The 239,096-nt window shown below is 40.9% G+C and overlaps 8 protein-coding genes across 17 annotated transcripts; 3 read left to right on the plus strand and 5 right to left on the minus strand.

Moving 5' to 3' along the window:
* Positions 1 to 9,950: 9,950 nt before the first annotated feature.
* Positions 9,951 to 36,911, minus strand: Stk36 (serine/threonine kinase 36). Of its 2 annotated transcripts, XM_027941837.2 has the most exons (27): positions 36,739 to 36,911; positions 36,123 to 36,295; positions 34,780 to 34,920; positions 34,598 to 34,675; positions 33,413 to 33,543; positions 32,900 to 33,149; positions 31,465 to 31,558; positions 31,011 to 31,180; positions 30,641 to 30,828; positions 30,023 to 30,122; positions 26,688 to 26,831; positions 22,784 to 22,963; positions 21,489 to 21,586; positions 20,935 to 21,040; positions 19,509 to 19,659; positions 19,211 to 19,338; positions 18,676 to 18,780; positions 18,235 to 18,333; positions 18,064 to 18,152; positions 17,745 to 17,808; positions 17,457 to 17,567; positions 15,233 to 15,313; positions 14,199 to 14,373; positions 13,789 to 13,936; positions 13,387 to 13,534; positions 12,117 to 12,863; positions 9,951 to 10,661 (listed from the first exon to the last, which is right to left on the minus strand). In XM_027941837.2, the coding sequence occupies exons 2-27, from the start codon at positions 36,204 to 36,206 to the stop codon at positions 10,518 to 10,520; spliced, it is 3,954 nt and encodes a 1,317-aa protein (XP_027797638.2). In that variant the 5' UTR covers positions 36,207 to 36,295; positions 36,739 to 36,911; the 3' UTR covers positions 9,951 to 10,517. The 2 variants fall into 2 exon arrangements, with proteins under 2 accessions (XP_027797638.2, XP_071475711.1); XM_071619610.1 differs by lacking the exons at positions 34,598 to 34,675; positions 34,780 to 34,920; positions 36,123 to 36,295; positions 36,739 to 36,911 and adding an exon at positions 33,792 to 33,837.
* A 49-nt stretch (positions 36,912 to 36,960) lies between these two features.
* Rnf25 (ring finger protein 25) lies at positions 36,961 to 43,370 on the plus strand. Its single transcript, XM_027941842.2, has 10 exons — positions 36,961 to 37,020; positions 39,340 to 39,414; positions 39,668 to 39,770; positions 39,861 to 39,928; positions 40,025 to 40,094; positions 41,411 to 41,482; positions 41,572 to 41,715; positions 42,037 to 42,129; positions 42,404 to 42,538; positions 42,726 to 43,370. Exons 1-10 carry the CDS (start codon positions 36,980 to 36,982, stop codon positions 43,302 to 43,304), a joined length of 1,380 nt encoding a protein of 459 aa, XP_027797643.1. The 5' UTR covers positions 36,961 to 36,979; the 3' UTR covers positions 43,305 to 43,370.
* A 587-nt stretch (positions 43,371 to 43,957) lies between these two features.
* Positions 43,958 to 48,275, minus strand: Bcs1l (BCS1 homolog, ubiquinol-cytochrome c reductase complex chaperone). 5 transcript variants are annotated; one of them, XM_027941672.3, is made up of 8 exons: positions 48,065 to 48,275; positions 46,068 to 46,436; positions 45,830 to 45,969; positions 45,421 to 45,615; positions 45,101 to 45,164; positions 44,703 to 44,872; positions 44,379 to 44,496; positions 43,958 to 44,266 (listed from the first exon to the last, which is right to left on the minus strand). In XM_027941672.3, exons 2-8 carry the CDS (start codon positions 46,385 to 46,387, stop codon positions 44,017 to 44,019), a joined length of 1,257 nt encoding a protein of 418 aa, XP_027797473.1. In that variant the 5' UTR covers positions 46,388 to 46,436; positions 48,065 to 48,275; the 3' UTR covers positions 43,958 to 44,016. The 5 variants fall into 5 exon arrangements, with proteins under 5 accessions (XP_027797473.1, XP_027797472.1, XP_071475714.1 ...); XM_027941671.2 differs by lacking the exon at positions 48,065 to 48,275 and adding an exon at positions 47,857 to 47,936; XM_071619613.1 differs by lacking the exon at positions 48,065 to 48,275 and adding an exon at positions 47,386 to 47,761.
* Positions 48,125 to 66,317, plus strand: Znf142 (zinc finger protein 142). 3 transcript variants are annotated; one of them, XM_071619611.1, is made up of 10 exons: positions 48,125 to 48,215; positions 48,488 to 48,630; positions 50,710 to 51,023; positions 53,890 to 54,489; positions 55,584 to 55,748; positions 56,600 to 57,424; positions 59,853 to 60,030; positions 60,762 to 63,660; positions 64,687 to 64,792; positions 65,654 to 66,317. In XM_071619611.1, exons 3-10 carry the CDS (start codon positions 50,738 to 50,740, stop codon positions 66,121 to 66,123), a joined length of 5,529 nt encoding a protein of 1,842 aa, XP_071475712.1. In that variant the 5' UTR covers positions 48,125 to 48,215; positions 48,488 to 48,630; positions 50,710 to 50,737; the 3' UTR covers positions 66,124 to 66,317. The 3 variants fall into 3 exon arrangements, with proteins under 3 accessions (XP_071475712.1, XP_071475713.1, XP_027797470.2); XM_071619612.1 differs by lacking the exon at positions 48,488 to 48,630 and having other exon boundaries at positions 48,195 to 48,215; XM_027941669.3 differs by lacking the exon at positions 48,125 to 48,215 and having other exon boundaries at positions 48,455 to 48,630.
* A 1,484-nt stretch (positions 66,318 to 67,801) lies between these two features.
* Plcd4 (phospholipase C delta 4) lies at positions 67,802 to 87,402 on the minus strand. The gene is made up of 16 exons (XM_071619614.1): positions 87,292 to 87,402; positions 86,998 to 87,156; positions 84,174 to 84,402; positions 82,946 to 83,081; positions 82,161 to 82,392; positions 77,815 to 78,016; positions 76,309 to 76,453; positions 75,528 to 75,680; positions 72,189 to 72,371; positions 70,667 to 70,759; positions 70,387 to 70,573; positions 69,956 to 70,072; positions 69,545 to 69,717; positions 68,660 to 68,795; positions 68,009 to 68,158; positions 67,802 to 67,929 (listed from the first exon to the last, which is right to left on the minus strand). Exons 1-16 carry the CDS (start codon positions 87,311 to 87,313, stop codon positions 67,811 to 67,813), a joined length of 2,436 nt encoding a protein of 811 aa, XP_071475715.1. The 5' UTR covers positions 87,314 to 87,402; the 3' UTR covers positions 67,802 to 67,810.
* A 14,851-nt stretch (positions 87,403 to 102,253) lies between these two features.
* Cnot9 (CCR4-NOT transcription complex subunit 9) lies at positions 102,254 to 128,358 on the minus strand. The gene is made up of 8 exons (XM_027941805.2): positions 127,944 to 128,358; positions 118,594 to 118,773; positions 117,526 to 117,641; positions 115,820 to 115,929; positions 110,674 to 110,783; positions 106,591 to 106,689; positions 106,094 to 106,185; positions 102,254 to 104,578 (listed from the first exon to the last, which is right to left on the minus strand). The coding sequence occupies exons 1-8, from the start codon at positions 127,965 to 127,967 to the stop codon at positions 104,410 to 104,412; spliced, it is 900 nt and encodes a 299-aa protein (XP_027797606.1). The 5' UTR covers positions 127,968 to 128,358; the 3' UTR covers positions 102,254 to 104,409.
* Positions 128,359 to 128,588: 230 nt separating this feature from the next.
* Positions 128,589 to 212,372, plus strand: Usp37 (ubiquitin specific peptidase 37). 3 transcript variants are annotated; one of them, XM_071619616.1, is made up of 25 exons: positions 128,589 to 128,742; positions 133,413 to 133,508; positions 137,742 to 137,965; positions 142,005 to 142,176; positions 147,047 to 147,147; positions 150,341 to 150,513; positions 150,826 to 150,900; positions 156,536 to 156,633; positions 158,539 to 158,623; positions 165,708 to 165,866; positions 171,236 to 171,367; positions 171,510 to 171,633; positions 172,600 to 172,790; positions 174,474 to 174,591; positions 176,023 to 176,102; positions 181,285 to 181,449; positions 183,032 to 183,097; positions 185,949 to 186,090; positions 187,751 to 188,006; positions 196,705 to 196,871; positions 199,421 to 199,481; positions 204,501 to 204,616; positions 206,347 to 206,416; positions 206,986 to 207,124; positions 207,666 to 212,372. In XM_071619616.1, the coding sequence occupies exons 3-25, from the start codon at positions 137,810 to 137,812 to the stop codon at positions 207,766 to 207,768; spliced, it is 2,949 nt and encodes a 982-aa protein (XP_071475717.1). In that variant the 5' UTR covers positions 128,589 to 128,742; positions 133,413 to 133,508; positions 137,742 to 137,809; the 3' UTR covers positions 207,769 to 212,372. The 3 variants fall into 3 exon arrangements, with proteins under 3 accessions (XP_071475717.1, XP_071475718.1, XP_027797648.1); XM_071619617.1 differs by lacking the exon at positions 183,032 to 183,097; XM_027941847.2 differs by lacking the exon at positions 133,413 to 133,508.
* An 849-nt stretch (positions 212,373 to 213,221) lies between these two features.
* Vil1 (villin 1) lies at positions 213,222 to 232,742 on the minus strand. The gene is made up of 19 exons (XM_027941783.3): positions 232,668 to 232,742; positions 232,196 to 232,270; positions 230,798 to 230,994; positions 229,669 to 229,777; positions 229,446 to 229,556; positions 228,035 to 228,237; positions 227,854 to 227,932; positions 227,417 to 227,515; positions 226,598 to 226,751; positions 225,846 to 225,946; positions 225,622 to 225,759; positions 224,969 to 225,127; positions 223,776 to 223,955; positions 223,094 to 223,239; positions 222,276 to 222,420; positions 221,654 to 221,842; positions 220,055 to 220,123; positions 218,886 to 219,026; positions 213,222 to 213,335 (listed from the first exon to the last, which is right to left on the minus strand). Exons 1-19 carry the CDS (start codon positions 232,740 to 232,742, stop codon positions 213,222 to 213,224), a joined length of 2,484 nt encoding a protein of 827 aa, XP_027797584.2.
* Between the last annotated feature and the right edge of the window lie 6,354 nt (positions 232,743 to 239,096).

A 239,096-nucleotide genomic window follows, 5' to 3' on the forward strand; every position in this document is an offset into this window, starting at 1 on the left:
TCACAACAAACTGTAAAAACTGATGCATCAATGAATAATAACTCAACAAGTAATGCTCAATTAAGGAGTCGATTTACTTTGGGAGGAAATGGACATATTGACAGATTCCTCTGCTTTGAATTGCTTGCAGACCTTGCCTGGACTATGTATCACTTGTATGCATTGTGAACTATCTGTTGGTACAGCGAATTGTGGTAGTGCTGGAGTATTTTTGCTGATGGTGTCACCGGTGGTACAATTTTTCAAAGGAGCCCTCAATTGGCTTAGTGTCATGGCATTTTGCATCCTCCTCCCTTCTACTAGTGATAGTCTAAAATTTGGGGGCCAACAGAGGTGAGGCAAAGAACCTCACCCCCCCACTGGTGCAAAGGCCTATCCACAAGTATGGCTGTATGCTGGACCGGTAGTCAGTGACGGGTATGATCCAATTGCAGTGGTACCAACCTAAGACAGGAGGCTGACGCCTAGAGGTCAGTTCATCCGATGACGGGTAAGGACCATATGTTGAATTGGACTGCCTAACAGGCACGGTCCCTAAGCCACATTGCTTGTTGTTTAATTAAACAAAAAGGGGGAGATGCTGAGAGCCACGGCTGAGTCTGTATGGCCCCTGGCATTTTGCCAACAGTATTGATTGACAGGTGAGGCATTACTATCCGCCTCTGCCGCAACTTTTGAGTTCTCGCACTATTTTGGAGTTCTCGTGGGGATTTCCGGGGATTCCCCGAGAGTTCCCATTGGTTGGGGAAGTGCAGGAGGAGGGATTTCCGGGAGAGATATTTCCGGCTGGGGGTTCCTGGACAAGCCTCCTGTCGTTCGGGAGGATTCCCCGGGAGCTGTGTGAAGTGTTTTCCTGCAGTTTAAAAATAAAGTTTGTTCCTGCTTCAGTGGCTCGTGATTTGTGCCCAGCCAGACTGCGGCACTCCCCCCGCTCTCTCTTAAAAAAAAAAAGAAACTACTATTTGTATAAATGAGATAATGGGAGGGAAATTGGGGCTTGATATAGTGCAATATAGAGAAATAAGTAGTATATCCAAGTGATAGATTGAACCCAAATTCTATCCTGTTCTAAATATTAATATTTTTGTGGGGGTACTGGGATTAAACCCAGGGCCTTGTGCATGCAAGGCAAGCACTCTACCAACTGAGCTATACTTCCCAGCCCATTAATAATGGTATTTTTAAGAAAGAAATACAGCTACTCAGAAGGCTGAAGCAGGAGGATCTGTTCAGCCCAGAAATTGGGCCAGGGTGGGCAATGTAGCTAGTCCCCATTCTCAAAAAATAAATAAAAATGACCACTATTAATTTTGTTAGTTATTGTAATGAGCTGAATGGCAGCCTCCAAAATACATACATGTCCTCTAAGGAGCATCTGCCATAGTCATGCTGAGATTCACTAAGTTGCTGGCCATAAGGAACAGTAGCCATTGAACTGTTTAGTCATGTCTGCTTGCAAAATTGATAAAGAGCTGTATGGGGCACTAGCCATAGACATGCTTAGCAATGACTATTTACAATTGATAGGGAGCCCAGCTCCATGGACATGCACAAATAACATACCCAGTTGCAATTATATCACCTCATTGGACATAACCAATGGACATTGATTTTCACTTGGTGTAACCAATCACCAACTTGGAACTGGATTTAAATTGCTGGTCCTGACACATTGAAGAGTTTTGTTCCAAGGACATCAGTGAGACTGGCCGCCAGCCTTGCTGTCCGTTCGCGGACTGACTCCAGCCATCAGCTAGAGAAAACCACCAGACAAGGACAATGTCTGCTCTTTGGCTAAGAGAAGTTGTGTGGCATCGAAGGTATTTTGGGGCTCGTGGTTGCCCTAGGATTGTGTGATTTGCTTATAGTGTTTAATTAGTGTGCATTCAATGGTAGTTGGGAAGCTCCTGCACACCCAAAACTTTTGCATTAATTGTTTATATTTGATGATTGGTGTGACCAAATATACACTTGCATTTAAAGACAATCTGCCTCTGAGTGATTATTACTAGCACCCCTTGCAACATGTCCTAATTCCAGAAAACTGTACCTGTTACTTTATATGGCAAAACAGTGACTATTACCTCATATGGCAGAAGATGAGATTAAGGATTTTGAGAGGAAGAGGTTATCCTGGATTATCTGGGTGGACCCCAAATCCAATAATGACAAGTATCCTTATAAGAGGCAGGGGCTGGGGTTGTAGCTCAGTGGTAGAGCACTTGCATAGCATGTGTGAGGCACTGGGTTCAATCCTCGGCACCACATATAAATAAATGAATAAAATAAAGTCCATCAACTCCTAAAGAATGAGGCAGGCCAGGTGTCATAATGCACAACTGTGATCCCAGGGGCTCAGGAGACTGAAGCAGAAAGATTACAAGTTTGAGTTCACCCTCAGCAATTTAGCAAGGCCCTAAGCAATTTAGACTCTGTCTCATAAATATAAATCAGTTTATATAATGTGGCTCAGTGGTAAAATACCCCCTGGGTTCAATCCCCATACAAAAAGAAAAAGTGAGGCAGGAGATTTGACAGAAGACACAGAAGAGAGGAGGCAATGTGATTCCTGAAGGCAGATTATAGTGATGTGGACACAAGCCAAAGAATCTCAAGCACCAGATGCTGGAAAAGGCAAGGTATAGATTTTCCTGAGGGAATTGGGTACTGATCATTGTCTAATTTCAGACTTCTAGTCTTCAGGACCCTGAGGGAATACATATTGGTTGGCTGGTTTGGTTTTGGTACTGGGGATTGAACCCAGAGGCACTTACCATGAGCTGCATCCCTTTTTGTTTTGAAATAGGGTCTTGCTAAATTGCTGAGACTGGCTGCCTTCAATCCTCCTGCCTCAGTCCTTTGAGTTACTGGGTTTACAAGTGTGTGCTACCGCACCTAGCTACATTGCTATAATTTAGTTGGTTTTTTTGTTTTTAATTAGTTATACATGACAGTAGAATGCTGTGTCTGCTATGATACATCATACATAAATGAAGTATAATTTCTTATTTTTCTCATTGTATATGTAGAATCCCACTGGTCATATAGTCATATATGTACATACGGTAATAATATCTGATTTATTCTACCATCCTTCCTACTCCCACAGCCCCTCCCCTCCCTTCATTCCCCTCCAGCTGATCTAAAGTAACTCTATTCTTCCCTGCACCCTTGCCCCCTTATTGTAAGCAGTCGCATGTCAGACAAAACATTCCATCTCTGTCATCCAGTTTATGGTAATTTCTTATAGCAGCCACAGAATATTAAAATTCTGGCAGTTTGTTTCTGAAGAAAATATCCTTATAGAGATTCATATAAGTTTTTTTTTTTATTTTTTTTTAAGACAGAGAGAGAGAGAATTTTTTTTTAATATATTTATTTTTTAGTTATCGGGGGACACAACATCTTTGTACGTGGTGCTGAGGATCGAACCCGGGCCGCACGCATGCCAGGCGAGCGCGCTACCGCTTGAGCCACATCCCCAGCCCCTCATATAAGTTTTAAGGGTTAAGTGGCATAATGCCAGGTTTTATTTTTGCTTTAAAATACTACAGCAGACCCCTTAGCAGCAAGGAGCACACCTAACATCTAGGTAGTATTTTCTAAAACATTTCTCCAAAAAAAAAAAGAACCAAGGCTCCTTGGAGAAAAGGCTGGGGCAGGAAAAATACAAGATGAGCCTGGCACATCTTGTCATATTAGAAAGTAAGTGTTGGCGGGTCGCAGCAGCGCGGGTGACTGAAGCAGCGGCAGCGGCCAGGCAGCTCAGCTTCGGAAGGCTCCAGTGCTCCTGCAGCACCCGCACGCGCCCCGCGCCGCCACAGTTGCCCTAGAGGAAGGTCAGGGCGGCCGGCGCCTTGGCGAAGGAGGAGCCCAGAAGGAATAAGGCCAGATCCTGGAAGGCGGCAAGGATAAATCTTCGGACAAAAAAATACACACACTAGGGAAAGGGGGAGCAAAGGGAAAACAGGCTGAAGTGGCTAACCAAGAAACTAGAGAACATTTACCTGCAGAAAACTGAAAAACGGGCAGAGTCCAGCCTCTGATGAAGCAGAAGAGAAAGAAGCTAAGCCTGATTAATCATTCACCTTGTCTTATCAGTGGTCCCGTCTCCCTTCTGGTACAATCCAGAGGAATATTTTTTATTTTGCTTTATTTTGGTCCCGGGGATTGAACCCAGGGGTGCTTAACCAGTCCTTTTTTGAATTTTATTTAGCAATAGGGTCTCACTGAGTTGCTTAGTACCTCGCTAAATTGGATTTGAATTCGCCATCCTCCTGCCTCAGCTTCCCCAGCCGCTGGGACTCCAGGTGTGCGCCACTGCACCGGGCTCAACTATTTTGTAAATTCAAAATTTTAGTAGCCCTAGAAACATTTTTTAAAAGGAGAGAATCCTGGTCTGGAATCCCAGCGGCTCCGGAGTTCAAAGACAGCCTCAGCAACTGCAAGGCCCTAAGCAACTCAGCTAGAGCGTGTCTCAAAATAAAGAGGGCTGGGGATGCGGCTCAATGGTTAAGCCCCTCTGGTAACAACAAAAAAAAAAGAGGAGGGAATCCCACCACATTCCATTTTTTAAGGGTAAATGATTTTTTAAGAAGTGAAATCAGCTTAATAAGCTGACAACCAAGGCAGTCCAAGCCTCCCATAATTCAATATCTCACTATTTTCTGGTTGTACCCGAAAATAAACAACGAGCCAATGATTTTCAGCTGATCTGGATCAACATAAAGTTATGAATCATGCTGACAGTATGCACCCTGAATATGATAAAAGTGACACTTTAAAATGGGCATAGTGGTACACACATCTATAGTTCAGCTATTCAGGAGGCTGAGGCAGGAGGACTGCTTGAATCCACAAGTTTGAGACCCACCTGGGAACCTGGGAAACATAGCAAGACTCTGTCTCAAAAAAAAAAAAAAAAAGACAATGCTTGTTGATCTTCCTTTTAACACCCATAACACAGTCTAATCATGAGAAAAATATTAGACAAATTAGAACTCAATGGTATCTTACCAAATACCTGACCAGTACTCCTCAAAACTGTTAAGGTCATCAAAAACAAGGAAAATCTGAGAATCTGTTTCAGATTAAGTAGGCAAGTAAATATAATGTGTAAGTGCTGGGGGTGTAGCTTGGTGGTAGAGCACTTGCCTAGCATGTGACACAAGGCCCTGGGTTCAATCCCTAGCACCACAAAAAAGACAGTTTCAAACAATTGGCAATATTTGAATGTGGGCTGTACATTAGTTAATAATGGTAAATTAGTTAACAATGCTAATAATCACTGAATCCGGGCAAAGAGTACATGGGTATTCTTTGTACTATTTTAAAAAATTTTTAAATTCTTTCAAATAGAATTTTTAAAAATTTTCGGTGGTACAATAGATTGAACCCAGAGCCTTTCCTATGGTAGGCAAGCATCTTACCACTGAACTACATCACCAACCCTCAAATAGAATTTTTTTAACTACACCAAAGACAAATTTTGAAAAGAAATGCATAGACAAGCCAATTTGGCAAATGCTGATGACAGCTGAATCTGTGGCATTGGGACTGAGGGGTTCATTATGCCATTCTGTTTTGTTGTATGTTTGAGCACTTTGAGCCTCCTCCCTCCCCTAAAAAGCTAAAACACACACAAACTCATACACACAAACCAAACACAGGCACAAATCCTCAGCCTTCCAGACATTCTCTAAATTCCAGGTGCTACTCAGACTATTTACTCCAAACCCTCTTAGCACTTTGCAATAATTACTAGATGTAAAATTGTTGATATTTTTCTAATCCTCTATATGATGTGTTTGCTCCCAAAGATATTGAACATGTTTTCTTACAATGCTTATAAAAAATTATCAATTAATGCTTTATGCAATAGCCTAAAGAGTTTGGATATGAATTTAATTTTTTTACATCAATTTTTTTATGTACCTGCCTGACACTTTGGTGCATGCCTTTAATCCCAGTGCCTCGGGGAGCTGAGGCAGTAAGATTGCAAGTTCAATACCAGCCTCAGCAATTTATCAAAGCCCTTAGCAACCTGTCTCAAAATCAAAAAATAAAAAGGCCTGGGAATGGAACTCAGTAATAATGTGCCCCTGGGTTCAATCCCTAGTACCAAAAATAAAATAAAATAGATTATGTGCCAGAGAGCATTTTTCAAGCTAGTATTTAATGAATTATTTTTTAAAAATAATTATTTCCCCTAACTTATCATTTAGGGACAACATACAAGTTTTAAAATACTATATTTGCCCAAATCAGAGATGGTTTAATCCTGATCAAGAAATAGATACTGCAGATCTGAGCAAGGGAATTTTCAAAAGGAAAAGTGCTTCTAATGTCATCATCTATCTAGATTCAATGATCCATATTCAAGATTCAACAACCAATAGAATTCTTTTTTTTCCCCCTTTTACTGGGGATCCAGTCCTGGGGGGTGCTCTACCACTGAGCTGCACCTCCAGCCCATTTTATTTTTTATTTTGAAACAAGGTCTCACAAGTTGCTGATGCTGGACTCAAACTTGTGATCATCCTGCCTCAGCCTCCAAAGTCTGGGATTACAAAAATGTGCCATTGCCCCAGGATATATTTACATATTTAAAGAAAGTGAAACTGTTACTTTGTAATGCCAATACAGTCTGAGGGACTGGGGTGAAGTTAGGCTAAAAGCTCTTGCTGCTCCAGAAATATTCAGTCAGATTGGTAGGAAAAAAGCCAGCTTTGAAGGAATATAGAGGAAATTGTTTCAAAAGTTCCATCTTTGAAATCTCTGAAGGTGAGCAAAGCTTTTAAAGAGAAGAGGCAGGGAAGTGAGACCAAAGACAGGAAATGTACATATGCAAATTTTGTTAGCCTGCTGCTACACAGGCCTGAGGAGGGGGCAATCTCCACTTTTAGCTCCGTAGGAGCCTGTCAGGCCACTGGAGGCAGCCCCTCAGTTTCTACTAGCTACATGGGGAAGTTTTTAATTTCAGAGAGGCCCCCCAGATTTAGTCTGTTTCAATACTGGAACAGAAAAAGTGGCATCCCAATATATTATCAGCCAACTCTAATGTGGGAAATTCTGCTGGTCAAATGATCTGGTTTCTTCAAAAATATATTAAGTCTTGCAAGCAAGTCAACCAAACACAATGAGTGGGACCTTGTTTAGATCTGGCATTTGAACAAACTAACTTTAAGTCAAGGAATACTAAAGTCAGATATTTAATATTAATCAAGTTAGTTTCTGTCAAGTACGGTTTAGTACTGTGGTTTTGTTAAAAACAAAAGTCCTGATCTGTTAGATACGTAAATATATATTTATGGGTAACATTAGGTTGCCCAGGATTTGTTTTAAAATACCTGAGTAATGAAAGAATAAATAGGTATCTTTTCAAGTGGTGATTAGGTTCATTGATCTAATCTCTCTACTTTCCTGTGTGTTTGAAAATTTCTTACTAAAAGAACATAGTAAGTTCATAACTTGGCAGCAGAACACAACAGACACTAGTATGGCAATATGTAAATCAATGGATGTGTAACTGATGTAATTCTGCAATCTGTATATGGGGTAAAAATGGGAGCTCATAACCCACTTGAATCAAAGTGTGAAATATGATATATCAAGAACTATGTAATGTTTTGAACAGCCAACAATAAAAAAAATAAATAAAAAATAAAAAAAAAAAAGTTCATAACTTAAATTGAATCTTCCTACTCATTACTGGTGGTCTTCCCCATTTCAATCCATGGCAATTTCATCCTTCCAATTTCTCAGGCCAAAAAACTTGGAAGGCTGTGGCTATGGCTCAGAGATAACACACTTGCCTGGCATGTGTGAGGCACTGGGTTCAATTCTCAGCACCACATATAAATAAATAAAATAAAGGTCTATCAACATCTAAAAATATATTAAAAAACAAACAAACTTTGAATCATCCATGTCTGCTTTCCTTTGGTCACACGCCCAACATCCAATCAACTACCAAGAAATCCAATTTGCTCCGTGTTCAAAATATATTCAAAATTTGGGTAATTTTTACCATCCACCCCAGTCTAAGAAAGCATCACTCCTCTGGAGAAGAAACTCATTAGATCCTTAGTGCAGAGTAAAACCCCAACTCTTCACCAAGTTCAGTTAAACCTATGACATCTAGCTCCATCATCATCTTCCTTTCTTCCGTTTCTTCTCCTCTCCATCCTTCTCTCTATCCAAACTGGCTCCCTCATAGCTCTTTTTGAGAGAGAGAGAAAATTTTTTAATATTTTTTTTAGTTTTCGGCAGACACAACATCTTTGTTTGTATGTGGTACTGAAGATTGAATCCGGGCCGCATGCATGCCAGGTGAGCGTGCTACTGCTTGAGCCATATCCCCAGCCCCCTCATAGCTCTTTAAGCATGACAAGCATACTTCCATCTTTGGGCCTTTGAAGTGATCATTCTCTCTACCTAGGTGTTTCCCTCAGATAGCTAGCTCCATTGCTCACTTTACTTCATTTGAGTGTCTGTTCAAATTCACCATCTAATGTTCAGTTGGGTGATGCATGCCTGCAGTCTCAGTTTCTTAAGAAGTGAGGCCCTTGAGCCCATGAGTTTGAGACCAGTCTGGGGGCAACCTAATGAGAATCATCTCAAACAACAACAATAAACAAAAACAAAGCTAGGACTGGGGATGTAGATTAGCAGTAGAGTGCTTGCCTAGTATGTGCAGGGCCCTAGGTTTGATCACTGGCACTGACAAAAACAATTTACCTTCCAATGAGATCTACCCTGACCACCCAACTTAGCACTCCTCAAACCCCTGTCTTTCCCTGCTTTCTCTCTAGAGCTTTTATCAATTTTTTATTTGTATATCTAATTCATACATATACATTTTTAATATTTATTTTTTAGTTATAGTTGGACACAATATCTTTATTTTTTATTTATCTGGTGCTGAGGATCGAACCCAGTGCTCCACTCATGCTAGGCAAGCGCTCTACCTCTGAGCCATAACACCCCCCCCCCGCGCCCCCCCCCCACACACATTTTTCTCCTGTTTTGAGATGAGGTCTTGCTGTGTTGCCCAGGTTGGTCTCAACTCCTGGATCCAATTAATCCTCCTGCCTTAGCCTCTGATTAGGGGAACTATAGGCATGTGCTACCAAGTCTGGCTTTAATTCACTTACTTTAATAAATTCCCTATGTTCCCCACTGGAATGGAAACTCTATCTCCACTGTTTTGAACAGGATCTAACATAAAAAAGGAATCAATAAATATAGATTGAATTTAAATGATCTGGATAGCACATAATTGAGGTTATCTCAATTTTTACCATCCACCCCAGTCTAAGAAAGCATCACTCCTCTGTTATTTTTGTTAAAGTGTAAACACAGTAAGCAGTGAAGATGAGGACACCATAAAATTCCTTATAAATGAGCACATCTTACTCATCCTTCATTTCTAAAAAAATAAAATAAAACAAAACAAAACCAAAAAAAAACCCTGTAATTTAAGGAAGGACAGAAAGGAGTCTCCCTATTTTGGGGATGGAGAAATCAGGGCCCTGAAAGTTTGTCCTAAGTCATTCAATAAGTCAGGTTTAAACTTCCCAATATATGTTCAGTTAAATTATAATTCTAACGGGTCTGCCAAACACCCCTTTTTAAATAGCTACACTCCTAAAGCTACCAGGCTTCCCTAGACACTGAAACTGTGCTAAATATCCAAACTAACATCTGAGATCTCAAAGCAATCCAATTTACTTGTTAAATCTTATTCTTTCCTATTTTAGCTCCACTGGCCTTAGTTTAAAAGTAGGCAACCACATTTGTCTCATCTAGAATGGAGAAAGCCGGAAAGCTAGAGAAGATTCAAACCCCCAAATCAGGATCCTGTGAGTACAGGACCCCAGGGCTTCTGCACCCCGTAGAAGCCAAAGGGTGGGCTGAGCCTCCCAACCCCTTACCCTGGGAGCTCCAAGTAGGGTGAGGCACATTTTTTATTAAAAGAGTTTACAAACAGAATTACAATTAAAAAAAGATATACTGCCCAACCCCCACCCATGGAAGAAATGTGGCCTAAGGGCTAGGAACCCCTCAACAACAGGGGCTGATGGCATTTATCCCCCATAGCCTAGAGCTGAGACAGAAGCCAGTACACCTAAAGCACAAACATGGGAGGATTACAGTAGCTCCAGAAAGGGGGAGATGGGACAAGTGAGGTATATTTCCCTAAAGTCTGGGAGGCACATTCCTGAAGTTCAAAGCACATTATTGGAAAAAGACCCTAGACACAGAGAAGAAAGGAATCTTCTCTGGCACCAGCAGTAACGAAGTTTACTGGCTGAAATCATTCTGAATCTGGGGGAAGGAAAGAGCTTTATACATAAATCTCCTCTCATTTCTCACTCTCAAGTGAATTGGCAGCTTATCGCTCTTCTTCAGTCTCTTCAGCTCTCAGTTGAACTGACGGCTTATGCAGGAGAATAAGGAAGACTTGGCAATAGCAGGGCAACAAAGGCTGGAGGCTGGATCCCACGAATCTGAGATCATGTGTTGTGGGTTGGCCTCAGGAGATGGATGAGTTTCCTGCAGTGCCTGGCAGAGGCAGGTCTGGGACTGCTATGTGGCAGTAACTGATTCCCCAGAGAGAGCAAGGCTAATTTCTCACTGGCACCCAGGGACACCAGCACCTGTAGGACAGAGAGTAGATGATAGAATAGGATGGGAGGCTTAGAACCAGTTGTGTTTGGGGCACAGGCAGAGGACTCTCATTTAGTCCTACAATGCCCATCCCAAAGGAAGAAAAAGGAGATGGGCTTTTGGGGACTTGGATAGACTGAATGGGGAAACCTTGGAGACAGGAATCATCAGGACTAGGGATTTACTTCCATTCTCTTTGGTTGCAGACCATAAAGCCAAGGAACCAAGGGACCCATCCACTTGTCCCCCAGAAGAGATAATGAATGTAGCAGTGACTGACAGTGAGCAGCAAAGTCTGATTCCCAGCTTTGGATCCAGATCAGTTAGTCCCAAGCTAATCCCTCATTCCCAGCCAAGAAACCTTTTTTATTATTTCCTCACATGGATTGCCAGAAACTCCTATAATATCATCACCACCCTGTCAAATTTCTGTTCTGCATGAACTACCCAATGCTATCACATTGAGCTACTATAATTTATGTTATCGTAGGCAGTTGTGAAATTTCCACTGGGTTCCTTATATACTGAAAATGGAGCAGACACAGCAGAATAAAACAGTGGTTTTATTCTGGGCTCTAGGGGCTGGGGTGGTAGCTCAGCAATAGAGCGCTCGCCTAGCACATGCGAGGTCCTAGGTTACAGCCACATAAAAAATAAGTAAATAAAATAAAGGCACTGTGTCCAACTACACCTAAAAAATAAATATTAAAAAAAAAAAGAGTATGGGCTCTGGCAACACATGCCTATAATCCCAGTGGCTCGGGAGGCTGAGGCAGGAGGATCGCAAGTTCAAAGCCAGCCTCAGTAACTTAGTGAGGCCCTAAGCAACTCAGAGAGACCCTGTCTCTAAATAAAATATATAAAAGGGCTGAGGATGGTAGCTCAGTTGCAGAGTGCCCCTGGGTTCAACCTGCAGAACCAAAAAAAAAAAAAAAAAAAAAAGAGTATGGGCTCTGGACCCAGACTTCTGAGGTCACAAGCCCAACCCTACCTGCTGGCTCTGTAACTTGGAAAAATTACTAAATTATTTGTGCCTCAGTTTCCTCCCCTGCAAAATGAGGATAATAATAACTTAAACCAGTCAACAAAGGAAAAATGCTTAGCATGCTTAGCATGCTACTAAAAAGATAGTTGGTATCTTCATGGCCTCAACATCTTCTTATCTTCTCCCTCCACCCAAGCCTCTGGAAGAGATAAGCTGTGGACCTTGAGATCTCAGGCATGTCCTAGCCCAGTGAAGCCCTCTTCTAGCTCCTTTCCCTTCTCAAGAGTGTGAGATGGTAAATGGAAAACTCATCTCCAAGGCTTTGTCCCTGGGTTTCAGGCATCCTTGGAGTAATAGCTTAGATTTCTAGATGTCCCAGTTCCTTACAGACTATCTCAGAGAACTGGTGTGAACTATAGAGGCCCTGATCATCATGGCTCAAAAGTCCCCTGGGATGTACCTGATGGATGCAGGGCTCCTGTCGGAGGCTCCGGAGGGCAACGAGGGCAGCCTCCTTCACATTCAGCTGAGGGTCTCCACATGCTATCTCCAGGAGCCGCTGGGGTACTTGGCACTGTAACAACTCCTCCCCCAACCCCTCAGGTCCCAAGTTGCCCAGAGCTGATACGGCATTGCGCCGGATCCCAGCCTGAGGATCTCCAAGCAACTGGGTCATACTGGGCACGGCAGCTGCCAGGGCAGGTCCGAGGGGACCAGCCTGATAGGCTGCATTGCCCACAGCAAAGCTGGCACTGCGCCGCACAGCAGGGTCTTCATCTCCAAGCCCTAGCAGCAGAAGATTAAGCAGTCCAGCCTGGCTCTGTAGTGCTCCACGCAGGGCCATGCTGTGTTGGAGCAAGTGCCCTAGGAGCCCATAAGTACGGGCCCGCACAGAGTTCTCTGGGTGGCCCAGGAGACTTCGCAGGGGCCTATAGGATTCATCAGAGCCAGCCAGGAGCTCTTGGATAAAGGACAAGTGGCTGGGAGACAGTACCCGGGCTGTGTGGGCCAGTAGGGAGAGAAGGTCAGAGGTCAGCAGTGGCAGATCACTCAGGAGGACAACAGAGAGGAATGGAATGATAGCTCTAGGGGAGGCTGCCACTGTGTTCACAAACTGGTTGAGAGCAGTGGGATCCATGAGGGCCAGGCGTGTAAGGAGGCTGATGGGCAGCTCGACTTGTGACAACGGAAGATAGTGGCAGCAGACCTGGGGGAGTGGGGAGAGTGGGAAAAAGGAGCTCAACGTGAGGAAGAAGTACACCACACCTAGGAAGTAGGGACCCAAAAGCTGGGGGAGAGAAAAGCCAAGCTGAAGAGAGAATGAAGCTTAAGTCCTGACCCATGGCATACCACATGGAACTCAGGTGGAGCCCAAAGGGCAGGTTCTTTCCAAGAACACGCCCCTTGCTCTCTAAGGACTGGGTCTCTGCATCCAAAGAGCTATGGGGGTAATGCCAAAAACTGCCAGGGAATGGGTTCCAGGTCAAGAAGCTGAGCCCCTAGTGTCTGGACTAGGATGATTGCCCCACTGAACCAGATGAGAGAATGTCAGAGAGAAGAAAACACTAGCCCAGCTCCAACCATATGCCTCTCTTCAGGCCTGAGTCTCTCCTCAGTTCCAACTCTTAGGTCAAGCCTGGAGAACCCTGGACCTATTGGGAAGTGAATTAGAGAACACAAGACTGGCCATATTCCTGTCCCATCTTCACACCTGGTAGCTTCCCAAATACCTGCAGCAGGTTGGCTGCAACTTCTGAGTCCCTTAGGTCAGCCAGGATACCTACGAGGAGGTCAGCATCCACATCCAGGGCAAAGGGAAAGCAGAGGAGCTGGCAGACAGAGACCGCCACAACAGGCAGAAACTCAGCCCCGTGAGGCCTAAGAAGGAGAGTGTACAATATACTTGGTCTTGCTCACCTATCCTTTATGATACTTCCACCCCACACCTCAAGTTTCCTTCCCCAGCACCCTGTCCCCAACCTCAGCAGCTCCTTAGGTTTCCAGACTAATCCTTGTCCCATTTCTGGTCTTGTAACTCAAGCTGTCAGCTCCCTCTCTCCTGCACTCCCAGCCACCACCTCCCTATTGCTAATTCTGGATCTTCTCTCCTCCTTCTTCTAGCTCAGACTCACGTCTGACTCAGGTGATGCAAGAAGTTGGGAGAAAGAAGGTGCTTCAGGGTGGACATAAGAAGACTTCCACGCTGGGACAGGTGGCTCAGGCATAACTGGGGCTCCTGAGTAAAGGTGGCCATGGCCAGGCTCAGCAGGGCTGCTATGCCTGAAAACATGGAGAAAGAAGACCTAGTGAAGCAAGCAAGAGACCTTGCTGCCCTTTTCCCCACAGCTCCCAGGACCATCACCTATTCAGTCCCTCTCCATCCTTGAACAGCTCTATTGAAGACTCTGCTGTCTCCCCCATAGCAGCAGCAGCAGCAGCAGCAGCAGCAGTCTCTGTGGTTAACCCAGTTCCAGACTCAATCCACTTGAAGAGGGACCCATACACTGGCCTCATAGAGGAGGCTATGCTAACAGAAAGATACCTTGGGGTGAGATCAGCGTCCAGTCTGGCTCAGGGATGGATGGATCGGACAGTGACAGTTCCTCTTCCTGTGTTCCTACCTCCTCAGGTAGCCTCAGGGCCATGGAGAAGCGGTGCCACAAAATGGTCCACATTTCTGAGCTAGCCACATCCCTGATCAGGCTAGTCTTTCCCTGCTGGAGGTAAAAGTGAAAGAGTGACGGGGGAGGCAGAAGTTAGAAGTCCATTACCTTTTTTCATTCTTGACCCTGATCAAAAAGGAAAGGGAGTCTCAGTCAGGAGGCAGGAGGATCTCAATTCAAGGTCAGCTTCAGCAACTTAGCAAGACCCTGCCTCAAAAAATGAAAATAATAAAAAAGTCTGGGGATGTAGCCCAGCAGCAAAGAACCCCTGGGTTCAACACCCAGTACAAAAAAGAAAAAAAAAAGAGGGAGAGAGAAATAATTCCTCATCTTCCTACTTAGCATTTATGTTGTCTTATTTTCCTTTCTTATCACACCTTAACCTCCTGACCTATCAACCCATGTGTGTGTCAGCTAAAAACCAGAGCATTGCCCTATTGGGGCTGGCTTGCACCAAGGCCAAGTGATGCACAGGTCTATAAAATAAAAAGTTTTAAATATCAATAAAACAACAGCCAGGTGTAGTGGTGCACATTTGTAATCCCAGCAGTGTGGGAAGTTGAAGCAGAAGGATTACAAGTTCGAGGCCAGCCTCAGCAACTGTGCCAAGACCCTGTCTCCAGATAAAAAAATAAAAAGTATTAGGGATGTAGTTTAGTGGTAAAATGCCCCTGGGTTCAATTCCCAGAACCCAAAACAAAACAAGAAAATTTGTTGTTTTCCCATTGTATCCCCAGGGATACAGCTGAATGGTTTCCTTTAAAGGGCCCTACTGATGGCAAGTGGGGCAATTCTCAGGCTATAGTAGGTATGGTAGTTTGAGAGGAAAGGCAAGTATGTTTGCTTCTTTCTATCCAATGGCTCCCAGAATGCCCAATTTCTCTCTCTTCTTTTCATCCATCCTAAGATACACCTGTACTTGGGTGAGGAGCTGTAGCAGAAGGATGAGGAGGCCATCATAGAACCCACAGCTATCTGGTGGAGTCAGCCGAACCTGTTGGAGAGAGCAAGAAGAATGCAGATCCCTAAAAGGGATGAGTTTGCCCTTAGGCCTGTGCACCCAACCCCCAGTAAGTGGGAAAGTTCTTCCTGAGTCTGGCAGAGTGGGAAGAGTTCTTCTGGATTTAGGAGTCTTGGTCCTGCCTATTCTATTAAGTGTGTGTCATAAATATAGAGTCTGGTAGGGTAAGCAGACAAAAAAAGCAACTATAGTTAGAAAGATACTTGCTAAACAAGAGGTTAGGGGCATGGGTGAGAGTGCCTAATGCTGCCTCTTGGGATAGAAAACTGATGGATTAAATTTTTTATTTATTTATTTTTTAATTTTAGGTAGACACAATATCTTTAATTTACATTTATGTGGTACTGAGGATCAAACCCAGTGCCTCATGCATGCTAGGCGAGAGCTCTACCACTGAGCCACAACTCAGCCCCTGGGTTAAAAAGACAGGTGCAATGGTGCTTGCCTGTAATTCCCGCTCCTCAGGAGGCTGAGGCAGGAGGACTGCAAGTGCAAGGACAGCCTGGGTAACTTAGTGAGACCCTGTCTCAAAATCTAAAAAAAAATTAAAAAGAGCAGTAGTAGAGCACCCCTGAGTTCAATCCCTAGTACCCCACAACCCCCTCAAAAGAAAAGAGTAGGTAGGCCTTAAACTTCACCTCCTGTAACTCTTTTGGTACAGCAGGGTAATAGAGCCCAGAGCTGATACTTGAACTTCCAGCAGCAGGCAACAGAGTCTGGACTTTGTCCCAGAAGCAGTGGGAAGTGACTGATCATGAACATGAGCTCTGCACCAGTAACATTTTTTGTCTCTTTTATTCACTACTATATCCTCAGAGTCTGGAATGGTGCTGAGCACTTGATACATATCTATGTGTTCAATAAACACTGGTTGAGTGAATGACCACATTTTCCTTTAAGAAAGATCACTCAGGACTGTGGTTGTAGCTCATTGATAGAGTGCTTACCTAGCATATGATGCACTGGGTTCGATTCTCAGCACCACATAAAAATAAATAAATAAAATAAATGTATTGTGTCCATCTACAACTAAAAAACATAAAATAAAAATAAAAAAGAAAGAAAGAAAGCTCTGGCAGCAGTAAAGTCTGAGAGGAGAGATCCTTTAGGCAAGTGCCAAAGACCAGAAGAGAGATGGTATGAATACAAACTAAGGCAGTGATGGTGCCACGGAGGGAAGGGATCTGTATGTCAATCAGAAGGTAGAATACATGTGAACTGGGGAGCCATTTATAAGGAGAATGATGGGGAAGATGGTTTCCAGGGTCTTGACTCAGGCTCCTGGATGAATGTTAGTGCTATCAGTAATTATATGATTTCTCTGAAGGTCAACTTTATCAAGGAAAAGCAGACGATTATTACTATATTTCCTATGTCTATCTGCCAAGTGTTTTGTGGTAACATGTGAAAAGTGCTTTATAAATTATAAAGAATTCTATATATAACATAAGACAGTAATGTGAATATGAAGTCTACCCTTCTTTTCACAAAATGAGGGAAATATGGATTCCAAAGGGTCTCAAAATGAAGAACAAAAGGCTGGAAAAGGAAGAGGGCAGAAAGGAGACTACAAATGGACTGATTCCTGAAGAATATGTCAGCCCCTTCTCCATCTCAGTTAAGAAAGCAAGAAAAGTAGAGTGGGCTCTGCTGTAGAAGGGGAAGAGAAGAAGCATAAAGAAGGACTCCAGGGCTGGGGCTGGGGCTCAGCGGTAGAGCGCTCCCCTAGTATGTGTGGGTTGCTGGGTTAGATCCTCAGCATCACATAAAAATAAAAGTATTGTGTCGAACTACAACTAAAACAAAAATATTTAAAAAAAAAGGAGGAGGACTCTAACTAGAACATGAACTCCTGGGGGGGCTAAAGCAGATAGGAAACCTTAGAACATGTCAATTGGTATCGTTCCCACCTCTGTCTTTAGAAGCCCTGCATAGGAAATCTGAAGCCCTGACTAGTCTGGGCTGAGAGGGGACTACTATCTGGGGTAAAAGGATGATTCCTTTCCCATTCCTTTGTTTTCTCCAGGCTTGCTGGCATTTCAGTCTTTCACCCAGAATGGTGTCCTAGGATTTGACTCAGAGAAAACAGGTCTGGGCCTTCTCTGGTAGGCCTCACCTCTGCAGGGGCAGACAGAGCATGTGCAGCTGCAGTGATCCATTCCCTGGGCTGGAGGTCAAAGGACACCCCTTGCTGACCAAGTTGTCCCAACAGACAGGCTGCTGCACTCTGTAGGAAAGGTAGAGGAAGACTGTCTGAATCTGAATGGTGTAGGATTTGTGTCTCTGTCGTGCTCTAATAGAATGTATCCTGAAAAGGCTGCAAATGGGAGAGGGACTGCCCCACTCCCAAAAGGGTCATGATGATAGGAGTAGAGGGAGAGGTTGGGGAAGGCTGAAAACTCACCACAAGAGAGACAACGTGTGAGTGGGTAAAGAGAGTAGCAACCTCACTGCCTAGCGTCTCCATTCTGGAACAGGGAGATACATTGAGAGATACAGCATGTTAAAGGTGGCCTTCCCTCTCCCTTGGACTGTGCTCTTCACACAGGCTGTATGTCCACCTCCAAGGCCCTAAGTTGATGGGAATCCAAGTCTGTTCTTTGTGAAGAAAACTTCACTCTCATCCCTTTAGCATAGGCTAAAGTGTGCTATTCTCAATATTCTGTGTCAGGGTTGGCTGTGTGGGCAGAAGACCAGTGGAGAGACCCAACTTTGTGACTCACCCAGAAGGCAGATCTTGGAGTCGAAAAACAAGAAGAGAGAGAAGGTAGAGTGCCACTTCAGTGGACTCTTCCCAATCTGATACTTTTACCTAAAAGGAAACCCGAGCTGTCAGAACCACTTCTGGGTGAGGTAGGATCACTATGATATGCCTACCTGCTTTGGCAGCTTACCTTGCCCTGGACCAACATCAACAGTGACTCCAAGGCCAAGGGCTCTTTCCCTAAAATATGGCACAGTCGCTCACTGATGTGGCAGCAGGAGTACAGAACCTGGAGGAGTGGCAAGGTATCTATCAGTGGGCAGAGCAGCTCAGGCTCCTTGACTGGAAGGCCAAGCTGAAAACCAGGTGAGCCTCTACTGAGCTGGAGCCCTCACTTGGGGTGTTAGGGGACTTTACCCCTTGTTTCTGATAGTCAAACAGGGATGCTTCTCAGTTCTGGAGAGGAATGGCTAACATGGGGTCACCTCAGTTGAACAGATTTAAAGGTAGAATGGAGTCCTCCAAGGGAGACTCATGATCTCTCAGACTCTTTCTCTCAGACCCTGTGTCTGTTTTTCTGTCCTGGGAGTTAAAAAAAAAAATCTGAGATGCTGGAAGTTGTGGGAAGTACCTTGAGAAGGTGTAGGCACAGGATGGGATGCCGCAGGCCAGAGATGAGGGATGGCCTCAGCTGGCTGCTGTCTTCAGTCAGCTGATTTGCCAAATGCCAAGAAACCTGTGGAAACATACTTTAAGACTCAATCCTATTCCCCTTATAGGAATAGGGGAATATAGGAATCAGTCTTCATGGGAATTGAAGAAATGAAAGTCATGTCTTAGTTTGGCCTCAGTATAGGCAGGGCAACAGAAAAACTGAATCCTGAGCCCTTGTGGAAGCATTACCAATGGCTTCCGATCAACTGTCCTACCACCCAGATAGCTGATCATTGAGCTTTCTTCATCACCAGCTGGCCACAGTTTCTGGGATTCTGGCTGTATTGTATTCTATAAGGAGCTCAAACAGGGTGGGTGGGAGTCTGTTTCTGGAAGTCCTCAGCAAGGAGAAGCATAAAAGCTTCTCTTTCTGTCCTTCAAAGAAACTGGAGCCAGTCTTCCCAACTCCTCTAGCAGCGGGGAAGGGAGGAGCAGGAAGCTGCAGCTCAGACCTGTTCTTTGGCATCCCAGCAGCCAGGCAGTCCCACAGGAGCAGTGCATATGGCTGCCAGGGCAGAGGCAATGGCTCCAGGCAGATCCTCACTTTGCTCTCGCAGTGGCTGGCTCACTTGTGGGGCTCCTGTGGAGAAAAGTAAAGGATGTGGAGTAAGGTCTGGTGGCTTCCCTCTTTCAGTTCACAGTTATTTTTTAGTACCTACTAAGGGCTGGCACTATTCTAGGTGATGGCAGTCGGAAGAACAGAGCTCTATGTAACAAACAAAGAGAACTTCCCCTCCCAACTATGGTCACCTGGGGGTGTGTGGAAAGGGAGCTGTGGAACTGTCAAGCCATGAAGGAGCCCATCCAACACAGCACGCTGCGTGGTCAGCAGGCTGGAGTAAAACACTTTGGAGATGGCCCGGCTGTTCCCATCCATGGTTTCACACAGGACAGTAAAGCACTAAAGGATATAAGGGCAGAAGTAACATCAGAGCATCAGAAAACTGACTGGGCTGAGTGTAAGAACCAAGAGTACCCTGAGAACATGAGGGGAGAGAATACAGATCCAGGGGCAGGTATCTAATGCTAAGGTGTCCTTATACAGAAAATGTACAACTATCCTTCTACCTCCACTCCCTCTTCTTTCTTTCCTGTCTTTGGTTGGAGATGGAGCCCAAGGCCTCTGGCATGATAAGCACATGCTCTACCACTGAGCCATCCCCAAGTCTCAGCCAATCCTTCTATTTTATGATCTCTTCCCTACATGATATTTATCAAAGTGTAATCTACAGACCATGAGTAGAATTCCTAGGGATTCCTGGGACCTCCCCCCTCAACCCAATCTTATTGATACAAAATTTTGGGAGGAGGGATAGTTATTTTAAACTCCCCATGCTACTCATTGCACAATGACAGGAGAAGTGGTGAATAAAAAGTGTCACTGCAGGCTGAAATTTAGGTTAGACATTCAAAACTTCCTGACTTGGAAGGGTGAGGGATATGAAATTAGAATTAGAAGATTAGAAAAGTTTGAATGGATTGCTCTCTGGAGGCAGAAATATAGCCCAGATCTGTGTTCCTAATTATCAGTTTAAATAAGGACCAGGAGATTGTTTAGTTCCCTGCACATGCTCTTCTCAAATTATCTCCTCTGAGATCAGTGAGAACTTAGCTGTTTTCCCATTCAATTCTCTATTCTCTTATCCTGACTGCTAGGGTCCAGGGAGAGAATCCACATAGTTATCTAGTCCTTAGTGTTGGGAAATATTAAAAGATCCATAAGTCTCTCCAAGAAGAAATGTTTCTATTTGTGGTCCCCTAAAATACACCAGTTGTTTGATGCCTCTGGGCCTTTAGAAATTTGCTCTTTCTGTCTAGAATGTTCTCTCTACTTTCCTGCCTCATCCACTGGCAAACTGCTATGTGTTCTTTAAGGCCTAACAGAGATGACTTCCTTCTTCAAGATTTCTTCCCTAACCCTCCAAATAATGTTAATGGCATCTTTTCCAGAGCATCTGTATTTTATACAAAGTTCTAAAGTACTTTTCACTCTTCCCTTCTTGACTATTCCTAGTCCCTTAAAGGCAGGGACTCATGAGGCATATGGCATATGGTAGGAGTTAACAAATGTTTGTTTTATTAACTTGCTCTGCCTCTTTATAGTCATAATAAAGGGGATGGGAGAAACACAGAGGAAGACAGGAGAGACAGAAATATGGAGGTGGGATCAGATTACCATGAGGCTGTCCCTCCTCAATGTCTGCTCAGAGTCATCTGACTGAGATAGCAGTTTCCCCAACAGGTCCAGAAAGATATTGGCAGCCTTCTGAAACACCTGTAGGCTGGGAAAAAAATGAACCCATAGTTTCGTCTCATCCTTTTACTAAAAGCCCCAATGTGATGAATGGGTCAGATCTGGCTGATAGGAGAATCTCTACAAAGAAACACAACAGAATGTTCTCCTGTCTCCCCCAATAAACACACACACACACACACACACACACACACACACACACACACAGCCTCCAAGCCCCTTTTCTGCCATTTTCACATCTTGATCTTTCCACTTAGAGGCCATGGTGACTGCTGACTCTTAGAATCTGAAAGTCTTGGGGTGAAGTTAGAGATGCTTGAAGGTCCTTAAGAGGACAGCTTAACTCTGAGGGCCACTTAGCTCTGTCACAAATCACAACTTCTTTTCACTTGGCATCTTCCTAATTTGCAGGGGAAGAAATGGAGTTGAAACTGAAGCCAAACTGGTCAGCAGAGCAAAAGTGCATTTTATCCCACCTGTCGCCTGTCTGGCTCCTCTCCAGATTGAAGGCACAGGCAAAATAGGCCTGAATCACAGCCATTAGGTCCCGTAAGAAGGCCCCATACCAGGGTTGCTGCCAGGGAAGAGGGAAAAAAAAGAGAGAGTAAGGACAACATGGGGATGGCAGCAAAGAGAAAAAAAAATAGTAAAAAGAAGAGCATACAGAAGAGCCGGGGATGGTGGCGCATGCTTGTAATCCCAGCAGCTCGGGAGGCTGAGGCAGGAGGACCATGAGTTGAAACCAGCCTCAGCAACTTAGTGAGGCCCTAAGTAATTCTACGAGACCCTGTCTCTAAATAAAATACAAAAAAAAGGCTAGGGATGTGGCTCAGTGGTTAAACCCCTAGATTCACTCTCCAGTACCAAAATAAATAAATAAATAAATAAAAATGGCCTACAGAAATCCAGCCAAAGTGACCAAACAGAAAGGGATGGGGGAGAAGAAGTATGGGCAGAGAGAAGATCGAGAGGTGACAAAATGTCAGCCAGTGAGTGGACTATAAACAGCCTGAAATGGGTCTTTTTCAAGTGTAGGAGATTCTATTTAAAAAAAAAAAAAAATTCATAAAAATTCCTTAAAATCCCCCTAAATACTCATCAGCAGAGTACAGCTTGCCAGCTGCCTTAGCCTATGCCTTGTAAACTCTGACTCTGTCCTCTCGGGGTGACATGATGGTCCTCCTATCTTCACAGCTCAGCTACAGCAGACAGTGTAGGCAAGTAGAGATTTGGCTCCAAATACAGTGCGTCTCAGTCCTAGCTCTTCCACTTATAATTTCTGTGACCATCTATAGATTAGTGACTAAGTATGAGTTAACCTCTGAACTTCAGTACTCTGCCCTCTAAAATCACATTAGTAAAGCCTAGGATCCAATGTTTCAAACCATGGTATTCTAAATATGAAGGAATTATGTATAAAAATCTGGATTTCTACTTGAAAACTTGAAGATATGGCAACATTGGCCCAAATTTTCACATAGCAACAATAGGCTGGAGCAAGGAGAAGATGGTCCATTTAGAGAGGGCGTCTAACCCCATTTGTCAGATTCCCCACCTCTCACATAGTTATACACTTAGCCTACTTCACTGACTGACACTACCTCTCTAGCCCCAGAAGGGCAGAGAATTTGCAATTGATGGTGTGCTAATTAGAAAAAGGAGAAAATAAAATAAAAGGCAGTCAGGGAAAATATAGTTGGAAGCCCAAAGGACAGAATTCCAAGCAAAAGAACCTCTGTTAGTCTTCAGAAGCTCCTGACCTGGTGCTTACCTGCTGTATACTGTTGCTCTCCTGGCTGTGCCTGAGGAGACTGAGCAGCAGCTCAGGCAGCCCTGCTTCCTGGCAGAAGGAATACAGGGGAACAGAGTCACTGCAGCTGGACAGAAGACTGCTCAGGACCCGGAGTGCAGGGAGGATATGGGAAGCATTCTCCAGGCTGCCTTTCAGGATCTGAGTGACATGATGGAAAGAGATAGCAATTAATAGGCAAATGGATCATAAGAAAAATAAAGAGGGACTGGGGTTGTGGCTCAGTGGTAGAGCGCTTGCCTAGCATGTGTGAGGCACTGGGTTCAATCCTCAGCATCACATTAAAATAAATAAAATAAAGGTATTTTGTCCATCTACAACTAAAATACACACACACACACACACACACACACACAAGAAAAAGGAGAGTCACAGATACCAAATGTCCCCAAGGAGTTGGCAAAGTAGGCCAAATGTTTGCTTTCCTTTTTTGGAATCTAAAATCCAGGGAAGAAGAGCAAGGAAAGAGGGCGACTGTTCCAAGGAAGAGGACTATAGATAGTCAGGTCACTTGACACAGAACACCCGAGACTAAGGGGCAGGGCAATTCCCCTCAGGATCTATCAGGCCCCATAACAATCCTATCTGCTCCCACTCCACTCTCCAGCCCTTCACACACCACACACATGCACACACCAGCACTTCTGAAAATTAAAAAACAATGAACACAAAACAATGCTACTAAACTTTAAAGAGACTGAAGGTCATTCAACTTCTGTTCAAGAAATCATAAACTATAGCCCACCTACCAAATCTTGCCTAACACTTACTTGTACAGCCTATAAACTTGGGACAGTATTATAATTTTAAATATAAAGGAATAACATTTACAGCTAATGTTTTAGAACATACCATTCACTGTTTTTAAATTTTGGCATTAATTTTCCTGTGCAATCTTTACAATAACCCTGTAAAGTAAATAGAAATATCCCTTCCCCTGGCCCCCACTGGGGATTAAACCCAGGGATGCTCTACCACTGAGATACATCCCAAGCCTTTAATTTTTTTATTTTGAGATAGGGTCTCACTAAGTGGCCGAAGCTGACCTCGAACTTTTGATCCTCCTGCCTTGTTCTCCACACCTGGCTAAAACTATCCATTTATTTTTTAAATTTATGATATATGTGTTATAAATGATTTAGTTATAAATTTATTTATATTATATGAACACATTTATTATTTCTTACGTAGTGCTGAAAATCAAACCCAATGTCTCACAGGTGCTAGGCAAGTGCTCTTCCATCAAGCTACAACTCCAGCCCAAACTATCTATCTTATTATTTTTTATATAAATATTTATTTTTTTAGTTGTAGGTGGACACAATACTTTTATTTTATTTATTTATATGTGGTGCTGAAAATCAAACCCAGGGCCTCACATGTGCTAGGCGAGTGCTCTACAAGTGAGCCACAACCCCAGCCCCAAACTATCTATTTTTAAATGAGAAAACTGAAGCTTCTAGATAGATTAAATACATAGTCAAAGATCACACAGTTAATGAGTAGCTGAATTGGAATTCCAACTCAGAGAGCTCAACAGGGGATGGAGGTGTGGCTCAGTGGTAGAATTGCTTGCCTAACCTATACAAAGCCCTAGATTCTTTTTTTAAAATCAACATTATTAAGTCAATGCTGATTAAAAAAAAATAAAAAATCCAGCAACCATTCAATAACAGGACAACAATGTGTTATTGCCAAAAATCAAGAGTAAGATGCCAAGGCAATTCAATGAGGGCAGTTTTTTTGTTTTGGTTTGGTTTTTCTGTTTGTTTTTCAAAAAATCCTTCTAGGATTGGGTATAGACATGCAAAAAGATAAACTTAGATTCTTAACTCACATCATAAATAAAAATTAACTCAAAATGTATCAGAGAACTTAAGTATGTAAGAGGTAAAATTTATACTCTTAAAAAATAAGTTGAAATCTTTTTAGGAGAAAAACTTCAAGACATTCAGTTTGAAAAGGATTTCTTATAAACAATCAAAAGCATAATAAACAAAAGGAGAAAATTCAACATCTTTGTGATTTGAAAGACATTCTTATAAGATGGCAAAAAAAAAAAAAAAAGACAAACCATACACTGGAAGAAAATATTTGCAAATCACTTATCTGGTAAAAGTCCTATATCCAGAATAATAGCACATTCTTACAACTCCATAAGATAAACAAATCAATTTAAAAAAATTAATGGAGGATTAGAACAGATATTTCACCAAAGATATACAAATGACTAATAAGCACATGAAAAGGTATTCATCATTTATCATTAGTGGAGTGCAAATTTAAAACAACAATGAGGTTCTTTACACTTACTAGATTGGGTATAATCAAAAAAAGTCAGACAATAATAAATGTTGGCAAACGTGGAGAAACTGTGACCCTCACATGCTGCTGGTGGGAATGTAAGATGGTACTGCCATTTTGGAAAATGGTTCAGAAGTTTTTTAAAATGCTAAATAACAAATTTTTACTACATGACAACAATTCCATTGCTAAGTATCTAGCCAAGGGAAACAAAAACATACAGCAGCACACAGCTGGATTAGAATGTTTATAGCAGCAACAACCCAATGTTTTCAAAAAATAAAAACAATCCATCAACTAACTGGTGGGTAGATAAATAAAATGTAATCTATCAATACAATGAAATACTCATACATAATATAAAGCAATGAAATCCTAATACATGCTACATCATGAATAAACTTGAAAGCATCATGCTAAGTGAAAAATGCCAGTCACAATGATCATATACAATTCCAATCATGTGATATGTCCAGAATAAGCAACCTACAAGATAGAAAGCTTAATGGTTGCCTAGGACTGGGAAAAGTGATTAATTGGAAATAGGTATAAGAAATCTTATGGGATGATAAAAGTGTTTTACAATTGGAATATGATGATAGTTTCATAATTTGAAATTGTTATTATTTTGTTACTGGGGAGTGAACCCAGGAGTGCTTTACCACTGAGATATATCTCCAGTCTTTTTTATTTTTTATTTTGAGACAGTCTCTCTGAGTTGCTTAGGGCCTTGCTGAATTGCTGAGGCTGGCTGGCTTCAAACTTGCAATCCTTTTGCCTCTGCTGGAATTATTAATTGTATACTAAAAATCAGAAGTTTTGTGGCACATAAATTAGATCTCAATAAATTGTTTTTTGTAAAAAAAAACAAAAAATAATTTTTTGTAAAAAAAAATTAAAGAAAAGAGAGGGAGGACTGGGGATATAGTTCAGTGGTAGAGCATTTGCGTAGCATGTGTGAGGCCCTGGGTTCAATCCATGGGACCACAAAAAAAAAAAAAAAGAGGGAAATAAATATAAGCAGCATATTTTGGCGAGTTCCTAGTAAGGGAGAGCACTGTTTCAGATAAGGAAAAAAGGCTTTATAAGAGTGAATCCTAACTTTTAATTAAGCAAATGTTAATTAAGCAAAATGTTACCCCCAACAAAGAACTTCATTCTCACTAGTATACCTGTAGTACAAAATATTGCATATTCAATTGTTACAATTTTGTTTTTAAGGCTTGTCCATAAATATTTTGTGGAAATGTGTTTTTCTTCATTATATGAATACTTAAATATTTAATTAAGTACTTATGAATTTTTTGCCTCTTGGCCCACAATGCCTAAAATATACACCATCAAAAAAAGTTTGTTGATGCCTGCTCTAGATAGTTATTTTTTTTCCTTCAGAAAAGGCCTTCTCTTTCTGTGTTACTAAAGGAGGTTAGTGAGTCTCTTCTATTTATGCAGATAAACTGGAAGAACTGGGGAAGGACAAACTTTCTCCTTTTGATGTTTTTCAATGCTTCCTCTCTGAAAATAGCCCCAAATCCTGCCTACAGTACCCTCTGCCCATTACCTGCCCTCCAATTTCACGCAGCTGATTCTGGATGCGCTGGCAGAAGTCAGGATTACACAGCAGGGTGAGAGGGGCCTTCAGCTGAATGGGCACAGGCTCAGTGGTCTCTAGCAGTTGTTGCCATTCATCATCACTTTCTGGCTCCTGGGGAACAAGGGAAGTGGTGGGAGGATGAAAGAGGTCAGAGGAGTGTATAAGTCTCAGGATCATGCTCTCAACTTGGGGCCAGAAATTGGGGGAATCATGAAGTAATTGCAAGCAGCAAGTGCCTCCTTCAATCTCCTGTCATAAAAGGGTGTAGTGGGCAGTATGTGAGGGATCTGGAAAAGTCTTTGAGAGCACTGGCAAGTGTGCATAAGAAGATACTAAGAAGCCAGGTATGCTGGCACACACCTGTAACCCCAGCAACATAAAAGGCCGAGGTAGAAGGATCAAGTTTGAGGCCAGCCTTAGTAACTCAACGAGGCCCTCACTGAGCAACTTAGCAAGATCCTGTCACAAAATAAAAACTGAAAAGGACCCAGTGGTTAAGTACCCCTGAATTCAATCCCTAGTACTAAAACAAAAACAAAACCAGAAAAACAAAAAAAATATCTAGAAGGATGTCCATGGTTGGTAATGATAAAAAATGAAAACATCATAAACTCAGTCAGTAAATAAACAACCAGGGATCCATCCCTACTAGTGAATACTATGAGGTTATTGAAAAGAATGTAGTACTGAGCATGTATTACTTATGCCAAAAATGCATAACCTGAATCTAATCAAATCTAATGTTTGAGGAACATTCTACAAAATAAATGTACTGTTATTCTTTGGACATGTGTATTCTCCCCAAAGTTCATATAATGGAGGCTTGGGTCCCAGCATGGTGGTACCAGTAGGTAGTGAGACTTTTAAGACATGGGGCCTACTTACAAGGTCTTTATGTCAAGTGGGAAGGGGATATGCTTGCAGAAAGGATTAAGTATTTCTCTCTCTCTCATATATATATATATATATATATATATATTTTTTTTTTTTTTTTTTTTCTTTTTTGAGGGGGAACCATGCTGGTGATCAAATAGAGGATCCCATGTAAACTAATCAAGTATTTTCCCACTAAGGTATATTCCCAGCCTGGAATTAAGTATTTCTTAAGGGACTCTAATTAGTTCTTGAGAGGGAGTTGTTATAAAACCCTGAACCTGGACTCACCCAATCTCTCAGGCTTCCTATTTTGAGGTGTGACACTTCCTCCCACACATACCACCTCCCTATTGTGATGCCATAAGCCATGAGATCATCACCAGAGCAAAGCCAATGCCAGTATCTTGCCCTTGAATCTCTGAACCTATGAGCTAAATAAACCACTTTTCTTTACAAAGTTAGCATGCTCAGGTATTTAGTTATAGTAATGAAAAACAGACTAATACATGTACCTTAAAACTGTCATAAAAAAACAAAGAAAACCAAGGAACTGGTCCAGACCAAAGGATACTAATGAGGTATTAACAATTTAATGCAATGTATGATACTGGACTGAATCACAGAACAGAAAAATTTTTAATAAAATACATTACTGGAGCAATTCGCAAAAATCAGAATATGGATTGTAGATTAGTCCATTAATCTATTTACTATTATTATAATAACATATCAATATTAAATTTCTTTGTATGGTGGTAGTCAAGTGATTGACCTTATAATGTGTTTAGGGGTGAAGGGCTATATCTGCAACTTACTTCAAAATGATTCAAAAGATGCTATATCCAAACATACATGGAGAGAGAATTGTAAAGCAAATTTGACAAAATTTTGACTGGTGAATCTGGGTATAAGGGGGATTATGGTTTGAATGTCTTTGTCCTCTCCAAAATATTTGTGTTGCTGGCTGTGGTGGTTCATGCCTGTAATCCCAGTGGCTTGGGAAGCTGAGGCAGGAGGATCACAAGTTCAAAGCCAGCTTCAGCAACTTAGCAAGGCCCTAAGCAACTTAGTGAGACCCTGTCTTAAAACAAAAAATAAAAAGGGGCTGGGGTTGTGGCTCAGTGGTAGAATGCTCACCTAGCACGTTCAAGGCCCTGGGTTCAATCCTCAGCACCACATAAAAATAAATAAATAAAATAAAGGTAATACATATACCTTAAAAACTGTCATAAAAAACAAAGAAAACCAAGGAACTGGTCCAGGAATTGTGTCCAATTACAACCCAAAAACAAATATTTTAAAATTAAAAATAAATAAATAAATAAAAATAAAAAGGGCTGGGGATGTAGATCAGTGGTTAAGCACTCATGGGTTCAATTCCTAGTAAAAAACAACAACAACATTATATATACACACATATGTATATATGGTTGTGTTAAATTATCCCCCCAAAAATTTGTTGGGAGGTGGGGCCTAATAGAAGGTTTTTAGGTCACAAGGGCTCCACCCCTATAAATGGATTCATGCTGCTATAGAAAAGGTTTGTGGGAGTAGGTTCACTTGATCTCTTCTGTTCGAGCATCCCTCACCTTCAGAGGACGTGGCATTCAAAGTACTATGCTAGAAGGAGAAAGACTGAGCCCTAACCTGCTTACTTTCATCTTAGATTTCCCAGCCTCCACAACTTTAAAAAATACATTTCTGTTCATTATAAATTATCTAGTCTTGGGTGTTCTATTTTGGTTCACAAAATGGGCCAAGATCAGGATGTATGGGAATTCTACATAGTATTCTCACAAGTAATATTTAAGTTGAAATGATTTCAAAATAAAAAATTAGAATCATAAAACACAAAAGACTAAGGTAGAGATATATGCTATGATGTAGAAAAAGCCCTAAAACAAATCAAAGGGTAAAAGAGGCATGATATGAAGCAATACATATAAGATGAACTCATTAAACAGCCAAACTATTTCCCTTTGTGAACATATGTGAATACAAAGTTAGAAAGTTTAGAAGGACACAGATTAAATTAATAACAGTAGTCACATCTGGAACTGATATAAGAAGGGTTTTTGTTTGGTTGGTTTTGGTTTTTTTAGATGGGGTCTCAGTATACTGCTCAGGCTGGCAATATAGTGGCAACTCCTGGGCCCAAGTGATCCTTCTGCCTTAGCCTTCCAAGTAGATGGAACTATAGGTATGTGCTACCATGCCCAACTTGGCACTTTTGATTTTACCTATGCATTCTCATCTTTGAGAATTACATGTTCAGATACTATTATTAAAATCTATAAATTGATATAAAAGTAATTTTTAACACAAAAGGAGCTCATGCTTAAGAGAATCATTGTTCTAGAAAAACACCCACCTGGGCCCAACATGCCATAGCAGGAATGAGGCCAAGAAGAAACCCTAAGGCTCACCTCATTTTCTAGGTCCACTGCATCAATGCTCCGCTGGCCGACTACCTCTGACCTCAGCTCTGGGAATGCTTGTTCACAACCTGGGGTGATGTGGTTTTCCCTGCCAGAGATCAGGATGGAAGTAGGATGAGTCCCAAGACTGTGAGGCTCAGAGTTCAGTAACTTGTCCCTCCCTCTAGACCCAGGAAAAAGAATGAGGTATAAGCCATCGAGGGAGATAGAGGAATTTTCCTCAGGTATGGGATAGGGCCAGTACAGTATATGTATCTCTACACACAAATCCTTAACTGCTCCCACTTTGGATCTTATACTCAAGTCTACAGTTTTCACCTATGGCTTTCAACTCAAACAATCTGCGTTTTTGGTTGGAAATAACCCTTTCCCTTTCAGTCAAAGAACAAGAGAGAAATGAAGAAGAGAAAATCCTTAAGTTTCCCAACCAGTCAGGAAAGGGTCTATAATTAGAACCCAACAACCCAGGACTCAAATTCTGAAGGACTGGTTTGTATTTAGGCAATGGCTAGTGACAGGAATCATTTCAAATTTATTTTAGCTCAAGCCAAAAATCTACAAGATACCTCCTCCCACTACACAAACCCTTAGCTATACAACCCTCACCGAGGTGTAGGAGGGGCCTCTCCAGCCCCCGACTCGGCCCAGCTGTTCTTCATTTCTGAGGCCAAGATCCCAGCCAGGAGGTTTGATTCCTTAGGAGTAGCCCGTAGTCCAGGCAGAGGGACTGTGCTGGGAGTCACCTTGTTGTTCCTGTCCTCTTGCTCAAGGGCAGATTCTGTGTTGTGGTGTTTCTGTGGGAGATGAGTAGGAGATACTGGACCAGAACTGTCTAGATGCTATAGGACGGTATGGATCTTACTCATGGCCTTTCCCAATTTCCTAGAAAGTCAACCTCCTTTTCCAACTCCCCCAATGACTAGCCTGGTTAGTTATATATTTTTACATGTTACATATTTTTCTGTATCTCACATACCTTCTGCTTGGCCTCTTCAGCCATGCGTTTACAGGCCTGACGCAAGATGCGAGACTGACTGCCCTTTGGGGCCAGCCGATGGGCCTGTTCATCTTTTAGAACCTGAAGTTCTGGGGGTAGGTGACTGGTAAATGGGGTACCCGACTCTGAGCCTGCTGGTTCGGTTATTACTGCAGGGAGGGAGCAGGAGAAAACATGATTATACTAGGGCTGTAGACACCATGGTCACTTGGCCAGAGACTACTTCAGTGTCTCCAGGCTTCTATGGAAGGCAGCCATTTGAGACAATAACAAAAAGGGAGCAGGAGTGGCCAAAGTTAGGCAAAGGGCTAGGAAGAGAAAGCTCAAGCTGGTGGAGAAATGATAATATGTTGGATCCAGATATTGAGGGCAGAGAGGTAGGTTGGGAAAAATACTTGGAGGTGCCAGAGCCCTGGGAATCCTGATGACTCACTGGTGACACGACCAGCAATAAAGGGGTGATGTAAGAGGTCTGGCCAGGAAAGACGCTGCCGGGGGTCCTTGGTGAGCAGCCCCTGCAAGAAGTTCTGTGGAGAGAAATAATACTCCATCAGCTCTTCCTTCCCTTCCTTCTAGACTCTCTAACCTGTCAACAGAACTGGTAATCCCAAACTCCTATTGGTATAACAGACTTGACCACAACCTTGACAACTGTTAATGTGGGCCCCATTTCCAGACAGACTACTGCCTCACCTCCCAGGAAGCACCAATCCCTATTCATGGAGATTTTGTACCCTCAGACATGAGTACAGAATTTCAATGTCACCAACTTTGTGAAGAATGGAGAAAAAACTGAGAGGAAGATATCACCTTCACAATCATCTCCAGAAAGCAAACATTCAAGGGAGTCCCAGACTGATGCCTCCCTTTCATTATGGATTTGTTTTGGGCTGCATAGAAATAGATGGATCTATAGTTAAGAAGACGCTCACACAGGAATGGTGTAGAGATGTTTGGGAACACTCAAAAGCAAATCTTTAGATGCTTGAGGGGAATAGAGACTATAATTCAAGAAGTATATGTTATGAATTATTGGTGGAAAATCTTCCACTGGGCCAGAAACAAAAAGGTACTAGTAGATTATGACCACTGTTCTAAAACAAGGTGATTTGTATAACTATGGCTTTTGCTAAAGATACCTGCGAATGTGCCATAGGAGAGAATGATTATCTTTGTGTACATCTCTTCTATTTGAGGTTTCTTTGTTTAGATTTTTTCTCTAATTATTTGGGTCTCCCCAATTGAACAGGTTGTAAAGAAATTAGTCCCTTTTCATTTTAGATAGAGCATAGGAAAGTTATAATGAGATTTTATTCTAGGATAAAACTGCACTTAAATTCCATTGAGGATCCAAAATCTTGCCCTAGATAAAAAATAAAGAGAGTACAAACCCTTTCCCTCCCCTCCTCCAAAAACCCATTGAGACTTAGCTACCATGAACAGGCACCACCTCTGTCATCTGCCCCTAATCATGGAGCCAGCTCCGACACTGGCCATTCTGATGTCTGAGGAGGACGGGAAGCAACATAGGCAACATCTAAATATCACCTGGACTCTGCATATGATACGAAATAAGTAGAACAGAGGTCATGCAAAATAACCAGTATCTACTTCTTAGGTTTTGAAATTACTTTTTTATTGTGATAAAGCTTATCCTGCCCCAAACAGGGTCTACCACTCCCAAGTTTGGCAGGCTTTAGAACAACCTCCAGCCTAGCATAAGCCCTTGCAGTAGAAAAGCAAGACTTATTGGCCCAGCTCCTGAAAAATCCTGCTCTAGCTCTGGAAAAAGATTTTGGAAAAGGGAATAGAGGTAGACAGAGACAGTTTTCTGATATAAAATTATTTTCCCTTTCAATTTTCATTACCTTAAAGCAGGGACTGATGGTGGAGGGCCAGCGCACAGGGTCCTTGAGGATGAGGCTAACCAGCTGAAAGATGCTTGTGGTATAGAAGGGAGGAGTGCCTACAGCCAGTTCATACAGAATGCAGCCCACAGACCAGAGGTCTGCTGTGTGGTCATATGGTCGCTCTTCCACCAGCTCTGGAGACATATAGAGTGGTGTGCCTTTGATGGAGGTAAGAACCATAGTGTTGGTGCTCATAGCCCGGGCAAATCTGCAGGAAATGGCATGGAAAGGGAAAAGGAAAAGATATTCTAGACCCGGTCACTAATAGGAAATTAAACCTGCTCACTACTACCTGTCATTGTATGATTTATCTCAAGCTAGAACAGAGAGTACATTTGATTTAGTTCCAAAGGATCCAGCTGGAGGCTCAGTCTCCAGTTCAGGTTCTCAAGGGAAGTTCATGTAAGTTACACATACAGTCTAAGACCCCCTGCAGAACTGGAGACATAGACGGAAGCTCAGAATCCTTACCCAAAGTCACAGAGCTTGATGCCACCACCCTTGGCAAGGAGGATGTTCTGAGGCTTCATGTCTCGGTGTAGGATGCGGTGAGAATGTAGATAGTACAGGGCTGACACCAACTGGGCAGCAATAGCCTGAACCTAGGGTTCAGATAGGCAGGATGAAAAAATAAAAGGTAAGAGGGAAGGGTTGGCTGACAAGCCAAAGACTTTTAATACTGCCACTAATGTGATTTTTTTCTTCTTTCCCATTCTCCCAGAGTTTCACACCATACCTTACTTGTTCAAGAAAAAGGGCAGCTTTTGCTTCCCCAGTTAATTCATGCATGTATTCATTCATTCATTCATTCATTCATTCACTCAAGGAAAATGTATTGAACCTCACTTACTCGCTGCATGACCAGGGGCAAATTTTTTTTATGCTTCTCAGACTCATCATCTATAAGGTGAGAATAATGATATCACCTATCTTCTAGATTATTGTGTGGACCAAATGAATAAAAGCGTGTAAAGCACTGCTCAAAATGGTGCCTGGCATTGAGTAAACATTCAACACACATTAGCTATTATTAAATAAGACAGTATCTTTTCTCAAGAGAAGTAGTCACACATAAAAATAAGAAGAAATGAAAAAGACATTTCAAACAGTGATGAATGCTCAAAAGGAAAAAGAGAACTGTGATAAGTAATTCTGAGGGGGTCCTACAGAATCTGACTGAAGATTTCATTCAACCAAATCCCGTTGCTAACCTCTACATCCTGGTGGCACATCCTGCCTGACCCACAACCCTTATCTCTCACTGCCTTCTCTGGTACCACCACACAGCCCCTTTTTTCTCAAAGATATCCAATAAAAATCTCCACGACATTAACAATAGTTGTTAAAATACTTAATGTGAATTAATTCATTAATCTCCACAATAGTCTTATCAGGTAGATATTATATTACTTCCATTAACTTGTCCAAGGAGATTCAGCTAGTGAGAGGCAGAACCAAGCTTCATACTCAGATATTTTGGTTCCACTGTTCACATACTTAATTCTCATGTCATACTGCCTCTATATGCACACAGACTCTTGTATTCTTCTGGGGAGTTTTCAAAAATGGAGACTCTCCCTGCCCTCTAATTGCCCTCCCAGCCCTTCACTGACAGAGTGGTCAGGGGTGAAGAGAAGTTTTATCCAGGAAACATACCTGGTCTTCAGGGAGTTTTCCATCATCTTCTAGGATCTGAAAAAGCTCTCCCTCAGCATAGTCTGTCACCACCACCACCTGTGGGGAGAAGGCAACGTCACTAATGGAATGCTCATATATTCTGGGGTTAGGAAATTATTGGGACCCTTGGAGAAAGGTGATCCAAAACCATGAAAGCACACCTCTTTGTCAGTCTCAAAGCTGTCAAGCATATGCACAATGTTGGGATGCCGCAGACCCCTCATGATTTCAATCTCTCGTTGTAGATTCCTTAGCTCCTTCTCTGAGCGTCCCAATTTGGGGATGAACTTCAGGGCCACCACCTATCAGTGGTAAAGGGAAGAGTCAAGGCCTAACCATACTACTGAAAAAAAAGCTAGGATTTCAACCTTAACTTCAGAAGTCCAGAACTCAAGACCTTAGACTGAGCAACTCTTATTAGACTGGCTAGTCTCTCACCTCTTACCCCATTGTACGCTGGCCTTACCCAGGCTTTGCCCACCCCTCAACCTAAGAGGAAACAATTTCAGTACCAGAGATTGAACCCAGGGGCACTTAACCATTGAGCCACATCCCCAACCATTTTTTTTATATTTCTATTTAGGTTTCACTAAGTTGCTTAGGGCCTGGATAAGTTGCTGAGGCTGGCTTTGAACTCACCACCCTCCTGCCTCAGCCTCCCCACCCTCTGAGATTGCAGGCATTTCACCACTGCACCCAGTGGAGACATCCTTTGCTAAACAGATTCTATTCATGGATTCTGAGAAAGGTGTTCTGATCTAACCAAAGGACTTCAGTTGAGATTTTAGGGAAAAGTGAAGGCAAAATAAAGATGGAAAAATAGAGTTCAGGTGTTTTGTCTCTTCCTGCAATGGTATGATAGATCAAACTATTCAGAATAATAAACTGGGAGTGGTGGCCCAAAAGTGTAATCCCAGCAATTTGGGGAGGCTGAGGCAGGAGGACAACAAGTTCAAAGCCAGCTTCAGCCACTTAGCAAGGCCCTATGCAACTTAGTGAGACTCTGTCTCAAAATAAAAAATAAAATGGGGGGCTGGGGATATAGCTCAGTTGGTAGAGTGCTTGTCTTGCATGCACAAGGACCTGGGTTCGATCTCCAGCACCACAAATAAAAAATTAAATAAATAAATAAAATTGGCTGGGGATGTGGCTCACAAAAATAAAATAATAATAATTTGTTTTTTCTAGGTACCAAACATTGTACTAAAGGATTTAGTCTAAAAACATATTTAGTCCTCAAACCTCATCAATAAGTTCTTATACCCATTTTATAGATGAGGAAAATGAGACACAGAGGTTAAGTAGTTTGTCCATCGTTTCAAGGCCAGAAAGTGGTAGAGCTGGAATCTGAACCCACATAACCCAACTTTAGTGGCCATACTTCATAAGAAATGTGGCAGTCATTGCCTTAGGAATACAGGTTGGTTTAAACACATTTGGCCCCATATTCCATTGGAGTTGTGGATACCGAATCCCACTGAAAATATATCCCTTTCTTCACCACCTGTGCACTGTATTTTTTCCGACCCTTGTACACTCTCCCAAAAGAGCCTTCTCCAATCATCTCCAACACGTGGTACTTCTCCATAACAAAGGTTTCAGCATCTCTCAGGAAAGAAGGTAGCGATGGTGCTCAAGAGCTACAGATCCAGGGTCACTTTCACACATCTGGGAGGCCTGGTTCGGGCACGGGGGAAAGGTAAACGTTAGCCACTTTGCCTTTGCCTTTTTCACACTAATCCGGGCCTCAAAAACACGGTCGGGTGGAGTAGATAGAATAATGGGATCTTGGAACAAACGAAGCATCTTCTTGGGAGTTCCTCCCCGTTTTTTACTCTCCTGTCCCGCAAGCCCACGGGACTCTGCTGGTTCAAGCCTACTCCAATTTCCTACCTCTCACTCCTAGGCAGCCCGGCCCGGACACTTGCCCGTGCATTTCACTGATCCGGACATCTTTCTCAAACTCCCCCAAACCCCCCGAAAAAAAATAGGAGCGCTAAGTCCGGGAGGCGCCGGTGGCGGCCTCCAGCCTGGTCCCCTCGGCCTGTCTCCATACTTGGTTTGACTTAACTAGTTTTTCTCCGTTGCCTACTGCCAGTCTCTTTCGGGGGCATGCTTACCAATTTTACTCGCTAGAACTGGCCCAAAATTCAGAAGACAAAGGCTCTCAGAGGTGTGGGAGGGACGTGGACCGCCCATAGGCACTTCCTAGAGCACTTCCAAGCTGTCGCTTGGCCATCCGGCTCCATTAAGGACCGGGAGTCTGAGGTTGCCTAGAAACGGTAGCAGCACACCCGCCTCAGTTTTCCGCCTCCGACTTCCCCAGGGCATTTCCGGTTCCGGCTGCCGGCCGGAGAAGACATGGCGGCGTCTGCGTCGGCAGCTGCCGGGGAGGAGGACTGGTAACTTTGGGTCATGGGCTTTGGCTGGCTGCCTGGATCTGGTTCGAAGAACTAGACTGTCCGTACGGGGGGCATTTGGGATGGAGCGAGGGATAAGGGATGCCTTAGATGCTGACACCTCTGCCTAGGCGAGCTCCTGGACTGGGAACGGGAGGGTGAGGGGCGCTGATCTAAGTGAGGGGAGTCTGGGTCGGCTCGGGCCGGGCCAGCTGATGCCCCACCTGGTCGACTTGATCCCTCCTCCTTCGATCCCACCCCTCCCATTCTCTCCTGAAGTGAATTTTCTCAGGGGTCTGTGGATATCTGCTCATCAAATCTCCCCACCTTCCAGAACTGATGTCCTTCAGCTCCGGGCCCCTTTGCCCCTTGGCTCAACGTATTTCCACCTATGCTTTCTTCAGCCTTCTCTCCCAGGCAGCAGTAATAAGGACTATTGTTAGAGAGAAACCTTATAACCTACAAAAATACCTCCCTAGACCTTCTCGCAAGCATTCTCAACAAGAGACCAGAACCTGTAAGGGCTTTGGGATTTGGAAACAGGATAAATGTGGGTTCACTCTACATTTTATTAGCTGTCTGATGCTGACCAGGCCTCCTAGCTTCTGTGAGTCAGTGTCCTCAGCAGCAAAAGAAAAAAAAAAAAAAAGTGGGTGTGGCATCTACTTCATAGAGTAGTTGAGAGGATCACTATGGATATGTAAGATACAAAAGCCTTTTTCATTAGTAAATCTGAGGTGTAGGACCTGAGGAGACTTGATGAATCCAAAGAAGTGAAGTGATTTGCCACAGGTACACAATTACTACTAGGAATTCAGTTCTATATGCTTTAGATCTCATATTCTTAGTACTAGGACACTCTACCATCCCTCTGCCCTGTTTTTTGACACCACCTTACCACCATCCCATATTGTGCCTGGTATCTAGGACCCAAGCCACAGCTAGAGTGGGAGAAGTGTTAAAATTGACTCTTGACTGAGGCAGCACCAGTGTTACATTAATTTAGGCTAAACCTCACTGGCCGGTCTTTTTTAGGACTATCTAGATTAGTGGTTTTCAGTGTTTGAGGAGAACATTGAGATTCTGAGAGGATACCTTGGACTGTGAGAGACCATTAGTGAATTCAGCAGCTTGTGGTACTCCCAAACTTCCACTCCCATGTCAATCAGAACTATTCCACCGTTATCTGTGAGATGTAACACTTTATAATTTTATATTTTGAAGTTTCTACCTAAGGCTTAAAAGGTAATAATAAAGAACCTATGATATAGCTTATGCTAGGGCAGCCCTGCTCTTTGTGAAGAAGGAACAATATGTAAGAGAACAAAGCATGTGTCTTTCCTTCTATCACCTGGATAGAGCTGTGGACTTAAATTATTCATCTTCAGTATCATTACTTAATGCTGTTTCTGTGACTAAGTTTGTGTCCTCTGATTTACATCAGAACCATGGATCCTAATTTACGCTGATCTAGGTCAACCAGACAGCTAAGGTTATAAACATATCTACTGACTATATTATTCCCACTTTTCTTTTAAGTGAAAAGGGTATATACAAACAGAAAAGAGGACTTAGTCTAGTTACTATGGCCCAGATACTATAAGAGATTTTACATAAATAAATCATCTTTAATCTTCACAAAAACTCTGGTGTAGGTGGTATTATATATATGTGTAGACAGAGTAGGCTTACAGGAATAAGTGACTACCCAGATCACATAGCTGGTAAGTGATTGGTATATATTACTGACTCTAAGGTTGATGACTCTTCTCCTACAACACAGCCTTTAAACCACCGAGAGCTGTTCTGTTCATGTTAGTATCTCTTTAGAGAAGGCTTGGAGTGACTGATGTTGGCAGTATATTTAGACAGTAGCCAGGACACTGAGATCCAGGCTGAACAGTGATGTAGCAAAAGGCAGGATTAGTGTTGGTAACTGTGTTAGTAATGGATGGATGCCATATATTTGGGTCATAGAGATGGCCACTAAGGGATATTCAACTGTAGAATGAAACTTGATCAGGGAGTCAGGAAATGTGGCTCTGGTCCCAGTTCTGCCTATGTTAAGCCTTGGTTAGTCATTTCACTTTCTGGGACTCCATCCCATCTGTTAACATGAATGATGTCTAAGATTCTGATTCCAAGCTTCCTACCTGGCCACCGACAATGTAGGGAAACATTTTTCTCTAATTTTTAAGGAATTTAGCAAGAGAAAGCTATCAAGCAAATAGCCACTTCTCTACAAAGCCAGCCTTCATTTGCTTTAACAGGCTTTGGCAGGGAGAGCTGTAATAGTAAGTAAGTCTCCCCATGTCTTTTTAGGGTCCTTCCCTCTGAAGTCGAAGTGTTAGAGTCTATCTATCTGGATGAACTACAGGTGATTAAAGGAAATGGCAGGTATGTACTCAGCTAGGGGTGAATAGGAGTCCTCTTAGTAATGACCAGATTCTGTGCATAATCAGGTCTTAAGACACTGTGAGCCTTGATTCAGAGATAATGTTTCTCTTGTGTAGACAAAGGCTGTTCCTTAATTTCTTCAAAAGAAAGTGTCCAATGCTCACTTCCTCTGCCTGCTTTACTGTCTTACCCTGCTCCTCTCCTCAAGCCTCTGCTCTGTTACATCCTGGGTCTTCACTTCATCCACCTGCAGATCTTCACCATGGGAGATCTTCATCACTCTGCACCCTGCCACTGCAGAGGACCAAGATTCACAGTATGTTTGCTTTACTCTGGTGCTTCAGGTCCCAGTGCAGGTGAGGCTCTTACTATACAAAACAAGAAGGAAGGGAAGAGTCCCCAAAATTGGATTGCTTTAGCAGTAACTTGTTACTTTCCCTCACTAGTATCCCCAAGAGGTGCCACAGATATCTATCCGTAACCCCCGAGGACTCTCAGATGAGCAGATCCACAAGTAAGTTGAGCTGGTCATTAGCAGGGGAAGCTCAGCACACAGCTTTTCCTGGTGAAGGAGGAGGACAGGCCTAATATAAGCTTCTCTCTCTTCCAGGATCTCACAAGCACTGGGCCACGTGGCCAAGGCAGGACTGGGCACTGCCATGCTCTATGAACTAATTGAGGTAAGGTGTGCTGGCCTGGGAAAATGTTCTTCCCTTTAAACTACAGCCATTTTTTTCCCAAGGGACTCTATTTAGGTAAGCCATAAATTAATTTAGAAAGATGATAACTCTTACCCAAGTTGTCTATTCTAGCATCTCAACAGAAAAGTGCCTTTCCTCTTTAGCTGCCTTTATTCTTGCTTCATTTCACTGCATTTCTTGATTTCTTGGCACTAGCAACTGTGAGTAGAAAAGATGGGGATCTTCCCTGGGCAGGTAACCATTAGTGAACATTTGAAGGCCAGCCCGCCATTGGATTTGACAAGAAAAAGTTATGGTTTCTCTGCTCAAAGTTTTGTGTGGGATGTCATAGTGCATAGCTGTAATCCCAACAATTGGGTAAGCTAAGACAGGGGGATTGCAGTCTCAGTTTTGTACCCTGATTAAGGAAACAATCTATACATTGCAACACATAGAGCCCCAAATTAATATACATAGATAACTTTCCCTGTTTAAGATTAAAAACACAATCAAGGTCAAGCTTGTTTTCCTCTACTTGGAATTTTTGAGAAAAATATTCACAAAAGAGTGAAGGTGGGTGGCCCAGAGTCAGGGAGTGGGCGTGTTAGACCACTATGGCACTCCTAGGTCAGGCCTCCACAATGCAGCTTTGAACTCTGAAATTCCAGAGGATTAGCTATTCAAATAATGATGCAAATGCATATTTTATGGACCAACTGATGCCTTTTGATTTTTTTTGTCCATCTGGATTGTGTGTGCCTTGACTTTCTTCAAGCCAACTCTAGAACAAACTCATGGCACCATGGGGGAGTGATAATCGAGGAGTTTTAATCAAGAAAGGCCTCCCTTGTGGTTGTGCATGCCTGTAATTCTAAGTACATGGGAGGCTGAGGAAGAAGAAGTGCAAGTTTAAAGCCAGCCTGGACAACTTATCCAGACCCTGTCTCAAAAAATAAATAAAAGAGGCCTCACAGAAGATGAGTTTTAATTTAATGCCTTTTCTTTCCAAGGTATATTGTTTTCTTCTCCAAGATATATTAAAAGTGACTTTATGAGAGGGAAAACAATTAACTTGGAATTTGAAGCCAGGAAGATCCAGTTTGTCAGGGAGGGATGGTGATATGGAGGATTGTTTGTAAGCAAAGGGACCAGAACAGGAATTCATAAACACGAGGTAACACAGGACAGGAATGCAGAAACACAGGGCAACAAGCTGGTTTGTGGACATGGAGTCCTGCCACTCACTCTTGGAAGTAGCAGGCAGGCCTTGTTCACAGTTCTTGTCCCTGCCTCCATGTTGTCTTCTCTCATCTCAGAAAGGGAAAGAAATTCTCACAGATAACAACATCCCCCATGGCCAGTGTGTCATCTGTCTCTATGGCTTTCAGGTAGGTTTCTGGGGCCTGGGATGTGCTTACAGCAGATGAGGATTCTGAGTGAGTGCTAATGCAGTATCATACAACTGTGCCTCCTCCAGGACAAGGAAGCCTTTACCAAAACGCCCTGTTACCACTACTTCCACTGCCACTGTCTTGCTCGATATATCCAACACATGGAGCAAGAGCTGAAGGCTCAAGGACAGGAGCAGGAACAGGAACGGCAGCATGCTGCCACCAAACAGGTAGGTCTGGCCAGTGCCTGTCTCACCTGACACCCTTAGACTTTGACCTATTTCCACTCCTCTGCTCTAATGGCTTTCATCTTTTTAGAATCATGGATACTTTTGATATGAGTGAAATCTTACTCCTGTCCAGAAAAAAGGATATCTTTATGTATACTTATATGTTGCATGCAATTTCTAGGGGTCCCCAGACCTCTTCGGGGAAGTCCTTCCTTTGTTCCCCCTCATTGCCAAATAGGTATGCCTGTGCCTTTTATTCCCAATTTTCTGCATATTAGTTTGGCTGGCTGGAAGCTGGTGTGATTTCTCCTCTTGTTTTAGAAAGCAGTCGGTGTGCAGTGTCCTGTGTGCAGAGAGCCTCTCGTGTATGATCTTGCATCACTGAAAGCAGCCCCTGAGCCCCAACAACCCATGGTAAGGGGATTCCCTTCTAATCTGAGCCAGGAATGATGGCATTCTGTAAGGCAGGAGGAAGGGCATCTTGTCTCCAATGAATGGGATCTTTGGAATGGGATCTTTGATCTGCTTAGGACTGTCTGCAAAACCACAAGCCTACACTGGCTTGTGAGGGACAAGATCAAAAACCTTGTGTCGTTCTCCTGAGGCCAACCTGAAAGAATAGAGGTTCAAGTCTGCTGCATTTTCCTGTTTGTTCTTTCTTCCCTGCCATTCTGCTTCCTTCCTCCAGGAGTTGTACCAACCTAGCGCAGAGAGCTTGCGTCAGCAGGAAGAGCTAAAGCGACTTTATCAGAGGCAGCAGGAACGGGGTGGCATCATTGACCTTGAGGCTGAGCGGAACCGGTATTTCATCAGCCTTCAGCAGGTAAGGGAAGGGTTTCCCATTTGTCGCCCAACATCACCAACCCTCCTACAAATGCCCCTGCACCATGGCCCTAGGGTGTTCTGCTCAGTTGTTCCAGGCTGGTGGTGGCTGGCTAATAGTGGGAGAGGAGCCTGAAGTTCCCTGTTTGGAGGAGCGTCATCTCCCTTAGTGCGTCTCTTCTTTCTAGCCTCCTGCCCCTGTGGAAGCTGAGTCAGCCGTGGATGTTTCCAGAGGATTCCACCCACCTAATGCCCTTGCCACAGAACAGTCCAACTCACCAGCTGCCCAGCCAACCCTGCCAACTCCTCTTTCTATGGCTACCCAGTATACGTGTGAGAAGTTCCCAGGGACTGGGCCAAATCAACAGAGGTTGGGTGAGACCCAGAAAGCTACTCTAGATACCCCCGGGTCCAGTCAAAGCCCCTGGCGACAGCCTAGTCGGAGGCACCTGAAGGGAGGGGAGTGCTGTGCTCCCAAAGATACCAGTGATTCCCAGGAACTACCACCTCCTGAGAGGCCCCTCAAAGAGCCTTTGGACCTAAAGCTGGAATCCCGTAACCAAGGGGTTGAAGGTCCGCCCCAAGAGAAGGGGCCTGGCAGCTGGCAGGGTCCCCCACCCCGCAGGACTCGGGACTGTGCTCGCTGGGAGCGCTCCAAAGGCCGGACAGCGGGTTCTTCCTACCCTCGCCTGCCTCGGGGTCAGGGAGCATACCGGCCTGGTACTCGGAGGGAGCCCCTGGGCCTGGAATCTGAAGATGGTTCCTAGCACTATTGTGGGGGGACAGGGAATTGGGGGTGGATGGGAAGCAATAAAGAAATTAAGCCTTGTTCATTTTCTTTCTCAGTAGTGTCTAACCTGTAATGTACGATTCTCTTTCTGAGTTCCTAGCAAGATTGGGGTATGACAGTGTAGCCCCTACCTTCATTCTTAATTATCCCAAGAAATCAGGGTGAAAAGGGTTCGGCTCCTCTACTGTAATGAGTTTCAGAGGAAACTAGTAGGAGGTCGACATTTGGGCGGAATTTTTAGAAAGCACTATAACATAACCCACTGTGTATTATTTTTTTTTTAATATTTATTTTTTAATTATAGGTGGACACAATATCTTATATTTATGTGGTGCTGGAGAATTGAACCCAGTGCCTCATGCATGTTAGGCAAGCGCTCTACCTCTGAGCCATAACCCCAGCCCCCCCACTATGTATTCGACCATGTTAATACATGTTCCTCACTTGGATGCCCTTAGATGGAGGCATGTATCTTCCAATTTAGGGTCTCTTCCTCCTCTCTTAGGCTACACCCCACATCATCTGTATAGGTTTTGGAATGATTAACCCTTATATAGTCCCCTGTGATTGCAGCCCTTGTTTTGTATTAAGTACCAATCTGAGAGAGGGAGAAAGAGTCAGGGACCAGAGTAGTATGGCAAGTGTTTATTGATTTCCTCTAGGAGGAGAGCCCAGCACAGCCTGGCTGATTACCTCAGAGACTCGGTATTCTGAATTGCCCCTGTGGGGTCATTTTTATACAACATGAAGTAGCCCTGCACTTGGGCTGGACTGATCTGGGTTGTAGCTTGAAGGACATGATCTGCAAAGGTTTCAGCTAAAGAAGGTGCTTGCCCTGGATAGAACCTCTGGAACATCTGGATCAGCTGCCAGTGTGAACAGTAGCCCACGTACTCCTTCAGATCTACTCTCCCAGGGCGTATCAGGGCAGGGTCCAGCCTAGGAGGAGGAGAGTCACAAGCAACAGTCTCACTAGCACACCAAAAATGATGGTCTCCTCAATTTCCTAATTCTCTCAAGACATGGAATGGATTCTTCCCTCACTCCTTACCTATCAACATGGTTGGTGGTCATGAACACAATGCGTGCCTCAGTGGAAGCCACTCCATCCAAGGCATTGAGCAATCCACTGAAGGTAAGACGACCTAGACCTTGGTACTTCACAGGGTCTTGAAAAGACAGAAAAGCATGGTCATAACCTTGCTTAAAATTAGCACCTCCTCCATTCACACCACAGTCCCTGACTCTAGTGCCTCACAGCCAACCCTAGGCATCCTGTCAGCCCTGTGGAATTCCATGTCCTCCCATTCCTCATACTCCTACACCTCACTATCCTCATTGAGAACCATCCCCCTTCCCTAACACCCTCACTTACTCTCTGCAGCCAAGTCTCGACTGAGAAAAGCAGCATCCACATCCTCCAGGAGCACCAGACTTTGCTGTGGAGCCACACTCAGCAGGTAATTGAGCCGGTCATCAGAGAGGCTAGAGTCTGTGAGACTCAGCAGGCAGATGCTATGTTCCAGTTCCCCAGCCAGGGCTGTGCTGTGAACATGAGAAGGTGGTAGGCAACTTGGGGACTATTCCTGGGTCCAGACCCTTTCCTCCTGTTGTGGGAGGTGTATCTCGGAGGCCCAATTCTCCCACTCCTTCCACATATCACATGCTTTTCCTGGCTCCTGGTCCCCAGATTCATTCCACTCTCCAGCCTCTTCTGCCCAGTTTTTCTACAAAGGCTGTTTTGCAGACTTGAGTGAAATTTTGACTACTCACATAAAACTGCTCTTTCCACAACCAGGGGGTCCATAAAGCAGGTAGCCACGTCTATAGGGAATACCTAGGGATACAGCCAAGATAAATAAGACCTAAAGTGAATTATATACCCTGTCCCACATGTCCACTTTGTTCCTAGCTGTGCCTCTTATTGGCCTGATGGCCTTGGTATGAAAAAAAAAAATCATAGGCAACTTTTCTTGCCCCTTCTTGTCTGGGAATTGAGCTAGAGGTTTACATCATTCCTGGCCAAAGACCAGCCTGTCTGCCTTAACAATATGGTTAGAAATAGCCTATCCCAGACCTAAGCTACTTCTCACCTCTATCAATGTACCACTTGGGGTTATCAATGAATTCCCGGATGTCTCTGACAATTCGGTCAGCCAGACCATGCTGTAGAACCACAGAATTCAGTGGCCGGCGGCGGCGTGGATAGCCAAAGGGGCGCCATTCAGAGCCCACAGCTGTGTACATCACGGTCTTTCCTTCCTCCTGTTGCAAGGCTAGCTCTCGAGCTGTAAAAGGGGAGATAAGACAATGCCAATAATTCTCTCCAACATGGCTGTTCTTCAGTTAGACAGAACTATGCAATAAAGGCCTCCTAGCCCCATGTTCCCAAGGACTCACATCCTCTTATTCTTCCTCCCCAAACTGCTCTTCCTCCAATATCCAATGTCCCCATCCCTATAGCGCCCCCCCCCATTACAGCCTGCCTGTGCCATCCCACACCTTCCTCCAGGATGTTGAAGAAAATCTTGCGGTCAGTGCCCAAAGCTGTGAAGGTGACAGATTCCCAAGGAGTCCCGGTCTGCAAGTCTATCATCTGCATTTCTCGACTTCGTTTTACCTGGATCCATTTGCCCTGATACCTGAATAAGAATGGTCAAAACACGGGGTGAGTGAAGGAAAATGATAAAATCCAGCTCTCTATTCTTATATCAGAGCCCTCCCTGGTTCCCAGTCTTACCAGATAAAGTGGTTTCCAGGGCTGGGAACAAATTCAAACTTGGTGGAGATCCGACCACTCTCGTGCTGAAGGTATGAAGTTTCCACGCTGAGGTGCTGAGTACGGGTACTGTGGCGGGTAAGCCAGCTAAGCAACCAAGCATAGCTCCTGTCTCGAGCAGGGACTTCCAGTGTGATCATGTAATGGCGCCGGAATGCCACCAGGCCCAATTGGGCACCCTTTCGGGCCAGGGCTAGGGCTGTGCCCACACCAACCAGGCCAAATCCAGCCCCAAAGTAGGGATTGTCCTTCAGGGCCAGAACAAAGTCTGAAAGTGGCATCTTGAATGGGAAACAAAGAAGTTTACAGGCTCTCAGGCCCTATTGAAAGCTAGGGGTAAAGATGGGACAAAGCACAAAATTAGTTTAGAATCAGACTCCATTGAATGTCCCCAAACCTGCCCCACTCCCTTCTCCAGAAGTAGCAAGGACAGGTCAACAGTACTATATGTTTCAATATCCTTTTTCAGGGTAGGGTTAGTGTTGGAATGCAGACCCTTCACTCCATTTTGTCCTCCCATCAGCCTGCTTATATCTCATTTCCTGTCAGAGGACCATGTTTGGAAATTCCTTAAGCTCGAGAGAGCAATATTACCTGATTCACATCAGGATAATGGATGGGTAGAATTTTTGTGGTCCATGGAACAAGCTGAGAATTTTTTTAAAGTCAGAGGTTGGGGACACTAGCTGGAGTCAGCAGCAGTGGCGCTTCCACTAACTTGTCAGTGACCACATGCTTTACTTACCATGCATGAATAACATTCTTCAAATACCCTCTCTGTCCCCCACACATCCAATTCCTAAAGTCCTGTTTAGAGTTGAGACTTTTATTACTTCCCACCTAAACTTTCCCTTTAAAATTAAATTTTACTTCTGGAAGTGGCATTTTAATGGATCTTCAACTCTTGTATCACCAAACAGCTGCAAAGATCCAGATCGTTCATCATAAGGATCAGAATTCTCCCTACTCCAGCACTTTCAGTGGTTGGTTTCCAATAGATCCCTGAATTGGGTACAAACTCCTCAGTCTGGTACTCAAAAGCCTTCACAACAGCCACCCACCTACCTTTCTTGGCTTAACTCCTAATACCCTTATCCAACAAATAAGCAAAACACCTCCCACCTCCTTCCTCAAGCAATTCTCCCTGCATTTTCCCCAAATGAAATCCTGCCCACCTGCTATTTCGCCCATGGAGTCTTTCCCAAATTCAACCTAATAAGATTTGGCTAGGTCTAATTGTAGATAATAAGATCATGAAGCCGGCAGTGGTGGCGCACACCTGTAATTCTAGCGACTGGACAAGACAAGGCAGGAGGATCTCAAGTTCAAGGCCAGCCTCAGCAACTTATGGAGATCCTAAGCAACTGGTGGAGAACCCTGTCTCAAAAAATCAAAAGGGCTGGGGATATAGCTCAGTGGTAAAGTGCCCCTGGGTTCAATTATCAGCGCCGGGAAAAAATCATGAGGAATGGGAAGCCAAATAGTTTTTAGCACTCTTCCGACACCCCACCTCACTCCATTCCTGCCACTTTGCCCTGCCCCTGGCACGCAGAGCAGCGAATTGACAGCAGGGACCTCGGTTGAGGCTCAGAATGGGATCCAGAATTCCAAAACACCCATGGAAGATCATAAACAAAGCTCTCCTCTTTCGCGGTCCAGACACCCAGAAACCCTACCGAACCCCTCTCTACACCAAGGCTCGAGCCTCCAGGAACGTGGTTTGGAGTTCTCAGTCACTCCACCCCCTTACCGCCATGACTCTCTGGCCCTTCGTCTCGATGGTATCGCCCAGCCGAAATTTGGGGAAGCGCCGTTCGGTCCCGCCCCCCGAATTTTTTAATCTACTTCCTGCCACGCCCACCAAGAACTTCTTGCCACTCTGCCCCACAACTCTCGATGGTCCTCCTTTGGCTTCAGGGAAAAGGTGGAGAGAAGAGAGAAAACCATAGAGTATCCACCAGCCAACAAGAGGTAGATAGAGTGGCCGCCATATGCCCGACGTCCTAGAGGCGGCTGGGCCGGGGGCGGTAGTACAAAAGGAGCCCTGGGAGGTCGCTCCAGCCGCTTTCTACCATAGAGATGCGATTTCCGCCGGCGGTGGGTCTAGAGGTGAGTGAGCAGCTGCGAGGCGGGATCTGGGGGGAGTTTGGGTGGAGAGAGCTGGAGGCAAAAGTTTCTCGAGCTCCAGGATGGAAGTGGACCTGGACAGTGGGGACCCGTGGGAGGAGGTGCTGAAAGAAACACGCCGACGAGGGGGGCCCCTGCGCATCTCAGCGGCCGCTCTGCGCCTCAGCCGCGTCACCACTCTGGACCCCACCCGGGTACCCGCTACCGCTCCTCAGGACCACAGTCATGGTGATGCTCCATCCCAAACCTTGCAGGTTACAAAACATCTTTCCCGTTCTGTGGCTCTTGTGCGCCAGCTCCCGTCCAACAGTGTGGATGCTGTCATCGCCTCCACTTTTCAGAGAGGAAAGCTGAGGCCCAGAGAAGGGTGGCGACTGCATCTGTCCAGGGCCACGCGGTGAGTCCGCCCAGCGGCAGGTGGGAACCCGTATACTTAGTGGCTCCTTGTTTCACCAAGCCTTTCCTCTCCCTTAATTTGACCTTCCTTTTCCTCACTGCCATTGCCCGGAAGACAGATTCCCTTCGCGCCTCTCCCCCCCCCCCCGCCCCGCCTTCCTGCGGGTGAAGGTTCTCAGTGTAGACAGCGCCAAGTCCTCTTGGCTCTCCCCTGAGGCGGTGTACTGCCGAGCCAGAAGATCGCCCAGAGCCCAGTTAACCGGCAGTAAGCAAGCGGAGGCCGGTTTCCAAAGATATTCCTTCGGACCTCGGAAGTGCACCTCCCTGTCACCTTTGTGATCTGTTGTTTTGAGTTGAGTCTGACTCAATTTCATGAAATGATTGTCATTCTTATAAATTACAAAAATTACTTGGCTTAAAATTCGTGTGTAACGGGATATACAGTTTAATTGCTATTGGTTTCTTGGTTGTATTCCAGTTTGAGACCTTAATGAGTTTGAAATTTCTTGGTGTGTTTCTTTATGTGGGGAACCATTGGTTTCATACCTTGGTACTATATACTTAACTTTACTCTGATGTCCCTCCCTCTCAGTGGTTCTTCACTAGTATCTACTTGTCTGACTTGCATAGTTTATTGGTGGTTTGTGTTCATTGAAGTGATGTCAGTAAAATCTACTCAGAAAGTTCCACATCAGGAAGAGAAACTGATCGGTAAACAACAGTGCAGTGTGACAGAGTTTCTGATATGTACAATGTACCATCAGGACCCCTGAAGACTGAGAATAAGAGTGTCAGGAAGTCTTCAGAATGGAAATGACATTTGTGTAGCTTCTTTTTTTAAATTTTTTTTTAGTTTACATGGACACAATATCTTTTATTTATTCATTTTTATGTGGTCTGAGGATCGAACCCATTACCTCACGCATGTGAGGCAAGTGCTCTACCACTGAGCCACAACCCCAGCCCTGTGTAGCTTCTTAAAGGACAGTAAGGCACTGACTAGCCAGAGAAGAGATTGAAAAAGTGCATCAAGCTGAGAGGTAAAAAGGTATGCGAATAAAAGAGAGTATGGTGCCTCCAGAGAATGGCACATCATCAGGTTCAGAGGTCTATTAAGGGCAGAGGTGGAAACCATGCCTGGAGAAATCAGCAAGAACCAGATTGAGATAGAAAGGCCCTATAACCTCACTGAGGAATGAGAGCATCAAGAAGCAAAAGGGAACTGGGCATGGTGGCTCATGCCTGTAATCCCAGAGGCTCAGGAGGCTGAGGCAGGAGAATTGTGAGTTCAAAACCAGCCATAACAAGTTGGCAAGACACTAAGCAACTCAGTGAGACCCTTTTTTTTAAAGGGCTGGGGATGTGCACATGTTCAGTGGTTAAACACCTGTGGATTCAATCCCCAGTACCAAAAAAAAAAGGAAAGGGCATTTGAAATCCTTTGGCCCCACCCAATTTTGAAAACTAAAACTTAGTTTAAGATTTGACTCACTTCGTATCAAGAAACATAACCTGATATGTTTCTTATGTTGGCCAAAACTTGTTGGCTTTCTCCTAATATTGACTCTATTATACATATATTTTTATGTAAACTAAATCTTTTTTAAATTAATGTTTATATATAACAGCAGAATGCATTATAATTCTTATTACACATATAAAGCACAATTTTTCATATCTCTAGTTGTATACAAAGTATATTCACACCAATTCGTGTGTTCATACATGTACTTTGGATAATAATGTCCATCACATTCCACCATCATTTCTAACCCTATGACCCTATTATATTTTTTTAAAATTTGTTTTAGTTGTAGTTGGACACAATATCTATTTTATTTATTTATTTTTATGTGGTGCTAAGGATTGAACCCAGTGCCTCACGAATGCAAGGCAAGTGCTCTACCACTGAGCTACAACCCCAGTCCATTGACCCTATTATTTTTATACATTTTGTTCTGAACATGCTGCCATAAAGAAAATGCCTAAGTTGGAGGGCACTGGGCTGTGTACACACACAAACTGGGAAAAAAGTGAGAGCTCTAACCACATTTTGTTTTTCTTTTGGTTGGTTTGTCAGCATTTAAGAGGCCACAGCACACAAATCAATGGTGATGACAGACCCTGTGTTGGACTCACAGCCAGCCAACAGTACTGTGGAGATGGATGGACTGTGCCCTGAGCTATTGCTGATCCCCCCACCTCTCTCTGACCGTGGAATTCTGGGACCTGTCCAGAGCACCTGTCCTTCTGGGGACACTGCACCTTTGCCTGCTGACCCAGACTGCCTGCTGGTAGAGGCCACAGCTAATGAAGAGGGCCCAGGGAACATGGAGATCATAGTGGAAACAGTAGCTGGAACCCTATCCACAGGAGCTCCTGAAGAGACCCCAGGTACACAGAGTTGCTAGCAGGCTAGTGGGACAGGCAGCCTTGAGGTTTTGTGTGTTCTATTTTTATCCTTCTGTATGGATATGATTGGAGCATAAAATAGTATGCTATTTTTATACTTTGAGATGTTGTATTTTGGTTTGCAATTGGAGCCCGATGATGGAAGGCTGGCAGATTACTGCACAATCTTGAACCAAGCTTTTGGCAAAGTCTCTCCTTTAAGGGATTCTTGTCTGCTAGGCAGGATCCACAAGGGAAGACCTTTCTGACACCTGCCCGATCCTGGCTTGTCCTTACTCTTAACAATCTTCACAGATTCTTTACCCATATTGACCTTACACCCAGAAACTGCAACCAGGGATTAGGCAAAAGCCTAGCCTGCCTCCCACCCTGTAGTTGGCAGGGCTTTCCAAAGGTAACTGGTATTTCCTTGCCCTAACTTCCTGTGTATAATGTACTTCACTCATTCAAAGCATGTTAAGAGGAAGGGTTGAGCTGGGCATGGTGGTACACATGGCTAACGCAGGAAGATTGAAAGTTTGAGGCCCATGTGGGCAACTTGTTGACCCTGACTCAAAAATAAAATTAAAAACGGGGCTGGGGATGTAACTCAGTTGTAGAGGTCTTGCCTGGCATGTTCAAGGCCCCAGATTCAAGTCTCCAAAAGTACTACAAATATAACTACAGTTGAGCATTTTTATCCTAGGAGAAAGATTCTCCCCCTTTTCCTACAACTTCCTATTTTTCTGAAACTTACCTATTTTTTGACTGTCATCCTCTAGCTGTAGTTTTCACCACTTCCTTGGCAATGTAATGTAGTGACAAAGAATACTGGGAAAGATTGGCTAATTTGACCATATAGTATTTCTAACCTTCTCTGCAGTGAAACAACAACAAACCAAAAATTGGTAATATATAAAAAAGAGTTAATATCTTTAAAATTCAAAGATCTGCACAATAAGAAAAATAGTTTTCAAGAAAGCAAAAAAGAAATTTCTCTTCGCTTTGCTAAATAAGAAGTAAATATAGTCAATAAATGTATGAAGGATGCTTAATCTCACATAAGTAAATTCCGTAGTTAAAAATAACTATATGAGGCTGGGCACATTGGCACATGCTTATAATCCTAGTGGCTCAGGAGACTGAGGCAGGAGGATCATGAGTTTAAAGCCAGCCTAAGCAAGAGAGAGGCACTAAGCAACTCAGTGAAAACCTGTCTCTAAATAAAATACAAAATAGGGCTGAGGATGTGGCTCAGTAGTCGAATGCTCCTGAATTCAATCTCTAGTATCCAAAAAATAAATTAATTAGTAACTATATGAGCTGGGCACAGTGGTGCACACCTGTAGTCTCAGAGATTTAAGAGGCTAAGGCAGGAGAATCACAAGTTCAAGGCTACTCTCAGCAATTTAGCTAGACCTCGGCAACTTAGCAAGACCCTGTTCTCAAGCTCTAAGGTTGGTGACATTTTGTTTCTCAACTTTGGCAAAAGTTAAACAATTTAGGTATTACCTTAAACAAAAAATTAAAAGTTAAACAATTTGTATAATGTTGGTGAGACTGTGAATTACAAATTATGGCGAATATAAATTAATATATTTTTTGAAGGTTAGTTTAGCTACATAGCAAGGTTTACAATGTGCATACTCTACCCAGTAATTCTATTCTGTCTTATAGAAAAATACACATGCACATGAGGATGGGGTTACGTAGGGAAGCTTTATTTGTTCTGGTTTGATTTATCAGTGTTTTGAAATTCCATGAACTGGACAAAAATATGAAACAGATTTATTGATAGATAAAATGTCATTGTTATATAGCAAGTGAGACAAGAAAAAAATTTTTAAAAAAAGCAAATTGTAGGATAATGACCACAAAAGGGCTGGAAGAAACTGGGTTTGGTGGCACACACCTGTTCTCAGGAGGCTGATACAGGAGGATCATGAGTTCCAGTCCAGCCTGGGCAACATAGCAAGACCCCCATCTTTTTAAAAAAAAAAAAAGCCTGAAAAGATAGAGACTAGCAACTCAAGGAGGCTGAAGCAGGAGGATCGATCACAAGTTCAAAGCCAGCTTCAGCAATTTATCCAGGCTCTAAGCAACTTAGTGAGACCCTATCTCAAAATAAAAAGAGCTGGGGGTGTTGCTCAGTGGTTAAGCACCCCTGCAGCCAATCCCTGATACCAAAAAGAGACCAGACTATGGGGATAATTATTCCTTTGCATACTTCTTATCATTTATTTTTATTTTTTTTATATTTATTTTTTAGTTTTAGGTGGACACAATATCTTTATTTTATTTTTATGTGGTGCTGAGAATTGAACCCAGTGCCTCACACATGCTAGACGAGCACGCTACCACTTGAGCCACATTCCCCAGCCCTGCATTGAACTTTTTAAAAAAACAATTAAAAAGAAAAAAAGGACCCACAGAATAAATGTAGGACAGTCCTGTATCATTTATTACAAATATTTTGATACTGCATATATATGTCATTTATTACAGATATTTTTATATTGCATATATATTGCAGATACATCTCTCTAGTTGTCATTGTTCTCTTTTGGAAGTTTTTAATCTATTATTGCCTTAATGCTTCCTAGATTACATTGATGTTTGTTCATTCATTGAACACAGTTATTAAGCACCCATCTTGTGCCAGGTATTATGCTAGATACTAGGAATCCAAACACATGTACCAGATAGACTGACCGTGATCTATGGGCTTATAGTCTGCAGAGCCAGTCTTGAAGTCCATATGCATTCAGTGAATATGAACAGATTCACCTACGTTTCTATTAGTAACTAATTCCTATGAGTCTTGTTCAATCTGATTCTATTCCTTTCTCTGTCGGTCCTCTGCCTGCAGGTGTCCTGGTAAAGGTGGTGGAGGTGTACTTCTGTGAGCGCTGTGAACAGAGCTTCGCAGAGCCCACTCTGCTGTCCCTACACCAGTGCAGTGAGACCCACATACAGTCTGTGCAGGGCCTGTCTAGCCCCCCAGGCTCTGTAGAACTGCCCTCCAACAACCTCACCCTTCATGGCCCTCTGCAGGGCCAAAGCCTGACAGATAGCCCCCTATCATGTCCTGTATGTAGACAGGAGTTTGCCCAACCACAGGCCCTGAAGAACCACTTCAAGATTCACCGAGCCACTCCTGACACCTTCTCCTGCCCAGAGTCTGGCTGTGTGTTCTCTGCTGAAGATCGCAAAGGTCTGCAGCACCACCTGAGGCAGAACCACAGAGCAGTCCCTGTGCCATGTTCTTTCCGTGGCTGCTCCCTACTTTTTGGGAGCCAGCAGGGCATGGAACTGCACCGGCAGACCCATTACCCTTTCCACTGCAACCATTGCAGCTTCATAGGCTCCAACATCAAACTCTTCCGGCAGCATCAGCGGAGCCATGGAGCTGTGACACAGGGAGAACGTTCTGCTGTTCAGGGCCTTCCATCCCAGGAGCTGCCACCAGGTATGAATGAAGCCAGGGATCCATCAGTGCCCTGCCTAAAATATAGCCACAGTTGATCTTATAGAAGACACACTTATTTCCAGTGCCATGAATGACTTTCTAAACAGAAAGTCAGGAGGATAGAATTCCTGGAGAAGGATAGAAAGGCATCTAGAAACCTTGACTCATTTAGAATATACGGAACAAAGAGGAAGTCTTGGTCCATGACACTGAGTGAAATTCGGCTTAGTCTACATGTGACCTGAAGTTACTTAAGCAACATTTTCCATTTCAGAACTTACTTTCTAAGGACAAAAGTAAAAGTGCCCACCACTGGCTGTAGCCACAAATGCCTGTAGACTCCCTGTAGAGCAAATGAGATTGGGCAGGAGAAGCTGGGGTTATTTTTAAAAGGAACCTTCAAGAGGAATGGCACTTTATTAATTCCTATTTCTTTAATCTCAAAAAACAATAATAATAGCAACAACAACAACAAAAATCCCCAATGTTGGGTGAGTAGAGAAATAAGTGAGAAAAAAGAGGCCCAGAAGAGGACAGATTTATGATGAGAGAATTTGGCTTGCTGAGATCCACTCAAGGTCTAGGGCCTAAAGGAAGACTGTTTTCCTGAGAACCAATCATACCTTTAGTCTGAGTCAGCTGTTGAGGGATAAAGGGATACATTTGAGGAGCAAGATGTGGTCTTGACTCACTAAGTTGAATTTCTTAATAGAACAGTTGAGCTGTAAGGGTATATTCACCTGCACTGAGCCAACCCAGCCCTTATCCCTGGGAACCTGAACCAGAGAAATATAATCTGCCCTTCTCTACCTCTCAGTCCCTATGACCCCAGTGACCTCAAAACTCTAGGCTTCAAGGGGTCTGAGGCTGCTATTATCTGAGATTTGATTTACTTTAAAGTGATTACTACTGGTAGCTTAGCTCCTAGTTCATATCCCTGTCTTGATTGGGCATATACTTAACTATTTACAACCCCAAATTCCCTTCTGCTTAAAGGGGAGGGGGTGATTCTGCTAAGCAGTAAATGGAGAAATACAGCATTTAGTGCTGTTATTGGCTCCCTATGGACTTCATTAAATTTTATGTGTCTCCAGCTCCCAAACTGCCTCCAGGAGCAGGAGAACCTTCAGAGGAAGCAGATACAACTGTTCCTGGGCGGGTGTCAGCTGAGGAGGAAGAAGTAGAGGAAGAAGAAAGTGGCACCCATAAGGTCTCTCAGAAAGCTCTGGATAATGGCCAAGGGGCTCAGCAGTTTGAAGGTAATGACATCATGAGTAAGCTTGAAGCTCTTGATGGTAGGGAGGAATAGATAGTGGAGAAGCTGACATGGAGGCTCTAGGGTTTGGGTTTCTAACCTTTGGTTCAGATCATTCTTTTTATTCTTCCTTGACTCAAAAGTCAAGTGGAAAATGTTCAACAGACCCAAGATTCCAGTAACACAGGGTAGAGGTAAATAGAATTTGTTCTAGGCTAGTTTTCCTCAAGTAGAAAGCTCTTTTGCAAAATGGAAATTGTGATGTCATAATATAAAGATACCAGAGGTTATTGATTACCAGCAGCCCCTTTTGCCTGGTATTGAGCTTCTTAGGGACTTTTTTCTGAATCTTTGCTTCCCAGGTTTTCAGCTCAATAGTCTCTCTGAAACCCATCCCAAAGGGAGCATATTTACTGTCAGGTGAATAGGAAAGATCTGACTGTATTTATTATCAGCTCACTATTATCTAGAGCCCATTGAACTAGGGTTCAGAAGTAAGAGTATTTTATCGTCTTCCCTTTTGCTCATTCCCTTTGGGGCTTTTTTCCTTCTATCCAACCCTGACACCTCTCCCTACACCTATAGCAGGCAAGAACAAGAATGGTCCATCCAGGTTGTTCTTTTGAGCTGCTCTAAAGAGAGGCTCAAGAACATTGGATGACTGAGAGAAGCACTTGAAACAGGCCTGAGAAGTCCCTGTGTTTTGGTTTCTCTTAATACTTTTGAGTTTCTCCCTCTTCTTTGAGGCTACAGTGTTTTGAATCTATTGTTTGGGTTCTTGGAGACACCACAAAAGGTTTGCATCTGGGCTGTTGAAGAATATTGCTCTTACCTCTCTGTATTCCATCCCCCCAGGGGATGTGACTTCTAGCACGGAATGCCTCTTCAAGACACACATGTGCCCAGAGTGCAAACGCTGCTTTAAGAAGCGGACCCATCTGGTAGAGCACCTGCATCTACACTTCCCAGACCCCACCCTCCAGTGCCCCAACTGCCAGAAGTTCTTCACCAGTAAAAGCAAACTCAAGACCCATCTGCTGCGGGAGCTGGGCGAGAAGGCCCACCGCTGCCCACTGTGTCAGTACAGTGCAGTGGAGAGAAATGCACTCAACCGCCACATGGCTAGCATGCATGAGGATATTTCTAACTTCTACTCAGACACCTATGTCTGTCCTGTCTGCCGTGAGGAATTCCGCCTCAGCCAGGCACTCAAGGAGCACCTCAAGAGCCACACAGCAGCAGCCGTAGCAGAGCCTTTACCCCTGCCCTGTTTTCAGGAGGGCTGCAGCTATGCAGCCCCTGATCGCAAGGCCTTTGTAAAGCACCTGAAGGAGACCCATGGGGTGCGGGCTGTGGAGTGCCGCCATCACTCATGTCCCATGCTCTTTGCCACAGCTGAAGCCATGGAGGCCCATCACAAGAGCCACTATGCTTTCCACTGTCCCCACTGTGACTTTGCCTGTTCTAACAAGCACTTGTTCCGCAAACACAAGAAGCAAGGCCACCCTGGCAGCGAAGAACTGCGCTGTACCTTCTGCCCCTTTGCCACCTTTAACCCAGTGGCCTACCAGGACCATGTAGGCAAGATGCATGCTCATGAGAAAATTCACCAGTGCCCTGAGTGCAACTTTGCCACTGCCCACAAGAGGGTGCTCATCCGACATATGCTGCTGCATACTGGTGAGATGGCTTCCATCCATCCTTAAGATAATGTAATAATGATGATGGTGGTGATGTGTCTAACATAAGCTTTTACTGTGTACCAGACATCACAGGAAGGGCCTTACATACATTGTTTAACTTGGCCTAGAATTCCTAAGCACTGCTTTAGTATCCCAAGTTTACAAATGAGCCATAAGTTGAGTGTCATTTAAATAAAGTGGTCAGGCTAGGATGTGAATCTAGGCAGTCTGAGTCCACAGCTTGTGCTCTAACCGCAATACAGTTATGCATCATCCTTAGGCATGGGATGATGACCACCACCTAGCCTATTAGAATAAAGAAACCCAGACCAGGACAGATGCCTTCCTTTTCAATTCAAGTTTGGTGATATGCTGTGAGAGACAGGAGGCAAGATGACTGAACATACATACACATGGGCTTCCAAAGTTGGGGCATTCATGACACTGAAATAAGATCATCCCTAATGACCTGGAAGTTGTATTTGTTTCACCTCAGATTCTTTAATCCGTTGCTAGCATTTTAGATGTTAAATAACAACAGAATCATGCTTCCTGCTACAGCATCATCCCCTTTGGAATCTATATAGAGACCAGTGTGTCAAGAGGACATTAAGAAACTTTTCACCATGTCAGGCATGGTAACACACTCCTGTAATCCCAGCGACTGGAGAAGTTGAAGCAGGAGATCGCAAGTTTGAGACCAGCCTCAGCAACTTAATGAGACCCTGTCTCAAAAAATAAAAAGAGCTAGGGATGCAGGTCAGTGGTAGGAGACCCATGCCCTTTTGTGTGAGTCCCTGAGTTTAATTCCCACCACTAGGGAAAGAAATCTGGTTTGGGAGGAGAGTTTTTTAGACAATTTGGGGCACAAAGCCACTGTTGTTCCCATTGAATAGTTCATTTCTTTACATGATTTTTTATAAAATTTCTTGTTTCTGAGGCCTTTCCTAAAACTTACGTCTGTACACTATTGTATGGTTTACAAAGATCTTTCATGTGTACTATCCCATTTATCAATCTTGTGAGCAAGACAGGTAAAGACAAGAAAAGAGACAAACTATGGGAAGTTAAATTTAGACCTACTTTAAGGTCTCACAGTTAGTGTCAGAACCAGAACTAGCATGCCATGTTGCTTGCATTTCGCTACCAGGAAGGGGGCTGGGTAGAACAAGGCCCCCAGCCTGGTCTTGACCAACTCTTGGACACCCCATCCTTGAATTCACTCTGAGAACCACTGACAACTTTGGGATATCTCATTTAATATTCACATGAGCCGTAAGAGGTCAGTATTTTTTGTTGCTCCCTTTTTAGAGACCAGGAAACTGAGACACATAGTAGGAACCAACACTTAATAACTCTCTGATTTCTCTGTGCCTCAATTTCCTCATCTATAAAATGAGAGTGATAATAGTACTTGCCTTATAGGCATGTTATGAAGATTTAGTGAGGAGGCTTTTTTTTTTTTTTTTGTAGTTGGTCACAATACCTTTATTTATTTTTATATGGTGCTGAGGATTGAACCCAGGATCTTGCACATGTGAGGCGAGTGCTCTACGGCTGAGCCACAACCCTAGCCCCGTGAGGAGACATTTTTGTAAGTGCCCAGAAAGGTGCTTGGCCCATAGTGGGTACTATGCAGATATAATGCCTGTAGTTGGGCATTAATACTTATTATAATATTGAAATCCAGAGACAGGGTTTTTTGTTGTTGTTTGTTGGTTTGTTTGTTTTTGAAACAGGATGAACCCAGGGTGCTCTACCACTGAGCTTCATTCCTAGCCCTTTTATTTATTTTATTTTATTTTTTAAATTTTTTTAATATTTATTTTTCAGTTTTTGGCGGACACAACATCTTTGTTTGTATGTGGTGCTGAGGATCGAACCCGGGCCGCACGCATGCCAGGCGAGCGCGCTACCGCTTGAGCCACATCCCCAGCCCTTTATTTTATTTTGAGACAGGGTCTTACTAAGTTGCCAGGACTGGCTTTGAACTTGTAATCCTTTTGCTTCAGCCTCCCAATTGCTTGGATTATAGGCATACTCCATTGCACCCAGCTAGTCAGTTCTTAACTACTGTTCTGTTGCCTGATTTTTTTTCTCTCTGTTCCAGAAAACTGAAAGGAATGGTCTTAAATGGAACAATTGGTCATTAATGCCAGTAAGCTATGTAACAAATCAAGAATGGACTTCAGACCTAGTTTTGAAAAGCTCAGTCTTTCTCCTTTCCATTTGTTTAGGAGTTTGGGGAATAGTTGTCTGACAGGGCTATGAAGCATTCTTGTGAGGCTTTTAGCATCTCAAGTTACATATGAAGTTTTTGCCCCTGCCTGGCATCAGGGCAAACTTGCTAGAGAAAATGGTCTGGCCACACATGTGATCTGTGTCTGACATGTGTCCTCCCCTCTCATCTCCACTTCCCACATAAGGTGAGAAACCTCACAAGTGTGAGCTGTGTGACTTCACCTGTCGAGATGTAAGCTACCTATCTAAGCACATGCTCACCCACTCCAACACCAAGGATTACATGTGCACTGAATGCGGTTATGTCACCAAGTGGAAGCACTACCTCAGCGTGCACATGCGAAAACATGCCGGGGACCTCAGGTACAAATACACACATGCCTTTGTCCCTATCCCAAGAACCTTATGCCAAGTTAGTCTTCTCTTAGATCCAACTTCTAGCCCCACTGCTTTTTCCATTTGCTGGAGAGTTCCTCCTAATGCCCTCTGCTCCCCCCATCTCAACTCTGTCACCTACAGGTGGCTAGCCCCTGTGCCTGTAGCCCAATTGCATAGTGAGCACTCTCTGAGCCCAGGGGAGAGAGTTTAGACCTAGAGGAAAAGCCTAGAGACTAAAGTGTACTTAAGTTCTCATAGACTGGTCCTGAGAAAGTGGATAGGATCTCTATTTATGGTGCCATCCTAGCTACTTCCTAATCCAGGAAGCTGGTAGGAGCTTTCGTGCTTCCATGGGAGAATGGGACCTAGACATAGAAACCTGTCTTGAAATGCTGTATTCATGTCAGTGGATGGTACTGACCTATTATTACTTTCCTTGAGGAAGCAGTAGAGAGTAGGTCTTAGAACACCAGCCCTGAAGCTAAGCTGTCTCTGCCTCGCTTCTTTTGGAACAAACCTCAAGCAGGTTATTAACTTTCATGCCTTGACTTCCTCATTTGTAAAACAGAAATGCCTGTTTCATGGGGTAGTAAAAAGGTGGGTTAAATTAGACGATGCATGTACAATACAGAGTTTAAAGCTTGCCATGGAAAGTTTTTATTCAGAGACTTTTAGCTCCTGCCTCCTTGTGATCACCCTCTTTTCCTCCTTGTCAGATACCAGTGCAACCAGTGCTCTTATCGCTGCCATCGGGCTGATCAGCTGAGCAGCCACAAGCTGAGGCACCAGGGCAAGTCCCTGATGTGTGAGGTATGTGCCTTTGCCTGCAAGCGAAAGTACGAGTTGCAGAAGCATATGGCTTCCCAGCACCACCCTGGCACACCAGCCCCACTCTACCCCTGCCGCTACTGCAACTACCAGAGCCGCCACAAGCAGGCCCTGCTGAGCCATGAGAACTGCAAGCACACCCGTCTCCGTGAGTTCCACTGTGCCCTCTGTGACTACCGTACCTTCAGCAACACCACACTTTTCTTCCACAAGCGCAAGGCCCATGGCTATGTGCCTGGAGACCAGGTCTGGCAGCTCCGTGATACCAGCCAAGAGCCTGGAGCAAGGCAGTCACTGACACCACCACCAGACTCAGAGCCTTCAAGCCAGCTATCTGCCCAGCCTGAGGGACCAGGCCACAAGCCTGACGTGGATCCCACCTTGGATCAGGCTCTGCCAGAAACAAGTGAGGAGGTCATCACTCAGAGACAGGATGGCAGTGAGGCTTCCCATGGGAATGACCTGGTTGGCAGCTCCAGCCCAGCAGAAGTGGAGGAGGGCAGCTGCACACTACACTTAGAGGCCCTGGGAGTAGAGCTGGAACCTGTGTCTGAGCCATCTCTCGAGGAACTCACTGAAACAGCCCCTGTGGAGTTCAGGCCCCTGGATGCCTCAGTGCCCCTAGGACTGGAAGGACCTGTGCTATCCAGCTTTGAAAGTGTTGGAACTCCTGGCTTGGGTGCTGAGGAAGAGCCCATTCTGGAGAAACCAGAGTCTGAGTCCCCCAGAAATCCTTCATCCTCAGAGGAGGCCCCTAATAGCTGGGTGGGAACCCTCAAAGTAACTGCACCTGCTGAGACGGCACCTTTGCCTCAGTTGCCCGAGACAGAGTCATTACTGAAGGCCCTACGGAAACAGGACAAAGAGCAAGCAGAGGCCCTAGTACTGGAGGGGCGCGTGCAGATGGTAGTGATCCAGGGAGAGGGGCAAGCCTTCCGCTGCCCACACTGCCCTTTTATCACTCGCCGGGAGAAGGCTTTGAACCTGCACTCCAGAACAGGGTGCCAGGCCCGCCGAGAGCCCCTGCTATGCCCTGAGTGTGGAACAAGCTTTAAACAACAACGTGGACTCAGCACCCACCTGCTGAAGAAGTGCCCTGTTTTGCTTAAGAAGAACAAGGGCTTGCCTAGAGCAGACACTCCCATCCCCCTGCATCCTCAGCTCCCAGGCACTGAAGCCTCAGAGGATGCCAAAGATGGGAAGCCCCCACCTGTACCATTAGAAGTAGAGCTGTTGCTTTCAAAAGATGCTCCTTCTGAAGTTCCCAGGGAGCCAGAAGTAGAGGAGCCTCTCACCACACCCTCTATTTCCCCAGCCCCTCCTATAGGGAACTCCTCACCCACAGAGACCCCAGAGAAGTTCTACTTTGAGCAGGGCAAATTTCGCTGCAACTCATGCATGTTCCTTTGTTCTCGACTCTCCTCTATTACCTCTCATGTGGCTGAAGGCTGCCGAGGGGGACGTGGCCGGGGAGGAAAGCGAGGTTTGCCTCAAACCCAGCCTTCTCTTTCCCTACAGAACAATGAGAATTCTGCTCCCCTGAGTAATAGGAATACACAGTCCAGCCCTAGTAATGGGGACACAACTCTGACTCAGAAGCAGAAGGGGGCACTCTTCTCCTGCCCCACATGTCCTTTTCGCTGCCAGCAGGAACGGGCCCTGAGGACTCATCAGACTAAGGGCTGCCCCCTTGGGATGTCTGGAGAGCTGCACTGTGGCCTCTGTCCATTCATTGCTCCTGCTGCTGCTGCCCTGAGACTCCACCAGAAACGGAGACACCCTACTACAATCTCAACCCGTGGCCCCCGGCCTCCCCTGCAGTGTGGGGACTGTGGCTTCACCTGTAAACAGAATCGGTGCCTGCAGCAGCATCGGCAACTCAAGCATGAAGGGGTGAAACCACACCAGTGTCCCTTCTGTGACTTTTCTACCACCAGACGGTACCGATTAGAGGCTCACCAGTCCAGACACACAGGTGTTGGCCGTATCCCCTGCAGCTCCTGCCCTCAGACATTTGGTACCAACTCGAAACTGCGCCTGCACCGGTTAAGGGTACATGACAAAACACCCACCCACTTCTGTCCACTCTGTGACTATAGTGGCTATCTTCGCCATGACATCACTCGCCATGTCAACAGCTGCCACCAGGGCACCCCAGCCTTTGCCTGCTCCCAGTGTGAGGCCCAATTCAGCTCAGAGACAGCACTTAAGCAGCATGCTCTGCGCCGACACCCTGAACCCCTAAACCCTGCTCCTGGCTCTCCTGCAGAGGCCACTGAGGGGCCCCTAAACTGCTCCCGCTGTGGCCTGCTGTGCCCCAACCTCGCAAGCCTGCGGGGACACACCCGTAAGCAGCACCCACGGCTGGAATGTGGGGCCTGCCAGGAGGCCTTCCCTAGCCGGCCAGCCCTGGAAGAGCACCGGAGGCAGCAGCATTTCAGCCACCGCTGCCAACTCTGTGACTTTGCTGCCCGGGAGCGAGCAGGTCTGGTGAAGCACTACCTAGAACAGCATGAAGAGACTTCAGCTGCACCAGCAGCCTCGAACGGGGATGCTGGCCAGCCCCCTCTGCGCTGCCCCTTTTGTGACTTTGCATGTCGCCATCAGCTCGTGCTAGATCACCATGTGAAAGGGCATGGGGGCACTCGGCTCTACAAGTGTACTGACTGTGCTTATAGCACCAAGAACCGGCAGAAGATCACATGGCACAGCCGCATCCACACTGGGGAAAAGCCTTACCGCTGTCACCTCTGCCCATATGCCTGTGCTGACCCCTCTCGCCTCAAGGTAAGATCTGGGCTATGGGACAGGGAATGGAAGGAATGCAGGCTCTAGTTTCCTTAATCCTGACCCTTCCAAATATTAGATCTGTGATTGGACAAGTTCCTTATCCTCTTTAAGGCTCAGACTCCCCATCTATAAAAAAGAGATAATATTTACCAACTTCATGGGGTCATATAATAATACAATTCTTGGGGCTGGGATTGTGGCTCAAAGGGAAAGCACTCGACTAGCACGCAGGAGGCACTGGGTTTGATCCTCAGCACCACATAAAAATAAAAAAATAAAATAAAGGTATTGTATTTAACTACTTCTAAAAATAAATATTTAAAAATAAATAAATAAAGATATGTGTCCACCTATAACTAAAAAATAAATATTAAAAAATAATATAATCTTTAATACATGCTTAAGAAGAACAAGGACTTGCCTTGTGATAAAGACATAATAATTTATATGTGCATGGTAGTGCACACCTGTAATCCCACCAACCTGGGAGTCTGAAGCAGGAGGATCACAAGTTCAAGATCAGCCTCTGGAATTTAGCAAGACCTTATCTCAATAAAAAGGACTGGACATGTAGCTCAGTGGTAAACTGCCCAGGATCCCCCCACAAAAAAAAAAAAAAAAAAATTGGGGAGGATAATCTGGATAATAACGCTAACATTTATGAGCAGTTACTATAATGCCTAGTACCATGATTTTAATCTTTTCAAAAATAAAGAGATATAGATACTTATTCTATTCCCCATCTTACAGATTAGTAGACTGAGAATTATGGGTTAGCTCACCCAGTGACTGTCAGTGTCAGAACTGAGATAGTCAGGGAAAGCCTAGAGAGGGACTGAATAGGTAAGGTTGATAACAAAGTGACCATTATGAGGGACCCAGTTGGTAAGGGAAGTAGAGATGAGATGAGATTAAGGAGCAGGGTTATCCACCAATGGTTTCTCTGCCTACTTGTCCCCCCTTCTATATCCAGTGAGTGCCAAGGGGAGCACATGTTCTGCTTTTTGCTCTTCCCTCTTCTAGTACCATATGCGGATACACAAGGAGGAACGGAAGTACCTGTGTCCTGAATGTGGCTACAAGTGCAAGTGGGTCAACCAGCTCAAGTATCACATGACCAAGCACACAGGTGAGTCTGTGATTTGGGTTAAAGGATTCTCCCATTCACTATCAAACTTGACTTCACCGAGGTGGTGTATGTCCTTGCCCAGATTCAGGGCCATCATTGATTTTTATACTGAGGGTTCAGGTAGGCTGGGAGTGTGTGTACCGGAATGGTACACACTGAATACCTGTCAGAAATAGGACAGAGTAAACCTGAGAGTCTGGGCATCTGTACTTGGCAGATTTCTCAGGGATTGTGGTGTAAGGTCACACCCCCCCCATAGAGAACCCCAACTCAAACTTGAGTGATTGAGGACAGGTCTACCTGATTGTATACAGATATGATGGAACTATCACAAATAAGAAGGAGAAAGAGGAGGGCTCCTTTGTGCTGATGTGGTTCTCTGAAAAAGGTTAATGATTGCCTTTGATTATTGCATATGGTTACCCCATATGTGGAGGAATTGATCAGGTGCATTTCAAGACCCTCTGCTTCTATGAATGATGCTTCTTTCATTTTTACCTCTTCCCTCTTAAACATTTTCTTTGACTTTTTGAGTTGAACAAGGAACTGTGTTTAAGTGTGTTTTCAAATTTTGTGACCAAAAGAGGGCTGGACTTTCCCATTTGATAACCTACCATATTTGATACTCATTACTATCAGATGGCTAGTTGGTTAGAGGTCCAGTTAGTTATCGGTATCATTGGGCTTCCATGTATTCAAAGAATGTGTTGAAAGAATGTCAAGACTGGAACATTCCAAAGATAATGGTCATTAACTTGCCACTTCTGTCGTTTATATCCCAGTATGTATCCACAGTGACTCTTATGACCCATTGAGCCTTGTCTGTCCCCCCTTCGATGGTGATTTATTCCCTGCCTTTAGGACTGAAGCCATACCAGTGTTCCGAGTGTGAGTACTGCACCAACCGGGCTGACGCACTGCGTGTGCACCGGGAGACACGGCATCGAGAAGCACGGGCTTTCATGTGTGAGCAGTGTGGCAAGGCCTTCAAGACGCGCTTCTTGCTGCGCACCCACCTTCGCAAGCACAGTGAGGCCAAACCCTACGTGTGCAATGTGTGCCACCGTGCTTTCCGCTGGGCTGCTGGCCTGCGCCATCACGCCCTTACCCACACAGACCGCCACCCCTTCTTCTGCCGCCTCTGCAGCTACAAGGCCAAGCAGAAATTCCAGGTGGTCAAGCACGTGCGCAGGCACCACCCTGAGCAGGCTGACCCAAACCAGGGTGTGGGCAAAGACCCCACCACTCCCACAGTGCACCTACATGATGTAAAGCTGGAGGATCCCAGCCCTCCAGCTCCTGCTGCTCCTCCCACTGGACCTGAGGGCTGAGAGCCTGCCACCACTAAGACAGGAAGAAAGTGTGGTAAGAGGTGTGCATACTGGGACCAGAGTTAGCCTGAGGAGCTCAGGGCCTAAGAAAGGACTGGCTTTGCGGTGTCAGTGCGACTGGAAACCACCCCCTATCCCCACCCCCAGGACTCTGGACATAGTACTTTGAAATGAACAGCTATATGAGAGAGAGACATGGACCAAAACAGTGATTTCTTCTTGAAGTGCGCAGTGTTTTTAACCTGTGAATTTCTAGTTTCTTAGAGACCCTGGCTATAAGATCTTGGTTTTATCCACTCTGTCTTCTCTTCTCTTCTTACTGTATCAAATCCTATTTTCTTTCAGCACCTTCAAAACAGTTGTATCTAACTGCATGTGCTATTATGCCTGATGCTCTATAAAGCATGTCAAACAGAATGACTGCCAACTTATAGACTCATCCAAACTCCTGACTTGGCATTTCTAGGCTATGATCTTGATCTGCCCTGTCCCCTCTTAGACCTCTGCTCCTCCTTTATCTCTTCTGAATTCAGTCGGAAACAGGTTCTGAAACAGAACCAAGTCTGCCTTCTCTGTCCTTAAGCCTATCCTGATGTTTTCACTTTCTCCCTATTTCCAAGCCCCTCTTTCTGCTTGTATAGAGGGAGGATTGTCACTCACTAAGCCTCCTCTTGGAAGCAGCTTTAATTCAACATAAATCCTTAGACTGGCCCACAACTGCACTTATGAGGGAAAGCACAAAGGCACTGTAAAAAGGCAGGTGATTGGGAAGGTAAATCTCTCATTCAGAATTCTCACAGTGTAATTACTTCACTATGTATTTGATCATCTGAACTGAGACACTCTGGGAAAATCAAAGAAGATGCCATTAATATTTATTCTGGGACTCAACAGATTATAAACCAGGACTGTTTTAGGCAAACTTTCCAGGAGGGCCAGATCACATAAACCTTTGTCTCCTTTTGCCCTACCTCTCAGAAGCCTCTCTTTTGTGTCCTTCCTATTCAGCACATGCAGGAATGTCCCCAGAAAGCTTGGTTTTCTTTTCTCTGACCCATCTGACTACCCAAATGTCCCCCCAACCCTTATGCCTCCCCTTGCCCAATAACCATACCAGAGCCAAATTGGAGAGAGAAGCTCTATTTACACCAGGGGGACTGGAGAGGTGCAACCCAGTGGGGACATGGCTGTGTGCTGTTCTCTGGAGAGTCATGGTACAGTCCTAGGGTCAGGTCTCCTTCCTCAGCCTTTGCCTGAGGAGCCTTGATTTATCCTTCCCTTGACTCAGGGCTTTGAGGAAGTTAAAGGTATAATACTTCTGTAAGTTTCTTTGCTCCAAGCCCCTCTCTGAGTTTCTAGTTGCAATTTGCTTTCGTGCCAGAGTTGATGGGAGAGATTAGTAGTAGATCTGAGTATGGGACTGAGCCTACAGCAAGAGGAAGGAGGGAACTCCAGTATAGACTACACAAAGAGAAAAGGCAGGAAAGATACCAATGACATGAAAACAAAGGGAGAGAAAAAAGGTGAAAAGTCAGGTTCTAGATTTGCATGTTAGGAAGGGCAAGGTAATATGCCTGGAATGCACAATCCAAAGATTTTCACCTTTTCTAATTGCTTTCTGGAGCATCCAGGTTGTTCTTTCACCCTCTAAAGCCAGTATACCCATCCACACTATAAAATACCCACCTCAGAATTCAGACTCCCCAGGTTGAAGCTCTTCCATTTCCCGGATGCAGATGTACACAAAAATGGAAGCTGGGTGGATGCTGATGCCATCTTTAGAGAGCAGGTGTATGTGGCGGTAACCTGGAAAGGGGCAGGACAACAACATTAGGGAGGCAGCCAGAGCCAGGGTTGTTGGCCAGGGATCCAAGGACTGTCTCACCTTGTTTCATGCAGGTCCATGGCAGGGTATATTGACCAATAAAGTCATTTCGGGATTTCCAGTCATAATCCTGAACCACAAAACGCAGCATAGCAAGTTCAGGTACCAGCACCCGGAAGCACAGTGTCTGACCCCAGTAGGGATTAAAACCTGAGGTGGCGGGTAAGAAGGAATGAAACACGTTTTACTTTTTTTTTTTGCCTTAGTAGTACTAGGGATTGAACCCAGGGGCATTCTACCACTGAGCTACATCCCTAACCCTCTACCCTTTTTTTTTTTTTCTTGAGATAGGGTCTTGCTAAGTTGCTAAGGCAGGCCTCAAACTTGAGATCCTCCTGCCTCAGCCTCCCAAGTTGCTGGAATTACAGGCATGCATCACCATGCCCAGCTTCTCTTGGCCCACACTGTTTTACCTGTATTCTCACTTAATCTAGATGTCAATCAGCATTATATAGGTGAAGAAACAGGTTCAAAATGTGTAAGCAATTTTCCCAAGTAACTGGAAGCTATGGAAGGCCAGGATTCCTTGTACTATTCCATACTGCCCTTCTGCTATAGGGGTGGAGGTAGGGGTGGGTGGTGACATGACAGTATGGAAGGGAACCAACAGTTATACTCCTACCACCTCCTTCCCCAGCACTGCTGTCTCACCATTGTTCTCCACATAGTTGGTCTCCTGGCAGGTTGTGTCTGGACGGATGCCATAGATCTCCACTCTCACCAGTGGGTCCACAATGGACCTCTCTTTGGTGTTGTTCACTTTGGGGAGTTGCTGACCACTGATAACCTGCAACCAGGGCACTGGAACCTCATGAGTGCCTACCTAGCCCAACCCACCCCCCAATCTCTGACGCCCCAGAGGAGAGGACAAGGGACCTTGCACTAGCTTTTCAGTTTGCAAAACTAATCCTCTGCAAGCAACATATTTTCCTCTATAGTCTATCTGCAATTTTATCCACTTATTTATTGTACTGGGGATTATCCAGGAATGCCCTACCACTCAGATACATCCCCAGCCCTTATTTTTTGAGATAAGTCTTTCTTTCTAACTTGGTGAGCCTGGCTTCAAACTTGTAATCCTACCTCAGCCTCTTAAGTCACTGGGGTTACAGGCATACACAGCCCTTTCTGCAATTTTAAATGCACAAAGTTGAAATTTAAGAGGTTTGAAAGTAGACATGCTAATGACAGCAGCCTTTTCTGTAGCACTTCCTGTGTACCAGGTGGTGTAAGCACTTGACCTTAATAACTCCTGCAATCCTCACAATCCTGTGAGGTAGGCAGTAGTATCATTCCTATTTTACTGGTGAGTAAACTGAAGTACAGATGGGCTAACAAACTTGCCCAGTATTATACAACTAGGAAGTAGATTTTAAGCTAGGCAGTTGGCTCCAATGTCTTGTTAGCAATCAGGTTATTCTGCATCTCACAAGGCATTTTCAGCCAATTATGCTCTTGTCAGGCCTAGCCATATCTTCCCCCACTTCTATCCCAGTTATCCCAGGTTCTTTTCAACAGCTTCTCTTCCCATCATACCTGGACCAAAAGAGTCTGGGCCTTGAAAGGACTGAGGGGTTTCTCCGGGTTGAAGGAACTCTGGATATCACGCAGGAAATCTGGCTTTAGCACATAGCCACAGCCACTATTCTGGCGGAAGAGCCCATCACAGATGTCCATTTCAAGCCCTGCAGTCTGCATATTCATAGCCACTGAGGCCCCAGGAGAAAAGAAGGGAAAGATTCATCTCAGAAGACTTCCAGGTTCTCTTCCAAGGGAATAAGACAGGTATTGGGTATAAGAGTGCCTGCTGGGAACATCTTCAAAGATAGGTAGCCTTTTCCTCACCTAGCATTCAAGGTCATTCCCCCTGGCCCTACTTCCATTAGGGAACTTATCTCCCTCCACCCACTCCTGTAGTCCCACCTCCTGTCTCTGCTGCCTCCTCACCCATTTGGCAGCCTACATTCCAGAGTTCCTGGGGGTTGTAGTTGGATGAGTCTGTCCTCAGACCACTGGGATACACACGGCTTAACTGCCAGGCATTGTGCTGCACAAACTCATTGCCTGTAAAAGAAAGAAGGAGGAAGATGGAAGTGGGGTAGCTCCTGCCAATTCCCTGGCCCCAAGGACCCTGCCCACTCACTTCACTCTTTTCCCCAACATCTAAAGCTCAATGTCCCCTTCCCCCAGTGTCATCAGCCTTGTGCTCACTATTCCTAACTCCCTTCCCTTTGCCTGCTGTGATAATTTTCTTAACTCCATCATCTCTCTTGATCTCCCTTGTCCTCTTACTTGGGACTTACCACCATATCCCTGCCCATAAGTCTGAAGCTACCCATCCCGCGCTTCCCTCCCTGTCCTTCCATTTTGGTCCTAACCAGCCTCCTTGACAAGGCTTTTGGCCTTGGTTTCAGAGAAGGACGATATCTCATAGAAGTGGTAGTTCTCCTTTGAATGGGTGAAGCTGCGGAATGAGACAGACTTCAGGTAGACAACCAGGGCAGAGAGGGCTGGACACAAGACGGACCTGGATTTCTGAAGGAAAAAGTGGAGAGGAATTGAATCCTCATCAGCTTGAGAGGGAAGAAGCTAATGGCCCTCCATCCAATCTACACCTCTGCCCATTGCCTCCCCACTGTATTCTCCCTCCTGCCTCACCTGCTCAAGCAAGAGAAGGGACCCAAGATTGATATTAGAAGCCTGGGCCACAATGTGACAACAGATAGGCGGACAAAACAGCGGGCACATCACCTGGGGGTGGGGATGGGAATAAAGGCAGTCTGCATATACTGCTGGGATTAATTTCAGCTGCTGGGCTTGGAGAGTCCATTCTATGTTATATCTAGGATAACAGGTCTTTATCATTATTTTTAAACAGAGATGTGTTATCTTCCCTACCTCTCTTGTTTGAAAACAAATGAACAATAATCTTGATCAAAAAATACATGAATTCGGGCTGGGATTGTGGCTCAGTGGTAGAGCGCTTGCCTCACATGTGCAAGGCCCTGGGTTCGATCCTTAGCACCACATAAAAATAAATAAAATAAAGGTATTATGTACAACTACAACTAAAAAATAATTTTAAATATATATGTACATGAATTCATGCTGGGCATGGTGATGCATGCCTTTAATCCCAGCTACCTGGGAGGCTGAGACAGGAGGATCACAAGTCCAAGGCCAGCCTTAGCCACTTAGTAAGACCCTGCCTGGGGCGGGGGGATGGGGGAGGACTGGGGATGTAGCTTAGTGGTAGAGCTCCCCTGGATTCAATCTCCAGTACCACAGAAACAAAAACAACAAAATGTACATGAATCCAGAGAGGTATGTCAAGGTATGCAAATGATTGTGGAATTTGCTCCTGGTCAGATGTGAGGGTCGTAGAGTAACATCACAGGACTTGTCTCCTGAATTCCCATTTCCATCCCTGGACATGGTGGCAAGTTAAACATCACAGTCCCAGAGAGAACAGGAAAGCTAGAAGTCAGCTGAGCGGGCCAAGCAAGCCCACAAGAGAGAAATGCAGACTTCAAACCCAGATCTCAGAGGTCCCACCAATGGCACCCCTTCTCCCTTAGCCTTGCCCTTCCCCATAGGGATATGGACCACACTGGCAAAACTTTCTTAAAGCTTTCACCTTCCCCTCTCCAAACCTTTGGCCATTTCTGGCTGTACTTCAAACTCAAATTCCACCCATTATAAGAAGCTTTCTCTAAGCCCACTGGAGTTAAAGTCATTGTAATCATTCCACTAATCCCTATTTAGCCAACCTAATAGTGCTAAATACACACACATACACACAGTGGTTTTCAAACTGGACTTTAAGGAGATTGAGAAAGGTCTAGAGTCATCTAAGGGATCCATGAGAGAGCCAAATGAGGGGTTCAATTAGAATGGTTCTGTTTATCTATTTTGTATACTGAGTTTCCATATAAAATTTCATTAAAAAAAAATTTTCATGGCCCAGAAAAGTTGGAAAGCCACTGCAATGTATCTTTATTTGGTGATGTATCCCACACAGTGATGCCATCTATGCATTATTATACCTCTTTTCTTGGGAGGAAGGGTTATTTTTCTCCTTGGCCCTCCACCCTGCCAGGCTCTTATCTTCACAAATTAGCCTTCAGCTTGTAAAGCACGCTAACCAAATGCCGCCACAGAAAGACCACTCCTGGCCTACCTTCTTTTTGTCCTTATTCAGGTGGCTCAGCTCCAATGTCACAGGCTCGGAGGGGGACCCCAATGGCAGTTCTGACCCCTGCTGTCTCTCCAGCTGGGGTTCTGTCACTTCTTCCTCATCTTCAAGATCATCCTCAAGTGTTCCTAACTTCTTCCCCTTCACTAAGATCTTCCCTTTAAGCTGCTAGGGAACAAAAATGAAGAAAGATGTCTACCTGTCTGTTCCTGGGAATCTTGCAGTTCCTGCTGCCCTCAAAGGCAGTGAATAGTAGGAAGTTCCCCCATGAAGAAATTGATTGCTTAATACATACCAGAGGGATTCCCTTATTGTTAAACAAATTTGTAACATCTGTAGCCATATGAAAGATAGGTAAATAAATGTAGGCTTCTACCTCACATCTGAAACACTAAGAGTTTTTATCCTCTTAGTCAAGATTTACATATATAAAAGGCTATGGTGCACACCAGTAATCCCATTGGCTGAAGCAGGATGATCATGAGTTGGAATCTAGCCTCAGCAGTTTAGTGAGGCCCTAAGCAACTCAGTGAGACCCTTTCTATAAATTAAAAAAAAGGGGGGAGGGGAGGCTAGGGATGTTGCTCAGTGCTTAAGCACCCCTGGAATCAATCACCAGTACAAAAGAAAAAAAAAGTACAAAAAATATAAAGAACATAAAAGTATGAGAGGAAAACAATCTTTTTTTTTTTTTTCTTTTTGGTATCAGGGATTGAACCCAGGAGTGCTTAACCATTAAATCACATCTCCAACCCTTTTTTTTTTTAATATTTATTTTTTAGTTTTCAGCGGACACAACATCTTTATTTGTATTGTGGTACTGAGGATCGAACCCAGGCCGCACGCATGCCAGGCGAGCGCGCTACCGCTTGAGCCACATCCCCAGCCCTCCAACCCTATTTTTTATATTTTATTTAGAGACAGGGTCTCACTGAGTTGCTTAGGGCCTCACTAAGTTGCTGAGGTTGGATTTCAACTTCAGTCCTCCCTGCCTCAGCCTCCTGAGTTGCTGGGATTACAGGCATGCACCATCATGCCCACAAGAATCTTTTTTGGGGGGAGAGGGATGGTGGTACCAGGGATTGAACTCAGAGGCACTCGACTGCTGAACACATTCCTAGCCCTAGTTTGTATTTTTAAAAAATATTTATTTCTTTTAGTTGTACACAATACCTTTGTTTTTATTTATTTATTTTTTTTATGTGGTGCTGAGGATCCAAACCCAGGGCCTCTCACCCACTAGGGGGTCGCTGTACCACTGAGCCACAACCCTAGCCTCCTAGTTTGTATTTTATTTAGAGACAGGGTCTTACTGAGTTGCCTAGAGCCTCACTAAATTGCTGAGGCTAGCTTTGAATTTGTGATCCTCCTGCCTCCGCCTCCCAAACCCCTGGGATTACAGGCATGCACCACTGCACCCGGCCAGAATTTTCTTGAATAGAGAATTTTTTTGAATAATCTCATAATGGAAAAGACTTTAGAAACATGATATGAAAACTCAGAAGATGGGGCTGGAATTGTGGCTCAGAGGTAGAGCGCTCACCTAGCATGCGCTAGGCCCTGGGTTCAATCCTCAGCACCACATAAAAAAAAATAAAGATATGTGTCCACCTATAAGTAAAAAATAATTAAAAAAAAAGGAAACTCAGAGGATATCTAAAATATTGACAGGTATGGCTACATAAGTCTTAAAAACTTTTGTAAGGAAAAACATGCTAAAAGACAAAAGCAAAAATAGACAACAAAGTATTTCTCAAACCATTAATATCTTTAACACATAGGAATCATTACAATATCAATAAAAATTATAAACCCTAATAAAATTGGGTAAACAAATTGTCAGATAATTCAAGAAAAGAAAATATGGACTTTTTAAAAAATGATCTTTTTTCAGTATTTGCCATTATCAATCATCTCACTGTTGTTTGTAGTTACTCTCCCCTGTTGGTTGGAGTATAATTTGGTATTTTTTCCCAAGGGCAACTTGCAATAATAATCAAAAATGTCAAAATAAAAACTCTTTAACCCAGAGAGTTTTTATTTTGACATTTTTTGCCTCAAGGAATCCATAATAAAGAATCAATGGAAAAAGCTGTAGGTACAAGTAGAAAATCACTACCAAATGTGCAACTGGTTGAATAATTCTCCTTCGTGACATAAAATGGAATTCTGTAGAACTATTAAAAAGGAAAAATTTTTTTACAAGAACAGACATCCATGATATATATTTCACATATAAAAAGGTTATGGAAGCTGGGTTGGTGGCACATGCCTGTAATCCCAGCAGCTAGGGAGGCTAAGTCAGGAGGTTCATGAGTTCAAAATAAGCCTCAGCAACTCAGCGAGACCCTGTCTCTAAATAAAATATTAAAAAGGGCTGGAGATGTGGTTTGCTGGTTCAACACCTCTGGGTGCAATACCTGGTACGAAAAAGAAAAGGAAAAGGATATGGAAAACAACCTCATTTTTTTTTTCTTCGTGTCTATGTGAACATAGCCAGGTTCTGGGGTGCTTGCCTATAATCCTGGTGGCTCAAATGGCTGAAACAGGAGGATCACAAGTTCAAAGATAGCCTCAGCAATTTAGCAAGGCCCCGTCTTGAAACACAAAAAGGGCTGGGGATATTGCTCAGTGGTTAAGCACCCCTGGGTTCAATCCCTGGTACCCCCAAAATGACAAAAAGTGTGAATATATATATATATATTATATAAGCATTTAAAAATGTATTCTAGGGGCTGAGGGTATAGCTCTGCAGTAAAGCAGGGGCTTAGTATGTGTGAGACCTTGGTTAAAGCCCCAGTACCAAAAAAACCCCAAATTATTGATAGGTGTTATTATGGAAAAAGTTGGGATTATGATGGAAAGATTTCCCTTTCTCTGTATTATCTGTATAGTCTACACCAACTGTCAACTATCCGAAAAATAAGACATTTCCATTGAAAATTAAATAAAGGGCTGGGGTTGTGGCTCAGCAGTAGAGTGATCGCCTTGCACGTGTGAGACCTGGGTTCGATCCTCAGCATCACATATAAATAAATAAGTGAAATAAAGGTATTGTGTCCAACTATAACTAAAAAATAAATGTTTTTTTAAAAAAGAAAATTAAATAAAAAGTAAATAGTTGATTTAAAACTTAGAGAACTGTAAATGGAATTCTGTGTTCAATTAGATCTTTCAAAATTAAAGTTATCTCTAGGTATATTAAAGAGCAAGATGGTTCATTTGGGATAGAAAGATGTAAACAAGAGGGACATGAAGGAAGAAGTCAAGGTGAAGGAATGCAGAAGCCACAGTAAAGCCTGTCAGGGGATACCAGGTCCTTACCTCAGGTGAGGGAAGCTGAGTGGGTAGCAGCCCATCCAAGGTGGAACTCAGCAGCTGATCGTCCAGGATCTCAGTCAGATGGCGTACCATGGTCAGCTGCTGCTCCCAGGTGCAGTGGTTCTCCAGGGACAAGATGAGTGGATATTCTGATGCCTGTTGGGCGGGGGGGGGAGGGGGGCATGCTACATCAGAGTTCTAAAACCCTATACCCTCCTGTTCCAGACATTTGAGTTCCTAGCCCACCCTCTATTTACTCAAATTAGTACCCTGATTGTTAAATTCCTCCAACCCCATTATAGAGCTCAGTGAGAATTTGCTGGGTCTGGGGCCCACCCACAGGGACAAGATCCACATCTAAAGGTCATTTTTTGGGATCCCCAATTTCATACCTGTGCCAAGTCTGACTCAGGTCCTCTGAGACCTTTTGAGTTTTTAGGATCAGAAGGGGAGGACCAGGTCTTTATATTCTTAGACTTCATCTCCAGATTCCTAGTGTTTCCCAACCTTACTTGATACTGTTTGTTTCTTTATCTAGTCTCTCCCAGATGGGAGAGTGGTTAGTACCACTATGACTACTGGTTATTAGTAACACATCCAACACTTATTCATAATAATACCTTAATATCTGCCCAGTGCTCTTAGAGTTAAAAACCTCTCTTACATATATCATGCCATTTGCAATAACATTCCCAGCACCCCTTCACCCTCCCCAGAACCAGAGCCAGTCACTTTTCCCTTAGGCTCTTTTGTCTCAGCCCTCTTCCCAGCCTGGGGCTACTACCTGGAAGGCATATTGTTTAACTGTGGCCACAACATCTTTGAACAGGATTCGGGAAGTCAGGGTGTGTCCGTGATAAACAATGGGTTCCCCGTTAGGTCCATCCCATACATCTACCTCCACACAGCGGCACCCTCGTTTCAGGGCCCTGCAAGAACCCCAACCCCAGAAGCAGAAGAGGTCAAGTTCTGACCCTCTCCCCAATGTGGAGAGATCAATGCTCATCAGCACTTACCCATCCACACCTCTTCAAACTATGTACACTGTGTGTGTGTGTTTATTTATTTTAGTTGTAGATGGACAGCTTTATATTATTTATTTTTATGTGGTGCTGAGGATCGAACCTAGTGCCTCACACAGGCCAAACAAGCATTCTACTACTGAGCTACAACCCCAGCCCCTCAAGCTATGTATTCTTGGATGCTTCTCTGTCCGCTTGAGGATGGCTGCAGCTCTTACACCCACCCCACCCCACTCACAATTCTTTTTAGCCACCTATCACACATTACTTCATGATACTCCTGGTATTCTGGTTGTATATCCCTATACAACACTTGGGTTAGTTAAGCTTTCTGCATATTTACATTTAATTTCTTCCTCTCTGTCTCTCTCTGGTGATAGGGATTGAACACAGGGCCTCACACATGCCAAGAATGTGTTCTACCACTTGGAAGTTTCACTTAATTTTGAGTAAAAGTTCCACTCATTTTCATATCCCTTGAAGCTACTAGTTGAGTTGCTAGCACTAAAAACGTCTTGACTATTCAATCTAATCCATGGTAAATCAATAAAGGCAGCTACCACCTATTAGCTATTGACACATGGATTATCTCATTTAATCTCCACTACAACCTGAAAAGAACAGGTACTGTTATCTCCCTATTTCATAGATAGGGATCCCAAGATATAGATAGTACCAAGTGAGGAAGCTAGGCTTTGACATCCACCCGTCTGACTCCAGAACCGACCTTTTTTTTTTGGAACTAGGGATTGAATCCAAGGGCGCTTTACCACTGAACCATAGCCACAGCCCTTTTTATTTTGAGATAGGGTCTAAGTTGCTTAGGGTCTTGCTAAGTTGCTAAGACTAGCCTTGAACTTGCAAACTTTGTATCTCAGCCTCCCGAGTCACTGGGATTACAAGAGTGCATCACATGCCTGGCTGCACCCATGATTTTAACTCCCATGCTGTACTACTTCCTCTTTAACATTTTGCTTATTTGTTCAAAATATTTGTTAGGGTCTCTGAGTTCCAAGAGTTTCATAGCTCAGGAAAGAGAGAAATCTCATTTACCCATAGGGTTTCTTTACCATTCTCCCATCAGTCTTCAATATCTTCTTCAAATGTCTCAGGTATCCAGGGTTCCTCAGTCCCAGTTCCCCCCAATATCAAAGTGTTGAAAGCACTACAAAAATATCTCTTCAATCCCTGTTATTCACTCACTACCGCCCAATTTCCCACAGATGGTCCCTCTAATGAGCTGGACCCTTTCTCTACTACCACTGCACCGTATATATCCCTCGACGCTGCTCTGGCCACAAAGTTGGTCCCCAACGAGATAAGTATTGTGAGAGGAGTTAATGAAGTAGTGGGTCAGAGGTTGAGTCATATCCTGGTAGATGGGAAGGCAGGCCGGGTTGAAGATGTCTCCATCCTTTGAGCAGAGGTAGCTGAGGAAGCCATCCAAGCTCAGCACATGCCGCAGTTTGCCTACAGTGTGGAATGGGAAATGCTAGAGTGAGCTGCTCTGCAGGGGAGCCCCTCGGCATACCTACAGACCATCCTCCATCCCACTCCCTATGGGGTCTTGTCTTTCAGATGGTTCCCGATCCCAGCTTCCAGATCCCCAACTTGCCCCACCCAGTGTGTGTCATTTCAATCACCCCCACCCTCAGAGATTATTAAAGAGAGCCATTACAATTATTCTAGTCTAGCTGGGCATGGTGGTACACTATGAGTCCCAGAGACTCAAGAGGCTGAAACAAGAGGATCATAAGTTCAATGCCAGCCTCAGCAATTTAGCAAGGTCCTAAGCAACTTAGTGAGAACCTGTCTTAAATAAAAAGCAAAAAGGACTGGGGATGAAGCTGGAGTTGTAGCTCAGGAGTAGAATACTTGCCTAGCACATGTGAGGCACTGAGTTTGATCCTCAGCACCACACAATAAATAAACAAAGGTTTTTCTTTTAAAAGAGGTTTTCGGTCTGGCTGGTGAGAATATTACTTTTATAAAAAAGAACTGGTGATGTAGCTCAGTGGCTAAGTGCCCCTGGGGGTTCAATCCCCAGGGCCAAGAAGAAGAAAAAGATCATTTTAAGTCCAGTGCTATCTAATATAACTTTCACAGTAATAAAAGTGTTCTATTCTATGGTGTTGAATATTGTAGCCTTTATATACATGTGGCAGTGAGCACTTGAAAATGTGACTTGTTTGACTGAGGCACTAAATTTTTAATTTTATTTGATATTAGCTAATTTAAATGTATCATCACAAGAAACTCACAGTTGCCATAATGGACAGCACAGTGTCCAGTCCAAAGATTTAATTTTATAGATGGTTTTTAAAATTTATGATTTTAAATATAAAATTAAAGATTTAATTTTATAATCAAAGTCTAGTGAGAATCACAAAGAAGGTTGTTAGTGACATGGCCAAGGTACCTGTGTTTTCTTCCTATGTTACTTATGATCTGAGGGGTTCTTTCTACTGTCAACACTCCCAAGTGGTATTTTGGGGAGCATTTGTCAACATTGCCTTAAACTACCCTCTTGTTGAGGAAAGGGCCCTGTTTCTCCTTCTGTAACTCTCACCCGTCTCAGCATGGGCATCATACAATAGCAACTTGTTAACTGTTAAGATTGAGCATTTGCTCTATGCCAAGGACATTACATGCAGTATCTCACTTAATGTTCTCACAACACAATATGATCTGCTATGAGAAGTTAGAAAACTAGTCGCAGTCGCATACTGGTAAGTGGAGGGACTGGAATTTATATCCACGCATCCAGGAGTCAGAGTTTTGTCCTGTACCACTGGGCTATGCAATGTTACTGAGGATAATGCTGCTGCAGAGAGGTGCCCTTGAAAGTTAAACAACCTGACTGACATTCTCAGCTTCTTTGCTCCAGGTTTGACAAGGCCTTAGGCAGTAGAGAATGGTAGGATGTTGGGCAGGAAGTTTCATTTTTGCCATTGATAATCCAATTGCTCAGGTAAGTCCATGGTTGCTAGATACTTTGCATGTGCATCTTTTTATTTGATCGCTTATTTTATAAATGAGGAAATTGAGTCTCAGATAGGTTAAGTGACTTGCTCAAGGTTACTCAGTCAATTAGAAGCAAAGTAGGGACTTGAGCACAATTGACTAATAATACACTCAGCAACCAGAATATAGTATCTAATTGTCAAGTGAAAGGGGAGGGACTACTGGGAGTGGTAGGAAATAGAGTAAATATTGTCTTAGTCTATTTTATACTGCTATTGCAGAATACCACAGACTGGGTAATTAATGTATAAAGCACACTGGGTAATTAATTTATAAATTAATAAAGATAATTAATTTATAAAGATTTATTTCTTACAATTCTAGAAGAAATGAGAAGTCCAAGGTTGAGGGGCCTGCATCTGGTGAGTGTCTTCTTGCTATCATCCCATGGCAGAAGGTGGAAAGACAAGAGAACACATGGGAGAGCAAGAGAGGGGAAAGGGGCTTATCTCATGAATTAGTAATTTTTTTTGGGGGGGGGGTACTAGGGATTGAACCAGGAGCACTTAACCACTGAGCCAATCCCCAGCCCTTTTTATTTTTAATTTTGAAACAGGTTCTCACTAAGTTAATAATAATAATCTTGCTAAGTTGCTGAGGCTGGCCTTGAACTTGCTATCCTCCTGTCTCAGTCTCCCAAATTGCTGGGATTATAGGATTATACGCACCCAGCATGAATTAGTAATATTTTTTTTGTGTGTGTGTGTGGTATTAGGGATTGAACGCAGGGGTACTCTATCTGAGTTACATTCCCAGCCTTTTTTATTTTTTATTTTTTTGAGACAGGTTCTGGCTAAGTTGCCAAGGCTTACTGTCCTTCTGCCTCAGTCTCTTAAGTAACTGGGATTACAAGGTGCAGTGCCACCATATCTGGCTATGATTTGATCAATTTTTTTTAGTTGTTGATAGATCTTTATTTTTATTTATTTACATATGGTGCTGAGAATCGAACCCAGTGCCTCACACATGCCAGGCAAGTGCATTACCGCTGAGCCACAGCCCCAGCCCAATTTGATCAATTTTTAAGTCCCACCTCTCAACACTGTTGTGTTGGAGTTTAAGTTCCCATCACGGGTACTTTGGGGGACACATTCAAACCCTAAGTAATTGAAGTATACTAGATCCTGCACTGAGAACAGAATATCCTATTTCTTAATCCTCTGACATCCTTCTTCAATTTTATTTTCTGAAATTATTGCTTTACAACTCTTGTTCTTCTCTAAACTACCATACAAATCTGGGATCACTGATATTCTAACACTGTTTGACTCTAAGTTCCATGAGGACAGTGTTCTTGTCTAATCTAAGTGCCAATTATCTTTGATACGCAGTGTAGGTCCTGTTACATTTACAGGTACTTGATAAGCATTATCTGAAGTGGTGAATATATGATTAAACAAGGTGGAGTTGAGACTCAGGAAACCTGGATTACTTTGGCTCTCAATCAACTTATCTCTTCCTTATTTTCTAGAGAGGCACTAATTAAAAATTGACCTGGGTTGAATTCCAATTCTTTTCTCATTACCTGTTGACTTGAAGTAAATCGTTTAATCTCTCTCTCTCTCTCTCTCTCTCTCTCTCTCTCTCTCTATATATATATATATATATATATATTTTTTTTTTTTTTTTTTTTTTTTTTGTAATGTATTTTTATATGGTGCTGAGGATCAAACCCAGTGCCTCACAAGGGCTAGATGGTGCTTTTCCCACTAAGCTACAACCCCAGCCCAGTCATTTAATCTTTCTAAACCTCAACTTTCCTTTTTATAAAACTGATTTAATAATAGAATACATTCTAACAGAGGATTAAGGATTAGAAGAGAAAAGGTATGTAGCAATATTAGCAAATTATGGAATACTTACCAAAGACCCAATAAAGAGTATAGCCATTGAATTATAAGTTGTAGTGAGAACTAAATTAAGTGAATGAGAAAGTGCCTTGTAAATAATTTACTGTTAATGTAAATTTCTCACTCTGAAAGGAATGGAAGGATAGAAACAAGTCTAGAGACAAAGTCAAAGAAAGTTCAAGGATTAAGAAGGTGTATTTTAGCTGCATTTGTTAAATGCTAAATTATTTGCTTCTTCATCATGCCCCTGCCCAGAGCTGTCTAGATTTTTCATAGAGGGACTTAGAGATTCAAGAACACTTGGAAAATTTGAAGAAATCCAAGGAAAGGACAAAAAGCCAGGATTTAATGAGACAGCAGATAGGAACCATGAAGGGGAACTAGAGGAAAAAGTATAATTTGCATAAAGAAAAGGCCAAAGCAAGAGCACTAGGAGTTTTCTGTTGCCACTAAGGACAAAGTTGATATCAAGAAGGATTTTCTGAATGTAAAGAATATGAAATGTGAGCATAGGGGAATTAATCTTCCTCCTGAGAGAAGATACCTGTCTTATCCAGGCAGGGAATGGCTGTTCGCCTCTTCTAGAGGAACAGTTAAATGAGATGATTGGGCAGAGGACCAGAATAGGGATGGACTCAGTCTCCCATAAATTAATCAAAAGACTGTCTCTGGATCTTTATAATCATGGCCTGTCCCCCTCACACCATGGCTGGTACCTCTGTACACCTAGTTTCCCTTACCACTTTCTGAAGGCTCATAGCGGTCAATGAGTTCCAGAGCAAGGTCAGAGGCTCGCTCTCTTTCTTTCTGCTCCTCTCGAAGGAAATCCACAAATTCCAGCAGGGTCAGTTTCTGCCCATCATCAGAAAATTGTTCAAACATTTCATGCACCTCAGTGCGCTTTGTCAATGCCTGATAGAAATATACAAATTCTTCTCCTTCTAGAGTCCCAGAATTGGACATGTCTGCTTCCTGCAACAGGTTTAGGAGAGAGTGGACAGACATTTCAGTGGGAAAATTTATGACCTTCACTTGTTCTTAAGGACATCTCATTGACACATATATTCAAAGATGCTTCCATAAAACTCCACAGAACCCCTGACACCTTGTGTTCATAGAAGTCACTTCAGTAAGAAAAAAGCAAACTTGCAGCTATATCATTTGCTAGTAGAGAAAATTTCAACCAAAAAGAGTTCTTCTTCCCAAAGCTCCCTAGGTCAGGATATACTTCCTTCTATTACTCATATTCCAGTTGGGGTTTGTTCTAGGCACCTATGAAATTCTGGCCACAAACAGAGAGGTCCTTGAGGTCAACATAATCACATATTGTTATTTACCTTTCATGGGATTATGACTCATCTTTCCAACAAGACCAAATGGTAAGAATCATTCCCTACACTTTCCACTGAGCCTGTCATGATGCTAGGGCACACAGTAGGGATTCAACAAATGAATGTTGCTGACTGGCGTCAGATGCCTGCATGTAGATGGTTGGCTCCTGCAAATTCTTCCTCTGCAGACTCACCTGAAAAAGACCAAAGGCATATTCTTGGTCCATTTCCACATTCATCAGACGCAACAACCGCCGAACTTCTTCGAAAGTCATCCGACCATCTTGGTTTTTGTCTCCACGCTGGAACAAATCACTCAACCATCCAGGTCTGAGTCAAGGCAAAAGCACTGTATGTATGTGTTTGTGTGTCCAGAAGTATGTGCATGTTTATCCATTGACATCCCTCCCCTGTCTTTGTTGCCAGTCCCATGCCAATCCATTCCCCACACAGCTTTAGAATAATCTCTCCAGACCAACAATCTATCTTGTCACTGAATGGCTCAGGTACCTGCAGGGACCTCTCTGCTGCCTGAAGAAAGAAACTCAAATTCCTTAACATAGAAATTAAGATTCCCTTCACCCCTTGGATCTTATACAACACAGCCTGTTCAATATATCTCTGTCTTCCTTGCACTTTATAGCTAGACTCAGCAACTCCCTGCTCTCAACTTTCTCTCTTGCTCCTCAATTTCCTATCTCCAGACCTTTACTCATTCTGTTCTCCCAGGCAGAAGTGCCTTTCCCTCCTCCACTCATCATGTTCCAATTCTTCCATTTTTCAGACCCAGCTCACAAACTCTTTATTCCCTGAAGCTTTATCAATACACTCTTAAGTAGAATGAAATATCCTTCCTTTGAATACATACAAATCATCTAAGAACGACAATTCTTTGGAACTTAGATTATTTATATCCTCCTCTCCACTAACTGAAGCAATATCTGTATCTCATTAATATTTGGAACCCTAAAGCTTTGTATAGTTCCTAAAACATTTTGTTTAATAAGTGATTAATGAATGAATAAGTGAACTGGTGTACAATCCAGCAATCTTGAAGTTGTCTATATCATTGAGCCCTCTAAGAAATGGCTTCCTGTCCAATAACTATGGTATACCTATGGTAGTAAATGCTTTTGGATCTTCTGTTCAGCTTTCAGGAGCAGTGCCTTATTTGCACCTCTGTCTCTCACTGTCCCTTCCTCCAAATCCTACAAGTCCTCATTCATGCCAAACTCTGTGCCATCCCTAGCATTCATTTCTCCTTCAGAATCCTCAGTTACACTTAACCTAAGATGTCTCAGCCCATACAATCTGGACCCTTTAGCTTTCCTATCCCTCACCCCTTCCCATCTTCCCTAGCTCTGTAATATCTGGCTTCTTCAGTGATTCCCAGTCCCCACCCTGACTCCAACTTGTTGATACTGGTCCAGCCGCTCCTTTTGGTCCATGCTGGTAACAAGGTCCACCAAAAGCTGGAGTCCACGCATCCAGTTCTGGGCCTCCTTAACACTGTTGGCAATCAGATCCAGGTTGGGACGGCGGCCATGGAAGACAATGGTGAAGCCCTGCTCCAGGGGGAACTCATCTGCCAGGCTGCGCAGCAACTCAGAATCATGACCTTTACGCACTGTCTCCACATCGGAGATTGAGACTGCCAAAGAAGCAAGTGGGAGCACTGAGAAAGGGGTCCAATAAATTGTAGGGGCTAAGGGGCAAGGACCAGTGCCTACTTCTTCATGAAAACATAGAAAGGAGGAACTCCAGTCTCTGCAGACTGAGTCCCAAAAGGTGTAGTACAGAGAGACATAGTAGGGTTCCAGAGCCCATGTGAATCACTGCAGTTTGTTTCTATAGGCAGCTGGGCAAGGGACCTGTGCTATGGACAGCAAGATGTAATTTCCAGTCACAAAGTTAGCAGAGTGACACAGATCAAAACAACTTAATTCTTCAGTGTCCTCATCTTAAATAAGAATAGTCCTTTCCATGGTCAGTCTAAATAGTGATCATAGGAGGACTGGCAGGAATGATAAACGAGAACACGCTGAAAAGCAGTTACAACAAAGCAGCTCATGCTCACATTCAGATTTGAGGGTTTCTTCTTTCCAGATGTCTGGAGGGAGTAAAAAAAAATTCTTCCACTCCTTTTATGGAAGGGGTGGTGAGGACTGTGAACTTTAATTATGTCTCTAAAGCAGACTCTCTTAAATGTATCCTATGATCAAATTTATAGTGATATGCCAGGTGCAGTGGTGCATGCCTATAATCTCAGCAGCTCAGGAGGCTGAGGCAGGAGGATCACAGATTCAAAGCCAGCGTTAGCAACTTAGTGAGGTTGTAAGCCATCTAGTAAGACCCTGACTCAAAACAAAAAAATAAAATAAAACAAAAAAGGCTAGGAATGTAGATCAGTGATTAAGTGACTTTGGGGTCAATCCCTGGTAAAAGGGATTTTCTAAAAAAAGAAAATATTGTTTTTCTTTTTTTAGAGGCATCACAAAGAGCTTGGCCAATAGGATGAACACTGTTATTTTTTTCTTCAGTACTGGGGATTGATCCCAGAGGTGCTCTACCACTGAGTTATACCTCCATGCTTTCTCTTTTTTATTTTGAGACAGGGTCTCACCAATTTGCTCAGACTGGCCTTGAACTTGTGATCCTTCTGTCTCAGCCCCCTGAGTGGGTAGGATTATAGGTGTGCCCCACCACATCCAACTTTGATATGTTTTTTTATGTTTTAAAAATACATAATGGGGGCATTGTGGCTCAGTGGTAGAGCGCTTGCCTCACACGTGTGAGACCCTAGGTTCGATCCTCAGCACCACATAAAAATGAATAAGTGAAACAAAGGTATTATTTCCAACTACAACTAAGAAATAAATACTGGGGCTGGGATTGTGGCTCAGTGGTAGAGTGCTCGCCTGGCACGTATGAGGTCCTGGGTTCGATCCTCAGCACTACATAAAGATAAATAAATAAAGGTATTGTATTCAACTACAACTACAAAATAAATATTTAAAAATAAACAAATAAATAAATAGATACTAAAAACTAAAAAGTACCATAATGGAGCTGGGGTTGTGGCTAAGTGGTAGAGCACTTGTCTAGCATGTGTGAGGCACTGGGTTTGATTCTCAGCAACGCATATAAATAAGTAAATAAAAGTCCATGAACAACTAATAAAAATATTTTTTTAAAAATACCATAATGGCTAACATTTATTAAATGCATCCTGGTTTCAGATCCTGTGCTAGGTATGTGCTTTACAAATCAACTCATTGAGTCTCTGTAACCTAGTAGGTAGGTACTGTTTTTTTTTTGTACGGGAGATCGAACCAGGGTCACTTAACCACTGAGCCACATCCCCAGCCCCCCCTTTTTTATATTTTTTATTGTAGATGGACAGAATACATTTATTTTATTTGTTTATTTTTTTTTATGTGGTGCCAGGGATCGAACCCAGTGCCTCCTGCATGCTAGGCAAGCGCTCTACCACTGAGCCCAAAACTCTGGCTCCCCCAGCCCCCTTATACATTTTATTTAGAGAAAGAATTTCACAGAGTTTTTTTAGGGCCTCACTAAGTTGCTGAGGCTGACTTTGAACTAATGATCCTCCTGTTTGAGCCTCCTAAACCACTGGGATTATAGTGTATACCACTGCACCTGTGGGCAGGTATTGCTTAATACTCATTTTACAGATGAGAAACAGAAGCTCAGTTTAATTAAGTAAGTTGTCCGAAGCCACTCCTTTAGAAAGTAGAAGAGCTAGGATTTTAATTCAGGCAGGCTGATGCCTAAGGTCATGGTCTTATAATAACAATAATAAAAAAGATATAGCCTATGACTTATTGAATCTTACTTAGTGTGCCAAGACTCAAGTCCTTTATATGCAATATTAATTTTTTAAAAATATTTTTTTAGTTGTAGATGGACCCAATACCTTTATTTATTTATTTATTTATTTTTATGTGGTGCTGAGAATAGAACCCAGTGCCTCACACATGTGAGTCAAGCGCTCTGCTCCTGAGCCACAATCCTAGCCCTGCAAAAACTAATTTAATCCTCCATAACAGCCTTACAGGAGCAAATATTATCTATGATCTCCTTGCACAGGCTCAGATACAGCCACAGTGGGACAGCACAAGGGCATACTATTGTAAGACTCTGGTATCTCCCCTACCCTCAGGCTGCCAGGTTCCTCTGGGACCTTCCACCCTTGTGCCCACCCGCAGCTATCCAGGTCACTCACAGGTGGGCTTTTCACTGCCCCTAGCCTGACGAGCATGCCAGACTGTCATGCCATCATTCTGAAGTCTGAAGTATCTTGGCTTCTTCCAGCTTTTCGATCTCACCTTGCGCATCAGTGTGCCTTCTTGCATTTGCAGCAGGTCCTGATCAGTGGTCAGCCCTGGGACAAGAAAAGCAGGGAGAGATAGCCAGTGGAGAGGGGAGAGGGCCCAGAAGGAGCTCTAGAACAGGGGTCCAGTCTCCTTTCCTTTTCTGGGCTTCTTCCTAAGCCCTCTTCTCCTGAAAGGGTACTCACGGTCTTGTATCAGGGATGCCATCACTCATTGGTCCGCCAGCTGGCGCCAGAGTCACCTAAAAGAAGCAAAAGAAGGAAACCACTGTTTCCTTAGTGCGCAAAATATATGGGTCAGGTACTTCATCTCCATAGTCAGCTATATTTTACTTCTAATTTGAGGTTCGTGACTCTGAGGCTTAGGTAGCCTAAGAATCTTGCCTCAAATTTCATAAAGATCAGAAATTTAAGGCTGGGATTGTAGCTCAGTGGTAGAGAGCCTGCCTAGCTTTTGTGAGGCACTGGGTTCGATTCTCAGTACTGCATATAAATAAATAAAGATGCATCAACAACTAAAAATATTTTTTTAAAAAAGATCAGAATTTAAAATCAGATATATCTTGTCCCAGAGCCTCTGCTCTTTCCCATGGCTATTCCTAGGAAAGGCTAAACAAGGGCACCTACAACCCACTAGGTAGCTTTGCTCCACACTTATTCTCACATCCTCATCTTGCTGGTGACCCCTTTCAGAACCTGGACTCTCCCCACACCCTAGCTGTCTCTTCTTCAGGAAGAATCATCCCAGCCTCCTCTTCTGGAAACCCTGTCTGGCTCCTGAAGAGCTAGGACAGAGCACTTCTTGAGTCTCTGCTATAACACTTAGTTGTATTTTTCTGCCTTCACATTGTAGAGCATGTTTTATATTCTTTTACATAGCAGTTATTCTCACAGTTTTTAATGGAGTGATTAAGTTACACAAATCTTGGAATTACATTTTCAAGTTTTCTCTACTTACTAAAAAAGGGCACATCCTTTAAGATATATGCTACCCAATTTATATGCTGTCTAAACTGTCCTAGTTGCTAACACAAAATTCCCTTTAAAAGAACTAGAAGCACTGGGAGCAATAGCACACTTGTAATCCTAGCTACTTAGGAGGCCGAGTCAGGAGGATTGCAAGTTTGAGGCCAGCCTGGGCAATTTAGCAAGACCCTGTCTTAAAATACTATTTTTTTAAAATTTATTTTTTAGTTTTAGGTGGACACAAAATCTTTATTTTGTTTTTATGTGGTGCTGAGAATCGAACCCAGTGCCTAATGCATGCTAGGCAAGTGTGCTACCACTTGAGCCACAGCCCCAGCCCTCAAAATACTATTTTTTAAAATGGCTGGGGATATAGCTCTGGTGGAGTGCTTGCCTAGCACTCATAAGGTTTACTCCCTAGTACCACACACATGCACACACACACCCAAAAACCTACAATATTTAATATGTGGCCACTTTGATTCTAGTACTACCCTATAAACATATTCAATCTTGACCAGATTGTTTTGACAAAGCTTATGAAACATAAAGCGCTCTTTCTCTCTCTCTCTCTCTCTCTCTCTCTCTCTCTCTCTAATGAACAAAGGACCTACACTTGAATAGAAGCACTTTGTGTTTCTTAATTAAAACATTTAAAAATTTTGCCAGGGCTGGGGATGTGGCTCAAGCGGTAGAGCGCTCGCCTGGCATGCGTGCAGCCCGGGTTCGATCTTCAGCACCGCATACAAACAAAGACGTTGTGTCCACCAAAAACTAAATAATAAACATTAAAAAAATTCTCTCTCTCTCTTTAAAAAAAAATTTTTGCCAGGCATAGTAGTGCATGTCTGTTATCCTCAGGTAGCTGAGGCAGGAGGTAAAGCAACCCTGGGTTCAATCCCCAGTATCAAAATAAAAAAATAACTTTTGACAGTGATGAACATTTAAAACAACCTTACTCAGGAGGCTGAGGCAAGGGGACCATAAATTCAAGGCCAGCATCAGCAAATAAATAAATAAATAAATAAATAAATCTGGGGCACATACTGCTATGCTGCCATGGTGGCACATGCCTGTAATTCTAGAGATTTGAGAGGAGGCAGAGGCAGAAGGATTGCAAGTTCAAAGCCAACCTCAGCAACTTAGTGGAGCCATCAGCAATTTGGTGAGACCCTGTCTCAAAATAAAAAATAAAAGGGCTAAGGATGTGGCTGGTTCAGTGATTGAACACTCCTGGATTCAATTCCTGGTACCAAAAAAAAAAAGGGGGGTGTGTGGGGGGTTGTGGCTCAGTGGTAGAGCGCTTGCCTAGCATGTGTGAGGCATTGGGTTTGATCCCCAGCACCACATTAAAAAAAACTAAATAAACAAAATAAAGGCATTGGGTCCATCTACAACTAAAAAGGACTGGGGATGCAGATCAGTGGTAGAGCACCCCCGGGTTCAATTCCCAGTATTGTCAAACAAACAACATAAGCAGGGTATGGTGGTCCATGCCTGTAATCCCAGTGGCTCAGGAGGCTGAGACAGGAGGATTGAGAGTTCAAAGCCAGCCTCAGCAATGGTGAGGTGTTAAGCAACTCAGTGAGACCTTGTCTCTAAATAAAATAAAAATAGGGCTGGGGATGTGGCTCAGTGGTTGAGTGCCCCTGAGTTCAATCCCTGGTACTAAGAAAAAAGAAAAAAGAAACAAAAAAATCATATAAGCTACTCCAGATTTTATAGAGGAATAAAGTAGGAGGTTCAGAAATGTGATGTGACTTGTCTGAGGTCACACAGCATATTAGAATTCTGTCTCTCTTTGATGAGAAGAAGAACCTATAAAGTTACTCGAAAGTGATTAGGTATTCAGGGAGAAGGTGGGGATCGCTGAAAATGCCCTGACTAGAGGACCTAAAGATGCCTTTCTAAAAAGGTAACAGATTGAAGAGGGAATGTTGGGAAGCAGTTTCTTGGGAGAAAAACAGTCTTGTGACAGTTGCAAGAATAAGATATTTTTCTGGCTAAGGCTGGCTATTGTGTGTCTTGGGTAAGATCAGAAGAAACCTCTGAAAAGAGGAAGGGATTCCCAGGGCTTCCTGAGAGACAGAGAGAGATATTTTTATCTCCATATCCAGGTGGAGAAGCACAGTATGAAATAATCTGAAACTTAAAGAAGTTAAATCAACATTGAAGTAGAAAGTGATAGGTCTCTCTTAAAGTTCTTAGGGGTCAAGGTTGAAGTATAATCTTCAGTGGTATCATTCTGCCTTTGCCTCTCTTTGAACTTCAGCTCCCATCTGTGGGGCATAGAGACTCTGGGGTGGAGCTAGGGCCTGGGAGAAGACAGAACTACCTTCATTTATACCTCTGATCAGGAGCCTCAATAATGCCCTACAGCACAAGAAACCTGAGAACACAGGTCCTCTGCCTAGACACCCTTATTTGATAGACTATTTCCTCTCAAACCAGCCTTAGGAAACCCTCCTTTGTCAAACCCTGGGGCTTGTCCTCCCTCACCCTAGCTAACTTTGCTCCCATTCCCGAATTATTATTCTAAACCTGTATCCAGGTGACATATGGCTATAAGAGCACCAGCTTTAATTCAGGGAGCTGCAGAATGTCAGAACTGGACTTCATTCTTTACAGAGGAGGATTGAGTACTAGAAAGATTGGTGGATCTGTTGGGGTCATTTAGTTGAGTTGCAAAACTGGGACTAGAACCGAGGTCTCCATATAACCAATCAGAGAGCTTGCTGAAACTCTGCCTTATTCCAGAAAGCAGGTCAAAGTGAGGTTAGGGATCAGTGAGAGATGCTGATGTTTAATCTCTCCTCTTCATCATCCTCTGTTTCTCTTGTAACCCAGAAAATAGCTTTTCTTTTCTTTCTTTTCCCCATCCCATGCCTGATCTCATCCTTTCCCTTTCTTCCCAGCTCACTCTTCTCTCTTCTGGTCAGCCTCTTTTTGCTCTCCTCTTCTCGCCTCTTCTCTCCATTACCTCTTCCTGTCACTTCCCTCCTCTGTCTCCACTAATTGCCAATAGTTCTGATTATCATTTCCTTTGAGGATTTTGAGACTATGGTCCAGGAGGAAGGACACTTGAGTTTGGACACTCAGTAGCATATCCCTCTGCTCAGCGTCACTTTTCCCTGTATCCTAGGAGATTGACTAAACAAAGTGCCCAGAGAATGTGAGTTAGAACCTAGTGTTCTAGGTCTTGGTGTTTCTTCTGTGTCTGAAAGGAAAGAATTTTACAGCTGATGCAGATGCAGTGTGGAAAAAAGGAACCAAGGGTTTGTGAGTGGGGGCACTTAAGGGCACAGAGACTGAAAACTGACAGTAAGAAAGATTAAGTTTTCAATGTTATCTCTTAGACATGTATGTGGAGACCTTAGAGGATACAGATGGTTGCCTGGATACTACAGGTATGACAAAAGACACGTAAAATAAGATGGGAAGTAACCTTGGGCTGCAGAACAAGATTTAGTTCTCAACTACCAAGTGTCTTCATGTCACCTAAAGACGGACTTTAGCAATGTTGCCATTGGTGCCAATGACATTACACTAGGAGTCAGGATGTCTCAATTCTCTCTGATGGGCAGGAAGAAAGACAATCATTTTGACTATTCCCTTGCTTCTGAGAAGATTATGTCTAGCCTTATGTCATGGATTATGTCTAGGATTATGCCATGTAAAAAAGATAGAATGGCTCTAGTCATAGGTCACAGCTCTCAGAATGTTAGAACTTGAAGGCTCTTTCATAGCACATATAAACCAGGGTTTCACGGATAATTCAATGTCCCAGGGAAAGTGTCTTAAAATAGAGAATCCTTAGCTCCCACCCCAAAATCTACCAGATCAAAATTTCCAAGGATGGGGCTCAGTAATTTTATATATATATATATATATTGGTGGTGGTGCTGGGGATTGAACCCTTTGTGCATGTGAGGCAAGCACTCTACCAACTGAGCTACATCCCCAAGTCTGGGGAGCCCTAAACTTTCTCCTAATACAGATCAAAAAAGTTATGGTCTAAAGTCCCAGGGCACAGTCTTCTGGTGTACCAAGAAACTGTCCTAGCTACTTAAGCAGGTGAAGAACAAGGCACAGAATTCAAACCTGCCTCTTTCCTAGGAAGTCTCATAACTCCTTGCTACCAGGAGTTTTTCTGCTTCTCCCTGGGTCTTGGCCAGTTCTCCTTTGGAAACTCTCAAGGATCTATTAATAAGTCTCTGCTACAACTTGTCTACTCCAGTTCTTTCTTCTCTTATTGGGGTGGACTCACCGCTGAGAAGTGGCTAGGGTCAGCACTCCTGGCCTTGGATAGCTAAGAGGTTCTTCTTTTTATTTATTTATTTATTTAGTTAGTTAGTTTTCTGCGGACACAACATCTTTGTTTGTATATGGTGCTGAGGATCGAACCCAGGCCGCAGGCATGCCAGGCGAGCGCGCTACCACTTGAGCTACATCCCCAGCCCCTAAGAGGTTCTTCTTAAAAGGAGTGTTGACACCTGGCAAAAACTAGAAAAGTCAAAAGAGGAAGACGCACTGGAGAGAACCAGGTGGAGGCAGCACTGTGGGCCTTTGGGGTGGGGAAAGTCAGGGCAAGTAAGCATCAGAAGAGCAAAGTAAGGCAGTCACGTAGGGCAGAGCATGGGCAGAGGCTGACCAAGCCTCCTGGCCCTTACCTGGGCAGGATAGCCGTCTTGTGTCTATGAGCTGTGCCCTCCTGAGCTCTGTGTTGATCTCCACCGTGGGGTAAGAAATCCCCGCCTGGCTCCTTTTCTTCTTTGCTCTCGCCTGCTTCCTTCCCTCTTCTACTGCAGTCTGCTGTTCTGACTGGCAGCGTTACAATCCGTTAGAGTCCAAGGAAAAGAGTAGGGTGGTGAGAGGTGGGAGCACTTTTCTCAGTCCAGCCCATTCAACTCTTAAAGGCCCAGGACACCAGTTACTCGAGGTGGGGGTGGGGTGAGAGAAAAGGATTAAGATGGATTTGACAACCATCTCCAGAGAGGAAAAGCCTGGCTGCTGTCTCTTATCTTGATCCCGTACCTCCCCCCATGGCCCCAATCCGGCAGAAGCTCTCAAAATGAAACCCAAGGAATGTCTGAATTGTAGTGCTCCGTGAATCACAGCTTTTCATTCTGACCGGTCTCTGCATGTAACACAGCTGCTTTCGCCCTCATTTCATCTGGCTGCTTTCCACAGTGTCTTTCCATCGGCTTGTTCCTATGTCTCTGCCCCCTGCCTTGCAGGGCACTAGTTCTAACTCTGTGGCACAGAAAAAGGAAGAAACAGGATGGGAAAGGAGGAAGATGAGGAGAAAGGAAGGAGAGGAATGATCATGATGTGTAGGGGGGCAGATAGTGTTTATGTATATTTAAGGTACTCAAAGGAATTTCTTTAAAAGAATGCACATATTGGGTTGGGGATGTGGCTCAACTGGTAGCACGCTCGCCTCACGAACGTGCGTCCCGGGTTCCATCCTCAGCACCACACACCAACAAAGATGTTGTGTCCGCCGAGAACTAAAAAATAAATATTAAAAAAATTCTCGCTCTTGCTCTCTCTCTCTTTAAAAAAATGCATATATGAATATGTGAAACAATTCCCCTCCCCCCTTCTTCTTCTTCTTCTTCTCTCTCTCTCTCTCTCTCTCTCAACAAAGATTGAACTCAGGGGCACTTAACCACTGAACCACATCCCCAGCTCTTTTATTTAGAAACAGGGTCTCGCTAAGTTGCATAGGGCCTCATTAAGTTCCTGAGGCTGGCTTTGAACTTGTGATCCTCTTGCCTCAGCTCTTGAGCCTGGCACACCTGTTCTTTCTTTACACTTATTCATTCCTTCTACAAGCATCTGTCCAGTGCCAGGACATATGTGTATGTTTACAAAGGGATGGGTAGAGATGAAGCTGGCTCATGATGTGTAAGAACCCAGAGCAGCAAGGAGTACAGACCAGAAAGATACTCACTAGGAAAGAAGCTCCTTACAAGAGTGGCTGAATTGGCAGTTGAAACAAAAACCAAGAATGAGGAAAGGGGACCAGATTAGGACAGGAACAGGGAATTGTAAAGAGCTTTATGATCATGACCCTATACTGCACAATGAGAAACTGAAGCCCATGGAAGTTTACACAATGACCTAGGCTCCTGTGTCGGCAATGGAGACGACCAGCCCCATCATGAATCCCAAACACCATGAGCTAAGATCTGCTTTTGCTCTGTCTTTGGAAGACAGTGGGATATGGTTCTTTCTGGACCAATGGATGACCGTAAGGCAGTTAAGGGAACAGGGCAGAGCCCTGTACTTGAATGTCTATGAGATCCTTTTTCAGTGAGGTGAATTTTAATCATAGCCACAGAGGGAATCAGCTGTGTGAAACAGTGGGATTCAAGTGTGCTGAGATCAGGCTGTCTCTTGTGGTTCCCTCAAACATCCTTCAACTGCCTAATATTCTTCCACTAGTGGTTATTTATAGCTAAACTTTTAGCACCATTAAAATAAAATCCTCAGGGCTGAGCTTGTGGATCAATGGTACAGCGCTTGCCTACTATGTGTGGAGCCCTGGGTTCAATTCTCAGCATCAAATAAAAATAAACAAAATAAAGGTATTTGTCCATCTACAACTAAAAAATAAATAAATAAAATCCTTCTAAGTAATGGCCATAAAATAGAGAGGAAGAAGGTGTTGTGATGGGATGAGGCACATAACTTGGCTTTTGAAATAGTGGCTAAGTTCTACTTCTAGTCTTGAGTGCTAACAGGGGACTTTATAATAACTACTAAGCCAGACATTGTCTTTATGTAGTTTTCTATATCTGTGTTATATTTTGCAAATAAAGGTTTTCAAACTTTGCAATTTTTTTTGAAGCCTTTGTGGTTTTAAATAATTTATACCTAGGTTAAGTTGATCATGCTCTTTACTGATAGGGGAAGAGAGAATGAAGGGAGGGGAGGCATTAAAAGGGAAACCATTCTTAGGGAATAAGGGTGTCAAAATGTAAGCTGTGCCGAATTCAGATTTGACTTAACATAGACCCTGTCTTCCATGCTTGTCGTTTTCTCGTTCCTACTTGCTTGACATCATTATCTCCTTTTTCTGAGCTTCACCTTCATATCCCCCCTCTTTTATATCACTTCTCTTTTAACCCCAGGATTATATTCATTTGTGTCTTTCTGAGTCATTATCAGCTCAATGCTGCTCAACCTCCTTTCCTTCTGGGTGATCTGTGAGGGATGCTATCACACATCCTGGATTTTCTGGGAGAGCATAGATTTCAAATATTAAATTTCAACATCCTCATTAACACACCAGTACTCCACAGTCCATGGATCTGATTTTTGGACTTTCACAAAGTTAAATGGCTCCCAAGACTGCTTAGAAGGCATGCCCTTAGAAAGTAGGCATGATTCTCATTAAATCCAGAGAGAGAACAGATGGCCGCAGGCACAGGAACTGTCCATCTGGTTTGATAATTCCTATTTCTGCAAAGATCCTGGCCCTTCCCCCCACTGATGTCTATTATTAACAGATTCAGAAACCTGAGCAGGGCAGCAGTAGCAGAGGGACTTTCTGGGAACAATGCCCAGGAAAGGCCTAGAAGGCCTAAACTGAAATGAAGAAGCAGCTGGCAGAGGTAGACCTAAACACAGCACTCTTCCTCCGCCACTCAGACCTGCCTAGACCCTCCTCTAGACATTTAGGGCAAATGACATCATACATAAACACCTTTGCTTCTCAGACATTCCAGCTGAAAGTTTAAGGCAAATTCCCCAGACTATTCAGCCAAACTACTCAAATTACTGAAATGAATGGTGGTCAAAAAAGTAACTCAAAATATCAAATTCCATTTTAAAATCATAAATATGAACCAGGTGTGATGGTGCACACCTGTAATACCAGTGTCTTGGGAGAGGAGACTGAGGCAGGAGGATTGCAAATTCAAGGCCAGTCTCAGCAACTTAGTGAAAGCTCTGTCTCAAAATAAAAAATAAAAGACCTAGGTATATAGCTTAGTGGTAAAGTGCCCCTTGAGCTCAACATCCAGTACAAAACAAAACAAACAAACAAAAAACCCCAAACAAAACAACAATAACAAACCAAAAATACCAGAGAATAAGGTGATAGAAGGCAAAATTGAGTACAAATGATATAATATTCCATGCCAAAAAATTTAACTTTTAGAAAAGAGCATAAAACAAAATATAAGTAGATACTTTTTTTTTTGCTTATTTTCACAGTACTGGGGATTGACCGAGGGGTACTCTACCCCTGAGCTATCACCTATCCCCCCGTCAGCCCTTTTAATTTTCAAACAAGGTCTTGCTAAATTGCTTAGGCTGGCTTTGAACTTTTCTCTTGCCTCAGCCTTCAGAGTAGCTGAGATTACAGGTATGATCCACCAAGCCAAGCTAGCATATGTTTTTTATAAGTTATTTCTACAAAAATATTGAAAGTTAAAGGAAATTAAAGAAAGATATTTGGGAATAGTAAGACTCCATTTTTTTTTTTTTTTTTTTGGTACTGGGGATTGAACCCTCTGAGCTACATCCCCAGCCCTTATATTTTGAGACAGGATCTCACCAAGTTGCAGTTTCATCAAACTTATGATCTTCTTGCCCCAGCCTCCTGAATCACTGGGATTATAGGTATGCACCAGAACACATAGCTTCCAATTTTTTAAATTCAAGATTATCTTGGCTGTTCTTGCAGATTTTAGAATATGTCAATTTTCACAAAAATATACCTGCTGAAATTTTACTTAGAATTGAGTTTAGTCAGCAGATCAATTTGAAAAATTGGGCATCTGTATAATATTTTTTTACAATCCATGGAAATGATTTATCCTTCAATTTTTATAGGTCTCTACTTTCTTTCCAGAATGTTTGTTTTTCATTAAAAGGTTCTTACATCATTTGACATACCTATTTCTAACTACTTGATTTCTTATGTTACTATACACTATATATCTTTGAAATATCATTTTCTATTTATTGTATTTCAGGAATATGTAATTGATTTTTTGGGTATATTGACTTTGTATTTTGTGATTCTGTTAACTTTTCTTCAGTTATTAATTCTGAGAGTATATTGATATTGATTCTCCTCCTTTCTCCTCCTCTCTCCTCCTCCTCTTCCTTTTTTCCCCCTAGTACTAGAGATTAAACCAGGGCTGCTCTACCACTACATCCCCAGCCCTTTTTATTTTATTTTGAGACAGGGTCTTGCTAAGATGCCCAAGCTGCCCTCAAATTTGTAATTCTCCAGCCTCAGTTTCCCAAGCCCCCAGGATAATAGGCATGCTCCACCATGCCCAGCTGTAGATTCTTTTGGATCATATATGTACACAACCATTTGTCAGCACATACTGAGGTTTTGTTTGTTTGTTCGTCTTTTTCCTTTATATTAGCTTATATGTGCTAACTTATCAAACTAAATTAAGGAGTGCCTGGACCTGTGGACATCCCAAATCACATTAAGAACACTTGACACTGGAGCTTATCAACATCACCATATGCAACCCCCTCACCTAAGACCTCTCCAAGACTGGACATGGTGGCACCCTGATTCTGTCACCAGGTCACTTACCAGGAAAATCACCACAGCGACGAAGCTTGAATTTTCTTTTCCACTGGGTTTCAGCAAAGCACTTTTTCTCCTGCCTGTGATAACCATGCATGGCCCACTCCAAGCTGACACTCTGAAACTGTCGGTCTAGACCCTCTGTTTTGACAACTTTGTGGGACTGGCTCATTAAAATCTTTTTCTGAGTTGGGCACAGTGGCACACATCTGTAATCCCAGAGGCTAGGGAGGCTGAGGAAGGAGGATCGAAAGTTCAAACCCAGCCTCAGCAAAAGCAAGGCGCTGTGGACTGGGGTTGCCTCGCATGTGTGAGTTCCATCCTCAGTACCACATATAAATAAATAAAGGTATTGTGTCCATCTACAACTAAAAAAAAAACTGGAAAAAAGAATGGCAATTTGAGTCTTTCTGTGGCATATATATGTGTATATGTGTGTGTGTATATATATGTGTGTATATAATTTCATTGTGTGAAGTATGATGTGTGACTAGAGTTCTAGATATTAGAAATTAAAATTGGAATAAAAGACTTTCTTATGTTTGCCTGGTTTATGACTATCAGATGACCCATGAGTATTCAGTGAATTAGCACTGAAAGCAGTGTAACCTGTGAATTGTTATTCAATAAATTGACATCGTGGAAAGACACAAATTTTTGTCTATTAATGACATAGCTATCTCATGAAATGATCATAATACTTTTTTTTTTTTTTGCAGTAGTGGGGATTGAACCCAGGGGTGTTCTATCCCTGAGCTATACCCCCCAGCCCTTTTTTAGCTTTTTAGAAAAAGCTAAACTGTGGAGGGGGGCCTGGGACTTGCCATCCTCCTGCTTCAACACTAAAATTACAGGTGTGAGCCACTGAATTCAGCTGTTGATACTTATTAGATTAAGAATATAACTTTCTATCTTTCTATTCCTGGTTTTCAAAGTGATTTTTTTTTTCCTTCCAGTATTGGGGATCAAGTGCAAATCCTCAAGCCTGTTAAACCCATGCTCTACCACTGAGTTATATATCCAGTTTCTTTTTAAAAATATCATGGATGATATTTTTGTAGTGTTCTTCATGTATTGTGTGATCTTTTGCCTTTTATGTTGACTATGTGAATTGCATTAATTGGTTAAGTACTGAATTGATCTTACATATATTTTTTTGGTACTGGGGATTGAACTCAGGAGCACTTGACCACTTAGCCACATCCTAAGCCCTATTTTGTATTTTATTTAGATACAGGGTCTCACTGAGTTGCTTAGTGCCTTGCTTTTGCTGAGGCTGGCTTTGAACTCGCAATCCTCCTGCCTCAGCCTTCTGAGCCACTGGAATTACAGATATGTGCCACCATGCCTGGCTAATGATCTTAAATATTTAAAAAAAAATTTTTTTAGTTGTTGATGGACACAATGCCATTATTTTATTTTATCCATTTTTATATGGTGCTGAGAATTGAACTCAGTGCCTCACACATGCTAGGCAAGCATCTACCACTGAGTCACAACACCAGCCTTGATCTTGATTTTTAAATAAATCCAAATTAGATCTCATACTGTTTTTTTTTTTTTTTTGGCAGTAGTAGGGCTTGAACCCAAGCGCACTCTTACTGATCAACATCCCCAGTCCTTTTTATTTTTTGTAATATATGTATTTATATATGTATACATATACATATGTATATATATACAAATATATGTATACATATTTAGTTGTATCTGGACATAATGTCTTTATTTATTTTTATGTGGTACTAAGGATTGAACCCAGTGCCTCACACGTGCCAGGCAAGTGCTTTATACTGAGCTCCAACTCTAGCCCTTGATAACAGGGTCCTACTAAATTGCTGAAGCTGGCCTTGAACTTGCAATCCTCCTGCCTCAACATTTCAGGTTTCTGGAATTACACGTGAGTCCCAGAGTTTGGCTTGTCTAAAGCTCTTGATCCTTCTGCCTTAACCTGGCCAATAGCTTGTGTATGTAGATTCTGCCTATCTCCACAATAGAGATTGGACCCTGGTTTTTGTAATGTTACTGAGAAGGTTTAAGGTGGCAGGATAATGATTCTTCACAAATGAATTGCAATGTATTTGTTTTTTTCTATTTTCTGGGAACTTACAAAAGATTGGTGACTGTAAGATAAAAGCAATGTACTTTTTACTTTTCTGTGTGTGTGTGTGTGTGTGGAGCTGGGGATTGAACCCAGGGACTTGTGCATGTGAGGCAGGCACTCTACTAACTGAGCTATACCCCAGCACTACTTACACTTCTAACGCTATTTATTTTCCTTTCACCAGCCTACTTGGGGCTTATCAATTTTATTGATGTTTTCCAGGGACTCACTTCACTTTAGTAATTTTTTATGTACCTTCTATTTCACATTATTATTTTTGGTTCTAGGACTGAACCCAGGTATGCTTAACCACTGAGCCACATCCCCAACCCTTTTTGATACAGGGTCTTGCTAAATTGCTTAGGGTCTCACCAAGTTTCTGAGGCTAGCTTTAAAACTCATGATCCTCCTGACTCAGTCTCTTGAGCTGCTGGGACTAAGGCATGCACCACTGCACCTGACTCCTACTTTTTGAATGTTATTCTTTTCCAGTTTTTTGACATGAAGTCAGCTTTAGCCTTTCTTTTTCTGTAATGTGTGACTATGAGGTTATATACTTCAAAAAACACTACTAAATGCTAAATGCTTCAGGTTCTGATAATGTCTTCATTATCAATTTAATTCAAAATACTTTCATTTCCTATGACCTTTTTTTTTTTTTTCCTTTAACCCACACGTTTAGAATCATAATGCCTAAGTTCTAAAGAGGGACTTTCCAGTTCTTTCTTTTTAGCTTGATCCCACTGCAGTCTATGGTTTCAGTTCTGAATTTTTTAAAGCTTACTTGATGGTCCAGTTATGATCAATTCTTGTATATGCTTTAGGTTCAATTAAAAAAAAATGCAGGGCTGGGGTTGTGGCTCAGCGGCAGAGCACTTGACTCACACACATGAGACCTTGGGTTTGATCCTCAGCATCACATAAAAAAAAATAGGTGAAATAAAGGTATTGTGTTCAACTACAACTAAAAAATATTTTAAAAAATAAAAGAATATGCATGCTATTGGTTAAGAGTGCAGTGTTCGATGTATGTCAGTTAAACTAGGTTAAGTGTATAACTAAAAATTTCTGCTTGTTATTTCTGCTTTTGAAATAAATGTATCAAAATACTTCTCCAAAAAATTAAATTCCACACTGTATCAGGAGGGCAAAAAAGATCTCATTTCACTCTATGATTCCTTCAAATGTTTCCTTTTTTGATTCTGAGGATGGAATCCCAGGGCCTTGGCATAGTAAGTGTGTGTTCTACTGATGAGCTATGCCCTCAGCCCTCCTTCCCTTGCCCCCATACTGGAGATTGAAACCAGGAATACTTTTCCTTTTGAGCTCTTTGAAAATTTTGAGATAGGTGTCACCAAGTTGCCAGGATAACCTTTAACTTGTGATCCTCCTACGTCAATCAATCCCCCAACTAGCTGGAAATACAGGCATGCACACCTTGCCTGGCCATCCATGTTCTTTTTTTGGGGGGTGGGGGGCGTGGGAGTGAGTTCTAGAGATTGAACCCAGGCAGGGCCTTATGCATGCGAGGCAAGCACTCTTCCAATTGAGTTATATCCTCAGCCCATTGTTTTGTTTTAATATTTATTTTTAGTTGTACACAATATCTTTATTGTTGTTTGTTTTTATGTGGTGCTGTGGATTGAACCAAGGGCCTCGCACGTGCTAGGTGAGTGCTCTACCACGGAGCCACAACCCTAGCCCCCACTTGGGCTTTTTGATAGCAACAAATTTGTATGTCTCCCTTTTCCTAACCTGTGAGCAGCAGGGATAGTGAACAGGGGAATCCTATGGAGACAGTGAGGAAGGCATGCTCTGAAGTTTACGTGATGCCTCCTCTCCTTTCCCTGTCCCACCACGGTCATAAGCCCTCTAAAGCCCTTGAAAAAAAGCTGGAAACAGGAGCAGAATGCATCCTACCAATAGGCCAAGTATTAGAACAACTTTTTTTTTTTTCTTTTTGGCTTGAACTCAGCCCTATTTTGTGTTTTATTTGGAGAAAGGGTCTCACCGAGATACTTAGTACTTTGCAGTGGCTGAGGCTGTCTTTGAACTTGTGATTCTCCTGTCTGTTTCCTAAACTGCTGGGATTACAGGCATGAGCCACTGTGCCTAGCTAGAACAACTCTTAAAACAGGCTCTAAGCTCTGAACTCCAGAGGAGATAAAAATTGATGTCCATAATAAGTGTTTCAAGCATTCCCTCTTCCCTTACAGACATCTGTCACTGGCCTGAAAGCTGGAGGTGAGGTTCTGTCTCTGCAAGAAACACTTTTTCAGGCAAAGGGTACCATCTCAGCTTCTCAGATTTTGCACATCAGCTGTAGTATTCTAGACTCCTTAATAACCTGTCCAAAAAAGAACTATCACTACCACTGCTCTCTTAGCAGTGTATGTGTAGTATATGTGGGCAGACTGAGCGTGTGGCACAACATGAATCACCTGACCAACATGTCTTAGCTATCTATCTCTATGTTGACAGAATTAAATCTCCAGTTAAAAGGAAAAAAATATTTTTATAAAAACAGAAGCACGTTTTATTTCAATCCTGTTGGGGGGGGGGGGAGTGAGAGGGATGGAAAACACAAAATAAGGGGAGAGGGTCTCTTTATATAATACATGTAACATTAGGACCAACCACAGGAAGAATACCCATCCCACCCCTCCCCCATTAACTCCTATGTGGGTTCCAAGGCCAGCTGAGAATAGATGGGATAAGAATTAAGACACTATTGGCACAGTAACATGGCCAATGCACCGAAAGATGGACAGAGAATTTCCCAGGGAGCAAGGCCCTTGGACCTCAGCTGCTTCCCCAGTGGAGGGGGAATGAGAAAACTCTGGCTCAGCAGGAAGGCGGTTGTCAAAATCAGGGTTACCCTAGTTGGATTCTTCAGATTGCAGGCTGTGGCTGAAGGGAGTCAAGACATCTATCGATTCCATGCTGTCCTGTGCTTTCTCCAAGACCTCTCCTCTTCAGGCTTGAGACTACTGAGGTGTCCAGGTTCTCTTCCTTTTGGTAGGGAGGGGAATAAGTGCTTATTCTACCCTTCCTACATCTAGGCTACTTAATTACTACTTTCCTGGCTCTAAAAGAGACAGAAGCCAACTAATAAGACCGGCTCCCTTTGTGAAAGTCGGCTTGAAAGCCCTTGGGTTGGCAAAACTGCCTCTGCAAAGGTTTCTCTAAACTTTCCCCTATAAGACCCTCCCCAAACTTATTCAAAGACATCTTCAATTTTGTGAGATGTGGACAGAAAGACTTGGTCCCTCTCTAGAGTTCAATCAGCAATCCCATCTTTGACTGGAGATGGGGATGAGAGAGAAAGAACAGGGACTAACAAGGGAAAAGCAAGGCAGTTTACACTAAGATATAGATTCAAGCCTGAAAATTGTGAATAGTCATCTAAAGCTCCAAAGGAGGAAGAACAATTCTCCCACACAATATGAACAAGTGAAAAAATATTTTGTGACAACCCTGTAATTCCCAGACCACAAGAAATTGTGTTAAAAGGGAAAAAAAACCAAACCAAAACAAAACAAAAAAACCCCAAGAAACAAACTTGCGAGCAGAGTCTAGCCCTCCATCTTAAATCTGAATAAAATAAACTCATTCAATCAATACTGCTTCAAGTACAATCATGAAGACAGATGAAGCTGTTGAAATTCACACTTAGAGAATGGGATCAGGTGGCTAATCACCTTAATCCCAGGCACCTCCCTTTTAAAAGTCATCTGAGTATATCTTTGAAGACCACAACCCCTTTTCTGCCCCAATACTATACCCTTTCAGGATAGCCAGATGAATTAAGACGTCTGTTTTAAGTTTAATAGGAGGGAAGTGGAAAAAGGAAAAGCGTTAAGATTTGGAAAAGCTAGCAGCTAAAGCCAAAAACAAGGTTAAGGTCCTTGTGGCATTCAGGAATGAGAGTAAAAGAATGAGAGAAGGAAGGTATTCAGGCGTTGGGTTCCTGCTGTCCTTTGGCTTTACATCTTACCCCTGCCTCCCATTTCTCCCAACAGCTTGATGCAGCTATCGGCCTGCATCAGAGGGGATGCAATGCCCAGACCAACTTTTTATTAAGCTTATGCAGCTAACAGACTTGTAAACAGTGCCAATTGACAAAGTTTTGCTGAAAATTACAGCTTGTGTCCATTAAACACACCTCTCTCTGAGATTAAAAACAAAAAATCCAAAGTAAACAAAATACTGAGAGAGAGAGAATTAAGAGACACATCTTGAGTCTTCCAGGAAGGCAAGTAAAAAACGCCACATGGCTTGGTCCCAGGCGTTCATCATGCCTAGAGTGCTGCTTTCACCACTGTCTCCCCTCCCTGCCAGTAGCTAGGTAGAGGTGGAAGAGCAGGGTCATCTTGGGCATGCTGCAAATACAGCATTTGCTGGTGTTGACATCCTCCTGGGGCTGTGGTGGCAGACTGCTGTGTTAGGAGCCCATTTCCCGGGAGTAGCAGAGAGCCCAGGTCCTCAAGGCAGCCTGAGATGGCAGCCCGTACACCTCAGGGGGAGTACACTGCCCCTTTTCTCCAGTGCAGTTCAGCATTGAGGTTCTCTATTCCCAGTCGGTGATAAAACCTGAGCTGTTTTCCTCGTAGGTTCCCCTTCCCTTCCCCAACTTAGGGGAGTGGTGGGAGGGGACAAGGGAGGATCACTGAGGGGGCAGGGGGATACCCCGGGGATCGGTGACCTGTCCCTCTTGCAGGTTCTTCACCAGTTGTGCAAGCCAGCGTTTCGTGGTGGTGTCATCTTTTAGCACCTGGGCAAAAGTTGTGTCCTTCAGCTGGTCAGGGAGGCACTGCCTGAGTGCTTCACGTGCCCTACATCAGAAACAAACAAACCAACCAGGAAGACCAACAAATAAACCCACATTTTGGGGCTAGGCAAGAGTTGCTTTCTTAGATATACAGTATTCTGGGAATCTACTGCTCTATCAAGTTATACTAAGAAACCACTTAAATAAGTTCATAGGCTCAGAGACCTCCAGAATCTGTAGTCTATAAATATTTTCAGAATGATGCCCCACTGTAGAATTTCATGCAAAAGCAAGAAAAAAAAGATGTAATAACTTACTTCAAACTGCTTTCGGATATTTTTACAGTCAATACTGTCAAAATACTCAGGTTGGAAATAGGTGAGTTACAGTAAATGAAATAATTTCAAAAATCAGTATATTAAATAGCAGATGACCTCACTTGTATATGACAAATAATAAATTTTGACTTTGTACTAGCTTTACCAATTTGTATCTTTAAGAAATTGCTTCAATTTTATATTTTAAAATATTGGATACATGACAAGACCAAAAATTATCAGATAAACTTTTAAACATTTCATTTTCTTTGAAATAATGAATAGTAGAAAGTCAAATTTGAAAACCTATAAAAGGTAAACGTTAACTACTTTATAGCTAATTTAAACAAAGTTATAGCTATTTTATTCAAGTAGAATATTAAATCAACACATTTTCAAATCACAGTGAAAACAGAACCACTGAAGAAAAGGACAAAATGGTCAAAGAGATAGGTAGGGCTGGGCCTGGGGTTGTGGCTCAGTAGAGAGCACTTGCCTACCATGTATGAGGCATTGGGTTCAATACTCGGCACCACATAAAATAAATAAAATAAAGGTATTGTGTCCATCTACAAAACAAACAAACAAAACCCCCAAAACAAACGAACAAAAAATAACTCTAGTGGCAGGAGACTAAGTTCACATTAAATCAGTTATCCCTATTTCTAGGAATACAGAAATCACTCCATTATGTGGTTTGGCAGAATCTGAACAAGTAGCTTTCAAAATAAATAATGGATTTATGAAACAAAAGGTCAAACATTTCTAAAATCAATTATATCTACAACGTATGATTTCTGACAGAAAGATTATCAACATAAGGAGATGAAATAATTAGCTCAAAGGACTTTACAGGAACCAGAGAATTAGAAATATAATTTTAGAGTCTTCTGGGTTATGGTCCTTTCTAAGATGATCTTTGGAAGTATATTTCTCTTTCTGACCACTTGGAATAGCAACAGAAAGCTCAAACCACAGGAGTTATGCATTACATAGGGTTTCCCTTGCAATTATCTAGACTCTGGAATTTCAGAGTAGGATAAAGAATTACATTGGGAAGATATACCTATGATGGATTTTTCAAATTTAGCATTTTAGATTTTAAAAAGGAATTTTAGATTTTAAAAGGAACTCTATCTAAGACCAACTAAATAAAATTATATCCTTTCCTGTGTTAAAGATTCAGGGATCTATGCCATGAGATGTGGAGTCCAATCAGCAGAATATTTCCCTTAAATATTATAAATCCTGTAAATGTTTACCTGGGATTATCTGAGAGTCGAAGGTAACATCTTACTACATGCTTCAAAAGACGGGCAGAAGGCTCTTTGGATAGCTGCAAGACCATTTTACCCTGTTTTGCCCAAAATAGGGGGAAAGGTAGGAAAAAAACCACAAAACAGAAAATAATTGTAATTGACATTGGAGATGAGATTGTCTAAAAATCATTATAGAGGTTCCAGAATTGCTATTTCTAATTAGAAGACTAAACCTGCTGAATGCCAACTGCAAAGAGACTAAGCTGTGGGATCAGAAGTATTTGCAAAGGGGGATGGGCATTATAGCCCACACCTGTAATCCCAGTTACTTAAGAGGCTGAGGTACTAGAATTTTAAGTTTGAGGTCAGCCTCAATTTAGTGAGACCCTATCTCAAAATAAAATGGGCTGGGGATGAAGCTAAGTGGCAGGGCACACCTGGATTTAATCTCTAGTGTGGGGGGGGCCAAGGATAAAAATGAAGTAGGTGAAAAAACTCACCAAGATCATGGCAACATGGGAGAAACGTTCATATGTCTGACATATATAAGCCAAACCAGTGTCATCTAAGAGGATCTTCTGGAGGATGAATGTGGCAACCTGGAGTAAAACAAAAAGAGTTTAAAAAGTTGCTCAGACTTACTAACCAATTGTCCACTCAATTTCCCATCAATCAGTAAATTGCACAAACAGAGACCCCTGTATACCACATACAACTTATTCTACCACATATGCTTAGTACAAAAAGCTAAAAATATTACCATACTGAATATCACTATACATCAGGACTTTTTTCTAAAGGATTTATATGCCCTTATTTTAGCTTCCCAGTAAACTTATGAGGTAGACACTGTTATCTTCCCAATAAATTCTTCCAATAAACCTATGAGGTAGAAACTGTTATTTTCACTTTACATAAAAGGGCAAGTCCTACAGATTTTTAAAAATCCAGGTTATAGAACATCTATTATGTGCCATGCATAAACTACTAATCAAAGTGCCAGGATAAGGTTCCAAGTGACAAAGCTAACAAGTGATAAAGCTCAATCCCCACACCACCAAACAAGAACAAGAACGAACCCAAGACTGATAAAAATGAAAAAAAAAAAAAAAAGCCTCAGTATGTGGATTAAGTGGATGGAAGATCAGCGTTATACGCCTGATAAATTTGGGAGAAGGCTAGGTTCTTATATTTTCTGTGGGTTTGTGGGAGAGAGGTCATATATTCCTTTGAAAATCTGAAGAGTGCAATAAACACAAAACTCAGGATAAAAGCCCATATTCTACAGGTGGCAGAGAATTCTTTTGGGATTTTGAATATAGATTGGCCACAGATATTCAGAGCTTGAAGAACAGGGGTAACTGAGGATACCTGGTTACCATATAATACTTTTAGTAGTTTTCTCGAAATATTCTAATGCTTATCCTTTAAAATTCTGAAACTAAAAACAAACCAGAAAACTCCCAAACCTCAGAATCACTTTCCCAATCAAGTTTTTACCATGTTTTTGATATCATCAAATGAAAAGCTGATGACATATAACATGAATTTGCTTTAATATCTCCTAAGATACATTGTTTCCTTTCTTCTTCTTCCTTTTTTTTCTTTTTTTTTTGGGGGGGGCAGTTCTGGGGATTGAACCCAGGGTATTCAACCACTGGGTTGCATGCCCAGTCCTTTTTTAAATTTTGAGACAGAGTCTTGTGAAATCGCCCAGACTGGCCTCAAACTTGAGATTCCTTTGCCTTTAGCCTCCCAAGTAGCTGGGATTAGAGTTTGTACCACCTTGCCTGGCTTGTTTCCTTACCTCGCTGTTGAAATATAAGAAACACAGTAGGAATACTAAGATATAATTTGATATGATATAAAATATAATATAGGAGAGGATAAATTTGAAGAGAATCACACATACCTTGTTACAAACTTAAGCTAAAACATTCAATTGCAATCTGAATGGTAGTATTTATCTTAAATGGTGATTTCCAAATAACTCAAGAAAATGCGACTCAACACATAAGTAACTTTCCCAAATACCTTATTCCAAAGGGGAGGGCAGAAACAAATGGTAAGAAAGAGAGATTTCTGAATTTGTGCTGTGAGGATAGCATTTAGAATATGTTATTCTAATATTTTTCTAATTAACATATAAAAATATTAATACTTATGTAATTGTTCTTGTTAGCACAGTGGATCAAAGCAGCTTCATAGTGTCTAGGTTCAAATCTCATGTTTCATCATTTCTATGAAATTTTAGGTAAATTAAGTACCCTAAGCCTTTGTTTCTCATCTGTGCTATGGAGGTGACAATCGTGAGAATCTGATGGAATAATGCACATATAGTGGTTAAAATAATTGGCATTGGGCGTGATGGTACAAGCCTGTAATCCCAGTGGCTCGGGAGGCTGAGGCAGAAGGATCACAAGTTTACAGCCAGCCTTGGGGCTGGGAATGTGGCTCAAGCGGTAGCGCGCTTGCCTGGCATGTGTGCGGCCCGGGTTTGATCCTCAGCACCACATACAAACAAAGATGTTGTGTCCGCCGATAACTAAAAAAAAAAAAAAAAAAAAAAAAAAAAAAAAAAAAAAAATTCTCTCACTCTAAAAAAAACCAAAAAAAACAAAAAAACCCCAAAACAAGTTTACAGCCAGCCTCAGCAACTTGTGAGGCCCTAAGTAACTCAGTGAGACCCCATCTCTAAATAAAATACAAAATGGAGCTGGCTAAGTGCTCCTGGATTCACTCCCCAGTACCAAAAAAGGCACATATCAGACACTTAGTAAATGTAACAAATTATGCAATAATTAGTATTTATGAAACAGGAACACCATGCCTAAGAATAACGAGATTACTTACTAATTAACATTTGTGTTGTCTACTCATTTATCACTGGTCTATATTATGTAGATTACCTAATCAAAATATGTAATGTTTTTGGCATTTAAAACATATTTCCCCCTTAATTTCTTACAGCAATTAATCTGCTTAAGACCTTCCTTTAATGTATTTTAAGGTTTCATTATATCTCAGTCTTGTTGGTCTTCAGACAAAATATAACTTACAGAATACTCTGTAATAAAAAAAGTTTGGAAAATGTTTTCTTTCTTCTTCTTCTTTTTTTTTTTTTTAGAATTTTTTATTATTTATTTTTTAGTTTTCGGGGGACACAACATCTTTGTATGTGGTGCTGAGGATCGAACCCAGGCCGCATGCATGCCAGGCGAGCGCGCTACCGCTTGAGCCACATCCCCAGCCCCGAAAATGTTTTCTTAACAGAGATGTTTTGCCTACATTTAAAGAGATGTCACCAAAGTAGAAATGAGTATTTCTGCCATAGTTATAAGAAGTCAACTTGAAAAACCTATTCACAAGGCTGGGGATATAGCTAAGAGGGAGAGAGCTTGCCTATCATTCATGAGCCCTGGGTTTCATCCCTAGTACTGCAAAAAGAAAGAGAGAAAAACAAAAACAATACCAAAACCAAATTCTTCACAGGCAAATAATAATAAAAGATGAGCATACAGTTGTATGCATTCTAATCCTGTCCTTGAAATACACTGAAATTAATAAAAATAACTAAAATCAGGGAAGAATTATGAAAAGCATGAAATAAAGGTTCACATGTCACTTGTCTTTTGTGTGTATAAGCAGAAAACTGCGGACAGAGGTATAAATTTCCTTAACACACACACATACACATCACAGAATGGAGGACTTACTGGAAAAGTATTTGGAGCCCGGGGCAGTGGCACATGCCTATGATCCCAGAGGCTCAGGAGGCTAAGGCAGGAGGATTGCGATTTCAAAGCCAGCCTCAGCAATAGCGAGGCACTAAGCAACTCAGTGAGACCCTGTCTCTAAATAAAATACAAAATAGGGCTGGGGATGTGCCCCTGAGTTCATTCCTCAGTACCAAATAAAAAAGTACTTGACTTAAAGTTCATAGAACTTCTCCTTATCTATCACTTAAAATAATAATCCTTGATAGAAATCTCCACATGGAACTATGGAAACATACCCCCAAAAGAGGTAACAAGTAATAATTATCTATACTTTAGGTCTGATATTGTAATATTCATTCATTTAAAAAAATTTATTATGATTAGAGCAGAAGTTGGATACTGCAAAACAGAGTCAAAATGGAAAAGAAGCCGTGAGAAAAATCAAATGATATGAAATAATATAAAATGTTAGAGGGGGAGGAAAAAGTATGAAAGATAGACAAAGTAACATAACTGATGTTGCTGAAACAAGAGACTAGAACAAATTAAAAAACCATAAAAACAAAAACAAAAGCAGGGATATGCTCGTCTAATAAGAATCTGATACAGATTATTAAAGAATTTAAAAACTAATAAAGAAGCTTATAGATATCCACACAAAAAAAGGCAAGCCAAGCCACCTACAAAAGGAAAACATTAGGATGGCCCAAGACTTGGATACAACATTAATGTCTTAAGACAATAAGGCTAGGACAACAAAATTCTCAGAGGGAAAAATGAGATAAAAGAGGCAGAAAGTGATCCTTGGATCATAAAAGCAGCAGTTCAAGAGCCAAAACAACGTAGACCAGTAAAGGCACATACTGTTTTAGAAAGTTCACTTCCAGATTCCATAATGCGCAAACACAAAGGGATAATTTCTGTTGTCAATAAAAAGTTGATTACTTCTTGCTCATCTGTTTTCACCAAGGCCCCTAAAGAAAATATGACAAACAAAATTATTTTTGAGTCAGGATTTTTAGTTAAATTAATTTTGTACTGCTCATCAAGTTAGTTGTGGAATTTAAATAACTCAGAACACAAACTGAGGTTTCTATGCCAAAGAATCAGATTCACACCTCTATTGAAAAAAAAAAGGAAGAAAAGCACAGGTTGATTTTATTAGTCATCACGGAAAGAGCAGACACCAAGTTTGGTTCATCCTACAGTTAGCAGTGGTTTAGCCACCTTTTAAATAATATGTTTATCATTCTTGTTAGACGATCTTAGAACAATACCACCAATCTGTCTTCTACTTATTTTAGGTTAGGGAGAATTCTACATCAGTATAAAAGCGTATTTCCAGGTAGCAAAGAAATGGTGTCAATTTGAAACACCACTCACAGGTTATTTAATTGCCTGTTTTCTCAAAGAGCACAAATATTGTAGGACAAAACTAAGGAAATTACAAAAAAAAAAAAAAAAAAAAAATTACAGGGCTGGGGTTGTGGCTCAGTGGTAGAGTGCTTGCCTAACGTGTGAGGCACTGGATTTGATCCTTAGCATCACATAAAAAAATAAAATAAACAAAATAAAGGTACTGTGTCCATCTACAACTAAAAAAAATTTTTTTTTAAATTACAAACAAGAAACAAACACACACCTAGATTATAATCCTGTGTCGCCAGTTAGTTTACCAACTTGATAGTTACTTTCCCTTTGTAGATCTATTTCTTTATCAATAAAATGAGATGAGAACAGATGACTCCTAAAATTCATTCCATTCTATTATTCTGTGAGTTTCTAGTCACTGATAAAAATGAATGATAAAGCTGATCAGGCGATGGACATAGCTCAGTGACATCTTTTTCAGTCTATACACAGGGAAGCAGGGCCCCTTAAATGACTTAAGCTGCTCAATGCATCACTAGCTTTTATATAAATACCTGAATCTGTAATAACTAAAATCAATTATCTTGAGAAAGAATGGGGAATGCTAGAACTGGTAATTTATAATGCTACATCTCTAAACTCCACATCAACCAGCATGAATAATTTTCTAATGTGGCCTAATGTAGATTTAAAATGTAGACCTATGATCCATACTGAATTAATTTTTTAAAAATATTTTAGTTGGGGGCTGGGGATGTGGCTCAAGCACTAATACACACTCGCCTGACATGCACGGGGCACTGGGTTCGATCCTCAGCACTATATAAAAATAAAGATGTTGTGTCCACCGAAAAAAACTAAAAAATAAATATTAAAAAAAAAAATTCTCTCTCTTTGGAAAAAAAAAAATATTTTAGTTGGGGCTGGGGTTGTGGCTCAGAGGTAGAGCGCTCACCTAGCATGCGTGAGGCCCTGGGTTCGATCCTCAGCACCACATAAAAATGAAATAAAGGTGTTGTGTTTACTTACAACTAAAATAAATAAATAAATATTAAAAAATATTTTAGCTGTACATGGACACAATATCTTTATTTATTTATTTTTATGTGGTGCTGAGGATCGAACCCAGCGCCTTTCGCATTCAAGGCATGTGCTCTACCACGGAGCTACAACCCCAGCCCTGAATTAATTTAGAATATAGGTATGGATCGTGATTCACTGTTCTACATATTAATATTCAATTTTTTATAGTATTATTTGTTGAAAAGACAATCTTTTCCTCCACTAAATTGTCTCTGCACTTTTATCAAACACCAACTGACCATGTATGTATGTCTGGACTCTCCATTCTGCTGCAATGATTTACAAGTTAATTTTATCCAATACCACAATGTTTTGACTACTGTAGTTTTCCAGTAGATCTGGATCAGGTAGTATACATCTTCCAACTTTGCTCTTCTTTTAAAAAGTGTTTGAATTTTTTAGTTCCTCTGTCTTTCCGTGTAAATTTTATTTATTTTTTGTAGTACTGTGGATTGAACCTAGAGTCTCAAGGCTTACAAGGCAAACACTCTAACACTAAACCCTCCAACCCACTATCTTTATGAATTTTAAGATCAGTGCATTGGGTCAGGCTGCCATAGACTGCTGACTTACATAACTGAAGAAAACCTGAAATTTATTTTCTTACAGTTCTGGAAGCTGGAAGCCTGATATCACAATGCCAACAAGGAAGGGTTCTGGTAAGGGCTCTCTTCTTGACTTGAAGATGTATACCCTCTTGCTGTGCCCTCATGTGGCAAGGACAGAAAGAAAGCAAGATCGCTCATTGTCTATATATTTATAATACTAATCTCATCATGAGGGTCCTGTCCTCATCTTAATTTAATCGCGTCCCAAAAGGCTCATTTCTAAATTCCATGACATTAGGGGATAAGGTTTCAACATATGAAAATCTGAGAATAGAAAATCTATCTACAGAAATGATTGTATGATTTTTTTTCTTCTCTCTTCTGTTGACAGGTCATATTGGTTGATATTCGAAAAGTTGAACCAAATTTATATTCATAATGATCTTTTTTATTTATTGCTGAGTTTGTTAGTATTTTATTGAAGATTTCTACACCAGTGTTCATGAGGGATACTAGCCTGTGATTTGCTTTTCTTGTAAAGTCTCTGCTTTTATGGTCAGTGTAATGCAGGCCTCACAAAAGTTGAAAGGTTTCCCCTTCCTTCTATGTTGTGGAAATGTGCAGAACTGGTTTATTTCTTCTTTCAATTTCTGGTATAGGACACTAATAAAACCATCAGAGCCTACAGTGCTCTAAGTTAAAAAGTTTTTAACTAGAAAAGCAATTTAATAGATACAAGACTACTCAAGTTATCTATTATTTCTTTTAGATATACATGACAGTACAGTGTTTTTTGACATATTATACATACATGGAGTATAACTTCCCATTCTTGTGGTTGTACACCATGTGGAGTTACACTGGTTATGTATTCATACATGAACATAGGAAAGTTATGTACAATTCATTCCACTGTCTTTCCTATTCTCATCCTCCCTCCCTTCCCTTCATTCCCCTTGGTCTAATCCATTAAACTTCTATTCTTACCCCCACCCCCCCTTATTGTGTGTGTTAGCATCTACATATCAGAGAGAACATTTGGTCTTTGGTTTTTTGAGATTGGCTTATTTCAATTTAGAATTGGCAATTTAAAAATGCTACATCTCTCAACTCCATGACAATCTCCCGTTCCATCTGTTTACCAGTAAATGCCATAATTTTATTCTTCTTTATAGCTGAATAATATTCCATTGTGTACACATACCACATTTTCTTTATTCATTCATCTGCTGTAGGGCACCTAGGTTGGTTCCATACCTTAGCTCTTGTGAACTGAGCTGCTATAAACATTGACGTAGTATCTTGAGTGCAATCTGACAAATAGTGTCTCTTAAAGAATTTTACTATTTCATCTAAGTTGTTAATTTTTAAGCAGAGCTGTTAATATTCCTTTAATATCCTTTTAAAGTCTGAATAGTCAAGTGATGTACCCTCATTCATTCATATTTGTAATCTGTACTGACTTTTCCCCCAATGAATCAACTTTTGGTTTCACTCATTTCTTTTTTGTGGTTCTTGGAAGAGCCTCGCGTACGCTAGACAAGTGCTCTATCACTATGCTACATTCCCAGTCTGGTTTCAATGATTTTTACCTCTTGTTTTTCTGTTCTCATTTTTCATTAACTGTCAGTCTTTACCATTACCTTTTTTTTTGTTTGATTTAGTTTGCTTATTTTGGTAGTTTCTTTTATATATACATATATATAAAAAATACATATATATTTTATTAGAGATGGCCTCACTGAGTTGTTTAAGGTCTATGTTGCTAAAGCTGGCTTAGAACTTTATTATCTCCTCATTCTTAACCTTTATCCTAATATCTCATAAATTTACCACCCCACTGTAATGTTCAATAAAACCAGCAGAAGTAAGATGAGTTAAGAAAGAATTAAGGATCTAAGTATTTTATTTTGGCTGGAATTATACTGATGCCCTACATGAAAAATTCTGGTAGCTTAAAAGCAGAAAAGAATATTATTGGGAAAAATTTCTAATTAGAGTACCAACTGGGAGATGTAAAAACCAGAAACATTCATTTGAAGCATATAAGGTAATGGTTGGGCTGGGGCTGTAGCTCAGTGGCAGAGTGCTTGCCTTGCACATATGAGGCACTGAGTTCGATCCTTAGCACCACATTAAAAAAAAAACAAAAACAAAAACAAATAAAATAAAAACATGCTGTCCATCAATTAAAAAAAAAAGGTAATGGTTACTCCTTAGAAGAATAAAATGTACTTGAGACATACATCTTGGAAATACCAACTTTTAAAATCATTTCCTGATTTATGGTCTATAATTATAGGGACACAAACACAGGTTGAGCATTAAAACAATACATTACCCAAGTCTGTGTAATTAGTATTCTTTTTTTTTTGGTTAGTACAAAAGCAAAACTTAAAAGACACTAAGAAAGAAAGGGTGATTTGGAAAATAAATCTTGTTGAATGTATTATATTCCATAATATAGTAGATATTCCAAAGATAGTTCCTTACTACCTAGGAGTCTGAGGTCTGAAATAGTTGTTATGTTATATTCTTGAGCAATAAGTATTTCACCTATATCCCCCACAGTAATTATACATAAAAACACTAACTGAAGCATGAAAAAAATAATTAGGTAAAGTAGTAGAAAGTAAACCCCTCAACTTATGAGAGAAGAGCTTATAAGTGGAAAAAAACCCCAAAACATTAAAAGAAGGTAAGTCCAGAATTACTTTTATTCCTGTAATAATATTCTGTTGAATCAAATTATTATTCTTTACTCTCCCTTGCCAGCAAATGTTTCTACATACATACTGAACTGAATTCTAAATATTAGTCCTCAAAGTCTTACAACATGTAGTATGGTGCTTGACAATCATTTATCATGTTCCCATAACTCAGTTATTAATGAATGGGATAAATTCAAAGACAAAAAGAATAAGCCATAAGAAGCAAGACAAAATATTTCAACTTAGACCACTTCAGAATGAGGATTTCAGGCTTACAAAACAACCCTAACAACTTACCAATAACTCCAAGGCTAGTAAGCCGAAGATACTCAAAGGGACGTGTTTTGCTGACAGTGTGCAAAAAGGGGTACAAAAAAAGTGGGATGTGTGCTGCAAGAAAAGCTGACCTGGAAGAAAAAAAAATCACATTCAGAGCTTGAAGATGATTTCTAAGTATTTTTTTTAATATTTATTTTTTAGTTGTAGTTGGACAAAATATCCCCATTTTATTTATGTATTTCTATGTGGTGCTGAGGACCGAATCCAGGGTCTCACCCGTGCTAGGCAAGTGCTCTACCACCCACCACAACCCCAGCTTGATTTCTAAGTATTTTGAACATTCAAATCCAAGCAGTTAATTCTGTAAGGCCTATAACAATCCTCAGAAAGGAAATTTATGGGTCATTAGTTTCAACAAATGGTTCTCAAATAGGGTGCCTTAGCTCCTACCGAATGTTTAACAATGTCTGGATTCATTTTGGTTGCCAGAATTAAGGGATGTTGAAGGTACTGGCATTCAATCGATAGAGGCCAAAGATGCAACTAAACATCCTACAATGCATATGACAGTCCTCTCTTGCTTTTCTTTTCCCACTATCAAGACTTATCCAGTTCAAAATGTCAATGGTGCCTCCACTGAACAATACTAGTACAGGCCAGGGTGGATAAGGGAACACATTTCTCTGTAATCAGCACCATGTACCTTAAAGACTGTTTAACTTAAAATAGCCAACTGTGAATTTAAAAAACATATCACTAGGGGCTGGGGTTGTGGTTCAGTGGTAGAGCGCTTGCCTTGCATGTGTGAGGCACTGGGTTTGATCCTTAGCACCACATAAAAATACATAAAGGTACTGTGTTCATACAACTAAAAAACCAAAAAACAAAAAACCCCCAGATCACTAAATGCTATTAAGTGCCCAGGAGATTCTCCTAGGTTACCTCCTCACCTAATTTAGGACTGAATAGATAAAACTTATAAACCAAGATGACAAGACAAAGTAGTCATCATGAGGTTTATATGCTATGTTTAAATGCAGTTTTCTTTTTTGTTAGGGCATTTCAAATATACTAAGCATTCTTAAAACCAGTCTATTACTTTGTATTATTTATTGTTATACCTGTAGCAGAATCAACACCCAAGATTTTTAACAAATTACTCTTGGATTTTTGTTAAGTGCTTAAAAATAATTTTCTTCTTAATTTTCTAAATCTCTGAAAGGTTACAGTGCCACAAAACACTCAGATGTCATAAGAAAACTGGACAAAGAGAAAAAAGGCTTTAACATGTGTTTCAGGGACCATGAGAGCCACAAAACAGATTGCTGAACAGGCTATTTCCCTTTTCCTAATTTTCCAGATATGCAAAAATGGTAAAAAAGTTAACTTTCAAGCCAATTCCTAGAATCCTATGTTGAGAAGGATTTTGAAGTCAAATAAGGGTTTAGTGGGGAAAAATGCTTAAATAATATTTACGAATTACTATTACATATTATGTATAGCATAGTCGTCTATGATAGATTTGGGATGGAGAAGCAGCTGTATCACCTTTCCTGTGGTATGAATATTGCTCTTTTAAAGTTCATAGTCATGAATGGGAAAAAGTAAGAGTCCTGAAGATACAAAAAAAACCACATTACACATCCCTTCTGTTTTCACTCAGCAACAGTTTAGAATTGTTTTCAGTATAAACCTCCCCCTACCAACTCACTCAAAGCATTTACCTGGTTTCTGGGTGTGATGCCACACACTGCAGTAATGCCAGAGCATTGCAAACTCTGTTAGATTGGTGTGCTGTCAACGTGGGTGGATTAATAGATGGATAAATATTTACAATTTCCTAAAAAATGGAAATCAGCACCAGATGAACGAGGAGTAACTAATTATAAAATTAATTCATATTAAAGTACTACTAATTAATATTAATTCATATTAAAGTAAAGCAAAAACAAAAACAAAAAAGCCTTTGAACTACATGTATCCTACAAAAACTGAAGTATCAAAGAAGGAGTAGAAATAAACAATGCTCTTATCCTTTGATCACAAACATATCTGACTAATTACCTAAGGCATTTCTACATGTGTCTCTAGGAGGATTCTACAGAAACAACTGTAGTCATCTACATTTTTTCTTTCTGCAGCTACTGAGTCTGTCACCTGAGGGACCCTTATATTTTTATAATTTCTCTTTTTGTCATCCTGCTTTAAGTTATAATGATGTAACACCGGCCAGAAATTATTAGTAAGTCAACCAAAGTGACTCACAAAGAAGTTTATTTTGGTTAGGTAGCAACTTCAAAAGAGGAGCAGAAGGACATACTTAGCCAGTTGAGTGAGGATATGTATAAATAGCAGTGAATATGATAGGTACTCAATCAAAAAGTGATAATTTGCTGAATACAATTCCATTTATTTTAATTGTAAAACCTCTATGCAAAATGTTCTTATAAGAGGCTGTGGTTGTAGCTTGGTGACATAATGCTTGCCTAGCATGTGTGAGGCACTGGGTTCAACACTCAGCACCATATAAAATTCATAAGTAATGTAAAAGTATTGTGTCCATCTACTACTATGAAAAAAAAAGTTCTGGGCTGGGGATATAGCTCAGTTGGTAGAGTGCTTGCCTCACATGCACAAGGCTCTGATCCCCCAGCACAAAAAACAAAAACAACAAAACAAACAAACAAAAAACCTCCATCTGTTTAAAGTATTCAAAGTCCTTTAAGCAAAGGCACAGAAAAATTCAAGTGCAATGAATCTGACTGAACTGTCACTCAGAGATATATACTCACCTGTAAAAGTGCTGCAATAGTACCAAATGAATGCCACAGCATGGGTGCAAGGTCAGGAACAGATTCTCGCTTCTTACTTAGCTCTAGCAAAGCATTTTCCCTTGTCTCAGGACTGGACAGCTCGTTGATCCACTGATAGATCTTTTCCCTATCTACTTGAGCTAGTGCAGTAGGCACAGGCTTCAGGGGAAAAAGAAGAAAAAAGAAAAAGAAAATGTGAGTTAATTAGAATCGAACAAAATCTTACCCGTAACAGTGCTTTAGAGGAAATGTATTTTTCATAAACATCAGGGGAGCTTTTCTTAATATATACTCTTCATGTAAACTAGTTCAACCTATTTGTCAGTTATCAATGCTCACATGCATTAATAATTCCATGTTTAGGAATTTATCCCAAGTTTACTTGGGCTTACTGAATATACACCAGGATGTTTACTGTTGTGCTTTTTAAAAGCAGAAACTGACAACGATTTATCAATAAGGGACTAGTTAAATCATGTCTATAATGAATACTATGAAGTTTAGTAAAGACAGTTCTATATATACTAATAGTAAAAAAAAAAAAAAAAAAAAAGAAAGGGGGAACAGAATAACCTGTGTAACATGCTTCCACTAATATATACAAACGTATTCTTATATTTACATACCACATTTCTAGGACACATGTTAACAATAGTTATTTCCAAGGCTAGAGATTTACATAGGAGCTTTAAGTTTCACTATATATAATAAAAGCTTCCGCATAAACATTTGTTCAAACCATTAATTACTGAGAGGGAAAAAATTATACTCTTCCCATACATTACTGATTCCTTCTTATTAACTTTGACAACCTTTTCCATGGACCAGAAAACCCACAACATGGAAAAGTTCTTTCTCCTGATTTTTTTTTTTTTTTTTTTAAATGGTGCTAGGGATTGAACCCAGGGCCTTGTGCATGACAGGCAAGCACTCTTCCACTGAGCCACATTCCCGATCCCTCCAAATGATTCTTTTTTTTTTAATGCCTTTGTTTCATTTTTATGTGGTGCTAAAGATCAAACCCAGTGCCTCACACATAAGGCAAGTGCTCTGAGCTACTGCTCCAGCCCCAAATGATTCTTACATATACACTGCATGTCCATCCCTTTCAAAGCATCCATTATTACTAATATAAGAACTAAGCAAAATTTTAAAACATGCTTTCACTGCTTTGCTGAAGAATTGCAACATTCCTCCTAAATTTGAGCATTTCTACAATTCTCCACATTTGCCAAATAGCCTTGTAACCTTAAGATCCTTAATTATTCTCATCTTGAAAATGAGATGACAGACTAAAAAAATTATTACAATTGCTGTTTCTAAACTTATAAACTTCTACAAATTCATGGTGATTTCTATCACCTATGCCCAATAGTTTTTCATGGAGTATTTACCAAATCATGAGGAAATAAAAGGGTGGATGGGTAGATAAAAAGGTGAGCTACACTCGCAGATGAAATAACTAACACTCAGAAAAGCTGACTTGCTCAATTCATACAAGTATAAAGCTGTATATGCAGATGCTTTCTTGAAGTGTATTACACAGCTTCTCATAATATTAACAAGTTCCCAATACATTTTAGTGTGATGGAATGAAGACCTATCCACTGCATAGATAGAAAGACAACAGAAAGAATTGCTTTTGTTGAAGATTAGGATGAAGTATAAGATGGACTTTGAGGTGGACTCAAATTTCCTCTATCTAATCTGAATGATGGCCTTCTATAAATGGAAGCTTGATTAGAAGCTTTTATCTTGGTACTTATTTCACTTGCCTAATAGAATGCACCACAAGTTGGCAAAACGGACTGAATTATCATGCAGCTTACAACTTCTATTACAGTAAACTGCTAAAAGCTGCTTTGCAATTCTGACTGGTGATGCTCCTAAATGAATCAAAGGCTCCTAGGGCAACAAGAAGATTGAAAGAACATTCCTCCAGCAAAAGCAGTATTGTTCAAGTACTTACCCTTTCCATGTTGCTGCAGATAGGTTCTAACTCAAAAACTATAGTATTTGTTATTCCTACCAGAAGAAAGGGTATGTGTTTATTTATTTAGAGTTTTCCATCACCTTAAAAGATGAATGGAAACACGGGCTAAATTTTACTTTTTGGCACTTTTAAATTGTAGTTGGACACAATAACTTTATTTATTTTTATGTGGTGTTGAGGATCGAACCTAGCACCTTGTACATGCTAGGCAAGTGCCTGATTGCTGAACCACAACCCTAACCCATCTACTTTTTATTTTGAGACAGGGCATAGCTACATTGCTTAGAGCTTGCTAAATTGCTTGGACTGAACTCAAATTTGCATTCCTCCTGTCTCATCCTCCCAAGTTGCTGGGATTACAGGCTTGCACCACTGCCCCTGGTTTTCATTAGATCATGATAATAAAATGCAAAATGTATCTTATTTTCTGAATCCCAAGGACTATTTAGGCATACCTTTCACAAAAACAGAAGATCTAAAAATTAAACTCTTCCTAAAAGGGGATGAGGAGTGAAACAAGGGGTAGAATGGGTGAGGAAGAAGAGGGAACTGTGTATATTTTTAAAGGCAGTTTTATTTAAGGTTTACAACAAAGGTATTTATTATCCTCATTTTACAACCAGTGAAACAGTGGGCAGATTTCCTCCTCATCCCATTCTAAAGATCACCAAGCCAGGTGTAGTAGCATGCACTTGTAGTCTCAGCTACTTAGGAGGCTAAGGCAAGAGGATCAGGTAAGCCTGATTTCAAGTCACCTTGGGTAACACAGTGAGACCCTGTCTCAAACTCTCTAAAGATTTCTAGTTCAGATGATATAGGCCTATTTTAATCTGCTAACACATTTCTGAAGCTGTGGTTGATATGGAACTCAATGTAGTAGCACACACTGCCCAGTGGTAGATTCCCTAATAGAGATTACCTAACTTAAAAACATTATCAATAATAGCAGGGTACTGACCACAAGAAGAGAGGTTAACATTTCTTTGAGGCCAGACCCTACAAGAATCAAATGAAGGGGCTGGGGTTGTGGCTCAGCAGTATAGCGCTCGCCTAGCGTGTTCGAGGCCCTGGGTACGATCCTCAGCACCACATAAAATAAATAAAATAAAGGTATTGTGTTCAACTACAACTAAAAAAAAAAAAAAAGCATCAAAATATGGGGGCTGGGGATGTGGCTCAGCGTAGCATGCTGGCCTGGCATGCGTGTGGCCGGGGTTTGATCCTCAGCACTACATACAAACAAAAGATGTTGTGTCCGCCGAAAACTGAAAAATAAATATTAAAATTAAAAAAAGAAAATATGGGTCTTTTCCCCAGAAAAACACACAATACAGAAATGTAAAAACCTACACATAATTTTAGGTAATTCATGGACTTCTTGCAGAATCAAATACAAAAATGTTTATCAAATTAAAAAAAAACAGAAAAGCCCTCAATTTGCAAATAACTATATAAGTGCATAAATGGAATGAATGCACACTAAATTGCAAGCCCGCATGGCTTTAAAACCCAGATTAGGGGCTGGGGATGTGGCTCAAGCGGTAACGTGCTCGCCTGGCATGCGTGCAGCCCGGGTTCGATCCTCAGCACCACATACAAAAGAACATGTTGTATCTGCCGAAAACTAAAAGTAATTAAATAAATATTTAAAAAATTCTCTCTCTCTCTCTAAAAAAAAAAAATAGTTAAAAAAAAAAAAAATAAAACCCAGATTAGCCATTTCTAGAATTCTGCAACCTAGGATAAGTCATTAACTTTTCAAGTCTCAATTTTATTAAAGTGCAGGAACTGGCTTTAGTCATTTCTACCTTAGAAATTATTTCATTCAGTTCTGAGACATCAGTTTTATTGAGGTATAATTTGCATATAAAGCATGCCAGTTTAAGTGTATGTGTAATGAATTTTGACAAATTTATACATCTAGTAACCACCACAATTAAGATGTAGATCACTTCCATTATCCCAGAAAGTTCTTTAATGTCCTTTTCAGTAAGCCCTACAACCAGTCCTAGGTACCCATGAATATTTTCTGCTGATCAGGGTTGCCTTTGCCAGGTTTGGTGGCACACGCCTGTAATCCCAGTAGCTTGGGAGGCTGAGGCAAGAGGATTGTGAGTTCAAAGCCAGCCTCAGCAACTCAGCACGACCCTGTCTCTAAATAAAATATAAAAAGAATCTATAGAACTTCAAGTTTAGTATTCTGACATAGTTCACTAATTTGGATTTAGATAAACAGTTCAATTACATACTTAGACACAAAATTATTTGAGAATTATGATTTAGAATGTGTTTTACCGGGGCTGGGGTTGTGGCTCAATGGTAGAGCGCTCGCCTCACATGTGCGGGACCCTGGGTTCGATCCTCAGCACCACATAAAAATAAATGATATTGTGTCCAACTACAACTAAAAGGGCTGATGTACATTACTGTATTTTAATTATAACCTGCTAAAGTCAATAGTCCTTTCAACAGTTGTGTTTAAAAATATATTATCGAGCTGGGGCTGGGGCTCAGTGCTAGTGCACTTGCCTGGCATATGTGAGGCACTGTGTTCGATTCTCAGCACCACATAAATATAATATAAATAAATAAAATAAAAGTCTATCAAAAACTAAAAAAAAAAAACCTAAAAACAAAACTAAAAAAGAAAAAATATTATCAAACTTATTAGGGAACTGTTCTTTTTCTGTGGTCCTCAGGACTGAAATAGGGCTTCATACAGGCTAGGCAAGAGCTCTACCACTCAGCTACATCCACAGTCCTTTTTCAAGTGTTTATTTTATTCTGAGATAGGGTTTTGCTAAGTTGACCAGAATGGCCTTGAACATGCGATGATCTTGTCTCAGGTTCCTGAGTTTGCTGGGATTATAGGTATGTGCCACCATGGCAGGCATGTTTCCCCATTTTTGTTTAATGGTTTGTATGTAGAAAATGTATTTTGAGTAACACTTTCATTTTTCTTTCCACAAAGCTCAGTGAAAGGAAAGTGACCACAACACTCAGAGCAACCAAAAGATCTTTATTGCAGCAGTGCAACAAAGAGAAAGGAAAGAAGGAGAGAGGGAGAGAGAGAGAGAGAGAGAGAGAGAGAGAGAGAGAGAGAGGAAGCGCACACAGGAGAGAGACAGAGAAAGCAAGAGAGAAAGAGCAAGAGAGAGGGGGCCTGGCAGGAGGGAGTTTTTATAGCCTAAATCTAATAGGGCCTCTGGGTCTGCAAGCTGCCTTGTTGGCCCAAGGGGGGGTTAAGTGTTCAGCCTTAAGCAGGGTTGAATGTTCAGACTTGAGGCAAACAGGTGATAAAGGACCAGATAGAGAGGGGTTTGAGTGCGTGGGCAATCTTGCAGCCAACATCTGTTCAGCCTGCCCTGCAGACAACACAGTTCAGCCTGCTCTGCACCCAACACTCAGCACAGGCAAGACATTTACGAAAGTGGGACATCAATGGTTAATTACAAGTATCACAAACACGATGATACGGACAGTTAGTCTTCTATCTATGAAATATCCTAACATTTAATATGAAAAGTAGAAAGATATTTAGAAGTTATTTTAAATAAAACACACTCATATTTATTGATAACATCCCCTTTGAGTAAATTAAAAAATTGATGTTGATGACTTTCTTAAACAGAAAATAGCCAAATTATCAATATCACTTTATGTTTTAAGGGCCATAGTTCTTTATTTTCCTACCAATGAAAACGGACATTAAGGCTGAGGTTGTAGCTCACTGGTAGAATGCTTGCCTAACAAACAGTTCAATTCTCAGAAACATAAATAAATAAAGGTCCAAGTCAGACGAGGTGGTATATGCCTATAATCCCAGTGGCTCAGGAGGCTGAGGCAGGAGAATCACAAGTTCAAAGCCAGTTCAGCAACTTAGTGAGGCACTTAGCAACTCAGCAAGACCCTGTCACTAATAAAAAAAAAAAAAAAAAAAGAAAATGTCACAGTAAATAAAATATAGGATTAGTTTGAAATGAAAATTATTATCTTAAGTCTGTGACTCAACATGTGGTTTTGCACGTCAACATAATAATGATACTATTATATAATATACTTTCTAGGGTTAGGGATGTAGTTCAGTGATAGAATGCTTACTTGCATGCATGAGGCTCTGGGTTCCATCCCCAGCATCACAAACCAAACTACACCAAACTGAAACCTAAAAATCTTATCCTCATTAACTTAAGAGCTAAATGTTTTTGTTTTTTTTTCCCCCAAGATAACTTTAAAAAATGGAAGTGAATAAAGTTAAGAAAAGTTCAGCAACTTGCTTAGAGCTTCAGTAGGAGACTTGGGAGAAAACAATGAATTAGATACTGTAGAGTGCATAGTTCTACTTGTCAATGAGGAGGGCATCTGGAAGTCAATCACAGCTTCAACACAAAGATATAAAACAACTAATGATGCTGCTGGTTAGTTGGACAGCGAGAGAAACACAAAAGCTGACAGATGCTAAAACTGCCAACAGAAATCAGTGAAAAGAATTTTTAAAATGCATATCTAATGCATCACATAAAGGTTTACATTTGTCTATTTTACTAGCATAACTAAAGACCTCTGTTACAGAAGACCTATGGCACAAGAAGATCAGTAGTTCTATTAATCTGAAGCAACACAGTAGTACGTTACTTTATCAAGAAAAGAATCAAGAGTCATTTAACCAGTAAGCGAACCTAGCCAAGTGGAGAGCAATTTGTTATTCTTATTAATTTTTAGACTAATTCTGTGTAGTACTTCTGTTCCCATTTAATAGAGAGAAAATTGACTTGAGCACACTCCTCTGAAGGCCATTTCCACTTGGATTTTAAAAGGATGTTACAGTTTCTGGCGACAGCAATGAAATTGATGTCATAATGACAAGAACTAACTAAACTATAAATTTTTAGTACAGTAAAATACTACTGAAGATAAAATTTAAGATATTTTTTCAAGTATCTCTAAATCACTTATTCTCCCACTAATGAAGAACATCCTACATTCACATGTGATTACATTCTTCTTTGATAGTACTTTCTGTCTCCCTTCCTACAGGGATGATTTTCCTGGTGTTTAGTTTAGCCTACTGTAGGTGCGGTTGCATGTATTAACTCTTCTTAATTTCTAGTGAATGATACATCATTACTGGTCTTTTACTCAGAACAGAAGAATACAAAAGAAAGAAATGAGGGATTGAGAAGGAGGTGGCTCAACTTTTTGTTTCAGTTTCATCACTAATTAAATATCCTTGTATGAGTGGTGCAAACAGCATAACAAGTGCAAATGCAAGAAAAATTCAAATATTTAAGCTAACGTGAAGAATTGTAAAATAATTAAGAAACACGTACTGAATATTTAAGTAATGTACTACAGTTTTAATGGCTGTTCAAAAGATGCATTAAGCCGGGCGGGGTGGTGCACTCCAGAAATCCCAGAGCCTCCAGAGGCTGAGAGAAGAGGATCCAGAGTTCAAAGCCAGCCTTGGCAAAAGTGAGGTGTTAAGCAACTCAGTGAGACCGTCTCTAAATAAAAATACAAGATAGGGCTAGGGATGTGGCTCAGTGGTTGAGTGCCCCAGTTCTTAAAAAAAAAAAAAAGATGCATTAGGGTGCAACTGAAAATAAAACAAACTGAAAATAGAGTCTGGGGAGGTATAGGGAAGAGGGAAAAGGAATCAGTTAGATTCACGTGCTGAATGTGTCTCTAAGTGGGGAGAGGTAGGAAGGGCATTCCACACATAGAGGCCAGAATCAAAGGTATTGATATCAAAGGTACAAATCGTGCAGAGGACACAGTCAGATTTTGACAGCCAACCTTGGAAGGATTTCCTTTATTCAGCCTCTTCCTTACAAGCAGGAACCACACTTCCCAACTTCCTTCTTCTCAAATTATAGGTACAATTTCAAATAACAAAAGAGGTAAAGAAATTAGACTTACTTAATTGAGAGCTACAAAAGATACTTCTCCACTTTGAATAGTTACAAACACCTAGAAACACGGTGAGAGGAGGCCCAGATATCACTGGTTCTGGAAATGCCAAGACAACACAGATCAAATTTCAAGAACAATGTTTTCTATAGCTTAGTTATAATCAGCTGAATTTTTCATTTTATCTTTAAAATTAAGGCAGTTTTTGTGTTCTATTTTGTGTTTGTCGTTTTTCCTCGTAATGCAACTTTAGTATATGACTCTCCTTAAATCACTTGCCCTTGGTGAAATCAAAGTGGAAATGGCCTTCAGAGGAGTGTGCGCAAATCAAACGATCCCTTTTCCCCTTTATGGTTATGAACTCCCAGTGGTCAGTTTCCTCATCCGCAGTCTTTCAATCGGCAAATTGAGTCTTTACTTTGTACCAGGAATTGTCCTGGCATTGAGGAAAAGAAGTTATCAGGATTCACACTATCCCTGTCCCTGCCCTTAGTCCTTATCTGCACTCAACAGGGAGACAGACAACGGAGACAGACTTCAAACAAGTCAACAAATCCAATAATTACACATTGGGATGAGTGCTGTAAAGACTGCTCTGACAGAAAAGTCACGAGTACTTTCTATCACTGCAGCACATTTAGGTGGAGACACACGAGAAAAGGAACCAGTTAGATTCATATGCTTTATGTGTTTGTAAGCTTGGAGAGGTAGAAAGGAAATTCCAGGCATAGAGACCAGAAGGTGCATTAAACAAAGCGGTAAATGTGTGTAAGGACCACATTACATGGGGCCTTTCAGGCCATGCGGAGAAGTCCAGATTTACCTAAGTGAAATAGGAAGCCCAGAGTTGTTTCAGACAGGTGAATTACACTATCCGTATTTCTTGTTTAAAGATCACTTTGGTCGAACGAGTTGTGCGAGAAAGGTTTTCAATGCAGAGAACCACAAGTCAGATGCAATAATTATGCATTTCTACGGGCCTCTATGCAAAACCACTGATTAGAACCAGAGGCCATTTCCTTCCCGCTGCGATGTGCCTAGGCGGTGAGTCTGAAGCGCAGCAGACGAGTCGGTCTGATCATGGAATTTCCCTCATCCTTGCCAGCGCCCAGCACACGACTGGTGCCCTGAAACTGTCGGCCACCGCAATGAATCAATGAATGGCCGGCCGGGGCTGCACAGAGGGCGCTGCCGGCGTAGGACCAGGCCCCGCCGACTAAAAAAAAGAACACGAAGTACCGCGCGGGAGGCCGCGAGAGGCGTCCGGCGAGAAAAGTGGGGGCAGGCTCCAACACCGTCCCGGAGAGGTGTTGAGGGGGCCGGGGACTCGCGGGCGGGGACAGAAGCGGCTAGACTCGGGCCCGACGCAGGGAACTAGGGGAGGCCGAACGGCGGGGCTGAGGAAGGTGTGGGCCCAGCCACTCACCGCTGCTGTCGCCAGGCTGTGCATGTTGGGAGCAGCCGCTGCTCTCCTTCTTTCGTTGGACGCGCCCGACCCGCGTCCCAGCTTCAGCGCCTCCGCCGCCAAGGAAGACGAGCCGCCATTCGCCTCCACTCGCTCCGCCCCCTTCGTTGCCTTCTGACCTCTCACCCTTGACCCCACCCACACAACCTCTTCCAGCCTCCGGGCCTTCGGCCTAGTTAACAGTCCCAGAGTATGTCCTTTGCCCCTTGAAAATTTAAGACCAAAAGGACTTCTGTGACCTATTAGTTCCCGCACTCCTCGGAATCAAGCAGGTATCCCTAGCGGAGTGCATACTCTGTCCCTCCTGCAAAGGCCAGGGAAGGGCGGGAAAAGACCAACAGGCTTGGGAGGACAAGCGTTGCGCATGCCCAACAGGGTTCAGTAGGAGGGAAATGATGGGAGGTCGAAATTGGGAAGGAAAAAGTGATAAGTGCGCATGCGTACTACAGTCACAGCAGGGACGGGGCTGCCTGGGTTGGGCGTCGCTAGATGCTGGGGCGGGGCGAAGACGTAAGCGGGGCGGAGTTTGCAGCCGTCGCGCACGCGCCTGGTCTGGTCGCGTCGAGTGTGCGTGCGTGCGTGCGTGTTTGCGTGTGGTCACAGTTCCCGCCATCAGCCGCTCTCGCTGTATAGGGGTAGTGAGCCGCCTAGCTTTTCTGGGCTCAGTGACTCTTCCTTCTGTACCCCTGGCTCCTCCCCCTCCACGCGGATTCTGTGCTTCCGGCAGGCCTGTTCCGGGGCTTCGGACCCTCAGGCTCAGGTAAGGAGCCCAGGGCAGCTTCTCAATTGAGCCGTTTTCTCTACCCCCCCTCCCCCGTGCGGTCCGCCCACTCAGCGTTCACTCTTGTGGAGTTCGCCCCGCCGCTGCTCAGCCGGCCCGCAGCTCCTCTGCACTCTCTGGATTTCACAGGTACCCTATTTGGGTGTTTCCCCTAGATTTTCTCTCTCCTTTGACCTGATCTGTACTGTCACTTGCTCCTTTTGCATCTCGAACCTGGTTCCTTTTCTCTGGGGCTGTCTTCGTCCGCCGCTTGCCCCCTAGCAAGGCCTGCTGTCTGATTAGGTGACTTCGTTGTCTTATATTCATCGGGTCTTGGACATGATACTTATTCTCTGTCTTGACCATTGTTCATCATTCTCTTAATTGTCTCCATTAAAAGGCATGGAGGGTATTTTTGTCGTGCATTTGCTTGCATCCCATATGTAGCCATCACATCAAGCTGTCAGGTTTACCCATTTTAAGTGATGTCCAAGAAAGGAAATGATAATTGATTGCAAAATGCTGTATTTTGGAGTGATGTCCTGTAGCAGTTTTGTGGTATTGCTCTCCAAATTTCAGCTCTGTGTAAATGCCTCTTTATGGGTGGCAGTGCATGACAAGTCTTCAACTAGGAGAGATATCAAAGAGAGAACGTTAAATAGGCATTGTATATCGTGGGTTAGAGATCAGGGGTAGTCGAGGCTGGATATGTAGATATAACCTGTGTATGAATATATATGTGTATGTGTCTGCCATGTAGATAGTTTTGGATGAGGTGCTTAAAGTGATTGTAGTGGTAGAAAAGAAAGGCACTTAAGATGGAGCATTTAGATATTCTTGATGTCTAATAACTGGATAGAGGGGATGAATCTTGCAAGAGATGAAAGAAGTCATGCATAGTGTCTGCTGAAAAGTAAAATTGAAGCTGGACTGAGAAACGCAGTGATGTAAAAGTAATTCATAGTCTTAGGGATGTTTGGGTTTAGTCCTAGTTCTTCTTTTGCTCTTCCATTCTTTCCTTGGTTTTAAATTCCACCTATGTACTGATGTGTTATGAAGTTTTATTTCCAGCCTATTTTGTTTTCTACTTCATATCCAAATAGCCAACTGTCTGCTTGACATCTCAACTTTTTTCTTAGGAATTTTAAATTGTAACATGTCTAAAACCAAAGTGTTGATCATTCTCTTCATACATACCCAGATTCTTTCTCCTCCAGTGTCCCGTTTCATTAAATTGTGTATACATGTCTTCACTAGAAAATGAGTTATTTTTCCTGCCATGCACACATACCCTCTCCAAGTTCTGTCTATTCTACTTCTACTTCTTGAATCTATTTTTGTACATCTCACTATCATTTTTCTAATTCAAGCTACAGTTCTTCCTACCTGGGCTTTATATTTATCTGGCTCCCAGCATTCTCATCTATAAAATAGGAATAATAAGTTTGTACTTTATTTGATTGTTATGATGATTAAATGAAATAACCATGGTGAGCACATGACACACATAAATTGGTAAGAATTAATTGTTCTTGTAATTGTTGTAAGCTGAACAATTTCAGTACTTTCCTATCTGATTGCCCAATTTTTTTTCCTCATTCTTGTTTCTTTCTACTCTCCTTCCTAAACAAACCACATCACTTCTCCACGCAACAATAATATATCATTTCTTTTCTTGAAACCCTTTATTGTATTTTCCTGTTGCTAAATGCTTATTACATTTAGGATAAAATTTCAAAATCCTTCCTGTGATCTGCGTCTGCATAACCTGATTCTTGTTTGCTTCATCTTACACCATCCTTCTTTCTGTCACCTCTGGTAGCCTAGTATACCAAATTATGTTCCAATATAGTGCCTTTGTGTATATTGATCTGTTTACCTGAATTGTTCCAGTGCCACCATCTCCAATCAACTCATTCTTCAATTTTTATCTTCAGTTGTAGTTTCTTAGAGAATAAAAACAGAGAAAAAAAATCTTGATTTTTTTTTTTCTTCCCCCCTTCTGAATCTTCAGGTCTTAAATCATAAGTTTCATCATGCCCTGTATTTTACTTTATATCATTTTTCAGAACTTGTAATTATAGATTTATTTGTATGTTTATTGGAAGCCTCTCTCATTGGCATATGAGAGTGATGATTTTATTTTTATTCCTCAAGAATTTGTTAAATGATTATGTATGTAAGAAATTTAAAAAAAAAAGAATTTGTTAAATGAATAAGTAAACTAGAACTTGCTATAAGAATCATCACGTCTACTTTCTGATAGGCCTTGGTAGGTTCAGTGATAGATAGACATATGATGGTTTTAAGGATCTGTTTGCTCACACAAATCTCTTGTGTTCAAATGTATGTTATGATCCTCTGTTTTTGTTTCTGATTTTGAATAATCAATAGTATTTAATGTGATTTTGAATAACTAGTAGTATTTAATGTAAATCAGGAAGTTAAAAAAGTTGTGTCTTAGAAGTATTAACTTAATGATATTCTTATCACAAGAAACACTTTTTTCCATTCTGCAGACAAATTAAAGGATGCATCCAAAAAAGGGGCAGGGTTTCAGTTTTGAAAACTTTTTTTTCCAACTCCACCCCCTCACTGGTACTAGCTGGGAATTGAACCCAGGGTTGCTCTATCACTGACCAACATCCTTCCTTTTAAGGTTTATTTTGAAACAGGGTCTCACTAAGTTGCCCATGCTGGCCTCAAACTTATGATCCTCCTGCCTCAACAACCTAAGTAACTGGGTTTATAGGCATGTACAACCATGCCTGACATCCAACTTTGGGTAAATTATGTTCCACTTCAGGGCCTTTGTGTATATTGTTCTGTTTACTTGAATTATTCCAGTACCACGATCCCCAGTCAACTCATTCTTCAATTTTCAGCTTAAGTTGTAGTTTCTTAGAGAACATAAACTTTTTATGAGATTTTTGTGTCTCATAAAATTATTCAGATTTTAAACTGCTCGAATTGAAGATAAACTTTGTCTAGACAAACATCCTTCTTTACTCTCAACTTTAACACTAATTTTATCTCCATTGCACATTTGTTTTATGACCTTTTTATTAGGAAAGAAAGCCCTTGGGTATCAGAATAGTGGTGTATATATTTTAACAACAGGTTAAACTATGAGACCAGTGAAGGTGAGGTTTTTATAAGTAAGAAAAATTCATACTTAGGTCAATTCCTAGTGAATGAGAAATGAAATATTAAAATAATTTTTTAAAATAGAATTTATGTTGAAAAATAGGGAATAAAAAATAGACAATATGCAAATGTCAGGCAGTTGAATTTATTTTCTAAGTAGTGACAAGCTAGGGAAAAAGTTTGAGATGAAATTAGTACCATCAGTCACAAATATTTAGCACTTACTAAATGTTTGTTATTTTGTTAGAATATAAAAGTTTTGTGTCTATGTGTCATTACCCCCACCCCTGCCCGGCCCCTGTACCCACCACCTTAGGGAGACAGTTAAGGAGACTAGTACATACTTTGAAAATTTTTTTTAAAAAAGTATTTTTTTCAGAAAAGAAATTGTAGTATAAAGGATTCGTTGGCAGAAAAATCCTGAGAGAATGGGGACTTGTAAAATGACTTCAATTCACTGATGAGGATGAACTGTGGAAGTGGTTAAAGCCGTGGGTTCTTGTCAGAAACACTTTGTGTCTTATTGATTCTGTATTCATAAATTACTTAATCTCTCTAAGCCAGTTTTCTCATTGGTAAATTAGATAACTTAGTAATGATCCTTGTCCTTTAGTGTTATTGTGAAAATTAAATGAAGTAATGCATGTATGGTACTAAGCACTGTGCTTAGTAAATGTTGCATAATGCATATTTAATGCATTGATGGCAAAATGATGACTTTCTGAATTAGGGTAGTAACTATGAAAAGATTGGGTTTTAATATTAAACCTGATGTTAAGATTTCTTGCCTGTATGATGGTAGAAGGAGAAAAGTATGAACCTTTCAATGAGGCTGTGGACTGCATCTTCTCTCTCTTTCTCTCACACACACACACGTACATATATATATATATATATATATATATATATATATATATATATATATATATATTTACACACACACATATATATTCCTACCACTTTGTAGTTTACTCTGAGTACTAAATGATCAGGTTTTTAAAGTTGATGTTGTTGCATTTAATTAGGCAGTGAAGGATGTTTGGGTAGAATTTCAGGGCAAGTTCAGGCTTTAAAAAAAGGTCTAAAATTGAAAAATAGGTGTTTTATTTTTTAAATTTTGGAAACAATTTTACTCACTTTATTTGTATTTAAACACATCATGAAAGTGATGTTTTAAGACTAAGATGTCATTGTAGCAGTGTTTATAAAGACAACAAAGGCTATACTTTTGCTCAGGCTTCTTAGTTTCAAAATGTAGCAGGAATAAATAAATCAGAACACAAGGTGATCAAGGTGCAGGCTCCTCTGTAGTCCCTTATTTACCACAGCAGATACGTTCCTAAAATTGTTGATGTGCATGCCTGTATGTGTTGTGCATCATTTTAAATATTTTCAGTAAGTGATTTGTGGTTTGTAAATCATTGAGGGGTTAACTGTTGTATAAATGATCAATTTCTTCTTTCTTAAGTTTTAATTTTGTATATTGAATCATTTTTAAAAAGGCACACTTATATTTTCTTTAGCTGAGTTGATGGCTCCTGGAGAACTGGCATAGCTGCAGAATATGAGTAGTTTCCCAAGAAGAGTGCATTGCCTTTGGCACAAGGATCAGAATAAAGGTGAATTGTTATTACATAGGGCTTTTTAGTAAAAGTCACTGAAAAGTAAGTCATGTTTTTGTTTTTGATATGTTTCCAAGAGTATATGCAAATCAGCGAGAACTGACAAGATTTCTGTGTTTATTTTTTAGTAATAATTTTATGTTTTAGCATGTTTTCTTGACCACAGAATACCCTCTGAACAATGTTTTCAAAACAGCACCTTAAATGTAGCATTTAAATAAATAAACTGGTTATAGAAACATTTTTGCAATATTATTGATTGAGCTATGATGAAGTGCTGCAACTTGGACCATAATTTTAATTGCAAAAAAGTTTAGGGAAAGGAGATACTCTTAGAACATACTTAGAGAATAATTCATTTTAATTATCTTCTTTCTAATATTGCTTTGATTAGAGAATTAGCATTATAGAGTTCAAGGAAACTTTATCTTAGGTTCATAGAAAGTTTAACTGTTACTAAATCATGCTTAGTACTGAAAAAGAAACTTAGTTTTTTTCCTGTGACCAAGAAGGGCAAGCCCTGATCATGTGATGAATGTACAAAAGTAGTTATTGTTAATTCATTTAGTGCAAAAGCAGGTAGCAGACTAAATTGAGGCGTTAAGAAAAAGGTTTATTATATTAGTTCTATTCATTTTTTAAAATATTTTTAGTTATACATGAGCATAATATTTTATTTCATGTATTGATTTTTATGTGGTGCTGAGGATTGAACCCAGTGCCTCACCTGTACGAGGCAAGCGCTCTGCCACTGAGCCCAACCCCAGCCCAGGTTCTATTAATTTTATGTCCTGCATGGTTTAGTTTTTTTCCTTAGAAGAAGGAAAGGTTTCTAGCAGAAATGGTTAAGAAAATGTTCGTTGTCTAGAGTGCACTGAAGCACACTTATAATCCCAGCAACTCAAGAGGCTCAGGCAGGAGGATTACAAGTTTGAGGCCAGCCTCAGCAATTTAGCATGACTCTGTCTCCAAAAAAAAAAAAAAAAGGGCTGAGAATGTAGTTCAGTGATAAAATGCCCCTGGATTTCATCCCTTGCACCAAGAGAAAAGAAAGAAAATGTTTAGTATCTAAAGTAAAATTTTATGCAGTTAATCAAAACTCTGCATCAAAATGTTTGAGAGGAATAGACAATTAGCTAGAAACAGAAGTAACCAGTAACATTTTTATTTCTCATTTATTTTAGTGAACTTTGAACTCTTCATCTAAATTTTATTAAATAATGTCATTTTTAATAAGGCAAACTTTAATAATGGGCTTATTTTGGCAGCCTGACCAATAAATAATGAGACATAAGGAAAGCTGAGGGAAATTGACAAAAGATAAAACTGTTAATATGGAGTTTCATCATTGAGCAATGAATAACACTAGTTCCAATTTGGGAAAGCTTACTAGGTTCTTAGGTATTGTTTTCTGTTACTGCATATTAATTCATATTAATAAATGATCAGTCTTCCATTGAGTTATTAACAAGATGTTAGGACAGCTTTGCACTCAGTGGGGAAGTTTAGATGCACATAGAAAAAGCTTTAGATGTAATCTTCAAAAAATGAGTTACATATAATACAGCACATAGCAGTACTCTTACAAAGAGCTTAGATATAATCCTACATTGGCCATATAAAAGAGATTTATGATTCTGCTATCTGCTATTGTATATTTTAATAGCAAATTGAATAAAATTAGTGTTATTTTGTTCATTATTCTTGAACAATGCGTTTCTGTCTCCTGTGCATCAGACATCGTCTTAGTGGGGACAGAGAAATTAAAAAACATCTTCCCTGTCTTCAAGCTGCAGAGTCTAGATAGACAGACAAAGAAATAAACAGTTTATAATACAATGTGATAACTATTCTGCTAGAGGTAACTAAGCTAACACAACAGGAAGACAGAAGGATTTAAACAGTTCCATTGTTGATATGGGGAAGAGAACAAGTGAAGAGTTAGGAAAACTTACTTTAAAGAGTTGAACCTTGATTTTAGAGCCAAGAAAAGAAATTTTAAGAGGGCCAAAGATGGGGAACAGAATAAAAAATTTTCTAGACATCCACCACAGAGTGTACAAGTGTATATATGGCATTAGGGGAAAATTGCAAGCAGTTCAGATGATGGGATTTTGGGGAAGTTTATTGATATTGGGAATAGAGAGGTAATCAGGGTCTAGATCATGGGACCTTTATATCATGTTAATGAGTTTAGACTTTATTATAAGGACAGAGGAAAGCCATTTAATGATATTTTAAAAATGTGATATGATTTGATCTATAGTTCATTATAAAACTGTATGAAAAGTATATGGAGGTAGAATTTACAGAACTACCTACCATTTCCAAACTAATACCAATAATCATCAAGAAAGAAGTCAAAGAACTGTCATGTTTCTGGCATGGAATCTATTGTAGAAGAGCAACCACATATTCTTTGCAGTATTGAGAAGTAGAGTGCAAATGATTTTAAGGACATACCCTAATAACGAAGCCACAAATAATTAATTTCAAAAAAAATTATAAATACAATTTTTATTCAGATTTCTTCAGTTACTAGTTTGAGCAAAGCATCATATTAATAGAGAGGTCTGTGTATGGTAATGAGCTCAATTACTTTAAGGAATTCATACATTCAGCCACTTTTACCAATATCTAAATCTGTCCATAGTAGGCACTCAGAAAACTCTGATGAGATGGGTGAATTATAATAGAGAACTTAAAATGAATAACACTTTTTAACTCTTCAAAATTTTTTCCACATCTCTTTTAGCCCCAGTTTTTTGCTCAACAGTAACTAAAGGCCTTGAACAGGGGCCCCCCTATGCTGTGTCCTGCCTACAGGTGGATTTTGTTTGATTCATAGTTTTCAAATTAAGTTTGAATTCATTATTCACAATTTAAAATTCACAATTTAAAATTTAAAACTTTTATATAAAAGTTGAGAGTCTTCATTTTCTTGAAAAAGAAGATGATAAGACAGTGCTAAGTTCACTACTGCTACATGCTATAATTGGCTGGATTGGGTAGTAATTGTTCATGTTTTACCTAAGTCATTACTTGGCTGTTGAGTGGGTGACTTTCATTAACATCTTATTTATAGAGGTTTTTGGAGAAAGAGGAATTGTAGACAAGAAATAAATTCAGTTAGTGAACACTGACTCCATTAATATTAATAGTACTGTCAGCTGAGTGCCTAATATATGCTGTTTCATTCTGAAATATTACAATATTTTCTATTCCTGTTTTGTAAATAGAGAAGGTATGTTACAAGTTAGTAATTAACAGACCTGGCTCCTGATTTCTAGACCTCATGTTTTTCCTTGTGTAATTCCTTTTCTAAATTTTCTAGATGAGCTATGTAGGCAAAGGCATTGTTTAAAGGTTTTTGAATTTATTAGATTATAAGCAAGAATCATTTTAGGGGCAGTGTGTTTTTAAATGTTTGAAATGGTATAAATTCGGCTTAGCAATTTTAGATGTTTGAATATTTATGTATATAACACTTTCTGCTATTACTGTTATTTATTTACTTGCTGGCTTTTGGCAAAGCTAGAAGGGTCTGAGACATCCTATCATTGCTGTAAGTCATTTTTTTTTAAGTATTAAAAGTTCATTCAGGAATGTATTTGTCAAAGTTAAAATTGCTAAAGATTCCTTCTAAGAATGGTAATGTTAAATATAAATGGTAGGTGGCTCTTAGGAAGAGAGCAGTTTTTGTTCTTCCTAAAGATTAAATGTTTTTCTCAAATAATGTAATTCTGGAAGTTAGACTAATTTGATGATTCTCAAACATTTTTATTCCTTTAATATCTTCTGTACATGAAGTTAAGACCTATAAACATTCGTAAAAGAAGAAAAGAATTCAACACCATTTAATAATGGTGAGGGCAATCACATTGAGAAAGACATCTCTTGTTCCTAAATTGATGTGTCATTACTGGCAACAACTATTTATGCATTCTGCAAAATGTAGAATTTAAGAACTAATAGGCATAGGTATTGGACTCTTGGCAAAGAAGGAAACATGTACAGAAGAAATTAAATGTGGTTAGATGCCATCATTGAATGTTAGTACCTGCTTTTGTTCTTTGTTACCTATGTTCTACAATTGATAAGGGCCTTGGAGATTGCTTCATAAAAGTGTTTATTGAAGTGGAGAAATACAAGATGGTTCGTTAAGTATTCTCTTTTAAACTCTAATTTAAAAAAAAACTTTTAACTCTCTATTTTATTTTCCTTCTTTAGAACCTGTCAGGTGAAGGTATATTTTTGCTTTTTAATTTGGCTAGAAGCAATTTATTTTTAAAGAAAATATGTCTCCCCTGAAGATACATGGTCCTATCAGAATTCGAAGTATGCAGACTGGAATTACAAAGTGGAAAGAAGGATCCTTTGAAATTGTGGAAAAAGAGAACAAAATCAGCCTAGTAGTTCACTACAATAGTGGAGGAATTCCAAGGATATTTCAGGTATTAACTAAATTTTGTTTTTAATGGTTCTTGGATCAGGTCCATCAGTAAATTGCTAAAGACATAATAAGTAACAGAGTAGTCTCTCTTGTTTCTCATTTCCAAGACACTAATACTTTTGTGTACATGATTTATAAAGTATTTAGCACCAGTATTGGCTGTGTATAAGAGAGCAAGAAATAGTCACCCAGTATTGAAAAGAAAACCAGTGTGCAGGAACTTAGAAGGATTATATCTTTTTAAATAACTGTATTTTTAAGTTATTTAAAAAAACACATTAGGACAAGCTTAGTTAATCCTTTTTTCTTTTTATTTATTTTTTTAGTTGTTGATGAACCTTTATTTTATTTTTTTATTTGTATGTTGTGCTGAGAATTAAACCCTGTACCTCACACATATGAGGCAAGCACTCTACCACTGAGCCACAACCCCAGCCTTCCTTTTTGGTTTTAACATAGATGATGAATTCATCATTAGGTTAGTATTAACTTTTAAGAGGATTTACTAGTGTCTTTTAAAGCCAGTGTGTATTTCCTAAATATTTCTGCCAAAAGTCATAGTATGGACTATTTAAGGATAATTGTTCAAGATTGTTTAGATAAATATTTTCTTGTAAGATTTTGAAGGATCCTCTTTATTTTATCACTACAGAAAATTGTTAGTTTTGTTTTCACTTTTCTACTGCTTCTCTTTTGCAAATATGAGTTACTTATATGTTGAATTTAAGAACATAATGTCTGCTGGGTGTCATACACATCTGTAATTCTAGCTATTCAGGAGGCTGAAGCAGGAGGACCTTAAGTTTTAAGGCCAACCTAGGCAATTTAGAGAGACTGTCCTGGAATAAAAAATAAAATTAAAAAAAAAAGATCTGGGTTAGAGCAATCCTGGGTTCAATCCCCTGCACTACAAAAACAAAACAAAACATAATGTCTCACATTTTTCTGTCCTTAAAAATCCTTTATTGGGGGCTGGGTTGTGGCTCAGTGGTAGCACGCTCACCTAGCTTGTGTGCGGCCCTGGGTTCGATCCTTTATTTATTTTATGAAGCAATAAATTTAAAAAATTGTATTTATAAATAATTAAAAATAAACAAAAAAATCCTTTATTGGGCCTTTAATAGATGAATGGATAAAAAAATGTGGCATATATATACACAGTGGAATATTACTCAGCAATAAAAGAGAATAAAATCATGGCATTTGCAGGTAAATGGATGGAGTTAGAAAATGTTTGATTTAAGGAGGCTGATTCATAGTGGGATAGGAAGCAGGAGTATGGGAGGAATAGACGAACTCTAGGTAGGGCAGAAGGGTTGGAGGGGAAAGGAGGGGGCATGGGGTAATTAATGATGGTGGAATGTGATAATCATTATTATCAAAGTACAGGTATGAAGACACGAATTGGTGTGAATATACTGTGTATACAACCATAGATATGAAAAATTGTGCTTTATATGTGTAATAAAAATTGTAAGCATTCTGCTGTCATATATAAATAAATAAAAATCTTTTTAAAAAACCTTGTATTGGTTAATTAGGTTATACAAAAGTATAATATTTGTTCTAAACTAAAATACTCTGTTGAAGAGGAGTATATAACTATGCTTAAATAAAAATTTTCGTTTGTCTTTGCTTTTAACTATGAAAATGAATTGTTTATGATTTTATATATCAGATAAGTTGGAGGTGGTGACTGGTAATTGAAATATCTACTGATTGTTCATCTCAACAAAAGAAAGTTGTTTTGAAATAGAATCATTTTTTTCAGTCCTCAGCCAAGGTTGACACTGAGTATTTGAATAGTTAAGCAAACATAGATAGGCGCACAATGACTATATTTGCATTCCCAGCCTCATCTCAGTTCTGGGTCAGTTTACATTCAACAGTCATTTTCTAACCATCTATAGGTTACAGTTGTGGAATCTGTGGTAAGGGCTAAGAATACAGAACTGAATGAAACACCATTCCCCTCAGTTAAACATAACCAAATGCATTTTCAGCTGTAAAAGTATTTCAGTGATACTGAGATAACAAAAGAAGTGAGTGGTTTGTACTCTGGGAATTTAGAGGATAAATAGGAGTTTTCTAAACATAGTAGAGGTAAGGCAGAAGTAATTTCTCTACATGGACAAACACAAATATGAGTCAACATTCAGGGAAATAGGAAATTAATTTAAAATAAGTGGGCAGTGGGGAATGAGTGGCAGATTTTGCTGATTCTTCTTTATCCCAAGGGTATCTCAAGTTCTAAGGAGCCTAGCATCTCAAATTAATGTCCTTTGGGGATAGACAAGATATTGAGAAATTAAGGACATGTAGGAGATTTCATGGGAGGTTAAGAATGAAAAGTCCTAAAGAAAGGAAAAGGTAGTGAAAGAAGCAGGAAGAAGAAAGGATTGTCAAAAGACTCAGCTCATTAGATTTAGGAGGTGAGAGAGAAAGAGTCTGGGGAGATTCCCTATCTGAGAGAATGGCAGTCCCTTTTGTGCATTCTGTGAGGGGTAAAAAGAAAAAGTTGTGGTTTGAAGATTGAGAGAGATGAATTATTTGAGATTTCAGGCATTCAGAAGGTAAACAAGCCTGGAGTTCTAACGGAGAGGTCTGGACTTGGGATAAAGAGTGGGGAACTCTTAGCTGGTTGCAGTAGCGCACACCTATAATCCCAGAGGCTTGGGAGGCTGAGGCAGGAGGATTGTGAGTTCAAAGCCAGCCTCAGCAATGGTGAGGTGCTAAGCAACTCAGTGAGACCCTGGCTCAGTGTTGAGTGCCCCTGAGTACAAAAAAAATGAGGGATTTAGCTCAGTTGGTAGAGTATTTGTCTTGTATGCACAAGGCCCTGGGTTCAATCCCCAGCACCACAAAAAAGGAGTTAGGGCTGCAATTGTGGGGGCTACATGGGATTTTCAGTTGTTGAAGTGACCAGTTTCAGAATTATTCTCTTGTTAATGAGCAAACTTGCTTACTTACATTTTTTTAAAAATTTTTAAAGATTTTTTTAAAAAAATGGTAAATAGACTGATGTAATGTCTTTATGTTACCTATTTTTATGTTTTACTAGAGAAAATCGGTAAAATAGTTTTTCATTTTTATCTAAAAAGTGACAAAGAATATTTCTCCCTAATTAAAATTAATGAATGTTATTTCTTTTTTATACTGTTTAAAGGGTATGTCTTCAGCAAAAGGCAGCTTTAGAAACCTTTGTGTAGGCTGGGGATGTGGCTCAAGTGGTAGTGCACTTGCCTGGCATGCACGCGGCGCTGGGTTCGATCCTCAGCACCACATACAAATAAAGATGTTGTGTCCGCTGAAAACTAAAAACCAATAAATATTAAAAAATATTCTCTCTCTTAAAAAAAAAAAAGAAACCTTTGTATATTCTGCTAAGGAAGAATATTAGAGGGATAATATTGGCAGGGATAATTTAGGTAATAAAGAAACTTTAAGATTTATTAATTTAGTGTTGTCAAAGTTTCATTCAAGAAAAATGAAAGTATTGCTTTAAACTGTTTTTTAAAAATATTAGTATTGTTGAAAGTTTATTTTTGATGTGTTTTTAGAGTGTGAGGATGGTGGCTTGGATTAATGTATCCTTTTACATTGCAACTACCTAAATGATTTACCAAATAATCTTGCAAAGTGTTTGTTCTAAGAAAAAAAGAAAAAGAGACTAATCCAATTTGGTTTTCTGTCTTGGTGATAGTATAACTGTCCAGGCTCCAAAAATGGTTAGCTCACTGGTTAGCTCACGTAACTTTAGAACTATATCTTAAAATAGGAATTTTCTGCCATAAGAGCAAGAGAGCTAGGATTATTTTCTAAAGTCAAGTTTAGAAGTATGTTTGTATCTTCTAAAAGCTTAATCTTTGATTTAAATGTATCAAGAAATGGGAACTCTTTGGTTAAAAACAGATTGAATCAGTATGGAGAAGAGTGAGAAACACTGCTTAGAAAGTATAGAGTTTAGTATTCATTATATAACTTATTGTACATAATTTATATTTTTGATGTTAAGATAATACTTCTTTTGTTTTTGTCAGCTAAGTCATAACATTAAAAATGTGGTGCTTCGGCCCAGTGGAGCAAAACAAAGCCGCCTAATGTTAACTCTACAAGATAATAGCTTCTTGTCTATTGACAAAGTACCAAGTAAGGAAGCAGAGGAAATGAGGTTGTTTCTAGATGCAGTTCATCAAAACAGACTTCATACAGGTAAGCATTAATCATCCCATGGTCTGACATGATGAATACTGATAAAGTATTCAACAAAATATTGGTAAATTGAATTCAGTAGAACATTAAAAAAGGGCTGGGGTGGTGGCTTAGTGGTAGAGCGCTTGCCTAGTATGTGTGAGGCACTGGGTTCGATTCTCAGCACCACATATAAATAAAGGAATAAAATAAAGGTTCATCAACATCTAAAAAAAATTTTTTTAGTTGTCACCACCCCATCGCCTAAAAAAATATTTTAAAAAAAGAACATTAAAAGAATTAATTGTACACCATGACCATAAAGAATTTATTCCTAGGATGCAATGTTCAGATATGAAAGTCAGTTTATATAATATATCACATTAACAGAATAAAGGACAAAAACTGTTGGATCATCTCAATTGGTACACAAAAAGAATTTGACAAAACTCAACATCCATTCATGATAAAAACACTCAACAGACTTAGAAGGGAACAACTTCAATGATAAAGACCATATGTCAAAAACCCATAGCTATCATACTCAACAGTGAAAAAACTGGAAGCTTTTCCCCTAAGATCAATAATAAGACAAAGCCTGGGTGTGATGTTGCACACCTATAATCTCAGCTACTGAGGAGGCTGAGGCAGGAGGATTGCAAGTTTGAGGCCAGAGTGGACAACTTCTTTATCAAGACCTTGTCTCAAAAAGAAAAAAGAGGGGCTGGGGATGCAGCTCAGTTGATAAAAGTGTTTGCCTTGCATGCACAAGGCCCTCAGTTCGATCCCCAGCATCAAAAAAAAAAAAAGAAAGAAAGAAAAAGGGTTGGAGAAATAGCATGGTGGTAGAGCACCCCTGAATTTAATCCCAGTACTTCAAAAAAAGAAAAACAAGGCAAGGATGCCTGCTCTTGCCACTTCTAATCAGTATAGCATTGGAAGTCTCAGAGCAATTACTTAATAAAAAGATTCCAAATTGGAAAGGAAGAAATAAAATTATCTCTGTTTACAGATGATTTCATCTTATATGTAAAAAGCCCTACAGATTCTATAAAAATATGTAACTAGGAAAGGAGGAGGATTTAAATTATAATTGGAAAAGTTACCTTATTGCATTAATCTTAATAGACTTGCCTATCTGAATCTGTGTGAATCTTATTCCTAAGTTTTATTCTTCCTGTGAAAACTGAGTTCTATAGAAAATCACATAATATACTCAGGTCCTAAATGTATTTATAGGCATCTTTGTTTCAGGCTCTATCATGAATACTTTTCTAATATTTTATAGTTGACAAAATTTTACTAGAGTATTTCTCAATTTAAGTGTAACATTAAAAACATTAGAAGGGTTGTGAGTGTAGCTTAGTTGAGCACATATTTAGCAGGTACAAGGTACTAGGTTGAATTCCTGTCACCAAAAAATCCCAACAAAACTCATAAGCATTAGAAAATTAAAATGTAACAGCATTACTTTTTATATTTAGTTGATAATGCTATTTGGGTACACTGATTTTTTTTTTTTTTTTAAGTTGTCAGTGGACCTTTATTTTATTTATTTATTTTTTATATAGGGTACTGAGAATCAAACCCAGTGCCTCACACATGCTAGGTAAGTGTTTACCACTTAGCTACAGCCCTAGTGCTGGCACAGCATTTTTATAAAATAAAAACATTGTGATTGTTTGCCATTTAGTACTTACTCATTCATGCCACCAAATCTAAGCTAAGTGAACTTACTAAGCAGTTGGATTTTATTTATTTTTGGTGCTGGGGATCAAACTCAGGCCTCATATAAGCTAGGCAAGTTCTCTGTGTATCCCCCCAGCCCCTAAACAGTTGAATTTTAGAATCAAGAAATTGAGGACAGTACTATTTAAAATTCTTAGGCCAGGTGCAGTGGCATATGCCTGTAATCCCAGCATCTCAGGAGGCTGAGGCATAGAGTCCAAAGTTCAAAGCCAGCCTCAGCAACTTGGCAAGGTGTATTAAGCAAGTTGGTGAGATCCTGTCTCAAAAAGTAAAAAAGACATCCCTGGGTTTAATCCTAGGTACTAAATAAATAAATAATAAAATTCTTCAACTATGTCAGGAATTTTGTCTACATTTTTGTTTTTCTTTTATTCCATCATATCAATGATATTGACTGAATTGCTGTCATAAAATTGATGTAAGAAAAGCATGTCTTTAAATGCATTGCAGTGGAAAGCATAGTAGACAGGTACCCAAGCTTAAATAACATAATAGAAGACTCTGCTTCAGACCTAAAACAATTTTGGGTTCAGTCCTACCTCTGATTGTTATTTCATTTGTGGTTTTTGACAAGTCACTTAACTTAGTTTCAGTCTCTAAAATGAAAGTTGTGTTATCTTAGTATCGGGGCATTTTAAAGAATGAGGGCTCATTTATGTAAAACATGACTGTGTGAAGCAAGTCATTCCTATTATTAAAATTGCTGGCTGTAGGCTTGATACTCGTTCTTTGATCTTGTACAACTCATTTTAATCTTTTAGATTTAGTTACCTTAGCTTTCCAAAGGGGATTTTATATACTTTGCAGGGACTAGAATAAGACAATGAATATAAAAATACTTTGAGAAATATAAAGCATTTAATATTAAGTGTAGCATTCAAATCAATGCGAAAAAATACTAACAGTTGGTGAACTCTGTTTATAAAACAAAGCTGATAACTAATCGTTTAAGATGGTAAAACAAAATTTTTTATCTCACTTCTTTCATCTAAATAGATTCAGATTGATTGAAAATTTGAATGTGAAAAGCTAAAATGATTAAGTATTATTAAAAGGTGGAGTTAGCTAGGCATGGTGATACAGCCTGTAATCCCAGCAGTCTGGAAGACTGAGGCAGGAGGATCTCAAGTTCGAGGTCAGCCTTGGCAACTTACCAAGACTCTTGACACAAAAAGGTATAGAGATGTAACTTAGTGGTAGGGTACCCCTGGAATCAGTCCCCAGTTTCATCCCTAACACATATACACAATCAAGGCTAGCCCCAGCAATTTAAGGAGACCATATACTGGAATAAAAAAGGTGTGTGGGGACTGGATTACAATATAATCTCTGGTTGGAAAAGACCTTCCTGAGTACTACATAAAAATGAATTGGGCTGGGGCTGTAGCTTAATGGTAGAATGCTTGGCTAGCATGTCTGAGGCCCTGGGTTGGATCCCCAGCATCACATGAATACACACAAAAACAAAAAACTCTGGACTGTATAAAAACTTAGACAATGAAAAAAAAAAAAAAAAAAACTTAGACAATGTCTGTATCAAGGGGAAAAAAAAGACAAAGGAAGAAAATTATTAGCCAGAATAATATATTAATACCATTAATATACAAAAACTTATTTTTCAAATTAGTAAGAAAAAAGACAACTCAATAGAGAAATGGACAAAAACTGCAAAATATTCAGGAAGAAAAATAGATGGCCGTTAATTGTAAAATAATTTTCAACTTCAGTAATTGAATCAAATTCTTACTGTCACAATGACATTGGTGTGAGGGGAAGCATGGAGATGTTCATGTATTTGATAGGAACTTAGATATATTTTTTGGAAGACGTGTACTAATGTCAGTTTGGTTTAAAATGACCCATTAACCCAGCAACTGTTATTCTAAGGAGTTTGTTCTACTAAAATTATTCTATTGGGCTGAGGTTGTGGCTCAGAGGTAGCATACTCACCTAGCATATGGGAGGCACTGGGTTTAAGCCTCAGTACCACATAAAAATAAAATAAAGGTTTTGTGTCTACCTACAACTAAAAAATAAATGTTTCAGAAATTATTCTATTAGTAGAAGAGGAAATGTGGAAGGATGTTAAATATTGTTTGCAATTTTGAATAAACCTTCCAAAATAATCATCAATGGGAAATTTGCAAACTTTTAAATAAAAAATATAAACTATTTTGTACATCTTTGTGGGATTCCATGTGAAGTTTCAATTAATGTATACATTTTAATTAATAAACTTGTAGACAGTGCCTTAGAGTGTGTTTTTGGAGGTGTGTCATTATTTCTGACATGTTTCCTTGGCATCTGGAGTCAGTGTTCATGCTCTAAATAAACAGTGACCTTTAACTCTTTCAGACTGTTAATTACCAATATCATAGGAGAATTTCTAGCATTTTCTTTTTTTTTTCCTGTAATCTCAGCAACTCGGGAGGCTGAGGCAGGAGGATTGAGAATTCACAGCCATCTTCATCAAAAGCAAGGTGCTAAGCAACTCAGTGGGACCTTGTCTCTAAATAAAATAAGGGCTGTGAATGTGACTCAGTAGTTAAGCATCCTTGTGTTCAATCTCTGATACAAAAAAAAAAAAAAAAAAAATTGTCCAGGCTCAAACTTGACATCTTCATTTCTCAGCCTCTTGAGTACCTGGGCTTACAGGCATGTGCCACTGCACATGGCTAGTATTTTCTTTTTGGTTTGTAAAATTTATCTCCTATTACATGATCTCACATTTTTGTGTTATCTGTTTCTTTACTGGGGAGTTTTGTTCTTTTTGGGGGGCATGGGCAGTACTGGCAATTAAACCCAGGAGTCCAGGGATGCTCTACTACTGAGCTACATCCCCAGCCCTTCAAAAAAAAAATTTTTTTTTTAAATTATAATTTTGAAACAGAGTCTTACTAAGTTGCTTAGGCTGCTCTCCTTCTGCCTAAGCTTCCCAAGTAGCTGGGATTATAGGTATGTACCATTGTGCTTGATTTAGCACACAATTTTAAGTACTTTATATCTCAGGTGTATATTTTTATCAGAAAGAATTAGTTGTTCTATCTTTTACACTCTGTTTCTTCCATTTCTTCAATATTATGTAATAATAATAATGCTAAATCTTTTTATTAAACTAAGTATTTTGGATTTTGTTCACCAGCCATGAAACCTTCTCAGGGTTCTGGTAGTTTTGGAGCCATTCTGGGAAGCAGGACCTCACAGAAAGAAACCAACAGGCAGCTTTCTTATTCAGACAATCAGGTATGTTCATTTGTATCTTTCTAGCTTATTTAAAAAGATGATAGTTATGTACAGATATACTAAGAGGTTGAAAGAAGTGGAATTTAGATTATAATGGCTAACATTTCTGGCATTATCACAGGATATTTTCCACAGAGCTGAAATTCATCATTTAGGCCACCTTGATTTCTTCCAATTAGTTTTGTGACAATCTAAGGTTGAAGTATAGTTTTTAAAAGCATAGTTTTTGGGGGCTGGGGTTGTAGCTCAGTATTGTGTCCATCTACAACTTAAAAATAAATAAATAAAAAGCATGGCTTTGGAATTAGGTATGGGATCAAGACTTGATGTGTCACTTATTAGTTAGGGGTCATTGGAAGTTTAAGTATCCTGAGCTTCAGCATCTACTTGTAAAATTGCAACAACAGTGATATTTCAAGGATTGCTGGGATATAATTTATGTAAAATTATTTAATTAATTGTATACTATACCGCATACTAACAACCGTAGAAATGTTTGCTACTATTTCTGTGATGCACTTTGGGTCTGTTCTACATTAGGGACTTTGCCTGTATACTGTATGAAATAATTCTGTTTTGTTGAGAACTTCTGTTTACTTTTTAAATAGTTTTTCTTTTATACATGTTATTCTGCCAGCAATGAGATGTGCTGTGTACCAGTAAATCATACTAATGCAACTTGGCAGTACTTATGTCTCTTTTGTGTTGCAAAGGTAAGCCAGGCATAAAGTCAGAAACTTTAAACCTCTTTTATAAGTTAATTTAGGGTCCTATTGGCTTGGCAGAAAAGTGATTACTAGTCCTCTTCTGGACTAAGCAATAAATAAGAAAAAAGTTTTGTTAGGATTGTCATAGATGAGATTTTTGGGGGACTTTTTATTGAGGTATAATTGTCATGTAGCAAATTGTACATATTTAAAGTATAATTTGGTATGTTTTGACTTAGGTATTAAACCTTATAATCATTGCCATAATTAATGCAATGAGCAGAACCATAATCCCAGTAAGTTTCTTCATCCCTCTTTGTAATCCTCCTTCCTCCCCCTCTCTCTGGTCCCTGTATGGAAACAACCACTGTTTTGCTTTCTATCACTATAGATAAGGTTGTATTTGCTGTAGTTTTCTGTAGGTGGAATCAGTTTGTATTTTGGGAGGACTTTTGTGGGGAGAGTCTGTATTTTTCCCCACTGAGCATAATTATTTTTAGATTCTTACATTAAAAAAATTTTTTTAGTTGTCAATGAACCTTTATTTTTATTTATTTCTTTGTGGTGCTGAGAATCGAACCCAGGGCCTCACACATGCTAGGCGCTCTACCACTGAGGCACAACCCCAACCCCAGATTCATAGATATTTAAGTAGGGATTTAAATTTTTGTAATATTTCTTAAATGTGTTTAAGTATTAATGTACATAGCAGATATATTTATACTTCCACAAAAATTCCATTAGAGGGATTTTTTAAAACATTTTTTTAGTTGTAGATGGACACAAGAACTTTATTTTTATGTGGTACTGAGAATTGAACCCAGTGCTTCACATGTTCTAGGCAAGCACTCTACTACTGAACCATAACTCCAGCCCCTATTAGTGGGATTTTAAAATCAATTTTGTGGGTTGTAATTACAAAGGAAGTTGAATAGAAGATTTATTTATGTTAAGAATAAATATTGGGGGCTGGGGTTGTGCCTCAGTGGTAGAGCACTTGCCTAGTATGTGTGAGGCACTGGGTTCAATCCTCAGCACTGCATAAAAAAAAATAAATATTGATTTCTGAAAAGTGTATTTTGGTTTTATTTTTATGTATGTATAATAGAATTTGATGTAAAATATTTATTTGAGATGGTGGTGGATATTTTCAAAGAGATGCAGGGGTATACATATTTATGCTACCATATGAGAGAAAAATGAAGTATTGATTCTGTTTGCCTGGAGAAACTAGGGAAGAATATAAGGGTGTGAGAGTAGCAAGTGGAAGAACTGGGGATGTGGGGATGAGGTGATATCGAGACTTCTCAGTCTGTGGCTTTTAGTATTACTTTTTGAATTTTTTTTTTCCTTTTGTGCTGGGGGATCAAATCCAGGACCTGGTGCATGCTAAGCAAAGGAGCTATATCCTCAGCCCTGAACTTTGAAAATTTATCACCCTCTGAAAATAAATTTTAACTTTTTAGCCCATTTATCCAGGTGACCTTAGAGGTTTATTTTCTATCTTAAGATTGTAATTATATAAGAAGATTATCATTGGACATGTCTTCCATAGAGAAATACGTAACTTACTTAAGTGGCAGAATGTTCACCTAAAGCATTATTTCCCAGCTAATGTGTTTACATTACTGTACTCTCTCTGAATGTTCTTGCTTTGTCTACAAGGTAGATTCTTTGATTCATCTTCTGTCAGTGGACTCTTTCTCATCTTCCTTCTCATCATTATATATGTTTTATTCCTCCAAACTCATACCTCCTTAAGAGGCACATGACAGTGTGTTAGCACACAGAATTTGATGTTCAAGTTGTGGTAATCAAATGTCATTGTTGCTTTTTTTTTTTTTTTTTTTTTATAGTGGTGCTAGGGACCAAATCCAAGGCCTCATGATGCTAAACTTGGGCTCTACCACTGAACTACACTTCTAGCTCCTGTCACTCCATCTTTACTTATCATAATCATGATTGTATATTTTTCTCCAAAGATTAATATTCATGCTGACCACTAGAACTATGTCTTTGTGTATCTTTTTTTTTTTTAATTAATACTTCAGAGTGTGGATCTTGCCTCCTTCAGGTATGCTGTGGAATTTTTAAGTTTACAAGAATATTATAGGAAAACAGGTATCAAGCTCAGTTTCTCACACATGAATATGCATTAGAATCACCTGGAATGCTTTTAAAAATGTATATGTCTTAGGGATTGGAGGTATAGCTAAATGGTAGAGCACTTTCCTAGTAGGTGCAGGGGCCTAGGTTTGATCCCCAGTAGTGAAGTGTGTGTGTGTGTGTGTGTATACATACATATTTATATATATTGATGAATATATATAATTTATATATTGATGAATGAGTTTCATCCCAGACCAATTAGGCTAAACTCTACTAAGATAGGTCTGCAGTTATATTTTTTTAAAGCTCCCATCAAGAATCATAGGTCTTATTGCAATTAATTTGAAGATTAACTGGCTCAAACTTCATTCATACAGGCCTCTTCAAAAAGAGGAAGTTTGGAAAATAAAGATGATGTTCCATTTCGAAAAGTTCTTGGTACTCCTGGTAGAGGATCCATTAAGACAGTAGCAGGAAATGGAATAACCCGGACAATTCCTTCTTTGACATCAACATCAACACCTCTTAGATCAGGGTTATTAGAAAACCGGTAGGAAAAATTTTCCTTACTTAATCATTTGATTATCTGCTTATAAATATCTTTTAGGCCTTTTAGAAATTTGAGAAAAAAAATTTTAAAGTATACACTACATTTTTGTAGATAATTATAGGTATTTGTCTTATGTAGTTTATGTCAGTGAAATGTATGTATTAAGCATGCAGATATACAGTATATTCATTTAAATATGGTATAGAGAATTAGTAGTCATGTTTTCTGTCCTTAAATATATTGGTGTATAATTTTTAATGGTATGAGATAATTACCTTTTAAAAATAATCTTTTATTCTTTGTTCTCTATAGCACTGAAAAGAGGAAAAGAATGTTATCTGGATCAGAGCTGAATGAAGATTACCCTAAGGAAAATGATTCATCATCGTAAGTTGCTTTAAGAACCATTTTAATACTAGATGAGGGTTTTTTCTTTTTTTTTTTTTTTGGTATGTGGATTGAACTCAGGGCACTTATCCACTGAGGCACATCCCCAGCCATTTTTTGTATTTTATTTAGAGACAGATTCTTGCTCAGTTGCTTAGGGCCTTCCTAAGTTGCTGAGGCTGGCGCTGGCTTTGAACTCATGATCCTCCTGCCTCAGCCTCCTGAGCCACTGGGATTAAAAGCCTGCGCCACCACTCCTGGCCCAGATGAGTATTTCTTATAACGACTAGGATAAGATTAGAGGAATGTTCAGTTTGTGGGACATTCTATAGATTGAAGAGCAGGATTTAAAGTGTTTTGGTGACAATGGGTTGTAGGTTCAATGGAGGGAATTCATCCATTGCTGTTGCCTTTGTTTCATTGTACTTGTTCTTTCCTGCCTAAAATTTGGAATACTCACAGGAAGACTATAGCCAAAGAACTCCAAATAATGTTTCTTGCTATTTGAGTCTGAACCTATCCTTCCTTCCTTCTATTATTATTACAATTATTTTACCTTACTTGCATAAGTAGTTAGCCTGGGGTTAAAAGATTGTGAGCCCTTCATAGGTTGTAGGCAAGGAGCGTTCATCTTTCAGGGATGTTTTCTGGGTTGGACAAAAGGGAATAGATCTGCAGCAGGGATGTCACCAACTCATAGTCCTCTTTCTTAACACATGAGGATTTTTTTTTTCTCCTTCAAGATGAGAATACTTAGTACATAGTCAGTACTTAATATCTCAATACTTTAATAAAAATCAGTTACTATTTAACTCATATTTCAGATCATGGGGTTACAAGAAAGGAGCTAGAAAAAAGTCAAAGAAACTTCTAATAATAATTGGTTCTGATGCTGTAATAGATATGAAAGTCTGGGTAGGTAATAGAACGGGAACCTGAAACTACAGTCACCTGATCTGAGCCTCTGGTCACCATGTGCTTTTCAGGCCATTGTTGATGTAATTGCCCATTGCAATTATGTGGGAACCATACTACCAGCAAGCATGAGAGCACCAAGTGGTACCCTAGTGAATTCCCTTTATTCCGAACAGATTACTCTCTGTCCTTATTATGTAGCAGCAACCTTTCCTCTTAATCATCAGTCATTTACCTCTACTGTTGAACCCCAACGCAGAGAAAAGACCACCGAGTCCAATTTTAAATCAAATTAAAGCAATCTTGTATTTGTGTACACAAAGAGAGTTGATCAGCGGCTGTCTCTCCTAACGTGGGCTAGAGACCAGCCCCCCACCTCTCTAGGAACAAGGTTTTATAGCACAGAAAGTTACAAAGGGGAGTATCTTGAGAACTCACAGCTAACAGGATTTTGATGAGCATAATAATACAAAGGCAGATAGTAGGTTAATGATCTATGTGGTATTTCAAGGTAGGGAGTAAATTTAGATCCAACATCAGAATTTATGAGGTTTCAGAGAGAGTTGTTATCTTGTCGGGGAGCCAGGATTTATGAGGCACCATAAGGTTTTAGAGAGAGTTGTTATCTGGTCAGGGAAAGCCAGACATGGGTGAGTTCAAGGCACGGGCAGGAATTCCAAACAAGTTTAGAAATTTCAGTAATTTGTAGTAAAACAGAAATTAACTTTTCATGACTTTGTGACGAGATGGCTCCCAATATTAAGATGGAATTAGGCTGGGTTCCTCACTACTAGGGTGGTAACCTCTTTCCTTGTCTGTTGCTCTGCCAGGATGAGGGGCCCAAAATGACTAGGTAACAGCTATAACTTTAGTTTTAATTATTTTCTTACTGTGCCTCCTGGTAAAATATCTGAAAGTCAGAGTCTATAGCAATTTAAATCAGGGGGTGGGGGACTAGGAAACAAATTCACCAAGTGAATTTTGAAAATAATGGTGAGTGGGACTACTCCTACTTCTACCCCTTGGTTCAGAGATCTAGGTATTCTCTATAAATGTAATGATTTGTTGATTTAAGGTGTAGATTGAACATCCCTAGTCCAAAATTCCAAAATCTGAAACTCTTTGAGTCTAACATGACACCTCAAATGGAAAAACCACATCTGACCTCCTCACAGTACTTTAAACACAAGTTGCACTAAAAATAATTTATAAAATTACTTTTAGGGTAATGTGTATGAGTTATATATGAAACAAAATAATTTTGTGTTTAAATTTGGGTCCTATCCCCAAGCTATTATATGTATGCAAGTATTTCAAAACATTAAACAGTTCTGGTCCCAAGCATTTTGGATAAAGGATATTCAACTCAATCTATATTTATCTTGAAGGGCATCACATTCCTAATAAGATCATCTCTAAGCTGCACTTTTAAAAGCTATTATAGTATGCCACCTAAAACTGTCTCAGATTTGACTTAGATTTCAAATTATGTATGTATTTACATTTATACATGTATATGCATATATATGAGTACTTATAGAAAAAAATTAAGAAGCTGTTGCAATGCCTACCAGGCTAGCAGCTTTGGGACAATAACAGATGTGATAAGATGAGTTGATTCTGTGGTCATCTGCCCTTGTCTTATCTTTTTTCCTGCAGAGTAGACTCCTTGTGAAGGGAAACCTATTCTGTAGCTTTTATCTGGGCCATCATGGCTGTTTTATTCATGGGCCCTTTATGGAAGTATTGGAATGAGTTAGGTCAGAGATTAGCTGACTTCACTTAATAAGTTAGCCTGCTGATTGATACTTTCTCTTTAGTGGAGTTCTCTGGTAAAACAGATCTTTACCTTTGTACATACTTTCATAAACCTGTCCATATACTTCCAAAAATAATTTCTGGATCTTCCTTGCCTTTGACCATCTATCTAAACTCCTTGCCACCACCCAGGAGTCCATGTCCCACTTTTTTCTCACATGAAGTGGATAAGGAGATGCATTTCTGAAAACTCTGCCCAGTAAAGGATTAACCCTTATCATTGTCTTTCAGAGAAGTAATTTAATGGGGCTATAATTCATTTTCATTTTGGAACAGTGTCCTGAGATGATCCATCCATATTTATTTCTTTCCTTTCAGCTGATCTTGGGAATGTCCTAGGCCGGTTCTTGTTTTCAGTTCCTGATTACTTGGGCTTAATCCAAATAGACCTGCTTCCTTTTTTTGATGGATCAATGCTGTGCTTCTCTGATCTTATGACTTCATTGATATGGTAGCACCCAGATCATGAGAGTTACCTCTGGGTACATAGTCCTTTGATGACCAATAGGCAAATGCTTAGACTCTTCCAGGGCATAGTAATTTGCCAAGAGTAGTATGCCACACTGAGCACAGTGGTGCACACCTGTAATCCCAGTGACTTGGGTAGCTGAGGCAGGAGGATCAAATTCAAGACTAGCCTGGGCAACTTAGCAACACTCTATCTCAAAATAAAATTTTAAAGGAGCTAGGTACATAGCTCAGTGGTAGAACCTTCCCGGGTTCTGTTCTCAGCATACCATTCAACACCCCCCCCACACACACAAAAAAAAAAAAAAAATTATGCCATATTTTATAGATGATGTGTTAACTTTCTGCTGCAGACAGCATAGTTTTGCTCTAGAATTAAGGTTCCAGGCTGCACCTCTTCTGTAGATAAGTGACTCTGCACAATGTCTTTGTCCTGAAGTTGGTATTTGGCTCCACAGAGCCTATAATCTTCTCTCTTGAGCATATCAATACTCCTAGTAACAACCAACCAGTTCCATAGTCTTTATGGTTATTATTTACTCCATATCACTTGTAACAATTCTCTACTACTATATAATAAACCACTTCGTAATTTAGTAGCTTAAAATAGTAACTATTATTGCTTATTAATTTATGTTCACCTTAGTTCTGCTTACTTGGGCATGGCTTGGCCTCTATTGCTTGGATTTTCTGACTTTCCCATGCATCTATAGTCATTAGGTGGACTGGTTAGGGTTTGACTGGTGCAATCAAACTTCATATGGTTGGCTGTTGGCTGGCTATTGGTTTTGGTGATTGGGCCATGTATCTTTTGCCATCTAGCAAGCTGGCATGGAGTTACTCATATAACAGTGATGGGGTTCCAGGAGAGGAGAAATTTACAAGACACCTTTAGACTTAGGATCTGAACTCACACATTGTTACCTCTATCACATTCTTTGTGGAAAGGAAATCAAGCTAACCCCATTAAAGGATGAAAGATTAGACTGTACTTCTGGATGAGAGGCATAGATACAGAGGGGAATAAAACAACTTTATCGAGGTGCAGTTTACACATCTTAAAATTCACCTGTTTTACATATACAATTCAATGATTTTTAGTAAATTTATTCACTTATATTCTATCACTGTAATCTGGTTTTAGAACATTTCTGTTACCCCAGTACAGTCTGTTTTACAATCATTCTGCCAAATTTTTAAATGTTGTGGAGATTGCATTAGCCATGTCCACTTTTATTTATCCTGTCCCGATGGAGCACAAATGAAATTCTTAGGAATTATAATACTATTGGATACCATAAGTATTACTACCAACAGTGGAATTTCTGTTGCCATTGTCAAATAAGTGCCCCAATTCCAGAGCCTTATCCTTAAAGTATGCTTCCTAGGCCCATTTCTTGTACCAACTGTTGTAGATCAGATTCCTCAAAATTAGACTTTGAAATGGAGGTTAGTATACCAGTGAGTTATTAAGGAAATATTCACAGGGGAATACAGGAAGGGAGCAAGAAAACCAAGGTAGTGAAGGGTAAGAAATGAAGCATGGGTGTGGTCTTGGACCAAAATCACACAGAGGTTAGACTTCATCCTGGTCCTAGAGAAAGTATCTCATACCTTGAGGGCAAGCCTAGTTACTGGCTCTGAAACATTGATCTAGGATGATATGAGGGTGTAGAAGAGAGATCATAAAAATGGGGCCAGAGGGGTTTTGAGTGGAACACTTAACATTGTTAGCCATTGACTTAATTCATGATGATTTCCCTAAGTTAGCACTTTTATCCAAAGCATGAACTTTTCATTTGAATGGACGCTGTCTACTTATGAGTTCAGGTATCTGGGAATAATGGAGGGGGAAATGGGCTTGTTTGAGAAGGTTTAACTTTATATTTATTAACTTAAAATACTTTGATTATTATAAGTTGAACTGACATTTAGTAAATAGTATTATAGATCATACACAATGAAAGAACATTTGGGGTTTTTTTTGTGGGCGGGAGTGGTACCAAGAATTGAATTCAGGGGCACTCAGCCACTGAGCCACATCCCCAGCCCTGTTTTGAATTTTATTTAGAGACAGGGTCTCACTGAGTTGCTTAGTGCCTTACTTTTGCTGAGGCTGGCTTTGAACTTGTGATCCTTTTGCCTCAGCCTCCCAAGCCACTGGGATTACAGGCATGTGTGCTACCACACCTGGCAAACATTTTGGTTTTTGTTTAACTTTTTATACATTAAGCTAGCTCTTGGTAATAAAAGGTTATTTTCATAATTCTTAGCTAATTCACTGAGCACTTGAAGATTTAACAACCTCATTACCTAACTTTTAGGCATATCAATGACTTTGGCACTTGAAATGTAAATTTTTAAATGACAGCTGTTAAAATTATTAATATCTTTATATATTTATATTACATTGATTTAAAATTATTAACTATAGGAACAACAAGGCTATGACAGATCCCTCCAGAAAGTATTTAATCAGTAGTAGAGAAAAGCAACTGAGTTTGAAACAGACAGAAGAAAATCGGACATCAGGTAAGTTTAGGTCTTCTATATAAGATTTATTTGATACTGTATTAGATTAGAAATAAATACTTAAACTGGGACATATGTCTACATTATTCAGGAATAATGCAAAATTCATTAAGTAGTTATTCGGCTCTAATTCATATCCAGTATTTAGCCAAAGAATGTGTTTGTGTGTGTGTGTATTTTTAATTTTATTTCTTTATTTTTTGCAGTGCTGGGGATTGAACCCAGGGCCTCACACATACTAAGCAAGTGTTCTACCACTGAGCCACATTCACAACCTGCTAAGATATTTTTATAGTGTTAGAAATATAAGGAAACTTGTATTCTCTCTCTCTCTCTCTCTCTCTCTCTTTATATATATATATATATATATATATATATATATAGGATCCAGGCTTTACCTTCTTTCTCTTTTTGACTGTCTGAAATTAAGCTCTTTTGTTGTCACAGCTACTAGGACCATAGATTGAATCAGAGAAGTTAAATTGGTTGAAATAAAAATTAATCAATGTTGCTACTTATAAGATAATCTTATTTAGAAGATATTGAAAGTGTTGTCTAAAGCCGTTGTTTAAAATTGCCTTATAATGTTTTTATAAAAACGGAAAGGATGTTTATGAGTTTTTGTCAGATGTTTCCCACATTGACCTAGGTGTCTGATTATAGGAAATTCTTAGAGACTCAGATATCTGGTAGTGATTGGAATATCATGTCAGCTTAAATTGAAGCAAGCTAAAATATGTTGTAGTTTTGATAAATTGATAATTAAGAATTTACTTAGGTCTCTGAAGTGTTCTCCTATTAGTGGTTTGGGATTGTTATATTGATTCCTACAGAAAGAAGTATCTAATATGAGTCTTAACTCTGAAATATTTAATACTTAAATGATATAAACTCAACTTGTTGGTTTTCAGCTTTTATAATCAGCCAATAGTTAGAAAGCAGAAAAATATATTTTCCTTAACTAAGGAAAATATAGAAGTGTATGGCTGGGGCTCAGTGGCAGAGTGCTTGCCTAAAACGTGTAGGGCACTGGGTTCCATCCTCAGCACCACATAAAAATAAACAAATAAAATAAGGGCATGCTGTCCATCTACAACTACAAATATATATATATATATATATATATATATATATATACACATATACACACACACACACATACATACACACACACATACACAAATATATATGTGTGTATATATATATATATATATATATACACACACACACACATACATACATATACGTGCAGTAGAGTCACAGGGTTAATCAGTAAAAGAACTAAAGTTAACACAACTAATAATTGGTTGGAGAGAGGAGACAAAAAGTATCCTCAGTACACATCTTTGTGGACCTCAGTTTGGGGTCATGTGAATGAAAATCTTCTAATTTTCTATAATGAAGAGTCAACTGATACTATTTAAAATGAATACATAAAGAAATAGTAGAAAGGCAGTGGAATGAGATGGATGTCATTACTCTAAGTACATGCATGAAGACACAAGTGGTGTGACTCTATGTTGTGTACAACCAGAGATATGAAAAATTGTGCTATATGTGTAATATGAATTGAAATGCATTCTGTCATAACAAATTAGAATAAAATTTTAAAAAAGAAATAGTAGAAAGCACAGACTTCTAGCACTGTACAGAAGAAGAAAAACTAAGTTTCGAAAAATGGTTAGAAACTAGAATCAAAAGTTTATAGAGCTTTTGGGCAAGGGAACCTTGCTTTACTATTCTTTTCCCATAGTACTTAATCTCTAAATATACATGTTTTAATTTGATGAAAACAAAGGGAAAAAACAGTTTAATGTAAACAAGCCCAGTGTATAATTTATTATTAAATGAATTTGAATGGTTGATTTAAATGTTAAATTTTTCCTTTGTTTGTTTGTTTTATAGGGCTTTTGCCTTTGCAGTCATCATCATTTTATGGTAGCAGAGTTGGGTCTAAGGAGTACTCTTCTGGTGCCTCTAACCTAGACAGGTATGCATTAATTGTGTGCCTTATGGAAAATTTGAAGAGCTTTCTTTTTCAGAATTTTGAATGATGGAATGGGCTATGCATTATGTTTCTAAGTGAATTACCTAATTTAAGCATATCAAAATTAAATGAGATACATAGAATTTTGACAGTTCAGTTAGAAATTACTTTAGAACTGTGTTAGTTTGATATCTCTCACTCTACTCTTTTGCTTTGTCTCCCTCTTTTTTTTTTTTTTGTTTTGTGGTACTGGGGATTTAGCACAGGGGCACTCTAACACTGAGCTACTCTCCAGTCCCAGCCCTTTTTATTTTTATTTTTCCTTTTGAGATAGGGTCTTGCTAAATCAGTGGCTCCAAGTTTCCTTAAATTTGTGATCTTCCTGTCTCAGCCTCCCAAGTTGCTGAAATTATAGGGATGTGCCACTATGCTCAGCTCTTACTTGATCTCTTTTCAAAAATTTTTTCAACAAGTGAATAATCTTAGATCTCAGAAAACTTACACTGAGGCTGCAGGTTGTGATTGGTGATATTATCAGATTCTAGACCACTGTATTTTCCATCCTCCCAAGTAATGAGCCTAATAAGATTTCTCCTGAGGCCTTTTTAATGATGCCTTTGTTTCCAGTGTATTTGTTAAGCTGCTTTCTAAAAATTAAGTTTTTTTTTAACAAAAATTTCACATGAATATCTTTTATTGGAAAAAAGCTAGTCTGAAATTTAATTGTTGATTCTATATATATTTTTTAGGTTTATTGGATACATATAAAACAACTGCTAAGCACTTGTTGAGAAGGCATGATTGTAGAATGTGGTACAGAGGGGTGATGGTTTAAAATGTAAAAAGTGAAGGTATATAATATATATGCATGTATAATATATATGGTGTGTAATGTATATTCTGTATGATGACCTGTCATATTTTGTCTTATTATTGGAGGTTAATTCAAAGTGATAAAGACATCTTATTTGTAAAGATGATTAAGATGAAGTAAACAACTAGATACTATATATTTATGTATATTCAACCTTGTGTGGTACCTCTCAAGTGCTTTATGACTACAGTAGTAATAAGTTATTTATACTTAAAATCTTGAATTATTTCGTCTCATTAGAAGAATTTTGAAGCAAATGATTTTTTAAAAAATGCCTAAATTTGGTTTGCAAATGGTTTATTAAATACACAAATTTATTAAAATAAAAGAATGAGCATATTCGTTCCAGATAGGAACATTTGGGAGAAAAATCATGTTAGTGCAAAGCTACCCTCAAATATCATGTGAAAATTTCCAGATTGGTGTGAAAACCAATAATGAGCAAAAACTGAAGTCATAAGGCACAAGTCAAGTATTGAGAACTGGGCTTCAAAACCAAAATGAGGCTGGGAATTGTGACTCCACTTAGAAGATATGAAGCTGGGTATCTAGAACAACTCTCTGAGCTAATAAATGAGAGCAAAACATTTCTGTATAACTACCTGTTGTTGGACTTTTAATTTGCTGCTTACTGATGCTCTCTGAATAGGAAACAAAAGATTCAAAAATGGGACTTACAACAAATGGCATCTGCTTCAGTGTTACCTATATAGGGGCAAGAATTAAGAATCCAAAACATAAAGTCCTGTGTTCAGTAGAAGACAAGGCAGAGGCAGTTACCAAGCATTTGGTAAAAAGAAGATCATGGAATGCAGTAGAGTGAGGAAGTGATCTGTAAAAATAAAATTAATAAGATAATTAAGTTGGGCTTCTTGGTCTATCCTCCATATCTTCTGAGTATTACAGGAAAAAAAGATGAAGGAGAATAAAGGCAAGAAATAGAGAAATAATGGATAAAAATAATGAAAGTCCTCACATTGAAAAACCTCCACAAATGCCAAATAACAAATATTCTTTTAAAAAATCATTATAGAAGATGGTGGCTAAATAAAAATTTAAAAGAAAATAATGACCTTTATAGAAGAGAAAGTCAGATTGACATAAGCAACCATAGGAATAGAAGACAGATGGTAACAGATTTATAGCATAAAAATTCTATACCAAGTTCAATTACAATTGAAGAACATAGACAAAAGAATGTTGTTTTTAGATATGCAAAAACAAGGAAACTAAACAAAGGAGTAGAAAAAATAAGTGAGCCAGGAAGTTTAAAAAGCATATTTTAAAAAGCTAACTATTTTTAGCATGTTTGGCTAATAAGTGCATGTGGTATAAAGTTCAAAAGACATAGGGTATATACAGTAAAAAAATATTTCTTTCCTATCTCCTAGTTTTCATTATTTCTTTCCAGAAGCAACCACTGTTAACAATATCTTTTTGAGGTTATTCTATGTATATAAATACATTTTGATAGTTTTTGTGAAATGGGAATTGGTAGGATTAAAAGTAAAGAATGAATAAAATATTGGACAATGAGAAGAAATACAAGAGGGAGGAAGGGTACAGAGATATTAAAACATTTAAAGTTCCTTATTTATGAAGCAGCTGCAGTTAAGTTAAATAGACACATTAAAAAAAGATTGTGGGCTGGGGTTGTGACTCAGTGGTAGAGCACTCGCCTAACATGTGCGAGGCCCTGGGTTTGATCCTTAACACCACATAAAAATAAGTAAACAAAATAAAGGTATTGTGTCCAACTACAACTAAAAAATAAATATTAAAAAAAAAAAGTTAAAGATTGTTTCTTCTCGCCAAGGTGAAGTACTAGGGACTGCTTTTATCTTCTCTCCTGAAACAGCTAAGAACTTGAGACATTGGTTATCAAAGAATGGACCATGATCCCCTGAGAGATGCAAAACAGATGAAATGAATCTTATGACTGCCCCAGCTTACTTCCTAGAGGTTCCCAACTCATAGCACTGGGTGAGGGAAACAGGCAGAGCCCTGTGCTCTTCCTACATTGAGGAAATGAACCTGGGAGTCCAGGGAGGCCAGCTGATTAGAATTTACACAGCAGAGTACCAGAGGGGACAGAGCTTCACAAAGAAAGAATTGCAGAGATCTATAGAGGATCTTCCTTGAGTATTTAGTTGAATAATGTTTGTACCTTGTTTGGGGCTGAGAATATCCAAAGTCAGGGAAAGAACCACTCAAAAAAGATGTAAGGAAGGGGGCTGGGGTTGTGGCTCAGTGGTAGAGCATTCGCCCAGCACATGCAAGGCCCTGGGTTCAATCTTCAGCACCACATAAACAATAAATAAATAAAGGTATTAAAAAAAAAAAAAAAAGATGAGAGGGGATGGGATTGTGGCTTAGTGGTAGAGTACTCGCCTAAGATGTAAGGAAATAATACTTGATGTTCACAATAAGCTAGGCATAATTTCTGTTCCTAGTAGCAGCAGTTTGAAAACTAAGAAAGGTCTTGACTTGTTAGTGAGGAAAACTATCACTAGACCAATTTCTGTTCTGGTCCCACAAACTAAACCTTAAAAGCAGGACCCTGAAAGACTGTTCCCAGAAAGTTAACCATATCCCAGAACAGAGTTAAAGAATGTTTGTAGAAATATGAAATATCCATCACCTAAAAATGTAAAATTCACATCTACCTGCCATCCAAGAAAACATTAGTAGACATTCAAACAAGCAGGAAAATATATACTCTAAGGAGGAGATTCAATAATACTGACTCAGAAATGACATAGATGATAGAATTAGTAAACAGATATTTATATTCTGTATGTTGAAAATAGAAGAACAAACATCAAATAGACAGAAGATACCTTTTTTTTTTTTTTTTGTACTGAGGTTTGAACTCAGGAGTGTTTAACCACAGAACTACATCACCAGCCCTTTTATATACACACACACACACACACACACACACACACACACATATATATATATATATATATATATATTTTAATGGACACAATAACTTTATTTTATTTATTTTTATGTGGTGCTGAGAATTGAACCCAGTGCCTCACATGTGCTAGGCAAGCAATGTACCACTGAGCCACAACCCCAGCCCCCTTTTTTTATATTTTATTTAGAGACAGGGTCTTGCTGAGTTGCTTAGGGCCTTGCTGAGTTGCTGAGGCTCCCTTTGAACTCACAATTCTCTGGCCTCAGCCTCTGAGCTGCTAGAATTATGGGCATGCAACACTGTGGCTGGCAGAAGATATTTTTTTTAAACCTTAAAATTTTAGATATCAAAACTATAATGCACTTGAATGGTGTGACTCTACTTTGTACAACCAGAGACATGAAAAATTGTGCTCTGTATGTACTATGAATTGAAATGTATTCTGCTGTCATGTATAACAAATTTAAATAAATATTTAAAAAAAAAAAACCCTATAATGGGGCTCGGATTGTGGCTCAGCGGTAGAGTGCTCGCCTATAACGGGCACGACCCAGGGTCGATTCTCAGCACCACATAAAAATAAAGGCATTGTGTTGTGTCCATCTACGAAAAAGATTCTCTCTCTCTCTTAAAAAAAAAAAAAAAAAAAACTACAATGCAATTTGAAAAATACACCAGATTAACAGCAGATTAGATAGTGCAAAAGAAAAGATTAATGAATTTAAACAACAATAATAGAAACTATCTACTGTGAAACAAAGAGGGAAAAAAAGACTAAAATATTAACAGAGTTACAGTGAGCTGAGGAGCAGCTTCAGGTGGCCAAATTATTTTCTAGCTTTAGGTGGACACAGTATCTTTATTTTACACTTATGTGGTGCTGAGGATCGAACCCAGTGCCTTCTGCATGCTAGGAAAGCGCTCTACCACTTGGCCATAACCACAGCCCCCCAAATATATCTCTTAAATTAGAGTCCCCAAGGAGGAGAGAAAAAGTGAGAAAACAAGTATTTCAAGAAAATAATCTAAAAGATTTTAAAGTTTACTGAATAATATAAAACCACAGGTGGAAGAAACCTCATAAAGCATACTGAAAGCTATATCAAGTACAGTATAATTAGTGCTTAAAACCTGTGATAAAGGAAATCATTGTAAAGATACTGGAAGAAAAAAAGACATTAAGGGCCTGGGATTGTGGCTCAGCTGTAGAGCACTCGCCTGGCATGTGGGAGATCCTGGGTTTGATTCTCATTACCACATAAAATAAATAAATAAAATAAAGATATTGTGTCCAACTATAACTAAAAAAAAAGTATATAAAAAATAATAACTTAATTGAAAAAAAAAGAAAAAGACATTAAGTATAGAAACAAAAATAAGCAGCCGGATGCGGTGGCACATGCCTTTAATCCGAGCGGTTTGGGAGGCTGAGACAGGGGGATTGAGAGTTCAAAGCCATCCTCAGCAAAAGCAAGATGCTAAGCAATTCAGTGAGACTCTGTCTCTAAATAAAATACAAAATGGGGCTGGAGATGTGGCTTAGTGGGTCAAGTGCCCCTGAGTTCAATCCTGGGTTCCCCCGCACCAAAACAAAAACAACAACAACAAAAAATAGTGCCTAATGCATGGCCTAGCCAGACAATAAGTAATTTGGAGCAACTGGTTTTCCTTATAGGAAGTAAATCATGAAGCTGGGTGTGTTGATGCTCACCTGAAATCCCAGCTAGTTATGAAGCTGAGGCAGGATTATGGCAAGTTCGAGGTCAGCTTCTGCAATTGAGCAAAATCCCTGTGTCAAGATTTTTTAAAATGGAAAGGGCTGGGGATGTGGCTCAGTGGTAGAGTACTTGCCTACCACCTGAGAGACTCTTATTAGTCCCCAGTACCATGAAAGGAAAATAAAGTAATTTGTATTCTTTTCTCACAACATGACAGGTAAATGTGAATTAAAGACTTAAAGAGAGAGGAAAACCAAATTTAAAACTTTTAGAGAAAATACTGATAAATATTTCTGTGAGCTTATGGCACAGGATGATTTCTTTTAAAACACACACAAATCAAAGCCATGAAAGAAAAAATAAATTTCACTACCAAAAACTTTTAAACTTAGATATATGATAGACAAAGGATTATTGTACAGAATATGTAAAGAACTACAAATCATTAAGAACCCAGTGTAAAACAAAGTATATAGAAAAGCATTTCAAAGAAAAAAATATATAAAAATATGTTCATTGTTAGTGGTAGTCAGGGAAGTGCAAAATAAATAACATCAAGTTCAAGTATCACTATTCTGTTTAAAATTAAAACTTCTAATAATAAGCAATGGAGAAGTGAGAAAATAACAGTTCATTTTGGTAGAAATATAAATTGCTTTTGGCTTTTTGGAAAACACTGTATCTAAGACAAGTAAAAATACCTTGAATATTTCCACTTATAAACATATAAACTAGAAGTTTTTCTTAAGGAAATTGAGTAGGAAATGTTTGTTGTGTTGGTACCAGGCAGAACTATACCTTACAGGGGCAAGAAACTGGGCTTTACCATTTGTTGCTCCACAAACCCAGAGTCAGATTGGCAGGAAAATAGATTTTATTCAAAGTCAGCTTTGAAGGAAGATAGAAACTTTTTTGTTTTAAATTTCCGTCTTTGGAAAATTCAAGAGCCAGGAAAGCTTTTATAAGAGGCAGCAAAGTGGGACAAAAGGCATGTGCGGATTTAATTATCCTGTGCTAGACAGGCCACAGCAGAGGGCAGTTCCTATTCTTAGCTTCCATGTCATCCTTCAGACCAGGAGAGGCAACTCTTCAGCCTTTACTCTCAGTATGAGGAAATACAGGATGCTATCAGGAAGTTGTTCTTATAGAAGGACCCTTAATTTGTCTGTTTCAGTGTTGCTATTTATAATTGTGGAAGAAGTTGACTCCCTAAATCTGTCCAAGACTAGGTAAACTAATGTGTGATATCTCTAAAATGGATAAAAGTGAATAATAAAGTATAATTATATATTTTTAGTGTAATTATTTAGTTTTCCTCAAGCCATTAACTTGGTTTATTTTGCTTATGGGTTAAATATATATAGTATTATAAACCTCTTTAGCTCTCTCTCTAATTCATATTTATGAGTTTCCCCTCCAAGTGACTTTAATTACCATTTTACCATTATTACCCTAAGTTTAAGATTTCTTCCCCTAGATAGTGACTTCTTTGAATCTACTGGAGTATGGTAGTAACTTTCAAATTTTTATTTTGCTTCTTCCTTATTTACTTTTTTTTTTTTTAAATAGGACTGTTTCAAGCCAGACTCCCTCTGCCAAAAGAAGTTTGGGATTTCTTCCTCAGCCAACTCCTCTTTCTGTTAAAAAACTGAGGTGTAACCAGGATTACACTGGCTGGAACAAACCAAGAATGCCCCTTTCCTCTCACCAACAGCAACAACTGCAGGGGTGGGTAATTTTTCACTTTCTGTTTTATAAAATAATTCAATTGAATTGTGCTGTTATAAAAAAATAATGAAAGGAGTCACATTAATTATAGCTCTAAAATATTTACAAATTAGATCACTTATGAAAGATTTCACACATCCATAAGAAATGTTGAGTCCATTATCTGATCTCCAGATGATTTTTTGAAGTATATATAATTTTCTTTTTAAAGGCAAAAACAAAGATTCTCCAAGCTCATACACTGCCTCTTAGTACTGATATACTTTCAATGTCGATTTTAATGTATTCTCTTCAGCACCTTTATGATTATATTTTTGTTAGACATAAAAAAATGAGATCATAATATAACTGAAATAATGATAGTAGCAGTCACACCTAAAGTGTTTATTATGTGCCAGATTTTGTATGCTAAGGGTTTAGTCCTTTTTTCTTTAAACCCTTTCAACAGCTATGTCAGATAGATATATTAAAATTCTGCTTTTATACATTAAGTAGCTAAGGTTTAAGAAAGTTAATTAACTTGCTTAAAGTGATGTAGTCAATAGGACAGCAGTGTTAAATCCAGGCAGCTGGACTCCAGTTGAATTCTTAAGCATTGTGCTATATTGTTTGTTCTCTAATTTTTCACTGCATAATAATCCTTATGTATTAATACAGAACTTTAAACTATGTTAGTATGCATTTTAAGTTTCTCTGTTTTCCAAATATAATCCAAGATAGAATGAACGTTTATATGTGTGTATGTGTGTGTATACACACACATACACACATATGTTTTATAGTACTTCATGAAACTTTTACAGGATAAATTGTTGAAATTGTTAAGACTAAGGAAAGCTGTTTTATTTATTCATTTATTTTTTATTGGGGATTGAACCTCGGGGTGCTTTATCACTAAACTACGTCCCCAGCCCTTTAAAATTTTTTATTAAATACAGTGTCTTTATAATTTGCTTAAGGCTTTGCTAAGTTGAGCATTGACGGGTATCTTCAACTTAGCAAAACCAACCCTATCTCAAAATAAAAAGGGCTGAGGATGTAGCTTAGTGGTAGGGTGCCCCTGGGTTCAATTTCCGGTACCAAAAACAGTGTTCAGGACCAGGGATTCCTTTTTTAAAAAAATATGAGTAGAAAACTTCCAGGTCTTCAGGATAAAGGAGGCTACCTAATTTTAGAGTTCCTTACAAAAACTGTTTTTGTTTGTTTGTTTGTTTGTTTGTTTTAAAGAAAGCCATGAAATCAATGAGGAGTGCAAAGAGGAGCACACATGATACATGCTTTGGCATTACCAGGAGACAGTAGATCTTTAAATTACCTTCTAAGTAGATATGCAAGCAAAATTCCTGTGTAGTGTTCCTGTTTCTGCTGTCTAAGCTTGTAAATATTGAAAGAGACAAGAGACTGAAGTATTTACATGAAAAAAACATATACGAGGGGAAGACTTATGAAACCTGAAGAAATCATTCTCAGAAAGGGAAAATTAAATATTAACTACCCACATACTAAATTTAGATTTCAATGTTGGTAGTTGTTTAAGAACATTCTTGGGCTGGGGATGTGGCTCAAGTGGTAGCGGGCTCGCCTGGCATGCGTGCGGCCCGGGTTCGATCCTCAGCACCACATACAAAGATGTTGTGTCCGCCAATAACTAAAAAATGAATATTAAAAAAATTCTCTCTCTCTCTTTAAAAAAAAAAAAAAAAAAAAAAAAAAAGAACATTCTTAGAAGCTGGGTATGGTAGTGCACACCTGTAATCACAGCAGCTTGAGAGGCTGAGGCAGAAGGATCTTGAGTTCAAAGCCAACCTCAGCAACTCAGCAAGGCCCTAAGCAAGTCAGCAAAACCCGGTCTCTAAATAAAATTTTAAAAAGGGCTAGGGATGCAGCTCAGTGGTTAAGCACTCCTATGGTCAATCCCCAGTACCAAAAAAGAAAAAAGAAAAAAAAATCAAGCACAAAACTAAATATCAAAAAGGTACCTTCTACCTAGAAACTCAAAAAATCATATTAAGAGACTCTTGGGTCAAACAAACAAATTGCAGATATTCTGAAAATGAATAAAATTGGAAATAAAGTGTAATCATCAGAGAAAAATTAGTGGTGGGAATACATAAGTATACAGTCTTAAACCAAAGACCATCTGTATATATCAATGCAAATAAAAGATTGAAAATAAATCAATTCTGAGTTCCAACTGAAAAAATAACAAACCAAAACAAAACACAAAGAAGGAAGTAATAAAAATGAAGAGAGTTGCATGAAATGGTGAACTGAAAAGCAGTGAGTCATATTAACAAATCAGAGTCCATAGTCCCCAACTTACATTGGTTCAATTTAGTATTTTTTTACTTTAAAATGGTACAAAAGTGATACATATTTGGAAGAAACTATACTTCAAATTTTAAATTTTGATCTTTTCCCAGGCTAGCAATATGTGACACTATACTCACTCCTGTGATACTGGGCAACAGCAATGGCAACAAACCACAGCTCCCAGTCAGGCGTGCAGTCTGAGGGTAAACAGCTGACACTGTATAGCTGTTTGTTGCTCAGCTGTGATTTTTGGTAGGTTACATGTATTTAGTGCATTTTCAACTTATAAATATTTACAACTTATAATGGTTTTATATGGGATATAATAAGCTGTTCTTAAGGCGCATCTGTGCTAGTTACTTAAAAAAATGATGAAATAGATAAGTCACTGGATTTTTAGACAATATAGAAAGAAGGGAAGCAAGATAAGAAATGACAGGGGGAAATAATTGTTGATAAAGAAGAAATTTAAAGAATCATTTGAGACTATTTTGTACTTGGCAAAAAGAATTTCAAGTGGTCCTGGGTTATAGCTCAGTGGTAGAGGGCTTGCCTCGCCTGTGTGAGGCATTGGGTTTGATCCTCAGCACCACATAAAAACAAATAAACAAAAATAAAGATATTGTGTCTATCTAAGCTAAAAAAAAATATTTTAAAAAAAGAATTTCAAGTAAATGGATGGAACTGGAGAATATCCTGCTAAGTGAAATAAGCCAGTCCCCCAAAAATCAAAGGTTGAATGTTCTCTCTGATATTTGGATGCTAACCCATAACAAGGGAGGGTTGGGAGGGGAAGTAATAGAAGTTCGTTGGATTAAACAAAATAGGAGTGAAGGGAAGGGGGTGGGGTGGGAATAGAAAAGACAGTAGAATGAATCGGACATAACTTTCCTATTATGTTCGTATGTGAGTACATGACCAGTGTAACTCCACATCATGTTCAACCACAAGAATGGAATCAGCATCGTAATGAGTTACACCCTCATTTATGTATAATATGTCAAAATACACCCTATTGTCATGTATATCTAAAAATTAAAAATAAAAGGATTTTAAAACTTAAATGAAATGTATTTTACCAAATTGATCCCTCAAGATAGAAAACTTAAAACAGTTTATATGGAAAGAAATGAAACTTATCAAGGAGCTTCCTCACATAAAAAGCACCAGGTTGAAGTGATTCACAGGAAATTTCTGTGACATGTTTAGAAATCACAGAATCCTAGTGATACACAAATTATTTCAGAGCTTAGAAATCGAGGAAAAGATTCCGGTGCTTACTTTTCATGAAACAGGTATAACCAAACCTATTCAAGAAGCACAAAAAAAGTATAAATATCACTCATAAATATTGCTGCAAGAAGTCCTAATGCAAGTCCTTTGGATGCAAGGCAACTCTACCAACTGAACTATACCCCCAGCCTTGAATTGTGGATGCTAACCCATAACAAGGATACTTACTATTTTTACTTCTGTTTAATGTTGTGTTGGAGGTATTAGTCAATGTAATTAGATATGGAAAAAAGTAGAAGCATAATAATTGTAAATGAAATACCTAGAAACCATAGTGAGTCGATGTTAAAGTAGCTTAAACAATTAAAGTATTTAGCCAGATAAGCAGGACTGAAAATTAGCAGACATGCCAATACAAATAACCAGTGTGAAGATGTAGAAAGAGAAAATCCAATTTACAGTAGCACCAAAAAAGAAAAATACTTGGGAATAAACTTAAGAATTTTTCAAATTGGGGAAAATTACAAAGTACTCCCAAAAGACACAACAGTAAATTGAAATCCATAGAAAATATCAATTATTCATGGTTAGGACATCTTAGCATATCAAGGTACATAGTTATCTCTACAGTAAATTTAATGTGATCCCAGTAAAAATGCGGTCAGCTTTTTTATGAAGCTGTAGTAATTGATATGTTTCTGTGAAAAAAATTCATATGGAAAAATAAATACAGAAAAATAGTAGGAAAATGCTGAATAGAAATAGGAAGAAGAATAGTCCTACCAGATATTTTAAGATAGTATCAATTCATTATAATTAAAACAACTTTGTACTAATGAGTAAGTAGATGGGCTATCGAATAGAATAGATAGTCCTGATTATAGGAACAATGGACTTTATTAAAACATTAGAATAAATATGCAGTCATTTTGAAAAATATACAGATACATCTTTTTTTTAGGTACTGGGGATTGAACTCAGGGGCACTTGACTCCTGAGCTACATCACCAGCCCTATTTTGTATTTGATTTAGAGACAGGGTCTCACTGAGTTGCTTAGTGCCTCTCTTTTGCTGAGGCTGGCTTTGAACTCTTGATCCTCCTTCCTCAGCCTCCTGAGCTGCTAGGACTACAGGCATGCGCCACCACTCCTGGCACAGTTACATCTTTCTGGTGAATAAATTCCAAATGAAACAGTTCTAAGCATAAAAAATTAAACTCTTCAAGTACTTGGAGAAATTTTTGGCAAATTTTTATGTTATCTTAATGTAGGGGAAAGGCTTTGTAGATTTGATTCAGGATCAAGATTCAGTAAAAGACTGATTAATTTGACTATATAAAAATTAGATTTTTTTCATGGCCAAAAACAAAGGCAAATGACAAATTGAGAATAAATACTTGCTATAAATATTATATATAAAGGGCTGATACCCTTAAATACAAAAAAAAAAAAAGGTATAAATTGAGGTGAGAGGAAGGTAATAATTTAGCCTAATGGCAAGTATCTAATTTTCAATTAGATGAAACTAAATTATCATGATATTATAATGCAGTGGTTCTCAAAGTGGTTTTCTCCATATTGGTAGTGTCAGCATCATCTAGTAACTTGTTAGAAATGCATATTTTTGCACCCTTTCTGTCGAGACCTACTGAATTAGAGTCTCTGGGGTGCCATCCAATAATGTGTAGTTTTTAATAAGCCCTTTAGTGATTCTGATGCATGACTAACTGGAGAACCCCTTGGTACTATTGCACTACACAGACTTCAGGAACTGCCCACGCTATACTGAATGTACCTTAAATACTATTTTTTTTTTCTTTCAGATTCTCCAATTTGGGAAATACATGCTATATGAATGCTATTTTACAGTCTCTGTTTTCACTTCAATCATTTGCAAATGACTTGCTTAAACAAGGTATCCCATGGAAGAAAATTCCACTCAATGCCCTTATCAGGTAATTGTTATATACATTCTTTAGTAACCTCTTACCTTGTTGATTATAGAATAATGGAATTTTAATGCTTAAAATTTTATATGCTATTATACCATCTAATGTTTTGTAAGACATGTTAACCTTGTCTCTTTTATTTTACCAGACGCTTTGCACACTTGCTTGTTAAAAAAGATATCTGCAATTCAGAGACCAAAAAGGACTTACTCAAGAAAGTTAAAAATGCCATTTCAGCTACAGCAGAGAGATTCTCTGGTTACATGCAGAATGTAAGTTAGCAAATGGTTTTTAAATATTTCAGAGATATGGGAAATTGTAATTATTTTAGTATTTAACCTGATTTTTGTTTTAAAATGTGATTTGGGTAGTGTGATCATCATGGATTGAAAAACCTAAGAAGTTATAAGGTTCTGTATGATTCTTCTTGTTTTATCGTATTTTAATATATAGGTGTGGTGTGCCAGTGAAAAATAACCTTATTTTAGCAAAGTGGAGAGTCATTCATTCATTCATTCATTCTAATGCAACTGAATAGTAAAGAATATAAAATCTATTATTTTTATTTTTACTTGTAGTTTTGGGTTAGGGTGAGGTGAGGTTTGCAGTGCTAAGATCAAACCCAGGGCCTTATGCATGCCAGACAAGTGTTCTACCACTGATCTACACCCCAAGCCCTTTTCATTTGTTTTTCTTCACACAATATGTGCCCTAAAATCCTTATTAGAATAAATCTGACCTTGTTCACATACTTCTCTTTCAGGTGCTTATATGAATCACATTGGTAGCAAACTGGCTTTTTTTTTTTTTTAATTTGTAGATGGACACAAAATACCTTTATTTTATTTATTTTGATGTGGTGCCGGGGATTGAACCCAGTGCCTCATGCATGCTCTACCATTGAGCCACAAGCCTCGCGGTTTTTTTTGTTTTGTTTTGTTTTTAATCTTGAACTGACATTTTATTTTATTTCTGGTACTGAAGATTGAACCCCGGGCACTATACCACTGGGCCACATCGCCAGTCCTTTTATAGACAGGGTGCTTTGCTAAGTTACTGAGGCTGGCTTTGAACTCGTGATTCTCTTATCTTAGCCTCCCGAACTGCTGGGATTACAGCCGTGCGCCACTGTGTCAGGATAACAAACTGTTTTTATTATTAATAAAAAAAAAAAAAAAAAGTTTTGATTTGATGACAGATGTTATTATCTTCTTACAATGTTATTATTATCTTCTAAGGATGCTCATGAATTTTTAAGTCAGTGCTTAGACCAGCTGAAAGAGGATATGGAAAAATTGAATAAAACTTGGAAGACTGAGTCTATTCCTGGAGAAGAAAATTCATCAGATATTTCAGCTACCAGAGTATACACTTGTCCAGTTATTACTAATTTGGAGTTTGAGGTTCAGCACTCCATCATTTGTAAAGCGTAAGTAACTTCTGAGAAGACTTCTTTCTCTTAATTCTTTATGGCAAATAATAAAACTTTCTTTTGATGTACCAAATGCTATGAATTCTTATCTTCCTTTCCACATCAGGAAGAAAGCATAAACCCACAGAGTATACAGAACCTTTCTAAGTCATTATCTTTCTATAAAAATGTTTGGTGGGGTAAGAATTGAAGAGAATTCCAGGCTAGGCAGTGGCACACAGTGTGGCAACTGGTAGGAGGTGGGAGATAAGCATCTAGCTGTTTCCAGGTCTTTGGCATGTGGCCCCCACAGACAGCGTACAACATTGCGGTTTGCTTCCCAACCAGCAAGAGCACATCTCACTCAATCTTCCTCTGTTTCTGCCCTCTAGACCCAGATTAAAAGGGCTCCACACAGATAATATGTATTAACTCAAAGTTAAGATTAATAACCTTAATTTTAAGGTTTTGCAAAATTCCTTTTTTTTTAAATTTTTTAATACTTATTTATTAGTTTTCGGCGGACACAACATCTTTGTTTGTATGTGGTGCTGAGGATCGAACCTGGGCCGCACGCATGCCAGGCGAGCATGCTACCGCTTGAGCCACATCCCAGCCCCTGCAAAATTCCTTTAACGAAATAGAGTAGCATCACCGTGGGAGTGATAGCTCATGGTTGACAGGAGTTTTACGACTCAAACTCAAAGGATATGGAATTTTACAAAATCAGGTTTCACCTTAGAACTCTACCTGTCAAGTGCCATTATGTGTATCTGCAAGTATGATGCCAAAGCTGGTGTTTTAAGTAGAAAAACTTGACCTCTTTGCCTTATGCTGTGTACACAGGAGTTCTAGAAAATTAAGAAACCGCACCCCTCCCCCTTTCTTTTTTGCCTAAGTTTTAAAGTAGCTGTTGCTCAATTATACTGCTTGCTCACAGTTGAGCTACTTTTGTTTTATTCTAAATAAATTGTTTCTTTGGTGGGGGAGGGGAGCTTTTATTGTCAGGAAAGCATTCAGCAAATTTTTATTGAATGAAAACTGTTCTTATGCCCCAGTCTTCAATTGTGGCAATAGGGAACTGAGCTGAAAATCAAAATGCTGATAAAGAGGACCAGTGAAAAATAGTTAGCTAAACTAAAAAGAATCAGTTTAATTTCGAGTAAATTAAATAGGGTGTTTTGATCTCTGAGCTCTTTTTTTTTTTTTTTTTTTAATTTATAAAAATATATCCAGCCAGGCACAGCGGTGCACACTTGTAATCCTAGTGACTTGGAAAGCTGAGACAGGAGGATCGCAAGTTCAAAGCCAGCCTCAGCAACGGCAGGGTACTGAGCAATTCAGTGAGATCCTGTCTCTGAATCAAATACAAAATAGGGCTGGGGATGTGGCTCAGTGGTTGAGTGCCGTTGCATTGAATCCTCAATATCCAAAAAAAGAAAAAAGTTTGTGGGTTTTTGAAAACATAAAAGTTTAAAGTTTAGTATTTTAAGAAAGTACTTAAATATTACAACTAAGATTGTTTTCTGTATTAATTTAATAAGTGTTAAAATAAATATAAAAAGGTCTAAGTGTTGTCTGTTACTTATGCCTGCTCTTAGTGTGTCAGCTTTATTCTGCAGGGGTGAAGAGTGTTTCAGGTATATTTGTATCTTTATATTGCTCTAAATACACATATTTGTCCCCTTTTATTGTTAACAGATGTGGAGAGACTATTCCCAAAAGAGAACAGTTTAATGACCTCTCCATCGACCTCCCTCGTAGGAAAAAGCCACTCCCTCCTCGTTCAATTCAAGATTCTCTTGATCTTTTCTTTAGAGTAAGTAAAATCTTTTGTATTTTCACATAAGTAAATTTTATATATCATAGGTAATTGTTTTTAAAGTTGGTTTCTTCAAGGCAAGAGTTTCTATCAAATTATCTTCAGGAAAAACAAATGAAGAATATGTAACATTTGTTTTATAAAGATTGATAAATCTATAGTTCATTGAAGAAGAAAATTGGTTGATTAAGTAGATTATATATTTAAGTCAGTAGCAATGTTTTAAACAACCTTAGAAGCAGTTCATTATTTGTAAACATTAAAGCATTTGAAGTGAAATGCTACAATTTGATAACATGAATTAAATATGAAGATACTGTATAAAAGTTGAGTAATGAAAAAAAGTGTTTTTGCTTTTCATTTCATTTCCTTAGTTTGTATGTGTACCCTGATGAGAATAGGAAGAAAAAAATTATGTTTATCCAAAACTGTAGGTAAACTATACACTGGTACACTGTCACAGATAGAAAAGTTCTGGGGCTTGATCAGACCTGTTACATAGAGACATTATAACTAGTGGAACTTTGCCAAGATCTCTTTATCTATATAATATGGTCCTTATTTTGTTGCAGCAAATTGGCAGGGTTGTCTTTGTAAGATTTAAAAAAAGAAAACTATTCTTTTAACATGAATGTTCATCTCCTCCCAAAGATAAATTCTCTTTTTTTTTTTAATATTTATTTTTTAGTTATAGTTGGACACAATACCTTTATTTTATTTTATTTATTAATTATATGTGGTGCTGAGGATCAAACCCAGAGCCTCACACATTAGGCCAGCGCTTTACCGCTGAGCCACAACCCCAGCCCCAATGCTCTGCTTTTTTGTTGTTTAATCTTTCTGTACTGTTCCTGTTGTAATCATAGACTTAAGACTTTCCTGTGTATCTTATCCCCATTTTTTTAAGGATTTCTTGTTTCAGTTTTCTCTAGGTAATGATATCCACCCCCAACTTTGTTCCATTTAGAGCAGTTGTTCTTAGTGGGCTGTCACCAGAAGATTGAGTTCCATTATAAGGGGTAGAATTACACCTTACAGACCATGAACTCCACCAAATCTGAAGATGATCTTAACTCTGCTATAGCCATATGTTAAAATCTGGATATACTCTTGGAAGCGACTCATGTGTATCCATGAGGAAAAGTTTGAGAATTTGCTACTTAAGAGTCAATTTACTATCATAAACTGAGATGTTTCCTTGGTAAAGACGGAATTAGGAATTCTGAAAGAGGACATGATATTATAAGATGACTATATTTTAAAGATTAAGTCTTAATTTGGTACGTCTTATGGCTCAAGACTTAAAATTTAAATTGGTTCAGAGTTGTCCTTCAACTGAACTAGTAAGACTAAAGAACATGATTTGCATTGAATGAGCTAATGGGATTCAATTTCATCCTTCTTTATTTTTCTCTCATCTTTTTGTAGGCAGAAGAACTTGAGTATTCCTGTGAAAAGTGTGGTGGGAAGTGTGCTCTTGTCAGGCATAAGTTTAACAGGCTTCCTAGGTAAGCCCTTTAATTACCCTTTTAAAAGTAAGTGCTTTAGCTGGGCGCGGTGGCGCACACCTGTAATCCCAGCGGCTCCAGAGGCTGAGGCAGGAGGATTGTGAGTTCAAAGCCAGCCTCAGCAAAAGCAAGATGCTAAGCAACTCAGTGAGATCATGTCTCTAAATCAAATACAAAATAGGGCTGGGGATGTGGCTCAGTGGTTGAGTGCCCCTAAGTTCAATCCCCAATACACACCACCCCAAAAAGTGCTTTATAAAAATACATAATTTTTAAAAAATATTTTTTAGTGCTGGGGATGTGGCTCAAGCGGTAGGTAATGTGCTCGCCTGGCATGCGCGGGGCGCTGGGTTCAATCCTCAGCACCACATAAAAGTAAAATAAAGATGTTGTATCCACCGAAAGCTGAAAAATAAATATTTAAAAATATGTATTTTTTGGTTATACATGGACACATATCTTTATTTTGTTTATTTATTTATTTTTATTTAGTGCCAAGGATCAAACCCAGTGCCTCACATGTGCAAGGCAAGCGCTCTGCCACTAAGCCACATCCAAGTACTTACAAATAGAAGTGAAGTGTAGGAATGAATTGGTGAGAGGTCAGCAACCTAAGATGTAAAGGTTAGAAAACGAGAATACCCTTGCATAAGAAAGGAGGGTGGTTTGGAATGGTTAAGAAGAAAGGGTCTTGAGAGTTCCAAGAAGATGGCAAGAGGATGCAGCTGGTGAGACTTAGAAGTGATGATGGAGACTAGCCAATAGGTTTTTAATTCAGTAATAATATGTAACAATTGGGCAATTAGCAAGAATACAGGTAACAATAAATGTTGGTGGTGAGGATGTTGGGGGAAAGTTTCACTCATACATTGCAGGTGGGTTTGCAAATTGGTGCAACTACTCTGGAAAGCAGTATGGAGATTCCTAAGAAAACTTGGAATAGAACCACCATTTGACCCAGTTGTCCCACTCTTGGGCATATACCCAAAGGACTTAAAATAGCATATTCAGGTGATGCAGCCACATAGATGTTCATAGCATCTCCATTCACAATAGGTAATGTATGGAACCAACCTAGGTACCCTTCAACAGATGAATGGATAAAGAAAATGTGAGATAGATACACACACACACACACACACAGAGAATGGAATATTAATTAGCCATTAAGAAGAATGAAATTGGGCTGGGATTATGGCTCATTAGTAGAGTGCTTGCCTGGCATGTTCGAGGCACTGGATTTAATCCTCAGCACCACATAAAAACAAATAAACAAAACAAAGCTATTGTGTCCAACTATGACTTAAAAAATATGTTTAAAAAAAGAAGAAGAAGAATGAAATTATGTTATTTGCTAGTAAATGTTTGGAACTGGAGACTATATTGCTAAGTGAAATAATCCAATCCCAAAAAAACAAAGGTCAGATGTCCTATCTGATATGCAGATGCTACCACACAATAAGGGGAGGGGAGGGAAGAATGGAAGTTCATTGGATTAGACAAAGGGGAATGGGTGGGTAGGAATAGGAAAGACTGTAGAATGAATTGTACATAACTTTCCTATGTTTATGTATGAATGTACAACCACTGTAACTCCACATCATATTCAATCACAAGAATGGGATCCTAATTAGAATACGTTATACTCCATGTGTGTATGTCAAAATATGTCATGTATATCTAAAGTTTAAAAAAATTAATAATATGTAACATTTAGTTACAGCTTGAGTATTCCTTATTCAAAATTTTGGGACCAGAAGTGTTTCAGATTTTGGAATATTTGCATGTATGTAATAAGATCCTTGGGGGCAGGTCCCAAGTCTAAGTGTGATGCACTAACATTTCTTACACATTATATACATGAAGGTAATTTAAACAACATTTTTAGAATACCTACATTTTGATTGCATCTTGTCAAATGAGGGCAGATGTGGAATTTTCCACTGTGGCATTATTTCAGTGCTATGAAAATTTCACATTTTGGAGCATTTTTATTTTGAATTTTCAGATTAGAGCTCTTCAACCAGTAATTTGTTATTCTTTGTTGTGCTATAGTTTCCCTTTTTTTTTTTTTTTTTTTGCTATCAGGGATTGAATCCAGGGGTGCTCAACCACTGAACCACATCCCCCAGCCCTTTTTACTCATTTGTTGTTTTTTTTTTTTGTTTTTTTTTTTTTTTAAATTTATTTATTTATTTTAGTTCTCGGCAGACACAACATCTTTGTTGGTATGTTGGTATGTGGTGCTGAGGATCGAACCCGGGCCGCACGCATACCAGGCGAGCGCGCTACCGCTTGAGCCACATCCCCAGCCCCCTCATTTGTTTTTTGACAGGGTCTCACTAAGTTGCTTAGGGCCTCGCTTAATTGGTGAGGCTGGCTTTGAACTTGTGCTCCACTCGTGGCAGCCTCCCAAGGCACTAGGTTTATAGGAGTGTCCCACCACAACTGGCTCCCTTTCTTATTCCATACAGTCAGTAAAAATCTGCTTGCAGACACATACACACATGTGTGTGTGAAAATAAAATGGAAAGAGTAATTTTGTGCAATTTGTGCATTACTTTCTCAGAGCATCTTACAAATTATATTGGGCATGGTGGCTGATGCCTTTAATCCAAGTAATTTGGAAATCTAAATCCCAGTGATTTGGGAAGCCAAGACAGGAGACCACATGTTCAAGGCCAACCTCAGCAATTTAGTGAGGCCCTGTCTCAAAAAGTTAAATGGGTTGGGGATGTAGCTCAGTTGGTAGAGTGCTTGCTACACATGCACAAGGCCCTGTGTTCAATCCCCAGCACCACAAAATTTTTAAATATTAAAATGGGGATGTAGCTCAGTGGCAAAGCACCCCTGAGTCCAATCCTCACTATCAAAAAAAATTTTTTTAAATAATAATAAGTTAGTAAGTTTCTAATCATAAAATAGATTTTCTGATTTGGGAATGAAATTAACTTACAGTGTATTAGCACTATATAAAGAAACATAAAGCAAAGCTAGTTACAAAAAATTAGTGTGGTTGCAGGACAGCTTTTAGTTCTTTCTAAAAATAGAATCAGTCATAAACAAGGTTATTATTAACATTAAGTATTTATGTGGCTCTTTGCCTCCAGAGTGCTGTACTTTGTTTTATTAGCTTCAATTTTCTGTGTGGGGTTTCTGGAACTCAGACCCTAGAGACTAGTTCTTTTACATTCCTGATCTGTTTCTTTCTAAATAATAAGTTGTTTCAAAGAAATTGCTTTTATAAATCATAGCAGTATTATTGTTTTGATCATAGTCAGTATTTTTTATCCAAGAGACTTTGTTTTTTCATATTTGGGGTATTTAAAGCAAGAGGGAGGGAGAAAGAAATCTTAAGGCAAAGGATTGATTGTTACCAGCTGTCACTAACAGGAAAGCAGCAGACAATTAAAAGACTTATTTGACCTCATAAGTTTCCCATCCTCTTTTTTTTTTTTTTTTTTAAATATCTATTTTTTTTATTTGTAGTTGGACACAATACCTTTATTTATTTTTATGTGGTGCTGAGGATCGAACCCAGGGCCTCACACGCACTAGGTGAGCACTCTACCACTGAGCCATAATCCCAGCCCCAGTTTCCCATTCTCAAACTGTTTGGTCTTTCAAATGGAAAAGAAAACATTGAGAATTTTTTTCATTGTTTTTTTTTTTTTTTTTTCCCTACTAGGACACCTGTATTAAAGGTTAATTCCAAATGTACATGAAATAGAAGATTCTCTAATGATTAGACTTGTTCTATTTTTATTCAGTCTGTCTCATCTTTGCAGATGATTTTGACTATCATCTTCCTGTTTTATATTGCCTTTTGTTTTGGTGAGGATTATTGAAATTATAGTTAAAATACTTGATTTTTGACATTAATTTGGGTTTCTTCACATCAGTCATATCCTTGTGTTCTTTCACATTGTAAATTTGAAGATCATGAATTTAGCATGGTTTTTAAAAATATTTTTTAGTTGTAGGTAGACACAATACCTTTATTTTATTTACTTACTTTTATATGGTACTGAGGATTAAACCCAGTACCCTCACACATGCCGGGCAAGCACTCTACCACTGAGCCACAACCCCAGCTTAGCATGTTTTTTTTTTTTTTTTTTAAAAGAGAGAGAAAGAGAGAAATTTTTAATATTTATTTTTTAGTTTTCGGCGGACACAACATCTTTGTTTGTATGTGGTGCTGAGGATTGAACCCGGGCTGCACGCATGCCAGGCGAGCGCGCTACCGCTTGAACCACATCCCCAGCCCCCTAGCATGGTTTTTTAAAGACACAATAACTTAAGTCTACAATTTTTTGAATTTATGGCTTCTGTGAAGAAGAGTTATAAACAATAGAAAGGACACAATTTTCCATAAATCAAACTTTTTTTTTGTCTTGGACTGAAGTTTTTTTTTTCCCATAAGATTTTTGAAATTCAATTTCTAAAGTTCTTGTGGGCTATGAAATGTATCTAATCCATCAGGCAGATATTACATTATGTATGAGAGATGGAAAAGGTTACAGCAATGATAACCAAAAAGAACTAAATGTTTCTAAAGAGCTAAAAGCCTTTTCAGACTCACAGACTAGATATGGCATGCAGATGTTTTGTACAATTTTTGGTGGGTCAAAAAAATTTTGTTTCCCTCTTAGCTTCCTCAGAGAAAATTATTCTGAAATTAGAGACTTATTATAAAAAGTCATCTTGAAATAATTAATGTACTATCAAATGTAAGGGCTATGTAACATTTCAGTTTAATAGATATTATTTTACCACGTGGCTATACAACACTTATTCCATTTAAAATTAGTGAAATAAGTAGGGATTTAACCCAACATCAATAGCAACGTTTTATTTATTGCTATTTTTTTTCTAGGAGAATTATATGTATTTTACTCAAACCTCCTTAATCTACCATGTCCAGGTTTTGTTTTCATTTGTACCTAGCCCAGACTCTGACACATGGCAGGTATTTACTGAATGTTCTTTGAAGTATTTAGTTGGGCCAAATGTGCTGGGAATAATAAGCACACAAGGCAAGCGCCTTACCACTAAGCTAATTCCCAGCTGCAAATGCATTCTTAGTTTGTCCAATGTGGTTAGAGTGATCTCTTTTAAGCTATAAATACTACCTGTATTATATATGAGTCAATAGAGTCATCATCTCCTGTTTTTTTAGGGTCCTCATTCTTCATTTGAAACGATACAGCTTCAATGTGGCTCTCTCACTTAACAACAAGATTGGGCAGCAAGTCATCATTCCAAGATACCTGACCTTGTCATCTCATTGCACAGAAAATACAAAACCACCTTTTACTCTTGGTTGGAGTGCACATATGGCAATGTAAGTCCTTCAGGGACAACGTCTTTACTTTCTCTTTTGAAACGTACTTTAGTATCTAATCAAAAGAATGACTGAACACATGACTCCTACATAAAATCAGACTAAGGAGGAGATTTTAATTTTGCTTTATTTTGGAATTTTAGCATTTAATTGCCTGATTGAAGTAATTGAAGAAAATGCCTAAACAAAATTATTCCAAGTTTATTAGTTACCTTTCATAATGGGTACTTTTTTAGGGAATGTTTCTATTCTAAATCACTTGAAGACCATTTGATACATAGGGGAATTTAAATCAAATTTGGCTGGTCATAAGTGTCCCTGAACACTAAAATACTAATTTCTCAGTTCTTTTCCTGGATATTCTGTTTCAGTAACTCTGAGATTAGGCTTGGGATTCAGTATTTTTAATAAATGCTTTATCTTACTCTTTGGGACATGCAAATTTGAGAAACCATGTACTCAGCGTTAAACTGGAGCCCCCAAAATAGATGATGCCTTCATAAATGTAAATTGTCACCAATGTAAAGAACGTCAGTGGTTCCTAGAAATTTCTCAGTGAGAAAAGAAATCACCTTTAGGTTTTGCTTCATTAAAGCAATGCCAGGAAAACCTTAGGACTTCTCAGAATGTCATGTTCTTTTCTGAATACCTTTTTACTTTGAAGCCTTATACTGTAGTTCTTTTCTAGGTGGTAGAATCATAAAGGTCTAGAACTTAGAGATGAGAAGGATTTTTGAAATTTTATCCAAACACTTAATTTTGCAGAGGAGATCCAAGAAGATAAAGTGGTTTTCTAAGGTCCGTTTGTAACTGAAAAGGCTGTTTCTTGACTAGGGAATAGACATTTCAGAAAGTGAATGAACATTTGTTAATATGAATTGATGCAGTTATATAAAATATATTTCCCTTTGGATTCATAAGTTAATACAAGTTTACACTAAAGTCCCCAAGAGTCTACTAATAAAAGCAGGTGCCCAGATTGTCTTAGTAATTTTGGTTTTTCTTCTCTTTTGGCTTTAATTTGGAGTGGATGTATTTACTTGGTGCAAACTGCCCTCTGCTGGTAGAGCTATTATTCTTTCTGGCAGTAGTTGTGTATCATGCCATAAATGTTGATATTTATGATCACTGGCCTAAAATCAGGCTTTGGACAACTTCCTTCACTTATCTGTAGGCAAAATAATATTGTGGTTCTGAACATTAAGTGAGGTAATAAACCTTGAGTTCTTAGTACTGTACTTGACTCCTAATAATACTCAATGAGAGCTATTGTTATTTTATTGCTTAAAAGTAAAGAAATGAAACAAGGTAATTTTCCCTGCCTCTTTCGTATGCATTGTGTTTGACTTCATTTCAGAGCTGTTTATTTAGATTATTAGATCAGAGAGATGGAGCCTAGAGATGGTATTCCATTTATTCTCTTGGCCTCTGTTACTAATAATCTTTAAAAAAGCATTACAATTGTTTGCTTTTCAAGAGTATATATAAGAGATTGTAGTATAGAATAATTCATTTTATAAGTTAAATATATATCTTTAATAATATAATTATGTACATTATATATTTTCTAATTTTCTGATAGTTCTAGACCATTGAAAGCCTCTCAAATGGTGAATTCCTGCATCACCAGCCCTTCTACAACTTCAAAGTGAGTTACATTTCTTGTGTACCCAAAATTTGTATTTTTAAGGATTTGGCTTATCCTAATATCTGAGATTGCCCCCCATTGTTTCTCTTTTTGCATGTTAATTGCTCTGTATTACCATACTTCCAAAATTTTTCTAAATCTGGTTTAGCATATAGCTTAGGGTAAAGACTTTTTTTAACTTTAAAATAAATTTAAATGATTCTCTTAATGTTTTAAAACTTACCATTTGTTAATATTTAATATTTTCATCTTAAAAATTCTAAAAATTGTTAGTAAAGGATTTTAAGAATTGAAGAGATAAAATAAACCCTGTTGGTCTAAGGCCCCACTTCCTCAAAGATAGGCACGGGATTACAAATATCTTTTACCTGTTGCTAGCTAGCCTGGGACTTCTTGTTCTTGACACTGAGTAGGAAGAATTTTGAAAGGAGACAGGAGAATAAACATGCACTAGAATGCAGCTATTCTGCAAATGCTTTGTTTTTTGTTTAGGGCCAAAAATTTGTCCTAGGATGGAAGCAAATGCTTTCTTCTTTCTTTTTATTGAAATTATACTCCTCTAAGATTTTACTAGAACCACAGTTCCTGATTAAACAATTCCAATTGACATAGTTGGCATTGACTTTAAAATTTGTTTTTCTGAAAATTTGATGTCCCAAAGTACTTTTAGAAGAGAGACACATTTGTTGTTTAAGGGCTTTGGGGGGTGTTATATAACAATAAAATGACATTTGGGAACTGCTCTTTTCTTTTCCTCCCGTTAATTATTTTTCAGTGCAATTAAAACCAGATGACTAACATGACTAGAAATCTGAAATGGTACCGATATGAATACTCTTGCCCGTTTCTCAAGATACAAATGAGCATACCACTTGGCTGCTTAGAAAGTGAGCAAGTGATGCATTTAAAGGATGAATATTTTTCATTGCTACAGGCAAGCTGCCTTCTGTAAATATAGTAATTTTTAATGGAATGCACTCCTTATATACTAAAAGTGATGTACCAAATCACTATAGTTGCAAGAAACAGATGGTTTCGTTGGACATCATTGTACCTTGGCATGTCATCTGTTCTCCAGGGTCTGTTTGGTATGAAAATTTGAAAGATTCAACAAAGAATGCTTAGGCCCTTGAAGACCTGTCATGCCGATCAAACTTAAAAGAGGCTGAGTTACGAATCAGAATACCATTGGTTCCTCCATGATGTCCTGTATCACATTTGGCTCTGGGTAAAATAGTAATCAGGTGTCATCCTCATTCAGCAAAATATTTTATTTGGATGAACAAATTAAAAGTTCAGGTTTCCTTAGTGAGCATTAAATCAGAAATGAGAAATTAAGAAGCTGATTGGCTATTTGTACCTTAGGCTAATTGGCTATTTCTATGTTCTATGAAAAACACTTTTGAACACATGGTGTGAGGATGTTCAAGTGTTCAGGCTAGAGTGCAATGATATCCTGGCTGCTCTCAGCGACAGACTACATGTGGGTTTATCACTGACCACTTGCCTCTTTTCTTTGATCTACATTGCTATGCAATTCTTCTGGTTTCCATTGTGGCCTCTTATTTCTTGGTGCCATCATTCTGTAAGTTTATTTACAGTTTTCACATTTAGATTAATTGCATTTTCAAATGTTCATTTTACATTTCTTTAGTATAGCATATGAATTTATCTTAACCTCCATTAAAGAAAGTTTTTTGACTTTTATCACTTTTTCCTTTAGTTTATTTTCAGCTTACCTAGAAGACAATACAGTAACACCTTACTTATCTGGTATCATTGAAGAATGATTGGTATTCCACATAAATCAATTTTCATATAACTGAAGCTTTAAGCATTTACCTTTAAAATTTTTAGCTTTTTTTTTTTAATATTTTTTGAGAGAGAATTTTTTTAATATTTATTTTTTAGTTTTTCGGCGGACACATCTTTGTTTGTTTGTGGTGCTGAGGATCGAACCCGGGCCACACGCATGCCAGGCGAGCGCACTACCACTTGAGCCACATCCCCAGCCCCTAGCTTTTTTTGAATAAAATATTTTCTAAAATGTTACACTTTACTTATATTCTTAAATACACTGAAGATAATTTTTAATATATCTTAATGACTTAGAATCAGCATTATGAGTGTCAGTTATTACACTGTGTTTTCATGTTATACTGCCATCAGAGGCTCTTAATTATTATAAGACCCTTTACCTTTACACTAAATAGTTTTATAGTTTTGGGGTTTTTTTGTGGTTATTCTCTCTCATTTCTTGATGAACTTGGTTACAATATTTTACAAACCACTTCATGGAAAAGAAAGGGTCCCTGTATATGTGTGGGCTTTCAAACTACCTTCCTCAGAGCAATTTTTTTTTTTTTTTAGTTTGGAATTTCTCTGTTCTGGAAGGTAAAGATTGCCAGAAATCTGACCTACAGATAATTGGATAAGTGGAATGTTACTGTTATTTCAAAAGTGCATAGGTCAGAATTTAAAAGATAAAACATTAGTCCTCATGCACTTTGTTGTCAAAAACATTTCTTCATTGTTATGCCTGCATGAATTCAGTAGACTTCTTAACTATAAAAATAAAACTTCATTAGGAGTTGATCAAAACAGAAACAAGGCACAAAGTGATTGTCTTAGTGAATATAATAGTACAAGAATTATCCAGTTTTCAAAGCATGGCTCTTTAGGATTGGGTCAAAGGTAATGCTTAAATTTATACCTCTTTTGGTATCTTTTTTTCTCCTTTAAATAATTTTCCATAATGGAAACCCTTTTTTTTTAAATGTATACATCAAAAAGAATTTTAAAAAACAGATGTTTATCAGACTTTTTTTTTTTTTTTTTTTTTTAATTACAGGAAATTCACCTTCAAGTCCAAGAACTCCTTGGCTTTATGCCTTGATTCAGACAGCGAGGATGAACTAAAACGCTGTGTGGCCCTCAGCCAGAGACTTTGTGAAATGTCAGGCAGTGAACCACAGCAGGAAGACCTGGAAAAAGTAAGTAATTTTTCATTAGAACATCTCACAAAGATTTGTATAGCTCTCAATGTGAAAAAAAGTGCCTTCTATAAGTAGCATTAGCAAACTTAAGAAATACACAAAATAGATCTCAAACTTACTGTCTCTGTCCAGACTAATTTCTGTGGGGAGGGGGTGGAGTACCAGTAATTGAACTCAGGGACCCTTGACCACATCCCCAGCCCTATTTTGTATTTTATTTAGAGACAGGGTCTCACTGAGTTGCTTAGTGCCTCAGCCTCCCAAGCTGCTGGGATTAGAGGTGGGTACCACCATGCCTGGCCAGACTAGTTTTAAAGTGTATACATTCTCTAGCTCAAAAACCAATCTGATTTTAAGAAAGTGAAATTGTTGCAAGGCACAGTGCACATCTGTAATCTGAGTGACTTGAGAGGCTGAAGCACGAGGACCATAGTTCAAGGGCAGCCTCAGCACTTAGCAAGATCCTGTCTCATTAAAGAAAAAATAAAAATAAAAATGTAGCTCGCTCAGTGGTAGAGCACCCGTGTTCAATCCCCAGTACTGAACCCCCCCTCTAAAAAAAAAAAAAGCACTACATATACACACATACATGAACTAAAATGTTACAAACTACTTCCTCCTATTGACCTTCATGTCTACTTTTACATATTGGTTCTCAAATAGTTACTTCCTTTATTTTGGTAACAATTGTGTGTTAGGGAGCTATAGTAAACATTGTACTTCAACAGAGCAACTGAGTGATCACATTGATTAAAATATGAGTGTGAAGACCTGGCTACATCATTTTCCACCTTAACACTTAATAAAACTTCCTTTTTGGTAAAATAATAAAATTATAGTAGTTATGTGTTCTGAGTTGTTTTCCATCTTACTTTAAAACTAGAGGTAGGAGCCAAGTGTTGTGTCACACGCTTATAATTCCAGCTACTCGGGAATCTGAAGCAAGAGGATTGGAAGTTCAGGGCCAGCTTCTGCAACTTAGTGAGGCCCTAAGGACTTAGTGAGACCCTGTCTCAAAGCATTAAAAAAAAACAAGGGCTGGGGATGTGTTTCAGTAGTTAAGCGACCCTGGGTTCAATCCCCAGCGAAAGAAAGAAAGGAAGGAAGGAAGGGAGGGAGGGAGGAAGGAAAAATAACTAGAGGTAGGGCTGGGGATGTGGCTCAATGGAAGATTGCTTATCTATCATATGCAAGGATGTAGATTTAATCCCCATCACTTGGGGGCGGGGGGGAAGAGGGCTAAAGATGATTTGTGGTTGCTTACTTTGAATAAGAAATAAAAGTCAGAAATTCTCCTAAATAGAAAGAAGAAAATTATTCATTAGATAACTTCTTAATATTTACATAATCTTATTTAGTTTATATTTTTCTCAAATCAGCCAACATTTAAAATGAAATAATAGGTGTAATGAAAAGAATATTTCAATATAATCCATGTATAGATTGGCAAAATACCTAAAAAAAAAAAATTACAACATAGTAATTGTTATTGGGCAATTTATTTTGATTGATTTTTATCATTTTTTACTGATTATTGATTTTTAAATAACTCAAAGCATCCAAGAACTTTTTAAGAAATAAAGTTTCCTCTTTAAACTCTAAGATTGCTTTATTTATAGACATTCTGGTTTCCTCTGAAAGTAACTGTCTCTTTCAGGATTCAAAATTATGCAGAATAGAGCCTGATAAGTCTGAATTAGAAAACTCAGGATTTGACAGAATGAGTGAAGAAGAGCTCCTAGCAGCTGTCTTAGAGATCAGTAAGAGAGAAGCTTCACCTACGCTCAGTCATGAAGATGATGATAAACCAACCAGCAGCCCAGACACTGGCTTTGCAGAAGATGATATTCAAGAAATGCCTGAAAATCTGGACACTATAGAAACAGAGAAGCCCAAAACAGTCACAGATCCAGGTAGAGTTTTTGTTGTTGTTTTGTTTTCTTGTGATGCTGTGGATTGAACCCAGGGCCTCATGCATACTAGGCAAGCTCTGTACCACTGACGTACATCCCCAACCCAGCCAGTTAGGTTTAATGAAGATAAGTATTTTAAAGTATAAGTGTGTTTCAAAGCCTTATTGTGACAAATGGCTTCTAAATAATCCAAGCCTAGGATCTTGGAAATTAAAGGAATAGTTGAATATCACAGATTTTTATTTTCTACATTTGCATAGTCAAGAATGGCTTCCCACAAAGGCCATTTAACTTTAAATTATTTTATAATCAAAGAAAATAAGAATTTATGTATCCTTGGTTTAATTGGAAACAAGAAACTGATGGAAGTGTCGTTATGCATTCCTATTCTCTTGTTAAACTTTATAATGACTACCTACAGATATCATTGGTTTATATTAGTGCTTGATTATCTATCTACTCCAGTGGAGATAAACATAAGGTTATCAAAATCACTAATAAGTGGTTCACACTATAGCAACTTTGGGAACAACAGTCTTGTTTAATAAATACAGTTTATGTCTTTGTTCTCTATACTCTATTCTTGAATTGCCACATTCCTCAGTGAAATATAGGTCATTATTGTATTATTATCAATTCTCCTTTCATTTTCTGCTGGTCCCACCAATTACATAGCCAGCCCCACCCAGGGTGGCTTGATGGGCAGAAGGTCTACTTTGCAGTTCACTTCTCCTTTCACCTTCTTATTGTAACTGAAACCTGAAAAGATTTCTTTTTGCTTTTTTTTTTTTTTTTTTCATATTTGGAAAATATATTGAGCCAAAGATAAAAGTAGAGAGATGAGTATGATGAGCCTTCCTCCACTCCTTGTGTCCATCATCCAGTTTCAGTAATTATCCAAAAAAGCCAATTTTGTTTCATCTATATCTAAGTCACTTCTCTGTCCTATCCCCTGGATTATTTGAAATGAATCACAGATATTAATATCACTTCATGTAAGAATTTCCATATCTCTGAAGGTAGGAACTCTTGTTTTTGTTGTTGTTTTGGTTTAGTGTTGGGGGGTTTTTTTGTTTGTTTCTTTGTCCTAGTTACCCATTGCTGTCCTTTCATCCTACAAAAATCCATGTACTTTGAAGTACATGACATCAGATTTCCTTTTTAGGAAATTTTTTTTACGGAGGAAAAAATTTTATGGAGATTTTCCGTAGTTCTAGTTCTTTACCTTCCACTTATTCCCATTGACATCTTAGGCACTTCAGCATCTTCATGAATGATTCTTCAAACAAACTGTTTTCTCAATTCCTGATCTTAAATCCAAAGATCTTTTATCTCAGTTTCTAACTCACAGAAGTCATAGCCTGGACCGAGTGTTTCTCACAGTATAACCCTAACCCTAACCCTAACCCTAGACCATCATCAGTATCACCTGTGGACTTGGCTGGAACCATCTTTTGGCCCCTCCCCAGACCTAGAAACTGTGTGGGTGGGCTTGGCAGACTGTTTGGTTAAGCCCTCCAAGTGATTATCTTGGGCAGCAAAATTTGAGAATCACTCTTCTAGACTTTGTCATCATTGTTAACTATAGTCCCCTTGTGATCTTAATTTCAAATATCTTTTTCTAACCCTTCTTTCTTACCTAGTATCATATTCTGCTTACCTAGTATCATATTCTTGCTTTAACAACAAGACCTCCAGTCCATTACTCTTCCTTCTTTGCTATCACTATCTTCCTCTTATTCAGCCTATGTGCCGTATTTAAGTACTCTATCTCTTTCTCTTCTCTTCCCATTTCACAACTCATCTTGCTGCCTCTTTCCCATGCCTTCTCAAGCAGCTAAAGATTTCAGGCCCTATGATCTCTTCCTGAATTCTCTGTTTCTCATTTTATACATAGTAGGCTTGTGAATTAAGTGTATATTTTTCAAAGAAAATAGATGCAAATATATAAAAACTCTGCTTTCATTTTGATGTATGGGAGAATATCCCTGTTCTTTTTTTTTTTTTAAGAGAGAGAGAGAATTTTTTTAATATTTATTTTTTAGTTCTGGGCAGACACTTCATCTTTGTTTGTATGTGGTGCTGAGGATCGAACCCGGGCCGCACGCATGCCAGGCGAGCGCGCTACCGCTTGAGCCACATCCCCAGTCCCCTGTTCTTGATTAAAGCCAGTTCCTTCACTCATTGCAGGAATCTTATACCCTTGTGCTTTCCCAGTTCTCCTGCTGTCAAGTCTTCCCCTTCTTAAAAATTTTTTATGTGGTGCTGAATCGAACCCAGTGCCCCATGAATGCGAGGCGAACACTCTCCCTCTGAGCCACAATCCCAGTCCTCTTTTTTTTTTAATATTTATTTTTTAGTTGTAGTTGGACACAATACCTTTATTTTATTTATTTATTTGTTTGTTTGTTTATTTTGTGGTGCTGATAATGAACCCAGAACCTCGCACGTGTGAGGCAAGTGCTCTACCACTGAGCCGTAACCCCAGCTCCATGTTGTCCTTTTCTTTTACATTATCCTCATTGTGCCTAGTATCAGCCATTTTTAGAAAGGCCACTTGGTAGCCCTTCTGATACATTGAGCTCCATATAGACAACTATGGAGCAAGTGAGAGCCAAATACATGCTGGCTGATGACTCACTGAGGAAAAATAACTAAACATGGGCAAAGGAGTCCTCATAAGGAATACAAGAAGAGAAACACCCAAACACCTCTAACAAGTTCTCAGAGGTAAGAGCATGCCTGCTTAAAAAAATAAATAAATAAATAGAAAAAATAAATTTGAAGATATGGCAAAGGCAGGCAAGGCCTCATATTAAAAAAAAGAGAGAGAGAAAGAAAGAAAAAGAAAATCTTTGTCTCTCCTAAACCCCAGTGCACTTACAGACCTCCTTTGGCCTCTTTTCTTATTTTGTTCTGAGTATCACCCAAAATTCAAAGGAGAATGTCCCACCTTCCCCCCCCCCCTTTTTTTTGTGGTGCTGGGGATTAAACCCAGGGCTCTGTGCATGCAAGGTAAGCACTCTACCAACTAAGCTGTATCCCCAGCCCTCCATTTTTAACATTGCAAAGCAATTGGGAGAGATATGGAACAACACTGCTACAAATGACCAGCAGCATTATGAACAGAAGGCTAGTCATCTGAAGAAAAATACAAAAAGGATATTGCTGCACACCAAGGTAGAGGAAAACCTAATAATGACAAAATGGGAATTGCCATACCTGAAAAAAAAAGCAAGAAAAAGAAGGAAGATGAAGATGATGATAATTAAGTTTATAAAAGCATTTAACCTCCTGAATACAGTTCACTCTTTTTAAAGAAAAAAAAAATTGAAATGTAAATCTGAAATTTGCCCATTACAGCAAAATTTCTTGAGTTTTTTCATTCTGTTTTCTTAACACCACCCTCTCCAAGTAGACTTTTGTTCCCATGACTCTGTCCTTAACATTAAAACATTATGAGTTTTTTTCCCTCTGAGTTTCTATGATACCTCACTACTTAAGTATTTATTTTCTTTCTAATAAACTAGCCACTTTCCATTTTATTTATTTTTTATATTTTTAGTTTTTAAGTTTCTTTGCCTCATCAGAGCTCTAACTGTTGAGGTATTCCCAGAACACATGCTCAGGTTCAACTTAAGCCTTGCCTTAAGTAATATCATATAGCCCCACAGCCTCACATACTGACAAAAGGTCAAATTCTTACCTTTAACATAGATCTCTGTCTTAAGCTTTAAGCTTTTATATTGAAGTACCTATTTCAAATCTCCATTGGACTATCTAATACTGATTCTACTTTTCCTGCCCAATTATGTCTTTCCCATGTCAGCAAATGGTACACCATTTGTCCAGTTTTTCGGGCCGAAAAATGTGTTTCCTGTTTTTTACTTCATACCTTGTATTCAGTCCATCAATAAATCCAGTCAACTGGTCCTCCATCATAGGTTCTGAATTCAACCATCTATAACATTTTTATGGCAAGAACTTTAGCCTTATATCTCTGACCTGGACCAGTAACTGATTCCTAAATAATGTCTCTTCTACTCTTATCTCCCTATGGATTTTTTAATAAACAAAACCACCATGGGCTGGGGATGTGGCTCAAGCGGTAGCGCGCTCACCTGGCATGTGCGGGGCACTGGGTTCAATCCTCAGCACCCATAAAAATAAAATAAAGATGTTGTGTCCACCGAAAACTAAAAAATAAATATTTAAAAAAAAAAAAACACCAAAAAAATCTTTCTAACGCATATGTCAGTCTCATACTTAAAACTCATTGTGACTTCTCAGTACACTTAGTATAGAAATCCAAGCTGCTGCTTATGGCCTATCTTCATTCAACCCATTTTCAGTCTGCTGCTTTGGCCATGCTGGCCTTCTCTGTGTCCCTCAAATTGTCATCTCAGAGCCCTGGCAATTAGACTTCTTGAAGGCAAGGACCATCTTGCTTTTTTATATCCTCAGCTTGTAACAATGCCTAGCTACATAGTGGATTCTCAATGAATATTTGTGATGCAATAGATTGGCCATGTGGTGAGTCACCTGAAGAGGGACAGAAGACTAGCTGAGTAAGGTTTCATTATCTCCAGACATGAGCCAGAGGGAATATTGTGTGCAAAGTCTTAAGAGAAATGCTGGGCAAGTTAGTGGGCCTAAAAAAAAGTTCAGAATGATCTTCTCCCTATAGTGATAAAGGGGAGAAGCAGAAAGTGAGACTAGAAAGCCAAGCAGTTAAGGAGTTTGGAGTTTCATTTCAAAAGCATTAGGGAGTTAGTGCATATTTTAAGCAAACAAGTGTTTGATAAAGATTGATGTTTTCAAAAAATATTATTCTGGCCATACATAGGATAGCACATAAATTAGGAATAACCAGAGTAATCCTGTGAGACCTGTTAGGAAGTTACTTGCAAAAATCCAAATAAATAGTTAATGATGCTCTAAGCCAAGATTTGTGTTTAGGAAGAAAAATTGATGGATCCAAGAAATAGGAAATAATGATTTATCTGAGGTGAGTAGTAAATGAGGGAGATGTAAAAAAATGACCCTCAGGTTTCTGTCTTTACAGAAGAAAAAAAAAACAACTGTGGACAGTTTAATTCAGGATTGTATGAGGTACATTGGTATACTGCTGAAAATTATTGGTTAATTAAAAAACAAGTTTGATCTGATTCACTGAAATATACAACATAAGAAAAGGAACAGATTTTAGTTGCAATAAAGAAGAGGCAAGTGATATATTCAGTTTAAGACTGTTGAGTTTTTACAGATGGATCCCTTTTTATACATTGTATAAGTTTCTTTCTTTCTTTCTTTTCTTTTAAACCTTCCTGGAATTGAGTCTTTTATTTCTTTTTTTTTTTACAAATATCTTTTATTCATTTATTTATATTGGTGCTAAGAATTGAACCCAGTGCCTCACATATGCTAGGCAAGCACTCTAACACTGAGCCACAACCCCAGCCCTACACTGTATAATTTTTTTCTTTTTTTAATAAAGAATACTCACTGAAGCATGCTTTTAAATTTTTTTAATTTTTATTAGTTGTTGATGGACCTTTATTTTATTTATTTATATGCGGTGCTGAGAATTGTACCCAGTGCCTCACACGTGTTAGGTAAGTGCTCTACCACTGAGCCACAACCCCAACCCCTGCATAAGCTTCTTAAAGATGAATTATTACTAAGTATCCATATTTATCCCTGTAGTAGTTTCTGTACCTGTCTGATAATCTTGTGCTACAGACAAATATATATTGAATTTTGCATCTCAAAGGAAACTTTATCTCTTTTCATATATATCATTCGTATAATTCAGGATTGTCTGAGGTACATTGGTATATTGCTGAAAATTATTGGTTAATTAAAAAACAAGTTTGGATATAAAAGTAATTATGCTCCTTTTATACTCTATTATAGTAATCTCAACCCTCAGATCTTTCTTCTGCTGAAATATAATTTGTGTGCCTCAATTTAAAATTTCCAGAAGAGATCTGATTAGTTGAGTCAAATACCCATTCCCAATCTAGTAAGCAAAGGCCATAGGGACAGACCAGACCTTCTAGGCTTTGGAGCTTCAGGCCATTGGAAAGCCTCTTCCTTCAACAATAGAAGGAAGGAAGAAATGGTTTCCAGTATAGTTATTTTTTAATTTTACTTATTTATTTTTTAAGACACAGTTGGAGGGGCTGGGGATGTGGCTCAAGCGGTAACGCGCTCACCTGGCATGCGCGGGGCGCTGGGTTCGATCCTCAGCACCACATAAAATAAAATAAGGATGTTGTGTCCATCGAAAACTGAAAAATAAATATTAAAAAATTCTCTCTCTCTCTCTGTCTCTCTTTAAAAAAAAAAAAAAGAAAGAAACAGTTGGAGCATGCCTGTAATCCCAGCAGCTTGGGAGACTAAGGCAAGAGGATTGTGAGTTCAAAGCCAACCTCAGCAAAAGTGAGGTGCTAAGCAACTCAGTGAGACCCTGTCTCTAAATAAAATACAAAATAAAGCTGGGGATGTGGCTCAGTGGTTGAGTGCCCCCGAGTTCAATCCCTGGTACCCAAAAAGAAAAAAAAAAACAGAAACAATTGGAGCAGGCGTGGTGGCACATACCTGTTATCCTATCAACTCTAGAAGCTGAGGCAGGAGGAACACAAGTTTTGAGGTCAGCCTCAGCAACTTAATGAGGCCCTCAGCAATTTAGCAAGACCCTGTCACAAAATAAAAAGAGCTGGGGATGTGGCTCAGTATATAAAGATAATTCTTATTGACCAAGTAAGAATTGCATTAATTCTGAGGATGAGAAACTTTTATTTTGTTAAGTGCCCCTGGGTTCAATCCCTAATGCCAAAAAGGATAAAAGGAACATTTGGGGCATAAATTCTGAATTTCTTTTCCTCAAGTGAATATTCAGCATTCATTTTAATGATAAATGTTCACTTACTCAGCTATTTAGTACAATTAAAAATAACTAGTTGTGATTTCTAAAATCAAGGTGCTGTAAGCTTCAGAGTTATCTCTGCAGTAGAAAAGTATTAAAATGCAGTATTGGGGTAGGTGAAGAGCATATACTAACTAATAAATAGTCACATAGAATGACTGTACAGCTGGGCACCATGACACCTTGTAATCCCAGTGACTGGGGAGGCTGAGGCTGAAGGTTCAAAAGTTTAAGGCCAGCCTTGGCAATTTAGTGAGACCCTCAAAAAATAAAAGAAGGGCTAGGGCTGAAGGTTGTGATACAGTGTCCTGGGTTCAATCCCCAGGACCATAAATAAATAGGGTTGGCATGTAGCTCAGTAGTAAAGCCTCCTGGGGTTTAATCTCAAGTGCCACTAAATAAATTAATAAAATGTGTAAAGATAATTCTTATTGACCAAGTAAGAATTGCATTAATTCTGAGGATGAGAAACTTTTATTTTGTAAGTGTTTGAGACACACACACACAAATAGATATATATATCTTAAGACTCTTCTTTCCCACTCTTATCTCTATTAAAAATTGTAAAGAAAAAAAGACTTGTTTAATTTTCTTCTTCTTGGCGCTGAGAATTAAAGCCCAGGGCTTTATATGTACATTTGCTCTACCACTGAGCAACTCTCCCATCCCCTGCTTGATTATTAACGTGAAAACACATTCAGTTGACCTACAGTGTAATAAATGGGAACATCTCAATAATAGTTTAATTGGTTTAGCCTAATGCTCCTCCCTACCCCCCAGTACTAGGGATAAAGCCCAGGGTCTTGTACATTAGTAGGCAAATGTGCCATCACTGAGCCACACCCCCAGCCCTTAGCCTAATTCTTATTTCACTTGCTCTAAACAATATTTTTAGTACTTGGTCATATGACACTGTTACCTATGAATATGGATATTTGTTTTTCCCTATCCCTAGCCATAGTGTGCTTCTGATGATCAGTTAAGTTTCATAACCGTTGCTATAAATCAGTGGTTCTTAGGCACTTTTGCCTCTAGGGAACATTTGACAGATGTCTTTCATTTTTGGTTGTCAAAGCTGGAGAGGGTGACTACTACTGGCATCTAGTAGTCAGATAGAAGGGATGCTGCTAAAATTCTGCAGTGCACAAGATAGACTCTTCCCTTCCCCCAAAACACCCATCCACCCAAATTGTCAGTAGTCCTGAGGTTAAGAGTCCCTGATGTGGTAGTACACACCTGTAATCCCAGCAGCTAGGGAGGCTGAGGCAGTAGGGTTGTGAGTTCAAAGACAGCCTCAGCAATTTAGCCAAGACTTGAGTAAATCAGTAAGATCCTGTTTCTAAATAAGATATAAAAAAAGGGCTGGGAATGTGACTCAGTGGTTAAGCACCCCCGGGTTCAATCCCCAGTACAAAAAAAAAAAAAGAAAAGAAAGAAAGAAAATGAAAAAAAAGAAACCCTGGTGTAGTGAGATGGAATTGTGTGTCCAAACAAGTTGTAAATGACTGGTAGGGTATATTACTCTCTGAACAGTAGATGTCACTCTAGTGTAGAAATTTCTATTTTCTTTCTTTCTTTTTTTTAATATTTTTTAAGTTGTTGATGGACCTTTATTTGATTCATTTATTTATATTGGTGCTAAGAATTGAACCCAGAGCCTCACACGTGCTAGGCAAGCTCTCTACCACTGAGCCACAACCTCAGCCCTAGAAATTTCTATTTTCTAAAGAGAATTTTCCAGAGTAATATTATGTTTTGCTTCTTCAGATCCTGCCAGTTTTCCTGAGATCACAAAAGACTGTGATGAGAATAAAGAAAACAAAACTCCAGAAGGATCTCAGGGAGAGGTTGATTGGCTTCAGCAGTACGATATGGAGCGTGAAAAGGAAGAACAAGAGCTTCAGCAAGCATTAGCTCAGAGTCTTCAAGAGCAAGTAAGAGATTTTCTGTTGCTACTTTCTCTACACCTATATTTCCCAAGAAATGGAATAATAATAATAAAAATAACTAACATGCGTCAATTAATTACTGTCTCAGGCATTATTCCAGGTAATTTATGTACATTGTTATTGGTCCATCAGAAAAAAACAAACAATCTGTCTTACAGAATCTGTATTGTTCCTACTGAAACACAGCATGGAATTAACATTAAACTTAAATAAAACAAACTTAAATTAAAAATGCTCCCCCCAACGCCCCCCCCCAAAAAAAAAAAAAACAGAAAAATCCAAATCTAATTTGGGGCTTGCTTTGGGTTTGAAACATATGTGTTAGTAGACTTTCCTATTTTGAAAATCCAGTTGCAACAGAATGTACTGTCAGTTATGTTCCATGCTATAGTTCATTTTCATGCTTAAAGCAAAATGGGATGTTAGAGATTATTCCCACTCCAACCTTATTTTTCAAGCTGGGGAAATAGCAAGTATACTACCATGATTTTATCATTAATATGTTAAGACAGTTCATTTGTTCTGGTTATTTTCTCACGATATGAATCTTTTCCAATGATTTTTCCCCCTTTTTCTCTCCCCAGGACCTTACACTTGCTTGCTAGGCAAGCACTCTACCACTGAGCTACATTCCCAACCATTTCTGTCTTGTTTTTTGAGAAACGGTCTCCCTAAATTGCCTCAAACTTGCAATTCTCCCACCTCAGCCTCCCAAGTAGCCAAGATTACAAGCATGTGTCACCACACCCAGCATTCTATGAATTATCTGAACATAAAATTCTCAGAAATAGTATCTGAAATATAACTTTCAGGCTTTGGTAATAGAACATTTATCTGTTCTTTGCTTTTTGTAGTAATCTGTTTTTCCATTTTTGTTGTTTATTTTTGTTTTTGTGGTGCTAGGGATCTAAGCCAGGGCCCTTGTATGCTAGGCAAATACTTTGCCACTAAACTACATCTCCAGCCCCTTAGAAACATTACTTTCTATTGTAAAACATCAAAAATGTGGAAAGAAGAAGGAAAAAAAATAGAAAGACCTTGCCAAGGTGTATTCTTTCTTTCATATGTATGTGTGTGTGTGTGTGTGTGTGTATACACACATACATACACATATATACATACACATATACATACACACTTTTAGTTGTAAATAGACACAATACCTTTATTTATTTATCTTTGTGTGGTTCCAAGGATCAAATTCAGTGCCTCACATGCATGCGCTCTACCACTGAGCCATAACTCCAGCCCCACAAAGGCCTAATTTCTTAGAGTTCTTCATAAAGGAAAACATAAGTACTCCTTATTTTCTTTTTTCCTGTCAACTGACCCAGTTAAGAACAGCCTATTTTTCTCAGATATAAGAATAGGATTATAAGATGAAGTGTCTAGTTTGGTATATCTGTGTCTTCTGTTAATTCTGTTTTTACCTGTTTGTTTCAGAATGGACTTATTCTGGAAAAATTAAGAAATATATAAAATTTTATGAGCATAAACTCAAATACATTATATATCTATTTTTTAGTCGTGCTGCCCTTTTTGTGTGTGTGTGTGTGTGTGTGTGTGTGTGTGTGTGTGTGTGTTTTACCAGGGATCAAACCCAGACATTTGTCAGGAGATATTAGACATACCATTTTTCATTATTCATTTACTGATTTTTGCAATACTGGGGATGAAACCCAGGGCTTTGCCCTGTCTGCTGTTAAGTTACATCCTCAACCTTTGAGAACCTCAGATATATCAGAAAAATAACATGGCCTGGTACAGTGTCACATGCCTGTAATCCCAGAGACTCAGGAGGCTGAGGCGGGAGGATCACAAGTTCAAAGCCAGCCTCAGCAAAAGTGAGGTGCTAAGCAACTCAGTGAGACCCTGTCTCTAAATCAGAAACAAAATAGGGCTGGGGATGTGGCTCAGTGGTCAAGTGCCCCTGAGTTCAATCCCCAATACCAAAAAAAGAATAAAAATAGAAATTATACATAATATCTGTGGAAATATTGTTCATTTTGCTGTCACAAACAGGGTTAGTGGTGTGCTAGTGGTGGATCATCATTAGCTCATATGAGCCAATTGTCCCCTTCTTCCCAACTCTGCATTCAGTGTCATGTGAGTAACTTAAAATTGGCTGTAGTGGGAGTATTTATACCATGGAAATTGGTAGATGCTGTAAATCTGGGGAAAGAAAAGACAGCTGTTTGCTAAGTATCTACTATATGCTAGGCATTTTATACATTAAGAAGAAAGAAAAGTACGTCATAATGTCACACTGAATTTTTTTTTTTTTTAATTGGCAAGCCAGATGGCACCGACAGAGGAAATATCATTTAAGCCTTTTTAACTCCCAAAGTTGTGTCTTAAGAGAGAACAGTGTTAGAAAAAGTAAAGAATGTTTTTTCACATCCTCAAAACATTTCAGGTATCCATGAGGTTACTGAAAGCATTATTAGAAAATACTTCCAGAGAAATTTATCCTCATTAAATGTATCTAATAAATACCTCTTTAAATACATTAGTTTTTATTTTTGTCCCTTTAGGAGGCTTGGGAACAGAAAGAAGATGATGACCTCAAAAGAGCTACAGAATTAAGTCTTCAAGGTGTGGAGATCATTTTAATTACATTCTTCTAAATGGTAAAATGTATTACACACAGAGTAACATATAAAATGCATTAAGGTTAACAGATTTGAGCCTCTCCAGGTACAGAAGTAGAGCCTTCAAAGTTACCTACCTATCTCTTTCTTTCCTCCCTCTCAGGAAATAACTATTTTAACACTTGTATTTAGCTTACTTTTTGAAAAATGATTTTTGCCATCTATAATATACCTTATTCCTAAACAACATTTTTTTTATTTTAAAAATTCAAATAGCAAGAACAATCTGTTTAATGAAAGACTAATGTTTCCACTGCTAAGACTCCTAGAAGAGGGCTTGAGTCTAGCTTGCAGGGGGCCCTGTGTTCAATGGGGAAAAAAAAACAACTTGTTGGGCTGGGGTTGTGGCTCAGTGGTAGAGAGCTCATGTGGCATGTGTGAGGCAATGGGTTTGATCCTCAGCACCACATAAAAAGAAATAAATAAAATTACGGGATTGTGTCCATCTACAACTAAAAAAAATATTTTAAAAAAAGACTCCTAAGACAATGTAATGTGACTCCAGTTTTCTCACAAATTTTCAAGAGCTCACTCTGAAATCAGTAGGCAGTCCTGAGCAAGTATTCAGTGGCATAAGGTTCACATAGTCAAAGTATTTGGCAAAACTAATATGTAGACAAGGTCTTAGAAGCACATAGAGATAGTCAGAGAGACTAGGCTGACTTCCTGTTTTCCATTTCTAAAATCACTGTGGTCTTTCTCCAGTTGAACACTTTAGTAGTATGAAATAAATGTTTTTATCTGATCTAATCAACAAGATATGAAGGTGAGGTAAGGATTTCACTGGTACTTGGTTGGGACAGTTACAAATAAGGATCCCAGCTAGGCTCACCCAGACATTCTATCTTCAGGTTAAAAAGATAGTACATTGGTAACAGTTCCAGCTGTCTCAAGTCACATCACTTCCTCCTGGACTGGTTGCCCTGTACATCCCTGCACAGATACTGAGATCTCCCTAACCATTCTCCTGGGAATTCCCTCTAATGCTTTATTGTTCAAATTTCTTATTTCCTCTTTCTTCCTTATGCTTGATCTACTTGTGTAATGGAGAACATCCTCCACTAGTTTTTTTTTTTTTTTTTAAGAAAGAAGGCATTTAGCCCATGCCTACAATCCCAGCTACCTACTAGGAAGGACTCAGCTAATCATAAGTCCAAAGCCAGCCTGGGTGACTAAAAGCAAGACCCTGTCACAAAATAAAATAGAGATGGGGGGCTGGGAGTGTAGCTCAGTGGTAGAGCACTTACCTAGTATACATGAGACCCTAATTTTAAACCCTAGTACCTTCCCCCACCAAAAAAAAAAAAAAAACAAGAAAAGAAGAAAGAGGACATAGCTTAAATATTTTGGCGTTCTTACAAGTTTTATTCTACCATAGTATTTGATAGTTTGGCTGAATATAGAATTCATTTGCAGTCATCCTGAAAGCATTCATTCATGAGCAGAGTTGCTGTATGAAAAGGCATAAATCTTTCTTTATCCTGATGTGACCTTGTTTTCTCTGGAAACTTGTAAACCTTCTATTTCTTTCTTTCTTTTTTTTAAAATTATTTTTATTTTTTAGTTTTTGGCGGACACAACATCTTTGTTTGTATGTGGTGCTGAGGATCGAACCCGGGCCGCACGCATGCCAAGCGAGTGCGCTACCGCTTGAGCCACATCCCCAGCCCCATCTTTCTTTTTTTTTTTTTTTTTTTTTCTCTTTTCATCATGCTTGTGCTCAAACCCAGGCCCCATGTACACTAGGCAAGCACTCTTCCACTGAAGTACATCCCCAACTCCTCTTTTTTCCATTGTGATGAAGTTTAACAATAATGTGCCTTGTGAACCTATTTCATCATTGTGTTGTATATAGTAATCATTTTAATCTATAAATCTGTGTTTTTCAATTTCAATTTTTTTCTCTCTCTCATTTCTTTCCTTATATTTTCTTTTCTCTCTTCTTGAAACTCCTGTAATCCAGACTTCCTGGGCTGGACCTCTTTACCACCCCCCACATACACACACACAAATATTTATTGGCAAAATTCAAAATTTAGTGCTGGGCTAGACCTCTTAATTGCCTCATCTCTTCTAAGTTTTAGAGACAGGGTCTCACTGAGTTGCTTAGCACCTTGCTTTTGCTGAGGCCTCAGCCTCCTGAGCCACTGGTATTAACAGGTGTGTGCCACTGTGCCTGGATATTGTCTTTATATTCTTTATTAGAGGATTTTTTTCATATATACAGTAATCCTTGGCTGTCAGCTCATGATTAAGAATGGAAGACTAAAATATTGATCAGAATCTCTAAGCACATGAATAGATAGGACTTGTTAACTTTGAGTTTTATAGGGTGAGACTTTTAGGGAAATGATATTAGTATTTTGAACCTTTTTCTTAGGCTAATCAAATTCTTTTTTGGAGGAAGATACCAGAGATTGAACTCAGTGGCACTTAACCAAGGAACCAGTCCTTTTTTATGTTTTATTTTGAAACAGGGTCTCGCTAAGTTGTTGAGGTTGGCTTTGAACTTGCAGTCCTCAGTCTCAGCCTTCCAAGTTGCTGGGATTACATGCCTGGCTATATAAATATTTTTCAAATCTCTTGCCTTTGCCTAAAGATGAAAGATGTGGCTCAGAGCCAAGGTGACTGTGGGAGCCAAGTATGAAGTGATAGAACTGTATGTGGGAGTCTTTGTATTCATCATTCAACATGCAAACTATCAGTACTCCTCTGTTTTCAGTATGGCACTCATGACCTCACCTGTGCTTGGCATTCCCCCAATCTAGAGTCTGTTTTACCTCTCCAGAGAATAAAGGACTAGAATTTTGTCATTGTGCAGCAACATGAAGTTGGGGGAAGTGGATGTAGGAGTTTGCTTCTCAAACAGCTTTCACTCAATCTTTACTGTCTCACCTCCTTAGCCTCCAATTTTAGAGGTACATGGTACTTCCATGTCTTCTTTCTTTTGAATATTCAGTGATGTAAATTGTTTTGGTTCTTAGCTATTCTCTTGCTGGCTGGGATATGGCTTTGCCTTTCTTAGGTCTACAGAATCAGTCACCCATATATTTTCAAAGATTCCAGAATTTTGATGCTGTGTTCTCTTTTCCAGTTCTTCTCATTCTTAAGTGTTCAGTCCTCTGCTGTGATTTTGGTGATGTCAGTTACATTTTTAAAGAAATAACCCCCTTTTTTTTTTATTTTAATTTTTTTAGTTCTCAGCGGACACAACATCTTTGTATGTGGTGCTGAGGATCGAACCCAGGCCGCACGCATACCAGGCAAGCACGCTACCGCTTGAGCCACATCCCCAGCCCCAAGAAATAACCCATTTATGTACAAATGTTCCTGAGATTCTTTATTTAAAATCATTAGTGAGGGGCTGTGGTTGTGGCTCAGTTCTAGAGCTCTTGCCTAGTATGTGTGAGGCACCAGGTTCAATCGTTAGCACCACATAAAAATAAATAAAATAAAGGTATTGTGTCCATCTACAACCAAAAACATTTTATAAAAATAAAAGAAACTGTGGTATATTTACACAATGGAATATTACTCAGCCTTAAATAAGAATGAAATTATGGTGCTTGCAGGTAAATGGATGGGGTTGGAGAATATCATGCTAAGCAAAATAAGACGTTCCCAAAAAAATCAAAGGCCAAATCTTTTCTCTGATAAAGTGGATACTGATCCATAATTAGGTGGGGTGGGGCGCGGGGGGCAAGGGAGGAATGGAGCAACTTTGGATTGTGCAGAAGGGAGTGGAGGGGGCATGAGTGTGGGAAAGATGGTGGAAAGAGCTGGACATTATTACCCTATGTACATGTATGATTGCACAAATGGTGTGACTCTGCTTCGTGTACAACCAGAGAAATGAAAAGTTGTGCTCTGTTCGTGTACAATGAGTCGAAATGCATTCTGCTGTCAGGTATAAATAATTAGAACAAATAATTTAAAAATAAAATCATTAGTGAAGATGGATTCTTCCAGTGGAGATGCATATTAAAGAAAAAAAGGAAGAAGCCATGTGTAGTGGTGCAGGTCTATATCTCATCTACTGGGAGGCTAAGGCAGAAGGATTACAGGGTTGAGGCCAGCCTTGGCAACTTAGCAATACTCCATCTCAGAGTAACTAAAGAAAGAAAGAAAGCATTGTGAGTGATAGAGCAGCATCTCTGAATTCAGGATATAGAACTAGTGAACTTAGATTATTTGTAAAATATATACTCTTTTTCAGTTTTACTCTTTTCTTATGAGGGTTAGATCCCTTTATCATAGAAATATATTCAAAAGAAAAAAGAAACATTTATTTACAGGTATCTGTGTCTGCAGTGTTATACCCCAGAATGGGCTGAGTAACTTTGAACCTTAATAATATGTTATGTGGGCTGGGGATATAGCTCACTTGGTAGAGTGCCTGCCTCACATGCACAAGGCCCTGGGTTCAATCCCCAGCACCAAAAAAATAATAATAATAATGTGTTTTGTGTTTGCCTAGAATGATAAAGTTTGTACCTCAAGCATTTTATCTTCCAGATCATCTTTTTATTTGGATTTTTTTTTTCTGGCCCCAGGTAGTAAACCCAGGGGCATCTAACTGCTGAGCCACATCCCCAGCCCTTTTTCTGAATTTTTGAGAGAGGGTTTCACCAGGTTGCTTAGGGCCTCGCTGAGGCTGGCTTTGAATTTAATGATCCTCCTGCCTCAGCCTCCCAACCTGCTGGGATTACAGGTATGTGCCACCAGCCTAAGTCATCTCAATTCAATTCCAAGGACTGTTATACGATTTTTATCTTGAGAGGCACAGTAGCACATGCCTATAGTCCTAGCTACTCTAGAGACTAAGATGGGAGGAATACAATTCAAGGCCATCCTGGGCAACTTAGACTGTGTCAAAATTAAAAATTAAAAAGCTGAGGATGTAGCACCCCTAGGGTCAATTTCCAGTACCACCAAAAAAGTCTTTTTGTTTTCTGTGCTTCAGAATTTAACAACTCTTTTCTGGATGCATTGGGCTCAGATGAGGATTCTGGAAATGAAGATATTTTTGATATGGAGTACACAGAAGCTGAAGCTGAGGAACTAAAAAGAAATGCTGAGGTAATGTTTTATCCCTGTGTAGAACTGGTCAGGTTGTCAGTGTTCTTTATTTTCAAATACCACACGTTTAACATCAACCACAGTTTCATTTGTGCCCTTTTAGCCACCATCAAATGGTCTTCTTTTTCTCAAGTTTGCTATTCATTACTTACATACAAAATTCAGAACAAAACAAATACATCCTGACCATCTTATGTGCATGTTAGTTAGATAAGAACATGATTGTGAGCTGGATATGGTGGCATACGTCTGTGATCCCAGTGGCTTGAAAGGCTGAGGCAGGATGATCACAAGTTCAAAGCCGGCCTCAGCAACTTAGCAAGAACTCGTCTCTAAATAAAATATATAAAGGGAGGGGGGTATATCTCAGTGGTTAAGCACCTCTGGGTTCAATCCCCGATACTAAAAAATAAAATAAAAGAACCTGATGATTATGGTATGCATAAAGGCATATGTATATTAAATTATCTTTAAATTCACCAAGTAACCATATTATCTTTATAGTTAAATAGTGAAAACTGTTGGATTAGTGATGTCAGCTAGAGCCTGTTGATCTTTTTCCTTAAATAATAGTCTTTTTCCCAAAATTTAACTCATAGAATCCCACTATCCTACTACAATTACTATTAGCATATTCTTTTGTCGTCCCTGTCTCTGCATGTGCTTGAAAAATGTTATTGTATTAGTAAAGATTTATCCTGGTTTAAGACTAATTGTAGGAGTATAGCTCACTGGTGGAGGGTTTGCCTCATGTGCAAAAGGCCCTGGATTCAATCCCCAATAACACCAAAAAAAGACTGTAAGGATTTTATTTTTAATGGCTACACTGTATGGCCTCAAATTAACATACTATTTTTTGTTTGTTTGTTTTGTTTTTGGTCCTGGGGATTGAACCCAGAGCCTTGTGCATTCAAGGCAAGCACTCTACCAACTGAGCTATCCCCAGCCTCCGTACTATTTATTTTTAACTAACATTGAGCATTTAAGTAGTTATGATTTTTCATTGTAAAAAATAATAATAATAATAATGCGATCACAAGCTGTGATTATAGTGTTTTCCATATTTTAGATGTCTTTATTCAAGATAAATCTTCAGCAGTAAATTACTGAATAAAAATTTATGAACATTTTAATAGTTTTTGGTTTACATATAGCAGTATTCCTTCACAAATTTTTACCTTACAGTGCTGTCTACAGTTCATGATTATCACTTTTTCATTTTTTTTTTTTACTGACAGTATTTAATAACATTTTGAAACATTTAAAATGTAAAAGTTTACCCATAACCCTACAGCAAGATAGCAACTTTTTTTTCCCATTCCAATTCCTGTTAATATAACTTTTTATAGGGTTGTAGTTATTATGTGCATTCTTAGAGGTTGAAAATCAAGTTAACATATTGCTGATCCACAATTTTTTATATAACTCAATAATACTGTATTGAATTGATATGCCATTAGCCAGTCTGCTATATTGGGTATATTGTTAGTCTCTACTTTTCATTATTATAGATAATGCTACAGTGAATATATACTCTTTTCTTCTTTTGAATTATTTCATTAGAATAAACTCTTAGTTGAGAGTGGGTTCTTGGACCAAAGAGTATGAAGAGCATAACCAGCATGACTATACCATGCACTGAAGCTTACCTCTGTCAGCTTGATAATAAATTCAAATTCAGTGTTTTGCTTTTACTCAAATGAAGAGTCACTCCCACTTCTGTTTTCCAGACAGGAAATCTCCCTCATTCCTATCGGCTCATCAGTGTTGTCAGTCACATTGGTAGCACCTCTTCTTCAGGTAAATGGACATTTTAGCCAGCATTTACCACTTACTGTGTTGCTCTTTGCCTAGTTTTATAAGGTATAAGTTGAATGCTTTAAAAAAAAAAAAAAGAAAGAAAAACACTTTGATCACACACTGTGGATTAAGTGCGTGTATCTGCTTCAATTTTTCTATTCAGAAATGACCTAAATTCCCTTGTTCCCCTGAGTAGAATATACTTATTAAGTTGTTCCAGGCATGGTAGTGCACACCTGTAATCCCAGCAACATGGAAGGCCAATGCAGGAGAGTCACAAGTTCAAGCAACTTAGTGAGGCCCTAAGCAATTTAGCAAGATCTTGTCTCAAAATAAAAAATAAAAAGGACTGGGGATGTTGCTCAGTGATGAAGTGCCCCTGGGTTCAATCCCTAGTACCCCCCCCCCCCAAAAAAAAAATCCCTTAATTCTCTGTATGTTTTTCAAATGGATTTTAAAAACGTTGTTGAAGATCAGGTAGAAGAGGTGACTGTTTCTCAATTTCCTATGTCTGAGAAAAATTTTTTATGTTTTAGAAAACCTCGATTTTAAGATTTTATTTGTTTCAGGTCATTATATTAGTGACGTGTATGATATTAAGAAGCAGGCATGGTTTACTTATAATGACCTAGAGGTATCGAAAATCCAAGAGGCTGCTGTGCAAAGTGATCGGGATCGGAGTGGCTACATCTTCTTTTACATGCACAAGTAAGAAACTTTGCTAGACCCAAAGTAACAGGCAAAAAATTATCCAAACTCCTCCTTTGAGAATAAAATGTTCCCATGACTTGATTGGTTGATTTTTTTTTTTTTACTTAACTTTTGTTATCTTTGCTTAGTGTTCATCTCTTGATATTTCCTTATAAGTGCAAAGTATTTTCTCTGTACTCAGACTAATTACTCATCACACAGTAGTATCTAGGTACAGAACTTTAAACTGTTTTATGATAGAAACTGTCCTAACCCAAATGTTTTTGGTCTTTCAGTTTTGCAGCTAGAAATCTGATTTATATGAATGGGAACTATATAGCATTTTTATTAAAGCTAAAAACTATTGCAGTTTCTGCTATTCTCCAAAATTAGCACCCAGAGGGTTAAGATGGTGATGAAGTAAGTGGGCTGCTTATTTAATAAAATTGCAACACAAAATGGGATTGTATAGGCTTTATCAGTGTCCATTCCTGTTACTTTTTCTCCTGTGTATTCCTTGATTCTGAACTCCCTGTTTTGTTTTTTGTTTTATTTTAAGGGAGATCTTTGATGAGCTGCTGGAAACAGAAAAGAACTCTCAGGCACTTAGCATGGAAGTGGGGAAGACTGCTCGTCAGGCCTCAAGAGGAGCAGACTCCTAGGTTGGCAGTGTGCACTGCATTTTCTCTTACAGCTACCCACCTCACCTTTTCTCTGCCCGAGGAGAATTTGGAATTCTACTTGATGTGGGAGCAACAAACAGCTCAGGGCCAAACCAAAAGACAAAATTGTAGTTAGCCACAGAACGCTCCATACTAACTATTTTATGGAAACCTTGTTCTCATCTGTAGCTGATTCTACTTTTTCTCCTACAAGAGAGGCACTTCCTTTTGTCTTAGGAATACATGTTGTAAATAGGTGTGTATGTATAAATGTATACATATATACATACACACACGCACGTGCACGTGGAATGAATGGAGCCTTAAAGGGTTAGGATGAAGCCGGACGCGGTGGCACATGCCTGTAATCCCAGCAACTTGGGAGGCTGAGTCAGGAGGATCGCCAAGTCCAAAGCCAGCATGGGCAACTTAGTGAGACCCTGTCTCAATAAAAAGGGCTGTGTGTATAACTCAGTGGTAGGGTACCCCTGGGTTCAATCCCCAGTACCAAAAAAGGAAAAAGAAAAAGAGGATGAGCCACCAGATAATATGCCTGCTCAAAATTAATAGCACAGCAGTTTGGAGAGAAAGGAAAGTGTCAGAGAGTCCATTCTCTTGAGAAATGTGTGAAGATATACATATCAGTTGTCTTTTAGCTTTTATGTTCCTTGAGTAGCTTCACTCAAGTCTGTGACCTTTCATGTGTTTCTTATGAGTTAAGTTCACTGGAAAGCCAGCTCTCCATGTTACACTAATGACAGTTTGTTCTTGCAAGAGACATTTCTGTCACCTGACTTAAGGAGCTTTTTCATTTTTTAAATTTTGTGAATCTGCTCTGCCTTTGCTGTTTATGTGCAGTTCCCAAGAATAGATTGTTGGTGCTTTAGGATGTGTTATGGTCCCACATTTGGTATTCATTGTACATATCATGTTTTCTCTAGAGAGATTTTTTCATACAGTTTATTCATCATATTCACCTATATTATTGTGATGGTGAGAATAGAATATTTTATTTTATTCTGTATCATTCTTCCATGGAGCAGAATGACCCTAAAGAATTATAGTCAAAACTTTAAAAGGTGGAAAGATAATATTGCTTCAACTAGACTCCCCAGCAGAAATGCTTAGGGAAAAGGAAAAACAGAAGCATCTCTGCTACCCAGGCAGAGAGGGCAGGAGATATGCTGCTTTGTTAAGACTCTAGACCACTAAAGCTAAAAGCCCTGCTGCAAATGTGAAATGAAGAACAGAGGCTATAGGGCAAAGCTTGAGCATTTAATCATTTACTGTTTGGCTTTGCTCTTAAAAACAGGGTGAGAATTAAAATGTGACTGATTTTGGTGATCTCAAGAACTAACAAATTTTAAAAAGTGCACAATATATCTTTTTAGGTGCTCTGAGGGTGAGTGGGGAGACAGCATCAAGTGCTATTAGTCACTTAGCCAACATAACCAGCTTGGTTAAACAGCTTATTAATTCAAAAGAATGAGTTTGAGGGTGTAATTCTGCAAGCCCAGGTGTCGTTAGGATTGCACAGTTAAGGATAGCAAAATGAAACTTCTTTGCTATTTTCCATCTTATTTTTTTGTTGTTGTTGTTGCTTTTATTAGAACTGAAGAGATTACCCTTCAGTTCTTAGGGACAAAACCACATCAAGTTTTTCAGGAGGAGAAAATATGTCATCACAGAAGATGCAATATCTTTTCTGGAAGATTGCCTTTGGCAAATTCCAACCCTATTCTTAAAACTTGGGTGTTCTGACATAGTCACAAATTCTAAAAGTTTTGATCTTTGAATTGTAAATGGCCTCAGCACTTTTGCTTAACTACTGATAAATGCTTTGCCTCCTGCCATCTACCAACACTCATTATTGGTGTGAATGTTCTAAAATGGTAGTCCTAGAATATTCAGGGATTTAGAGCAGAGGAAAATATTTGTTTTAAAAACTAGCTTTTCAGATTTTGTTTCATTTCTACCGGGAGCCTCATTTTGTTTTGACTGAAGATTGTTTTCTCATAAGTAAATGAAGTGACCAAATTCTTAGCTGGTTGTTCTCTTCCCTGTCTCTGCATATGAGAGCTTTGAGCTGTTAAAATGATTGGGAATGATTTGAAGTGATGTCTGTGTTCAGACACAGAGAAAAATGGAAGTAATGCCATGAGCTTAGGTTGCTTTACCAGCAACCTGATTTGAATTGTTTTCATGGCTTGCATGTGTTTATGGTTTAGAAGTGCACTTGGCACAGAACTCTGATTTGGTTTGATTTTTATGTCTTGGGCAGGACTTGTTGAAAATAGGATAGTAGAGTATATGAGTTCTCTCACTGCTCATACTTGCAAATTTGGGGCTTGGATTTTACACTCTCTAGGGTTGTGGCCTTGTCAGCCTTCCCCTCTCCCTTCACTCCTTTAACTTACTCATTTGACTACAAATGGAGATTTGAGCTCTACTATGTTGGGGGTGGGATTGTGGTAATTCTTGGTTTTTGTTTTCTTTTGTTTTTGAACTGGCTGTATATATTTTAATATTATAAATAGATAATATATTATTTTTTGCACAGTGTTATCAGTTTAACTGAAGCAGGGGATGGGGCAGTTAGCATGTTGGGGCCAGGAAGGGACAAATTAGATAGGAACAGAGTACTTCAGTTTCAGGCAGTCCTCACAATAACTAATTAACCTTCCTATTGAAATGCCAAATGTGTGGTTACATTACATTACTTTAAATGACATTGAATTGGAATTTGATAGCAGTTCTGGACACAACCTTTTGCTCTTAGTTGAAATTATTTTGAGGGGAAAAATAAACAAAAATTTAAACTTGTTGATTTTTATCCCCTGATATTATGGAAAACCAGAAAGTTGCATGTGGCTAGATGCCGTTACCCTTTTAGTGACCTAGACTATAATTTAGACCTTTGAGAAGGTAGACTCTTATTTTGTTAGGGATCTATTTATATGTTTGTACACACTCATAAATTTTGCCTCAGCAAAATAGAATAAGAAGCAAATTCATGGTTGGTCTTCTATTTATATTTTGATTCCAAAAGCTGTTGGTTTACTTGCTATGATTTGTTAATTCCAGGCTTAACTTAAATGGCTTAGTAGCAAATAAATGTAAATGTGTTTACATTTTTAAGAAGTGTGCAGTGATACTTACAGAACAGTTAATTAACTCCAGATGCAAATATTAAACTACACATTTCTTTTTCTTCTTGATCAAGTGTAAAATTCTCCTGAAAGAGAAGCTTTAAGATTTACAGACCTCTGCAACGTAATCTATGAATTTATTTATCCTTCCATACTGCAGTTACTATTATGTAACCACACACATGCACCTACAGAGAGAGTTGTATAATGAAATTCACCTGAAGAGAAAAAAAGTAATTTGTAAACTCATTTGTGATACACTGAAAAGAGGGTATGAAAATGTTCTCCTCCTCCTCCTCTGTCCTCTGAAGTGACTGCAGTGGATGCTCTTAGTTATCCAGCCTCCCCCTCAACCCTTTTATTTGATTTACTTGACCCCTGAGACAGATTTCTGCTTTAAATCAGGGAAACAGCTCAATTTCCAAGATGTGGAGCTTGCATGTGTAGGGAGATTTTTAGAAAAATCAGCAACCCAGCACCAGATGCAAGTCATAAAAAGCATCTCAGTAAATGGATATGTTCTTTTCCTTCTCATTTTTCTTTATACCAAGTAATACTCTCGCAAAAATGTACCCAAACTAAAAGATTTCTGCCTTCTAACATCTTTCTCTCCCTTGGTATGTCTTATTAACATCTGAAGAATACATATATTTTATTGGGAAACTATAGTTTGTTAGGCCTTGAGAGTTTCGTGACAATTACTTTGCTGTGTGTTACCCCAATCATTGACTCCTTTATGGCATGCTTTGATTACCAGGCTTCAAACAGTCACTTTTGTTATATTTAAACACAATTAGTAAGTTGTTTCCTTTCCACGTGTGCTATGTGTCTGAGATTTTGAAGTTTCAATCAAAAGTGTGCCAGTAATGAATAAGCATTTGATTTTAGTGACATTGGACTTTTCTTAAAGTACAGAGATTTTGAAGTATAGTTATGTCCACTGGCATCAGCAGAGAGGGAATGAGGATCTGGATCAGGATTCAAGTTCATCAGGTCAAATGCTAGAACAAAAAAAATCAGTTGACTGAACTGGTCTATTTCTAAAACAGCAGGCAAAGAGGGAGAGCACGCATGGGTGTGCACAGCTCTCACCCCCAGGTTTCCCTCCTTCTGAGAGCTCCTGTCCCTCCCCAACTTCCCTGGCCTATTATAGGTGTTTCTTTATGCTTAGGGAGAAGAAAACAGAAGGGAGGTTCCTACACTTTGCCTAATTGAGCCACTCCCAGGTTTGCTGGCAGCTTTGGCCACATTATTTGTGAGGTGGGTTTTTTTCTTTGTGTTCAGAGTGACTTTTGATTCTGATTCTGATGTTTTGTGTGGAGCGGCACTTTATCTGTGTTTTAGCAGAACTGTTCCCTCTGTATCCTTTACGGTTTTTCCTTTGTTTTTGTTTCCTTTTTAAATTATATATAGAGTTTTTTTGTGTGTGTGAAATTAAAGCCTTTATTAACCTTCTGTTGATTTGACTGTTATTTCTAAAAGGGGCACATTTTTTGCAGACACTTTTATAACTAATTTGAAATTGTGGGCAATCGCCTTCTGTTGGCTTTCCAATTTGGACTTCATGCAGCAAACCAATGCCTGGCCATAGTCACCACTGAATTCCTGTGCTTTTCATCCAAGGAACCTAGGAAGCTTTGCAGAGGCTTCTGGCTAACAGTTTATAGCGCTGGCCTTAGCCAAGCCTTTCCTTTGCCTTATTAGAGTACCAGCAGGTGGGTTGAAATAGTATTTGCATTTCATACTTTCCTAGACCCAGTGTGTGTTCAGCTCTCACTGGGTGCCAGTCAGTATTGTGAAACCCCCAAGAGGGCATTCTCCTTGGCCATTCAGCTCTTCTTAAAAGAAGAAAATGCCTTTAATTTATGGCCTGAGGAAGGCAGTGAGGAAAGTATGTGAAAAGAAGTCACTGCGATGGGAAGGAGAGAAAACTGCAAGGTGCCTCAGCCCACCTGCTGTAGATAAAAGTGAGTCATGCTAGGAAAACACCTGGGGCGGTGCCACAATACACCCGTGTTGGTTGCATGGAGTGTTTGGCTGCTCCTCTCTGGAAAGGCCTAGAAAAAGATGATTAAAAGTGATAAAACGCCCTGGGATAAAAACAGTCTGACCACCTTTGTCTGATCACAGCCTCCTTGGGGAGGTGGCATCTTTCTGAATGAATAGGTTACTAAACAAAAGTGCCACTGCCACAAACTGCTGCTCACATGGCAATTTCAATTGGCATAGGACTAAAACCAGTAATGACAAACGAAGCCTCACAAGCAGGGGAGTATGCTGCTTTACAGCAACTACTCCTGCTTCTCAAAATAGTCCTTTTTCTTTCTTGAGATTTTGTTGCTTCCATCGAGGCAGGGCAGAGAATGCAGCTGGTGTCATCCCCAGGGCCTTGGTGAAGTCATCGATGGACAGGTGCTCCTAGGAGAGATGATGGGCCAAAGAAGGCAAAGGTCAGAGTCTGCCAGGGTTTGCCCAGATGAGTCATATAGGTGCGGCATATAATGAGTCAAAGAAGAGCAAAAGCAAGCAATGTCATGAGGGCCTGGGGAGGAGTAGGTGGCATTTAGAGGGTTCAGAGGATCCCTGAACTTGTAACATGAAAGAATGGTAATGCAATAAATTGAGTTCCTTATTTTTGCCAGGGTCAAATTCACATTAGCCTGGAAATAAGAATTAGGACATTTGACTTAAGGTTGTTTAAAGCTCTTTCCAGGTCGTTCTTAGTTTTCCTATCTATAAAATGGGAGACATTTTATTAAAAACCAATTTTCACTTACTTTTTTAAAATTTTTTTTGTTGTTGTGGACAGGCACAATACCTTTATTTATTTGTCTTTATGTGGTGCTGAGGATTGAACCCAAGGCCTCACACATGCTAGGCAAGCACTCTACCAGTGAACTACAACCCCAACCCTTCACCTGCTTTTATGAAGATGAAAATATTGCAGAGGAAAAAGTTTTTTGGGGAAAAAAAAAGTAGCTAACTGTTTCATCTGCCTTCACCTATTAAACAGTGAAGCCAACCTGGCCCACAAAATAAGCTAATGAGCCTTAGGGCATCTGTCCCAGTGTGGCTATGTGATATTATCGCTACCACAAGAACCCATACTCCTCAGGAAGGGTCTCCTGGCCCTATGTTGCTTGGAACCAAGCTAGCAGATCAGCTGTACAGGATGTAGGGCCTATTGTGGCCCTTATGGACAGAGGAAGCAACCATCTAACACATGTACTTACAAAGACACTGAGGCAAATTTTTAGCCCTCTGGTGCATGCATGTTTTCAACCAACCAAAGATTGAGAACATTTGGAGTGGATGAGAATTGTGTGTTTAGCCAAGTATGATGGCATATGCCTATCCAAGCTACCTGGAAGGCTGAGGCAGGAGGATCTGAAGGTCCAGACTAACCTCAGCACCTTAGAGAAACCCTGTCTAAAAAAGGGCTGAGGACCTAGTTATCAGTAGAGCGTTTGCCTAGCATATTCGAGGCACTGGTTCAATCCCCAGTATCACCAAAAAAAATTGTGTCTATACTGAATGTGTACAGATGTTTCTTATCATTGTTCCCTTAACAATACAGTGTAACAACTGTTTATATAACATTTACATTGTCTTAGATATTTTATATTGATTATTATACTTTGAAGTATACAGGAGGATGTATACAGGTTATATGCAAATACTATGTCATTTTATATAGGACTTGAGCATCCCTGGAGTTTGGTATCATGGGGAATCCAGAAACAAATTCCCTGTAGATACTGAGGGATGACTGTGTCCCTGATTTCAATCAGTACATGCTTCACTGCACCATCCTGACTCCTCCTGCCTTGAGTGGTTTCAGGCATACTGTGAGGTTTGCTTTCAATCCGCAAGTGTACTACTGTGCTTGCAGTTAACTGGAGTTTTACCATTACAGATAGCTTCAGCCTTCCTGGCCTTCAGTTTTGTTCCTGACTAAAAGGCAACACATTAAATCTCATCAGTCTCCTAGTCCATGGTCAGTGTAGCAGCCAGATCATTTTGTAGGAATGAGTTTTGCTTAAGAGATTCTGGGAGGGTGGCTGCAGAAAGTAGAATGGAGAAAGGATTGTAGGAGGAGACGCCAGGAAGGCCAAAGAACAAATTCTGAGCCAAATTCAACCTAGCTGTTTTGAAAACTAGAGAGCAAAACAGCATTCCAGCTCCTCTCATCCTATGGACTAGATAGCACAATTTCACGTTTTGACTCTTGACTAGGAGGTCACCTTGGGAGTCACTACCTGACTAGGCCTTGGGTATCTTCAGCCAGGAATTGACTAAAGGACCTTTGTTACCAACTTTAAGATGATATCATTGTGATATTATTTAAGGCAGCCAACTGCCCTCTGGGCATACTTTAAGTTATATTAACAGCATCTCTCAGTCTTCATCCCTGCTCCCCTAGGCATGGAGAGTTGAACAGTGCAGGGATGAGCATAGTGGGTCTTTTTAACATCTCAGGCTACTCTGCTGAAGTGGAGTTGCCTTGAACCCCAATAAGGGACTTCCAGAGAGCCCTGCATTGAACAGCTGCTTGGTAAACACCTGCAATGGATTTCAAGCACAGGTGGATCAGGCTCTCCAGTTCTTTAACCTATCATTAGATTTGCCTCCCACCCCTAGGCATTCTCTCTTCAAGGTTTCTGGGAGCTGGATGCTGGGAACCTTTATCCCCAGGCAGGGCAGTGGAGCACTTTGTCTTGGAAGAGAGGGTAAATAAATATGAAAGTTGGGGGGGTGGGGGAAGAGCTGCCAAACCTCAGGTTCCTCATAACTGTGACTGCTGTGTCCCAGGTCTCTATAAATGACTCCACTCTGCCCTCTCTGGCCCAGCCAGGCTGGCTCCTCAACTTTCAAAATTGCTGGACTCTGACCGCCACCCCCCCCACTCCACCCCACCCCCGCCCCAAGGCCAGATAGCAGGGACTGCCCATCCCAGGGTACTTATGTCTTTCCATGCTCTTGAACTCTTCAGGTCTGCCAGCTGATTGCCCCCCACGCCCATATCCTTCTCCCTAAGGTTTACTCATCAGGGTCAACACTTAGATTACCTTCAGCTACTACCTGCAGCCAGATCTGCCACACTCTCTTGTTACTGGCTTACCTTCTGTGTTTGCAGAAGGAAGAGAGGTCTGAAAACCTCTCCTACCTCCCCACGTGGCATTGAACTCTCAGTTCTACAAGAATGTACACTAGGGGCTGGGATTGTGGCTCAGCGGTAGAGCGCTTGCCTAGCACAGGCGGGACCCGGGTTCGATCCTCAGCACCACATAAAAATAAAGGCATTGTGTTGTGTCCATCTACACCTAAAAAAAATAAAAATATTTAAAAAAAAAGAATGTACACTACTAGGGTGGTGCATGCCTATAATCCCAGCAACTTGAGAGGCTCAAGCAGGAGGATCATGAGTTCAAAGCCAGCCTCAGCAAATTAGCAAGTCCCTAAGTAACTTAGTGAGACCCTGTCTTTAAAAAAAAAAATAGCAGGGCACAGTGGCATATGCCTATAATCCCAGCAGCCCAGAGGCTCAGACCGGAGGATCGCAAGTTTAAAGCTAGGCTCAGCAACTTAAATCCTGTCTCTAAATAAAATACAAAAATGGGCTGGGGATGTGGCTCAGTGGTTAAGCACCTCTGGGTTCAATCCCCAGTCCCAAATAAATAATAAATTTTAAAAAGGGCCGGGGATGTGGCTCAGTGGTTAAGCTCCCTTGGTTTCAATTCCTGGTGCCAATACATACACACATATATTACTTCTATGATTAAAAAAAAAAAATCAGCAACAGCTGGGCATAGCAATGCATGCCCAGAATGCCAGCTACTTGGGGATTGCAAATTTGAGGCCAGCCTGGGCAATTTAGCAAGACCTTGTCTCACAGAAATAAAAGAGGGTAGAGATGGAGCTCAGTGGTAGAGTGCCCCTGGGTTTAAAAAAAAAAAAAAAACACTGTTGATTGGTCCTGGGAATTGAACCTAGGAGCACTCTACTACTGAGCCACACCACAAACACCCCTCCCCAACTTTTTTTTTTCTTCTTTTTTGAGACAGTGTCTCACTAGGTTGTCCATAGTGGCCTTAAACTTGGGCTCCTCCTACCTCATCCTCTCAAGTCGCTGGGTTTACAGGTGTGTGCCACCACATCTTGCTGGACAACTGATTTATTATTATTATTATTTTTGTAATTGTAGATGAACAGAATACCTTTATTTTATTTACTTTTATGTGGTGCTAAGGATCAAACCCAGTGCCTCACATATGCTAGGCAAGCACTCTGCCACTGAGCTACAGTCCCAGCCCCTGGACAACTGATTTTTAAATAAAAAACCTGAGTCCCCTTTGCCTCTGCCATGTGGACTGTCTTAGTTCATCAATAGCCCACTCTAACCTCCTGTCAGCCCTCTGTTCCATAACATTGGCTGCCTTTCCCTCTGGAAATACTTCCTTTATGCCTCCATAGTATGATAGTAACAGTGGCACTCAGAAGTCCTGGTGTTTGCTTTGGCTTTGCAACTTGCTAGTTAACGTTAGGCATGTCACTTCTCTCTGGACCTTAGCCTTCCAGCCACCTCACAGGTGGAAGAGAACACACTCCTCTCCTCCAAGGTAGACAGCAGGATGGACGCACTCTGGAACAATCTACACCTTCCATAGGTTTTAATGTTCTGGGAGAAACTGGGCATCTGTCTTCTATAGATACCTTGATTCATTTATAAGACTTTTTTATGGCTGGGGATATAGCTCAGTTGGTAGAATGCTTGCCTTGCACACACAAAGCCCTGGGTTCAGTCCCCAGCACACACACCCCCGACACACTCACACACACAGACTTTTTTATAACTTTTTTTAAAATATTTTTTTTAATTTTTTTTTTAGTTGTAGGTGGACACAATACTTTTGTTTTTTACGTGCTAGGCGAGCGCTGTACCACTGAGCCACAACCCCAGCCCCTATGCACACTTTCATCTCAAAACACTTGAGCTAGATGTGCAGTCCATTGCGGGTCTCATGAAGTGGGAATGATATTAGAAATGTGACTTTGAAAAGTTCTTCTTGCTGTACTCTCCCCTCATGTGAACCTTGCTACCTGCCAGGGTTTTCTGTCTCACACTCCTGATCCACTAATTTCCTCCTAAAGACTTCTCTGGGCATCTTTTTCATCTCCTCTAGGCTCCCACCTCCTCTTAGACAATGCTGTCTTCACATCTCCTAACATCTCTTTCTGGGCTTTCACCACCTCCTAGTATGTTCACTGGGCACCTAGGGTGATCTTTTTGTTTGTTTTCGTACTAGGGATTGAACTCAGGGGCATTCAACCACTGAGCCACATCCCAGGCCTATTTTGTATTTTTTAAAGACAGGGTCTCACTTAGTTGCTTAGTGCCTTGCTTTTGCTGAGGCTAGCTTTGAACTTGTGATTCTCTGGTGTCAGCCTCCCAAGCCTCTGGGATTACAGGTGTGCGCCACCACACCCAGCGTAGAATGATCAAAACTGTTAAGTCTGACAGCCACTGATTCAACCATATGACCCCTGTTTAACTGCAGGATGGACAGTACAGTCCTTAATATGGGACAGAAGGCCAGCCAGCTGTCCCTCCCCAACTCTGTGCTGACTCGTGTCTCTGGGTTCATACTTGTGTTCCTTCTCCAAGAATAACTTGCTTTGCCTCAATAATTAATTCTTGTCTGCCTTTCGGAAGGAAATCTTTGAGTAAAACAGGCTCCTTTTCATAACACTCTGGCTGACACCTATACTTCATCGCTGAAATGAGTGCTCTGATCTCTGTCCCCCAGGATGTAAGCTGGCAAGAGGGTGGACCCAGGTCTGCCTTGTACACTAGGACATCCAGTCCCATCACCCAGTCCCCTGCAGAACCTAATCTGGGAGCAATTAAGTTGTCCAGCAAATAGAAGAGCCATATGTTCTTGGTCCTGATTGGGGAACCAGACCCACCTCCTTCCTGCTGGGGTCCACACCTTCAGGGAGCTCCTCCACAGGCTTGTTCACCAGCTGCTCCAGGGGAAAGATGGGCAGTGGTCCAGAACTGAGGCTGGTGTTGGCATTGAACATGTCCAATTTGGGGCTTGTGACCTCCTAGAGAAGGAAGTGGCATTGGTTTCTTCAGCTGGCTTGTGGCCCCCTCCTAGGCTGCCTTCCTCTCTAAAGTCAGCATTGACTCAGGGCACCCCCTTCAAGAAATTTTCCATGATCTACCCCACCTAGACACACACACACGCACACACATGCACAGGCATAAAGACTGGACCCAGGAGCTGGGAGCTTAATGGTCTATATCTGACAGAAGTCAGTTGGTATTAGATGACTCTCTGGTTCAATGACTTACTAACTTCTCCATGGCTTTCCCCCAGAGTTTGAGATCAACCCTGGACTCTCATCTGTTAAGAAACTGTCATCCAGAAATTTACTTAGCCTTGGCCTATCTGTCCTTTCCAATCTGCACTGTCAGTCCACTTATTGAGTGCTACAGGGTTCCCAGCCTGAAAGAGCCATCTGTCAATGACCACACTGTGCTTGTGAAACCACTTCATATTTCTGCAGAGTTAGCCCTGTCTTTACTCCCTGTTGGCCTGTGAACTCAGAGGAAAGGCTTTGACTTCATATTCCCATATTCCAGGCCTACAGATAAATACATTCCTCTTAACTACTTTAGAGATGAAAGACTTGCACTTATTCTGCCTGGAGACATGATCCCAGGGATGATGGTGTCCAGAGATGTCATTATTTCCCCAACTGCAGCCTATGAGCTAATTGCATCAAACTACCTCTGGGTCCTTTACCTAAAGTATACAATTCCAGGGTGCTACCCCAAAGTCCACAAATCAGAATATTTAGGAATGGGGCTTTGAAATCTGCATTTTGATATGCTGCCCCCGCAACATCACCCAGACTCCTATGCATGATAAAAATTGAAAACCATTTCACTAGGGAAAGGAAAAACAAAACACTAGAGGCCCTGCAGTTAAACAGCAAGAACTTCCATGAGAAGAAGGAGAAGGAGAGAAGAGGGCATTGACATTTCTGTCTGGTAAGTTCTCAGCACCCATGGGAGCATCCCACTGCCAACATCCAACTCAGGGCCCAGCCACCTTCTCTGTACTCACAGCAGTGATCTGGCTCCAGTCCCCAGAGTTCGCAAGCTCTGCCTTCAGTTCCTCATAGGATTTGGTATTCTGCATATAAAGTAAACAACTGTTCAGACACAGATCTCAGCAGAGGAGACAAGAGGCCATTTTCCTTCAGGAGTTGAAAGAAGGCTGATCTAGGGCCTAGCGGTGAGAAGGGAAAGAGGAAGCTCAGAGGGCTGGAGGAGGCCCCTGAAAAGGAGCTTAAATGGTGAGGATGGGTCAACTTAGTGGCACATGCCTGTAACCCAGCAGCTGGAGAGGCAGACACAGAAGGATTGTGAGTTTAAAGCCAGCCTCAGCAACTTAGCGAAGCCCTAAGCAACTCAGTGATACTCTGTCTCAAAATTTTAAAGAATAATAAGAAAGGACTGGGGATGTGGCTCAGTGGTTAAGCTCCCTGGGTTCCATTCCTAGTACCAAAAGAAAAAAAAAAAATGGTGAGGATGGGACAAAGGGGCTGACAGATCAGAGACAGGCAGGCCAGGCTGCTAACCTGTCCCTGCTCAGCCCAATGTGGGGATGGTGAGTCACATGACCACCCTCACCATAGAGCCCATGTAAGCAGCCACAAGCAGCCAAGAACCCATCCACACTCTGCACGCTCTGGGGACCTCAGGGCTCCTAGACACTGGAGGGAAGCCCTGCCGCAGAGGAGCAAGAGGAACACAGGGACCATGACTCCCCAGGGACCACACCTCTATGGCCGCAAGCCTGGCAGATCACAAACTCCCCACTCTCATGCTGAATGAATGAGGCTGAGAGAGAAGCCCACACAGACTTAGGGTGAGGGAAGGGCTGCCAGGGCCACTGAGTTGGGCACTGAAGTGTGTCTTAGAAGGCCTGGCACTGAGACTCGCTGCCTCGAGGTCCTCAAGACTAAACGGCCCATCAGCTACAGGTTTAAAAAATACATATACACAAAATCTCGAGGAAATTATGCATCCCTAAATTCACCTGTTGTGCTAAGTAAGCGAACCCAGAGCCATCAGGCCAGGCCTCTCTACTTGGGCCTTCCTCCTTTGGGGAGGAAAATCTTCACTGGTTTCCACCCACCTGTGGAGCTAGGGAGTAAACCCAGGGGTGCTCTACCTCTGAACTACATCCCCATCCCTTCTTTTTTTTTCTTTTGAGACAGAATGTCACTAAGTTGCTGAGGCTGCCCTTAAACTCACCATCCTCTTGCCACAGCCTCCCAAGTCCTAGCCTTGGTGGTTTTTTTATTTGTTGGTTGGTAGGTTGGGTTTTTTTTTTTTTTTTTTTTTTGGTGGTGCTGGGGATTAAACCCAGGGCATATGTGCATGTGGGACTCTAACAACTGAGCTGTAGCCCCAGCCCCCTAGCCTTGGTTTTTGACAGACTTCCTTTCCTCTCCCTCACCAGGGAGGCTTCATGGCCTTACTTAAGTCTTGTTTTTAATTCTAAGCCCTGTCTAACCTTTTTTCAAATAAGCAGGTCACATGTCCCAAAGGAGGAGAAAGACCTGTTGTGTCTACCGTCCTTGGGTGTCCCTTGAAGAAGCCTCCTAGAGGAGGATGTGCTGGGCTGCGAGGACCAGGTGGGACAGGGGCCACTCACACTCCACTTGAAGGGATCCCACGCCAGGAACCAGCCTGTGAAGGTGGGGGGCTCATGTCCCTGCTTCACCACAATGATGGGGGTCTCAAGGTCGCGGCCACTGGGATGGGTCTTGAGGTACTCTTGCACGGTGACGGCCGCCGCCTTCTTCTCCTCCTCGTTGGCATGCTTCCCTATCCAGAAGAAGACCTGCAGAGCATCCCAGCAGCTCAGTCAGCCCTTCCTGTCCTCCCCAGCCCTCAGGGCTCTGCCTCAGTCACTGAGATGTCCAAGAGTAGAGCCCCAGCCCTGTGCTACCTAGTGAAATGACCTTGGGTGGCCCATCTGGCTTTGATTTTGCACAGGCCCTACGTGGATGTTCTGCACACGTGTGACTCCAGCATCCTGAGCCTGAGTGTCCAAATGTACCTGCTGACCCAGGAAATAGAAGACAGGGGAGAAAAGGCTCCCCCCTGCCAGCAGCCCTACAGGACACAGCCCTTCCCCTTCCTCCCTTCTGATCCTGGTGTTCATAATGCCATTCCCAGGGAGAAAGAACAGGGGATCCCAAAACAGTGATGCTTACCGACCCCTAAAGTCATGGGGGCTTCTTGGCCCTGGGGACTAAGGCCCTTGGTCCTACCTGGTCCCAGACATCCAGTAGGAACACATCATCTTCCTCCAAGTCGTCCTGATTGAAGTCTGGGATCTCCATGGCCAGGAAGCGCCCAGTCTGGTTGGAGCATTCAAAGAGCCGGGGGGTGATGGCCAGGGTTTCCTCCTGTAGTCTGCAGAAGAGAAGATTGCATTGGCAGGAGAAAGTTGTGGGGGGAGGAAACCTGAGGACACAGACTCTGAGGGGCTCCGACATGGAAAGGCCATCGCCTCACCAAATGTCCCATCTTATGATTGACAAAAGTCTTCTGTCATCCGAAGAGTGCTCAAAGAAGGAAATCCCCACTGCTGTTCTGGACATGAATTCCACTGGCTTTTCCATAGCCCTGGTAGGAAGTTCTTCCTGCTATCTTCCCCCATCCTTCCTGCTGCTACTGCAGTATATGCTCTTTTGCTTTTGAACTGGGTGGTAGTCATGGATATTTTTTAGAAAGACCATTTGAAAGAGGCTTTACAGTTGGTGTTCCTCAGCAACCTGGGCTTTTGTCAGCACCTAAGGAAAGGAGTTAGGCTCTGACACCTTCTTTGTGAAGAGCAAACAAATGCTTAGCTCTGCCCTCTCTTTAAGCTGTGGCTATGAACTCCTGTTACCAGGGAAACACTCCATCAGGGTCTATGTATCCCATGGTGGGCACATGGGCACAGCTCTGTGCCCCAGAGCCTCAAGCCCACAGGCTGCCCCTTATTCATCTTGTAGCCCTGGGCACCAGGTACACAGTTCTCAGTCTACTCCATGCAGTCTCTGGATGGGGTGGAGGTGCTGGGAGCAGAGGACTCGACAGTTACCTCTTGGTATTGGCATAGGGTGCCTTCCCACCCAAGGCCATCCAGAAGTTAGCTGGTTCTTGCCCTTCTACCACCACTTGCTTCTCCGTCCGGGAAATGGTGTCAGCAACCATCTTGGCCATCTCCCGTTCGTCCCCACTGCAGCCCTGGGAAACAGAGGGGACAGGCCATGCTGGGGGTAGAGGGGGAGACCTCTCTGGTGTCAGTGCCAACTTCTCCCTGCCCAGAGCTCCAGTGTCTGACTCCCTGGATCATGGCCCATGCATCCTGGACACTCCAAAGAACAGCATAGGAGACCAAAGCATCCGCACCCCACCTCAGAGGGTGGAAGAGGGATTCCAAGAGGCTGTGAGTCCCTGCTACAGAGATTAAGGGAGAAGCATAGGGTAGTGAAAGACCCCAAGGCATAGATGCAGACCAACAACACTGGGACAGACAGAATATCCAGAGACAAACAGAACAAGTCTGACCCCAACACAGAGGCAGAGAATCAGAGACTGTTGGAGGTGGGGAGATTGTCAGGCCCAGAGCTACAGAGCTGGGAGATTGGGCTACCAAGGGGCTGGAGACCCAGCAAATGGGGTCTGGTTGCCAGGGGTCCTACCTTCATCCAGTCTGCTTTGAGACTGAGGGACTCCAAGGGCCCACTTGGGGATAGGAGGCCACAAGACCCCGTGCATACCTTTCCACACCACAGATAGCAACAGGATGGGGTCTTCAGGATGAAGACATCATTGGAGTTGAGGGAGGTGGCCCGGGCTGGGACCTCAAAGGCCTTGGTGTTGTTGGCAGTGGTTCCCTGGACCTGGAACAACCTCGTGGAGGGTACAGGCTCCAAGTTGTTGGCCCGGGAGGTGCCTCCCTATAAGGGTGGGAGAAGCCAGGGAGAGAGGAACAACTCAGTGAGGAAGACAGTGGGGGAATCTAGGGACACAGAGAACCAGAGAGGGAGGAGGAGGGTGAGGCGAGGCCTGCCTATCCTCCAGGTCCTCTGATAAACCATTGCTAGATTGATCCTTCCAAAAATGGCTTTCATTCCAGCACTTCTTTGCTCAAAATCTTTCAGTAGCTCCCCACCGTTTTATAGACTAAAACTCAGCGGAGGACACTGGTCACTTCTGCAGGCTCACGTGCTCTCCAAACCCTGGGGTTGAGCTTGGCCAGCTTCTCACTGTTCCCTGTGGAGCCTTCCCCTGGGCCTTGGACCTTGCAGTGTCCCCTGCTTTGCAAACCCTCCTTTTACCTCCACCAAGCTCTTCAGCTCTGCCCCAAATGTCAAGACCTCCTCAAAATCCCCTTCTCACCATGAACTAACTCCATGCCTGGTCCCAGGGACTGCCTTCCTGGCACCACTTTGAACTCAACTTTTATTTTGCTCATTTTAACAACAAGGGGCTCAGGCTGTGAGTTCACGGCTCAGACACACCACACACTGTCCTTTTCCAAAATGATGGTAAGCCATATTAGCCTGCCACACCTCTCCTGGCTTGGTGAATTACAAAGAACTGGGTACTTAGAAGATGCTCAATAAACAGATTACTGTTTAAATGGCTGTATGAAATGTCTGCTTCACATATTGGAAGACACCAGTGAAGTTTGGACAGGTGCCTCATTTAGACAAACCATAAAACATTTTATGTAGAAGATTCAAGGAGCTGGGCGTGGAGATCAGACTGTGCTTACACAGGGCAAGGGCTCGTTACATATTATTTCTAAAGTTGCCAAGTGGTTGTTTCTATTAGCAGTTCACGTAGGTGATAGAACCCCAAATGGTCCTGCTCTCTGAGGAATGGACTTCGCCCTGAGCCCCACCCACACGGCCTGTCCCCTTTCCCGTCTCTTGGATGCCCACCCGCCTCAGTCCAGCAGCCACACCTGGTAGACCACCATGCGTCCCTTGAAGATGGACATGAGGTGGGGTGGCTCCTTGCCCATCGGGACCCGGATCTGGACCAGCTCATCATTATACTTCTGGTCCAAGATGACAGCTTGATAGGCTGAGGCTGCGATTTCATCCTGGCTGGCCTGGCTGCCCTGGGGATGAGTAGGAAGGCGGGGTGGTGTGGAGTCAGCCTTAGAAACACTCCCTCCCCAGCACTGACCTGGCCCCAGCCCACTGTCTCCCCTCAAACCTCAGCCAGGACACAGCCAATAACCCAACCTGACTCATGTCCCAATTCCACTCCAGCCCCAAACCCAGTGAGATCTCAGCCCAGCCCAGCCCTGCTCTCCTGATTCCTCCTTCCTCAAGGAAATACCACCCCACTTACCCCCAGACCCAAGCGTTTCCCTCCTCCCTCACATCTGGACGCAAACCCCACGGAGGGAGATTCAGAGAACCAAGAAGGAAAGGGCTGTGAGTGGGGGCACCCCGTAGGGTCTCACAGCCAAAGCTGCCCCAAGAGGGGATGGGTTGCCTCTGGAGGAGTGAGCGCCCCATCACCAGGGATACTCAACCCAAGACTAACAGTGAGGCATGGTGGAGGGGCGTGAGGGGGCTGTGCTCCGGTGGGATGTGGTGGGTCTACCTGCCAGATGTAGAGCAGGTAGTGCTGCTTCTCGCCGATGAGGTAAGTGTAGAGCAGCAGGTAGCAGTCTCCCCCATAGAAGTGGCCTAACCACTTGGAATCCACGGGCACCAGCTCGAGGTCTTCAATGCGCCACACCTGGGGCCAGTATCAGGCAGTGTAAGGTCCAGGCCAAGCTCCACCTCCCTTCCCCCACCCAGCACGGGCCTCCGCCCCTCACACACCTGCACCTCCCCGCTCCCGTCATCCACCATTTTCTGCTGGGCGGCCACCTGAGGCTGCACGTGCATGGACGTGGCATCAAACTTCACCTGCTCCACTTTGGCTGGAGTGGGGGGAAGCATAACATCAACTGTTACCAGCCAAGAGGACTGTCACCCGCGTCCTCACAACAGTCCTGAGTGGTGGCTACAGTTCTTAGACCCATTTTATAGATGAGGAAACTGAGACTAGAGAAATTCAGTAGCTTACCCAAGGTCACACACGTGGAAAATAGCAGAAACTACAGAATCACATCCCCATGCCCTTAAGACACCTGCTTCGTTAATTCCTCCCAGAAAAGCCACCAGGGACAAGAAAGGGACAAGAGCAAGACTTCATCTTCAGTGAGCCACATTTTGCTGACCCTTGCAGTGACTTCAAGTATCTCCCATCCCAATAGAGAGCTCCATGGTGACAGAGGCTTTTATCTCCCCCAGGACCTGGCACCAAGTTTGCCTCAGCAAATACTGTCTGACCAGACGCTGTTTGGATCCCAAGAAGACCCAACCCCATTCCAAATGGAAGGCAGGTCATTTTTAACTCCCTCTTGTGACAGCTCTTCATGCAACCCGTGCAGGGGAGTTCGGAGTCAGGACAAGGGTGTGCAGAGAAGAGGTGCTTCAGGGAGCGAGTGAGGGGACAGGCCAAGTTGCTCCCTGGCCCAGCTCCTGGATCCCAGCTCCTGCCTCTCAAGCTGCCCCAGTTCAGCCCTCACCCACGGAGCCCACGGTGTAGGTTTTGCCCAGGCCTGAGCTCTTATTGGGCACTGTCCACTTCTGGAAGAGCTGCTGGAAGACGGCTGACTCGGCCCCATCATTCTGCACCTCCACCTGAGTGCTTGGTGGGTACTGCTTGGCTTTGATGAAGTTCTGAGGAGAGAAGGGGCATCTAGACACTATGTGCCTTCCCAGCCCCCACCCCAAGGCAAGCCAAAGCCTGGCTCTCACCCCAACCAGCTCCACCGTCACACCTGCCCCAGGTCCCAAACCTGAACACAACCCCCAAGCCCAATGCCGACCCCAAACCTAAGCCTACTCCAACCCCAACTTCAAGGTCAAACTTGACACCATCTCAAACCTAACAGTGGCCTCAAGCCTTACTCTGACCTCAACTCTGAATCTAATACTGACCCCAAGAATATTTCTGATCCTAACCCTAAGACCAAATCTGACCTCTCGCTCAACCCCATCTTAATTCTAAGCCTCATGACCAGCCCCCTATTGCAAACCCACTCCCATCATCCCAAACACTGACTGGGCCCTGGTCCCAAGCTGACCCAATCCCCTTTTGTAGGAAGGTCAGCTACCAGTTCCACTCCCTTCTCTAAAACGAGCTGGAGCGAGGGGAGTAACAGCCCACATCCTGAGGAGGTGCCAGGGGTGCCTGGTGGCTGGCTCCCTGGCCTGCAGAGAGCCCCCAAGGTGCCTACAGATGGCCCCTCAGCTGCCACAGCTGGGTCAGCCGGCCCCTGCCTGGCCCTGATCTAAGCCCTCTTGCCCTCCCTGCGGCTGTTTCTTCCCAACACCATCCCTACCAGGGCCTGGTTCATGGCGCCCTTCTTCTCCTCTGCATTGGCCGCTTTCCCTTTCCACACGTAGATCTTCAGGCCCCCCTGGTCCAGGATATAACAGTCCTACAGTGGAGAGAGAGAGAGAGAGAGCCAGTGAACCAGGGAGGGTCATGCACTCCTGCAATCCCAGCACCTCGGGAGGCCGAGGCAGAAGGATCTCAAGTCCCAGGCCAGCCACAGCAACTTAGCGACACCATCGCAAAACAAAAAATAAAAAGGAATGGGATGTCACTCAGTGGTAAGGTACTCCCGGATTCAATCCCCAGGACAAGAAAGAAAAAGACCCAATGAGAGCCTCACCGTGCTGGTGCCAGAGGCTGGGCTGGGCTGGCCTCCCTCGCACCAGCCCTAGAGCTGGGAGTTTGTGCTGCTTGGGGGAGAGGTGTGCCAGGCGCTCTCACCTCATGGCTTAGCAGGTCCTGTGTGAGTGGCCGAGTGGCAACCTCCCTAACCACCAGTTTTCCCTCTGAGTCAGACAAACTGTGGGACGAAAAAGACACAGACGGGTCCAAGCCCCTCAGCCAGGGCATTCTGCCCTCGGGAAGTCCCCAGCACCCAGGAAGATCTCAGCCAAATACTCACTGGTACAACTTGAGGGCCGCCTTGAGTGCCGGCTCCACCACCGTGTCGGGCATAGCTGCCTTCAGCTCCCTGCGCCGGCCCAGCACATGGTTCATCACCTCCATCAGCTGCGGGCTGGCTGACTCGTTCTCCCCGTCCACCACGCCCACGTAGCTGCGCCCGCCCCGCTCCTGGTCTCGGATCTCCTTGGCTAGGTTCATGCCCTGCAGGAAGGCACCCAGGAAGGCTCTCAGGAGACAAAGCAGTGTCAGCCACCCAAATCCCCCAGAAAAGCTCCAGTCCCCAGCAGCCACCAGGGCTGGGGCCAGGCATTTAAGGCATGCACGAGGAAGCCAGGTGAGAAGCAGGGGGCAAGCAGGTTTCCTAGTCAGCAACAGAGTGTTCAGGGCGGACTTGACGGAACTTTGGTTTTGACATTTGAAACTTGTGACCTTACTTTTGTGCAAGAGCTGAGCCCTGAAGAGCAGAGTACTGGACTGTCCCTTTGCACCAAAGCATGCCTGTGGACTCACCACGAACACACAGCCACACACGTGGCACTCGCCCTCCCCAGCCACCTCTCCTGTCCCAGGGCCTGCTGCACCTGCTTCATTCTCCAGCCTTGGTCTCTGCTCTTATCTCATTTACCCAAATTCCCAGAAGACGTGGTAAGATGCCGAAAACAGACCTCTGTCTTCTCCCCTGAGATCTTCCCAGGAAACGGGACCCCACCGATTCCCAGGGTTCTCTGAGCACCGAGCTTGGAGTCAGCCTCACTCCTCTCGGCCCCCCCACCTCATTCAGCAGATTCTGCCTGCCTCCATCACACCTGGAGGGCCACAGGGCCTCTCTGCTGGTCTTAGCCTCTTGCTGGCCCCATCTCCACTCAGAAGTCAGATGACCTTCAGTGGCCAGCTGCACTGAGCGGAAACCCCCAGCCTTCCCGCCCCTCAACCTGTTCTCCAAGCTCCTGTTTCGCTTCTGATTCCCTAATCTACCTCCTTCCTGCTCTAGGGCCTTCCCACCCCTCTGTGTCCCAGAAGCCTCCCTGCACCCAGCACCATGCTCCTCCAGGAAGCCCTTGGCTTATTCCCTTCCTGTCTGTCTCTGCCACTGATGCTGACGGCCAGAGTGAGGCGAAGCTCTGCCCATTTCATTCACCTCTGGACTCCCAAGGCCTGGCACAGGTTTGCCACACTGTGGGAACTCATCCCACCTAAGGGCATTAACCATGAGTATACACAGGCCAACTCCAACATGCCTCTCCCATGCACGTGGAAACCCAGGTCCGCCTTCACCACCATCCTGTTCCCTATATTGGAGAGAGGCTGAGGGCACTGGGGTCACCAAGGATGTGGCAGAGGTCTACAGGTTTACATAGGGGGCAGAGCCTGGGCTGGGTCTGCAGGAACAGGTGGGGTGAGAGGCTTACCCTGAGTCTCTCCATGCGGTTACTCTCTGGCCCATTCCACTGGATGATAAGCTTTCCAAGGTCCAGGAGGAAAACATCACCTCGGTTGAAACTATTCCAAGACATCTCCACCTGGGGGAGCCACAGACCCCACTCAGCGCATCCATCAGCATGGTCTCTTGACACGCCTCCCTGCCCAGCAGTCCTCCTCATTCCCTGCCCGGTGCCCAGCAGGCCTGTCTACCTCTCCGGCCACCACGTTCCTCTTGCCCTTGACATGCAGCAGCCGCTGGACATCATAGGAGTTGGTCTCCACCTGCTTCATGCCAGAAGCCACACCCCCTTTCCGGATCCTGGGGAGAGGAGAGCCAACCTAAGGGAGTAGGCTAGGAAATGATCCGAGCCCTCTCCTCCCAGGTCCTGGGATGTCTGGCTGCCACCAGGGCCATTTAGGGCCCTGCTGGGACTAAGTGAAGGGGTTGAGGCACTTGGGATGCAAACTCTAAGGAGTTTGTCAGTGTCCTGCAAGTGTGAAGTTGGTTCTTTGAGGTGCTTTTGCAGGTGACCCTGGTCACCCCAGTCTGCACCCCAGATGCCCACTCATCCTACACTAGCCCTTGCCCTCAGAGGGGCTGCAAAGCCAGGGTCGTGGTGACATGGATGGTAGGACAAGTGAATAATAAAGCCGGGGCCCTGAGGACAGGGGATGAAAGCGGAAGAAGGAGAGGTGCTATTCAAATGCCCAAAGGAGTGGATTGCTGCTGTAGTGTAGGGAGAAGAGAGCAGGACAAGAAGGAGAGGGGACTGTGGCTCAGGACAGCTCCCAGCCCACTCCACAGCTCAATAGCCACTGGGCTGCAGAGCACGTGTTCCCACGGGAAAGCCAGGGGGCCAGAACCTCCGACCTGATATGAGGCTTGGCTTGCTTAGAGAAGGGGAGCGGCCACCTGCCCATCAGCCAGAGGCAGAGGGGACTTGAGGTGATGCCCTGAGGGTCTCCTTAGGTTCTGAGCTCTCCAGAACACCAGACAGGAGCTGATTGACAGAACTTCAGTGGAGATATGGATTTCAGAACAGCCTCCAGGGGCAACCAAGGTACACTCAGAGGGAGGGGGCTGAGGAGGAATGGCAGCAGAAACAGGGTGGGGGAGTGGAAAGGCGGAAAAGTCTGCAGAAGCTCACGTGAGCTGTCCCTTGGCTTTCCCCACAGTCTCAGGCTCCCTTCCAGGCCTGGGTCACCTCCCACCTCCTGGGGTCTTCTTGTCACCACAGGACTCAGTATTCTTGCCTCTTCAGCTCAACCCCCATCTCCCATCCCCACCTCTGAGCCCCGGGCCCTGTCTCCCTCCCTCACACAGCGCTCCCCTCCCTACACAAGGCCCTGCTTGAAGTAGCCTCGGAAGGCCTCGCTCTCGTTGCCCTGGACCTCACGGTGCTGGACAGCCCGGCCCTTCAGGAAGTCATCCATCTGCGTCGTGTAGATGGCAGCCGCCCCCTGTTCATCCTGAGAGGAGTCCTTGCCAATCCAGTAGTGGATGTCATAGGACAGGTTGCTGCCTGTCTTGTGGATCTGGGGAAATGGGGTGCTCAGTGTACCCGAGGCCCTGGGCTCCCCACAGCCCCACGTCCAACTCTGCATAGTCTCCCATGTACTTGGGGCCTGGGCCACAGGTGAGCTTGGCACAGGGGATGTACACTGGTGTGTCCCTCAGCGTCCATAAGGGAGCTAGGACCTCTGTGGATGCCAAATTCTGCCAATTCTCTGGTTCCTTGTGTAAAATGACATATATCTTAAATCATCTCTAGATTACTTAGAATCCCTGAACCGGGGTCTGAAGATGTGGCTCAGTGGTAGAGCACTTGCCTAGCAGAATTGGGGTCCTGGGTTCCATCCCCAGCACTCCAAAATAAATAAAGTGTAACTGCTCTATAAATCGTTGTCATGAGCCGGTCATGGTGGCACATGCCTGTAATCCCAGTGGCTCAGGAGCTGAGGCAGGAGGATCGCAAGTTCAAAGCCAGCCTCAGCAATGACGAAGCGCTAAGCAACTCAGTGAGACCCTATCTCTAAATAAAATACAAAATAAGACTGGGGATGTGGCCTTATTGGTCAAGTGCCCCTGAGTTCAATGCCCAGTCCCCCCCTAAAAAAAAAAAAGCAATAGTTGTTATGCTGTATTTTTTAGGAAATAATGAAATAACAAGGGAAAAAAAGTCTGCACATATTCAGTAGAGATGCAATTATTTTTCCAAATATTCTGCATGTGGTTGGTTGAATCTCAGAATATTCTGTAGGTGAGGAGGATGGCTACATTTAAGATTATTATGAAAATACAGCTACTTTCTGCTCGTGACACACAACACTGCTTCCTATTTACATCAAAGACTGGGTTCAATTGTTAAATGATGTATTTAAAATTTTAAAATGAGTCAACAGAAAGAATACAAATGCCCTGGCAGTTGGGATGGTCCCAGGGTGTGGTGAAAATCCAGAAGGCCAAAGCTGAGGACTGTGGTGTTACCCCCCAGAAGGTCCTCAAGACTGAGTCCACAGAAGTGGCCTCAGCTGGGAGTCGGGAAGCTCAGGGGCAGGGAGAGCCTTTTACGTGTGTCTCTGTCCCTGAGGAGCTGCCACGGGCTGGGTACCTGGGTACACCTTGAAACACCAGCCGGGGAAAAGTCAGGCCAGGCCTGCCCACTGCCCAGGCTCCTCCCTAACACGAGGTGGGCTTTGCTCCTGCTCAGCCTCCTCCCCTTCCCAAACCACTCACAGCCAGGAGCACATAGCAGTCACCATCGAAGAAGCTCCCATAGGTGCTGGACGGCATGGGCACCATCTGCATGGCCTGCAGAGAGAAGAGGGTCAGAGGGGAGGCCGGGCACCATGAACCCTGAGGCCAGGGAAGAGGGAGAAGAGGAGGAGGTGGGGGCCCAGGAAGCCGAGCAGAGGACGCATGAGGAGGGGGCCACAGCAGGAAAGATCAGGGCCTTGGAACAAAAGGAGGGGAGAGGAGAAGGGAGAAAGGAAGCCAGAGACTGTGAGGACCGGAAGTGGAGCAGAAGGCTGCAGGGCAGGTGAGGAGGAAATGGAGGAAAGGGAGGAGAAGGGGCGCAGCAGACAGGGGATGAGGAAGAGGCCCCAAGTGAGGGTGGAGCTGGCAGCAGGTGGCAGCAGGTGACAGAGGGGCTCCAGGCAGCCCCACAGGGTGCGACCAGGAGCAAGCCCAGCCTGCGGGAGCTCACCTCGATCCTCCATATCTGCACCCCTGGAGTGGTGATGTTGAGGGAGCCTTTGACTTGGGCGCTCAGGTTTGTCATGGTGGAGATGCCTGGGGAGAGAGTGGGTGGGAGTCAGGGCCCAGGGTGCGGGTGCCCTGGGTGTCAGGTGCTAGCCCAGCCCCACAGGGCTCCCAGCACTCCCTGGAGCTACAGGCTCAGGACCTTGGGAAAGAAATGGAGCTGGCTCCCCACTCTGGGCCCAGCTCTGACCTGACTCTCACTCAAATGCCTGTCCTGCCTCTCTGTCACCTGCTGAACAGAGCCCACCCCTGGCACCAAACCCCTTCTTTATTTAGACAATTTCTCTTTTTGGAAATGTTTTATCAAAGCTGTGTTCATTTTTTAAAAAGATCATACCAAGTTTCTAAAAAATGGAAAAGAAGAAAATAAAGGCTCAGCCAGGTCTGATGGTACAAGCCTGTAATCTCAACTGCTTGGGGACTGAGGCTGAAGAATCAAAAATTTAAAGCCAGCCTGGGTAACTTAGTGAGAACCTATCTCAAAATAAAAGAAAAAGGGTGTGGGGATGTGGCCCAGGGGTAGAATGCTTGCCTGGCATGCAAGTACTGCAAATAAATAAATAAAAATAAAAAATAAAGGCTTAACAGGGTATGCACTCAGCAGAATCCAAGTGTTCCAACAGAAACTTACACTTGAAGTTTGTAGTAACTGTGTTCATGATAGGCAAAAGATGGAAGCAACCCAAATGTCCATCAGTAGATGAATGGATAAACCAAAAGGTGTGTATATGGAACACTATGCAACCCTAGAAATGAATGGTGTACAACCTACATACATGCTACAACATGGATGCACCTATGGTAACCAGCAAAAGAAGCTAGAAACAAGAGGCTGGGGATGTGGCTCAAGCGGTAACGCGCTCGCCTGGCATGCGTGCGGCCCAGGTTCGATCCTCAGCACCACATACAAACAAAGATGTTGTGTCCGCCGAATACTAAAAAATAAATATTAAAATTCTCTCTCTCTCTCTCTCTCTCTCTCTCTCTCTCTCTCTCTCTCTCTGGAAAAAAAAGAAGAAGAAGCTAGACACGAATGACCACATACTGTGTGACTACATTTACATGAAATACCCAGAATAGGCAAATGGTAGAAACAGAGGCAGTGGTTGCCAGAGGGCTGCTAATGGGTATGGATGGAATTTCCATTTGGGATGATGGGAAAGTTCTGGAACTAGATAGCAGTGATGGTTGCACCACGTTGTGAATACTGTATTGAATGCCATCCGAATCGTGTTTCAAAATGGATAAAATGGGCCAAGAGTGGTGACTCAAGTCTATAACCCCAGGAGGATCATAAGTTCAAGGCCAGCCTGAGCAACCCTGTCTCTAAATTAAGAGAAAGGCCTGGGGATGTAGTTCAGTGGCAGAGAACTTGCCTAGTATGTGCAAGGTTCAATCCCCAGCACCACAAGGGGAAAAATGGTGTCTTGCCAAGATAGAAAAATAGATGCAAGAATTTCCTGCTCCTCCAACTCTCCAGCAACTAGCAAGGTACCAGGACATGGCTGGATGAATGGATGGATGAAAGGAGGGAAAGGGGGAGAAAATGAGACATGAAGGAGTGAATCGACGACAGACTGAACCCTCCACACTGTGAACCAGCCTTTACCCACTGGGCTGGAAGAAGTCACCGTCCCCAAGCTTTCTCTAGCCATGTTGACTTTCTGTTTAGACCTTAGCTGTGTTCTGGGCTCCAGCTGCTGATCAGAGTCACCTGGGGCTTTTTAAAAATATTGATACTGCCGTGTTCAGCCACATCCCCCAGGACCTTGATTTAATTAGACCAGGGTGGGACCCAGCCACAGGTACTGTATTTTCTGCCAATAGGAGGTAGGGCCTAGGTGCTTTCGAAAACTCTCCAGGGTTCCTGACATGAGCTGGAACAGAGATCCACTTGTCCCTGGTTACTCTCATCCTTAGTTTCTCAGTCCTCCTCCACCAGATTGAAGGCCACGTCATTCTTCATGCGCCTGCCCCAGCCTGGCAGGAGGCACCCTGCCTGACTGCTCCTTGAACTAGTGAATAATGAATGAAAGATCATGTGGCCCCAGGATCAGGCCTCGGCACCCTGACAGCCTCAGCTCTCCACTCAGATCTCTCTATCTAATCTCTGCTTGCACTTTGACTCTGAGTCACATCTTGAAGTAGTTAATGGCTTCACCTTTTACTACTTGGAGACACCCTCTTCTGAGCCCTGAGAAGTGGCAGCTCTCCCTGGTGCTCTGGAGTTGGGGGGCAAGGCCCTTGCCCAGCCTGACCAGCCCTGCCTTGCTGATCCAAGCCAGGTTGCCTGTTGCGTGTTCCTAGGAGGCCCTGGGGCCTGGACCCTGCCGGATGCCCCTGTGGGCCCTGGCCTCCTCTATCAGGTATTCCTCAACACCAGGAGTCTCCAGGGCCCCGGGCCTCCTGGTTCAGCAGGACCAATTTGGGCACAGAGGAAGAGAAGGCTTTCTGTTTTATTCCAATCACCACCTTAATCTCTACCCCCACTTCTCTAAGACAGACTCTGGCCTTCCCTGGCTGTAAAACATGAATCCTCGGGAGACTGGAGAGAGTCAACTAAATATGTGATCTCTGAAGTCCACCCAGGGCCTGCCCTGGTTCTAGGAGTGAACAGGCAGCCATAGGAATGAGTGGCGGACATGAGAGGGGACTTCCTATTCATCAGAGATGGGATTTGGGGTTCACTTTTCCTCCCTAAAAAATCAGGATTGGGGCCTGCAGCAGCCTGAACAGTGGACAGCCTCCTTAGGGCCAAGGGTGGGCTGGGGGACTGACCCTACTCCACCCCATGATCTACAGCTCTCTGCTCCCTACCCATGTCTGTCAGAGCAGTCGCTCCTTCCCACACCCCTAGTGGGATCTCCACACCCTCCTGCCTCCCCTAAACTGCTGGGTCCCTCACTCCCCAACCCCCACCACCCATGACAAGGGCCCTGGTTTGCATGTGCACTACCTCCCCCCGGAACTTCAACCCACTGACTCCCCCTCACTCTTGGTCCCCTCTCTTCTATGTCCCTAGCCTGGGAAGAGTACTGTCACCCTGGAGTCCAGGAGTGCAGCATCCTGGACTCCTCCCCTCTGCTGCTATTCTCTCCACCTAAACTCTGACACACCCCTGCCTCTGTCTGCGGTCACTGCCTTCTAGAACACCAGCCTGCTTGCTGCCCAGCCCCCGGGCTGCCTCTCACTGCTGCCCACTCTTGCTGTTCCCATTCCCTCCGATGAGCGCCCTCCCCACCTGCCCTCCCTTGTCTGACCCTTACACACTCTTTCAGACCCAACAAATTTAGGTCTAGTTTCTTCCCAGAAACATTTCCAGAATCCTCCAAAGTGTCCTGGGCTGATGCCTCTCTTGGGCCAGCACCACACAACGATGAAAAGACCTGTGTGTAAGTCTGAAGTCTGTGAGCACAACCCAGACACATTCACGTCTGTAGCCCCAGCTCCTAGCTCATAGTAGGTGCTCAACAAACATGAAGCTGAAAGACTGAACTGTGGAATGCAAAGAGAACCTTCTCAGGGCCCTGGAGGGAGTCAGGGTCCTGCTCTCCACCATCTTTCCTTTCTTATCAGCTGCCCTGTCATTCTCATGGAGCAGATTTGAGGACCTTGGGGGTGTTGCTGTGGCTCGTGGTTCCCAGTCATGCAGCTCTGAACTGAACAGGGATGTTGTGAAGCAGTAGGGTAGGTCCTTTCCTTCAACAAGGGAACTCTCCGGCCTCCCCAGGGCCAAGAGGGCATAGGGCATGGACACCCCCAACCCCTCCAACCCCAAGGATCTGTGATAGGAGGATGCCTGAGTAGATGGTCCTGGGAAGAGGGTGGCCAGGTGTGACTCTGAGCTGGACTCAGGGGCCACAACACCTGGGGGGACAGAGGGCAGGTCCTGGCAGAGAAGAGGTGTCCAGATGTGACTGGGGCCTAAGGTCCCCCAGCCTCCAGTCCCCACCCTCCCTGCCACTCTTTGCCCACTCAGCGTTCAGTTCCTGATGGATGTTGCTCACACTCTGGGATCCAGGAGGCGAGGACCTGGAGGTCCCAGAAGTGTTAGGGGAACAGCGATACAGAAAGAAGGAAGCCACTTCAGATGAGGTAGAAAAGGGCAGAGAGGAGCTGAGGGGTAAAGAGAAAGAGGGAAACCAGGGTGACAACTAATCCCATTCTGTCCAGGACTCACCAGGTTTAAAATCTAGACATTCGGAGCCCCAGGATCCTCCTCAGCCCTGGGCAATCCAGGATGGTTGACACCCAACATGGGGTGGGGGCTAGTCCCAGAAAAGGTGCTGCAAAAGTCTCTCCTTGGAGGCCCAGGGCGGACACGCTGAGCTCCTTGCCCTTTCCAGAATCTCAGAGTTCCCTCCCCAAGGCACAAGAGGCTCCAGGCTGCCAGGAAGCTGCAAGGACCCTGCCCGCTCCCACCACCTGTGGTCCCCGCGTGTGCCACTGGGTTGTCTTACCTGTCTGGAGGAGGCAGCTGCCACCTGGGAGATCTCGGGGAGTTGTGGCAAGCTGGCTGCAGGAGAACGACCTTTGTCCTCACCTCCCCTCCTCTAGGAACTGCCTTCACCATATAAGGGAAGATAGGGCCCCAGAGAGAGAATGGGTGGGGGGGTGGGGTGGCAGGTGCCCGACAAGTCCCTGGGAACCCGGAGCCCAGAGACAGCCTGACAGCCCAGGTGATATGAGTGAGCACCAAGAATGGGGTGCACTTCTGCCCAGGGCTCAGGCCCTGGGTGCAGGTGGACAGCAGCCACCAGGAAGGGCATGAGGCCCTAGACCCTTCCTCCTGCCCACTAAGAGGAGGGCTTAGCTGTCCTCCCTCCTGTCCTGGAGGATGGCGCATGGGGAGAAGGTGCAGGACTCCCAGGAGACCCCGGGACACAGGACTGGGAGTTCGCACTTGGGGCCCCTCCAGGTCAGATGGGGACCCTGGACCCCTAGAGATCTTTGACTCACCTTTCAGTGGGTGCCAGTGTTCTTCCTGTCCTCCCCACTCGGGCACAGGCTCCGCCTGGAGTTTTATGAGGTGCCATAAACCATGCCTTTGGACTCTGCTCTTCCAGGACCAAGGCTTCCATTTCCCACCCTGGATGGATCCCTAAAGGTCCATCTCATTTAGGATGGGAAGGAAAAGGAGTATGGTCCTCCCTGGTGTGGATTTGGCTCAGAAACTTGCTTTGAGCTGGTGTGGTGGTCTACACCTGGAATCCCAGTGATTGGGGAGGGTAAGGCAGGAGGATTACAAATTTGAGATCAGTCTCGCAGTTTAGTGAAACCCTGTTTAAAATAAAAAATAAGAAGGGCTGGGGATGTGACTCAAAGGTAGAATGCCCCTGGGTTCAATCATCAGTAACAGAGTCAGCAACTTGGGTAACTGCCCCCAACCTGCAGAAATTCTGCCTCCCCTGAACCCTGGTTCTCAGAAGGGTGAGACGAAGTCAGCTGGGTAAAGCAGCCCCTCTTCCTGACCCAGCTTCCCAATAGTTCTAGAGCCTGAAAGCATACGCATGTGCACAGGTCTGTGAGTGCAGGGGTGTGCACATCTGGTCAGAGAAGTAAACACTCTGCGCATGCTATTTAGGTTTTAAAATAACATAACAACCTTTCTTGTAAATAAAATGGAAACTGGGTTTGGTAGCACACGCCTGTCAATCCAGTAACTCAGGAAACTGAGTCAGGAGGATTGCAAGTTCAAAGCCAGCCTCAGCAATGGCAAGGCACTAAGCAATCAGTGAGACCCTGTCTCTAAATAAAATACAAAATAGGGCTGAGGATATGGCTCAGGGTTAAGTGCCTCTGGGTTCAATCCCTGGTACCAAAAAGAAAAAGAAAAAGAATTGTTTTAGGCTAGGCGTGGTGGCACACGCCGTAGCTCAAGAGGCTAAGGTAGGAGGATTGAAAATTCGAAACCAGCCTTAGCAATTTATCAAGGCCCTAAGCAACTCATCAAGATCCTGTGCTGGGGATGTGGCCCAGAGGTAAAGCAACCCTGGGTTCAAGCCCTTGTACAAAAAAAAAAAAAAAAAAAAAAATTCAAGATGAAGTATTCCCTTTGACTGGCATGTCTCCAGTATTTTTAATTTTAAATTTAAAAAGAAATTTTGACATGTTTCTGGATTCAATCCCCAGTACCAAAAGAAAAGGAAAAAAAAAAGAATCACCTAGCAGAGATTGTAATTTAATAGGTCTGGGTTGGGATCTGAGATTCTGTATTGCTAACAAGCTCCCCCGGGGATGCTGACCTGCTTTTTCTTTGGACCAGTCTTTCAGTGGCATGGCCAAAGATAATGACATTGCATTACAACAGGGGGCACATAATGTCCCGTTATCCCAGCATGAGCAATGATTTCTTGGTCATAGTGGTGACTTC

The sequence above is a fragment of the Marmota flaviventris genome, chromosome 11 (genome assembly GCF_047511675.1).
Source record: "Marmota flaviventris isolate mMarFla1 chromosome 11, mMarFla1.hap1, whole genome shotgun sequence".
In the NCBI taxonomy this organism is placed as follows: Eukaryota; Metazoa; Chordata; class Mammalia; order Rodentia; family Sciuridae; genus Marmota; species Marmota flaviventris.

Excerpts from the sequence above, each read along its gene's own strand:
- Znf142 (XM_071619611.1), top strand. The coding sequence starts at position 50,738 with ATGGTGATGACAGACCCTGTGTTGGACTCACAGCCAGCCAACAGTACT. Across the intron at positions 60,031-60,761 it reads AAACATGCCGGGGACCTCAG|ATACCAGTGCAACCAGTGCT; the intron begins GTACAAATACAC and ends CCTCCTTGTCAG. Across the intron at positions 64,793-65,653 it reads TCACATGACCAAGCACACAG|GACTGAAGCCATACCAGTGT; the intron begins GTGAGTCTGTGA and ends CCCTGCCTTTAG.
- Plcd4 (XM_071619614.1), bottom strand. The coding sequence starts at position 87,313 with ATGGCATCCCTGATACAAGACC. Across the intron at positions 70,760-72,188 it reads TGAATAAGGACAAAAAGAAG|GTGATGTGCCCGCTGTTTTG; the intron begins GTAGGCCAGGAG and ends CCCCACCCCCAG. Across the intron at positions 67,930-68,008 it reads ATGGACCTGCATGAAACAAG|GTTACCGCCACATACACCTG; the intron begins GTGAGACAGTCC and ends GCCCCTTTCCAG.
- Bcs1l (XM_027941672.3), bottom strand. The coding sequence starts at position 46,387 with ATGCCACTTTCAGACTTTGTTCTGGCCCTGAAGGACAATCCCTACTTT. Across the intron at positions 45,616-45,829 it reads CTTCAACATCCTGGAGGAAG|CTCGAGAGCTAGCCTTGCAA; the intron begins GTGTGGGATGGC and ends CCCCTTTTACAG. Across the intron at positions 44,873-45,100 it reads TGTGGAAAGAGCAGTTTTAT|CACAGCCCTGGCTGGGGAAC; the intron begins GTGAGTAGTCAA and ends TCATGTTCACAG.
- Rnf25 (XM_027941842.2), top strand. The coding sequence starts at position 36,980 with ATGGCGGCGTCTGCGTCGGCAGCTGCCGGGGAGGAGGACTG. Across the intron at positions 39,771-39,860 it reads TGCTTCAGGTCCCAGTGCAG|TATCCCCAAGAGGTGCCACA; the intron begins GTGAGGCTCTTA and ends TTCCCTCACTAG. Across the intron at positions 40,095-41,410 it reads TGCTCTATGAACTAATTGAG|AAAGGGAAAGAAATTCTCAC; the intron begins GTAAGGTGTGCT and ends CTCTCATCTCAG.
- Stk36 (XM_027941837.2), bottom strand. The coding sequence starts at position 36,206 with ATGGAGAAGTACCACGTGTTGGAGATGATTGGAGAAGGCTCTTTTGGG. Across the intron at positions 30,123-30,640 it reads GAGGCCCCTCCTACACCTCG|GGAAAACCACATCACCCCAG; the intron begins GTGAGGGTTGTA and ends GATCTCTGGCAG. Across the intron at positions 21,041-21,488 it reads AGGAGCCAGACAGGCGACAG|CCTACAGGTGTTTCAGAAGG; the intron begins GTGGGATAAAAT and ends TTTTTTTCCCAG.
- Vil1 (XM_027941783.3), bottom strand. The coding sequence starts at position 232,742 with ATGACAAACCTGAGCGCCCAAGTCAAAGGCTCCCTCAACATCACCACT. Across the intron at positions 229,778-230,797 it reads TACTTCAAGCAGGGCCTTGT|GATCCGGAAAGGGGGTGTGG; the intron begins GTAGGGAGGGGA and ends TCCTCTCCCCAG. Across the intron at positions 220,124-221,653 it reads GGGATCCCTTCAAGTGGAGT|AATACCAAATCCTATGAGGA; the intron begins GTGAGTGGCCCC and ends CTTTATATGCAG.
- Usp37 (XM_071619616.1), top strand. The coding sequence starts at position 137,810 with ATGTCTCCCCTGAAGATACATGGTCCTATCAGAATTCGAAGTATGCAG. Across the intron at positions 150,514-150,825 it reads TCAGGGTTATTAGAAAACCG|CACTGAAAAGAGGAAAAGAA; the intron begins GTAGGAAAAATT and ends TGTTCTCTATAG. Across the intron at positions 171,368-171,509 it reads CCACTCAATGCCCTTATCAG|ACGCTTTGCACACTTGCTTG; the intron begins GTAATTGTTATA and ends TTATTTTACCAG.
- Cnot9 (XM_027941805.2), bottom strand. The coding sequence starts at position 127,967 with ATGCACAGCCTGGCGACAGCAGCG. Across the intron at positions 118,774-127,943 it reads ACAGCCTGGCGACAGCAGCG|CCTGTGCCTACTGCACTAGC; the intron begins GTGAGTGGCTGG and ends TTTCCCCTGAAG. Across the intron at positions 104,579-106,093 it reads CGACTCTCAGATAATCCCAG|GGCACGTGAAGCACTCAGGC; the intron begins GTAAACATTTAC and ends TTTCTGATGTAG.